Source organism: Ahaetulla prasina, chromosome 4 (genome assembly GCF_028640845.1).
Source record: "Ahaetulla prasina isolate Xishuangbanna chromosome 4, ASM2864084v1, whole genome shotgun sequence".
In the NCBI taxonomy this organism is placed as follows: Eukaryota; Metazoa; Chordata; class Lepidosauria; order Squamata; family Colubridae; genus Ahaetulla; species Ahaetulla prasina.
The window spans coordinates 12107755-12393323 of NC_080542.1; the positions used below are offsets into that span (position 1 = coordinate 12107755).

The 285569-nt window shown below is 46.1% G+C and overlaps 7 protein-coding genes across 11 annotated transcripts; 6 read left to right on the plus strand and 1 right to left on the minus strand.

Moving 5' to 3' along the window:
* The first annotated feature begins 35791 nt into the window (after positions 1-35791).
* Positions 35792-48566, plus strand: LOC131197907 (rho guanine nucleotide exchange factor 15-like). The gene is made up of 3 exons (XM_058182410.1): positions 35792-35796; positions 43112-43539; positions 47686-48566. Exons 1-3 carry the CDS (start codon positions 35792-35794, stop codon positions 48549-48551), a joined length of 1299 nt encoding a protein of 432 aa, XP_058038393.1. The 3' UTR covers positions 48552-48566.
* Positions 48567-53672: 5106 nt separating this feature from the next.
* LOC131197908 (uncharacterized) lies at positions 53673-55020 on the plus strand. Its single transcript, XM_058182411.1, has 2 exons — positions 53673-53757; positions 54443-55020. The coding sequence occupies exons 1-2, from the start codon at positions 53703-53705 to the stop codon at positions 55018-55020; spliced, it is 633 nt and encodes a 210-aa protein (XP_058038394.1). The 5' UTR covers positions 53673-53702.
* A 65-nt stretch (positions 55021-55085) lies between these two features.
* On the plus strand, positions 55086-102663 carry LOC131197151 (rho guanine nucleotide exchange factor 15-like). Of its 3 annotated transcripts, none has more exons than XR_009154896.1 (15): positions 55086-55278; positions 60176-60236; positions 64265-64320; positions 66515-66747; positions 73907-74067; positions 78005-78157; positions 80945-81074; positions 82604-82678; positions 86205-86297; positions 87971-88125; positions 91220-91384; positions 93148-93233; positions 96540-96721; positions 96812-97006; positions 100383-100522. XR_009154896.1 is itself a non-coding variant. In XM_058180836.1 (14 exons), the coding sequence occupies exons 1-14, from the start codon at positions 55155-55157 to the stop codon at positions 100568-100570; spliced, it is 1782 nt and encodes a 593-aa protein (XP_058036819.1). In that variant the 5' UTR covers positions 55087-55154; the 3' UTR covers positions 100571-102663. The 3 variants fall into 3 exon arrangements, 1 of the variants encoding a protein (XP_058036819.1); XR_009154895.1 differs by having other exon boundaries at positions 96540-96641; XM_058180836.1 differs by lacking the exon at positions 96812-97006 and having other exon boundaries at positions 55087-55278; positions 96540-96641; positions 100383-102663.
* Positions 102664-105381: 2718 nt separating this feature from the next.
* On the minus strand, positions 105382-172531 carry PLOD3 (procollagen-lysine,2-oxoglutarate 5-dioxygenase 3). The gene is made up of 19 exons (XM_058182178.1): positions 172327-172531; positions 145988-146079; positions 143776-143912; positions 141261-141424; positions 139731-139843; positions 137514-137577; positions 134096-134193; positions 132201-132302; positions 131566-131697; positions 128262-128383; positions 123886-123990; positions 123638-123763; positions 120333-120474; positions 118941-119054; positions 117052-117117; positions 116858-116962; positions 113250-113396; positions 110110-110235; positions 105382-107846 (listed from the first exon to the last, which is right to left on the minus strand). The coding sequence occupies exons 1-19, from the start codon at positions 172433-172435 to the stop codon at positions 107691-107693; spliced, it is 2220 nt and encodes a 739-aa protein (XP_058038161.1). The 5' UTR covers positions 172436-172531; the 3' UTR covers positions 105382-107690.
* Positions 172532-178078: 5547 nt separating this feature from the next.
* On the plus strand, positions 178079-191956 carry ZNHIT1 (zinc finger HIT-type containing 1). Of its 3 annotated transcripts, none has more exons than XM_058183205.1 (5): positions 178079-178369; positions 181946-182116; positions 185495-185574; positions 187197-187369; positions 191775-191956. In XM_058183205.1, the coding sequence occupies exons 1-5, from the start codon at positions 178348-178350 to the stop codon at positions 191794-191796; spliced, it is 468 nt and encodes a 155-aa protein (XP_058039188.1). In that variant the 5' UTR covers positions 178079-178347; the 3' UTR covers positions 191797-191956. The 3 variants fall into 3 exon arrangements, with proteins under 3 accessions (XP_058039188.1, XP_058039189.1, XP_058039190.1); XM_058183206.1 differs by having other exon boundaries at positions 187200-187369; XM_058183207.1 differs by lacking the exon at positions 187197-187369.
* Positions 191957-213091: 21135 nt separating this feature from the next.
* LOC131198429 (alpha-N-acetylneuraminide alpha-2,8-sialyltransferase-like) lies at positions 213092-228348 on the plus strand. The gene is made up of 5 exons (XM_058183068.1): positions 213092-213271; positions 215673-215817; positions 220444-220556; positions 223718-223804; positions 227497-228348. Exons 1-5 carry the CDS (start codon positions 213117-213119, stop codon positions 227957-227959), a joined length of 963 nt encoding a protein of 320 aa, XP_058039051.1. The 5' UTR covers positions 213092-213116; the 3' UTR covers positions 227960-228348.
* Positions 228349-244866: 16518 nt separating this feature from the next.
* Positions 244867-284229, plus strand: FIS1 (fission, mitochondrial 1). Its single transcript, XM_058182114.1, has 5 exons — positions 244867-245007; positions 258813-258945; positions 265512-265588; positions 279425-279530; positions 283299-284229. Exons 1-5 carry the CDS (start codon positions 244963-244965, stop codon positions 283394-283396), a joined length of 459 nt encoding a protein of 152 aa, XP_058038097.1. The 5' UTR covers positions 244867-244962; the 3' UTR covers positions 283397-284229.
* The last annotated feature ends 1340 nt before the right edge of the window (positions 284230-285569 follow it).

The following is a 285569-nucleotide window of genomic DNA, read 5'->3' on the forward strand; positions in this document are numbered from 1 at the left end:
GGAGATACTGCAATGGTCATAGGGGTGAAAAGCGATAATCGTCAGTCTCTGTCTTTCAGTGCCTTTGTAACTTTAAACGGTCACTAAACCGACCTGTAAGTTGAGGACCACCTATATTAACTGGGCCCTACTCTGCTTAGTTTCTAAATTCAATCCCTCTACAGTTTTTAGACTGATGGCTCAGTGGCTAAGACGCCGAGCTTGTCGATCGAAAGGTCGGCAGTTCAGCGGTTCGAATCCCTAGTGCTGCTGCGTAACGGGATGAGCGCCTGTTACTTGCCCTAGCTTCTGCCAACCTAGCAGTTTGAAAGCACGTAAAAAATGCAAGTAGAAAAATAGGGACCACCTTTGGTGGGAAGGTAACAGCGTTCCCGTGCGCCGGCCACATGACCACGGAGACCTCTTCGGACAGTGCTGGCTCTTCGGCTTTGAAACTGAGATGAGCACCGCCCCCTAGAGTCGGGAACGATTAGCACATATGTTGTGACTCGTCCTCCCTCCTCTCCTCAGCCGGGCCCCTCCCGTCTCCAACCGGGCCTTTTATCAGACTCCGGATCTGATAATGAAGATGAACAGCCTGTCATGCCTCCAGCCCCGGGCCCTGGCCCCATGCCCGGAGAGGATTCCAGGAATGAAAGGACAAGCCCGATAAACTTCACTCATACAGCGTGTGTTCCTTTGGCTCAGCCTTCAGAGCAGGAAGCCAGCCAGGTGGTGGAATTACTCAGCCCGACTCCCTCTGACCCCTCCCTTTCCCAGAAGCTGACAGCAGATCCAGCTGAAGACAATTTAGGGTGGGAGGACCCTCGCTTCCGGAAATCTGAGAGGCGACGCCAGCAGAAGGAGGGGTGCGGCAGGCCTGGATAAATGCTGAGTCATGGAGCCACACCCCACAGCCTATATAAAGGAGCTGCTTTTGGCATTCCAACCTTGAGTCAAGCAAAGTCTTAGCTAGTTTGCTGATATCAGACCCTATCGCTGAAGTCACAACTTGGACTCCTGCCTGCCCTGATAAACCTCGAAGGAACTTGGCAAGCTGCAAAGGCTTCGTTGCCAAGTTTGTTACAGACTCCCTTGACTCATTCATCAGAGTGGGAGCGGGACAAGACAACATATGTGTGAGGGGAAACTTTACCTTTACCCTGCTTAGTTTCTAAATCCAACCCATCTACAGTTTTTAGACTGATGTAAAAAAAACAGATGCTTCGGACGGAGGTCTCTGCCAAACAATTAAATCATTACGGATGTGTTTTAGCCCAATTTACGAGGATTAACCAGATCACTTTCTAGGCTGAGGAAAGAGTGGTTGAAATCTTAGGCGGATTTGTTTCCGAGACAAGAGACATTAGTTGCATTGAACTGAACATCGGTTGAGATATTTACTTACAGATTCGTGTTCTGATTGCACAAATTGTGATGTCTTAATTTTGCAATTTTATACCAAGACATAATGGGCAACTTATTTATTTATTTATTTATTTATTATTTATTTATTTATTTATTTATTTATTTCATTTGTCATAACAATATATATAAGCATCACACAAAAGTTTATATAGTATATAAACATATATATGAGGAAATATAAGGAGGTATAAGCATATATATATATGTGGGGGCTCCCACACTCTGGAACGAGCTTCCCCCGGGTTTACGCCAAATACCTGACCTTCGGACATTTCGTCGCGAACTCAAGACCCATCTTTTTATCCGCGCGGGGCTGGCTTAAATTGGGATTTTAATGTTAAATTTATTAATTTTAAACGGGGTCTTAGTATGGTAAATTTTAATCACTGGGCTAATTTAAATAAGTTTTTTAAATCGTATTTTAAACTTGTATATTGTATTGTCGGTTTTATTATGCCTGTACACCGCCCGGAGTCCTTCGGGAGAAGGGCGGTATAAAAATCAAATCAAATAAATAAATGAATAATAAATAAATAAATAAATAAGAAGAAAAAAAAGAAAAACAATAGGACAGGAACAGTAGGCACGTTTGTGTGCTTATGCACGCCCCTTATGGTCCTCTTAGGAATGGGGTGAGGTCAATAGTAGAAAGTTTTTGGTTAAAGCTTTTGGGATTATGGGAAGAGACCACAGAGTCAGGTAAAGTGTTCCAAGCACTGATGATTCTGTTACAGAAGTCATATTTTCTGCAATTTAGATTAAAGCGGTTGACATTAAGTTTAAATCTATTGGTTGCTCTTGTATTATTGCAATTAAAGCTGAAGTAGTCTTTAACAGGAAGGACATTACAGTAGATGATTCTATGAGTTAAACTTAGGTCTTGTCGAAGGCGACGGAGTTCTAAATTTTCTAATCCCAGGATTTCAAGTCTGGTGGGATAAGGTATTTTGTTGTTTTCAGAGGAGTGAAGAACTCTTCTTGTAAAATATTTCTGGACGCATTCAATTGTATTGATGTCAGAAATGTGGTATGGGTTCCAGAGAGGCGAGCTGTATTCAAGGATTGGCCTAGCAAATGTTTTATATGCTCTGGTTAGTAGTATAGTGGTTTTTTTTGGTGCCCGAAGACTGGGGCTGCAATAGAGACTTTTATGTGGCCTTCAGCTTTACAACTTGGGGCCATCAAGATGCATGGTGGCCACCTCATTGGGCTGGGGCTTTCTCCTACATCTTGGTGGCACTGGATAGAGAAAATCTAACTTAAATTATAATGGTGGGGAGGCTTACCAGAGCATACGATCAGTTCAGAAGTGGTATTCAGCTGGTTTGGACCGGTTTGGGAGAACCGCTAGCGATGACCTGCAGGTGCGCCTACCCACCCACCCGAGCTCAGTCCCGTCCTATATCGCTGTGTTTTGTTTTGCTTTTTGAAATTTTTTTATTAGATTTAAAAAAAAAACCAAAAAAAAAACAATGGACATTGCTCCATGTCTCTGGTTTCTAACATTTATGTCAAGTTCAAGTTACTATATCATATATTCCTCAGTCTACTACTACTGTAACGCTCTCTACATGGGGCTCCCCTTGAAGAGCACCTGGAGGCTTCAACTGGTCCAGAATGCGACTGCGTGGGTAATAGAGGGAGCAACTCAAGGCTCCCATATAACACCTCTCCTGCGCAAGCTGCACTGGCTTCCGGTGATCTTCCGGGTGCAATTCAAGGTGTTGGTTACCACCTTTAAAGCGCTCCATGGCATAGGACTGGGTTATTTATGGGACCGCCTGCTACCACAAACTGCCTCCCATTGACCTGTGCGCTCCCATAGGGAGGGTCTCCTCAGGGTGCCGTCAGCCAAACAATGTCGACTGGCGACCCCCAGGGGGAGGGCCTTCTCTGTATGGGCACCTGCCCTCTGGAATGAGCTGCCTCCAGGGATACGTCAACTCCCTGACCTCCGGACCTTCCGACGCGAACTAAAGACCTTTTTGTTCTATCGCGCAGGGCTGGCTTAACGTAATTTTAACATAGGTTTTATTATGGTTTTATTATAGTTTTAAATTTTTGTTTCAGCTTAATTGAATTGGATTTTTAAATTGCTTTTAATTTTTGTGTAATGTGTTTTTTATTTGGCTGTGAACCGCCCTGAGTCCTTTGGGAGAAGGGCGGTATATAAATTGAATAAATAAATAAATAAATAGTCTATATACAAATTTACATATACTTGATATATAAGGAATTGGGAGATATATCGCTGTGTTTTTGATGGCGCAAACAAATGCTGATGGCGGGCTCGAGCAAATTGCCATGTTCTTTTGACATTGCATGCATTTACAAATGCCGCACACGAGCAAATTGCCATGTTGTTCGACGTCGCACGCATGCGCGGATGGTGCGCACGCTCTCACATTTCGGGCACTGGGCGAACCGATAGCTACAGTATGTGAAGCCCACCTCTGGGTCAGTTTGAGATAGTGAGTCTTCAGACCACATTTTAAGAAATGGTTGCCAAGGTTCGGCATCCCTAGTATAGAGTCTCTCGCTTGATTGGTTTAGACTAAAACCCAGCCCAACCCACCTCCTAGAACAGTGATGGTTAACCTTTTAGGCACCGAGTGCCGAAACTGGAATGTGGGTGCGCACCGGAGTGCCAGAACCCGAATGTCGTGTCCCACTCCTCCTCTGACAGCCGGGTCGGGGAAGTCTGTATCAAGCGTGGCCACAAAGCCTCTGCAGCTTTGCCAAAGTTCTGTCAGAGTTCTCAGGGCAGGCAGGAGTCCAAGATGTGACTTCAGCAATCCAAATTAGACTTTGCCTGACCCAAAGAATGCCAGAAAGCAGATCCTTTATATAGGCCATGGGGTGTGGCTCCATGACTCAGCACTTATCCAGGCCTGCCCCTCCCTTCCTTTTGCTGACGTCGCCTCTCCATTCTCCGGAAGCGTGGATCCATCCACCCTCCAGCTGTCGGCAATTCCAGCTTGTGACTGGCTTCATGTTCTTCATGTTCACATGTTGTGGGGGAGGGGTTTATTTGCTCGGTTTGTCCGGGCATGGTGCCAGGACTGGGGGCTGGAGGCATGCCAGGCCATTCGTCTGCACTATCAGTCCCTGACTGAGATAACAGGATATGAGAGCAGCCCGGCTGCGGAGAGGGGGGCGAGCGAGGCACAACACCGAAAGATAGCAGCTGGCCGGTGTGGATGCGCGTGGCAGCCAGCTGCTTTTCCGGGTTCCGTGGCACGCATGCACACTGGCCAGCTGTTCTCTTCAAGTTCCAGTGCTCTGGCGCATGCACGCACTCCAGTTTCGGCACTCAGTGCCAAAAAGGTTAACCATCACTGGACTACATGAAGTTCCCTCAATCTTTCATCCAGCTGGTCATCGGAACCTGGAAAAGCAGCTGGCGACGGCGCGCATGCCCACAGAGAGGGCTCTGTGTGCCTCCTCTGGCATGCGTGCCATAGGTTCACCATCACGGTCCTAGAAAGTCCCTCTCAATTCTATTAGGCTGTATTCTAGTTAAGGGGGTGGCTGGCCTAGAAACCAGGAGACTGTGAGTTCTAGTCCTGCCCTATGCATGAAAGCCGGCTGGGTGTCTTTGAGCCAATCGTCAGGAGACAGTGAGTTGTAGTTCCATTTTAGGAATGAAATCCAGCTAGGTGATTTTGGGCCAATTACTAGGAGACTGTGAGTTCTAGTCCCGCCTGAGGCATGAAAGCCAGCTTGGGTGACTTTGAGCCAGTCATTCTTTCTCAGCCCAACCCACCTCACAGGGTTGTTGCTGGGAAAATAGGAGGAGGAGGAAGAAGTATTAGATATGTTTACCACCTTAAATTACTTACACAGTAATAAAGGCAAGATTTAAAGTATGGATGGATGGATGGATGGATGGATGGATAGATAGATAGATAGATAGATAGATAGATAGATAGATAGATAGATAGATAGATAGATAGGATGGTTGGATGGATGGGCAGACAACAGACAGTTGATAGATAGATGATAGAGATAGACAGACAGACAGACAAACAGACATAGATAGATAGATGATTGACAGACAGACAGACAACAGAGATGGATGGATGGATGGATGGATGGATGGATGGGCAGACAACAGAGATAGATAGATAGATAGATAGATAGATAGATAGATAGATAGATAGATAGATAGATAGATGATTGATAGACAGACAGACAATTGAGATAGATAGATAGATAGATAGATGGATGGATAGATAGATAGATGATTGACAGACAGACAGACAGTTGAGATAGATAGATAGATAGATAGATAGATAGATAGATAGATAGATAGATAGATAGATAGATAGATAGATAGATAGATAGATAGATATGGCAAAACTTTGGGTGGAAATGATTCAGAAAAGTACACAAACAAGGTTGGAGTTTCAGATCACCTAAAGCTGAAGTTACTCTTTGTTTTTTCTGACCACATCCTTAGGTAAACTGCATTCTTGGGTGAAAATTAAAAAACGAAAGTTAACCAGACAAACAGTGGCTTACTGGATGTCTAAAAGCAGCCATGGTTTTCCAGCGTTTTCCCAGCTGGAACAATTTCCAGATGTATGGATTTGGATTCCCAGAATTCCCAGCAGTTGTCCTGCTGGATTGGGGGGGGGGATTCTGGGAGCTGATTCTGGACATCCAGTTGCAGAGACGGATCAAAATATTATTCAAGGAATGCTTTCTTTGAAACGTCCTTTGTCCATTGTAGACCTTCCTCATGCTGTGGAATTCTGGGAGTTGAAGTCCACATAACTGTACGAAGTCTACAAAGTTTCTGAGATGGAGAAACTCTGCCTTAGAGCCTAATTTTCATCATTTCTGATCAATGGCCATGGTGGTTAGTTAAGGGTTAATCTGAGGATGTGTCTGAAGTCTGCAAGCGATGTGATAATAGAATAGAATAATAATAATAATAATAACAGAGTTGAAAGGGACCTTGGAGGTCTTCTAGTCCAACCCCCTGCCCAGGCAGGAAAACCTACACCATTTCAGACAAATGGTTATCCAACATTTTCTTTAAAATTTCCAGTGTTGGAGCATTCACAACTTCTGCAGGCAAGTTGTTTCACTGGTTAATTGTTCTGTCAGGAAATTTCTCCTTAGTTCTAAGTTGCTTCTCTCCTTGATTAGTTTCCACCCATTGCTTCTTGTTCTACCCTCAGGTGCTTTGGAGAATAGCTTGACTCCCTCTTCTTTGTGGCAACCCCTGAGATATTGGAACACTCTTATCATGTCTCCCCTAGTCCTTCTTTTCATTAAACTAGACATACCAAGTTCCTGCAACTGTTCTTCATATGTTTTAGCCTCTATTTAGCATCAATAGAATAGAATAGAATAGAATAGAATAGAATAGAATAGAATAGAATAGAATAGAATAGAATAGAATTGATTTTTTTAATTGGCCAAGTGTGATTGGACACACAAGGAATCTGTCTTGGTGCATATGCTCTCAGTTTACATAAAAGAAAAGATACGTTCATCAAGAATCATAAGGTACAACACTTAATGATAGTCGTAGGGTACAAATAAGCAATCAGGAAACAATATCAATATAAATAAAGGATACAAGCAACAAAGTTCCAGTCATACAGTCATAAGTGGAAGAAGATGGGTGATGGGAATAATGAGAAGATTAATAGTAGTGCAGACTTAGTAAGTAGTTTGACAGTGTTGAGGGAATTCTTTGTTTAGCAGAGTGATGGCGTTCGGGAAAAAACTGTTCTTGTGTCTGGTTGTTCTGGTGTGCAGTGCTTATAGCTTCGTTTTGAGGGTACGAGTTGAAACAGTTTATGTCCAGGACGTGAGGGGTCTGTAAATATTTCCACGGCCCTCTTCTTGATTCGTGCAGTATACAAGTCTTCAATGGAAGGCAGGTTGGTAGCCATTGTTTTTTCTGCAGTTCTAATTATCCTCCGAAGTCTGTGTCTGTCTTGCTGGGTTGCAGAACCAAACCAGATAGTTATAGAGGTGCAGATGACAGACTCAATAATTATGATCCACCCCCCTTCAATTTCAGCTGGACCAACCATTACTTCTCAGCATAACCTATTTCACAGGGTCCTCATGATACTAAAGAGTAGGAAAAATTAGGCTGGGCTCTTAGATTTTTGGAAGAGAAAACCGCGCTCACTAATGCTCCCTCAGTAGGCAGGAAATCAGTTAGAGTTTGACAAACTTTTAGCCTTTTTCAGAGAGACAATTTTTTAAATTATTTACACACACACACACCCCCGCATAAATGAGGTTTTGCCTGTCTGCTGACAATGATTCTTTTCTAACGAAGATAATTTGGCAGGCTGCCTTTCAGATTTGGGAAAGAGCAAGACTTGACTCGATGCTGGCAGCAGGCTCTTTTAAAAAACAACGTGCACATTTGTTAACGTCGGTTCCATCAACTCTCCTTCCGAGGGCATGGGGTTTTATTTGGGGAGGGGGGGTGTTTTTGCATCCTTCCATCCAACAGTGAAATCTGGCCGGATCTATCCGGCTCGTGCGAATTGGTAGCGCCGCCGGCAGGAGGCTCCATCCACCCAACCGGATGTCATTCCATCCCGTTTTGGACCCTCTGTGCTTTGTGCTTGCGCAGAAGAGGTGCAGGTGAGCGTAGCAAGCGTGCGCGCATGCTCACACTCCCAAACCGTTAGCGAAGATAAGTGCATTTCATCGCCGGTTGCATCCCACCTCCTCACCAGACTGTAGATCATGGGTGGATTTCTTCGATGGCCGGATCAGCATTGTAGAGGTGGGGAAAGGGGGGGGAACGAGGAGCAGGGAGGGGAGATGGGAGGGGTACCTCCTATAGCACGTTGCCAGCCAGAATGGGGTGCGGGAGGGGGGCTGTGGAAGGCCCTCTGTGCCTCAATTTTTGGCCTTCATGGCCTTCTGCAGCACTCTTCTAGTTGAAAATGGGCCGCGTGGAGGCTCTGCAAGGCCTGTTTTTGGACAACAGAGTGCTGCTGGAGGCCAGGGAGGCTGAAAACGAGCCACACGGGGGCCTCGCGGGACCTCTACGCAGCCCGTTTTTGGCCGGCAGAGTGCTACTGGAGGCCATGGAGGCTGAAAACAGGCTGTGGGAGGGCTGCACACGTCCCCCTTGCAGGCCATTTTGGCCAGCAGAGGCACCGCAGGCCGGTCATTTGGTATTTCCAGACCAGCCCCACGGGCTAGATTTAAGCTCTCCATTGGCCAGATTCAGCCAGTGGCCCTTGAGTTTGACACCCCTGCTGTAAATGACCCTTTTTTCTGCTTCTCCTCTAAGCCCAGAGGTGGGTTTCACATATTTTACCACCGGTTCGCCGTGCACCGAAAATGAGCGCACAGGCCTTTCACCCATGCGTGCGGCCTTCCGTGCATGCGCTTTGCTTGCACACATGGCTTGCACGCATGTGCATGGCTTAGAAAACGTTGCTAAATAGGATGGCATAGCGCCGGGGCAGGTGAGCTGGCCCACCCGCAAATTGCCACTAACAGTTTGTCCAAACCGGTCCGAACCGGCTGAATACCACCATTGTCTAAGCCCTGTGTGGTTCACTCACCTTCCCTAAACCTATCCTTGCCTCTTATTGCATGCAGTTTTGATTGTCAAGATGTAAAAAAAGGGGTTGAGACTCTAGAACAGTGTCGGCAACCCTATGGCACGCGTGCCGGAAGCAGCACCAGAAACCATCCTGCGAGGAATGTGCGGCCTCGCTGGCTCCTCTCCCGTGTTCCTGTGATCACACACGCGTCGGTCAGCTGGCCGTCTCATGCAGGAGCAACGGAACCCGGAAGAGTGGTGTTTTGGCACACATGCACAGGCCAGCACCCTCCCTTCCAGGTTGACATTGCACGCATGTGCGATGGCCAGCTGTTTGTCAGGCGCACTTCCATGCCGGTTTCCAGGTGTTTGGGTGCCGGCTTGCGCATGTGTGATGGACTGCCGGTCTTCTGGGTATCACCGCTCCCGCGTGTGTGAAGGCCAGCGAGCTGTGCATACCTTGCGGGATGGTTTCGCGTTCCACTTCTGGCACGCAGGCCGGCACGTGGGAATGTCACAGTTTCGCCATCACAGCTCTAGAAAGAGTACTAGAAAGGTATTGGTGACCACCTTTAAAGCGCTCTATGGCTTAGGACCGGGATACTTATGGGACCGTCTACTGCCATCTTCTATCTCCCAGCGACCGGTGCGTTCTCACAGAGAGGGACTCCTTAGGGTGCCGTCAGCCAAGCAATGTCGACTGGCGGCTCCCAGGGGAAGGGCCTTCTCTGTGGGGGCTCCTACCCTGTGGAACGAACTTCCCCCTGGACTTCGACAACTACCTGACCTTCGGACCTTTCACCGCGAACTTAAGACTTATTTATTCCGTCTTGCTGGACTGGCTTGAATTTTTAAATCTTTTAGCTAATTTTATGGGTTTGAAATTTTTATAAATTTTATAGGGTTGATTGTATTTTAAAATGGGGCCAAATTGAATAAGTTTTTTAATGTTTGTTTTTAGTATTGTATGCGTTGTTGCTGTATTTTATTTTGGCTGTAAACCGCCCTGAGTCCTTCGGGAGAAGAGCGGTATACAAATTAAATATTATTATTATTATTATTATTATTATTATTATTATTATTATTATTATTATTACTGAGAAGAGCAACAAAGATTATTAGGGAACTAGAGCCTAAAAACATATGAAGAATGATTGCTGGAATTGGGTATGTCTACTTCAATGAAAAAAGGGATAGAGGGGACATGATAGCAGTGTTCCAATATCTAAGCGGCTGCCAGAAGAGGGAATCAATGGTTATCTGGTTTCTTTTTAATGGTTATCTGGTTCTAGACCACCCAATCAGATGGAAAACAAATCCTCTGAAAATCTCAACTAATCTGGCCCCTTCTGTGGCACATTGCACAGATGAGGACTAGAGAGACGATAACTCAACTTCTTATCATTCTATTGGGGGATCTAATTAGGACAGGTCTAATTAAAGCTTCCTGCAGAGCCTGAGCTCAGGAGTGATCTGTTGGGAAAGGGATCTTCTTAGAAAAAGCAGGATTGGTTTCTTTCCAGGAGGGAAGACTGCGTGCCTCTTCAGGAGATTGTGGACTTAATTACATTCAGATGAATTAGATTCAATAGATGGCGGACTTCGTTTAATCAACTATTGAAGATTACTTGAAGAGTTACCTGGATAATCTCATTATCCCCCGAGGATCCTTTCTCGGGTTTTGTTTTTTTTGGTTCCCCCACCTGCCTGTATTTGAAAAAAGGGGACAGAACAGTAGTAGGAAAAAAAGGAGTAGACTCGTTGCTGTTTTGTATTAAGCTAGTGGAATTGTGTGTGTGTCCGTGTGTTTACATGTGCTTCGATCCCCTCTAGAGCATCTCATTCTCAGTTTTGGATGAGGGAAGGGACAGGTATTAATACCAATTTTAACAGTAACAGTAACAGAGTTGGAAGGGACCTTGGAGATCATCTAGTCGAACCCCCTGCTCACACAGGAGACCCAGGGGTGAAATGCTCCCGGTTCGGATCGGATTGGTCGATCCGGTAGCGATGGCAGTATGTGGTTCGGAGAACTGGTAGCAAAAATCTCTGCCCCCAACCCCCCATGCCCAGCTGAGCCATGCGATCATCAGAGCCTTTTTTTTTTTTTTAACTTTTAAAAGCATTTTTTAAAAGGTAAAAAAGTTGAAGCCTGCTAGGCAAAAAATGGGGGGGGGTGTAGGCAAAAAATAGGGGGTTGGGGGGTTCATTGAAGAGAGAAAGACAGAGAGAGAGAGAAAGAGAGAGAGAGAGAAAGAAAGAAAGAGAGAGACGGGGGGAGGAGGGAGGGATGAAAAAGGAGAGGAAGGAAGGACTACAAACCTGGCACTAGATGCAGCTTCAGAGGATAATCCAGGGCTGGAAGGGATCTGGAGGTCATCTAGTCCAACCCTGCTCCAGCAGGACTGTTAGTGAGGTTCTGTCTTTTGATCCCCCAGTCACATAGCCATGCCCACCCAGTCACATGATTTCCCCACCACCACCAAGCCACACCCACAGAACCGGTAGAAAAGAAATTTAGATCTCACCACTGAAGAGACCTATACTAGAGATTCAAACCGCCGAACTGCTGATCTTTCTGATCGACAAGCTCAGCATCTTAGCCTCGGAGCCACCTAGCCAGGCTGTAAACCAGCCCTGTAAGGTTACTCTAGACCAGTGATGGTGAACTTTTTCGGCATCTTGCTCAAAAGGGAGGGCATGCACACGCGCTCATCGGGGCCTCAAACCCGGAAGAGAAGCTGCCCAGGGGGCATGCACACGCTGGAAAAATGAACTTCAGGCTTCCTGCGTGTGCATGCGTGTCAGCCGGCTAGTTTGCTGGTTACTGACGTGCATGTGCATGCAACGATCAGCTGGCCGGCATGCACGACAGAAACCCGGAAGAGGAACGGGCGACGCCGCGCATGCTGGGTAATATGGCTCCGCGTGCCACCATCACGGCTGTAGAGTCTGATTTTCCCCATCTCCCCAGCCGGCCTTCGGCCCATGGAAGTTGTAGTTCTGCACCTATTGCGGGTTTGAAAAAAAACACAGGTCATGGGTCAGGACGTGGATTCTCCTCCCTGTATTACAATCTCTGCACAAGAACTGGAGGTCGCCCATGACTTTGTGTACCTCCGCTCAACTATCTCTGACACTCTCTCTTTAGATACTGAGCTGAATAAACGTATTGGTAAAGCGGCCACCATATTTTCCAGACTTACAAAGAGAGTATAGGTTAATAAGAAGCTGACGGAACAAACAAAGATCCAGGTCTATAGAGCCTGCTGTTGTGTCTCGCCTGCTTCCACCGCAGCCGGGGCCTTCTTATCTGCTTCCGAACGCTGAGGAATGTCCTAGTATGCCTCCCGGCCCCAGCCCTGGCTCCATGCCCAGACAGGCTGAGGAGGAAGAAGTACCTCCATCCCTCAGCTCTGGCTCCATGCCCAGACAAACGGAGCAACTAGACCCCTCCCCCACAGCATGTGAGCCTGAGGAAGGTCAATTACCAACAGCTGCAGACTGGAGTGACCCTCGCTTCAGAAGAATTGATAGGCGGCGGCGACAGAAGGAAGGGAGGGGCAGGCCTGGATAAGTGCTGAGTCATGGAGCCACACCCTATGGCCTATATAAAGGATCTGCTTTCTGGCATTCTCTGAGTCAGGCAAAGTCTAACATATTTTGCTGAAGTCACTTTCTGGTCTCCTGCCTGCCTTGAGAACTTTGCTAGGACTTTGGCAGAGCTGCAGAGGCACGCCTGATTCGGATTTCCCTGACCCGGTCGTCAGCGGAGGAGTGGGACACGACACCTGCGTCCTGAGTACACTCTTGTACTGCAGTGAGTCTTGGACCCTTTATGCACGGCAGGAGAGAAAGTTGAACACCTTTCATATGCGCTGTCTCCGACGTATTTTTGGCGTCACCTGGCAGGACAAAGTTCCAAATAGCTCAGTCTTGGAACATGCTGGAATTTCTAGCATGTAAACGCTACTGAAACAGCGACGTCTACGCTGGCTTGGGCATGTCGTGAGAATGGCTGATGGTCGGATTCCGAAAGATCTCCTGTATGGAGAATTGGTGCAGGGAAATCGCTTCAGAGGATAATCCAGGGCTGGAAGGGATCTGGAGGTCATCTAGTCCAACCCTGCTCCAGCAGGACTGTTAGTGAGGTTCTGTCTTTTGATCCCCCAGTCACATAGCCATGCCCACCCAGTCACATGATTTCCCCACCACCACCAAGCCACACCCACAGAACCGGTAGAAAAGAAATTTAGATCTCACCACTGAAGAGACCTATACTAGAGATTCAAACCGCCGAACTGCTGATCTTTCTGATCGACAAGCTCAGCATCTTAGCCTCGGAGCCACCTAGCCAGGCTGTAAACCAGCCCTGTAAGGTTACTCTAGACCAGTGATGGTGAACTTTTTCGGCATCTTGCTCAAAAGGGAGGGCATGCACACGCTCATCGGGGCCTCAAACCCGGAAGAGAAGCTGCCCAGGGGGCATGCACACGCTGGAAAAATGAACTTCAGGCTTCCTGCGTGTGCATGCGTGTCAGCCGGCTAGTTTGCTGGTTACTGACGTGCATGTGCATGCAACGATCAGCTGGCGGCATGCACGACAGAAACCCGGAAGAGGCAGGCGGCGCGCGCATGCTGGGTAATATGGCTCCGCGTGCCACCATCACGGCTGTAGAGTCTGATTTTCCCCATCTCCCCAGCCGGCCTTCGGCCCATGGAAGTTGTAGTTCTGCACCTATTGCGGGTTTGAAAAAAAACACAGGTCATGGGTCAGGACGTGGATTCTCCTCCCTGTATTACAATCTCTGCACAAGAACTGGAGGTCGCCCATGACTTTGTGTACCTCCGCTCAACTATCTCTGACACTCTCTCTTTAGATACTGAGCTGAATAAACGTATTGGTAAAGCGGCCACCATATTTTCCAGACTTACAAAGAGAGTATAGGTTAATAAGAAGCTGACGGAACAAACAAAGATCCAGGTCTATAGAGCCTGCTGTTGTGTCTCGCCTGCTTCCACCGCAGCCGGGGCCTTCTTATCTGCTTCCGAACGCTGAGGAATGTCCTAGTATGCCTCCCGGCCCCAGCCCTGGCTCCATGCCCAGACAGGCTGAGGAGGAAGAAGTACCTCCATCCCTCAGCTCTGGCTCCATGCCCAGACAAACGGAGCAACTAGACCCCTCCCCCACAGCATGTGAGCCTGAGGAAGGTCAATTACCAACAGCTGCAGACTGGAGTGACCCTCGCTTCAGAAGAATTGATAGGCGGCGGCGACAGAAGGAAGGGAGGGGCAGGCCTGGATAAGTGCTGAGTCATGGAGCCACACCCTATGGCCTATATAAAGGATCTGCTTTCTGGCATTCTCTGAGTCAGGCAAAGTCTAACATATTTTGCTGAAGTCACTTTCTGGTCTCCTGCCTGCCTTGAGAACTTTGCTAGGACTTTGGCAGAGCTGCAGAGGCACGCCTGATTCGGATTTCCCTGACCCGGTCGTCAGCGGAGGAGTGGGACACGACACCTGCGTCCTGAGTACACTCTTGTACTGCAGTGAGTCTTGGACCCTTTATGCACGGCAGGAGAGAAAGTTGAACACCTTTCATATGCGCTGTCTCCGACGTATTTTTGGCGTCACCTGGCAGGACAAAGTTCCAAATAGCTCAGTCTTGGAACATGCTGGAATTTCTAGCATGTAAACGCTACTGAAACAGCGACGTCTACGCTGGCTTGGGCATGTCGTGAGAATGGCTGATGGTCGGATTCCGAAAGATCTCCTGTATGGAGAATTGGTGCAGGGAAATCGCTTCAGAGGGAGACCATAGCTGCGATATAAGGATATTTGCAAGAGGGACCGAAAGGCCCTGGGAATGGACATTAACAACTGGGAAACCTTGACCTCCGATTGGAGGCTAAAGACGCCGCATGGCCTTCTCCAATTCGAAGAGACATTTGTTTGGCAGGCTGAGGCAAAGAGGCAGTCCCGGAACCACCGAAATCTGGAGGCTGGGCAGGGGACAGAATGTATCTGCCCTCAGTGTGGAAGGGATCACCATTCTCGAATTGGCCTTTTTAGCCACACTAGATGCTGTTTCCAGAGCACGATACCATAGTCTTTTGAGACTGAAGGATATCAATAAAAAAAAAAATTGCGGGTTTGAGGGAAAGCTTTTTCATTGTAACAGGAGGAGGAGGAGGAGGAGTAGAAAAGAGCAAAGCTGAGAAGACGCCGAAATGGCCTCCCCCTTCCCCCACCCCCCCCGGCCCACGCTTGTCAAATCGCCACAAACCGTTCAGTTTTGAATTTGGGAAATCAAATCTCTCCAGAATAAAAATAAACCTTGCCGCCTCAGCCCTCCCTCCTGTTTTTTTGATTTCATGCCCTTCTTGTGGTTTGCTCGCGCCCGCTTCATGTGAGATGACTCATCCGAGCCGCCGGATTTTCAAATTAGAGGGGGGGGAAAAAAAAAACTTGTGGAAAAGGCACTGGGAAAGGGTGGAGGCATCCGATACAAGCTGGGAACTGGGAGGAATTGTTCTGGCGACGAAAGAACGGGGAAGTGCGGCGCGCGTGGCTGGGCTCATGTCAGGCTGCATGATTCAGTGGCATGTAGTGGCATGAGAAGTGATAGTACCGCTTTATAGCGCCCTGGTGGGACTACCGTCAGAACACGGCATCCAATTTTGGTCACCACAATACAAAAAAGATGTTGGAAAGAGTGCAGTAAAGAGCGACAGAGATGATTGGCGGGTGGGTTGAAGGCTAAAGCGTACGAAGAACGCTTGCAGGAATTGGGTATTCCTAGTTTAGTGGGAAAGGAGGATCAGGGATGACAGGATAGCAGTGTTCCAATATTTGAGGGGCTGCCGCAAAGAAGAGGGGGGGGGTCGTGGTAGCTCAGGCTGTAAGAAGCCTGTTATTAAAACACAGCAGCCTGCAATTACTGCAGGTTCTAGTCCCACCAGGCCCAAGGTTGACTCAGCCTTCCATCCTTTATAAGGTAGGTAAAATGAGTACCCAGATTGTTGGGGGGGCAATAAGTTGACTTTGTAAATATACAAATAGAATGAGACTATTGCCTTATACACTGTAAGCCGCCCTGAGTCTTCGGAGAAGGGCGGGATATAAATGTAAATTTAAAAAAAAAACTTATTTTCCAAAGTCAGGACAAGAAGCAATGGAGGGAAACCAATCAAGGAGAGAAGCAACCTAGAACTAAGGAGAAATTTCCTGACAGTGAGAACAATCAGCCAAGGGAACAACTTGCCTCCAGAAGTTGTGAATGCTCCAACAGTGGAAGTTTTTAAGAAGAGATTGGACAACCGTTTGCTGAAAATGATATGGGGGTCTCCTTCAGGGGTGAAATCCAGCAGGTTCTGACAGGTTCTGGAAAACCAATAGCGGAAATTTTGAGTAGTTAGAAGAACTGGCAAATACCATTTCTGGCTGGCCCCAGAGTGGGGTGGGAATGGAGATTTCGCAGTATTGTTCCCCTGGAGTGGGGTGGGAATGGAGATTTTGCAATATCCTTCCCCTGGAGTGGCGTGGAAATGGAGATTTTGCAATATCCTTCCCCTGCCATGCCCACCAAGCCACGGTAGTAAAAAAAAAAGTGAATTCCACCACTGGTCTCCTTCCTGCTTGAGCGGGAGAGTTGGACTAGAAGACCTCCAAGGTCCCTTCCAACTCTTGTTATTTTGATATATATGCAGAGTTATATTTTTGTAAAGTCCAGGAGCATTTTCTCTTAAAGTTTTTTTTTTTTTTTGCATTTATATCCCGCCCTTCTCCGAAGACTCAGGGCGGCTTACACTATGTTAAGCAATAGTCTTCATCCATTTGTATATTATATACAAAGTCAACTTTTATTGCCCCCAACAATCTGGGTCCTCATTTTACCTACCTTATAAAGGATGGAAGGCCGAGTCAACCTTGGGCCTGGTGGGACTTGAGCCTGCAGTAATTGCAAGCAGCTGTGTTAATAACAGACTGTCTTAGCAGTCTGAGCCACCAGAGGCCCTTTTACAGGGCTGCCCTTCCAATTCTAACTCGGCAGCCCAGAAGCTGCATAAAACCGCGTATAAATGAACTTCTCTGTTGAAGTTAATAATTATTTTTTTTTCCACTTTGGGTTAAGCATGAGTCACCCCATTCCTCTAGTATGTTTCTTCCTCCTTCCTGTGGGGAAAACCTTGGGCCTTTCCTCTGTAGGTCAGCACAGGCAAAAGGGGCCTTTTTACACGGAAATGTATAACAGGTAGTCCTTGACTAACGACCATTTGTTTAGTGACGGTTCCGAGTCACAGCAGCACTGAATAAAGTGAGTTACGACCGTTTCTACACTTACAAACCCTTGCAGCCCTTGATCAGCCCTTGATCAAAATTCAGACGCTTGGCAACCGGCTCGTATTTATGACGGTCGCATAACGGTCATGTGATCTGCTTTGGGGAACCTCTGACAAGCAAAGTCGACATTTTAGTGAAAAAGCCCCATTTTGCTTGTGCTGACCTACAGAGGAAAGGCCCACAGGAAGAAGGAAGAAACATACGAGAGAAATGAGGGGGGATTTAGGCTTAACCCAAAGTGCGGGGCTGGGGGGGGGAAATATTAACTTCCACAGAGAAGCTCATTTATACGCGTTTTTTGCGGCGTCTGTGCTGCCGAATTTAGAATTGAAAGGGCAGCCCTGTAAGTGTCGTCGTAACTTGGAACGGTCACTAAGTGAACTGTTGCAAATCGGGGACTACCTGTGATGATATTGGTGCCAGGGTCAATGGGGAAGCCAGTTGGGGATCCACAGGATTAGGGACTTGGGAACGTAGGTCCAATCTCTCCTTTGAGCCAATGATTTCAGGTTTTCCTAACTGATTGAAAGTAGAATAGAAAGAAGAGAAGAGAAGAGAAATATAGAAGAGAAGAGAAAATAGAATAGAATAGGAATAGGAATAGGAATAGGAATAGGAATAGGAATAGATATAGATGGAATGGAGAATAGAATAGAATAGAGAGAAGAGAAGAGAAGAGAAGAGAAGAGAAAGAATAGAATAGAATAGATGGAATGGAGAATAGAATAGAGTAGAGTAGAGTAGAAGAGAAGAGAAGAGAAGAGAAGAGAATAGGAAGAAGAGAACAGAAGAGAAAATAGAAGAGAAGAGAAGAGAAGAGAATAGAAAATAGAATAGAATAGAATAGAATAGAATAGAATAGATATAGTTGGAATGGAGAATAGAATAGAATAGATAGAGAGAAGAGAATAGAATAGATGGAATGGAGAATAGAATAGAGTAGAGTAGAGTAGAAGAGAAGAGAAGAGAATAGGAAGAAGAGAGAAGAGAAGAGAAAATAGAATAGAATAGAAGAGAAGAGAATAGGAAGAAGAGAGAGAATAGAAAATAGAATAGAATAGATGGAATGGAGAATAGACTAGAGTAGAATAGAGTAGAGTAGAGTAGAATAGAATAGGATAGAATAGAATAGGAAGAAGAGAAGAGAAGAGAAGAGAAAATAGAATAGAATAGAATAGAATAGGAAGAAGAGAAGAGAAGAGAAAATAGAATAGAATAGAATAGATGGAATGGAGAATAGACTAGAGTAGAATAGAATAGAGTAGACTAGAGTAGAATAGAATAGAATAGAATAGAATAGAATAGAATAGGAGCCATGATGGCAAACCTATGGCGCGCGTGCTACAGCTGGCACGCAGAGCCTTCTTTGCAAGTAAGCCTCTATTTACGACCCCCAAATTTCTGTTGCTTAGCGAGACATTGGTTAAGTAAGTTTTGCACATGATCCTTAGCTCAGCTTAGCTCCACTGTGCATGCGCCTCCCGCCAGCCAACTGATTTTCGGGATGTGCAGGGGGCGGGGCACATGCGGAAGATGTGGGGGAGTCCAGGGGAGGCCGTTTTCGCCTTCCTGGACGCTTGAAGAAAGCCTCTGGAGCAGTGGCGGGTTGCCCCTTGTTCACACCGGTTCTATAGAACTGGTAGTAAAACCGGCAGGAGGCTCCGCCCGCTGACCCGAACGTCAAAAAAAGCAATGCGAACCAGTAGTAATGGTAAGTAGAACCCACCCTTGCTCTGGAGCCTGGGAGGGTGAAAACGCGCCCCACCCGGCTGCAGTGGTGCAAAAGGCCAGGTAGGCCGCGCCCACCATAGCCACACCCACCCAGCAACCGGGCAGAGAGCACGCTAAAATTTTTGAATCCCATGCCTCACGCGCACATGTACAGAAGGGTGGGAGAGCATGGGGGGGGTCATGTGCACATGCGTGGGGGGTTGGGTCACGAGCACATGCGCGGGGGATGCACGTTGCATTATGGGTACCCGCACGTGCTGGCGCGCATACGCACTTTTGGCACACAAAGTGAAAAAGGTTAGCCATTGAATAGAGTAGAATATAGAATGAAATAGAATAGAATCAGAATAGCATAGCATAGCATAGCATAGCATAGCATAGCATAGCATAGCATAGCATAGCATAGCATAGCATAGCATAGCACAGCACAGATGGAATAGAGGCTAGGCTAGGCTAGGCTAGACTAGATGGAATGGAGAATAGAATAGAATAGAATAGAATAGAATAGAATAGATGGAATAGAGACTAGACTAGACTAGATGGAATGGAAAATAGAATAGAATAGAATAGAATAGAATAGAATAGATGGAATAGAGACTAGACTAGACTAGATGGAATGGAAAATACAATAGAATAGAATAGAATAGCATAGCATAGAATAGAATAGAATAGAATAGAATAGAATAGAATAGAATAGAATAGGAGACTAAACTAGACTAGACTAGACTAGATGGAATGGAGATTAGAATAGAATAGAATAGAATAGTATAGAATAGAATAGAATAGAAACTGTATTGTCACTTTGAATGTACACTAATCCGCATACATTAAAGTGGAATTTCGTTGAATACAGCTCTCAAAGGGTCACCACCTCCAATATACATAACATAACATAACATAACATAACATAACATAACATAACATAACATAACATAACATAACATAACATAACAGAATAAATAAATAAATAAATAAATAAATAAATAAATAAATAAATAAATAAATAAATAAAGATAAATACAGAATCTAGTTCAGATCTATACCTGTTTATAGACTGTTTACAAAGCATGTCTTCCTGCCTTAATAATATGCTTATTCTTTACTGAAGTCCTGGAAGTTTATTTCTCCCGCTGTTTTAACATAGGATTCATTAATTCAGTGCATCCGATCTTTTGTGTATACAGTCCGTAAACGTGGAGTAAGTAAGTAAGTCTGGAAAATGAATCTATCCCTCATCCGATGTCTCTCCCTCCCATTTCCTGTAGCTCAGCTGAGCTGGTATTTTTCTTCGGATATCAGTTTGTTTGGATAATTGGCTTTGATTGCTTTCCAAGAAGAAATTAACAAAAAAAGATCTCTTAAATACCACTGCTTTGTCGTCAGTCCAGAGGACAGGTGGTCCTCGCTTACTGACCACTCTGTTTAGCGACCTTTCGCAGTTGTAACAGCACTGAAAAAGTATCATTATGGCCAGTCCTCGCATTTACAACGTTTTCAGGTACGGTTTGGATATAGGTTTATTCTCTTTCGCTGTTATATAGCTACTTCTCAACTTATGGCCACAGTGGAGCCCAAAATTTATGTTACTAAGCGAGACAGGGAGTTTGGTCCTGTTTCACAATCTTTCTTGCCACAGTTGTTAAATGAATCACTGCGCTTGTTAAGTTAGTTAAACAGTTGTTAAGTAAACCTGCCTTCTCCATTGACTTTGCTTGTCAGGAGGTCGCAAAAGGGGATCACGTGACCCCGGGACAGTGCAACCGTCATAAATACGAGTCGGCTGAATATTGATTGCGCGTAAGGGTGAAAAATGGTGATAAGTTATTTTCTGCAGTGCTGTTGTAACTTTGAATGGTCACTAAATGAACGGTTGTAGGTTAAGGACTCCCTGTACAGTCTTTCCTCAATAAACATATACAGATTTATGTTTAAAATATTCATTGCCTATTTCTACCAAATTGGAAACAATTACTCTATTTTCCATAGAAAAATTGCCTTTAATACAAGTAGTTTTAGACTTAGGACAGAAGTATGTAACCTTAAACACTCATTTTAAACCTTAAACAGCCATTTGGACCCGTTTCCCACAGGAAAGAAAACACCGGGAGCCACAAAACCTTTCCCGTGTCTCACTATATCTTGAGTGGCCACAAAACTAACATATGTAGTTGAATTAAACGTTCTGTTTTCTTCTGAAACTTTTCTTTTCTTTGGTTTATCCATGGTTGGCCTACCGGGGGTTGAAAAGCTCAGTAAATTGCATGTCGGCGGCTGTCACACATTGGCAGTTGTGACGCATATTTTGAGTGATGGAGCCGCAGCAGAGGGGAGAAAGAGCCACATGTGGCTCCAGAGCCGCAGGTTACTGACCTCTGACTTAGGACAACAATTGTGAGCTGAATTTCTGTTGTTAAACAAAGGAGTTGTCCCCAATAGACAGACAAGACAGGCTGTGAATTCGATCCTAAGTAGAGGCAGATATTTTTCTCTCTGGGCACAATGAGAATATATCTACTGAACAAAACTCCCCCCTGGCAACAGGAAGGGCATCTGGCCAGTAAACTCTGAGGGCCATTCAGTTGCCCAGACTCCACCCCGCAAGGGATTATGGGGTCATTTAAAGAGAGAATATTTAAGTACCCTGTTTCCCCGAAAATAAGACATCCTCTGATAATAAGCCCAATCGGGCTTTTGAGCGCTCGCGCTAAAATAAGCCTCCTCCCCCCCCGAAAATAAGCCCTCCCCGAAAATATTTAAATAGAGCTGGAAATCAGGTAAGGCAGCAATAGGAGCCCCATCTTGCTCCACATGCCCCAAAATAATAAGACCTCCCCGAAAATAAGGGCTTGCAAGCACTTATTTCGGGGTTCAAAAAAATAAAAAATAAGACAGGGTCTTATTTTCGGGGAAATATGGTATATACAAATACACAGCTATGTTTGCTATTTCCTAGCCCTCCATTGCTTTGTGCGTAAAGTCTTTATTTTATTTTATTTTTCTCCTGGTCCAGAATCATGCCTTTGGGCTTGCATATACCCATGTACGCACAGGAGCTAGGAAAAATTACTTTGGGTGATGGTTCCTGATTTTTTTTTTTTCCCGGTCTTTTTATTGCTTTTTTTTAAAAAAATATTTTCGTATTTTTTTCTTTTCTCTGACAGTGGGGAAAATAGTCTAAATTAAACGCTGCTGTTTCCTGGTTCAGGAAAGACGCATTTCCCGTCTTTTATCAGAAAGGGATTGGGGGCTGAGAATTCCTGAAGGGGCTGTAGTCTGCGTGGGGTTAGCGCCCCACTCCTGTTTGTTAAGGAGACAGAATCAGACGCCGCCCTGATTTTTATTGATGGAGTATTTGATTGAGAGAGAAAGGAATAAAAATCCCAAGAAAGTACCCTCAAAGAATTGCTTCAGGTAATGGCTACCTTTGTTTGCATTTTTTCCCCCCTAATCTCTGTAGCTTTGCTTGGATTCTAGTACAGTGCACACTTAAAAACGGTTCATTTAATGATCGTTCGAAGCAGTGGTGGAATTCGATTTTCTTTTTACTGCCAGTTCGGTGGGCGGGGCTTGGTGGGCGGGGCTTGGTGGGCATGGCAGGGGAAGGATACTGCAAAATCCCCATTCCCTCCCCACTCCTGCGGGAAGGATACTGGAAAATCCCCGTTCCCTCCCCACTCCTGGGAGAAGGAAATTGCAAAATCTCCATTCCCAGCCCACTCCAGGGGGAAAGATACTGCAAAATCTCCATTCCCTCTCCACTCCTGGGAGAAGGATATTACAAAATCTCCATTCCCTCCCTACTCCTGGGGAAAGGATACTGCAAAATCTCCATTCCCTCCCTACTCCTGGGGAAAGGATACTGCAAAATCTCCATTCCCACCCTACTCCAGGGGAAGGATACTGCAAAATCCCCTTTCCTACCCCACTCCAGGGGAAGAATACTCCAAAATCCCCATTCCCTTCCCACTCTGGGGCCAGCCAGAGGTGGTATTTGCCGATTCTCCAAACTACTCAAAATTTCTGCTACCAGTTCTCCAGAACCTGTCAGTTTTAACACATACAACCATGGCAGCCTCTCTCCATGGTCATGTGATCAAAATGGAGGCTTGGCAACTGGCTCACGTTAATTACGGTTGCAGTGTCCCGAAGTCACGTGATCTCCTTTTGCAACCTTCTGACCAGCAAATTCAAGCCAGATTCACTTTGCAACTTAACAATTGCTGTTTAATGGTAAAACGGGGAAAAAGTCACTTAACAAATTGTCTTGCTTATTAGCAATGGGAATTTTTTGGCCCAATTGTGGTCGTAAACCAAGGATGACCTCTATTCATTCATTATTCATGATTTATCATTTCTGGTTACTTCGATAAATATTCGAGGCCTCTTAGCGTCATTAAAGCAAAAGAGAAATGGCTTTTCGCACTTTACGGCCATTGCAACAACATCCCCACGGTCATGTGATCAAAGTTCTAACGCCCATTTTTTTTACAACCTTTCTTTCCCCCGTTGTTAAGTGAATCGTTGCCATTGCAACGTTAGTGACACGGTTGTTAAGTGAATCTGGCTTTCTCGTCGGCTTCGCTTGTGAGGAGGATGCAAAGGCTCTTGTGTGGGGGACGCAAAGGTGCTTGTGAGGAGGACGCAAAGGTGCTTGTGAGGAGGACGCAAAGGCGCTTGTGTGGGGGACGCAAAGGCGCTTGTGAGGAGGACGCAAAGGCGCTTGTGTGGGGGACGCAAAGGCGCTTGTGAGGAGGACGCAAAGGCGCTTGTGTCGGGGACGCAAAGGCGCTTGTGAGGAGGACGCAAAGGCGCTTGTGAGGAGGACGCAAAGGCGCTTGTGTGGGGGACGCAAAGGTGCTTGTGAGGAGGACGCAAAGGTGCTTGTGAGGAGGACGCAAAGGCGCTTGTGAGGGGGACGCAAAGGCGCTTGTGTGGGGGATGCAAAGGTGCTTGTGTGGGGGACGCAAAGGTGCTTGTGAGGAGGACGCAAAGGCGCTTGTGAGGAGGACGCAAAGGCGCTTGTGAGGAGGACGCAAAGGCGCTTGTGTGGGGGACGCAAAGGCATTTGTGAGGAGGACGCAAAGGCGCTTGTGAGGAGGACGCAAAGGCGCTTGTGAGGAAGACGCAAAAGGCGATCACATGACCCCGGGATGCTGCCGCCGCCATAAAGTTGAGTCCATTGCTGAAGCGTCTTGAATTTCGATCACGTGATCGTGTGGATACCGCAAATCAATAGTGCAAAAGGTAGTCATGTCCCTTTTTTTCAGCGCTGTTGTAACTTTGAACACTAAACAAACCATTGTAAGTCAAGTTTCTCATCCCAAAATAAAGTCGAGAGTAAATGTGAAGTTTTCGGTGTAAACCAGAAGGAAGGATCTGAACGATAAAAGTGATTCTGACACACTTTTTTAAGGGGTGATGGACATTTTCGTCCGCGCTGCTTTTGTGGAAACCTGAGGTTAGACTTCGTCAGGAAATTATCTTCTACCGTAGCAGATGGACCCGTTCACAACTTTAAACCATAGACTATAAGTTTAGGATGGACTTTATATGGAAAATAGTATTGTAATATCAATAATGCAATACGGTAAAAACTCGGTGGCTTAGTGGGTAAGACGCTGAGCTTGTTGATCGAAAGGTTGGCAGTTCAGCGGTTCGAATCCCTAGTGCCACATAATGGGCTGAGCTCCCGTTACTTGTCCCAGCTTCTACCAACTTAGCAGTTTGAAAGCACGTAAAAAATGCAAGAAGAAAAATAGGGACCACCTTTGGTGGGAAGGTAACAGCGTTCTGTGCACCTTTGGCATTGAGTCATGCCAGCCACATGACCACGGAGACATCTTTGGACAGCGTTGGCTCTTCGGCTTTGAAAAGGAAATGAGTACCGCCCCCTAGAGTCGGGATCGACTAGTACGTATGTGCGAGGGGAACCTTTACCTTTTCCTAAAAACTCAAGCCATTGGGCTAGACTTGAAAAGGAGAAGAAAATATGAGAAAACCAGTCAGTTATGGGGAAGTACACACACATACACACTCAAAAAAAAAAAAAGAGAGAAAGAGACAGGAAAAATAACTGCAACAACGAACACTGGATATTTAGACACACCAAACTAAATAAAAGGAAGAACATAAAATAATGTTCAGCCCAGGTCATAACACTTATGAATCAGTATGCCTCAGCTAAAGAATTTGGCAACCATCTGTGTCATACTTTTTATGAACTTCGGTTTATTAAAAGTAAAATACCAGACAAGCAACTTCCAGGAAAGAGCCTAAAAGGGAAAATGAGTAAAGATAAACCTTTATGGCATTCGTCTATAGAAATTGCACAAGAATCTTACCTTAGCTTTGCAATTTGCTTGCTTCATTCCTTACGGAGTTATTAGAAATATTCTTTCATTTGCTGATACCTATTTCGGCCAAAGGTCAGTGGAAATTACATTTAATAAAACGCTAGCTTAGCTGCTTGGCTGGGATTCGTATGGATAACAGTTTAAAACAATAAATTAATGAAATGTTCTTCAAGCCACTTAATTATGGGATTCTTCCAAGTTGCAGAATCTAGGGCAGTGTTTCTCCAGCTCAGCAGTTTTCAACTCCCTCAAGCCAGTATGCCAGTATAGGTCTTATTTTGGGGGAAATACAGTACTAAGTGCACCCATCTGGCTGACAATCTTAACCGGGGTTTATTTAGGGAGGTAAGGATTATATTACGAGCATCCTGAAAAATCATGCTAGGATTTATTTTCCGATTGGGTCTTATTTTCGGGAAAACAGGATAGGACAACGTGCAATTCACATTCTGGTAGGCTGTTTTTTTTTCTGGTAGGAGGAATGTTAAATATCAAAATCTAAGAGGGGCAGAGAGTTGACAGTCAAACAAAACATGTACCGCATTTTTCAGAGTATAAGACATATCGGAATATAAGACGCACCTTAGTTTTTGGGGAGGAAAATAAGAAAAAAGCTGATTGGCAGGTAGATTGGCCTCCCGGAATACCCCCAGTCAGCTGTTCCCAGAGGTGAACTTTAGCAACAGGTTCCTTGGTTGTGAGCTGTGCATTGCTTTTTTTTTTTTTTTTTGCTTTTTTTCCCTGCCTCTGAAAGCCTCCAAAACAGAACTTCAGGAAAAAAAAGTTTCTGAAGTTCTGTTTGGGGGCTTCTTTTCTGAAGCTCTGTTTGGAGGCTTTTTTTCTGAAGCTCTGTTTGGGGGCTTCTTTTCTGAAGCTCTATTTGGAGGCTTTTTTTCTGAAGTTCTGTTTGGGGGCTTCTTTTCTGAAGCTCTGTTTGGGGCTTTTTTTCTGACGCTCTGTTTGGGGGCTTCTTTTCTGAAGCTTCTTTCAGCCTCTGAAACTTCCGTTTGAGAAGCTGCGTGCGCTACATTCGAAGTATAAGATGCGCCCAGATTTTCACCCTCTTTTTTGGGGGAAAAAGGTGCGTCTTATACTCCAAAAAATACGGTTTGCATCACATCTTTATTATTTTATGAATAACTCAAGGCAGTGAACATGCCTAACTACTCTTTCCTCTTCCTGTTTTCCCCAGAACAACAACTCTGTGAGGTGGGTTGGGCTGAGAAAGAGAGCGAGAGAAAGAGACCCAAAATCATCAGGTGGCTTTCGCGGCTGAGGCAGGACTTGAACTCATAGTCTCCTGCTTTGATAGCTTGGTGCCTTGGCCACTTTTAGACCAAAGTGGCTCTCACTAGAGCAAACTAGCTCCGTAATAAAAATAATAATAATAAATATTTTTATTGCTATAAATCACTGCCTTTAAAAGCCTGAATTTCTGCACACTTTCGAAATTGCTCAAAAGCAGCTTTGCCAATTGCACCAGAACAGGGGTGTCAAACTCAATTTCATTGAGGGCCACAACGGGGTTGTGTTTGACTTTGGGGGGAGGCAGATGGGGTGTGGCCAGAGCGGGTCGACGTCACTCGTGTTAGGGGCGCCTGTGGCAGCCCGAGCGCTCCGCAAGCGAAAACAGGCTCTTGAGCAGTAGTGGGATTCAGTCGGTTCTGTCCGGTTTGGACGAATTGGTAGTGGCAACTGCGGGAGGCTCTGCCCAACCGCCTGGATGCAATGCGCGAGCAACAGCACATGCGCGGATGCCTGTGCGCATGCATAGAGGTGGTGTGTGCGAGCGTTCACATTTGCGAACCGGTAGGGAAGGTAAAGTAACCTCTGCTCCTGAGCTCCGTTTTCAGCTGCGACGGCCTCCTGCAACCTCTGCCAGCAAAAATGGAGCTCAGGAGGGCCACTGGTCGGTCGTTTGGCCAGATCTAAGCACCCCACGGGTCAGATCCGACTCGGGGGGGGCTTGAGTTTGACACCCCTGCACCAGAGCATAGTTCCTCTGTGCAATTATTTTTTTAAAAAAAACCTGAAAAATCTGGGAATCCGATCTTTCTCCGTCATTGGCTCCTGGCATGGATTTGGCTGTGACTTCTGCAGTTTCCAAGGCCTTGGTGGAGTAGGCTGAGCAACTAGGTGTAGAAGAAAATCCTTCAGAATCATCTGCTTGGTCCGTCCCCCCCCCGCGCAAACACATTAGAAATGACAGGCAGAAATTCAGCCAGACGATCCCAGTAGTAGCAAAGATTTCAGTTTGGATGGGAAAAGAGCTTTGCTCGGTTAAACCCTCCGACACCACCCCACCCCCCAAGCAGCTGTTAAGGAAGTCATTCTTCATTTGGAAATTTCAAGGTACCACTCGGGTTGGATGGGGAGGTCGCCATGGCAACCTCGATACTTTGCCGATGCGCCCCGTTTCCAGCCCTGTTACTCCTCAGAGCAGATGCTGACAGATAAATAAAGCTGATGATTGCCCCTCCAATAGGCATGGGATCGTCTTATCTTCTCTTTCCTGTTCTAGCCTGGACAGGATCTTCCGGCCGATGTTTAGTGTCCCAAAACACACTCTTCCTGAATGCTTCATTCTCAATGTCGGGGGAAACGGCGGTCAGGTTGGGGGAAAATCCTCTGGCTTGCCGTAGGACCGAGTCTGCAGAATTCTTATTTAGCTCCGCCTCCTGCAGCCTCTTCCAGCTTTTCGACTCGGTCCTTGCCAGGACCACTAGTGTCGTGCTTTTCTCTACTCACCTTCAAATAGAACAAGTGAAAATAAACGAAGTCTGGATTCTGCTAAGGACCGGCTCTATCCGATAATACTATTGCCGGTAGTTCCTGGGTAAGCGACCACGGGTTCGCCCCGACGCGCTCCCAGAGGACTCGCTGGATCAAATTTCAGCGAGTGGGCAGCCGCTCTTCCAAGCGGCTTGCCGGGGCGTGGAGATCTTCAGGAGATTATTTCAGCCGATCGCCTTAGCAGCCCCTGGGCGAGCGATTTGGACGCCCCTGTTTTCTCTCTCTTTCTCTCGCTTCCCGCCCATTTCCAACTCAACGAGAGAGGAAGAGCAGCCGCATTGGCAAGGCGGCCGTTTACGACGCCAGGGATCTCCAAGCCTAGCGATATCGCGTTAGCAGCCTTAGAGGCGAGCGATACTGCTTTGGGGCTCAAATTTGTCTGTCAGCGGCTCCAGGAGACTCAAAGACCCTCGGAAGAAACCATTCAAGCTAAAAGGTCGTGAGTACTACTTTACATATTTTGGCGGGAAGCCCTCAGCTTCGGCAGATATTTTTGGCGGGAGGCCCCTCAAAATGGCGGACGAAAATGGCGCGGCAGCTAACGAAGGCCCTAGGGATATGAGACAAGATCGCCATCTTAGCGACCCGGGAGAGGGCCCCTCAGGGGTCTCTCCTACTACACTGCTAGCCACCAACAAAAAGGCTAAAAGTCAAAAGCCTACTTCCCGAGCGGAGGAACGCCGGCACAAGGCCTTAGAGAAAGCTATATCCAAGTCCCTGAAGAAGACCTCCAAGTCTGTGAGGCCTGTTTCGGAGGTAGTTGTTCCAAAAGGGGACATCGTGGATATTGCTTCTCCAACTACCTTATCTGCTCCTCTCTCAAATACAGGGGCCTGGTCCCCTGACCGCACGGGATCCGTGAGGTTTCCCTCATCATCACAAGTTGAGACCTTGTTCCAATCTCAGGCTGAGGCTATTATTCCTGGGGCCCCTTGTGCTGACCAGCAGGCTTCCGGTCACCTAGTTAATACTGTTCCTTTACCTCAGGAATTTCAGGGCCCATCTACGGTATCACCAACCCTTTTCCAAGCTCTACCATCTTCATCCCAGCAAAATGCCAGCATTAATACTGCGACTAATAGCTTGCCCATGATGGCTCAACCTATGCTAGCCAATGCTCCCTTCATGTCACAACAACCAATATTGCAGCTGCCAGATTCATTTGGGTTGTATATCTCAGAAGCCATCAAGCAAGGGATGGCTCAGTGTCTCCATCAGGGTTCTGCAGGGGGTCAACCAAATTATCATTCAGTAAAACATTCCTCCCTGAGGTCAGATCATCCGACAGAGGCGGCCACTAGAGGGCAGGCCCAGGAACATTCACTGGATTCATACAGTCAAGAAGCCTTTTCTGATGAGGAGGAGGGTGAACTGGCTCTCTCTGACGATGAGGGTTTAGCCCCAGACCAACCGGCCTTTGTGGGGTTGTTTAAACCACATCTCTTCAGGTCATTACTATACAAAGCACAAACCTCTACGGGACTAGGAGTCTCTTCTTCTGCCCCTACGACCCAATCCCCACAAGACCCTTCGGGTCACCTGTTTGCCCAACCCACGGTGGCTTCGGAAATTATCCCGGCTCCTAAACTCTTCCTCGATGTCGTCGAGCGCCAGCTACAGACTCCGGGTTCCGGCTCCAATCCAAGTTCCATGGACAAGAGGTTTTACAATGTGGCTCAGGATCTGGACAAGTTGTTGCAAGTGCCATCAGTGGACGCGCCTGTGGTAGCTTTGACAACCTCCTCCCATCTTGCTGGCCAGGCAGACGAATCACTTCGGCCGGAGGAGAAACGTGCGGCCCGTACGATTGTTAATTGTCATCAATCTTCAGCCTGGGCTGTCAGAGCTTCCACCGCATCCTCATTTTTCAGCAGATCTGCTCTTTTATGGATCAAACAGCTACAGAGCAGGATCCCTTCATCAGATATCAGGTCCCATCAGGACATAAATAAAATAGTAGCCGCTTTAGAATTTTCAGCAGATGCCTCGCTTAACGCAATTAAATTTTCTGCAAAAGCCATCGGTTCTGCCGTCTCCTCACGTCGACTGCTTTGGCTCAGGCACTGGCAAGCGGACACCAGAAGCAAATGGCGTCTAGCATCCGCCCCCTTCTCAGGAACCAGCCTCTTTGGAGCCTCCCTAGATCCCATCGTGATAGAGACAAAGGATAAGCGAAAGATACTTCCATCGTTATCTAGAAGAGGAGAAATTCGCCAACAGCCATACTTTCGGCCTCAGCCCTTTCGTTCACTTGATTCAGGAAGTTTTCCCTCCCGATCACAACGCTACCTGCCATCTAGAGGGTCTCAGGCTCGAGATGGGCAGGTCAGACAGGGGTTTAGATACTCTAACAGGAAGCCATTTCGGGGGGGAAGGGGGAGGGGATTCAGACGCACCAAATGAGTCTTCCTTTAATCCCCCCATTGGCGCCGCTTAAACTTTTTTCAGCTCAATGGGATAACTCGACTTCTGACAATTGGGTCAAAAACTCCATAAAATTTGGTCTCTCTCTTGAATTTCAATCCATCCCCCCGGACACCTTTTTACGCTGCCCTGTATCGCGCAATGCTATCTCCAGATCTCTGATTGCAGAGGCCATTAACCACCTGGTTTCCATAAGGGCTATTCAACCCGTACCTCTGGATCAAAGAGGTCAGGGATTTTATTCCCGTTTATTCGTAGTCAGTAAGGCTTCGGGGGGATGGAGGGCGATTCTTGACTTGAAGGCTCTTAATCGTTACATCATTTACCACAAATTCAAAATGCATTCACTTCGGACTATTTTAGAATGTATCCGTCCGGGTGACCTCCTGTCTTCAATTGATTTAACTGAAGCATACCTTCACATCCCCATACTTTCTTCCCACCGTAGATTCCTTCGGTTTTGTTACCGGGGGCGACACTATCAATACAGGGCATTGCCTTTCGGTCTGTCCTCTGCCCCTAGAGTTTTCACAAAAATTTTATCGGCCCTCCTTGCCCACATCCGCTCCACCCCCATCAGGCTTCAGGCCTACCTTGATGATATCTTGATCATGTCATCTTCAATATCATCAGCGGAGAGGGATGTGGCCACTACTGTCCAGATCTTACAAGATCATGGTTTCTCCATAAATTGGAGCAAAAGCCACCTTTCATCATCCTCCCGCATTGTTCATTTGGGGGCGGTTATTGACACGGAAAATTCTATGGTTTTTCTCTCTGAGGACAGGCGTAACAGCCTCTCCAACCTGGCGTCCCATTGTCAGTGGGTAGGTCCGACCCCCTTGATTCTGTTATCTCAGCTCCTGGGAAAGATGGTATCCACCTATGACATTATTCCGTGGTCTCGTCTCCATAGCAGGCCTCTACAGTGGATGCTCCTTCCGCACCAGCGAAGCCACGTCAGTGCTTCCTCCAGGACAGTGATTCTTCCCAAGGATGTTCGGGAGTCTCTGGAATGGTGGACTTCATCGGCCATTCTCCGGGGAACCTGCTTCAGGGAACCACCCCGGTTGACCATCACCACAGATGCCAGCCTCTTTGGCTGGGGGGCGCATTTGGAATCACACCTGGCTCAGGGCCAATGGTCGAACTCAAGCTCAACGCAGCATCAATTTCCTGGAGCTAAGAGCTATCTTTCTAGCACTCCAAGCATTCTCGACACTCATCACCGTCAACACATCCTAATTTTGACGGACAACACTACGGCCAAGGCCCACGTGAATCGTATGGGCGGCACGCATTCTCGCTCCCTTCTTCAGGAGGCTTTCCGACTAGGCCTTTGGGCGGAGGCCCATCTTGCCTCTCTGAAGGCCGACCACATTTCGGGAGTTACCAACATCATGGCCGATTCACTGAGTCGAAATACCATCGATCAATCGGAATGGGCTCTGGCACCTTCGTTGTTCAACGACCTGTCGGCCAGGTTTGGCCTCCCTCAAGTAGACCTATTTTCTTCCATCTACAACCATCAACTTCCGCGGTACTTCACACGGTTCCCGTCCCGTGGAGCGGAAGCGGTGGATGCTTTACGCAGCCCTTGGCCTCGGGGCCTTCTCTATGCCTTCCCGCCTCTCCCCCTGATTCCCAGGGTAATCCGCAGGTTACTGGACCAGAGATCCGAACTGATACTTGTCGCCCCCTATTGGCCCAGGAGGCCGTGGTTTGCAGATCTCCTGGCACTGTCGGTGCGGGATCCATGGAGGATACCGGACTGCAGAGTGGCGCTCCACCAGGGTCCCATCCAACATCCGGACCCACAATGGCTCTGCCTAACCGTCTGGAGGTTGAGCGGATCATCTTAAGGAAGGCTAAGGTTCCTACCAGCATCATCCCGACTATTCAAGCGGCCCGTCGCGATTCCACTTCTCGCATCTATCAAGCCACCTGGCGGACATTCGTGGCCTGGTGTGAGGCTCGGTCCAGATCGGCTACTTCAGCATCCGTAATACATGTACTGGAATTCCTCCATGATGGGTTCAAGGCTGGACTTTCGCCAAACACCTTGAGGCGACACTTGGCAGCTATATCGTCGGTCCTTACCTGTGGTTCTCATCATTCCCTATCTAGGGAGCCTCTCCTGCGGGATTTTCTCCGGGGGGCCACCAACTTGAGACCACCGGTGGTTCATAGATTCCCTTCCTGGAGCTTACATAAGGTTCTCTCTTCTCTGACCAGGAGTCCATTTGAACCATTGAGAGAGGCACCAATTCGATACCTATCTTTCAAGGTTTCATTTCTAGTGGCCATCACTTCGGCCCGTCGGGTATCTGAACTTTCGGCGCTATCCATCCGGAAAGACCTGTGTATATTTCACAAGGACAGGGTTGTTCTACGGCTTGATCCTACGTTCCTTACTAAAGTCAATACTGTTTTCCATCGGGCACAAGAGCTCGTCCTGCCTAACTTCTGCCCGAATCCTCAACGTCCTCAGGAATTCATCTGGCATACCCTTGACGTCGCCGGCCTTGAAGATCTACATCAGTCGTACAGAATCAATTAGGAGAACTGAATCACTCTTCGTGTCATTCCAACCATCTTCCATGGGATTGAGAGTAACCAAGTCGGTTTTGTCCAGATGGATCAGGGCAACTATCATCAAAGCATATGAAGGGCAATCTACCCAGGCGCCTCGCAATATCTCGGCACACTCTACCAGGAGCGCATCTACCTCGGCGGCTTGGGCCACTCACGCTTCTCTCGACGAGATCTGTCGAGCTGCAGCTTGGTCCAATCCAACGGCCTTCATCCGTCATTATCGACTTGACTCCTACGCAGCTTCAGACGCGTCATTCGGCCGAAGGGTGCTCCAGGCAATTCACGAGGATTCGGCATGATGTAACAGGTCCAGTCGGCCTTCTCCCACCCGATGGTCTTCTAGCTTGGGTATGTCCCCAACCTGACCGCCGTTTCCCCCGACATTGAGAATGGGCGTTGGCTTACCTGATACGCCCCTTCTAGGAGAGGGGGAAACGGCGGTCAGTCCCTCCCTTTGTAATCGGCCGACTGGGGGATCGGAACCGTTGGGGTGGGGGAGCACTAATTCTTTGTCATTTCAGCACGACACTTCAGTCTGCACAGTTCTCGCCGAAAAGCTGGAAGAGGCTGCAGGAGGCGGAGCTAAATAAGAATTCTGCAGACTCGGTCCTACGGCAAGCCAGAGGATTTTCCCCCAACCTGACCGCCGTTTCCCCCTCTCCTAGAAGGGGCGTATCAGGTAAGCCAACGCCCATTCCACCCCGTGCGGGTTTTTTGGGTGGGAGCGGTATTGTTCCTCCGCCTTCAAAATGGAGGTACAGTGGCAGACGCAAAGGAGAGTTCTCCAGAGGTTGGAGGCAGTGGTGGGTTTCAAATTTTTTTACTACTGGTTCTGTGGGTGTGGCTTGGTAGGCGTGGTGTGGCTTGGTGGGCGTGGCAGGGGAAGGATACTGTAAAATCTCCATTCCTTCCTGATCAGCTGGGACTCGGGAGGCGGAGAATAGATGGGGGCAGGGTCATTCTGAAGTGATACTTACCGGTTCTGCGAACTATTCAAAATTTCTGCTATCAGTTCTACAGAACCTGCTGAAACCCACCTCTGCTTGGAGGGGGGGGAAAAGTTTCTTTTAATCAGCTTTGCATTCTCATTTCCCCCCCCTCCACTCAGCATATCTGAATGGGGAGAAACAGTTGCTAGGGTCCGGGGAGGGAAGGTAGGTTGAGGGGCAGCGTCTAGGCCTAAAACCATGTTGTTGAAGGGTGTAGTCCAGTGGTGGCAAAACTTTTACTCACCGAGTGCCAAATAGGTATGCGCTTCGCTTACGCATGGCTCCACCCTCGGGCGCTTCGCACGCAACCACACTATCAGTGCATGCGTGCGGCTTTTGTGCAGCTCCCCGCGTGCACTGCGCATGCAAGTTGCACCATCTGCAGATGTGCACAGCTTTGTGCATGCACAAGCGCAAGTGCCTGCGCATGCAGAGGAGAGCTCCGAAGACCAGCTGGGTCTCTGGAATTGCGCGCATGTGCTCCGGCTGGGGCGCGCGTGCATGCACAGCTGCAGATGAATTAGGCAACAGCTCGCATACCCAGAAAGATGGCTCTGGGTGCCACCTTGGGCATGCGTGCCATAGGTTCGCCATCATGATCCTATAGAATTTATACACAGGCCAGTTTTCATTTGAGGGGCTGCCAGTTGCCGACCGGTAACCTCAACTTCCCTTCCCTGCAGCCTGCTTCATCTTTGCCTCCCTTGTTCTATTTCTTGACCCAGTCTTCGGACACTAATCCTGAGTTTCTCCACCCCCGTGGCAGGCCCAAAAATATCTCTTCCCCCCGCCCCCCCGGCAGCTGACATCCCCCAACTGTCTCCTGTGGGAGCAGCTGTCTTGCGTTCATTCTTGTACCCTTCTCAGCTCCAACCGAGCAGACACGTTGCCAGTGTGCTCCCACACCCAGCAATCCTCTTGGCTTGCTTGCAAGGTATCTGGTGAGTCGGACACGAAGAACAATGTTTGCGTCTACGTTTTAGGGGTTGGAAAGGTGCCTGCTGGTGTTGAAATCCCCGTCCCACGTTGGAACAGAATGGGCAGGCTGGGAATTCATCTGCGGGGTGGGAGGAAGAGGGTGGAAGCGGGGAGGGGGGAACAGAGGAGAGTGCTGCATTTTTTTCCAGCCCCACCCAGCCTGAGATTAGAAATAGAAATAAATTAACAGAGTTGGAAGGGACCTTGGACGCCTTCTAGTCCAGAGGTCGGCAACCTTAAAAACTCAAAGAGCCACAAAGGCCCTAACCAGAAACCTCCCATTCAATTCTGGAGCGAATTGAAATCTGGTTCGCCCCACCATAGTTTCTCCTCCTAGCAGGGCATCCTTTTTCCTCTACCTATCCTAACCGAAATCCCTATCAGTTGTGGAGCTGACTGGCAACAGGGAGCCGCAGCAGAGGGGTGAAAGAGCCACATGTGGCTCCAGAGCCACAGGTTGCCGACCCCTGTTCTAGGCCAACCCCCTGCCTAGGCAGAAAACCGTACACCACTTCAGATAAATGGTTATTATCCAATCTCTTCTTTAAAACTTCCAGTGTTGGAACATTCACAACTTCTGGAGGCAAGTTGTTCCTTATTATTTTATTTAATGATTGTGAAAGCACATACGCTTGATGTGGTAAGTAATTGGAAACCAATTACTGCAGATTGGAGATTTAAAAAAAAAAGGAAATAGAGGTTATTCTCAACTTACAACCACGATCCACCCCAAATTCCGGTTGTTAAGTGAGACACTTGTGAAGTGAACTTTGCTCCATTTTACGACCTTTCTTGCCACCGCAGCTGTTAAATTAGCAACCCAGTTGTTTAAGTGAATCGGGTTTCCCCCTAGGCAAACGCTTGTCAGAAGGTTGCAAAAAGGGATCGCATGACCACAGGACACTGCAGTGGTCAGAAATACGAGTCAATTGCCAAGCGCCTGAATTTGGATCACGTGACCACACGGGGATATTGCAGTGGTTGTAAGGGTGAAAAATGGCTGTAAGTCACTTTTCCCCCCCATGCCGTTGTAACTTTGAACGGTCACTAAAAGAAGGGTTGTAAGTTGAGGGCTACCTGTATCGACCAGTGGTGGGTTATTACCGGTTCGCCATGATTCGCATAAACCGGTAGCGGCGGGAGGCTTCGCCTACCTGTTCGGACATCCTCACAGACGGTCTGCGCCTGCACAAAAGCGCTGTGCTTGCGCAAGGCGCACACATGTTCCCAAGAGTGAACCAGTAGCAAAAATAAGTGGAACCCACTCCTGGTATTGACCACGTTTTGGTGCATTAGGCTACCAAATTCGACAACAGGGTTTTAGGCCTGGAGGCTGCCCCACCACCTACCCTTCCTCCATTTGCATAGGAAATCATTTTATTGTTGTTGTTAGCTGCAAAGTCGTGTCTGACCCATCACGACCCCATGGACAACGTTCCTCCAGGCCTTCCTGTCCTCTACCATCCTCTGGAGTCCATTTAAGCTCACGCCGACTGCTTCAGTGACTCCATCCATCCATCTCGTTCTCTGTCGTCCCTTTCTTCTTTTGCCCTCCACCTTTCCCAGCATTAGGCTCTTCTCCAGGGAGTCCTTCCTTCTCATTACGTGGCCAAATTATTTCAGTTTCATCTTCAGGATCTGGCCTTCTAAAGAGCAGTCAGGGTTGATCTCCGCTAGGAAACCAGGAAATCAGTCACATGTAGTCAAACACGTTACATATGTGCATCCCATAATATCACACATGTTTATTAAAATGAGGTCCTGACGTCAAAAGGGACGTAATTGAAAGGAAAAAGGTTATTCGGAGTTCACAAAGAAACCCCAATTTGTACTAACCATCTTTTTTCTTATCTGGAGCTAGTCTCCAGCTTGTTTATATCAGTTCAGGAATGTTAAAAGCTAAATAAACCTGAACTTCATTTTAAAAGAGAGAAAACAAATCAAATTAAAAGACACATTAACTACGTTACTGAACATTACAAAACCCATGTCATTTGCCCGCTCAGTACCAGGCCTGTAATCTTTTCTGATAAGATGCCTTGAGGGCTAGAAACCTGAAGGTTGTTTTTAAAAGGTCTTCTGCAGCAGGTGATGTTCATTCCTGTGTTGGAGAGACGCTGCTGTTTGGTTTACTTTTTATTTAGTTTCCCAGCTTCTCGGGCAGGCTCTGACCAGGCTCAACGCTGTTTCTCCCAGCTGGATGGGCGTGCGAGAACCGCGCCCTGGGAAAATGTGACAGGAGGCGAGAGAACCAGTTAACCAGAGGGCAGGACGTGCTGCCAGAAAACAGGGCAGAAATAAACGAGATTGCAGAAGTCCATTCCAAGTGATTTAATCGGAAGGATCGTGCACGGGCGAACCCTGTAAGGGCCTTGCCGATGAATTAAACCCTTTTTGAAATTTCCAGCTAGCCTTTGCAAGAAATTTGGCCTCGCAAACGGTAGATCTAATCCTTCTGAGTTGGCGCTGCAATCTGCCGCTGAGACTTCCCTGCCTTGGCTTGCAAGAAGTCGATGAAAGATTGCAGATTGTACCATATAGATAGATAGATAGATAGATGTAGATGTAGATATATGTTGTGCCTCGCTCGCCCATCCCCCCGCCGCAGCCGGGCCCCTCTCATCTCCTGCTATCTCAGCCAGAGACTGATAGTACAGAAGAATGTCCTGGCAAAGCTCCAGCCCCCAGGCCTGGCACCATGCCTGGACAAACCGAGCAAACAAACCTCCCTCCGATAGCATGTGCGCCTGAAGCCAGCCACGAGCTGGGATTACCGGCAGCTGGGGACGAAATGATGCAATGGATAGATCCACGCTTCCGGAGAATGGAGAGGCGACATCAGCAAAAGGAAGGGAGGGGCAGGCCTGGATAAGTGCTGAGTCATGGAGCCACACCCCATGGCCTATATAAAGGATCTGCTTTCTGGCATTCTTTGAGTCAGGCAAAGTCTAACTTGGATTGCTGAAGTCACATCCTGGTCTCCTGCCTGCCCTGAGAACTCTGACAAAACTTTGGCAAAGCTGCAGAGGCTTTGCAGCCACGCTTGATACAGACTTCCCCGACCCGGCCGTCAGAGGAGGAGTGGGACACGACAATACAGATATAGATATGGATATGTTTTCATAGGTTTTCACGGGTATAGATATGTACCTTTTGGCATATTCAGGTCTTTTCCCGTGTAAGGTTGAGAGTATCTTGGCAACGTTTCGACGAGGTCTCACTCATCATCTTCAGGCTGGTGCTTTCGGCTTCGTGCTTGTGCGAGCAAAACGTGGTCGGAGCTGCCATCTCTATTTCATCCTCACTGTTTGGGGATCCCCACGTGCACTGAGCTTGGTGCACGCTTGCTTCGCTCGCGTGTACGCCTTCCGCACAGGCACACAGCTTTCGACATATGCGCTTTGCTCATGCGCACGGCTTGCATGCATGTGCGTGGCTTAGAAATAGAAAATGGGGGTAAATAGGACGGCATAGCACCTGTGTTTCCCTTCTCCAGGGGAAAAAGGGAGGGAGAATTTGTCTGCATGGGCCCAACTTGGGGTTGGAAGAAAAAATCTGTCTGGTTCAGTTCCAAACTGGGAGAAAGATGCTGGAAATAACATGAAGGCTGATTGGAAAGAAAGTCGGTTTATTGATGAAGAAGAACCACCAGCAGTGGTGGTCAGCTACCCCGGAACCACACGCTGCCAGTGGTTTTGCTTCATCAATAAACATTCTTTCTAATCAGCCTCCATCTTATTTCCAGCGTCTTTCTCCCAACTTGGAACTGAACTGGACGGATTTTTTCTTCCAACAGTGGGATGGGTAAATCCAGCACCAAATGGAGTGAAAAGGAAGGGAATCTTGTGTAGAAAGTTAGCACCCACCACCCACCCACTAGAAGAATGAAATGTTTTAGGAAATATTTAAAAAAGGCAGAATATTATATTTCCCTGGATGAGAAATGGAGAAATGTGCTCTTGGAAAGTAGCCCCCGCACCTTCCTTAATAGCCCTCAGCAGTTGTCAGATAAAAAGTTACATAGCTCTAGATAAAGGTAAAGGTTCCCCTCGCACATATGTGCTAGTCGTTCCCGACTCTAGGGGGCAGTCTCATCTCCGTTTCAAAGCTGAAGAGCCAGAGCTGTCCGAAGTGGCATGACTCAACGCCAAAGGCGCATGGAACGCTGTTACCTTCCCACCAAAGGTGGTCCCTATTTTTTTACTTGCATTTTTTACGTGCTAGGTTGAACTGCTAGCAGGTTTTTGAACTGCTAGGTTGGCAGAAGCTGGAACAAGTAATGGGAGCTCACTCTGTGATGCGGCACTAGGGATTTGAACCGCTGAACTGCCGACCTTTTGATCGACAAGCTCGGCGTCTTAGCCACTGAGCCACCGCGTCCCTACGTACTCATAAGCAAATACCCTTACTCAAGATTCAACAAAGGTAGGGTTAGCCCTCAGCCACAATAGGAATTGCCCAACAAGCCCCTTCATTGCATCAGGCCAAACTTCAACCAAACGTAGCTCAGACAAACTCCTAGGATTTGTACATGGGACCTATGGGAGTCTGACGACAGCCAATAGAATACATGTTTTTGCGCAGAAACAGGAAGCTCAAGTGCAAAGCCCAAGAGAAGGTATAAATACCCCGCACTCAACAACATGGGGTCAGCTGCCCCAAAATCACATGTGGTTGGTGGTTCTGCTTCATCAATAAATAGACCCTCTTTCCAGTCAGCCTCCAGCCTCCATTTTGTCTCCAGTGCCTTTCTCCTGGCTTGGAACTGAACCAGATGGATATTTCTTCCAACTCCTGTAAAGAAAAAATTCTCTTTTTGGCATTCTTGCCAAAATAACATGTTTTGCAGAAGTCAGGAGCGTTCTAATGTAAACATATTCCCCCTCTGGTATCTTCAGTGGTACAGTCCATGTAGGGCAGCCGAATGTTCTAAGGATCTGGGCAAAATAAACCGGACTGATCCATCTCAGATTACAGGGGATGCTGCCTTTCTTAGAGCATCAACAAAAATTCCTGAAGGGAAATATCAGCTCAAAAGCAATGTACAAATGTAAAAAAGACAGGAAGACGATTTCAAGCCAGCGCCTCTAGCGAAAGAAGCTGTCCCCATAGATAATTTATAATTCAAGGTTGACTCAGCCTTCCGTCCTTCCGCGGTCGGTAAAATGAGGACCCAGATTGCTGGGGGCCATATGCTGACTCTGTAAGCTGCTTAGAGAAGGCTGTAAAAACACTGTAAAGCAGTATATAAATCTTAAGTGCTATTGCTATAATAAATATAAATCGTTATGCAGCTCAACGATTTAAATAACAATTTAAAAGGCAGTCATTTAAAGAACGTACTATGTCTTTAGGTGGAACATACTGAAATTAATAGAGAGGAAACAAACCGACAAATTAAAAGACAGTTGTAAAAAAAAAACTCATTTGGAAAAGCCCTTTTCTGGCTTTTTAGAAAGGAATTCACAGAACTGGAGCCACCACTGAAAAAGCCCCGTCTCGGGTACATATTCCTCTATAGAATAATAAATATAAATCATTTCTCCAAAAAGCTGAGAAGGATATCTGCTACTTCTTTATTGTTTCTTGTGGGTACGTTTTTTAAAGTGAGACATATACAAAAAATCAGGTGGGTTTCAAAAATTTTAGCAAGGGGGTCTCCGGCCAGTTGCTGGGTGGGCGTGGCCATGGTGGGCGTGGCCTAGTCGGCCTCCTGCACCACAGCAAGGGGGCATTTTTGCTCTCCCCAGGCTCTGGAGGGTTTCCTCGAGCCTCTGGGAGAGCGAAAACAGCCTCCCCAGGCTCCGGAGGCCCTCTGGAGGCGGGAAACGGGCCCATTTCTGGCCTTCCCGAACTTCCAGTAGGCCTGTTTTCTGCCCTCCCCGCGCCTCCGTGAAATGCCCTCACCTGCATCCAAAACGGGCTGCGTGGGGACTCCTGGGAGGAGTGGGGAGGGATGGGAGGGGAGGGGCCAACCAGGAGTGGAATATGGGGGTTCTCCGAACTGAACAGAATCTTAGCTAGAGGTTCTCGCGAACCCCAGGAGCCCACCCCTGCAAAAAATGCATGCTAAAACTATTACATGCAACTTAAAGTACAGATAAGTACTTATCTAAATAAATAAATAAATAAATAATCGAAATAAATAAATATCGAAATAATAATAAATAAATAAATAAATAGAATCATCACTTACAATGTCCTTCCTGTCAAAGACTACTTCAGCTTCAATTGCAACAATACACGAGCACACAATAGATTTAAGCTTAATGTGAACCGCTCCAATCTTGATTGCAGAAAATATGACTTCAGTAACAAAGTTGTTAATGCTTGGAATACACTACCTGACTCTGTGGTCTCTTCCCAAAATCCCCAAAGCTTCAACCAAAAACTATCTACTATTGACCTCACCCCGTTCCTAAGAGGTCTGTAAGGGGCGTGCATAAGAGCACCAATGTGCCTACCGTTCCTGTCCTATTGTTTCTTTTCGTTATATCCAATTAATGTAGTTATTACATACTCATACTCATATATATGCTTACATATTGTATAATTATCTCATGCTTATGCTTATATATACTGTGTGACAAATAAGTAAGTAAGTAAGTAAGTAAGTGTTGGGCAGAAACTAGAAACAGCTTAAGGTTCAAATCCATCCTAACGTTTGCAAACTTTGACTTTGGGCCAATCTCTTTCTCTCTTCCCACCCTTCCTGCCTCGCAGGGTTGTTGTTCTGAGGGAAAATAACAGGGGAGATACAGGTAGCCCTGGACTATTCAGCATTCATTTAACGAATGTAGTTACAACAGCACTGAAGAAGCTGATTTATGACCCGGTCTTCACAGTTTTGTGACCGTCGTGGCATTCCCAGGGCCACGTGACCAAATTTGGGCACTTGGCAACTGGCATGTATTTATGATCATGTGATCATAACCATTCGTAACCTTCCCGGCGGGTTTCTGACAATCAAAGTCTAGGCAGGGAAGTCAGGTTTGCTTAATGATCACAGGATTTCGTTAGAAACTGCATTGATTTGCTTAACAACTGTGGCAAAAAAAGTCGCAAAATGGGGCACAACACGCTTAACAGCTGCCTTTCTTAGTAATGGAAACTTTGGCTCAATCGTAGTCATAAGTCGAGGACTCCCTGTATCCGCGATGGTGAACCTATGGCATGCGTGCCACAGGTAGCACACAGAGCCCTCTCTGTGGGCACGCGAGCCGTTGCCCCAGCTCAGCTCTGCCGTGCATGTGTGCACGCTTCCCGTCAGCCAGCTGGTCTCTGCCGCGCATGTGCAGGAGGTGGGGCACAGGTGGGGTCCCATGCATTCATGCTGTGGGGCGGGATGCATGTGGGGGACCGCGCACGCATGTGCAGGAGGCAAGGTGCATGTACAGGGGCCATGAACAAGGCTGGGTGTGCAAGCGGGGCCCACGTGGGCATTGCATTTTGGGGTTCGGGTGCGCGCATGCACATTCAAGCATGCACACGCGTGCTTTGGGAACTCGGTCCAGAAAAAGTTATCCATCACTGCCCTATATAGATGTAATAGGAATATTACAAGGAACATTACAGTCTCAAATGGTATAAAATACCATTTTATACACAGCTTAAGACACATCTATTTATTTGTGCGGGGCTGGCCTAGGGTTTAGTTTTTAAAAATTAATTTTAAATGGGTTTTTGTGCTATTTTAATTGATATTTTTAAATTTGGCCTAATGTAATAAGTTTTTTAAAATGTTGTTTTAACTTGTATTTATTCTTATGTTTTTTATGTTTTTATAAGGCTGTAAACCGCCCTGAGTCCTTCGGGAGATAGGGCGGTATAAAAATTTTAATAATAAATAAATAAAATAAAAATAAATAAAATAACACCTCCTTCCCTTCCGGCCCAGCACATAAATTCAATTAATGGTATTTCTATTTTCTTTTCTTCCCCTGCAGGAAATGAAGCCACAGGGGAGCCGTTCCAGATGACCTTCCTGGAGTGAAGATGTCCTCCTTAGACCCCCTGCCTCCCGCCACGCCTCCCTCTCAGAAACCCACGCGCATTATCAAGCCTCGTCCGCCCACTAGGCCACGTCCGTACCTACCCCCCAGACCGGATTCAGCCAAGCTGTTCCGGGTCCCTACCCCTCCTTTGCCGCTGGAGAAGGACGGGCGCTCTCCAGCCACCGAACACCCGGGCTGCCCAGCTCAGCCCTTGCACAAGCTGCAGAAATCGGGCGCCGTTCGTAAGATTGTGGTACACTTTGATCAAACGGGCCCTTCGGAGAAAGAGGAAGGTGAAAAAAGTATCCGATCGCCGCCTTCCAGCTGCCAGCAGGATGAGAATGAGGAAGAAAAAGCCACGGGAGAAAAAGAGAACCCGGATCGGTTGGGTAAGTGAGCCAGCTTTGACTGGGGTTCAAGAAAGTAGACTGCTGTGATCCTTTGGATGGCTCCCTGTAGGTTTCTAGTCAGCATTTTTCGAACTAGATCCCTCCTCGATTTTTCGCAACATCATCCAGCTGGCTTTCACACCTAAGGCAGGATTAGAACTCAGAACTCTCCATGCTCCTAGTCCAGCAGTGTCAAACACGCTTGGTGGGCAGATGGGCCTCCTTGAATCCGGAGTTGTTGTGGCTCCTGTCCCCGAACCTGGCCCCATGCCCGAAAATGCCTTCGAGCCGGGCCTGCTGCCAGAAAGTGACTTGGACAGTGAGGGGGAAGGGCCGTAAGGACTTACCTCGGAAGCACTGGCCTCCCTGGATCAGCTCCAGGAGCCAGAAGCAGGCCAAGCGAAAGAGATAACAAGGCCTCCTTCTCCTGACTCTTTCCCTCCCCCCCCGCCACGCCTGCAGAGCCAGCTGACAGCAATCAGGCTTGGCTCAATCCCAGGTTTCGTAGGCAGGAGAGAAGAGAACAACAGAAGCAGGGGAGGGGCAGGCCTAGGAAGTGCTGAGTCATGGAGCCACACCCCACAGGATATAAAAGGCAGCAAGAGCTGGTGTGTCTCTTTGTATCAGGCAAATCCACGGATTGACTAGAGCTGAAGGTTGTGACTCACCAGCGTCTTGGCAGCCAACTAAGGCTCTTGGCAGACGCTGGCTCTTTTGCTGCCAGAGCTGATAAGAGCCGGCTAATTAAGCCATCATTCAGACGGAGGCGAGGAGGACATAACAGGAGTCCGGTTTGGAGCGGATTAGATTTCAATGTTGCACCCTTGCAATCCTAAAAAATTGTAAGTCAGTAGGTAGAGAAAAAAATAATCACACACCTCCAATTGGACCGCCAATCCTGGAAATCCTCAATTTGCAACAGTTTGTTTAGTGACTTTTGAACAAAGTTGCAACCTCCCTGGAAAAAGGGACTTCTGACCACATTTCACACTTACGACCGTTGCAGCACCTCTGTGGTCATGTGATTTACATTCGGATGCTTGACCACCGGTTCATATTGATGACGGTTGCCGTGTTCTGAGGCTGTGTGGTCCCCTTTTGTAACCTTTCTTATTCACTTTAATACCTGCAGCGAGTCACTTAAAAAAAGCGGCTGGAAAGTCGTAAAATCGGGCAAAACCAGGGGTGAAATCCAGCAGGTTCTGACAGGTTCTGGAGAACCGGTAGTGGAAATTTTGAGTAGTTCAGAGAACCAGCAAAAGCCACCTCCGGCTGGTCCCACAGTAGGGTGGAAATGGAGATTTTGCAATATCCTTCTTCCAGGAGTGGGGAGGGAATGGAGATTTTGCAGTATCCTTCCTCCAGGAGTGGGGAGAGAATGGAGATTTTGCAGTATCCTTCCTCCAGGAGTGGGGTGGGAATGGAGATTTTGCAGTATCCTTCCTCCAGGAGTGGGGTGGGAATGGAGATTTTGCAGTATCCTTCTTCCAGGAGTGGGGAGGGAATGGAGATTTTGCAGTATCCTTCTTCCAGGAGTGGGGAGGGAATGGAGATTTTGCAATATCCTTCTTCCAGGAGTGGGGAGGGAATGGAGATTTTGCAGTATCCTTCTTCCAGGAGTGGGGAGGGAATGGAGATTTTGCAGTATCCTTCCTCCAGGAGTGGGGAGGGAATGGAGATTTTGCAGTATCCTTCCTCCAGGAGTGGGGTGGGAATGGAGATTTTGCAGTATCCTTCCTCCAGGAGTGGGGAGGGAATGGAGATTTTGCAGTATCCTTCCTCCAGGAGTGGGAGGAATGGAGATTTTGCAGTATCCTTCCTCCAGGAGTGGGAGGAATGGAGATTTTGCAGTATCCTTCCTCCAGGAGTGGGGTGGGAATGGAGATTTTGCAGTATCCTTCCTCCAGGAGTGGGAGGAATGGAGATTTTGCAGTATCCTTCCTCCAGGAGTGGGAGGAATGGAGATTTTGCAGTATCCTTCCTCCAGGAGTGGGGTGGGAATGGAGATTTTGCAGTATCCTTCTTCCAGGAGTGGGAGGAATGGAGATTTTGCAGTATCCTTCTTCCAGGAGTGGGAGGAATGGAGATTTTGCAATATCCTTCTTCCAGGAGTGGGAGGAATGGATTTTGCAGTATCCTTCTTCCAGGAGTGGGAGGAATGGAGATTTTGCAGTATCCTTCCTCCAGGAGTGGGAGGAATGGAGATTTTGCAGTATCCTTCCTCCAGGAGTGGGAGGAATGGAGATTTTGCAGTATCCTTCCTCCAGGAGTGGGAGGAATGGAGATTTTGCAGTATCCTTCCTCCAGGAGTGGGGTGGAATGGAGATTTTGCAGTATCCTTCCTCCAGGAGTGGGAGGAATGGAGATTTTGCAGTATCCTTCCTCCAGGAGTGGGGTGGGAATGGAGATTTTGCAGTATCCTTCCTCCAGGAGTGGGAGGAATGGAGATTTTGCAGTATCCTTCCTCCAGGAGTGGGAGGAATGGAGATTTTGCAGTATCCTTCCTCCAGGAGTGGGAGGAATGGATTTTGCAGTATCCTTCTTCCAGGAGTGGGAGGAATGGAGATTTTGCAGTATCCTTCTTCCAGGAGTGGGAGGAATGGAGATTTTGCAATATCCTTCTTCCAGGAGTGGGAGGAATGGAGATTTTGCAGTATCCTTCTTCCAGGAGTGGGAGGAATGGAGATTTTGCAGTATCCTTCCTCCAGGAGTGGGGTGGGAATGGAGATTTTGCAGTATCCTTCCTCCAGGAGTGGGGAGGGAATGGAGATTTTGCAGTATCCTTCCTCCAGGAGTGGGGTGGGAATGGAGATTTTGCAGTATCTTTCCCCTGCCACATCCAACAAGCTGCACCCGCAGAACCGGTAGTATAAAAACTTGGATTTCACCACTGGGCAAAACTCACTTAACGAATTTCTCACTTAGCAACATAAATGTTGGGTTCCATTGTGGTCGTAGGTCGAGGACCCCCTGTGAATGCCTTTTTAAAAAGTGCAAGCGTGGGCTCAGCATAAACCGCATCTTCGCGGCAGTTTGCAAGACACCGAAGTGTTCAGTTCTCCCCGCTTTGGGTTTCCATCAATGAAGTAGAAATAAACCCCACATTTCTGAGTTTTATCCTGGTTCCATCCAGGCTAGACACATAACACGGCAGATAAAATAACTGGAATTTTGGGGTCGGTTGAATCTGTGAACCGCAGAGGTTGTGAAATGCTTTGCTGTCCTTGTGTTCTTACCTGCCGCGAACCAGAAGTTTTCTTCCCCTTCATTCAGGGGTGGAATGCTCCTGGATCAGACCGGATCATGCGATCTGGTAGCGATCGTGGCCGGTAGTCTGGCAATCCGTAGCAATGGCAGAGCGAAGTCTCCCCACCGCCTGGGTGTCATTACTTGGTTTTAACCAGGAAGTAATGTGTTTTTACCTTCTGCACATGCAAAGGTCTTCCGAACCTGTAAGGTAGGTAAGTAGATTTCACCCCGGCTTCATTCAGTAGATAGTGAGGTCTAATGGTTAAGGCACTAGGCTAGAAAGCAAGAGATGGTGAGTTCAACTCCCACCTTATCCATGAAAACCAGCTGAGTGTCCTTAGCCAATCAACCAGGAAACTGTGAGTCCTAGTCCCGCCCTATGCACAAAAGCCGGCTGGGTGACCTTGGACCAATCACTCTAGGCTGGCTGGGTGACCTTGGACCAATCACCAGGAGGCTGGGAATTCTAATCCTGCCTTAGGTATGTATGACAGTTGGCTGGGTGTCCTTAGGCCAATCACTAGGAGTTTGTGAGTTCTAGTCCTGCTCTAGGCACAAAAGCTGGCTGGGTGACTTTGGACCAATCACCAGGAGGCTGGGAGTTCTAATCCTGCCCTAGGTATATAGGAAAGTCAGCTGGGTGTCCTTAGGTCTACCACCAGGAGTTTGTGAGTTCTAGTCCAGCTCTAGGCACAAAAGCCAGCTGGGTAACTTTGAGCTAGTCAAGTCTTTGTCTTAGCCCAAGCCACCTCACAAGGTTGTTGTTGTGGGGGGGAATAGGAAGAGGAAGTTGTACTGGATATGTTTGCTGCCTTATTTGTAAAAGCAGTAAAGGTGGGGTATAAATAAACAAATAAAATAAATAAAAATGGTCTCTCTTCCTATGCTTCCTCTCAGATCCTTGCACGGAAACCCAGCTATCGGTATTGTCGGAGGCGGAGCAAAACGGGCTGGATCTTCCCACTGCCTGTCTGTCCGGCTGCCCCTGTGTTTGCCATCAACAGAACCCGGGCATGGTTTTGGTTTGGGTTCCGGCAACGTCCCGGCTGCAGGATGCGGAGAACGGGCTGGCGTCTGACCTATCATCCTCTGCCGACGAAGGGGGAGCCTCCTTCCAAAAATTCCTGGGGATCGGTGCCTCGCCTGCCCAGCCTTCCTCCATCGCAGCGGGCAGGATCCCGAAATCTCGCCGCTCCTCCCGAAGCAAAAAGCCCCTGGACTCTCCGCCGTCCACCAACGGGCACCCCGAAGGAGGGGTCGTGCTGACCAGCTACCGTTCCACGGCTGAGCCCCTTCCCTTACGCTGCCCGCCTTTGATGCCCAAGCCGCCCCGTCGCAACAAAGGGGGCGGCTCTGTCTCCCTGGATGGCGAGCTCCTACCTCCGGCCATCCCACCCAAAGCCCCCACGAAACCGCCGCGCAGCTCCTTGGGACCCTCGGCTCGCCGGAGTTCCCTCCAATACCCGCTTGAGATGAACCACCTTCCTGGCCGGGTCTCTCCGTTTGCTGTTGGGGAAGGTTTTCTCATGTTGCCTCCCCCCACCCAGCCACCCCCACCTCCCCCAAAGTCCCAGACCCCTCCACCCCTCCCCATTTCTCAGGCTCGCTCCCAGATGTGCACAGCCCCTCCTCCGCCCTCCCAGCCCCCTCCCCTGCTGTCTCATGGTCTCCCTCCTCCGCCAACTCAGCCGCCGCCGCCTCTGGAAGGTTCATCCCTGGATGACAACCTTTGTCAAGGTATTGTTTGCATCCTCTTGGGGTAAAACTGTGACTCCCAACCTCAACCACTTTAAGATGTATGGACTTCAACTCCCAGAATTCCCCCCGCCAGTTTTGCTGGCTGTGGAATTCTGGGAGCTGAAGTCCACACATCTTAATATCGTTGAAACATATTAGCTGGCTTAGAATTCTGGGAGTTGAAGTCCATATATGTTAATGTGGTTGAAATTGAGAAACTTTATGGTAGCTGGTTGTGGAATTCTGGGAGTTGAAGTCCATTCTTCTTCTTCTTCTTCTTCTTCTTCTTCTTCTTCTTCTTCTTCTTCTTCTTCTTCTTCTTCTTCTTCTTCTTCTTCTTCTTCTTCTTCTTCTTCTTCCTCCTCGTCTTCTTCTCCTTCTCCTTCTTCTCTTCCTTCTTCTTCCTCCTCCTCCTCCTTTTCTTCTTCTTCTTCCACTTTCTCTTGCCCTTCTTCTTCTTCTTCTTCTTCTTCTTCTTCTTCTCCTTCTCCTCCTCCTCTTCTTCTTCCTCCTCGTCTTCTTCTCCTTCTCCTTCTTCTCTTCCTTCTTCTTCCTCCTCCTCCTCCTTTCTTCTTCTTCTTCCACTTTCTCTTGCCCTTCTTCTTCTTCTTCTTCCTCCTCCTCCTCCTCCTCCTCCTCCTCTTCTTCTTCTTCCCTTCCTCTTCCCTTCCTCTTCTTCTTCCTCCTCCTCCTCCTCCTTTTTGTAAACAAGTTTTATTAGAATTTTTCTTTCATCATACATATTTTATGAACAGTGTGTTGCCTGGGTATCTTCCCATTTTTCCGTATTCATCTCTTTTATATAATCCTTTATCGCAAATTAATTATTTTTCACCCTATCTTATTATTTCAGCTTCTGCCATGTTTTCTTTTTCTTCAAATCCATTTTACATCATATCTCTTATTTCCAATTTCAGCTATATTCTCTTTCCATATTTCTTTATCTTATCTTATGTTCTTCTTAATACATAAACAATATCACTATCCGCCCTTAATTCCTAAACTCTTATAATAACATCAATTAATTATCTTATTTCTCCATTGCTAAATACTGTATATTTCTCGAATTCCCCATCCCGCTTTTTAAACCTTTCAACTTTGTCTCTTAATTTAAATTGTCTTCAAAATGTTGGAAGAAATATCCATCTGGGTTCAGTTCCAAGTGGGGACAAAGACACTGGAAACATGGAGGCTGCTTGGAAAGATGGTTTAATGGTGGTCAGGATCACATGGCTTGAGTTCCTGAACAGAAAAGGGCTGAGATCCTGTGTGCTCCCTGGCTTTATGCTTTTCTGAGCTTTGAACTTTCTGGGGCACAGGAAGAGTATCCTGATTGTTGTCAAACTCCCAGGTGGTCTAGGGGTCTTAGCTAACATTGTAGGTTGTCCCTCAAGCTTGCCTGAGCCTTGCCATGTGGTGAGTTTCTGTTCTATTGTGTTGCAAATGATGGTCTATTGAGGAAGGTGGGGGGATTGAGTGAGATTGGCTGAAGCTTTAATGGCCCATTGACAAAGCTGAGGAGAATGAGTTTCTACCTTTGACCCATTGACAAAGGGGGGGGGGGGGGGCAGGAAGGTGCAGGGAGCTGCTTTGTCTTTTAAACATGTTTCTCCATTTCTCATCCAGGGAAATACATTCTGCCTTTTTAAATATTTTCTAAAATATTTCATTCTTCTAGGAGGATAGGTGCTAAATTCCTACAAAAAATAAACCAAATTGCCATTTCACATTTCATCTACTATTCTGTTTTACTATACATAATATACATCATCGTATTCAAAACTTACATAAAAACCCTTTAACTTTGTTGACCATCCACAATCAATAATATTAATGCAATTCCCTTAAATCTACTAGTATGTATCTTATTTTCCTTCCTCCTTTCATGCTTCTTAATGTAGTCGAAGTTGCAAAATTTTGTTGGGAGCTCATTGCGGAATTCTGAAAATTGAAGTCCTTGCAGCTTAAATGTAATTGAAACAGAAACTTTGGGGTAGCTGAGTTGGAACTGTGGGAGTTGAAGTCCATCTTGATGTAGTTGAAACTGAGAAACTTTGTGGTAATTGATTGTGGGATTCTGGAAGTTGAAGTCCATCAAAATGTAGTTGAAACTGAGAAACTTTGTGGTGATTTATTGTGGAATTCTGGGAGTGGAAGTCCATCAAAATGTAGTGGTGGTGAGGCCCCTCCTCAAGAGGCGGTGGTGAGGCCCCTCCTCAAGAAGCCCTCCCTGGACCCAGCTGTTTTAACGAATTATCGTCCTGTCTCCAACCTTCGTTTTGTGGCGAAGGTTGTTGAGAGTGTGGTGGCACGACAGCTCCCCCAGTACCTGGATGAAACTGTCTATCTAGACCCGTTCCAGTCCGGCTTCAGGCCTGGGTACAGCACGGAGACGACTTTGGTCACGTTGGTAGATGATCTCTGGAGGTCTCGGGACAAGGGTTATTCCTCTGTCCTGGTCCTATTAGATCTTTCAGCGGCTTTTGATACCATCGACCATGGTATCTTGCTGCGACGGCTGGGGGGTTTAGGAGTGGGGGGCACCGTTTTTTGGTGGTTCTCCTCCAATCTCTCTGACTGATCGCAGACGGTGTTGGCAGGGGGGCAGAGATCGGCCGCAAGGTCGACTGGCGGCCCCCAGGGGGAGGGCCTTCTCTGTGGGGGCTCCTGCCCTTTGGAATGAGCTGCCTCCGGGGTTGCGGCACTCCCTGACCTCCGTACCTTCAAACGCGAGTTTAAGACCTTTTTATTTCGCCATGTGGGCCTGGCCTAACATAATTTTAAATGTGGGGGTTTTTATTAGGGATTTATCATAGTTTTAACTTATTTTGGCCATATTAGAATCAGATTTTTAAAATGTCTTAATTCTTGTTTATGTTGATTTATTCTGGCTGTAAACCGCCCTGAGTCCTCCGGGAGAAGGGCGGTATAGAAATCAAATAGATAGATAGATAGATAGATAGATAGATAGATAGATAGATAGATAGATAGATAGATAGATAGATAGATAGATAGTTGAAACTGAGAAACTTTGTGGTAATTGACTGTGGAATTCTGGGAGTTGAAGTCCGGACTTCTTAATGTACTTGAAATGGCGAAATGGGGATTTTGCAGTATCCTTCCTCCAGGAGTGGGGTGGGAATGGAGATTTTGCAGTATCCTTCCCCCAGGAGTGGGGAGGGAATGGAGATTTTGCAGTATCCTTCTTCCAGGAGTGGGGAGGGAATGGAGATTTTGCAGTATCCTTCTTCCAGGAGTGGGGAGGGAATGGAGATTTTGCAATATCCTTCTTCCAGGAGTGGGGAGGGAATGGAGATTTTGCAGTATCCTTCTTCCAGGAGTGGGGAGGGAATGGAGATTTTGCAGTATCCTTCCTCCAGGAGTGGGGAGGGAATGGAGATTTTGCAGTATCCTTCCTCCAGGAGTGGGGAGGGAATGGAGATTTTGCAGTATCCTTCCCCCAGGAGTGGGGAGGGAATGGAGATTTTGCAGTATCCTTCCCCCAGGAGTGGGGAGGGAATGGAGATTTTGCAGTATCCTTCCTCCAGGAGTGGGGAGGGAATGGAGATTTTGCAGTATCCTTCCTCCAGGAGTGGGGAGGGAATGGAGATTTTGCAGTATCCTTCCTCCAGGAGTGGGGAGGGAATGGAGATTTTGCAGTATCCTTCCTCCAGGAGTGGGGAGGGAATGGAGATTTTGCAGTATCCTTCCTCCAGGAGTGGGGTGGGAATGGAGATTTTGCAGTATCCTTCTTCCAGGAGTGGGGAGGGAATGGAGATTTTGCAGTATCCTTCTTCCAGGAGTGGGGAGGGAATGGAGATTTTGCAATATCCTTCTTCCAGGAGTGGGGAGGGAATGGAGATTTTGCAGTATCCTTCTTCCAGGAGTGGGGAGGGAATGGAGATTTTGCAGTATCCTTCCTCCAGGAGTGGGGAGGGAATGGAGATTTTGCAGTATCCTTCCTCCAGGAGTGGGGAGGGAATGGAGATTTTGCAGTATCCTTCCTCCAGGAGTGGGGAGGGAATGGAGATTTTGCAGTATCCTTCCCCCAGGAGTGGGGAGGGAATGGAGATTTTGCAGTATCCTTCCTCCAGGAGTGGGGAGGGAATGGAGATTTTGCAGTATCCTTCCTCCAGGAGTGGGGAGGGAATGGAGATTTTGCAGTATCCTTCCCCCAGGAGTGGGGAGGGAATGGAGATTTTGCAGTATCCTTCCCCCAGGAGTGGGGAGGGAATGGAGATTTTGCAGTATCCTTCCTCCAGGAGTGGGGTGGGAATGGAGATTTTGCAGTATCCTTCTTCCAGGAGTGGGGAGGGAATGGAGATTTTGCAGTATCCTTCTTCCAGGAGTGGGGAGGGAATGGAGATTTTGCAATATCCTTCTTCCAGGAGTGGGGAGGGAATGGAGATTTTGCAGTATCCTTCTTCCAGGAGTGGGGAGGGAATGGAGATTTTGCAGTATCCTTCCTCCAGGAGTGGGGTGGGAATGGAGATTTTGCAGTATCCTTCCTCCAGGAGTGGGGAGGGAATGGAGATTTTGCAGTATCCTTCCTCCAGGAGTGGGGTGGGAATGGAGATTTTGCAGTATCTTTCCCCTGCCACATCCAACAAGCTGCACCCGCAGAACCGGTAGTATAAAAACTTGGATTTCACCACTGGGCAAAACTCACTTAACGAATTTCTCACTTAGCAACATAAATGTTGGGTTCCATTGTGGTCGTAGGTCGAGGACCCCCTGTGAATGCCTTTTTAAAAAGTGCAAGCGTGGGCTCAGCATAAACCGCATCTTCGCGGCAGTTTGCAAGACACCGAAGTGTTCAGTTCTCCCCGCTTTGGGTTTCCATCAATGAAGTAGAAATAAACCCCACATTTCTGAGTTTTATCCTGGTTCCATCCAGGCTAGACACATAACACGGCAGATAAAATAACTGGAATTTTGGGGTCGGTTGAATCTGTGAACCGCAGAGGTTGTGAAATGCTTTGCTGTCCTTGTGTTCTTACCTGCCGCGAACCAGAAGTTTTCTTCCCCTTCATTCAGGGGTGGAATGCTCCTGGATCAGACCGGATCATGCGATCTGGTAGCGATCGTGGCCGGTAGTCTGGCAATCCGGTAGCAATGGCAGAGCGAAGTCTCCCCCCACCGCCTGGGTGTCATTACTTGGTTTTAACCAGGAAGTAATGTGTTTTTTACCTTCTGCACATGCGCAAAAGGTCTTCCGAACCTGTAAGGTAGGTAAGTAGATTTCACCCCGGCTTCATTCAGTAGATAGTGAGGTCTAATGGTTAAGGCACTAGGCTAGAAAGCAAGAGATGGTGAGTTCAACTCCCACCTTATCCATGAAAACCAGCTGAGTGTCCTTAGCCAATCAACCAGGAAACTGTGAGTCCTAGTCCCGCCCTATGCACAAAAGCCGGCTGGGTGACCTTGGACCAATCACTCTAGGCTGGCTGGGTGACCTTGGACCAATCACCAGGAGGCTGGGAATTCTAATCCTGCCTTAGGTATGTATGACAGTTGGCTGGGTGTCCTTAGGCCAATCACTAGGAGTTTGTGAGTTCTAGTCCTGCTCTAGGCACAAAAGCTGGCTGGGTGACTTTGGACCAATCACCAGGAGGCTGGGAGTTCTAATCCTGCCCTAGGTATATAGGAAAGTCAGCTGGGTGTCCTTAGGTCTACCACCAGGAGTTTGTGAGTTCTAGTCCAGCTCTAGGCACAAAAGCCAGCTGGGTAACTTTGAGCTAGTCAAGTCTTTGTCTTAGCCCAAGCCACCTCACAAGGTTGTTGTTGTGGGGGGGAATAGGAAGAGGAAGTTGTACTGGATATGTTTGCTGCCTTATTTGTAAAAGCAGTAAAGGTGGGGTATAAATAAACAAATAAAATAAATAAAAATGGTCTCTCTTCCTATGCTTCCTCTCAGATCCTTGCACGGAAACCCAGCTATCGGTATTGTCGGAGGCGGAGCAAAACGGGCTGGATCTTCCCACTGCCTGTCTGTCCGGCTGCCCCTGTGTTTGCCATCAACAGAACCCGGGCATGGTTTTGGTTTGGGTTCCGGCAACGTCCCGGCTGCAGGATGCGGAGAACGGGCTGGCGTCTGACCTATCATCCTCTGCCGACGAAGGGGGAGCCTCCTTCCAAAAATTCCTGGGGATCGGTGCCTCGCCTGCCCAGCCTTCCTCCATCGCAGCGGGCAGGATCCCGAAATCTCGCCGCTCCTCCCGAAGCAAAAAGCCCCTGGACTCTCCGCCGTCCACCAACGGGCACCCCGAAGGAGGGGTCGTGCTGACCAGCTACCGTTCCACGGCTGAGCCCCTTCCCTTACGCTGCCCGCCTTTGATGCCCAAGCCGCCCCGTCGCAACAAAGGGGGCGGCTCTGTCTCCCTGGATGGCGAGCTCCTACCTCCGGCCATCCCACCCAAAGCCCCCACGAAACCGCCGCGCAGCTCCTTGGGACCCTCGGCTCGCGGAGTTCCCTCCAATACCCGCTTGAGATGAACCACCTTCCTGGCGGGTCTCTCCGTTTGCTGTTGGGGAAGGTTTTCTCATGTTGCCTCCCCACCCAGCCACCCCCACCTCCCCCAAAGTCCCAGACCCCTCCACCCCTCCCCATTTCTCAGGCTCGCTCCCAGATGTGCACAGCCCCTCCTCCGCCCTCCCAGCCCCCTCCCCTGCTGTCTCATGGTCTCCCTCCTCCGCCAACTCAGCCGCCGCCGCCTCTGGAAGGTTCATCCCTGGATGACAACCTTTGTCAAGGTATTGTTTGCATCCTCTTGGGGTAAAACTGTGACTCCCAACCTCAACCACTTTAAGATGTATGGACTTCAACTCCCAGAATTCCCCCCGCCAGTTTTGCTGGCTGTGGAATTCTGGGAGCTGAAGTCCACACATCTTAATATCGTTGAAACATATTAGCTGGCTTAGAATTCTGGGAGTTGAAGTCCATATATGTTAATGTGGTTGAAATTGAGAAACTTTATGGTAGCTGGTTGTGGAATTCTGGGAGTTGAAGTCCATTCTTCTTCTTCTTCTTCTTCTTCTTCTTCTTCTTCTTCTTCTTCTTCTTCTTCTTCTTCTTCTTCTTCTTCTTCTTCTTCTTCTTCTTCTTCTTCTTCTTCTTCTTCTTCCTCCTCGTCTTCTTCTCCTTCTCCTTCTTCTCTTCCTTCTTCTTCCTCCTCCTCCTCCTTTTCTTCTTCTTCTTCCACTTTCTCTTGCCCTTCTTCTTCTTCTTCTTCTTCTTCTTCTTCTTCCTCCTCCTCCTCCTCCTTCTCCTCCTCCTCTTCTTCTTCTCCTTCTCCTTCTTCTCTTCCTTCTTCTTCCTCCTCCTCCTTTTCTTCTTCTTCTTCCACTTTCTCTTGCCCTTCTTCTTCTTCTTCTTCTTCTTCTTCTTCTTCCTCCTCCTCCTCCTCCCCTTCTCCTCCTCCTCGTCTTCTTCTCCTTCTCCTTCTTCTCTTCCTTCTTCTTCCTCCTCCTCCTCCTTTTCTTCTTCTTCTTCCACTTTCTCTTGCCCTTCTTCTTCTTCTTCTTCTTCCTCCTCCTCCTCCTCCTCCTCCTCCTCCTCCTCCTCTTCTTCTTCTTCCCCTTCCTCTTCCCCTTCCTCTTCTTCTTCCTCCTCCTCCTCCTCCTTTTTGTAAACAAGTTTTATTAGAATTTTTCTTTCATCATACATATTTTATGAACAGTGTGTTGCCTGGGTATCTTCCCATTTTTCCGTATTCATCTCTTTTATATAATCCTTTATCGCAAATTAATTATTTTTCACCCTATCTTATTATTTCAGCTTCTGCCATGTTTTTCTTTTTCTTCAAATCCATTTTACATCATATCTCTTATTTCCAATTTCAGCTATATTCTCTTTCCATATTTCTTTATCTTATCTTATGTTCTTCTTAATACATAAACAATATCACTATCCGCCCTTAATTCCTAAACTCTTATAATAACATCAATTAATTATCTTATTTCTCCATTGCTAAATACTGTATATTTCTCGAATTCCCCATCCCGCTTTTTAAACCTTTCAACTTTGTCTCTTAATTTAAATTGTCTTCAAAATGTTGGAAGAAATATCCATCTGGGTTCAGTTCCAAGTGGGGACAAAGACACTGGAAACATGGAGGCTGCTTGGAAAGATGGTTTAATGGTGGTCAGGATCACATGGCTTGAGTTCCTGAACAGAAAAGGGCTGAGATCCTGTGTGCTCCCTGGCTTTATGCTTTTTCTGAGCTTTGAACTTTCTGGGGCACAGGAAGAGTATCCTGATTGTTGTCAAACTCCCAGGTGGTCTAGGGGTCTTAGCTAACATTGTAGGTTGTCCCTCAAGCTTGCCTGAGCCTTGCCATGTGGTGAGTTTCTGTTCTATTGTGTTGCAAATGATGGTCTATTGAGGAAGGTGGGGGGATTGAGTGAGATTGGCTGAAGCTTTAATGGCCCATTGACAAAGCTGAGGAGAATGAGTTTCTACCTTTGACCCATTGACAAAGGGGGGGGGGGGTGGCAGGAAGTTGCAGGGAGCTGCTTTGTCTTTAAAACATGTTTCTCCATTTCTCATCCAGGGAAATACATTCTGCCTTTTTAAATATTTTCTAAAATATTTCATTCTTCTAGGAGGGGGATAGGTGCTAAATTCCTACAAAAAATAAACCAAATTGCCATTTCACATTTCATCTACTATTCTGTTTTACTATACATAATATACATCATCGTATTCAAAACTTACATAAAAACCCTTTAACTTTGTTGACCATCCACAATCAATAATATTAATGCAATTCCCTTAAATCTACTAGTATGTATCTTATTTTCCTTCCTCCTTTCATGCTTCTTAATGTAGTCGAAGTTGCAAAATTTTGTTGGGAGCTCATTGCGGAATTCTGAAAATTGAAGTCCTTGCAGCTTAAATGTAATTGAAACAGAAACTTTGGGGTAGCTGAGTTGGAACTGTGGGAGTTGAAGTCCATCTTGATGTAGTTGAAACTGAGAAACTTTGTGGTAATTGATTGTGGGATTCTGGAAGTTGAAGTCCATCAAAATGTAGTTGAAACTGAGAAACTTTGTGGTGATTTATTGTGGAATTCTGGGAGTGAAGTCCATCAAAATGTAGTGGTGGTGAGGCCCCCCCTCAAGAGGCGGTGGTGAGGCCCCTCCTCAAGAAGCCCTCCCTGGACCCAGCTGTTTTAACGAATTATCGTCCTGTCTCCAACCTTCGTTTTGTGGCGAAGGTTGTTGAGAGTGTGGTGGCACGACAGCTCCCCCAGTACCTGGATGAAACTGTCTATCTAGACCCGTTCCAGTCCGGCTTCAGGCCTGGGTACAGCACAGAGACGACTTTGGTCACGTTGGTAGATGATCTCTGGAGGTCTCGGGACAAGGGTTATTCCTCTGTCCTGGTCCTATTAGATCTTTCAGCGGCTTTTGATACCATCGACCATGGTATCTTGCTGCGACGGCTGGGGGGTTTAGGAGTGGGGGGCACCGTTTTTTGGTGGTTCTCCTCCAATCTCTCTGACTGATCGCAGACGGTGTTGGCAGGGGGGCAGAGATCGGCCGCAAGGTCGACTGGCGGCCCCCAGGGGGAGGGCCTTCTCTGTGGGGGCTCCTGCCCTTTGGAATGAGCTGCCTCCGGGGTTGCGGCACTCCCTGACCTCCGTACCTTCAAACGCGAGTTTAAGACCTTTTTATTTCGCCATGTGGGCCTGGCCTAACATAATTTTAAATGTGGGGGTTTTTATTAGGGATTTATCATAGTTTTAACTTATTTTGGCCATATTAGAATCAGATTTTTAAAATGTCTTAATTCTTGTTTATGTTGATTTATTCTGGCTGTAAACCGCCCTGAGTCCTCCGGGAGAAGGGCGGTATAGAAATCAAATAGATAGATAGATAGATAGATAGATAGATAGATAGATAGATAGATAGATAGATAGATAGATAGATAGATAGATAGATAGTTGAAACTGAGAAACTTTGTGGTAATTGACTGTGGAATTCTGGGAGTTGAAGTCCGGACTTCTTAATGTACTTGAAATGGCGAAATTTTGGGGTGCTTGATTGCGGAATTCTGAAAATTGAAGTCCACAGAACTTAACGTAGGTGAAAGTGAATAACTTTGTGGTGAAAGGACAGGAAAGAAGGGTATTGTGTTGTCACGCACTTTCAAGTTTTTCTTAGCTAAGGAGCTGCTTAGAGGGGCTGTGCTCCAAAACCGGAGAGGGCATTTTTGGCTGGGGTGGGCAAGGAGCCCGAGAGACCTTTCAGTTTAAAATGTCTTTTTTTTTTTTTTTCAAATATGGCAGCTCAGTTTTTCTGCTTGGAAGCCTTTCATCAGGTCTCCCCAAACATCTCATTTCTCCCTCGGTAGCCTGTTGTGTGCTAGAAACTGGGCACTGAAAATAAAACGGTGTTTTGACTCAAAACATTGGACGTCTTGTTATGGGGCAAAGGTCTTGTTTTCTAGACTTTCGGGAAAGTTCCACTATCTCTGATCTGATGGGAGAGGGATACTCTCGGTTCCCTCCGCTATTGATAATGTGGCTTGGCTCATTTACTTTGAGTTGCACGTAATCCTCGACTTACGACCATATTGGAGCCTGCCTCTTCTGGCCGCGAGTCCAGTTTTCAGCAAAAACAACAACAAAAAACCATTGTAAAATGTGATCATATGACTATGAGACGGCTGTCAATGAAAGCCAGTTGTCGAACACCCTGCTGGGGATGGGGGGCAACCATTGGAACTTCAGAAATGGGTCATAAGCACTAATGGGTTGTTGTGGCCCACCAGCGGTGGCAAACTCAGACAGTGAGGAGATTGGGGAGGAACATGGGCCAGTCTTGGAATCTGGGGAAGGCTCTGATGAGTGCTCTGCGTCGGAAACAGAGATGGGGCCAGGGCCATCTGACAGTTGTCAGCTGCCTTCAGAGTCGGACATCAGTGGGGCATAAGAACAGTTGGAGCCTGTTCCCAGTGTGTGCATGAACAGAGCTGCCAGGGGAAGGGAATAGTAAAGAACAAGGGCCGACTCAGGGAATAGTAAAGAACAAGGGCCGACTCAGGAGTAAAGCCACAGGTGGCTGGTGAATGGCCCCTCCCATAGGGAATAAAGAGAAACGAAAGGGGAGTGGAGCTTGCAGAAGACAATTAGTTCACTTAATTGGTTCATGACTCTCCGAGATTCCTTGCCGAGTTTTGAAGATATCGGCCTGGCAGCTCTCCAAGCCAGATAAGGTCTGTGACTGTAAATTCACCTTTGAAAGACCTTGCTGGATGTGAATGAGAAGAATTCACAGTAACTTAATAAAAAGGGGTTGTTGTCGGGACAAGGAATCTGCTTCGTGGTTTGGGGAAGTCAAGGTCAGAACATGGGGAAGTGCATGGTAAATTCCAATGGTTGCTAAGCAGTCGGTTGTAAGTCTAGGGCCACCCGGGTTTGATTCTGACTTCCTTAATCTGATACATTCCAGAAGTGTTACACTGCAACTCCCATCTCCTCAATCCAAACAGAAAACATGGCCGGATGCTTGAGGCGTTACAGTAATGCTTAGGTCTTCCCCCAATGTCCATAACCTCTGCTGGTCTGTGTTATAAACTTAAATGTCCTTTTCTGTTAACCCATTCCTGGTGTTTCACTGACTCTGCAAACTTTTCCTTCTACAGGTGGCTGCAAAAATGAAGAGAGCAGTTTCAGCGATTCGGAGACCGACAAGTCAGACAACAGGTGTGTGTTTGTTCCCTGAAATTCCGAAGGGAGATATTTACCTGGGTGTGCAAACCGGGTGTCAATTTAGCCTTTGAAGAGCATAATAATAATAATAATAATAATAATAATAATAATAATAATAATAATAATAATAATAATAATAATAATAATAATAATAATAATATTTTAATTTATAGACCGCCCTTCTCCCGAAGGACTCAGGGCGGTGAACAGCCAGTTAAAATACAGAAAAACAGACAATATTAAAACAACCCTTAAAAAAACTCATTCAATTGGCCAAGACTAAAACACAATTACCCCCTATAAATTATTAAAAATTTAAAACCCCAATTAATGAGATTAAAATTTTTTTAAAGATCAAGCCAGTCCAGCGAGACGGAACAAATAGGTTTTAAGTTCGCGGCGAAAAGTCCTAAGGTCAGGCAATTGTCGAAGTCCAGGGGGAAGCTCGTTCCACAGGGTAGGAGCCCCCACAGAGAAGGCCCTCCCTCTGGGGGCCGCCAGTCGACATTGTTTGGCTGACGGCACCCTAAGGAGTCCCTCTCTGTGAGAACGCACCGGTCGCTGGGAGATAGAAGCCGGCAGAAGGCGGTCCCGTAAATATCCCGGTCCTAAGCCATGGAGCGCTTTAAAGGTCGTCACCAAAACCTTGAAGCGCACCCGGAAGACCACAGGTAGCCAGTGCAGTCTGCGCAGGATAGGTGTTACATGGGAGCTACGTACTGCTCCCTCAATAACCCGCTCAGCCACATTCTGGACTAACTGGAGTCTCCGAGTGCTCTTCAAGGGGAGCCCCATGTAGAGAGCATTGCAGTAGTCCAGGCGAGATGTAACGATGTAATACAGGTAGTCCTTGACTTACAACAGTTCCAGTGACCGTTCGAAGTTACAATGGCGCCAGTACTGCTCATCTTCGCTACCGGTTCAGAATTGTGAGCGCATGTGCGTGCGAGCGTCGCTATCACGCAGCACTTATGCACATGCGCAGAGCGGCTGCGATGACGTCGGGGGCGGGTGGGCGGAGCCTCCCGCCGCCACCACTATCAGCTCGCCCGAACCGGTGCAACCCACAACTGAATGGCACTGAAGAAAGTAACATAACAATCATATTTACGACTGTTGCAGCATCCCCATGGACATGATCAAAATTTAAAGCCTTGGCAACAAAGTCATATTTATGACAGTTGTCCTGGGTGTGGGGGGTCATATGATCCCCTTTGTGTCCTTTTGACAAGCCATGTCAATGGGGAGGTCAGATTAATTTAACAGCTGCGATACTAATACAACAACTGCAGTGATTCACTTAACAACCATTTTTTTGAATTTATATCCCGCCCTTCTCCGAAGACTCAGGGCGGCTTACATTGTGTTAAGCAATAGTCTTCCTCCATCTGTATATTATATACAAAGTCAACTTTTATTGCCCCCAACAATCTGGGTCCTCATTTTACCTACCTTATAAAGGATGGAAGGCTGAGTCAACCTTGGGCCTGGTGGGACTTGGGCTTGCAGTAATTGCAAGCAGCTGTGTTAATAACAGACTGCTTTAGTCTCTTGAGCCACCAGAGGCCCCTTGGCAAGAAAGGTTGTAAAAATGGGAGAAAACTCAGTTAACAACTATCTCAGTTTAGCAACATAAATTTTGGGGCTCAATTATGGTCCTATTAACCTGTGTTGTATCTTGACAGTGTTTATTGACCATTATCTCAGGAGGATTTATTACTTCTGAACAAGGAGAAAACGGTGTAAAAGTTGATTTTAGCTGGTGCTCCCGTGCCGTTTGTTCAACAGATTTTTGCTTGCTGCAGTTGTGAGCAGTTGCTGCATATTGCTCTATCTTTGTTACTAAAACTCTTGTTTCTAATTGTCTGTAACCTTCAGTTGGGCAAAACAGGGTATCATAGGGCAATAATTTTCCACCAGTGTACCTCAGTTGGGCTAACTTACAGAATGCAACCACAATTCGGGACCTGTGACTCTCACAAGATTGGCAAACTTGTGGCCATTTCAGTGCTGCCTCAATCAGCCGTTGGTGAAGTGATCATCATTTGCATCGCTCCCTGACAGCTTCCGTTAAAGGAAAATCAATGGGGAAGCCAGTGGGAAATTGGAAGTCACTCCCGTTGCCACTGCCTTTTTGCCCACCCATGATCTATCTGTCATTCTCACCCATGACTCCTGTGGGGTTGAAATTTGGCAAAGGGATGGCTGCTTCAGTGCTGCATCACTGCATCAGCTATGGTCACGCGATTGTTAATTTCCCCCCGCTCCCTGCCAGCTTTCTGCAAGGAAAGTCCTTGGGGAAGCCAGCAGGAAGTCAAAAGTGGGTCCCACTGCTATTTTGGCTGCTTGGGGTTAGTCTTGTTTCTCTGTTTTAGTAAAGAAATATCTCTGAAATGGCCCAGTGAAGCATTGAGTTGCCTACTTTTAGCAAAATTCTTAGCTTGTTGGACTGGATATGCCAAACCTACCAGCCCATTTCTCCCACAGGAGGTGCCACTGTTAAACATGTTCGATCAGCTCTTCGGCGCCCTGAAATATACCATATTTTTCGGAGTATAAGACGCAACTTAGTTTTTGGGGAGGAAAATAAGAAAAAAGCTGATCGGTGGGTAGATCGGCCTCCCGGAATACCCCCAAGCAGCTGTTCCCAGAGGTGAATTTTAGCAACAGGTTCATTAGTTGTGAGCTCTGCGCCTTGCTTTTTTTTTCCCAGCCTCTGAAACGTCAATTTCAGAGGCTTTTTTTTGGAAGCTTCATTTCTGAGGCTTTTTTTCAGAAGCTCCGTTTGAGAGGATTTTTTTTTTTTTAGCCTCTGAAAGCTCCATTTGAGAGGCTGGGCAGGGCTACATTCAGAGTATAAGGTGCACCCAGATTTTCACCCTCTTTTTTTGGGGGGGAAAAGTGCGTCTTATACTCCGAAAAATACAGTAATCTGTCAGTCATCTTAAATAACAGATTTATAAAGACCGAGAGAGCTTTCAAATGTTCTTCAAGTCTTATGGATTTTGAGTATCGCTTTTTGTGGCACGAGAATAGGGCAATCAATATTTAATTAATTATTTGAAAAAGATTTCCATTAGCGAAAGAGTTTTCTTCAATCATTGCTGTCAAACAAGATGTACGAATGAAGTAACTATGAAGAAAGTAGTTTGATGAGAAAGGAAAATCCAATAGAGCCTCTTTTTCTTGAATTTGTGGTCTCCATTTCTGAATTCTGAATTGATGGGGTTTTCTAAACCAGGGGTCTCCAAACTTAGTCCCTTTAGGACTTGTGGACTTCAACTCCCAGAGTTCCTCAGCCAGCTTTGCTGGCTGAGGGACTCTGGGAGTTGAAGTCCACAAGTCTTAAAGGGACCAAGGTTGGAGACCCCGTTCTTAACCATTAGCAGCAAAAAACCCAAAACAAAACATAACAAAACAAAAAAAAACACTTCCCAATGACATCAAAATTAAAAATTGGGGGTAACCCAAGAGGTTTAGCCTATATTCAAGGTTCTCTATTTGATGCTAGATGAAGATTTTTTTTCCCCTACCAACATCGCTCCAAATATGACGTTAACAGGCGTCTCAGCAAATCAACAACTGCAGAGTTGTTATGTTCGTAGGATTGCTTAAAGGTAAACGTAAAGGTTCCCCTCGCACATACGTGCTAGTCGTTCCCGACTCTAGGGGGCGATGCTCATCTCCATTTCAAAGCTGAAGAGGCACCGCTGTCCGAAGATCTCTCCGTGGTCACGTGGCCAGCATGGCTAAACGCCAAAGGCGCACAGAACGCTGTTACCTTCCCACCAAAGGTGGTCCCTATTTTTCTACTTGCATTTTTTTTATGTGCTTTCGAACTGCTAGGTTGGCAGAAGCTGGGACAAGGAACGGGAGCTCACCCCCTTCCACGGCACTAGGGATTCGAACGCTGAACTGCCGACTTTTCGATCAACAAGCTCAGCATCTTAGCCACTGAGCCACCGCGTTCCCTTATAGGATTGCTTATCATTGCCTTTTTCTGCTTTTCCCCTATATCACAGGCACTCTTCTGTGCTATCGTCTAAGAGTCCGGACTGGGGGCTTTGCCTGCAGGACGGTAAGTGGACAGCATGTTTATTTAAAAAAATTGAGAGCAAAGACAAACCCAGGAAAAGTGACTCGGTTAAAAACACGGAACAGCCTCTGACTCAAGTTCTTCTCGTCCTTCTGAAATCCCAGCGTTTCTCAACTTTTAAGATCAATCAGAATAGAGCTGGAAGAAGGGACCTTGGAGGTCTTCTACTCCAACCCCCTGCTCAAGCTGGACACCCTATACCAGCGATGGCGAATTTTTTCAGCATTGAGTGCCCAAACCAGAATGTGCGCTAGAGCGCCGAAAACCCAAAGACCACTTGAGCGCCCCGTCCACCTGGTCTTTAGGTTTCCGGCACGTGGATGCACACTGGCTAAATGGTCTTTGAGTGCGCCGGAGCATCAGAAACCCGAAGACAAGGTGGCCAGCACCCATGCGCGCGCCAGAAAGCAGAAGAGCAACTCGCGGTAGCGCTCATGACCAGAGAGGGCTCTGTGTGCCACCTTTGGCACGCGTGTCATAGCTTCGCCATCATGGCCTTATACCATTTCAGACAGGTGGCTGCCCAGTCTCTTCTTAAAAACCTCCAGCGATGAAGCACCCACAAATTCTGGAGGCAAGATGTTCCACTGGTTAATTGTCCACCCGCTTAGGAAGTTTTCTTCTTAATTCCAGGTTGCTTCTCTCCTTGATTAGTTTCCACCTGTTGTTTCTTGTCTTGCCTTCTGGTGCTTTCAACTCTGGGAGTTGAAGTCCACAAATCTTTAAAAAGTTGACGAAGTTGAGAAACACTGCCCTGGAAGCATAGTTCACTGCTGAGATGGTTTAAAAGCCCTGATTAGGGTGCTACCTCATTGCTAAATCCTTGTGCTACCATTCCCTAGTAGTTACTCATCCGGATTTTCTTCCTTAGGTTTTTAAAGTTCACTTACAGGATCTAACTGTGGAGACCATGTGCTGGGAACGTTCCTAGGAACTCACTATACCAGTGTTTCTCGACCTCAGCCATTTTAACATGTGTGGACTTCAACTCCCAGAATTCCACAATCAGCTACCACAAAGTCTGCTTCATCTATGTTAAGATGTGTGGACTTCAACACTCAGAATTCCACAATCAGTTACCACAAAGTTTCTCAGTTTCAACTACATTAAGCTGTATGAACTTCAACTCCCAGAATTCTAAGCCAGCTACCACAAAGTTTCTGTTCCAACTATATTAAGAGTCATGTGTGGACTTCAACCCCCAGAATTTCTCAGCCAGCAAAACTGGCTGGGGGAATTTTGGGAGTTAAAGTCCATACCTCTTAAAATGGCTGAGGTCGAGAAACACTGAACTTCAACTTTTACTTCACACACCTTAAAATAGTTTTTCAGATACACTTATAATAATGTATTTAATAGGAAGCTGACAGCTTTCTGAGAACCCGGGGCAAAAACCGGATGATTGCAACTTTGAAGGATTTTTTGGTGTTTTATGAAGTGTAGGATTTTTTTTGTTTTTTTATGAAGTATAGCCTTCAACTTACAACCATTTGTTTAGTTCAAAGTTACAACAGCATTGAAAAAAATGATTTATGACCATTTTTTACACAACCATTGATGCACCCGTCCATGGTGATGTAATCAAAATTTGGATGTGTGGCAACAGGTTCATATTTATGATGGTTGTGAGTCCCAGGGTCACGTACCACTGGTTCGCCGCACGTACGCACACTCTCTTCGCGTGCGCACCTTTTGCACATGTGCCTGGCCTTCCACACACGTGCTTTGCTCGTGCACACGCCTTCCACACATGCACCCGGCCTCAAAAACGTGGCTAAATAGGACGGCATAGCGCTGGGGTTGGTGAGCAGGCTAACCCACGATCTTCGCTACCGGTTCTCCCAAACCGGTCCGAACCGGCTTAATACCAACTCTGGTCGTCATGTGATTCCCCTCTTGCAACCTTCTGACAAGCAAAGTCAACGGGGTAGCCAGATTCGCTGAACAACTGTGTTGCTAATTTAACAACGATGAGGATTCGCTCAACAACTGGGTCAAGGAAGGCTGAAAACTGGTTCAAAGCTCACTTCACAACGGTCCTCCTTAGCAAAATAAATTTTGGGTTCAGTTGCAGTGGTAAGTCGAGGACGACCGTTGTTCATTTGGGCATGGCACGTTATTCCCCCACCCGAGGTTCATTGTGTTGTGTCTTTCTCTGCTTTCTGTTGTGTTGCAGAACCTTTGTATCAAACCTATCGTCAGGCTGTCATCTCCAAAGAGATCAAGAGACAGACGGTTCCACACAACAGTAGTTTCAGCAGCTCGGACTACAGAGCCCCTTCTCCTGGGGAAGGGTCAACGGGACCCCAGGGCCCAATCCCTCATAGCACCCTTTGGCAGGAGCTGCCAGCTGTGCGAGAAAGCGGCGTTTTGGAGAACATCAGCCCAGAAGAAAGAAAAATGCAAGAGGTGAGTCGAATACAACTTAGGTAAGAAAAGCGTTTTCCACCAGACAGGATTCGAGGTGTCTGAAATTTGCTTCAAAAGTTTTCCTGACGGTCAGAACAATTAATCGGTGGAACGACTTGCTTCCAGACGTTGTGGGGGCGCCAACACTGGTGGTTTTTAAGAAGGGACTGGACAGCCGCTTGTCAGAAATGGTATAGAGCAGGGGTGGGATTGAGAAATTTTAGCAACCATTTTTCTGCCCAGTTGCTGGGTGGGTGTGGCCATGGTGGGTGTGGCCTACTCGGTCTCCTGCAACACAGGGGGTGTTATTGCCCTCCCCAGATTCTGGAGGCTCTACTTGAGTCTGGGAGGGCGAAAACAGCCTCCCCCCCCCCCCGGGCTCCAGAGGCCCTCTGGAGGCCTGAAACGGGCCCGTTTCAGACTTTTGATACTTCCAGTAGGCCCATTTTTCGCCCTCCCCAGGCTCCAGAGGCTTTCCTCGAGCCTCTGAGAATGCGAAAACGGCCTCCCCTGGACTCTGGAGGCCCTCCGGAGGTGGGAAACAGGCCCATTTCCAGACTTTTGGAAATTCCAGTAGGCCTGTTTTTTATCCTCCCAGAGCCTCCGCGCAGGCCCTGCACTTACCTGGCATCTAAAAATGGCTGCGTGGAGACTCCTGGGAGGGGAGGGGCAGGGTGGGCGGGGCCGGCCAGTCCTTGCAACTACCGGTTCGGCGAACCAGTTTAAAATTAACATCCGGTTCGCCCAAAACCCATCCGAACCAGCTGAATCGCACCCCTGGTATAGAGTCTCCTGCTTGAGAAGTAGGGTTAGATTAAAAGACCTCCAAGGTCCTTTCCAACGCTGTTATTATGCTTTGAGAACAATCAAAACTTGCAGAGTTTTTTTTTTCTTCTTTTTTTTTTATATATATAAATAATTTTTATTTCCATTTTCCAACATCATATTTATGTGCAAACTATTATCCATCATTAATCCTTAATTTTCATTTATTACTGATTCAGGCCTGCCCGATTGCCACTTCCTTTCTTCACAACCTCCCTCTCTACCCTCTACTACTTTCACATCCTTCATCTCCTTCACTTTACTACTTCCTCTCCTCCTTCTTCACTCCTCCCTTCTTCCACCCTATCTAATCTTCTTATTCCCCTCCTCCTTCTCTACTCTTTCCTACCTACTTTCTTCCCTCCTTCTACTTCTCTCTCCTTTTCTTTCTGAAATGGCAGTCAAGCATCCCCAATATCATTTTAAATTTTATTTTCATATCTTCAAAAATTACTGTACATTAATAATCAATCCATGTATCATTTCCCCCCCCCCTCCTCCCCCTTCCCCCCCCCCCAGACTTCCCAGAGCAAATACCGGGTATTATGACCAACAATCACAAGCTAAAGAATACAAAATATACATAACCTCCCACCTTTAAAAATTTAAAACTTTAGATCCCCTCACAATAAAAATAAAGAGATAGGAAAGAATAATAAAAAGAAAAAAAGAAAAGAAGCAATACCAACTTCACATATTACTTCTTCTTACAGTCCATTTTTAAAATTAATCCATCTTCTCAAATTCAATTCTTTTTTTTTCCACTTGTATATTCCTTCAAATTTCATAAGTCCATTTCTCAAATTACAGTCCGAAAACTTGCAGAGTTTTGTTGAACAGTCTAAAGAGTTGTGTTGGCGGGGTTCTTCACACCCCCCCCCAAAATGACATCATTTTAAGTTGAGACCTCATCTTTATTTGCGGCTTGGGACTGGGTGTTTCACGCACGAATTATAACCCGAGCTAGATCAGCAGATTAATATTATTTTTCCAATTTATGTGGCACTGGGGAGACTTCAGTGTCTGAATGGTGCGAATGAATATGGTGTTGGAGTCCAAACTTTTCATGTGTACGTTAGTGGATTCTGATCCCCCCTCCCTCCCAATAACCAGGGCCTCTGGTGGTTCAGACTGCTAAGACAGTCTGTTTATTAACACAGCTGCTTGCAATTACTGCAGGTTCAAGTCCCACCAGCCCCAAAGTTGACTCAGCCTTCCATCCTTTATAAGGTAGGTAAAATGAGGACCCAGATTGTTAGGGGGCAATAAAAGTTGACTTTGTATATAATATACAAATGGATGAAGACTATTGCTTGACATAGTGTAAGCCGCCCTGAGTCTTCGGAGAAGGGCGGGATATAAATGCAAATAAAAAATAAATAAATAACACGAGACACATTTGTAATTGTAAATTGTGTTAAGTGATGGAATAAAGCAAAAATAAGAGCCACTCCCAAGCACAGATATGACCTGGCGACTCCCCCCTCCGCCCCCCGTATCTTCATGATACAGGATACATCTTGTTCCAGCTGTTGCCAGCATTGTGTTGTCTCCTTTAGGCAGCCAACAAGTTGTTGCAATGTTCCCATGGGTGAAATCTGACTCATCCACTACAGGTAGTTCTCGACTCACAATCGGTTGTTTCATTGGAGCTACAGTGGCTTCAGAAAGAAGTGTGTTTACGCCCTGTAAATCACTTCTGACTGTCGGAAAAACATTGTGCCGCATTCTTTTTTCCATGATCACATGACCACGTATTGGATGCTTGCCAAACGACTCGCATTTTTAACAGATTTAACAGAGTCGGAAGGGACGGTAACAGTAACAGAGTTGGAAGGGACCTTGTAGGTCATCTAGTCCAACCCCCTTCTCCCCTCCCCCCCCAAGCAGGAGAGCCTACACCATTTCTGACAGATGACAGTCCAGTCTCTTCTTGAAAGCCTCCACTGATGAAGCTCCCACATTTGCGACCAGTTGCGGTACCCTCTGGTCACAAGGTTGCGATTCGCAATGGCTTTTGCCGCTTTTCGGCAAAAGGCGCCCATTCAGGACAGTGGGTTCGCTTAATGACTGTGTGATTGGCTGAACGACTGCTTTGAAAAATGGGGAAAATGAATCAGGTCTGGTCATGTGGCTGCCTCAACTTATGAGCCCAACAATTTAACAGTCACAATTACGATCACAGTTACGGTCATAAGTTGAGGCCTGCTTGCGTTGTATTGAATGACGGTGGCGCAGTGGTTAGAGTGCAGTACTGCAGGCTACTTCTGCCGACTGCCAGCTGTCAGCAATTTGGAAGTTTGAGTCTCACCAGGCTCAAGGTTGCCTCAGCCTTCCATCCTCCTGAGGTGGGTAAAATGAGGACCCAGATTGTTTTTTTTTATTTGCATTTATATCCCGCCCTTCTCCGAAGACTCAGAGCGGCATACACTATGTTAAGCAATAGTCTTCATCCATTTGTATATTATATACAAAATCAATTTATTGCCCCCAACAATCTGGGTCCTCATTTTACCTACCTTATAAAGGATGGAAGGCTGAGTCAACCTTGGGCCTGTTGGGACTTGAACCTGCAGTAATTGCAAGCAGTTGTGTTAATAACAGACTGTCTTAGCAGTCTGAGCCACCAGAGGCCCTTTGTTGGGGGCAATGACTCTGTAAACCGCTTAGAGAGGACTGTTAAGCGACATATAAGTCTAAACGCTATTGCTATTGCAAATAGATGACCCTTAAGGGATGGACTCTAAGCCTCGCTCTGTCCATTTAATTGCTGAAGATTCCTGTGGACTATTCTTTTACAAAGGAATCTTGCTCTTTACCCATCAAATTTCTATGCTAATCCCCAAATCAGAGATTTGAATCCATGTGAACATTGGCTGGCCGTTGGTGATAGGGGAAATAGACGATTCGTGTATCTATATACACGTATATATATACGCTTTAAGATCTTGGTTATCACCTTTAAAGCGCTCCATGGCTTAGGACCCGGGTACTTACGGGACCATCTGCTGTTACCTCATGCCTCCCACCGACCCGTACGCTCACACAGAGAGGGTCTTCTCAGGGTGCCGTCCGCCAAACAATGTCGGCTGGCGGCCCCCAGGGGCAGGGCCTTCTCTGTTGGAGCTCCTACGCTCTGGAACGAACTTCCCCCTTCGCCGTGAGCTGAAAACACACTTACTTATTCAAGCGGGACTGGCTTAACAGTTTTATTAAATTTTAATTGGTTGTTTTATTATTTTAGGGTTTTAAATTTTAAATTTTTTAATGTCGGCCAATCTTGTAATATGCTCTGTTTTAAATTTTTTGTTTTAATTGTATATATATTGGGTTTTTATCTTTTGGCTGTACACCGCCCTGAGTCCTTCGGGAGAAGGGCGGTATAAAAAAATAAAAAATTAATAAAATAAAATAAAAAAATATATTTCCTTCGTCTATTCAGTATTGTTTAGACCAGTGGTTCCCAACCAGTGTGCCGCGGCACTAAGGGGTGCCGTGAGATCTTTTGAGGGTGCCGGGAACTTTTGAGCTACGGAGATTTTAAATATCTATTTCCTTATAAGGGTGCCGGGAACTTTTGAAAGGCTTTCCAAGGGTGCCTCAAACAAGAAAAGGTTGTGCCTCAAACAAGAAAAGGTTGGGAACCACTGGTTTAGACCAAGGGTCACCAACCTTTTAGACTTCAGGGACCACTAAATTCATAATTTTAAATCCCGCGGATCACTAATATGATCTGCCTAATGATTGGGTAGGCATGGCTAGGTGGGCATGTGATTTGGTGGGGTGGCCAACTCGATGTCACTCACATCAAGGGACACCTCGCTGGCCTCTACTCACCCCTCCCCTCCCAGCCACTCCTTACCTGCCCACCTGGCTTCCTTAGGGCCCCAACAGGAAGCAGTTGCTGGAGCTAAGCAGCCACCAGGAGAAAGAGTTGACAAAACAGCTCAGTTCAAATTGGATCAGACCAAGAAGGAGGCTCAGCAGAAGCACCTCACTGAGGACTAGGAGCATAGGCTTTCCAAGCAGAGGGAAGACCTGCAGAAGTGCAAGGCCAGGTTCCGGCGCCTGGAAGCTCAGTGGGCTGAGATGGTCAGCCAATTCCAGGCCATGATGCAGTCCCACTGGAATGAGGCCCTCCAGCTCTTAGCTACCAGCGGCACTTCCCTCCAGCCTTTGCCCAAAACCATGCACCAGGAGGCTGAAGCAGACCCCAAGTCTGAATTTTTGCCCCCCTCCAATTCACACAAGAAGACCTGGAAGGGGGAGACTCTGCAGCAACATAAATGTTCATTGCCCGTATCCGTCCCAGGGGTCGTAGTTTGAGGACCCCTGGTTTACGCCAAATATCTGACCTTCGGATCTTTCACCGCGAATTGAAAATGTATTTATTTACTCGCGCGGGGCTGGCTTAAATTCTGTTGTATTTTTAAATTTATATTTTATATTTCTAAATTTTATATGAATTTTAATGGGTTCTTAGAATTTTAAATGTTTTAAAGTTTTCGGCCAATTGTATAATAAGTTTTTTAATTTTGTTTTAATTGTATATTGTATTGTTTGGGTTTTTATTTTGGCTGTACACCGCCCTGAGTCCTTCGGGAGAAGGGCGGTATAGAAATCTAATAAATAATAATAATAATAAATATTATTATTATTATTATTATTATTATTATTATTATTATTATTATTATTATTATTATTATTATTATTATTATTATTATTTAGTGCAATATAGAAAATGCAAATAATTTTTCTGGGGACTACCAAAATTTTCTCATGGACCACCAGTGGTCCACGGACCATCAGTTGGTGACCACTGGTTTAGACTGGTCTTGAACATGGGTTTAGCACTCTCTTGGAATAGCACTAAGCACGGGAGGTTTTTGAGAAAAGATTGGACAACCATTTGTCTGAAATGTTATAGGGCAGTAGTGGTGAACCTTTTACTCACTGAGGGCCAATCAACTGCGTGCACAGCGCACGAGAGCCTTGCGCACCATCTGCGCATGCGCCTGGATTTTGCGCATCTCCCTCCCGTGCACTGTATGCATAAAGGCACCATTGGTGCATGCGCATGGCTGTCACATGCACAATGCCCGTGGGCAAATGCCATCTGCACATGCGTGCGCTGCCTGCAGGTACTCGTGGGCGCATGCGCAAATGAGCGCATATGCAGAGGAGAGTTCCAAAGACCAGCTGGGTCTCTGGAATTGCGGGTATGCTCACTGCAGTCCCGAACACCAGCTGGGGTGGGTGTGCATGTGCTGACTTGGGCGACAGCTCACGTGCCTGGAAAGATGGCTCTCCGTGCCACCTCGGGTATGCGTGCCATAGGTTTGCCATCACGATTATAGGCTTTGCTGTTTGAGCAGGGGGTTGGACTAGAAGACCTCCAAGGTCCCTTCCAACTCTTGACATTCTGTGACCAAAAAGAGTTCAGCCACTGCCTGAGGGATTTAAAAGCACCTCCTGGGTGCAGAATAGTGGTGGGTTGCTACCGGTTCACCCTGGATCGGGTGAACCGGTAGCAGCGGCAGCAGGAGGCTCCACCCACCTGCCCAGACATTTCTGCACATGTGCAGAAGTGTCTCGCGCATGCGCGTGGGTGCCTCCCACCCGCAAGCAAACAAGTAGCGACCATAAATGAAACCCGCTACTGATGCAGAACTAGAATGACATTTGATAGACAGCAGACCCGAAACACTATAAGTGTTCTGTCTCCTTCCCCACTTCAGACCCACGAGCTGGCCTTCAGCCAGTGGATTCACAGCTCTTATCAGTCCTGGCAGAGAAATCGCAGCTGCCTGCCAAAGTTCAAACAAATGACTCACGTAGCAAGACTTTCAGCTCTTTTTGAAACGGTTCAGCTAAACTTTTGCTTCCCGTGGAGTGCGAGCAGTCCCAAAGCTCCTTATATATCCTGTGGAGTGGGGCTCCTGCCCCACCCTTCCTTTTGATGACGCCGCCTCTCTAATCTTCTGAAGCACGGGTCAAGCCAAGATTGATTATTATTATCAGCTGGGTCTGAAGGCGTAGCCTGGGGAAGGGAGGAATCAGGGGATGACAGCCTCATTACATCCTCCGACTGGTCTGGTTCTGGCTCCTGCAGCCGAGCCACAGGAATCGGTGCTCCCGAGATAAGCCTTACCAGCCCTTCCCCCTCACTTTCTGAGTCACTTTTGGGCATGGGGCCAAGTTCGGGGGCTGGAGTCACAACAATAAGTTTGGGGAAGCTGTGGGAACATAATGCTCACCATGCTTTATTCCGTTCACACATTCTGCCCTTGTTATTCATTCTGCCTTCTTTGTGGTTCTGGGTCTCTGGGGTTAGAGTCTCTTTGAGGTGGTGACCTCTGAAGCCTCCTACCTACGTTCACTCACCCTTCTGATCGAGCACTTCATGGAGTCTCGGGAACTGGCTGGCACCATCCTTCTGCGCGAGCACCGGATCCTCTTCTCCAACATCCGCAAAGTTGAGGAAGTGAGCGAAAGGTCAGGTTTTTTTTTTAATCTCTTCCCATCTTTCTTCCAATCTGCGTTGTTAGTCTGGACCAGTGGTAGTCAACCTGGTCCCTACCGCCTACTAGTGGGCGTTCCAGCTTTCATGGTGGGCGGTATTTTGTCCGATACAAAGGGATTTTGTCCGATATTGAAGCACTTCCCTTTTTTTAATTTAATTGACTTTTTAAAAAAAATTCATAGCATTATTTAAAAACATTTTCATTAGGTTTTCATAAAATTCCCAGTGACAATTTCAATTTCTGAAAATATACTATTTGTATCGCCTGCGCATAAGTTTAGTTCACGTTACATAAGTGAAACTAAATGGCGCTATAGTGCGACTGCATACAAAAGAGCCTCATCCCAGAATAGCTCGCGCATCTCCCCCAACACCATCCAGCTGTAACAGACAAGCAGAGCTGGTAGCTGCCGCCCCCCAAACCCAATTCACAATGCGCGAGAGGCATGCGCGGACGACGATACACGGCGCATTACTATGGAACCGGTGGGGGCAGTTAGAAAATTTTACTACTAACAGAGATACAAAAGTGGGCGGTAGGTATAAAAAGGTTGACTACCCCTGGTTTGGACCATTCTCAAGAATGAAGGCAGCCACTCCTACAATTCTTAGTTTGCTACTGGATGCCGTGAAGGGCTGATGGTCATTACGAAGGGTGACACGATAGCGGTGTTTAATTATTTATTTATTAAATTTATATGGCCGCCTATTTGCCCATGGCGGCTCAAGGCGGCCTTAACAAAATGAAAAACCAAATTTAAAAACAGTAAAACTAATAAAACTAATTTTTTTTAAAAAAGGTAATAAAATCACCCGACACCCCAGAGACAGCAGATTGCATGAGCCGTTTAATGGCCTCCATCCCGCTCTGGGTTCCACAGCCCTGCTGGCAGAACCAGGTCTTCAGCGCCTTCCGGAAGATTGTCAGAATGGGGGCCATTCTAATCTCTGGGGGAATGATATTCTTGAAAGAGGGAGCCACCACGGAGAAGGCCCTTATCTCCCTAGGGCAGTGATGGCTAACCTTTTTGCTGTCGCGTGCCAAAAGTGGAGGGAGCGTACGGGGGGGGGGATGTCTCTCGTGTGCATGGCCCCACCCATAATTCAATACCCCCCCCGCATGCGCGCACAACTCCCCCCTGCACTCCCCTCACTTTTGGCATGGGATGGCATGGTGGGCCAGGTAGGCCCATTTTTCACCCTACCCAGGCTCCAGAGGCTTTCTAGGAGCCTGGGGAGGGCAAAAACGGCCTTCCCTACCCTCCCAGAGGCCCTCTGGAGGCTAGAAATGGCCCATTTCCCGACTTCCGGTGGGCCCTGAAGGCCCGAAAATCAGCTGGCTGGCACGCACATGTGCGCTGGAGCTGAACTAGGGCAATGCTCGCGTGCCCACAGATATGGCTCCGCGTGCCACCTAGGTACGCCATCATGGCCCTAGGGGATGGGACCGGCAGCATTCCCTGCCTCCCTGCTGTCATGGGTCGGGTAGATGTGACTGGTAAGAGACAGTCCCTCAGATAACCTGGTCCCAAGCCATGAAGGGCTTTAAAGGTGACAGCCAGTACTTGAGGGGCTACTACAAAGAAGTTGTGGGGGGGTGTCATCTTATTTTCCAAAGCACCAGAGCAGGCAGGAGAAGAAACAATTTTTATTTATTTTATTTATTTTTTATTTTATTTGCATTTATATCCCATTTATTTTATTTGCATTTATGTCTTCTCCGAAGACTCAGGGCAGCTTACACTATGTCAGGCAATAGTCTTCATCCATTTTGTATACTATATACAAAGTCAACTTATTGCCCCCCAACAATCTGGGTCCTCATTTTACCTACCTTATAAAGGATGGAAGGCTGAGTCAACCTTGGGCCTGGTGGGACTTGAACCTGCAATATTGCAAGCAGTTGCTTTTAATAACAGGCTGCATTAGCCTGTTGAGCCACCAGAGGCCCTGATGATAGATGGAAACTGATCAAAGAGAGTTCCAAAAGTGCTTTTTCAGGAGGCAACTGGACTTCCTTGTTTTTTCTTTTGAAGATGTTTTGCTTCTCATCCAAGAAGAGAATCTCTACAGACGTTGAGCTATACAATTTGGGATAAACACCCTTGGAATGGTGTGGGAGTAGGAATGAATTTCCAGAGGAAAAATTGCACACTATAGGAACCAGGAGTACTAACTCAGGTGACCCTTGCAATTACTGCAGGTTCAAGTCCCACCAGGCCCAAGGTTGACTCAGCCTTCCATCCTTTATAAGGTAGGTAAAATGAGGAGCCAGATTGTTGGGGGGCAATAAGTTGCCTTTGTATATAATATACAAATGGATGAAGACTATTGCTTAACATAGTGTAAGCTGCCCTGAGTCTTCAGAGAAGGGCGGGATATAAATGCAAATAAAACAAAAACAGAAACAAAAGACCCTGAGGACACAGATAAACCTCCAAGGGCTTCAAGGACCCTCTGAAAGGAAGCAAATGACCAGCCGTCTGCAAGGAATATAAATCCTTCCATTCCCTACCATCCAGTCAGAGCTGAAGAAGCTTCTCAGATGAGAAGCGAAACATTTTCGAAAGAAAAAAACAAGAAAGTCCAGTTGCCTCCTGAAAAAAGACACCTTTGGCCTGGAATGCTGAGAATCTCTCCAGACTTTTGATCAAAGAGAGAAGCAACCTGGAATTAAGGAGAAACTTCCTAACAGTGAGGACAATTAACCAGTGGAACGGCTTGCCTTCAGAAGTTATGGGTGCTCCCAACACTGGAGGGTTTTAAGAAGAGACTAGACAGCTATTTACCTGAAACGATATAGGGGCTCCTGCTTGAGCAATGGTTGGACTAGAACAGGGGTCGGCAACCTGTGGCTCTGGAGCCGCATGTGGCTCTTTCATCCCTCTGCTGCGGTTCCCTGTTGCCAGACAACTCCACAATTGATAGGGCTTTCAGTTAGGATAGGTAGAGGAAAAAGGACACCGTGCTAGGAGGAGAAACTATGGTGCGGGGAACCGGACTTCTGGTTGGCTCCAGAATTGAACGGGGGGGCTTCTAGTTAGGGCCTTTGTGGCTCTTTGAGTGTTTAAGGTTGCCGACCCATGGACTAGGAGACCTCCAAAGTCCCTTCCAACTCTGTTATTCTGAATCCGAATGTTCTGTCCCCCCTCGCCTCCATCCAAGCGATGGCCGGCACTATCAGCTCTGGCAGCAAACTAGCGAGCGTCTGCCAAGTGACTCTGTTATCTCCCCTGATGCCGATGAGTCACCCAGGAACAGACAGTACTTCAGCTCTAGTTAAGCAGTTGATTTGCCTGCTACGAAGAGGCATAGCAGCCCTTGCTGTTTTTATATCCTGTGGGGTGTGGCTCCATGACTCAGCACTTCCTAGGCCTGCCCCACCCCTGCTTCTGTTGGTCCCTTCTCTCCTGCTTACGAAACCTAGGGTCCAGCCAGGCCTGATTGCCATCAGCTGGGTCTGGAGGCGTGGCCTGGGGAGGGGGAAAGAGTCAGGGGACGGAGGCCTTGTTATCTCCTCCACCTGGCCTGCCTTTAGCTCCTGGAGCTGAGTCAGGGAAGCCGGTGCTCCCGAGGTAAGTCCTGATGGCCCTTCCCCCTCATTTTCCAAGTCACTTTCTGGCAGGGGGCCCGGCTCCGGGGGCGCAGACACAACACCGATTAATCTCCACGTTCAGAAGGAATCATACCCATAGGGCTCTCCCAAGTTATTCTTCTGACCATGGTGACCATCTGTGATGAAAAGCAGGCTAGTCAGTTGTCCATCTGTACGGTCATCTGTTTAATGGTTACTTCCTCCACTTCAAGAGATGGAAATAGATCCCTGTCTGGAGACAGAAGCTCACTATTTTTGCTTGGGCTTCTCTGAATAATCCACATACATCTGATGCCAGTTCTTCCTCTTGGCAGGTTCTTACAGGATCTGGAACGACGGCTGGCTGAAAGTCTGCAGATCTCAGATGTTTGTGATATTGTGGAGGCCCACGCTCAGCAGAGCTTCTCGGTCTACATTGATTACGTCCGTAACCAGCTCTACCAGGAGAAGACCTACAGTAGCCTCATGTGAGTAAGGGGGGGGATCATCCTTGGGGAGTTGAGGAATTATTTGAAGAAACTCACTTGGCTGTTTTCTCCAGCCTGTTTTGACCTCACCGAGAATTCTGGGAATTGTAGTTTTCCCTCATCTGCAGGTATCACCAAGGAAGAATCCAAAAGATATTAATCCACCTTGTCTTTTCAACAGCAGCCATCTAACTACTCCTGCAGAGCTTGTTGGTGGTTGATCACGGCCATCCCTTGTAGTCTCCAGAGCAGGGTCTGCTACCTTAAACACCCAAAGAGCCATTTGGACCTGTTTCCCATAGAAAAGAAAACACCGGGAGCCACAAAACCCTTCCCGTGCCTGACTATTCCTTGAGCGGCTACAATACTAGCATAAGTAGTTGAATTAAACATTCTATTTTCATCTGAAACTTTTCTTTTCTTGGATTTATCCATTGTTGGCCTACCGGGGTTGAAAAGCTCAATAAATTGCGTGCCTGCGGGTGTTGCAAATTGGCGGTTGTGATGCATATTTTGAGTGAAAGGGAGCTGCAGCAGAGGGTTGAAAGAGCCACTTCTTCCAGACATAGATAATGGGTGTGGATGTACCTATGCACCATAAACATCTTTGTTAAGTGTTTCTGCTTAGTCTAACATTTGCAGATGTTCCCAAGAAGCCCTCAAATTAAGGCTATTTCAATTTTGGCAGCTTTAAGACTTCAACTCTCAGAATTACTGGCTGGGGAATTCTGGGAGTCAAAGTTCCCAAGTCTTAAAGTCACCTTAAAGATTTGTTGTTGTTAGTTGCGAAGTCGTGTCCGACCCATCCCGACTCCATGGACAACATTCCTCCAGGCCTTCCTGTCCTCTACCATCCTCTGGAGTCCATTTAAACTCACGCTGACTGCTTCAGTGACTCCATCCAGCCACCTCGTTCTCTGTCGTCCCCTTCCTCTTTTGCTCTCAATCTTTCCCAGCATTAGGCTCTTCTCCAGGGAGTCCTTCCTTCTCATTAGGTGGCCAAAGTATTTCAGTTTTATCTTCAGGATCTGGCCTTCTAAAGAGCAGTCAGGGTTGATCTCCTCTAGAACTGACTTGTTTGTTCACCTTGCAGTCCAAGGGACTCACAGGAGTCTTCTCCAGCACCAGAGTTGAAAGGCCTCAATTCTTTGGCGCTCAGCCTTTCTTATGGTCCAACTTTCACAGCCATACATTGCAACTGGGAAAACCATAGCTTTGACTATACGCACTTTTGTTGGCAGGGTGATGTCTCTGCTTTTTAGTACGCTGTCTAGATTTGCCATAGCTTTCCTCCCCAGGAGGAAAGATTAGACATCCCTGAATTAAGCATTTGTCTGGAATTCATTCATTCATCCATTTCATTCATACCGTGGTGTTTTCCCCGAAAAGAAGACCTACCCTGAAAATAAGGCCTAGCCTGATTTTTTTTGTGCTCCTAATATAAGACCTACCCCCCAAAAAGCCGTAAATAAGGTCATCATCAGCAGGGGATGTGGCCAGCACCGGAGGCAGTGAAGGCGCAGTGGCCGATGGTGTCTGGCAGCAGCCACAGCCTGTGCAGCACAGGTGAGTTGATTACCTGTCCAAGCAGCAGGTGGAGGCAGAGGCAATCTGGACACACCCTGCGGGCAGAGGGAAAGCTGAGAGTCGGTGGGCTGGGGCAGGTGGGCGGCCGTGGGAGGCTGCAGGCAAGCCGGGAGATGCGAAGACAAGCTTCCCACGGCCGCTCTGGCCCACTAACTCTTGGCTTTCCTGCGTCCACCACCTCCGCCTGCTGCTTGGACAGGTAATAAACTCACCTGCGCTGGGTGGAGTGCGCAGCCCCAGAGAACCCTGAGCAAGTGGCAGCGGGTTGCAGCTACTGCTGGACAACATCAACCCCCTGCCTTTTATGCATATGCCAGTAGGGGGCAGCGCCCAGCCAGACTAATCACCCTGATACCGTGTTTCCCCCAAAATAAGCCCTAATGTTTATTTTTGAGCTCCTAAAAATATAAGACTGGGTCTTATTTTCAGGGAAACAAAGTAGTTAACAATATTGCCAAATGCTTCTCCTTCCTCTCTTCCATCCACTCCCTCTACCCATGGATAGTTTGCTTCGTTTCCAAGGGACTCAAGGTGGGATAGGAGCAGGGATGGGCTACTGGGGGTTCGCAGGAGTTCGGGAGAACCTCTAGCTAAGATTCTGTGCAGTTCGAGGAGCCCCCAAATCCCACTCCTAGCTGGCCCCACCCACGCAGCCCCTCCCCTCCCAGGAGTCCCCACGCGGGCTGTTTTGGATGCAGGTAAGTGCATCGCGTGTGCGGAAGCTTGTGGAGGGCAAAAAACAGGCCTACCGGAAGTTCGGGAAGGCCGGAAACGAGCACGTTTCTGGCCGCCAGAGGGCCTCCAGAGCCTGGGAAGGCCGCTTTTGCCCGCCCGGAGGCTCGAGAAAAGCCTCCGGAGCCCGGGGAGGGCAAAAAGCCCCCCTACCATGGTGCAGGAGGCCGAGTAGACCACACCCATTATGGTCACATCCAGCCAGCAACCGGGCAGAGAACCCCTTGCTAAGATTTTTGAAGCCCACCCCTAGATAGGCGGAAAAGTAAAACAACCTGCAGGGTTTGTTGTGACCCCAAAATCCACCTGATGAGAAATGAGTATCAATACTGGCCTGGAAACACTGCCGTGGAACGGTCTGGGGATGACCAGATGCTTTGCCCTCCCTCCATGTTCGCTAGCAGTCTCAGAGCTCCGAATTCAGACCCATTGCTCTTGGGTGCAGCTTCCCTTCCTCTTCCCTCTTAGGGAGAAGAACGCCCAGTTTGCCATCGTTGTCACCCGACTCCAGGAGCAGCCCCAGTGCCAGCGGCTCCCCTTCATGTCCTTCTTGCTGCTTCCTTTCCAGAGGATCACTCGGATCAAGATGCTCTTGGAGGTGAGAGAACCGGGTGTTGGTCGTGGAGCCAAGAATCTGGGTTGCTATAAGGCCAGAGGGGAGGGGGGGGCCCTTGGGGGGGTGGGAAGGAAAGTAGGCTGGGGTTATATGGCAGCTTGGGAAACCCAAGGTGACATATGTCTGTGTTTTTCATCTTTCTCAGTGCTAATTCTTTCTTATTTTCTTTTTCTCTTTCTTTCTTTTTTTTTCTCTTTCTTTCCTTCCTTCTCTTTCCTTTCTCTCTCTCTCTCTCCACACACACACACACACACACACACACACACACAAATATCTGTGTGTGTCTCTCTGTCTCTCTGTGTGTGTCTCTGTCTGTCTCTCTCTCTCTATGTCTTTGTCTCTCTCTGTGTGTGTATGTCTGTCTCTCTCTGTTTCTCTCTGTGTGTCTCTGTCTCACTCTCTGTGTCTCTCTTTCTGTGTCTGTCTCTCTCTCTACATCTCTGTCTCTCTGTCTCTCTCTGTCTGTCTCTGTCTCTCTGTGTCTCTCTCTGTCTCTCTCTGTCTGTCTCTGTCTCTCTGTCTCTTTCTGTGTGTCTCTGTCTCTGTGTGTGTCTCTGTGTATGTCTCTGTCTCTCTCTCTCTCTCTGTTTCTCTCTCTATGTCTCTGTCTTTCTTTGTCTTTGTCTATCTCTGTCTTTCTCTCTCTCTCTGTGTCTCTGTCTCTCTGTCTCTCTCTCTGTTTCTCTCTTTGTGTCTCTATCTCTCTTTGTCGTTGTCTCTCTCTCTCTCTGTCTCTCTCTGTCTCTGTTTCTCTCTTTATGTCTCTATCTCTATCTCTCTTTGTCTTTGTCTCTCTCTGTCTCTCTCTCTCTCTCTGTATCTATCTATCTATCTATCTATCTATCTATCTATCTATCTATCTATCTATCTATCTACACACACACACACACACACACACACATTAAGTGTTTCTGTTGAAGCATCTGGTCTGCCCCAATGTGGGAGGGAGCATACATACAGTTCAGCGGTTTGAATCCCTAGTGCCGCATAACGGGGTGAGCTCCTGTGACTTGTCCCAGCTTCTGCCAACCTAGCAGTTCGAAAGCACGTAAAAAATGAATGCAAGTAGAAAAAATAGGGACCACCTTCAGTGGGAAGGGAACAGCGTTCCGTGCGCCTTTGGCATTGAGTCATGCCGGCCACATGACCACAGAGACGTCTTTAGACACTGCTGGCTCTTCGGCTTTGAAACGGAGATGAGCACCGCCCCCTAGAGTCGGCAACGACTAGCACATGTGCGAGGAGAACCATTACCTTTACTATAATTTAAACCCCAAACCGGTTGATCTAACTTTTCCAGTAATGGTCCAATGCCAGCCTGTTCTCTCCGGATGTGTTTGAATGTCAAAAGATTCCTCTTTTTAAGCTTGGAATGTTTGCAATAATTGGGACGACCTGTGTTTCTGTCTTAAAACCAGGGCATGCCCAGTTTACACCCTTCTGAATTCAGGGCCTTTGCTCCCTTCTAACCGGAAGTTCCTTCTCTTGGCTTTATTTTTGTGCGTGTCTAGAATATCCTGCGTCGGACGGAAGAAGGTTCTTCGCGAGAACAAAACGCTCTGAAGGCCCTGGCTTCTGTTTCCAAGGTAAAAGTTTAATTTAATTTACTTTATTGTCATTGCAACTCGTACCACGAAATTAAATGCCATCTTCAGTGCACATTATACCTAAAAAAATTAAAATAAAACAAAAACACACATCATTCACATTCTATACAATTGTATTAAAAACCCCTGATATTACATTAATATAGCACTATACAGTAAAATTCAATATACCGTATTTTTCAGACAATAAAATGCATTTTTTTTGTCCCCCAAAAAGGGGCAAAAATGTTTGTGTGTCTTATAGTCTGAATATTGCCAAAGCCCCGGCCACCCACCAGACATTTTTTGGCCTCTGTACAACCTGTTTTCGGGCCTTTTTTTGGCCTTTTTCAGGCCTTTTTTTTTTTTGCCAATTTACAGGGCTTTTTTCAGCCTGTTTTCGAGGCTTTTTGGCCCACTTTAGGCGCTTTTTCTGGCCCATTTTTGAGGCTTCTTTGGGCTGTTTCATTTTGGAAAAAGCAGGTCCAAAAAAGCCTCAAAAACAGGCCAAAAAAAGCCTCAAAAAATGGACCCCCAAAGCCTCAAAAACAGGTCAAAAAAGCCCTGAAAATGGGCCAGAAAAAAGCCTCGAAAAAAGGGCTGAAAAAAGCCCCCAAAATGGACCAAAAAAGCCTTGAAAATGGGCCAAAAAAAGCCGAAAAAACAGGCCAAAAGAAGACTGGAAAAGGGCTGAAAAAAAGGGCTGAAAAAAGGGAGGCCAAAAACTTTATTTCGTTGTTTGCCTTTTCTAAATTAAGGTGCGTCTTATAGTTCAAAAAATACGGTAGTTACTGCTCTGGGATAGAAGCTGTTTTCCAGCCTATTTAACATAACATAATATAACATCAGAGTTGGAAGGGACCTTGGAGGCCTTCTAGTCCAACCCCCTGCCCAGGCAGGAAACCCTACACCATCTCAGTCAGATGGTTATCCAACATTTTCTTAAAAATTTCCAGTGTTGGAGCATTCACAACTTCTGAAGGCAAGTCGTTCCACTGATTAATTGTTCTAACTGTCAGGAAATTTCTCCTTAGTTCTAAGTTGCTTCTTTCTTTGATCAGTTTCCACCCATTGTTTCTTGTTCTACCCTCAGGTGCTTTGGAGAACAGCCCAACTCCCTCTTCTTTGTGGCAGCCCCTGAGATATTGGAACACAGCTATCATGTCTCCCCTAGTCCTTCTTTTTGTTAAACATACCCAGTTCCTGCAACCGTTCTTCATATGTTTTAGCCTCCAGTCCCCTAATCATCTTTGTTGCTCTTCTCTGTACCCTTTCTAGAGTCTCAACATCTTTTTTACATTGTGGCGACCAAAACTGAATGCAGTATTCCAAGTGTGGCCTTACCAAGGCATTATAAAGTGGTACTAACACTTCACGTGATCTTGATTCTATCCCTCTGTTTATGCAGCCCAGAACTGTGTTGGCTTTTTTAACAGCTGCTGCACACTGCTGGCTCATATCTAAATGGTTGTCCACTAGGACTCCAAGATCCCTCTCACAGGTACTACTATTGAGCAAGGTACCACATTCCATTCCATTCCATTCCATTCTATGCTATTCTATTCTATTCTATTCTTCTATTCTATTTTATTCTTCCATCCCATCCCATCCCATCCCATTCTTTGTTCTGTTCTGTTCTGTTCTGTTCTGTTCTGTTCTGTTCTTTTCTATGCTATGCTATGCTATGCTATGCTATGCTATGCTATGCTATGCTATGCTATTCTTATTCTATTCTATTCTAATCCATTCCATTCTTCTATTCTATTCTATTCTATTCTATTCTATTTCATTCCATTCTTCTATTCTATTCTATTCTATTCTATTCCATTCCATTCCATTCCATTCCATTCCATTCCATTCCATTCTTGTATTCTATTCTATGCTATGCTATTCTTATTCTATTCTATTCTATTCCATTCCTCTATTCTATTCTATTCTATTCTATTCTATTCTATTCTATTCCATTCCATTCCATTCCATTCCATTCCATTCCATTCTTGTATTCTATTCTATTCTATGCTATGCTATTCTTATTCTATTCTATTCTATGCTATTCTATGCTATTCTATTCTATTCTTATTCCATTCCATTCTATGCTATTCTATTCTATTCTATTCTTCTATTCTATTTTATTCTTCCATCCCATCCCATCCCATCCCATTCTTTGTTCTGTTCTGTTCTGTTCTTTTCTATGCTATGCTATGCTATTCTTATTCTATTCTATTCTAATCCATTCCATTCTTCTATTCTGTTCTGTTCTGTTCTGTTCTGTTCTATTCTATTCTATTCTATTCTATTCTATTCTATTCTATTCTATTCTATTCTATTCTATTCTATTCTATTCTATTCTATTGCCCCTCTGCTGAACACATGCTCCAATCTTCAACCGTCCCATCTCGAGACATCACTCCAGACACTCCTTCTCCAGATGCGAGCTCAGTTGGACCTTGACCAGCAGGAAGAATGTTGTTATGTCTAATAATCCCTTGTACTACCGCCCCCCTCCCCTACTTTCCCACACAGGAGAAAGTGGCAGCGTGTGGAAGCCTTCGGCCTAGTATGGCTTCCAAAGCTGACATTCTATTCTATTGACTTTGCTTGTCAGAAGGTCGTAAAAGGTGATCACGTGACCCCGGGACGCTGCAACCATCCTAAATATGAACCCGTTGCCCCAGCGGCTAATAATAATAATAATAATAATAATAATAATAATAATAATAATAATAATAATAATAATTTATTTTTTATACTGCCCTTCTCCCGAAGGACTCAGGGCGGTTAACAGCCAGATAAAATACAATACAGTACAATACAATAAAACCCAATTAAAAAACTTATTCGATGTGGCTAATAATTTAAAATTATAAAATACATAGTATAAAACCCCATTTAAAATCCAATTTAAAAACCCATTTTATGCCAGTCCTGCTCGGAAGAATAAATAGTCTTCAGCTCGCGGCGAAAGGTCCGGAGGTCAGGAAGTTGACGGAGTCCAGGGGGAAGCTCATTCCAGAGGGTAGGTGCCCCCACAGAGAAGGCTCTCCCCCTGGGGGTCGCCAGCCGACATTGTTTGGCTGACGGCACCCTGAGGAGACCCTGTCTATGGGAGCCCACCGGTCGGTGGGAGGTATATGGTAACAGAAGGCGGTCCCGAAGATATCCGGATCCTAGCCTCTGAATTTTGATCACGTGACCAAGAGGATGCTGCAACCAAGGGTGAAAAACGATCCAAAGTTGCTTTGTTTTCCCAGCGCCGTTGTCCCTTAAGTGAACAGTCACTAAATGAACTATTGTAAGATGAGGACTACCTGAACTGTGTTTCTAAAATGCTGGAGAGAAAAATGAATAAAAAAAAAACCAACCCACATATCTTGCTGGCACCTTACATATTTTGGAAAGTGCGTTTGCTTGGATGGAGCCCCATTTCGGTCGTTTTCCTTGGGGGCCAGTCAGTAACTTTTAGAAAGCCTCAGGAACACGGCCTGTTTTTTCTCTTCTGCCTCACGTCTCCAAATCTCTGCTTTAGATCATAGAAGAATGTAACTCCGAGGTCGGCCGCATGCGTCATATGGAAGAACTGATCCACACAGCCAGCAAGATTGAGTTTGATAAGCTGAAGGTCAGAAGGGGTTCAGCTCAGGCCCGCCTGTGGGCCTCCAAGAAGGCTTGCATGAATTAGGGAATTTAAGAGAAGATGCAGCTGCCTGGGGTTGTGCGTTTGGGAGGTGGCGTAGGGATATTTTTCCAGCAAGGGAGTCCCAGGTCACCCAATTAGACAGCTATAACCAAATTAGAGCCACCGAGACGCGGTGGCTCAGGGGCTAGGACGTTGAACTTGTCGATCAAAAGGTTGGCAGCTCGGCGGTTCAAATCCCTAATGCTGCCATGTAACGGGGTGAGCTCCGGTTACTTGTCCCAGCTTCTGCCAACCTAGCAGTTTCGAAAGCACGTAAAAAATGCAAGTAGAAAAAATTAGGGACCACCTTTGGTGGGAAGGTAACTGCGTTCCGTGCGCCTTTGGCATTGAGTCATGCCGGCCACATGACCACGGAGACGTCTTCGGACAGCGCTGGCTCTTCAGCTTTGAAACGGAGATGAGCACCGGCCCCTAGAGTCGACAACGACTATCACGTATGTGCGTGGGGAACCTTTACCTTTACTATCCAAATTAAGTTTTCCACATTAAAGCCTGCCATTTCGGCAAGCTCGCCATTAACGGATCGTCTGCCTTGACATACCCTAACCCCAGTGTTTTGCAACCTTGGGGAGTCTTAAGATGTACGGACTTCAACTTAGTGGTGGGATTCAGCCGGTTCGGGAGAACTGGTAGTTAAATTGCTGGCTGGTCCCTCCCCACCCCTTCCAGGAGTCCACACACACCCTATTTCGGCTCCCAGGTAAGCACAGGGAGGCCTACTAGGCCCAAAACGGGATGAGGGGGGTGCGGCACACACACCCCTGGCCCGTTTTCGTTTCCAGGAGGCTGCAGGGAGGCCTACTAGGCCCAAAATGGGATGCGGGGCAGGGGGGGAGCGGTGCATTCCCCCCCATGGCCTGTTTTTGCTCCTGGGAGGCGCAGGGGGCCCGAGTGCTGCATGTCACACCTGGCCACGCCCACCATGGCCACGCCCATCCAGCTGGTCATTAGGGCAGAGAACCGGTTCTTAAATTATTTGAATTCCACCACTGCTTCAAGTCCCAGAATTCCCCAACCAGCTATGCTAGCTGGAGAATTCTGGGAGTTGGAAGTCCACTGGAAAAACTGTGCATTTCTGGGAATTGAAGTCCACAGGAAAAACTGCCTTAGATTAACTGGGGGTGGCAGCACTTTATTCATACGGACAATACTCAAATTAGAAAATAACCACAACAAAAATCAAGTTTTCTTAAAACTTTCTGCAATCCCAAATATAATAATTGGAAACTAAAGTTATACCCCGCCCCCCTGAATATCTTTTGCAGAAGAGTAAGATGTGACTCGATGGCAAAAAATCAATCAATCAATCAATATCAATCAGTACAATTCTCAATTTCAACTACGTGTGGACTTCAATTCCCAGAATTCCACAGCCAGCTACCACAAAGTTTCTCAATTTCAGCTACGTTCAGATGCGAGGGCTTCAACTCCCAGAATTCCACAACCAGCAAAAGTGGCGGAGGAATTCTGGGAGTTGTAGTCCACTCATCTTTCAAGTCCCCAAGGTTGAGAAACACTGCCCTAATCTGGGAATTTGCTCCGAGAATCCTTGTTCTCCTTCCTAACTTTTTCTAACGATTCTCTTTCCGGTTTAGGCCGTTCCCATCATTTCCCAGACCCGACAGCTGTTAAAGCAGGGAGAACTCCTGGAAGTTGTGCATCGTGGTACCATCTTCGGCAACAAACCCAAACTTATCCCCATCTACCTGTTCCTCTTCAATGACCTACTGCTGGTCACTCAGCGCAAGAGGTGAGCCCAGAAGGCCTAGACTGGCAACAGGATGATTAGTCTGCATTTAAAGGGGTGTACCTATAGAATAGGGACGCGGTGGCTCAGAGGCTAGGACGTTGAGCTTATCGATCGAAAGATCGGCAGCTCGGCAGTTCGAATCCCTAGTGCTGCCGTGTAACGGGGTGAGCTCCCGTTACTTGCCCCAGCTTCTGCCAACCTAGCAGTTTCGAAAGTATGTAAAAATGCAAGTAGAAAAATAGGGACCACCTTTGGTGGGAAGGTAACAGCGTTCCATGCACCTTTGGCGTTGAGTCATGCCGGCCACATGACCACGGAGACGTCTTCGGACAATGCTGGCTCTTTGGCTTTGAAACGGAGATGAGCACCGCCCCCTAGAGTTGGCAACGGCTAGCACATATGTGCGTGGGAAACCTTTACCTTACCTATAGAAGAGGCAGGAAGGAGTGGTATGGTGGCCTAGCAGGTGGAGCTCTCGCCTCACAATCAGGAGGCTGTGAGTTCAATCCTAGGTAGAGGCAGATATTTCTCTCTCTCTCTCAGCACAATGAGAATATATCTGCTGAACAAACTTCTGCATTGGTGACAGGAAGGGCATCCGGCCATTAAACACTCTGCTAGCTCCATTCAGTTGCCCAGACTCCACTCCACAAGGGATTATGGGGTTGTTAAATGATGATGATCTATAGAAGAAGGGAGGAGGAGGGCAAACTTGACCTCTGCCCCCAAGGTCAAGTTTTGAGGGGATGTAGAATTAGGGAAACAGCAAAGTTTGGGCTATATGGTTCTGCTTCTGCAAATTTCACAAGTTTGAGAATGGAGCACAGCCTACTTTCCAAGTCTCCTGCTTCAAATCAAAGCCAGTTTTTAAAAAAAAAAAATAGAATAGAATAGAATAGAATTTTTATTGGCCAAGTGTGATTGGACACACAAGGAATTTGTCTTGGTGCATATGCTCTCAGTGTACATAAAAGAAAAGATACGTTCATCAAGGTACAACATTTACAACACAATTGATGGTCAATATATCAATATAAATCATAAGGATTGCCAGCAACAAGTTATAGTCATACAGTCATAAATGGAAAGAGATTGGTGATGGGAACTATGAGAAGATTAATAGTAGTGCAGATTCAGTAAATAGTTTGACAGTGTTGATGGAATTATTTGTTTAGCAGAGTGATGGCCTTCGGGAAAAAACTGTTCTTGTGTCTAGTTGTTCTGGTGTGCAGTGCTCTATAGCGTCGTTTTGAGGGTAGGAGTTGAAACAGTTTATGTCCAGGATGCGAGGGGTCTGTAAATATTTTCACGGCCCTCTTCTTGATTCATGCAATATACAGGTCTTCAATGGAAGGCAGGTTGGTAGCAATTATTTTTTTCTGCAGTTCTATCCTCTGAAGTCTGTGTTTTTCTTGTTGGGTTGCAGAACCGAACCAGACAGTTATAGAGGTGCAAATGACAGACTCAATAATTCCTCTATAGAACTGAATCAGCAGCAAAAACAGAGATGGATGCAGAATGACTTCTGCCTCTGGGGCAAAGCATCAATCCATCTTACCTGGTGTAATGATTTCAGGCGCCATGGTGGCACGGTGGTTACAATGCAGTATTGCAGACTGACTCTGCCGACTGCCAGCAGTTCGGTCCTGACCGGCTTAAGGTTGATTCAGCCTTCTGTCCTTCTGAGGTCGGTAAAAGGAGAACATAGATTGTTGGGGGCCAATATGCTGACTCCATTAACCGCTTCGAGAGGGCTGTAATCAAGAGTGGGCTGCTGGGGATTCGCAGGGGTTCGGGAGAACTTCTAGCTAAGATTCTGTGCAGTTCAGAGAAACCCCAAATCCCACTTCTGGCTGGCCCCTCCCACCCAGCCCCGCCCCTCTCAGGAGTCCCCATGTGGCCCGTTTTGGATGCAGGTAAGTGCAGGGCATGCACGGAGGCTTGGGGAGGGCGAAAAATGGGCCTAGCAGAAGTTCAGGACCCATTTCGGGCCTCCAGATCCTGGGGAGTCTGTTTTCGCCCACCCGGAGGCTCAAGAAAAGCCTCCGGAGCTTGGGGAGGGCAAAAACGCCCCTCCCCCGTCGGGGTGCAGAAGGCTGACTCGGCCACACCCACTATGGCCACGCCCACCCAACAATCAGACAGAGAACCCCTTGCTAAAAATTTTAAAGCCGACTCCTGGCTGTAATAAAGCACTATGAAGCAAAATGTAAGTCTTAAATGCTATTGCTATTGCCCCTTGGTTCTCTCCCTACTCCTAGATGAGAACTGTAGTGATCTAAACCAGATTTCTCTGGGGAGCTTCCAGATCTATTCATCTGCGGGTCCTAGGGCAGTGGTGAAATCCTCTGCGGTTTGCCAGCGGTTTTTTTTTTTTTTTGTATTTGAGTTTATATCCCGCCCTTCTCCGAAGACTCAGGGCGGCTTACATTGTGTTAAGCAATAGTCTTCATCCATTTGTATATTGTATATAAAGTCAACTTTTATTGCCCCCAACAATCTGGGTCCTCATTTTACCTATCTTATAAAGGATGGAACACAGACTGACTTAGTCTGCTGAGCCACCAGTGGCCCTGCATGCACGGTGCGTGCCAAATGCATGCTTCATGCACAGATGTGCAGTGTATGCCAAACGCACCCTGCATGTGCAGTGTGCACCAAATGTGCGCGGAAAAAGGACGCTTAACGGGGTAAATAGAACAGCGAGGGGGGGAACAGCTGTGCCGGGTTGTTTAGATTCGCTTTCTAGCGAATATAAATCGCGTGGCACAGATGATTGTCGGAAATACTGGTTGGGAGCAACCGGTAGCATTTTTTTTACTACCAGTTCGGTGAACTGGTAGATTTTATTACTACCGGTTCTCCCGAACCGGTGCGAACCGGTAGGATTTCACCACTGGTCCTAGGTCTCCATGGTGGTTGACGTTGATCCCATTTGCAGGCCCACTGATCTGGGAAACAGCCATTGGGGGGATCAGCTGCTTCCAGCCACACCTCTTCAAAAGCAACTGAGCTGGGATTCACTAATATGTTTTTGTTTTGTTGGGTTTTTGTTTGTTTGTTTTTTGCTTACGCTCCGGATCTCCTCCTGCAGCTCAGAACGCTTTGTAGTGCTGGATTACGCCCATCGCTCGTTAGTCCAAGCCCAGAGTTGTGAGGACACCACTGCCGGCCCAAACGCTGAGAACAGCTTCTACCTGACATTGATGGAGAACCACCAAGGGCGGAGTACCGAACGCCTCTGTCGGGCCCCGACGCAGTGAGTAGCCACATAGGGGTGAAGAAAGTTAGCAAAGGTGGTAGTCGCTGCGCCCCATTTATAAATAGAAAGGAGAGGTGATCAGAGCAGCCTGCTTTTTCCAGAAGGCTAGAACATGAGATCTAGATCTAGAAGTGACTATGGAGATTCTCAGTCCTCCAGGTCAGGGGTCACCAACTTTCGGACTTCAGGGACCACTAAATTCATAATTTTAAATCCCGTGGACCACTAATACGATCTGCCTAATGACCGGCTGGGTGGGTGTGGCTAGGTGGTCATGTGACTGGGTAGGCGTGGCCAACTCAATGTCACTCACATCGAGGAGTGCCTTGTTAGTCTCTATTCGCCCCTCCCCTCCCCACCCCAACGGGAAGCAGGAAGTAAGAGAAGAAGTTGACAAAACAGCTCAGTTCCAATTGGATCTGACCGAGAAGGAGGCTCAGTAGAAGCACCTCACTGAGAACTAGGAGCATAGGCTTTCCAAGCAGAGGGAAGACCTGCAGGAGTGCAAGGCCAGGTACCGGCGCCTGGAGGCTCAGTGGGCTGAGATGGTCAGGCACTTCCAGGCCATGATGCAGTCCCACTGGAACAAGGTCCTCTGGGTCTTCGCCACCAGCGGCGCGGCGCTTCAGCCTTCACCCAAAGCCTCATACCAGGAGGCCGAAGCAGACCCCAAGTTTGAATTTCTGCCCCCCTCTGACCCACACAAAAAGACCCCGAAGGGGAAGACTCTCTGCAGCAACACAAACATTCATTGCACGTATCTATCCCAGGGACCATAGTTTGAGGACCCCTGGTTTAATGTAATATAAAAAATGCAAATCATTTTTCTGCAGACCACCAAAATTTTCTCGCGGGCCACCAGTGGTCCACGGACCAATTGGTGACTGCTGCTCCAGGTTGTGGTTGTCCCAAAGGTGTTTTTTTTTTTTCCCCCCAAGGGGCAACTGGGCTTTCCTGGGTTTTTCTGTGAAGATGTTTTGCTTCTCATCCAAGAAGCTTTGAGCTGAAGAAGCTTCTTGGACGAGAAGCAAAACGTCTTCAAAGACAAACCAGAAATCCCAGTTGCCTCTTCAAAAAGCACTTTTGGAATAGATCTAGAAGTGTGTCAAGGTAGTCCTTGACTTACGACTCTTAACGGAGCCCGGAATTTCCCTCGCAAGTCTTGACATAAGTCGAGGCAGCCACATGACAAGGCTCAGTTTTATGACTTTTTTCCCCCCAAGGGCTGTTAAGAGAATGTGCAGTTCTTAAGTATTCCTATGGTGGTTGGATTATTTTTTTTTTGGTTGGAGAAACCAGTGGAAAAGGGCGTGGGAGAAATTACAGGCGCCGTGATTAGAATGTAGTATTGCAGGTTGACTCTACCTGCTGCCAGCAGTTCGATTCTGACCAGCTCATGGTTGACTCGGCCTTCCGTCCATTCGGTAAAATGAGAGCCCAGATCGTTGGAAGTAATATGCGGACTCTGTAAACCATTTAGAGAGGGCTGTAAAGCACTGGGAACCGGTTTATTAGTCCAAGTGCTGTTGCTATTACTATTTCTATTGCTAGGGAGCTGCAGAGATTCTGGGGTTTGTTTCCGATGACCATTGTGGTTTTTTTAAATGCTTTGTTGAACATTGTTCATTGCATTGTTTGCAATACATTGTTATCCATTCCGCTGTATCTGGAAGATGGGGAGTCATGATCGATGGATGGGTGAATGAGTGAATGAATGAAATGAAACCCAAACAGCGTATCTCCAAAATTCTCTCTTCCAGATCCGATATGCATCGCTGGATGGGTGCTTTCCCATGCCATGAATCCCAGACTAACAACAAGCAGGAAACCATCTATGAAGATTGGGGTGAGACTTTTTTGGCTGTGTTCCTTTTAAACCTCCCGCCCTACGTCCCTTCCCGCCACTTCTTGGTCAAAATTTAAATAAATAAATAAATAAACGGCTAGGAAAATTGAGGCACATCACATTCCTGTCCCACATCTTCTGGATCCGTCAGCCGTTTCTTCACTTCGTCCTGGCCAGGCTAAAACAGCCATGATGGAAAAATGCACAGCTTTGAAAAAAGACCTTAGGACATTGGCTTTCAGGCTAAATTCGTTGTTCTCCGACAGGGTTGGTTTTTTTCCTTGCCCAATCTGCAATTTAGCTAAAGCCCAGTTTGCTATAGTGGTGAAGGCTGCATGGCTAGAGGAAGCAGAAGAGCGACCAGTTTGATTAAGGGACTGGAGGATAAAACATACGAAGAACGGTTGCAGGAATCGGGCATGTCTAGTTCCATCAAAAGAAGGGCTAGGGGTGACATGATAGCAGTCTTCCAATATCTCAGGGGTTGCCACAAAGAAGAGGGAGTCAAGCTATGCTCCAAAGCACTTAAAACAGTGGAGAAATTCAATTTTTTTTTACTAACGATTCTGTGGGCATGGCTTGGTGTGGCTTGCTGGGCGTGGCAGGGGAAGGATACTGCAAAATCTCCGTTCCCTCTCCACTCCTAGGCAAGGATACTGCAAAATCCCCATTCCCTCCCCACTCCAGGGGAAAGATACTGCAAAATCCCTATTTCTTCCCCACTCTAGGGGAAGGATACTGCAAAATTCCCATTCCCACCCCTACTGGGGGAAGGATATTGCAAAATCTCCATTCCCTGCCCACTCCTGAGCAAGGATACTGCAAAATCCCCATTCCCTCCCCACTCCAGGGGAAAGATACTGCAAAATCCCTATTCCTTCCCCACTTCAGGGGAAGGATACTGCAAAATTCCCATTCCCACCGCTACTGGGGGAAGGATATTGCAAAATCTCCATTCCCTCCCCATTCCAGGGGAAGGATACTGCAAAATCTCCATTCCTTCCCCACTCCTGAGCAAGGATACTGCAAAATCTCCATTCCCTCCCCACTCCAGGGGAAAGATACTGCAAAATCCCTATTTCTTCCCCACTCTAGGGGAAGGATGCTGCAAAATTCCCATTCCCACCCCTACTGGGGGAAGGATATTGCAAAATCTCCATTCCCTCCCCATTCCAGGGGAAGGATACTGCAAAATCTCCATTCCTTCCCCACTCCTGAGCAAGGATACTGCAAAATCTCCATTCCCTCCCCACTCCAGGGGAAAGATACTGCAAAATCCCTATTTCTTCCCCACTCTAGGGGAAGGATGCTGCAAAATTCCCATTCCCACCCCTACTGGGGGAAGAATATTGCAAAATCTCCATTCCCTCCCCATTCCAGGGGAAGGATACTGCAAAATCTCCATTCCTTCCCCACTCCTGAGCAAGGATACTGCAAAATCCCCATTCCCTACCCACTCCAGGGGAAAGATACTGCAAAATCCCTATTCCTTCCCTACTCCAGGGGAAGGATACTGCAAAATCCCTATTCCTTCCCTACTCCAGGGGAAGGATACTGCAAAATCCCTATTCCCACCCCTCCTAGGGGAAGGATATTGCAAAATCTCCATTCCCCTCCTACTTGGGGAAAAGATATTGCAAAATTTTCATTCCCACCCCACTCTGGGGCCAGCCAGAGGTGGTATTTGCCGGTTCTCTGAACCACTCAAAATTTCCGCTACTGGTTCTCCAGAACCTGCTGGATTTCACCCCTGACTTGAAGGCAGGACAAGAAGCAATGGATGGAAACTAATCAAGGAGAGAACCAACCTTCAATTAACGAGAAATTTCCTGACACCGAGAACCATGAATCAGTGGGAAAACTCGCCACCAGAAGTCGAGGGTGCTCCAACACTGGAGGTTTTTAAGAAGTGACTGGACTACCATTTGTCTGAAACGGGTATAGGGTTTCTTGCTTGAGCAAGGGGTTGGACTAGAAGACCCCCGAGGTCCCTTCCGACTCTGTTGTTCTGAGTTTCTGTGCAGGCTGCATGTTACTGAAAAAGTGGGGTACAAATTTACTCCCATGTTTTCGTGAAAATAAGACCCTGTCGTATATATTTTTGCCACCAAAAAAGGCAGCAGGTCTTATTTTTGGGGGGTTTGTCCACTGACTCACCTCACTTGCGCGCGTTGTCCCCGGCCTCCTTTAGCTGTCAAAAGCCTTCTGGAAATTGTTCTGCGGCCGGCAAGGCTTTCCTTGAAGGCCTCTGCAGCCAATAAGAGAGTTCCAGATTGATCCGGAACTCTGTTATCAGCTGCAGAAGCCTTCAGGAAAGTGTTACCGGCCTTGCCGGCTGCAGAAGAAATGGGCCGGCAAGGCAGGTGTCGGGGGGTGCGAGACCTGGTTGTAACTGGGTAAGTAGTAGGACAGCTCTATCCCCCTCACCCCAACCCCACTTCCCATTTTTACCTGTGCACCCTGGAGTGGGCGGGGTCTTAATTAGGGCTTATTTGGGGGGGGGTACGTCTTATATTGCGCGCATATTTAAAAAATCCAGCTAGGACTTACTTTTGGGGTAGGTTGTATTTTCGGGAAAGCCCTGTAATAAATATATAAGGGGCGAGGACATTTATGTTGTGATCCGCCAGCAGCTTGCGGAGCTGGCAACGGAGTCAGATAGCGATGAGGCTGAGGAAGAACATGGGCCAGTCCTGGAGGCTGGGGAAGGCCCAGATGAGGGCTCTGTGTCGGAGGCAGAGATGGGGTCAGGGCCATCGGGGAGTTATGTGTGGACTTCAGAGCCTCCAGAGGCTGACAGTAGTGAGGCAGAGGTACAGGAGGAACCTGTTCCTAATGCACGCATGAGAAGAGCTGCCAGAAAGCAAGAGCAGCTCAAGCAAAGAGGACGACTTGGGAGTAGGGCCACTTGGCCCCTCCCATAAGGCTTAAAAGACCAGCAATGGTGTTTGGGCTCTTTGCCGGAAAACAATGTTGACAGCTTTGTCTTGCTATATTTGTTTCTTATTCTTATAATTAAACACCGAGGTTGGTGATAGGACTGAAGAATTGCGTTGGAAAGAATTTGCTTTGATTTAGTTTGGACTACGCTGAGAATGAGTTAATTCTCAGCTGTTCTAATAAAGTTTGTTTTTAAACTGATTGCGTTTACTACTACCTACTTAGGCCTGGGTCACAACAATTTATTCCCTACCACCACAGACACACTTAATACCTTTCCTACATTCCCTCTTTTGATTATTATTATTTTCCTCAGAAATAATTCCTTCAGTTTTTTGTTGTTTTTTTCTTCCTCCATTTCCGCAGATTGTCCCCAGGTTCAGTGCACGGAGACCTACAGCGCAGCCCAAGCAGACGAGCTGAGCCTCGAACCGACGGACATCGTCAACGTGGTGCGCAAAACCGAGGGTGAGCCTGACGGGGGATGCGACACTCCCTAACCGTTGTGACCTAATTTGCAGTTTCTTCCTCTTCTTTCTTTGAACAAGGTAGAAATCGGAGTCTGGGCTTCCTAACCCAAAGATGGTGCTTTTTTGAGCAGAGTTGTCCGCTAAAGGATTCTCTTCTGATCCTTCAAGGTTCTTTCGGCGACTCCGGCACCTTCCCAAATTCTCAGCCAGCTGGAAGCTAAAGTCCCCAACACAGAGAGAGAGGGTATCCTTGAAGAAAATTGCCCTCCACCGTTTAGAACACTGGCTGTCCCGACGGTGTTAATGCTGTGGTGTGCCAGCGGCATTTGAAAGGGAGACCACCCGGTGATCCCAGACTAGGCTGTAAGCATCTGAGAAAAAAGCAATAGCAAATCACTTCTTGAGAACTGCAGGGCCGTCTATATTGTCCCCTTGAACTGAACTCAGCTTTAATCTCACATACTGTGTAATATCGGGTAATATCGAGCAGCGGCCCTCAATCTTCTGGGCACCGGGAACCGGTTCTGTGGAGACAGGCTTTTCTGTGGACCAGAGAAGGTGTGGTTTCACATCAGGGGTGCTATTCACTTACCTTCACTAGCAGTTCAAAAATGCAAGCCGCGGGAGCACGATCGCTCCGCTCACACGTGCCACCTTTGCGCATGTGCGGGGCTGTCAGAAACAGGACGTGATGACATCTGGGCAGGTGAGCGGAGCCTCCTGCAGCTGCCACTCCCGGTTTTCCTGAACTGAATAGAACCAACTGAATACCACCATTGTTTCACATACTGCTTGCATCTCATGGATGGGGCTTCCCTTGGTGGTGTGTGTTGTGACCCAGGCCCAAGTAGATAGTAGGAAACTCAGTCCGGAAAAACTTTATTCGAATAGCTGAGAATTACTTCATTCCCAGCGTAGTTCAACTAAATTAAAATAAATTCCTCCCAACACAAATTCCTCAGTCCTATCGCAAACCTTGGTCCAATTTGGCAAACTGCCAAAGGCCTGCCTTGGCAAACGTTCAGAAGTCACAAAAATAAATGCAAGACGTAGACGAAGCAGAAGACGCAGCTACCAACGTTGTTTTCCGGCAAAGCCCAAACACGGTTGCTGGTCTGTTTTAAATCTTATGGAAGGGGCCAATCATCTCTTGGCCCTACTCCCGAGTTGTCCTTTTTGCTTGAGCTGCTCTTCTCATGTGTGCATTAGGAACAGGCTCCTCCTGTTCCTCTGCCTCACTACTATCAGTCTCTGGAGGCTCTGGAGTCCGCACTGCACTCTCCGATGGCCCTGGTCCCACCTCAGCCTCATCGCTTTCCGACTCCGTTGCCAGCTCCGCAGGCTGCTGGCGGACCACAACAGTGTGGCCCAGTTTTTGGCATGTGGTCTGGTGCCGGGCCCCAGACTGGGGGTTGGGGACTCCTATCCTAGAGTCTTATAGCCACTCCCAACCCCCAGCTGTAACCTCTCCACCTTAGCACAGGATCCTCCTTTATGGAGTATATTCAATCTCATCCTTCCTCGCATAGCAGAAAAAAACCAACATAAAATAAAAAATGGGAGTCCGGTTGCACCTTTTCTGACTCAATTTTTTTCTTTCCTTTAAAAGGCAGAAAGCGTCCTGAGCTCCAGCGGGAGTTTCTGCCTTTTAATAACGTTTGTGAGTCACAAAAGGTGCAAATAGGTTCTTGGGACAGTGCCGGTTAACCTTTTTGGTGCCGAGTGCCCAAAGTACGCGTGCACGAATGCAAGTGTGTGTGGCCGAACCCCCAAAATGCAATGCAAGCTCTCCCTCCCCACACACATGTGCCCCGGCCCCACCGCAGGTCTCCCAGCGCTCCCCCGCACCCCATTTTGGCTTCCAGGTTGGTGCAGGAGGCTTTCTAGGCCCAAAATGGGGCCCAGGGCAAAATAGGCCCCCATTTTGGGCCTGGAAAGCCTTGTGCACCCACCTGGAAGACAAAATGGGGCAAGGGGTGCCACATGAGCACCCGCCGTGACTAATTTTGGGCCTGGAAAGCCTTCTGCACCAACTTGCACCCCCCACACACACGCATGCGGCCCACCCCCGACGCTTCCCCTGCATGCGCCTTGCCCTTCACGTGCATGCGTGGCAGAGACCCAAAGACCGGCGGGAGGCGCATGTGTATGTGCGGTGGAGCTGGGCTGGGATGACGGCTGGTGTGCCCGCAGAGAGTGCTCTGCGTGGCACGGGTTCGCCATCACCATCCTAGGCAGGGATGAAATCTAAACATTTTCCCTACCGGTTCTGTGGGCGTGGCTTAATTGGGGGGGCGTGGCTTGGTGGTCAGGTGATTGAATGGGAATGGTCAATAATAATAAATAATAAAAAAAATAAAGTATACAACACTTGGGAGCGCACCAATCTACCATCTTTAAAAATAGAGGCACGGGTCTACTAATTGCCTCTTTTTGGGAGGCACCACTCTACCTTCTTTAAAAATAGAGGCACCGGTCTACTAATTGCCTCTTTTTGAGAGGCACCAGTTTACCTTCTTTAAAAATAGAGGCACCGGTCTACTAGCCACCTACAGCGCTGATCAGCTGTAGTACGGCCCTTTGAAGTGCCGCGGCAGTGATTTAAGGCCGTTTGCAGCTATATCACCACCAAGAGCTTCAGGGACAGAGAATAGGAACAGCGAGGCATGGGTGGTGGGGCAGGGATTTTGCTACCGGTTCTCCGAACTACCCACCCCCATCACTACCAGATCACGCGATCCGGTCCAAACCGGGAGAATTTCACCCCTGGTTCTAGGGGATTTTTGGGGGCCTCCCCAGACCAGCTAGTCTTGGCAACTTTTAAGATGTGTGGATTTGAACTCCCAGAATTCCTTCTGGCCAAGGGTGAGAAACATTTAACATAGACTCGCCTGAATTTTGATCATGTGAACATGGGGAATGTGGCAACGGTTGTAAAGTGTGGGGAATGGTGGTACAGTAATTCACTTTTTTCAATGCTGTTGTTAACTTCGAAGAATCGCTAAATGAATGGTTGTACATTGAGAACCAATGGGATGAGAGTGCGGGGCTGATTCAGCAGGAATGTGCTTGTTGGGAGTTTCAAAGCAACAGGACAGACTCCCAATAAATTTTGAGGCAACGAAGAGGGTTTCAGAGGTCTTGATATTTTCTTTTCTTTTCTTTTTTTTGTCTTCTCCTCTATTTTCTGTCTTCCTCTCTTCTCCTCTCTCCTCTTTTCTGTCTTCCTCTTTTTTTGGTCTTCTCTCTTTTATATCTTCCTCTTTTCAATCTTCTCTCTTTTCTCTATTCCTCTCCTCTTTGTTGTCTTCCTCTTCTCTCTTTTGTCTTCCTCTCTTTTCTGTCTTCTCTCCTCTCCTCTCCTTTCTTCCCCTTCCCTTACCTCCCCTCTCGTCTTTCTCTCCTTCTCCTGTCTTCCCCTCCACACCTCTCCTCCTGTCTTCCTTTTCCCCCCCCCCCTCCCCCCCTCCTCCTCTCCTCTTTCTGTCTTCCTCTCTTCTGTCTTCCTCTCCTCTCCTCTCCTCCTGTCTTCCTTTCCACCCCTCTCCTCACCTCCTCTTCCTCTCCGCCCCTCCCCATCTCTCTTTTCTTCCTCTCCCCTCCTATCTTCTCCTCCTGTCTCCTCTCCTCTGTCTTCTTCTCCCCTTCTCTTCTCTTCTTCTCCCCTCCCCTCCTCTATCTTCCCCTCCCGTCTTCCCTTCCCTTCTTCTCTTCTGTCTTCCTCTCCCCTATGCTACAGGCTGGTACGAGGGCATACGCCTAGCCGATGGCAAGAAGGGCTGGTTCCCCTCTTGCTATGTGCAGGAGATCACGAACGAACACGTGCGCCGGCGCAACCTCCGTGAGCGTTACCGCGTCCTCCAGGTGGCCCGCCAGCTGCAGCTGATGCGCACCAATTGCGTCAAAAGCAAGTACAGCTCAGCCTGAGACCGAAAACCGCACGGCCAACGGAGCCAATGACAGGGGACTCCCCCGGCCTGCGATCAATCTCACAGCTGGACTTGAGGTTCGATTTCGATGGGCGTGGAGCAGCATTTGCCTCAAAGTGGCGCTGAAGATGAGAAGGACGGTAGAGAGCAGTTGAGTTTTGGATCGAAAGCCGTTGAAGAGCGGGGAGAGCGGAAGAGAGATGTAAGCATGCCAGATTGGCTGCCCGGCGTTGCAATGCCAGAAGCCAGCCAGCGGAGGCACTACTTCAAATGTGTCCCTTCCGCCAGAAGGGGGCGTTTTCAGACTGCATTTTCAGTTGCATTGTCGAGTTTACAGACTTCGCAACGTCCCATTCTTACCGTTCCCAAGTCGCATCCTAACTCCTCTTTTAGTCCGCGTGGCATCTCGGTAACCTTGAGCGAGGACCACGAACCTTCTCAGTGGGTTGAGGGTGAGGAGATGACCTTCATCTTCTACCTTAGATAGCGATGGTGCCATATTTCAGGAGATTCCATGAACCGAGATTACGATCAAACGGATGTCCTCAGATTTTAACCAGAAGGGTCGCTTCAAGCTGAACAGGAGTTCTACCTGCGCCCCCTGTTTTGCAATGACTTATCCACCACCTGTTAAAAAAAATACATGTTCACGATTCAGGCCTACCACCCCCGTAGCCTTGCTTTGGGCTCGTTGCAGGCTGGTTTGTATTTCACCCGCGGTTGTCAGGATGGGTGTGCCTTGCCTTTCATCGGCAGAACTCTAGTAGGCAGAACAAACTCCCCCCTCCCTGCCAATAAAATGTGTTTCGCCAACCGTATCCATGCCGGTATTACCAGTTTCCTAATCCTGATCTTGGTGCTGTAGCTGCCAATACTTCAAACCTTTCCCGATGGTCCTTAACCTGGGCTCAGGTGATGTCCCTTTTCTACCTCAGTTCCTGTCCTTTCCAGTGTCGGGAATCGGGGACTCTTACAGCCTGCGGACCCAGCTTACTCTAACTCTTCCCCTCACTCTCGCAGTTCAATAGACCTTTTTCCTTCATGGTAACCTGTCTGAATATCCTGGATTTTCTCCTTTGCGAGCGAGGAATTCCTGTTCCTCACTACCAGCCTGGAAACCTCACCATGGAGCGGCTTCTATTTATTAACGTGTTGCTCTCTTTAGCTCTCGAGCTGGAAGAGTTTTGGCTTTGGGGGTGGGAGGAGAAGCAGAGATTGTATTTTAATTTATTCTGTGCCATATTTGCTTGCGCTGTGACCTCTCTTGTGTTTTTCTATCCCAAATGGCCTTTTTAAAAAAAAAATAATAATAATTGATGAACAAAATGTGCCAGTGCTTGCTTTCAGTTTTTGCTTCGCCCTACTAAATTCAAGAGTTTTAATGTTGTGGACTGTCGGCCACCGTCTCCTCCGCAGCTGAATTAGATGAGGAGGCGGAGTGGGAGTTGGGGCCAGCATCTGAGAATTCTAAGGGGGAAGAGAGAATGGAGCTGATGAGACTGAGGCGGAGCCTGGGCTGTCCATCAGCCCTTAGATGCAGAGTCAATAGCCTTCGGGTCTGGAGGTGGCTGATGATGAAGAGGAGGAACAGCTGGGTCCAGTGCCTGATGCGCAGATGCACAGAACGGAGAGGAGAACAGCGGTAAGCTATGGGCCGGTCCTCGGGACAACAGAGCCACAGCTGCTAGCTAAGCTCCACCCAGGGGCTAGAGACAAATAGGTGCAGCAGACAACTATTCATCTCCCTGTCGGCCAGCCACTGATAGTCCGAACTTCTGAATCCTGTCTTGGAGCTGTATTGGAATTCTTTCTGGGAATCTGCAGCGCTGAAAGTTGGCCACGCCTTCGGAGTGTGGTGTGTGTGTGTGTGTGCGTGTGCCTGCAGCTGGAAAAAGAGCAAGCACACCTTTCAGGATTTCCGTTATGAATGTGAGAGTGAAAGACTCCTGGTACACTGGAGCTGGTTCAGGGGGAAAGGGAGTGAGCTTTGCTTTTCACAGGCACTTAGAGACTTTGTTAGCCTGTTGTATGTGTGTGAGAGAGAGATACAGAGAGAGAGAGATATGTAGGAATTTAGCACCAACCCCCCTCCTAGAAGAATGAAATATTTTAGAAAATATTTAAAAAGGCAGAATATATTTCCCTGTATGAGAACGGAGAAACATGTTTTAAAGACAAAGCAGCTCCCTGCAACTTCCTGACTCCCCCCCCACCTTTGTCAATGGGCCATTAAAGCCTCAGCCAAGCTCACTCATTTCCCCACACCTTTGTCAATGGGTCAGAGGTAGAAACTCATTCTCCCCACCTTTGTTAATGGGCCACCATCATCTGCAACACAATAGGACCCATCTAGCAACAGAAACTCACCACATGACACCTGGGAAAATTACATCAGCCAGCAAGGCTAGCTAAGACTCCCACCCTTTGGGAGTTTGACAGCCAATCAGGATACTCTTCCTGTGCCCCAAAGTTCAAAGCTCAGAAAAAGCATAAAGCCAGGGAGCACACAGGATCTCAGCCCTTCTCTGTTCAGGATCTCAAGCCATGTGATCCTGGCCACCATTAAACCATCTTTCCAAGCAGTCTCCTTGTTTCCAGTGTCTTTGTCCCCACTTGGAACTGAACCCAGATGGATATTTCTTCCAACAGAGAGACCTAACAAAGGGAACATTTAGTTAAAAACAGCGTGCTTGTCAGATTTGGAAGCCAGGTCAGTAATGTCAAGGCTGATATTTGCCCAAAATGGCAAATCCGCCGAACTAGAATAGTTCCCTTTGACAACTCACAAAACCAAAAGAGAACGTATCACCGGTAGGATTAACAAGATTGTTCGAACTAGGCTTTTTTACCTTAAATGGGAACCTTTCCAGCTTCAAAACTCAGCTGGAGCACAGGAGCCTGACATCCGAGACGTCCTAATATTACAACTCGGGATTGCGTTTCAAGTCTGCCATTGGAGATGAGAATAGAGGCCTCTGTGTGAGAATCACTTCTCTGGGCTGAGCTCGGCTCCTGTTGGCTGCTGCTGAAAAGGAGTATTATTCAGCTTGCCTTGGCGGGGACGGCTCTGAACGGGTGGCTCGGTTTTCCAGTCGCAGAAACAAGAAGGGATTTAGCTGGTTCCAGAAGGAAACATCAGCGATGGGCCTACGGGATGGCTGGGCCAGTTTTCTTCCCATCGGAAAGTTAAGAATTTCCACTCGATTAGAATCCTTGGTTCAGGGGTTGCTGGAAGGCAAACCGATCCCTTATTTTAGTTCAGTGTTTTGTCAACCTCTGCAGGTTTAAGATGCGTGGACTTCAACTCCCCGCATTCCCCAGCCAGTAATGCTGGCTGGGGAATCCTGGGAGTTGAGATCCACGCATCTTAAACCTGCCATAGGTTGACAACAATGATTTAGTTCATGCATGGCACCCTTGTATCATTAAGGTAAACGTTCCTCCGCACATGCGTGCTAGTAGTTTCCAGCTCTAGGGGGCGGTGCTCATCTCAAGTTTCTTAGCCGAGGAGCCAGCGCTGTGCGAAGACGTCTCCATGGTCATGTGGCCGGCGTGACTAAATGCCGAAAGTGCATGGAACGCTGTTACCTTCCCAGCAATTGTGGTCCCTATTTTTTCTACTTGCATTTCTTTACATACTTTTGAACTGCTAGGTTGACAGAAGCTGGGACAAGTAATGGGAACTCCCCGTTACACGGCACTCGGGATTTGAACCGCTGAATTGCCGACCTTCTGATTGAGAAGCTCACCGTCAAGTCACTGAGCCACCCTCTTGTATCATTATAAACATCTGAAACCAATGGCTTAAAGAGCTACTGTTTCCCAAGACGGCACCAGGTCTTATTTTTGGAGGGGATGTTGTCCACTGACTCACCTCACTTGTGTGCGTTGTCCCCAGCCTTCTTTTCACTGTCAGAGGCCTTCAGGAACTTCTTCGGCCAGCAGGGCTTTTCTGAAGGCCACTGCAGCCGATAACTAAGCTCCAGATCGATCCGGAGCGCTGTTATTGACTACAGAGGCCTTCAGGAAAGCCTTGCCAGCTGCAGAAGAAATATGCTGAAGTGCGTGAGGCATGACTGCAACCATCCAAGGGAAAGTAGTAGAACAGCTCCCACCCTAGCTTAATTTTTATCCATGCACCCTGAAGTGGGTGGGGTCTTAATTAGGGCTTATTTTTGGGGGGCGGTAGGACTTATATTGGATGCACATGTAAAAAATCAAGCTCGGACTTACTTTCTGAGTAGATTGTATTTTCGGAGAAACACGGTAGATGCACAGCCACATGTAATAGCTATCCTGTTTCCCTTAAAATAAGACATCCCCTGATAATAAGCCCAATCAGGTTTTTGAGCGCATGCGCTAAAATAAGCCCTTCTGAAAATAAGCCCTCCCCAAAAATATTTAAACGCATGCGCAGCCGGTCCCCGCCATTTCCTCTGGTTAGGGTTAGGGAGACACCTGGAAATCAGGTAAGACGGCAAGAGGAGCCCCTTCTTGCTCCACACACCCCAAAGTAATAAGACATCCCCAAAAATAAGGCTTATTCACTTATTTTGGGGCTCAAAAAAATATAAGAGAGGGTCTTATTTTCAGGGAAACAGTAGTCTTCACTAAAGATCTTCAAAGAATAGAGCGTCTCCTGCTAAGACATGTTCCAGTGGAGTCTTCCCCGAGCAGCTGATCTCTAAAATGTCTCTTCCAATGATCATGACTAACCAAAAGGCCTTTAGCAAAAGAGCACGCCCGCAGCCCCGGGTTGCAAAACTTCCATGACTCCCCTTTTCTCAAGTGAAGCTTGAGCACAAGTGCCTCTTTTAAAATGGAGCTTTATTTAGTGTGCTGCTGTCTGACAGGAAATAATTTAAAGCATGCTTCGTACGGGGACATGGCTAGCACATTGCCGCCCTCCCCCCCCTCCGTCCGCACGGACCCGATAGCCCACAGTGTACAGTGTTGCGAGAGGCTACGCGAGGCTGTGAGCTCCCACAAGAGAGCCACAAAGCTCGAGGAATGGAAAGAAGCCATCTCGGACGAGGGTCTCTTAGCTATCGAATAAGATACAAGTCACCCTTTGTGGAGCATGACGACCGAAAGACTTTTAGCCCTGGGATTGTGCCCAGCATTGGAAAATAAGATGTGAGTAATGTCTCTGCTCCCATTACGGTGCTGAACATTTCTAGAAATTTGAAAATGCATTGAGAGCTTCTTCTTTTTTTTAGGCGGGGCTGATTTGTAACTGTAGTTAGCCTCCCATGTCCTCCTCCCTCCCTGTTTCCAGCCCAAACGAGCCGAGAGGCCTGTCTATAGAGAAGGCTCTTCTCTCTCTCTCCCCAGCATCAGGAATGAAGAAAAACCAATTATATCTGTCCGTTGTCTTCTTTCTTCATTGCTTCCTTGGACATCCTGGCGTTGCTTTACGTAGATAAGAAAGATGCCTCCCGGGACACAACTTCTGTCCCCGTCTCGATCTTCTCCGTGCACGGGAGTTGGGCTGAAGCACCATTATGGTTTCACCGGCGGCCAGATCTTGAGCCCTGCCCCCCCCCCCGCCTACTCTTTCAAAATCAGATTCGGAGTGAACCTGGCAGATTGTAGCCCAAGGAGGAAGTTTGGCAGGAAATCGGGAGCGGAAGAGGTGGAATTCTGGAAGTCCCTGAAAAGGGAAGAATTCAGGTTTGTATCCATCCTGTGGTGCTGGAGAAGACTGTAAGGAGATCCGGTCCATAAATTCTAAAGAAAATCAACCCTGACTGTTCTTCGGAAAGCCAGATAGCGAAGCTGTGGCTCTTTTTCTTTTTAACAAGGTACCGGACAATCATTTTGTCTGAAATGATAGCGGGTTTCCTGCTTGAGCAGAGGGTTGGACTAGAAGACCTCCAAAGTCCCTTCCAACTGTTACTCTAAAGCTCAAAATGCTTTGGCCGCCAAATGAGAAGGACTCTGAAAAAGACCCTGATGTTGGGAAAGACAGATTGAAATAGCAATAGTACTTAGACATATATAGCTTTACAGGGCTTTACAGCCTCTCTCCAAGCGGTTTACAGAGTCAGCACATTGCCTCCAACAATTTTGGGCCCTCGTCTTACCCACCTCGGAAAGGATGGAAGGCTGAGTCAACCTCGAGCCTGGTGAGATTTGAACTGTCAAATTACAGGCAGCCGGCAGGCAGCAAAAGTAGCCTGCGGTACTGCCCTCTAACTACTGCGCCACCGTGGCTCATCAAATGATTAGATAATGTCATCAACATAATGAACAAGAATTTGGACAAACTCTGGGAGACACTGGAGGATGTGGAAGGTGGGGCGTAGTCAGTGGTAACATCCAAATATTTTTACTACAGGTTCGGTGGGCGCGGCTTGGTAGGCGTGGTGTGGCTTGGTGGGTGTGGTTTGGTGGGCATGGCAGGGGAAGGATACTGCAATCTCCATTCCCACCCCACTCCAGGGGAAGGATACTGCAAAATCCCCATTCCCTCCCCACTGCAGGGGGAAAGATATTGCAAAATCTTCATTCCCACCCCACTCTGGGGCCAGCCAGAGGTGGTATTTGCCGGTTCTCCAAACTGCTCAAAATTTCTGCTACCGGTTCTCCAGAAGGTGTCAGAACCTGCTGGATTTCGTCCCTGGGCGTCGTGTGCTACGGTCCATGAGTTTGCAATGAGTCGGATGCGGTTTAGCAACTGAACAACAGCCTCAAATTCATCCTATGGAGAAGCTTAGCTCAACAATGCTCATCCTCTTTAGCGTGGTAAGAATTCTTTAGGGGCCAGAGCCACAGGGACAGGACTTGGAGCAGATCCGGATCAAATAACAACTGGCCGAAGAGTGGAATGACCCCTGTGTTTCTCCAATCTTGGGTACAATGGGAGACGAGGGAAGGAAGGCAACAGTGGCTCTTGATGCTAGTGGTGACCGACAATGAAGGGCTGAGCTGTAAGCTGAGTCCATTTGTGCTTGGAAACCAGTTGTCCCTTTCTCTGGTTTTGAAGGCACCTAGTGGCAACGAAGCTGGAGCGAGAGATAGTTCCCCTCTTTTCTGCACCTCTCCACGTGCACTGGCCGCCATGGGGCCCTCAATCCATGAGCCGGAGGGGGAGGGCGAGCCAGGGGATGCCAGCGTTAGGGGTCCACAAAGGAAACCATGATGTAGCGAGTACCCCAAGTGGTGGGCAGACCTTCGTGGTAGTGGGTAAGACGTCCTGGGTGGATCAGGCTCCAGCCCTTGCGGGGAGATTCCACTTGGCAATTGTAGCGGATAAATCGGCAGCCGCCTCCCTAGAGGGAGCAAAGAGAACCATTTAAGACAAATAAGAAACCAGGTTCAAATGATCATACGTTTATATCTGGGGTGTCAAACTTGATTTCATTGAGGGCCGTATCAAGGTTGTGTTTGACCTCGGGGAGCTGGGGTGGGCGTGGCCAGCTCGATATCACTTGTGTCAGGGAAGTCTTTGAAGGCCTGAGCACTCTGCCAGCGAAAATGGGCTCCTGAGTTCCGTTTCTGGCTGAGACAGCCTCCTGCAACCCTCTGCCAGCGAAAACGAAGCTGGGGAAGGCCGCACACAGCCCTCACAAGCTCTGTTTTCAGCTGCGATGGCCTCCGTTTTTGCTGGCAGAGGCACCACATGGAGGTCCTTCGCTTTTTCCGTGGTGTGTTGTGGCCCGCTGGCAGCCAGCAGAGCTGGCAACAGAGTCAAGACAGTGAGGATGTAGGGGAGGAATATGGGCCAGTCCTGGGGGCTGGGGAAAGCTCGGACAAGGGTTCTACATTGGAGGCAGAGAGGGAAATAGCAGTGAAGCAGAGGAACAGCTGGAGCCTATTCCCAGTATGCGCATGCACAGAGCTGCCAGAAGACAAGAACAACTCAGAAAGCAGGGTTGTTGTGGTCTGCCAGCAGCCAGTGGGGCTGGCAGCGGAATCAGACAGTGAGGAGGCTGGGGAGGAACATGGGCCAGTCCTGGAGTCTGGGAAAGGCCTGGACAAGGGCCCTGCATCAGAGGCAGACTCCGGAGCCCCCAGAGTCATACAGCAGAGAAGCAGAGGAACAGGAGGAGTCTGTTCCTAGTGCATGCATGCGCAGTTGCCAGAAAGCAAGAGCAGCTAAAGCAAAAGGGATGACTCAGGAGTAAGGCCAGGAGATGATTGGCCCCTCCTATAAGGCTTAAAAGAGAAATAAAGGCACTTGGGCCTTTTGCAGGAAAGCAACGTTGCAAACAGTTTCCATCTCTAGGAATCAGCATCTCTTGTTTGTTTCTAAACTCTGTGGGGCTTTGCTAAGTAAGGCCTTTGGTAGGGTGTCAAAGAAGATAAAGGTTGGTGATTATCCCGAAGGACTTCTTCCGAAGGATTTTTTTTACAACTAATTGGGACTCAGCTGGGAATGAACGTAATTCTCAGCTGTTACAATAAAATAGTTTTTTTTGGGACTAATTGTGTATTGTAAATGACTCAGTAAGCCTAGGTCACAACAAGGGTCGACTTGGGAGTAAAGCCACACCTTGGACATGATTGGCCACTCCCATAGGAAACAAAAGAAGAGCGAACGGGGAGCAAGTCAGTCGTGTAAATAAAAGAGGTTTTGCCGAGACCAATTCCTGCTTCCTGCTTTTTAAGGGAGCCTAGGTCAGAACAGGGTGGCCCCGCAGGCCAGATCTAAGCACCCCGCGGGCCAGATCTGGCCCCCGGGCCTTGCTTTTGACACCCCTGATATATAGGCATTATGCAAAGACAGGCCCTCTTCAGAGGTCTATCGTTCTGGGAAAAATGGAAGGAAGAAGACAATTAGCAGCAAGGTAGATGGATGCAATGGCCTTGGAAGACCTGAAGGATCAGGTTGGAGAGTGACCATCCTGGAGAAGGTCTATCTCTGTAGTTGTTAAGAACCAACACTGCCCACATGGCCCATTATGCATCCATCAGGCAAAGATAAACTTGTGAATGAAGGCAGATATACGGGTCCCAGGATAACGTTGCAGGATCCAAATCTGCAATCCACACCGCAATGAACTAGGACATACATTCAATTTTTGCAGCTACTAAGATTGTCAGACGAGCAGGCACAAAAACAGCCAGGGAAACGATTGAAGCCTGGGAAACTTCATCAGTCAACAGGAGGGCTGATTTACCACCAGCTTTTCAAGTACTTAGGATTGGTAGCACAAGCAAACAACCGCCAAGGACTTAATAGCTAGCCATCAACACCCCAATCAACAAAGCCACACAACGGGCACCATTCGAGCGCACACAATAGCCCAAAGCGCACACATTGCAAGCGAGAAATTCCCTGATCAGCTCCAGCACGAATCCGAAAGTTCAGAAGGCAAAATCTCTGGTCCCAGGGACTGACCCAGATTGGATCCCGAAACATACACTTAGTTTGTGCAACGCAGCCAAATTCAAATCAATTCACCCGCAAGAATTGTTGAAACCCTATGTCCTATCCTCATTCTCTCCACAGCCCCAAAGCATCCAAGACCAAGCCATGCACAGGGAGCTCCAGCACTTCACACAGGACACCTGCCCTCCAAAGGCACTCACCTTGTAATCTATCCCTTTGTGGTTAAGAGCAACATTGATGGTGAAAGTGGAGGAATCATGATGGGGGCGAAGAGAAGGCTGCTCGTCCGGACGATATCGGACCATGAAGTTCATGATTGCGCGAGCCTAAGAACGGGAGATTGGGTGAAGGCAAGTTGGAGAATGACACATTGTGTACATACCTGTTTCTGACCCAGCTCCCCGAACACAACAAACCCCCTGAAATTAACTCAAAGTTTCTCTTTCACCGCAGGCTAACAAGTCCGTTCGTCCGGGAGATGAATTATTTTTTGCTACATCTATTCATCTCCGCCCTCTGCATTTTATCCCCAGAGTAGGGTGGGGCTTCACTAGCAGCGGTGGCTCTTCCGTCCCAAGGACCGGCCCGTAGATTTCCACTGTTCTCCTCTCCTCTGCCTTCTGCACATCCACGCATCAGGCACTGGACCCAGCTGTTCCTCCTCTTCCTCATCAGCCGCCTCCAGACCTGGGAACTGTTGACTCTATCTGAGGGCTGACAGACGGCCCAGGCTCCGCCTCTGTCTCTCTCTCTCTGCCAGTTCCACTCCCTCTTCCCCCTCAGAGCTCACAGGTTGCCTTGATTCTGACTCTTGACTCTCACACCTCCTCCTCTTCTGATTCTGCTGGAGGGGTCGTTGGCCGACAGGCCACAACAATACCTGCCTAAAGTGGGGCAATCATATTCACTCGAGGTACAACACACCCAGGTCGTGTTTCTTGCCATTGACAGATCTCAAAAATCTAACTGGATAGCAAAGAGTAGATGGCAGGTTGACCTTGAAAAAAAACTAAGCAGGGTTAGATCTGGTCAGTCCTTGTGGGAGAGACAAGGCTGTAAGCTGGACTGGGCAGTGAAAAAAAATTCCATTAGAAGCCAATGACTCATCATTTTCATATTCTTTATATGAAAATTTGAATGTTACTGTGTCCTTTCCCGTAACTGAACCTATTTATTTATTTCATGCACTGTTATCTCTAATTTTTAAAGAACCTTTCCGCCATTGGTGGACTTTATTAACAGGGGTTTTGGCTTGTAAGAGTCTGTAGCGCTCCCCCCACCCCGCCCCAATAAACTAATTTTAGGAAAAGGCATCTGTATGTATGTCGAAATGAACTGCAGCCCACCAAAAAGCGTATGCTTTTTAACGAAGTGGGTTCATTTGAAAACGGAGGTTTCCCATAAGGGGTGGGCTCCCGGGGGGGTTAGCAGGGTTCAGGCGACCCTCTAACCAAGGATCACTGGAGTTCAGTGAACCCCCAGATGCCACTCTTGCTGGCCCCTCCCGCCCCCCCCCCAGGAGTCTCCACATGGCCCGTTCATCATTCCAGGTAAGTGCAGGGGCTGCACAGAGGGTCTGGGAGGGCAAAAAACAGGCCTACCAGAGGTTCTGGAAATCCAGAAACGGGCCTGTTTCCAGCCTCCGGGGGAAGTTGTTTTTGCCCTCTTGGAGGCTCAAGGAAAGCCTCCGGAGCCTGGGGAGGGCGAAAAAACGCCAACGCCCCCCACCGCTGTGATGCAGGCAGACGACTTGGCCATGCCCACCATGGCCACCCAGCAATGGGGCAGCGAACCCGTTGCTAAAGGATCTGAAGCCCACCCCTGGAACATCCCACCCCCTTCATACCAAAACCTGGAATACTTTTGGGTCTAGTGCATTCTGGGAAATGAGAATAGTACCCAAAGGAAACAGATGTGACCCATTGTGAAAAGGACACAGAACGTTTTAGGAAAAGAATCTTAAACCTGTGATCTTTATAAAATCGGTTGAGTTTGTATAACACAGCTGGCACTGATTTAGCCCATTTAGGGGAGGGAGAGGGTATTTTATACATTACATTTTAACCCTAAATTTCTTTCCTACCGGTTCTGAGGGTGTGGCTTGATGGGTGTGGCTTGGTGGGGGGAGGTTCTATGTGACTGGGTGGGCGTGGCTATGTAACCATGTGACTGGGGGATCAAAAGACAGAAACTCACTAACAATGTCCTGCTGGAGCAGGGTTGGACTAGATGACCGGCAGGTCCCTTCCAGCCCTGGATTATCCCCTAAAGCTGCATCTAGTGCCAGGTTTGTAGTCCTTCCTTCCTCTCCTTTTTCCTCCCTCTTTCTTTCTTTTCTTTCTTTCTCTTTCTCTCCATCCCCTTCCCCTTCCTTCCTTCCTTCCTTTCCTCCCTCCCTCCCTCTCTCTCTCTCTCTCTCTCAAACTAACCCCCCAATTTTTTGCCTACACCCCCCCATTTGTTGCCTAGTTGGCTTCAGCTTTTTTAACCTTTTAAAAAATGCTTTTAAAAGTAAAAAAAAAAAAGCCTCTGAGGCACCTCAGCTGGGATCGTCAGAGCCTTGTTTTAACCTTTTAAAAGCATTTTTTTTACAACTTATTCGTTTGAAGAGGTTGTTAAAAATGCTTTTAAAAGTAAAAAAAAACCTCTGGCAATCACATGGCTCAGCTGGTATGGGGAGGGGAGGCAGGGATTTTTGCCACCGGTTCTCCAAACTACCTGCCACCAATGCTACTGGATCAGCCGATCCGGTCTGAACCGGGAGCATTTCACCCCTGGTTTAACCATTCATAAATCGGAACTGTTGTACTCATCCAATGCTACCCCACCCCCACCCCCAATAAACCTCAAAACAAAGTAAAAACTAAGTTTTATGTACGCAAATATAGCTGTTAGATTTGAATCTGACTAGGGATGATTGCACAGATGGGTCTTCGGGTTCCTTGTTCAGCAATCCGTCAACCATGCGATAACCTAGAATGAGCGGAACTTACAACTGGTCCTCAAGAGTTCCAGCTATGTAGTGATCCCGAGACTGCAATTTCTGATGTTCCCTGCCGGCTTCTCATAAGCAAAGTCAATGGGGAAGCCAGCAGGAAGTCAAAAGTGGCAGTCACATAAGATCCTCAACCACCCCAGTAATCCTCACTTCATGGCGACAACTGGGACTGCCGGAAGCAGCGTCACTAAGTGACATAATCACGTGACAAATGGTGGTGGGGGAAAGCCACCATTGTGGCCCCAATTACTTCGTAGAAATTGCAAAAGACATCCTGTTGGATCCTCTGCTTCCTGTATCTACACTTGGCCCCCCAGTAACCTTCAGACACGGTGCTCTTACCTTGGTGTGGTAGCCTGGATAGAACTTTTCTGTGACCGGTGCAATGTAGTCCTGCAAGAACTGCAGCCACTCCTTCTCAAAGCCGATTTGGTTCATGTGAATGTCAACGGTGGGGACGTTCTCGTAGCCGCCAACCAGCCGAGTGTCCTAGAAGGAGGCGTAGAGCGGGAGGATTTGTGAGAGGATGTGAAAATAAGCTTGAGAGACAGAAAGAAGAGCCGTAGCCTAGACCAGGGTGTCAAACACAAGGCCCACGGGCTGGATCCGGCTCGCGATGTGGTCGGATCCAGCCCAAGGGGCTGTCCTGGAAAATGTAAGGGTCCGGCCCACGTCACTTCGGCCTGGTCTACCCAATGCGAGGAGGAAACATCAAGCCAGCGTGGCTTTGGACCGGTCTACCCAGTGTGAAGAGGAAACAGGCCAGAAGTTTGGGGAGTGGCGTCATGCTGGCCACACCCATACAGTCAGCCATGCCTGCTCAGCCCCCCGAGGTCAACCTCGGCCTCTCGAGGTCAACCAAATTGAGTTTGACACCCCTGGCCTAGACGGTGATCGGATAAGGCAGCTGTTGTGTCTCGCCCAATCTCACCACAGCCGGGGCCTTCTTATCTGCTTCCGAACACGGAGGAATGTTCTAGTATGCCTCCCGGCCCCAGCCCTGGCTCCATGCCCAGACAGGCTGAAGAGGAGGAAATATCTCCAGCCCTCAGCTCTGGCTCCATGCCCAGGCAAACGGAGCAACTAGACCCCTCCCCCTCCTCCACAGCATGTGAGCCTGAGGGAGGTCAATTGCCAACAGCTGCAGACTGGAGTGACCCTCGCGTCAGAAGACTTGATAGACGGAGGCAACAGAAGGAAGGGAGGGGCAGGCCTGGATAAGTGCTGAGTCATGGAGCCACACCCCATGGCCTATATAAAGGATCTGCTTTCTGGCATTCTCTGAGTCAGGCAAAGTCTAAACATATCTTGCTGAAGTCACTTTCTGGTCTCCTGCCTGCCCTGAGGACTTTGCTAGGACTTTGGCAGAGCTGCAGAGGCACGCCTGATTCGGATTTCCCTGACCCGGCCGTCAGCGGAGGAGTGGGACACGACAGCAGCAGCTGCCAACCTTTTGGGCACCAGGGACGAGTTCTGTGGAGAGCAGACCAGAAGAGCCATAGTTTTGTGTGCTGCCTGCAACCCGCAGATGGGCTTCACTTGTTTGCGCGGCCCAGGTTCTGGCATGCTGCAGGACAGTGCCATACCATGGACCGGGCACTGAGATAAGGGAAATCTGAATCCAGAGTAGGATTGGCTACGGAGACAGTATCTCAGTGCTAACCCTCCCTAGTTCTCTGGAATGTAAAGGCAGGGGATGGGGAAGCACTTTCAAACTTGAAAGATCCGGTTACTTTCACCTTCCATTAAAAGTAATTATCATGCTTGATGCACTACACACGCACACATACTCGTAAGCAGACAACAGAAACCGGAAGTGGGGTGGTGTTGTGTCTGTGACCCCCGAGCCAGCCCTGCTGCCAGAAAATGACTTGGAAAGTGAGGGGGAAGGGCCGTCAGGACTTACCTCGGGAGCACCGGCTTCCCTGGCTCAGCTCCAGGAGCCAAAAGCAGGCCAGGTGGAGGAGATAACGAGGCCTCCGTCCCCTGACTCTTCCCCCCCCCGGCCACGCCTGCAGACCCAGCTGACAGCAATCAGGCTTGGTTGAACCCTAGGCTTCGTAGGCAGGAGAGGAGGGAGCAACAGAAGCAAGGTTGGGGCAGGCCCAGGAAGTGCTGAGTCATGGAGCCACACCCCACAGGATATAAAAGACAGCGAGAGCTGCTGTGTCTCTTTGTAACAGGCAAATCCACTGATTAAGAGGTGAAGTTTATTTCTAGGTGACTCACCAGCGTCGTGGAAAATAACGGAGACTCTTGGCAGACGCTGGCTATTCTGCTGCCAGAGCTGATAGTGCCGGCTAATTAAGCCATCACTCGGACGGAGGCGAGGGAGGACAGAACAGGTGGGTAGATTTGGAATGAAATGCAAGAACCGACTGCCGCCTGGCAATATCCCAATAACCCAGGTCGAAGGATCCTTTCCCAAAACAAGGTGACTTCAATTTAACTGGTGGACAATGAACAGTGGGTGTCCCAGGGGAGAAAAGGGGATTTTAGCTACGCTACTTCGCGCGCAAAAACTTCAGAACTGGCTTCACTTCTTCTGTGCTTCTATAACTCAATAAAGTTATTCACTTGGTAAAATAATGTTCCAGGAGTTTCTTTCGCGGCATATGGCAGTCGGACGGTTGACAGTAATATTAGCATTCATTATTTTTGTTTGGTTTCCTAGTCTGGATTACCTCAAAGGGTGGTGTTATGTCCTCCTCGCCTCCGTCCGAATGATGGCTTAATTAGCCGGCTCTTATCAGCTCTGGCAGCAAAAGAGCCAGCGTCTACCGAAAGCCCTCGTTGGCTGCCAAGATGCTGGTGAATCACAACCTTCAGTTCTAGTCAATCCGTGGATTTGCCTGAACAAAGAGACACACCAGCTCTTGCTGCCTTTTATATCCTGTGGGGTGTGGCTCCATGACTCAGCACTTCCTAGGCCTGCCCCACCCCCGCTTCTGTTGTTCCCGCCTTGCCTGCCTACAAAACCTGGGATTGAGCCAAGCCTGATTGCTGTCAGCTGGGTCTGCAGGCGTGGCCTGGGGGGGGGGAAAGAGTCAGGAGAAGGAGGCCTCGTTATCTCTTTCGCTTGGCCTGCTTCTGGCTCCTGGAGCTGATCCAGGGAGGCCGGTGCTTCCGAGGTAAGTCCTGATGGCCCTTCCCCCTCACTGTCCAAGTCACTTTCTGGCAGCAGGCCCAGCTCCGAGTCACTTTCTGGCAGCAGGCCCGGCTCCAAGGCACATTCGGGCATGGGGCCAGGTTCAGAGGTGAGCTTGGAGGCACCCCGAATCTAGTGTTCCTCCTTCCCCATATCATGCTCCGTTTTAGCTCATCCATAGGATGAAAAGGACCAAAAAAAATTGTGGCCATGACGGTGTGTGTGAAGCACAACTCTTGTTCTCTGCTCTAATGACCAGCTGGGTGGGCATGTGACTGGGTGGGCATGACATTCAGCAAGGCTCATCTTGGTTCCTTATCATTAAAAGCTTCTTTCCAGCAGCTCTGCTTTGTTATTCAATTATTTCTTCAAAGTGCTGGTCGTTGCATTGCATCTAGAAGAACTCCAACAAGGGAATGTTTCCTCTCAACAGCAGTGTAAAAAGCTTAAAACAACCCTTTCTTAAAGGGAAATAAAGCAAAACAAAGTACCAGCAAAGAAAAAAAACCTCTGAAGACGCTCAGGCCATAGTATGTCTGGGCGTACTGCCAAGAACCTTTAGCTGTTACAATGTAATAAGGGTTAACTGGAGAGGCAGTTTCTGTCAGCAGGGCAATAAAGATTAGGCTAGAAACAACACCAGAATGTTTCCTTCCTGCCTTCCTTACAGGATTAGCCCTGTAAAGTGGAAAAAACAAAAAGAGATTTCTTCCAACAACCGGTTCTCAGAACTGCTCAGAAAATTAACAAACGATTCTCCCGAATAGGTGCGAGCTGGTTGAATCCCACCACTGGGTCCCACCTCATGTTTTCCTCCTGACCACCGGCCGAAGTGTTCCGCCTCTTCCACCAGATCATCGCACATCTGATCGGTGAACACCGGAAACCAGTAAACATCAGGGCAAGGCTGTCAACAGGAAGAAGAAACAATGAGCCCAGGAACTTTGAGAGAGAGAAGTCAACTCAAGAAGACCAGGGAAAAGAGAAACAAGTCACCTGTTCAAAAAATTCTCCCTCAAGAACGCGCGAGTAGTTCTCGTGGATATATTTCTCCTGCCAGTCCTGTCCAGGAAGAAAAGGAACAAACTAAAAACAGAGCCATATAGAGTTATTAAAATACTCAAGAAGTGCATCTCCTAATCAGCGGTGGGTTTCACATATTCTTGCCCTGTGCATGCACGCTCGCTTGGTGCGAGCCTTCCACGCATGCACCCAGCCTTGAAAATGTGGCTAAAGGGGATGTCTTTACACCAGGGCAGGTGAGCGGGCCCACCCACAATCTCCGCTATCGGTTCGCCTAAACTGGCACAAACTGGCTGAAGACCACCACTGCTCCTAATCTAATGTGTGTCAGGCAATCCAGTCCTGGACAAAATATTTCATTTCTGCAAAACTTGCCATCGTATCTCCACCTCACTTTCTGATACTCTGAAACTACAATTCCCAGAATCCTCAGAGGGCGTTGGATATTGTGAGAAGCTCAAGAGACAGCTACCCAGGGAGTACATCTGGATTTCCCATAATGCCATGGAAATTGCAAGGGTAGTTCCGTGAGCATACAATTTTTCACTGCTCCAGAGAAGTTCTCCCTATGATGTCTTCCTTGGATGACTCCTCCGACTTTTCCTTGGAGGCCAGCTTGAGGGAGAATGATCTCATTCCTGGCATATCAGGAACGGAGTTAATTACTGACCCTGAATGGCCAGCAGAAAGAGAATTACAGGCTTTGGCTGGGGACAGCTTGCAGGCCAAGAAGAGGAAAGGGAGGGGTTACCTCCCCTGGTGGATCTTAGAGCGTGCAGGGCAGAGAAATGGAGGTCTGCCAGATTGCTCGGGAGAAGGCCCTGCCCCTCTTGATGGGCTCCACTGGGAAGCTATTTAGCACGGCAGAGCAAGGGAGGCATTGCTGGGAACGACATGTGTGGGTCGTGGCCGTGTGTTTGTTCATGTTTCCTGCTTGAGACTTTTGAGACTCTGAACTTCTATAACCCATGAGCTAACGTGGATGGACGTTCAGTTTTTGCCGAGGGGCTTTGTGTCTGTTTATGGGACTTACTTGTTTGAGCAGCTTGCTATTTGTTTTATGGACTACCTGGCCCTTGCCTGAGGGATTAATCTGGGCTTGCTTGTGGCTGGCTTCATTTGGAACAGTTCCGAAGCCAGGTGAAGAGAACTGCTGGGGAATACCAATAAAACTCTCCTGTTGTGACCCAGGCCCAAATAGGTAGTAATAAACTTAGTCCGTGGAAAAACAAACTTTATTCAAACAGCTGGGAATTACTTCATTCCCAGCATTGTTCAACTCAAAGTAAAACAAATGCCTCCCAACACAAATTCCTCAGTTATCTCACAAGCCTTAGTCCAATTAAGCAAACTGCCAAAGGCCCTTCCTGGCAAATGTCCAGAAGCCACAAAAACAAAGACATACACGAAGCAGAGGACAAAGCAGAAGACACAGCTACAGCGTTCTGGCAAAGCTGAAACACCGGTGCTGGTCTGTTTTAAGCCTTATGGGAGGGGCCAATCATCTCTTGGCCCTACTCCTGAGTTGTCCTCTCTGCTTGAGCTGCTCTTGCCTTCTGGCAGCTCTTCTCATGAGTGCATTAAGAACAGGCTCCTCCTGTTCCTCTGCCTCACTACTATCAGTCTCTGGAGGGTCTGGAGTCCGCACCTCACTTCCCGATGGTCCTGGCCTCACCTCAGCCTCATCGGTGTCTGACTCCGTTGCCAGCTCCGTAAGCTGCTGATGGAACACAATATCTCCATAAACCACACCGGCGTGTATGTGTGAGAGAATGGGGCAGCACACTCCCAGATCTAGGCGCGGGGTGGATGTATGAGATTGAGAGAAAAGGACCCCATCCTGTCCAACTGGGTGCACTCACCAAAGGATTTTCCGTAATCTGCCACAGCTCAGGATGTAGGCGGGAGGTGTTGTATCTATTGGTGGAAAGGAGGCGTCCAAAATCATCCCGGTTACTAATATGGAGGAAGATGCCCTGTAAAGGATAAAGGTAAAAGTAAAGGTTCCTCTCGCTCATCTCCGTTTCAAAGGCGAAGAGCCAGCGCTGTCCGAAGACGTCTCCGTGGTCATGTGGCTGGCATGACTCAAAGCCAAAGGCACACGGAACACTGTTACCTTCCCACCAAAGGTGGTCCCTATTTTTCTACTTGCATTTTTTACATGCTTTTGAAGTGCTAGTTTGGCAAAAGCTGGGACAAGTAAGCTCACCCCGCTCAAACTACAGATAGTCCTTGTTTTAACAATAGTAATTGGGAGCAGAGGTTCCACTGCTAAGTGATGTGGTCGTAAAGTGAAGCATCACATGATCACATCTGTTAGTGACGGCAATCCCATCAGTCGCTCTTGCCATTGTTAAGCAAGGATCATGGATAGTTAAGCAAGGACCTGCTTGCAACTTTATGCTGGCTCCCAACAAGTCAATGGGGAAGCCAGCAGGAAGCCGCATGTCCCAGAAAGGCTCACAAACGGACCAGTTGTTGTTGCAAGTGTGGCAGGGCCAGGGGAGGCTGCTGCCAGGTGAGGAGGGGGATGCTGCAGGTGCCAGGCTTCTTGGAAGGAAAAGAGACAGGATTGCAAGAAATTTACTGGAGAGACCTGCTGGCTTCCCCAGTGACTTTGTGTGAAGTCAGCAGGGCAGGGCATCACATGATCATGGCACACTACAACCATTGTTAAAGTTGGTTGTCAAAATGTCCAGATTGTTCCCTGAAGCTTGAAGACCTGTCGAAACTACAGGTAGTCCTTGACTCATGACCGCAATTGAGCCCAAAATGCTAAGCTACATGCACATTGAGCGAGTTTTGCCCTATTTTACGACCTTTCTCGCCACGGTGGTTAAGTGAATCACTACAGTTGTAAAGTTATTCACACGGGTAGTTAAGTGAATCTGGCTTCCCCAGATTCTTGCTTGTCAGAAGGTCGGAAAAAAATCACATGACCCTGGGACACTGCAACCTGTCATCAGTACGAACCAAGTTGCCAAGCGTTCGAATTTTGATCGTATGCCACAGTCGTGGGAAAAAACACAAGTCACTTTTTCCCGCGCCTTTGTAACATTGAACGGTCGCTCAACAAACGGTTGTAAGTTGAGGACTACTGCATTTAGCACCCTCCCAACTTTGAACATTGGTACTCAACTGAAGACTTCTGTAATACGCTTATATTATCAAAATGAAATTCGAAAAGCCATTTTTTTTTAAAAGAACTTTTGTTCTTTTGGATGAGCAGGTTGTAAGAAAGCAAAAACTCTCACCTTCTCCCGCACACTTTTACAAAAGGCCATGTCCGGATCCGTGTCCTCCAAGGTGAAAATATTGCGTTGGGTCAACTCCTGCCTTAAGATCTCCCCTTTCAACAGGTAGGCCTGAGAGATATAGGGCACGTTCCACACCCCACTGCAATATAGGGAAAAAAACACCATGAGAATCCACAGTAGCATAAACAAGGCTTGGATTATGCCAAGGAGTATTCAGTCCAAAATTCCAGATGCATCTTGGTTTCTTGGAAGACCTAGGGACGTAGATTGATGGAAGCCATCTCCTTCTGTTGCCTCCCAAGAAAATTAAGAAGAGGAGAGGACAGGAGAGGAGAGGGGAGGGGAGGGGAGGAGAGGATGGGATAAGATAAGATAAGATAAGATAAGATAAGATAAGATAGATAAGATGAGATGAGATGAGATGAGATGAGATGAGATGAGATGAGATGAGATGAGATGAGATGAGATGAGATGATAGATAAGATACCGTATTTTTTGGACTATAAGATGCACTGGAGTATAAGACACACCTTGGTTTTTGGGGAGGAAAATAAGAAAAAAGCTGATTGGTGGGTGGATTGGCCTCCCGGAATACCCCCAATCAGCTGTTCCCAGAGGTGAATTTTAGCAACAGGTTCGTTGGTTGTGACTGCTGTGCCTTGTTTTTTTTTTCAGCCTCTGAAACCTCCCTTTGAGAGGCTTTTTCCGACCTCCGAAACCTCCCTTTAAGAGGCTTTTTCCGACCTCCGAAACCTCCCTTTAAGAGGCTTTTTCCAGCATCCGAAACTTCCCTTTAAGAGGCTTTTTCCAGCCTCTGAAACTTCCCTTTAAGACAGGGGTCTCCAACCTTGGTCCCTTTAAGAATTGTGGACTTCAACTCCCAGAGTCCCTCAGCCAGCAAAGCTGGCTGAGGAACTCTGGGAGTTGAAGTCCACAAGTCTTAAAGGACCAAGGTTGGAGACTCCTGCTTTAAGAGGCTTTTTTCAGCCTCTGAAACCTCCGTTTAAAGAAATGTCTGCTAAATTCGGAAAACTCCGCTAAATTCGGTGTACAAGAAGCACCCAAATTCTCACCCTCTTTTAGGGAGGAAAAAGGTACGTCTTATACTCTGACAAATACGGTAAGATGAGCTGAGCTGAGGTAACTTTATTGTCATTTTTTTTTTTACGGTGAGCACGCTGGCCCACATTAAAAATGAAATTCTTTTGCCTGCTCTCAAGAGAAAGTGTGTAACTACCCAAACACATACATAACACACATATATATACATGCTACATACATACAAAATGCTGACCCTGTAAACCGCTTAGAGAGGGCTGTAAAACTACCGTGAAGCGGTATATAAGTCTACGTGCTATTGCTTTTGCTATACTTCTCAAGCTCCAGAATTCTACTTTAGCATAACATCTTGCAAGAATATGTGCAGTGGTGGAATTCAAACAGCTCGGGCCGGTTCGGGAGAACCGGTATGTAAATTGCTGGCTGGCCACACCCCTTCCTGCCCCGCCCCATTTTGACTCCCAAGTAAGTGCAGGGAGTCCTCCTAGGCCCAAAACGGGGTGTGTGGGGGTGCGGCATGTCCCCCCCACAGCCCATTTTCGCTCCCAGGAGGCTTCGGGGAGGCCTACTAAGCCCAAAACGGGGCAGAGGGGGATGGCGCATCCCCTTCTCCCACGGCCCATTTTTGCTCCCAGGAGGATGCAGGTGGCCGAGTGCTGCCTGTCACACCCTCTGGCCACGCCCACCATTCCACGCCACAGAACCGGTAGTAAAAAAAAAAATTTGAATCCCACCACTGGATATGTGGAAAAGATGGAGCAAAGAGGAATGGTCAGATAAGAGACAGCTTAGCCCTCACCTAGATAGCGGGTAGAGCAAGAGGCTCAGAAGGGACCCTCCCTAGTTTATTGGTATGTAAAGGAGACAGTGGGAGATTTATACTTTCAGACCTATAACCACAGTTATTTTTATTGGGTATAATTACGGACTGTACAGTAATAGAGACTAAACTGATTTTAAATTTAATATCAGCAGCGAGACTATTGGTTGCGCAATATTGGAAGAAAGAAGATTTGCCTACAATTGAAGAATGGACACTTGAAGTATCGAACTTAGCAGAAATGGCAAAAATTTCAGCGTATTTGAAAGACTATTCACAAGAAAGGATGGAGAAGTTGGAATTTGAAAGACTATGGAATTTGAAAGACTATTCACAAGAATATTGGAATGGAGAAGTTGGATTGATTACATTCAAAACAAATATCAGACTAAAAAGTGTCAAATAGCTTATGAGTGATTGTAGGAATTGTACTGTATTAGTGTATTTGTTTAAATGGGAAAGGGGAGTTAAGGTTGCAAAGAGGAAAGGAGAAGTAATGGGTGATGGTTTATTGTTGTATTTTAGCTTATGACTGTTAGATGTAATACCCTGTATTTTGCTCTGGGAAGTCTAGGGGGGAAAGGTCGAGGGAGGGGAGGGGAGAGTGTGGAGGGGGGAGGGAGATGGGGGGAATAAATGTTGAAAAAAAAAATTTTTTGTAAAACCTTTTCAAAAAAAAAAAAAAAAGATTTTGCTAACTAGCCTTACCCCAGAGTGAGGCAGTGGGAGATTTGTACTTTCAGACTTGCGAAATTCTAATAATTAGCCTCGCAGTAAAGCAAAATTTGTTCATCTTTCTTGTCTGGTCTGCATGGGAAGGCTGACAGGTCTGGTTGACTTGTAGAAGTCTTGAGCTCTGCAAAAGCCATCTTCTCACCCAACCATCCATCTGCTTAAAGTTCCCATTTACTGTTGTGACTCCAACCCCCGAACCTGGCCCCATGCCCGAAAGTGACTCCGAGAGTGAGGGGGAAGGGCTGGTAAGGCTTATCTCGGGAGCACCGATTCCTTTGGCTCAGCTCCAGGAGCCAGAACCAGACCAGTCGGAGGACGTAATGAGGCCATCATCCCCTGATTCCTCCCTTCCCCAGGCTACGCCTTCAGACCTAGCTGATAATAATAATCAAGCTTGGCTTGACCTGTGCTTCAGTAGATTAGAGAGGCGGCGTCATCAAAACGAAGGGTGGAGCAGGAGCCCCACCCCACAGTATATATAAGGAGCTTTGGGACTGCTCTCACTCCACAGGAAGCAAAAGTTTAGCTGAACCGTTTCAAAAAGAGCTGAAAGTCTTGCTACGTGAGTCATTTGTTTGAACTTTGGCAGGCAGCTGCGATTTCTCTGCCAGGACTGATAAGAGCCATGAATCCACTGGCTGGAGGTCAGCTCGTGGGTCTGAAGTGGGGAAGGAGACAGAACACTCACATTCTCTTGCCTTGCACCAATTCCACGTAGTCCTCTGAACGGGCGTAATACTCATCGGGGCTCAGGGCTCCCCAAAAGTTGGACCAAAGTTTGCCAAAGCGAGACACCATGGGAGCAATCACGTACCTGGATAGGGCAGGGGAGAGTAACACAGAAATCAGGAGCGCAAAAGCCAGAGGGTGGGAGGAGAAGTGATAGAGCCTGCAGCTTGGCCGAGAGCTCGGGGTGGGCGTGGAGCTATTGCTTACTTGTTCTCCTGCATAAGTATCTGCAGGATTTCGGGATTGGTCACCACCACGTCAGCATCGAGGCTAAAGTAATAGTCGCAGGTGGGATCCTGTCGGCACAGATCCCTGGGATGCCAGCAAAAAAAAAAAAAAAAAGGAAAAAGAAAGAAGATGGATTAGAACTCAAACTTGGGAGCTTTAAGACAGGCGGACTTCAACTCCCAGAATTCCCCAGACAGCCATGCTACCTGGGGAATTCTGGGGAGTTTAAGTTCGCTCATCTTAAAGTGGCCGAGGTTAAGAAACACTGGATTAAAACCAAGGGTAAAATCCAAAAATTTTCCCTACTGGTTATGTGGGTGTGGCTTGGTGGGCGTGGCAAGGGAAGGATATTGCAAAATCTCCATTCTCTCCCCACTCCGGGGGAAAGGATATTGAAAAATCTCCATTCCCACCCCACTCTGGGGCCAGCCAGAGGTGGTATTTGCCGGTTCTCCAAACTACTCAAAATTTCCGCTACCAGTTCTCCAGAACCTGCTGGATTTCACCCCTGATTAAAACATTGATCCTTTGCTGCCCATTTCTCTCTGCCAACCAAACACAGGAGACCTTGTACCGGTAGTCCTCGACTTAATGGCCACAATCGAGCCCCAAATTTCTGTTGCTAAGTGAGATGTTTCTTAAGTGAATTTTTATTTTATTTATTTTTATTTATTTATTTGAATTTATATCCCGCCCTTCTCCGAAGACTCAGGGCGGCTTACAATGTGTTAAGCAATAGTCTTCATCCATTTGTATATTATATATAAATTCAACTTAATTACCCCCAACAATCTGGGTCCTCATTTTACCTACCTTATAAAGGATGGAAGGCTGAGTCAACCTTGGGCCTGGTGGGACTTGAATTTGCAGTAATTGCAAGCAGCTGTGTTAATAACAGACAGACTTAAGTCTGTTGAGCCACCAGAGGCCCCGTTTTACGACTTTTCTTGCCACCGTTGTGAAGTGGATCACTGCAGTTGTTAAATTAACAACTTTAATAGCCTCAAGCAAAGCTTTCTTGGTTGAATTTCTGCCTGGCCGTGTAGGGGGCAGGGAGATACGATGCCAGGACTGTTGAAAATGTGCCTTGGCATTTCTACTTCTGCTTCTGGCAACCTGTTCCCTTCCCCATCAGACACACCCACGCTGTGCTTTCCTAACCGTTCTAGATAGCTGAATCTGTCATTTCTCACACTACATTTATCCCAAAGCAGGGGTGAAATCCAGCAGGTTCTGACAGGTTCTCGAGCCGGTAGTGGAAATTTTGAGTAGTTCAGAAAACTGGCAAATACCACCTCCGGCTAGCCCCAGAGTGGGGTGCGAATGGGGATTTTGCAGTATCCTTTTCCTGGAATGGGGAGGGAATGGGGATTTTGCAGTATCCTTCCCCTGGAGTCGGAGGGAATGGAGATTTTGCAGTATCCTTCCCCTGGAGTATGATGGGAATGGGGATTTTGCAGTATCCTTCCCCTGGAGTGGGGAGGGATAGGGGATTTTGCAGTATCCTTCCTCTGGAGTTGGGTGGGAATGGGGATTTTGCATTATTCTTCCCCTGGAGTGGGGTGGGAATGGGGATTTTGCTGTATCTTTCCCCAGGCGTGGGATGAGAATGGAGATTTTGCAGTATCCTTCCCCTGGAGTGGGGAGGGAATGGGGATTTTGCAGTATCCTTCCCCTGGAGTCGGGAGGGAATGGAGATTTTGTAGTATCCTTCCCCTGGAGTGTGATGGGAATGGGGATTTTGCAGTATCCTTCCCCTGGAGTCAGGAGGGAATGGAGATTTTGCAGTATCCTTCCCCTGGAGTGTGATGGGAATGGGGATTTTGCAGTATCCTTCCCCTCGAGTTGGGAGGGAATGGAGATTTTGTAGTATCCTTCCCCTGGAGTGTGATGGGAATGGGGATTTTGCAGTATCCTTCCCCTGGAGTGGGGAGGGAATGGAAATTTTGCAGTATCCTTCCCCTGGAGTGTGATGGGAATGGGGATTTTGCAGTATCCTTCCCCTCGAGTCGGGAGGGAATGGAGATTTTGTAGTATCCTTCCCCTGGAGTGTGATGGGAATGGGGATTTTGCAGTATCCTTCCCCTGGAGTCAGGAGGGAATGGAGATTTTGCAGTATCCTTCCCCTGCCACGCCCACCAAGCCACACCACGTCCACCAAGCCACGCACAGAGAACCGGTGGTAAAAAAATTTGAATTTTACCACTGTCTCAAAGGTGCTTTTTCAGGAGGCAACTGGACTTTCTTGTATTTTTTTTTTTCTTTTGAAGACGTTTCGCTTCTCATCCAAAAAGCTTCTTCAGCTCTGACAGGATAGTGGATGACTTGAGAATCTCTACAGACTTTTAGCTATACAATTTGGGAAGAAAACACTTTGAATGGTGTGGGAGTAGGGATGGATTTCCAGAGGGGGGAAAATGGCACACTACAGGAACCAGGAGCTCTACTCAGGTGAGCTGGAGGATAGCGTCATGCGGCGACAGCCAAAAAAGCTAATGCAATCCTAAATTGTATTAACAGAAGGATATACTCAAGATCAAGGGAGGTACTAATACCATTATAAAGCCTGCATCCAATTTTGGTCACCACACTATAAAAAAGATGTTGAGACTCTAGAAAAAGTGCAGAGAAGAGCAATCAAGATGATTAGGGCACTGGAGGCTAAAACATACGACTTACAGTTGCAGGAACTGGGCATGGCTAGTCTAGTGAAGACCAGGGGAGACATGATTTATTTATTTATTTATTTATTTTATTTACATTTATATCCCGCCCTTCTCCGAAGACTCAGGGCTGCTTACACTATGTTAGCAATAGTCTTCATCCTATTTGTATATTTATATACAAAGTCAACTTATTGCCCCCAACAATCTGGGTCCTCATTTTACCTACCTTATAAAGGATGGAAGGCTGAGTGAACCTTGGGCCTGGTGGGACTAGAACCTGCAGTAATTGAAGGCAGCTGCTGTTAATAACAGACTGCATTAGCAGTCTGAGCCACAGAGGCCCTTATTTGATGGGCTGCCCCAGAGAGGAAAGGGTCAAGCTATTTTCCAAGGCACCTGAAGCAGGGGTGAAATGTAAAATTTGTTACTACCGGTTCTGTGGGCGTGGCTTGGTGGTGGTGAGGGTAATGTGACTGGGTGGGCGTGGCCAACTCTTTTTTTTTTTACTTGTAAAAGCATTTTTTCTTCGGCCAAAGAGGTTATCAAAAAATGCTTTTAAAAGCCTGTGATGATCAGGCAACTCATCTGGGATTGCCAGAGGGGGAAAAAAAGCTTTTAAAGAGTTCTGACGATCCCAGCTGAGTTGCCTGATCGCCAGAACTTTTTAAAAGCTTTTTTTTTTTAACAGCCTCTTCGGCCGAAGAGGTTGTAGAAAAAATGCTTTGAAAGGGTTATGACGATCCCAGCTGAGCCGTGCGATCATCAGAGGGTTGTTGTTTTTTTTTACTCTTAAAAGCATTTTTTCGGCCGAAGAAAAAATGCTTTTAAAAGTAAAAAAAACCAAAAAAAACCTCTGATGATCGCGCGGCTCAGCTGGGGCGGGGCAGGGACAGGGATTTTTGCTACCAGTTCTCCGAACCACCTGCCACCATTGCTATCGAATTGGGCGTTCAGGTCCGAACCGGGAGCATTTCACCCCTGACCTGAAGGCCAGACAAGGAACAATGGATGGGAACTGAACAAGGAGAGATTCAACCTGGAAATAAGGAGAAATTTTCTGACAGTGAGAGCAATCCACCCATGGGGCAGAAGTTGCCTTCAGAAGTTGTGAAGGAGCTTCATCACTGGAAGTTTTCAAGAAGAGACTGGACTGCCAACCGTCAAAATGGTGTAGGGTCTCCTGCTTGAGTGGAGGACTGGACTAAATGACCTACAAGGTCTTTTCCAATTCCGTTAATCTGTATCTGACGCAAATAAACCTCCAGGTGCTTCAACGACCCTCTAAAAAGGATGGAAATGACCAGCTGTCTGCAAGGAATATAAATCCTTCCGTTTCCCACTACCGTATCAGAGCTGAAGAAGCTTCTTGGATGAGAAGCAAAATGTCTTCAAAAGAAAAAAACAACGAGAAGAAAGTCCAGTTGCCTCCTGAAAAAGCACCTTTGGCACAACCATGACTTGAATGACTGAATACACTATTCCGGGAGTCTCCAAGCTTGGCCACTTTTAAGACTTGTGGACTTCAACTCCCAGAGTTCCTCTGGGAAAGTTGGCTGAGGAAATCTGAGCAAAGCTGGCCGAGGAATTCTGGGAGTTGAAGTTCACAAGTCTTAAAGTGGGCAAGGTTGGAGACCCCTGCACGATTCAGTATTCAATTGAATTGAAGGATGGACACTATTATTTACTTACATCGCCATATCTCGGGCTTCTCCTTCACTCAGATCTTCCTCCGGCCCTATTAGTTTGATGGTGTCAAAGGCCTTGCGAAGTTGATCCCATTCAGCTTGGATGTGCGGCTCGTGGTACACCTCCTGGCAAAAAATGTCAGACAGGTTCATTAGTGTCCCTGGGCAGCCAAGATGGAGGGGGAAGCTCAGGGTTTGAGGAAAGGAGGTGCAATGGCGTATTTCCACCTCTCACAATACTAGACAAACACAGTATCAACAGTAGAAACCTTCACATTTCTAGGTTCTACCATATCGCAAGATCCAAAATGGACGGCTAACATCAAAAACATCACCAAAAAAGCACAACAAGAAGGATGGAAAGGGGGGAAATGGAGAGGAAGGGGAAGAAGAGAGGAGTGGGGAGGGAGGAGAGGAAGTAGAAAAGGGAAGGAGAGGGAGGATGGGTAAGTAGAAGAAGGTAGAGAAGAGTAGAGGAGAAGGGAAGATTAAGTTAAGGAAGGAAGTGGTAAACGAGCAGGCCCGAATAGGTAACAAATGAAAGTTAAAAGGTAATGAATAAATGACTGTACATTAAATATGATGATAGAAAATGGAAATAAAAACTTTTTGGGGGAAAAAAAAGCACAGCAAAGAATGTTCTTTCTGCGCCAACTCAGGAAGCTCAAACTGCCCAAGGAGCTGCTGATCCAGTTCTACAGAGGAATTATTGAGTCTGTCATTTGCACTTCTATAACTGCCTGGTTCGGTTCTGCAACCCAACAAGAAAGACACAGACTTCAGAGGATAATTAGAACTGCAGAAAAAATAATTGCTACCAACCTGCCTTCCATTGAGGACCTGTATACTGCACGAATCAAAAAGAAGGCCGTGAAAATATTTACAGATCCCTCACATCCTGGACATAAACTGTTTCAACTCCTACCCTCAAAACGACGCTATAGAGCACTGCACACCAGAACAACTAGACACAAGAATAATTTTTCCCCCAAAGGCCATCACTCTGCTAAACAAATAATTCCCTCAACGCTGTCAAACTATTTACTAAATCTGCACTACTATTAATCTTCTCATTGTTCCCATCACCCATCTCCTTCCATTTATGACTTTAACTTTATTGCTGGTAATCTTTATGATTTATATTGATATTGATTGTTCCTAATTGCTTATTTGTACCCTATGATTATCATTAAATGTTGTATCATTAAGTGTTAAATTGTACCCTATGACTATTGTAAGTGTTGTACCTTAGAATTCTTGATGAACATATCTTTTCTTTTATGTACACTAAGAGCATTTGCACCAAGACAAATTCCTTGTGTGTCCAATCACACTTGGCCAATAAATTCTATTCTATTCTATTCTATTCTATTCTATTCTATTCTATTCTATTCTATTCTATTGTATTGTATTGTATTGTATTGTATTCTATTCTATTCTATTCTATTCTATTCTATTCTATTTTAGGAGAGAGAAAAGAAGAGCCACAGAATACCATAATGATTTGCAAACCTCGGCAACTTGAAGATGTGTGGACTTCAACTCCCAGAATTCCCCAGCCAGCCCTATGGCTGGCTGGGGAATTCTGGGAGATGAAGTCCACAAAATCTTGAAGTTGTTGAAGTTGAGAAACTAGGCCAGACAATGGTCAGATGAGAGAGACAGTTGATCCTGCACAAGCAACAGGATATGGCGGACATCTCAGAAATCCCTCACTCTTCGAAGAGCTTTGGTGGCGCAGCGGTTAGAATGCAGTATTGCAGGATAGTTCTGCCGACTGCCAGCAGTTCGATTCTCACCGCCTCAAGGTTGACTCAGCCTTCCGCCCTTTCCAAGCTCGGTAAAATGAGGACCCAGATTGTGAAGGGTGATATGCCGATTCTGTAAACCACTTAGAGAGGGCTGTAAAGCACCGTGAAGCGGTACGGAAGTCTAAGTGCTATCGCTATTCTTCTATTGTAAATGTGAGGGAGTGTTGTGACCCAGGCCCCAGTAGGTACTAGGAAACTCTTGTCAGTGTAAAAACAAACTTTATTCAAACAGCTGAGAATTACTCCATTCTCAGCGTAGTTCTAAATTAAAGCAAATTCCTCCCAACACAAATTCCTCAGTCCTATCACCAACCTTGGTCCAATTAGGCAAAGTGCCAAAGGCCTTTCTTGGCAAAAAGTTCAGAAGACACTGATACAAAATAAATTCAAGAAGATGAAGCTATTAATGTTGTTTTCCGGCAAAGCCCAAATGCCATTGCTGGTCTTTTAAGCCTATGGGAGGGGCCAATCATCTCTTGGCCCTACACCCAAGTCGTCCTCTCTGCTTGAGCTGCTCTTGCTTTCTGGCAGCCCTTCACATGCGTGCATTAGGAACAGGCTCCTCCTGTTCCTCTACCTCACTATTGTCAGTCTCTGGAGGCTCTGGAGTTCACACCTCAGCCTCCGAAACAGAGCCCTCATCAAGGCTTTCCCCAGCCTCCAGGACTGGCCCACGCTCTTCCTCAGCCTCATCGCTGTCCGACTCCATTGCCAGCCCCGCAGGCTGCTGGCGGACCACAACAGGGAGGCAAGCTGCACTTTCTACCAATGTAACCTTATACTAAAACAGAGCGAGGACTGCTCCTGGGTGTGCCTTCCTGTCAGGACTACCTCGCCAGGTTGACCGGAAGACAGCGGAAATAAGAGGAGGGCTCTTAAACCTACAAGCCCCTCCTCAATTCTCCTCCTGTTTAACCACATTACATTCCAGCCAGTCGAGACTTTCCTACAAGCAAGAAATATTCGATTGCTTGAAATTTCAAAGCTCTGATTTGAATTATTTTGTATTTTATATTTTTGCGGACAGTCTCCGTTTGCCGAGGGTTCTTTTTTTTTTTCCCTGTCCCTTTTGAAATTCTGTTTCTGTACTTAATTATAAGTATGCTAAGCCTGGTTATTGGGCATTTTTAACATTTTTTGGGGGGGGAAATCTCCGCAGAATTCAACTAACTGGGAGACAGGGAACTAACATCTGTTGCCTATTCATTCCTCCCCCCCCTCGGGAATCCAGAGTTACAACCTCTGCAATAGATACTATGTCCAGCTGTGGATCTCATTCCAGCGACATAGAGCTGAAAAGCCATCCGTCTCAAGGAAATTACTGAAATAAATGAAGCCACAGGGAGGAAGTTGAGCAATCCCAGAAGTTTCCCATAACATAATGGCCCTCTAGATTTCTGGGAAAACCATTCTTATCGTCCCCCCAGCTGACAGGCCCATGGCTTGATGGGAGTTGCAGTCGAAAGTCAAGACGAGTTGTTTATTGGCTCCACTCACGTGGTTGTGAATGAAGAGCCTGAGGTGAGAATAAGGGTAGTCCAAAGTCAGAAGACGCTGAAGAAACTGAGGCAGGAACGGTATAGGCTTTTCAATAAAGACACCCAGCAGGACTCGTGGATATGACTCTTCCTGGAGGACAGAAAAAGAGATCTATGCGTTAAAGCTCTCTACTCAAACCTTGGCAACTTTAAGACTTGTGGATTTCAACTCCCAGAATTCCCCAGCTGACATGGCTGACTGAGGAATTCTGGGAGTTGAAGTCCATAACTTCTTAAAGTTGCCAAGATTGACGATCCCTGACTTAGATTCAGGGGTGAAATGCTCCTGGTTCAGACGAACCGGTAGCAATGACAGCCAGTGGTTCGGAGAACCGGTAGTGATGGGGGCTCGAGGCTCCGCCCACTCGGTCATCATTACTTCCTGGTTTTAACCAAGAAGTAACCTGTTTTTTAGTCTCTGCGCATGCACAGAAAGGTTTGCGCATGCCCAGAGGGTTGGTGCGGAAGTGCGCATGCACTTCCGAACCGGTAAGGAAGGTAAGTAGATTTCACCCCTGTTTAGATTCCTACCAAAAGCCGCCTGGCTCATATTCCTCCCCTATTCTAGCTCCACCAAGATTCCCAAAGACTCACTGGTACGTCCGACAGATCCAGGAGGTCATCATCGCACACTTCGCAGCCCCCCTCGTATGTCCAGCCATTGGGGATGTAATTCCCCAAATAATTCAGCTGTAACTGCATGGAGAGAAGAAAAAAGTCAGTAGAAGACCAAATGAAGCTCAGTTGCACGAATACTTCCGAAACTGGATTCCGCTTTAGGGCTCTTAACAAGTCAGCAAGGAAGGAAGTGAAGTTGAGATCTTTGGAGAACAATGGTTATCCGAAGAAAAGAGCAGCTTTGTTTCGCTTCCCACTCTCTGAAGAGGTGGAAACTCAATACCAACTTCCTAAGTAGGCAAGTACGCACAACCATTTAGCTAGGGGCTGAAGAGGTAGAAGATTATATTGTTCGATTCCTGTTTGTATAAGGGGGCGAGAGATAAGTACCTTGATACACATGTGGCCCAGTGGGAAGCCTATATTAAAACAACATACCTCATGTGTGGCCAGAATCTGAAAACAACATTTAAATACAGACAATTTCTTACTAAAATGGTCCGACGGAGATCAGCATCTTGCGGTAAATTGAAGGGGTGATACAGAAATGCAATTTTATGTCATCTGGTTCTTTCTCACATATGTATGTATTAAATTACTTATTTGATTCTAGAACTATTGTATTTTTACCCTGCTCTCATTTTAAATCGTTTGTTTAGAATTTTATTGGTAATATGTGTTTGAACCTGTACTTTGATATGGCCTATAGCAGTGATGGCGAGCCTTTTCAGCACGCGGAAACATCTCGTGCGCGCTCTTTGGGGCCGCGCTCCAGAAAAGCCAGACTTCCGGGTTCTAGCACGCATGCGTACCCGACAATCAGTTGGCTGGCGCACATGTGCACACTGGCTTTCGGCATTACCCGTTGCGTGAATGGATTGTGCTCCGGAAGAGCCGAACTTCCGGGTTCCAGCGCGCCTGCGTGCCCAACAATCAGCTGGCTGCCGCACATATACACACTGGTTTTCGGCATGGCCGCGTGCACGAAGGACAGCTGATCGTTGTGCGCACATGCATACCAGAAACCCAGAACACAAACAGGCAAGGCTGCGTGTGCTGGGCGACATGGTTTCACGTGCCACTTTGGGCACGCGTGCCACTTTGGGCACGCGTGCCATAGGTTCGCCATCACGGGCCTATAGGCTAATCTATCTATCATCTATCTATTATTTATCATGTCTATCATCTAACTCTATCTATCTATCTATCTATCTATCTATCTATCTATCTATCTATCTATCTATCATCTATTATTTATCATGTCTATCATCTATCTATCTATCATCTAGATCTATCTATCATCTATCTATTATTTATCACGTCTATCATCTGTATCTATCTATCTATCTATTATCTATCTATCATCTATTATTTATCATGTCTATCATCTATCTATCTATCATCTATATCTATCTATCATCTATCTATTATTTATCCTGTCTATCTATCTATCTATCTATCTATCTATCTATCTATCTATCTATCTATCTATCATCTATTATTTATCATGTCTATCATCTATCTATCTATCATCTAGATCTATCTATCATCTATCTATTATTTATCACGTCTATCATCTGTATCTATCATCTATCTATCTATCTATCTATCTATCTATCTATCTATCTATCTATCTATCTATCTATCTATCTATCACCTACCTACCTACCTACAGTATCTATCTATCTATTATTTATCATCTCTCTCTCTCTCTCTCTTTCCCTCTCTATTATTTATCATGTCTGTCTGTCTCTCTACTATGCAACCTGTTCACAGGATTTTTGAATAGACTCAAAAGTATATAAACTTTTGTGCAAATGTAAATTGCGTAAACATTGTGCAAATGTAAATTGTGAAAGGGGACAAGTTACCTTGGTGGGTCCATTGCCGTGGATAACCACAGGAAGGGTATCGTATGCAACGTTTCGGGCTCGCACCCGGGTCTGCTCAAATTTCAGCACCACCTCTTCTGCAAAACCGGGAAGAAAAAAGTAAAAATGAGCCAGTTTGGGGGCGTGGTTAAGTTGCTGGCCTAGAAACCGGGAGATTTGTTATGTGATTTCTGGTCCTCCTTTAAGCACAAAAGCCAGCTGATGACTTTGGGCCAGTCACTCCCTTTCTGTCCTGGGTTGTTGATATGGGGAAAATAAGAAGCAGGAGTATATAGCATTTAGACTTATATACCGCTTCACGGTGTTTTACAGCCCCCTCTAAGCGGTTTACAGAGTCAGCATCTTGCCCACCAACAATCTGGGTCCTCATTTTATTGACCTCGGAAAGATGGAAGGCTGAGTCAACCTTGAGTCTGGTGACATTCGAACTGCCAAATTGCAGTCAGCCGGCAGTCAGCAGGAGCCTGCAGTACTATGTTCTAATCACTGCGCCACCACAGCTCCTATTATTATACTATAAATGGGTCCTATTATTATACTATACTATACTATACTATACTATAAAGGGATGCGGTGGCTCAGGGGATAGAACGCTGAGCTTGTCGATCGAAAGGTCGGCAGTTCAGCGGTTCAAATCCCTAGTGCTACTGTGTAACAGGGTGAGCTCCCGTTACTTGTCCCAGCTTCTGCCAACCTAGCAGTTCGAAAGCATGTAAAAAATGCAAGTAGAAAAATAGGGACCACCTTTGGTGGGAAGGTAACAGCGTTCCGTGCGCCTTTGGCATTTAGTCATGCCGGCCACATGACCACGGAGACGTCTTGGGACAGCGCTGGCTCTTCGGCTTAGAAACAGAGATGAGCACCGCCCCCTAGAGTCGGGAACAACTAGCACATATGTGCGTGGGGAACCTTTACCTTATACTATACTATACTATGCTATGCTATGCTATGTATGCTATACTATGGTATTATAGTATATACATATACTATTACATGTACAGTATGTAATACAGCTATGCATTAAATAGCTGTCCACTGTGTGTGAGTTGGGCAGCTATGCAAATTTGTTTAATAAATAAACAGGGAACCCAGGTTGATACGGAGTTGAACAAGTGGCTACTTGTGTTTGTTGTATATATATATATGGTATATATATCTTAGGTGTGTGCACTAAGGGTTTTAGATTGTGTAGTTTTAATGTTATAAGCTGCCCAGAGTCACCATGTGTGAGTTCAGCAGTTACATAAATTTGTTTAAAAAGTAAACGGATGGGGGAAAACAGAGATAACAATTAAATAAAACGATGATGATGTTAGAAATGGATTCATCGTGTTAATTTCTTCTAATCTAGAGATCTATAGATTCCTCTACATCTAGAGACAAAGACAACAGGAGTACTGTCTCTCATTCTCTACCGTGACCATGGCTTTAAGATTTTGGTTACCACCTTTAAAGCGCTCCATGGCTTAGGACCCGGGTACTTACGGGACCGCCTGCTGTTACCTTATGCCTCCCACCGACCCGTACGCTCACACAGAGAGGGTCTACTCAGGGTGCCATCCGCCAAACAATGTCGGCTGGCGGCCCCCAGGGGTAGGGCCTTCTCTGTTGGAGCTCCTACTCTTTGGAACGAACTTCCCCCTGGTTTACGCCAATTGCCTGATCTTCGGACCTTTCGCCGTGAGCTGAAAACACATTTATTTATTCAAGCGGGACTGGCTTAAAAGTTTTATTAAATTTTATTGGGGCTATGTATGAATTTTAGGGTTTTAAAATTGACTGTTTTAAATTTCGGCCATTTATATAATTATGCTTGGTTTTAAGTTTTTTGTTTTAATGTGTATATTGTATGGTTTTATTACTTGGCTGTACACCGCCCTGAATCCTTTGGGAGAAGGGCGGTATAAAAATCTAAATAAAACTAAAACTAAAACTAAACCAGTTCTGGTATTCTGAATCCACGAGGTATATATCAAAAGAAACTGCTGGTTATCCATAGTGGATGTTCTTTAAGCCCGATTAAAGCCTTATTAAATCATAACAGCCTTAACCAGAGGTAGCTGTGGTATACATCTGTGTGCAAATGATAAAACAAGCAACAAAACACACCAACACTAACTTCACCTTTTGGTTATGTGCATTGTGATGTTGCGAGCATGTACATGGCATAGGACCGGGTTACTTACAGGACCACCTGCTGCTACCAATTGCCTCCCATCGACCAGTGCGCTCCCACAGGGAGGGCCTCCTCAGGGTGCCGTCGGTCAGACAGTGCCAACTGGCGACCCCCAGGGGGAGGGCCTTCTCTGTGGGGGCTCCTGCCCTCTGGAACGAGCTGCCTCCAGGGATACGACAACTCCCCGAGCTCCGCACCTTTCGCCGCAAACTAAAGACATTTTTATTTCGTCGCGCAGGGCTGGCCTAATAGTTTTAATGGGGTTTTTTTGCTAGAGTTTTTAATCTTTTTGCCAAATTGAATTAGTTTTTTAAACAAAATATGTTTTTAACTTTTGTATTGTTTGTATTTCTGTTTTATTTGGCTGTAAACCGCCCTGAGTCCTTCGGGAGAAGGGCGGTATATAAATTAGAATAATAAATAAATAAATAAATAAATAAATAAATAAATAAATAAATAAATAAATTAATTAATTAATTAATTTGTTCGTACTTTTATACCGCCCTATCTCCCTAGGGACTCAGGGCGGTTTACAGCCAAATAAAACATATATATATATACAGCATAAAACATTAATTTAAAAAACTTATTAAATAGGCCGAATATTTAAAATAGAAATATAAATAATAAAACCCCATTAAAACCAGATTTAAAATTTAAAAATTCTAGTCCAGTCCTGCGCAAATAAATAGATGTGTCTTAAGCTCGCAGCGGAAGGTTTGAAGGTCAGGAAGTTGGCGGAGTCCTGGGGGAAGTTCGTTCCAGAGGGTGGGAGCCCCCACAGAAAAGGCTCTTCCTCTGGGTGTCGCCAGTCGGCATTGCCTGGCCGACGGCACCCTGAGGAGTCCCTCTCTGTGAGAGCGCACGGGTCGGTGAGAGGCAATCGGTGGCAGCAGACGGTCCCGTAAGTAGCCCGGCCCTATTAAATAAATAAATAAATAAATAAATAAATAAATACACAAGGTTGGTGATTGCCTCGTGCCATTAGAATAGTTGCTTTGATTAAATTGTCCGGATACCCCTGATCTCCTTCATTCCGCTCTAGTTGAGTTTTCAACTCCACTGGTGTTTCTCAAGGCGACAAGTCTTGTATTTTGAGATCTCCAGGTCACAAAATTTCCCAAAGATCATCTCCTCCCTTCCTGCTCCTTCAAACCACCTTTCTTCCTCTGCCAGACATATTTTTGCAGATTCTCCTCATTTGGAGCACCATTCACTTACCAATCGCCCCATTCAGGTTCTGGAAGATTTTGGACGTGTGATCCAAGGTGATCCCATATTTTTCCTATAAAAACAACAGGGAGGAACTAAGATCAGAGTAACCTTTCCTTACACAATCCTCCATGCTCAAGTTACAAATCAGGCCCTTTGGGAGGGACACTGTTCTGACCTAGGCTTCCCACGAGCATGAAGCAGACTCCATCCCAACAAAAAACCCTTTTTATTGAGTTATGGTGAATTATTCTCATTCACATCCAGCAAAATCTTTCAAGGGAGAATTTACAGTCACAGACCTTACCTGGCTTGGAGAGCTGCCAGCCTGATATTTTCAAAACTTGGCCAAGAGTCTTGGAGAGTCACAAACCAATTAGGTGAATTAATTGTTTCCTGCAAACTCCACTCCCCTTTCGCTCCTCTTTTATTCTCTCTGGGAAGGGCCGTTCATCGTCCACCTGTGGCCTTACTCCCAAGTCGACCCTTGTTCTTTAGCTGTTCCCTTCATCTGGCAACTCTGCACATGCGCACCCAGGGAATAGGCTCCAGCTGTTTGTCTGCCTCACTGATATCTGACTCCGAAGGCAGGACAGTTATAAAGCAGGTCACCCCTGTGACCAATCTGATTTTACGACCTTTTTTTTTTTGGCAGTTGTTAAGCAAACCCTGCAGTTGTTAAGTGATCCAATTGTTCATTATAGAGGAATTTGGCTAAAAACTAGAAGTAAAACTAAAAAATGCTGTTAAAATACGGTCATGTGCCTTGCAAACAGCCACTAAAGTGCCTAAAATCTGGTCATGTGATGGGGGGGGCAGCCATTGAAACTTCAGAACTGGGTCTGGTACAACCTTTTCATCTCTAACATCCAACATATTGAGTAGAAGAGAAAGAGTGGCTGGTGGAAAAAGGGCCGCTCTAGGATGGAACTCATTGCCAAAGCAATACAGATCACCCTGCCCACATTCTGGTCAACTGAGCCATGTTTACTATTGCCTTCCTGGCCAATGGGGAAAGAAGCTAGTGACGTCATGAAACCTTGCCATTAACTCTGCATATGAGGATTCATGGGATATCCAATTCCTGCCATCTTAATTTCGAATGGTTGCTAAGCAACTGAGTTCCCTTCCCGACCCCTCTAGCAGAAACTGGATAGCCCATGAGTCCTCATGCACCAGATTACTCGCAAGGCTTCATGACATCACTAGCTGCTTCCCCAGGAAGAAAACAACAAACATGGCTCAGCCCCTGCAGTTGACCAAAATCTATATTGCTTTGGCAATGAGTTCCATCCTAGAGCGGCCCTTTTCCACCAGCCACTCTTTCTCTTCTACGCAATATGCTGGAGGCTAGAGATGAAAGGGAGAGAAACTGACCGGATTTGGCTGAACTTTTAAACAAGACTGGGACAATTTTAAGCCCGCTCCAGTCCAGGGGTGAAATGCTCCCGGTTTGGACCGGATCGCGGGATCCGGTAGCGATGGGGGCAGGTAGTTCGGAGAACCGGTAGCAAAAATCCCTGCCCCCCTCCACACCACCCACGCCTCGCTGTTCCTCTTCTCTGTCCCTGAAGCTCTCGGTGGTGATATAGCTGCAAACGGCCTTAAATGACTGCTGTGGCGCTTCAAAGGGCCGCACTACAGCTGATCAGTGCTGTAGGCGGCTAGTAGACTGGTGCCTCTATTTTTAAAGAAGGTAGACCGGTGCCACCCAAAAAAAGGCAATTGGTAGACCGGTGCCTCTATTTTTAAAGAAGATAGACCGGTGCCTCCCCAAAAAAAGCAATTAGTAGACCAGTGCCTCTATTTTTAAAGAAGGTAGACCGGTGCCTCCCCAAAAAAACCAATTAGTAGACCGGTGCTTCTATTTTTAAAGAAGGAAGATCGGTGCGCTCCCAAGTTTTGTATACTTTTATTATTTTAATTATTTATTATTATTGACCATGCCCATTCAGTCACCTGACCACCAAGCCATGCCCACCAATTAAGCCACGCCCACAGAACCGGTAGGGAAAATTTTTAGATTTCACCCCTGCTCCAGTCGCTACATGGATTCAATAAAACCCTCTGCGGGAACAGCGCTGTTGGAGAGGCGACGTCAGAGTTTCATAAGCCATTTTAGCGAGTGGGGAATGAAGCACAAATATTTTTTTTTAACAGCGGCAGGACTGTAACAGTATAAAAGTGACTACAAAAAACACAAAGGGAGTTTCTCCCAGCACTCACACGCAAGGCAGGATCCAAGTAAACGCGTGTGTAAAACAGCTGGTCGTCATCGTCATCCTTGTACTTCCACAGCTGGACAATGCGGTTGATCACGGGGGCATAGCCAATGAATCCTGGAAAGCAGAAATGTGCAATGTATTTTTAGGTGCCGGGTAGTAGCGTTAAGGACTAGAAACTTGTAAACTTTTTTTAAACTCTTAAAACAAGTGCTTATAAAATATTACACTTCTATACTTGGAGAAGATTGGAATTTAGCTTACAAAACTGCCAGCTAACTAAATTCTCAGGTGCTTTTTAGCCGTTTCACCTGATCTACAATTACTTGTGATCTATCAAGATGGGAATTATGTTGCCTGGTTCCTTTGCTTCCTGGACTCTTTGACTTATTCCCTTGCCCCGCTGGACTTCTTGCTTTGAAGCCATTGTGCTAACAGCCTTTTGCTGGAGTATTCGCAGCCAGAGGCTGCTGGAGGCATGTGTGCGCGTATGTGAGCATTTTGCTCCAGGATTTGCCATAAACATGGGAGCCTTTGGGGCAGGGGTGAAATCCAGCAGGTTCTGACAGGTTCTGAAGAACTGGCAGTGGATTTTTTGAGCAGTTCGGAGAACCGGTAGTGGAAATTTTGAGTAGAACTGGCAAATATCACCTCCGGCTGGCCCCAGAGTGGGGAGGGAATGGGGATTTTGCAGTATCCTTCCCCTGGAGTGGGGAGGGAACGGAGAGTTCACAGTATCCTTCCCCTGGAGTGGGGTGAGAATGGAGATTTTGCAGTATCTTTCCCCTGCCATGCCCACCAAGCCAAGCCACACCCACAGAACCGGTAGTAAAAAAATGTGGATTTCACCACTAGTTTGGGGGAAAATTGGCACACTAAAGGGGCATTTTGAACTACCAACTGACTGTAATAATAAATAACAGAGTTGGAAAAGACCTTAGAGGTCTTCTAGTCCAACCCCCTACCCAGGCAGGAAACCCTACACCACTTCAGATAAATGGTTATCCAACATCTTCATAAAAACTTCCAGTGTTGGAGCATTCACAACTTCTGGAGGCAAGTTGTTCCACTTATTGATTGTTCTAACTGTCAGGAAATTTCTCCTTAGTTCTAAGTTGCTTCTCTCCTTGATTAGTTTCCACCCATTGCTTCTTGTCCTGCCCTCAGGTGCTTTGGAGAATAACTTGACTCCCTCTTCTTTGCAGCAGTCCCTCAGATATTGGAACACTGCTATCATATCTCCCCTACTCGTTCATCATATGTTTTAGCCTCCAGTTCCCTCATCATCTTTGTTGCTCTTCTCTGCACTCTTTCTAGAGTCTCCACATCTTTTTTACATCGTGGCGACCAAAACTGAATGCAATATTCCAAGTGTGGCCATACCACACTGTGTTGCCTCTGTGCCTTGCCCCGGCTCATCACACAGAACTGAAATCCCACCACATCCGTATTGGCACAAAACAGGGTCTTCCTTGCATGGGATTGGGAGTTGCCCTGATTCCACCCTCACCCCACGGCACCCCGAGCCCTTTACCTCCAGAGTTTAAGAAGCGCTTTCCATAGGTGACCGGTGGGTACTTTTCAGCCAGGGACCACTCCGGCCAGCAGAAAATTTCTGCTGAGAAGACCAGGTTGCTCTTAAACTGCAGGAACTTCCAAAGAAGTTCAATGGGACTTCCAGCCAGGATCACATCATAGCTAGGTGGAAAGGAGAAGGCACGTTCTGTTGTGACCCAGGCCCAAGTAGATAGTAGTAAACACAATCAGTTCAAAAACAGACTTTATTAACAGAATTTATTAGAATTAACTCATTCTCAGCGTCGTCCAAACTAAATCAAAGCAAATTCTTCATAACACAATTTTTCAGTCTTATCACCAACCTTGATCTAATTAGGCAAACTGCCAAAGGCTTTTCTTGGCAAAAGTTCAAAAGCAGAAGACGCCGACAAGAAATAAATGCAGCAAGACAAAGAGCAAGGCTATCAACGTTGCTTTCCGACAAAGAGCCCAAATGCCGTTGCTGGTCTTTTAAGCCTTATAGGAGGGGCCAATCATCTCTTGGCCCTATTCCTGAGTCGTACTCTTTGCTTTAGATGCTCTTGCCTTCTGGCAGCTCTTCTCATGCATGCATTAGGAACAGGCTCCTCCTGTTCCTCTGCCTCACTATTGTCAGCCTCTGGAGGCTCCGAAGTCCACACCTCACTCCCTGATGGCCCTGGCCCCATCTCTGCCTCTGACACAGAGCCCTCATCTGGGCCTTCCCCAGCCTCCAGGACTGCCCAATCTTCTTCTTCAGCCTCATCGCTGTCTGACTCCGCAGGCTGCTGATGGACCACAACACATTCTGAGTTAGTGCTTGAAACAACGGTTCCTCTCTAGAAACCATGGAAATGGTTGGGATAGGCAGATTGAGAACCCACTCTGGCCCAGCTTCAACTTATGGGCTGTGGCTTGCGGGCCACACAGGATGGACTTTGTATTAGCTGCAATATGGTTTTTGTAGTACTGTTCCCCTGGCTAACCAACATGGGTTTTCTTGTGTTTTAAAATTTGCTTTTTCGGATGTATTGCTACTAATTTGCCACAATAAGTTGAAACCTTCAAGAAAAGCCTCTCCCTTAGAAACCAGGACTAATGCAGGAAAGCATTTAATATGTTGTAGATAAAAGTTTTGTTTTCAGCTATTTTTGAGCCTCCATGAGCAAAGCGCCGAGTGCGTGTTACCTATACCCATTCTGATGGGGTTTTTTTCTTCCTTTGCCAACGTTTCTTTTATAATTTTATTCAAAATGGAATGCTATAATATTGGATGCTTTAATTCTGGTGTTGCAACTAGGGAGATGGTTCATTCTAAACCAATCTGTCAGAGTGCATACAGTGTGGCTATGTGAAAAAACCCAGGAGCCAATACAGTAAACAGAGGTTTGTATTTAAATAGTGGACTTACCTACAAAGAATATATACCCGTGATGGCGAACCTATGGCACACGTGCCACAGGTGGCACACGTAGCTATGTCAGTGGGCACGCGAGCTCCACTCCAGTTGTTTTTCCGGCCTTCCGGGCCCACCAGAAGTAGAGAAACAGGCTGTTTCTTGCCTCCAAAGGTTCTCGGGGTGGTGGTGGGGAAAGCCCTTTTTTCTCTCTCACCTGACTCCAGAGCCTCTCTTGGAGTCTGGGGAGGGCGAAAACGGCCTTCCCCATCCTCCCCAAGGTCCTCTGGAGGCTCAAAACAGCCTGTTTGCCAACTTCCGGTCCCACCGGAGCAAATACAGGTAGAGAGGCCCTGGAGGCTGGGGACAGCAAAAAACGGGTCTTCCAGTCCCACCAGAAGTTGGCAAATGGGTCGTTTTTCAGCCTCCGGAGGACCTCTGGAGGGGTGGGGAAGGCCATTTTCACCCTCCCCAGTTTCCTAGAAAGGCTCTGGAGCCAGGTGAGAGACAAAAACGGGCCTACCAGGCCACTGCGTGTCAGGAGCAAGGGGAGGGCGGTCACGTGCGCATGCGTGGGAGTGGGGCACATAGAATTATAGGTGTGGGCATGCGCGCGCGTGACCCCTCCCCTCCCCCCTGGCACGCGATGGCAAAAAGGTTAGCCATCACTGATATATACAGACAGGTACTTTAGTTAAAACTCAAACAAACAGCAAACTGCAATTACAGCACGGAAGCACACACGGAGAGATATGGCCCAACAAGGCCTCTTCTTCTTACAGGCTCTTAAAGTGATATCAGCCCAAAAACCTAGCTGACTCATTCCTAGTATTACATCATCATAGCAGCTAGTTAGCTCTTAGATCATTACCCTGACACAACCAACTTTTACTTTGAGGTTCTTTATTGTGCTTCCTATAAAAGTAAAGCCACATTTTGGGGTTCCCCTTTTTCACGGGGTGACCCCTTTTTATCAGACTATTTTAACTGAAATCGCTTTTAAATGATCTTCTGACTTGGTTGTGAGGCAGAACCTAGAACCAGATTAGGCCAACAGGAGAACATCACCTCGCAGATTGTACTCTTATGGATCCAGCCCAAGATTGATCAGCCTTACCTATCCACAAACATGACAATAAGATCCTCTTCATTTGCATATTTCTTCATTTCAGCCTTCAGCCATCGGACCTTCTGACCTCCGCCGACCGTCCGGGCAACATCACCTCCTTTCCAATCTTCACCGAGTCCTAAAGTCTTGGAGAAACATTAAGACAACTGTTCAGACAGATGAGGGGAGGGGCTGCCAACAAGGAAGAGGGAGTCAACCTATTCTCCAAAGCAACCTGAAGGCCGAACAAGAAACAATGGATGGAAACTAAAGAAGAAGAGAGCCAATCTAGACCTAAGGAGAAATTTCCTGACAGTTAAAACAATTAAATAATGGAACAAATTGCCTTCAGAAATTGTGGGTGCTGCAACACTGGAGATTTTTAAGGGCCTGGACAACTCTTTGTCTGAAATAGTATAGGGCAATGATGGCTAACCTTTTTGCCATCGCGTGCCAGGAGGGGGGACAGGGGGGTCACGCACATGCGTGCCCACACCCATAATTCTATGTCCCCCGCCCCCGCGCATGCACACGTTACCTCCTCCACTTTCCCCACTCCTGGCACACGATGGCCTGGTAGACTGTTTTCGGCCTCCGGAGGGCCTCTGGGGAGAGGGATGGGGGGATGGGAAAGGCAGTTTTCACCCTCCCCAGACTCCAAGAGAGGCTCTGGAATCAGGTGAGAAAGAAAAACGGGCCTTCCCCACCATCCCCCGAGGTCCTCCAGAGGCAGGAAACAGCCTGTTTCCCTACTTTTGGTGGGCCCAGGTGCGCCGGAGCTGACCTCACGTGCCCACTGATATGGCTATGTGTGCCACCTGTGGTACGCGTGCCATAGGTTCGCCATCACAGGTATAGGGTCTCCTGCTTAAGCAAGAGGTTGGACTGGAGGACCTCCAACTTCTGTTAGTGTTGTGTCTTGCCCGCTCTCACCGCAGCCGGGGCCTTCTTATCTGCTTCCGAACGCTGAGGAATGTCCTAGTATGCCTCCCGGCCCCAGCCCTGGCTCCATGCCTAGGCAGGCTGAGGAGGAGGAAGCACCTCCTGGCCCCAGCCCTGGCTCCATGCCCAGGCAAATGGAGCAACTAGACCCCTCCCCCTCCCCCACAGCATGTGAGCCTGAGGAAGGTCAATTACCAACAGCTGCCGACTGGAGTGACCCTCACTTCAGAAGAATTGATAGGCGGCGGCGTCAGAAGGAAGGGAAGGGCAGGCCTGGATAAGTGCTGAGTCATGGAGCCACACCCCATGGCCTATATAAAGGATCTGCTTTCTGGCATTCTCTGAGTCAGGCAAAGTCGAACATATCTTGCTGAAGTCACTTTCTGGTCTCCTGCCTGCCTTGAGGACTTTGCTAGGACTTTGGCAGAGCTGCAGAGGCACACCTGATTCGGATTTCCCTGACCCGGCCGTCAGCAGAGGAGTGGGACACGACAGTTAGATATCATTTTATTTTTTTAAAAAAATCCTGCTCTTCCAGTTTGAAATTCAGATGTTCCTGCCCAGGGACATGACAGGTTACACAACGGCTTCTCCTACAATGCTGAATGTTCCACCCATCTACCAACCATTCTGTCCTTGAGGTGGCCTAGATGTTTGAGGACTACAATTCTCAGCCACTGTAGATCCTTAGGCTAGGATTCTTTGACCTGTTCTCAGGGGTGGACTGCTGGGGGTTTGCAGGGGTTCGGAAGAACCCCTAGCTAAGATTCTGTGCAGCTTGGAGAACTCCCAAATCCCACTCCTAGCTGGCCCCGCCCACCCTGTCCCGCCCCTCCCCACACAGCCCGTTTTGGATGCAGGTAAGTGCAGGGCGCGCGCAGAGGCTCGGGGAGGGCAAAAAACAGGCCTACCAGATGTTCGGGAAGGCCGAAAATGGACCTGTTTCTGGCCTCCAGAGCCTGGGGAGACCGTTTATGCCCTCCCAGAGGCTCGAACAAAGCCTCCGGAACCCAGGGAGGGCAACCACCACCCCTATCATGGTGCAGGAGGCTGATGAGGCCACGCCCACCATGGCCACGCCCACCCAGCAACCGGGCAGAGAACCCCTTGCTAAAAATTTTGAATCCCACCCCTGCCTGTTCTCCAAAAGCTACCCTACGTATTGCAAAAAAGCAGCAAAAACAGAGCTGAGATTAACCCTTCTAGTCGGGTATGTTCCCACCCACCCCAGCCACCCCCCACTTCTCTTCCCACCCACAATAATATAGAAAGTACACACCTTGACGGTGTAGTTGAAATATTTGGTAGTTCGTAGAAAGCGCCGGTAGCCCTCTGTTGTCTCCGTGGCAGCTGTCAGGACCAGGAGCTTCCCTGCAAACCGCAGGGCAACAGAGGAATTAGACAAGGGAATTCAAAATGAGAAAACAAGAGAGGGAAATCGAAGCATTGTTTTTAGATCTATCCAGTGGTAAGTTCCACATATTCTTACCACCGGTTCACCGCCCGCGCGCACGCTCGTTTCACGCACACGCCTTCTGAGCATGTACCCAGCCTTTGGCACATGCGCTTTGCTCACGTGTGTGCCTTTGCACATGTGCCCAACCTTGAAAACATTGCTAAATAGGACAGCATTACATCCGGGCGGGCCCATCCGCAGTTGCCGCTATCGGTTCGCCCAAACCGGTGTGAACCGGCTGAATACCACTTCTGGATCTATCCATTTCTTCTTCTATCAAGCCCAGGAGGGCAGGTTTAGAAAAATTCCCCAAATATTTCAAATTCTTCACTATTTAGAATAGAATAGAATAGAATAGAATAGAATAGAATAGAATAGAATAGAATAGAATAGAATAGAATAGAATAGAATTTTTTATTGGCCAAGTGTGATTGGACACACAAGGAATTTGTCTTGGTGCATAGGCTCTCAGTGTACATAAAAGAATGATACATTCATCAAGGTACAACATTTACAACACAAATGATGATCAATATATCAATATAAATCATAAGGATTGCCAGCAACAAAGTTACAGCCATACAGTCATAAGTGGAAAGAGATTGGTGATGGGAATGATGAGAAGATTAATGGTAGTGCAGATTTAGTAAATAGTTTGACAGTGTTGAGGGAATTATTTGTTTAGCAGAGTGATGGCCTTCGGGAAAAAACTGTTCTTGTGTCTAGTTGTTCTGGTGTGCAGTGCTCTATAGAGTCATTTTGAGGATAGGAGTTGAAACAGTTTATGTCCAGGATGCGAGGAATCTGTAAATATTTTCACGGCCCTCTTCTTGATTCGTGCAGTATACAGGTCCTCAATGGAAGGCAGGTTGGTAGAAATTATTTTTTCTTATTTAATGCACAGGAAGCTAAAGTAAATTGTTTAATTGCTTTCTCTCCGTATCTGAAGATTTAAATTACTTGCAAACACTGAAGTTGAACTCAATGTCAACTGGAGAAATTCAAAAGTGCTCTTTTCCTTTCAACTTTCTAAGACAGATTCTTCAATCTCTGGGCTCAGATTTCATCCAACGTCCCATATTTTTCCTTCCAAAAGCCGCACTAAATTCAGATACACCGAGTTTGCATAAAGGGATACAGGAACCTCTCAGAACTACGGAACAACCATTCTGTTAGTGATCATTTGAAGTTACAAGGCCGTGGGGGAAAAGTGACTTATGACCGTTTTTCATACTTATGACCATTGCAGTGTAGAAAGTTAGCACCCACCCCTCTCCTCTCAGAATAAAGTATTTTGAGAAATGTTAAAAAGGCAGAATATTATATTTCCCTGGATGAGAAAGGGAGAAACATGCTCTTAAATGACAGAAAGCAGCCCCCACCCTCTTTAATAGTCCACAGCCGATATCAGCACTTAAGAGATAAAGAGAGAGATAGCTCTATTCATAAGCAAATACCTTCACTCAAGATCCAAACCAGGGCAAAGCCATTAAGCCTTAATAGGACTTGCCCAAAACCCTTTCAGAACACAAGCCACTTCATGGTGGGTTCTAACCGGTGTTACCACCGGTTCTTTTTGCGCATGTGTTTTGTGTGAGATCGGTGCACGCATGCTCGGATGGTGGCCAGAGCGAACCTATTCGCTGTCACTTCAACATCTCCGCTACCGGCTCTCCCAAACCGGGGAGAACCGGTAGCAACCCACCACTGATCATCTCAGTTGCAACAAACCCCCACCCCCAGCAACCTCAACCAAACCTGGAAGCTCAGACAACACCTAGGATTTGTACTTTGCCTATAGAGCCAGATATGACCCCTACATGGCCCATGGGAATCTGACAACAGTCAATAGAATACATGTTCTTGCACAGGAACAGGAAGCTCAAGAGCAAAGAGCCCAAGAGAAGGTATAAAAGTCCCTCACTCTCAACATGCGGTCAACTGCACCAGAACCACAAACCCATGAGATTTTGCTTCATTGTTATACCATCTATCCAATCAGCCTCCAGCCTCCAGCCTCCAGTTTGTCTCCAGTGCCTCGCTCCTGGCTTGGAACTGAACCAGATGGATATTTCTCCCAACAGCAGCATCTCGTGAAGCAGAACACATATGGTGCACATTTTTACAACATTTAGATTACGAGTGGAAGTTCGCCTCTGGGATGGTCTAATTAGTTCCCAGCATTGTTGGTAGACTTATAAAAAGGGTAGGGATTAAGGAGGCTAACATGCTAAACCAGTGTTTCTCAAACCTGGCTGGCTGGGGGATTCTGTTGTGGTCTGCCAGCAGCCTGTGGAGCTGGCAACAGAGTCGGACAGCGATGAGGCTGAGGAACAGCGTGGGCCAGTCTTGGAGGCTGGGGAAAGCCTGGAAGAGGGCTCTGCGTCAGAGGCAGAGGTGGGGCCAGGGCCATTGGGGAGTGAGGTGCGGACTCTGGAGCCTCCAGAGGCTGACAGTAGTGAGGCAGAGGAACAGGAGGAGCCTGTTCCTAATGCACGCATGAGAAGAGCTGCCAGAAGGTAAGAGCTGCTCAAGCAAAGAGAACGACTTGGGAGTAGGGCCAAGAGATGATTGGCCCCTCCCACAAGGCTTAAAAGACCAGCAACGGTGTTTGGGCTTTGCTGGAAAACAACATTGATAGCTTCGTCTTGTATTTATTTTGTATCGGTGTGTTCTGAACTTTTGCCAAGAAAGGCCTTTGGCAGTTTGACTAAGGTTGGTGATAGGACTGAGGAATTTGTGTTGGGAGGAATTTGCTTTAATTTAGTTGAACTATGTTCGAATAAAGTTTGTTTGTTTTTACACTGACTGAGTTTCCTATTACCTAATGGGGCCTGGGTCCCAACATATTCTGGGAGTTGAAGTCCACCCATCTTAAAAGTTGCTAAGGTTGAGAAACACTGGTCTAAGCTTTCAGCCAGTTGTAAGAAATGTGTGGTGCGAATCTTGCTGTTGTTTAACCTGTTGACTATTGTATCTTCATATATACAACGTACGGCAGTTCAAATTGGGTTGCAAACAGATGTAAAAATTTATAAATTTTGGGCAAAGGGAAGAGTTATTATTGCTGTGATATATTTGTCAATATTCAGCCAGGGAAGATAGTATGTGTTTTTGGGTTGTTTTTGTCCTTTTAATTCATTTTATGAAATGCTCTTATTGAGACTGGTGCAGTGGCTTAGAGGTGGAGCTCTCACCTCACAATCAGGAGGCTGCGAGTTTGATCCTAGGTAGAGGCAGATATTTCTCTCTCTGGGCACAACGAGAATAATAACTACTGAACAAAACTCCACATCGGCAACAGGATGGGCATCCGGCCATTAAACACTCCACTAGCTCCATTCAATTGCCCAGACTCCACCCCCATAAGGGATTATGGGGTCATTTTAAACAACATGATGATGATGATGTAATGCTCTTACCTAGTTTTGTTTTTGTTCAATTCTTTTTCCTTTGGATTTTGTATTTTAATCTTTTAAATAAAATAAAAGTTTAAAAGTACACAAGTCCAAACTTTATTGTTGTTTAACTTGTTAACTGGTGTTTTTTTTCTCCATATATAAAATGTACTATAGGTCAAGTATTTTACAGTATTGAATAAACAATGGACTTGATTCGCATAGAACTTTTCGGCTGACTGATTATAATAATTTCATATGACGGGTAATCGTTTTTTTCAACCTTTGTTTGGCCCAGAGGCAACCTTTTGAATAATGTTCAGGTCGCAGGGTATCACATATAAACAATGCGCAAAGTACAAACCCTTCGCACAATGCAATTCACTGTTCATCTTCACAATCTACGTCTTATGTAATTTACAATAAAAACAATGTGCCAGGCTGGCAGCTTAGCAGCGGCATGTAAAAAAACTCCCACCAGTGTGAGTGTCCGCTTTACATAATGTGTGATTCTTTTTTAAGGGAAAAAAAAGTTTATTTATTTTTTTCAATCATAATAACTCATTAGGAGGGATCCTAACTTACCAGAGAATGCCAGGTGAGAACGGTGGTGCTAGAGTAGGAGGGTCAAACTCACGGCCCGCGGGCCAGATCCAGCCCGTGGGGTGCTTAGATCTGGCCCATGGGGCTGCCCTGAAAACAGCGAAGGACCTCCCCCCGCTCCCTGAGCTCTGCTTTTCCTGGCAGAGGGCTATCAAAACAAATTAAAAACAAAATAAAAGGAGAAATGTTTCCCCTTTTGCATTTGAGCCTGCAAGAAGGCAGTGGTAAAATGTAAATTTTGTTACTACCGGTTCTGTGGGCGCGGCTTGGGGGGTAATGTGACGGTGGGCGTGGCCAACTTTTTTTGTTTTCTTTTAAAAGCATTTTTTTTTTGCCTTTAAAAGAAAAAAAAAGCCTCTGACGATCAGACAACTCAGCTAGGATCCTCAGAGCCTTTTAAAAGCATTTTTTTTTTGCCTTTAAAAGAAAAAAAAAGCCTCTGACGATCAGACAACTCAGCTAGGATCCTCAGAGCCTTTTAAAAGCATTTTTTTCTACAATCTCTTCGGTTGTAGAAAGCTTCGGACAGCTGAGTTGCCTGGTCGCCAGAACCCTTTAAAAGCATTTTTTACAGCCTCTTCGGACGAAGAGGTTGTAAAAAATGCTTTTAAAAGGCTCTGACAATCCCAGCTGAGCCGCACGATCATCAGAGGCTTTGTTTTTTAACTTTTAAAAGCATTTTTTCAGCCGAAGAAAAAATGCTTTTAAAAGTCAAAAAAACCTCTGATGATTGTGCAGCTCAGCTGGGCATGGTGGGGCAGGGATTTTTGCTACCGGTTCTCCAAACCACCTGCTGCCATTGCTACCAGATTGGGAGATCCGGTCCGAACTGGGAGCATTTCACCCCTGCAAGGAGGGACAGGAAAGGAGAAAGGGAAAGAGGAAAGACAAAAAGAAGGAAAGAGAGCAAGGAAGGAAAAAGAAGAAAAGAGGGGAAGGAAGTAGAAAGGGGGGGAAAGAAAAGAAGAGAAGAGAAGAGAAGAGAAGAGAAGAGAAGGAAGGAAGGAAGGAAGGAAGGAAGGATGGATTGTAATGAGAGTGAGGAAAGATATCAGGGAAGTCCTGCCTTAGCACTTGGCCAGCACAGGTGCCCCCCTCCCCGACACCATTATTATCATTTATTATCAACGACAGGCAGTCCTCCGTCATTTGTTTAGTGACCGCTCAAAGTTATAACGGCCCCAAACAAAGCAACTTACGACCGGTCCTCGCACTTACAACCGTCATTGTAAGTGCGAGGGTCCCATAGTCACGGGATCAACATCGGGCACTTGGCAACTGGCATGTATTTAGGATGGTTGCAGTATCGTCGGGTTACGCGATCACCATTTGTGACTTCTCCAGCTGGCTTCCAACTAGCAAAATCAAAGGGGGAAGATGGGATTCACTGAACGGCCACGTGATTCACTTAACAACGGCAGTGACTTCCTTAACAACCGTGGGAAAAAGGTGGTAAAAATTTTCGGCAAGTGAACTGATATAAGTCGAGGGCTCCCTATACAGCAGTGGTTCTCAACCTTTATAGTGCTGCGACCCCTTTAATACAATTCCCCACGATGTGGCGACCCCTTTAATACAATTCCCCACGATATGGTGACCCCAACCATAAAATTATTTTCCTTTTGAATTTATTGCGCCTGAAGCTGTATTGGCTAGCGATCTGAACTGCTTGCGATTGCCTTGAGGACAGAGGCATTAAAGCAGAGACTCCTCTCCTATTAAGTTTACCGCGCCTGAAGCCAGATTAGGCTAGCGATTGGGAGTGATTGCAGCTGGCTTGAGAGGGAGACATCAGAGCAAAGATTTCTCTCTTTTTTAATTCATCACGCCCGAAGCCGAATTCACGATTCTTCGACTCGCAAGTATACTTCCCATATTTCCGATGGTCTTAGGCGACCCCTGGCAAATCGACATTCGACCCCCAACGGGGTCCCGACCCACAGGTTGAGAACCACTGTTATACAGCATGCATCGCAACCCATTTGCTGCTCTTTTATCCTGGAACTACCAGAGCCATCGGTGCTCCTTGGCTCAGCTCTGAATGTCTCCCTTCGGCTGTAAGGTTTAAAATGGCATTACGGGAGGCTTCTGGCTAGAAATGTCGGCTTTATAATTTTTTGGGTCTCTGAGAATGCCAGGCAGTGGACGGCTTCCGGGCCTTCGGTAAGTCTTCCATGAATCTGGAATGCAACTTTGGGGGACAGCCAAGACTGCTGCCTTGGCGCACAACTGCTATTCCTGCTGGCACACAACTTTATTCCAGCCGAAGGATGAAAAAGACAGACGGGCTTTGTGGAGGGCAGTTACTAAGCTAGCAGGAGTAGCCAATGCCCTAGATGAAAGGCTCAAGATCCAGATGGATCTTGACAGACTTTGTCAGGAAATTGTTATTTGCCTAACTAGTTGGCCAGGCAATATATAAACTAACTATGTATGTTTATAGAAAGGCATGATATTGTTTTAAGGCTGTGCTGCATCATGCAAGCAATCCTGATTGGTTGGGCTCTGTAGCCAATGTATAAAAGGTAAAACTAAATTATGTCTTGTTGGGGGAATTACAGAGACGTTACAGCATTGTAACCTGATGACATGCTGCAACTGTATATGTGAGCTTTATGATCGTTGCTTGATCATGGCTAGTTACTGATTCCTCAAGATACTTGAGGAATTCCTCAAGATACTGATTCCTCAAGGTACTTCCTCAAGATACTGGCGACCCCCAGGGGGAGGGCCTTCTCTGTGGGGGCTCCAACCCTCTGGAACGAATTACCACCTGGTATTTGCCAACTTCCCGATCTCCGGACTTTCCGACGCGAGCTGAAAACATGGTTGTTTCATCGCGCAGGACTGGCCTGATAGTTTTAATTGGGAATTTTAAACAGGTTTTAAGGAGTAGCCTAAATTTAAATATTTCGTTTTAAATTATTTTAATGTTTGTATACTGTTTTTTATACGGCTGTAAACCGCCTTGAATCCTTCGGGAGAAGGGCGGTCTAGAAATTTAAATAATAAATAAATAAAATAAATACTGACTGTTGAGTGTTGAACTGAACTGAACTGAAAGAGGACCTTGTTTGTTTTACAAGTCTACATTGGTAAGGAGACTGACTGACTGAATTTATATGTGTATGACCTGGAATTGTTTTTGGACTATGTCTTTGCCTTTTCCCTAAAAGTAAAGGAATATCAAACCCCAGTTTGTCTGCAAGTGACTGTTATTGTATACAACCAGTCTCAGTCGTTTTCATGCGTAGGGTACTCTGCTCAACAGTCCACAATCTTGGTTGTGAACCCAGATTACCCTTAACAGACTTGAACACTGAGCCTGATCTAACAAAATGAAACTCAACGTGGAGAAAAGTAAAGGCAAGAAAAACCCAAAGTACACATATAGACTGAGTGAGACCAGGCTTAATAGCAGTAACTGTGAGAGGGATCTTGGGAGTCTTAGTGGACAACCAGTTTTAATATGAGCCAGCAGTGTGCAATGGCAGCCAAAAAAGCTAATGCAATCCTAAGCTGCATTAACAGAGGGACACAATCAAGATCAAGTGAGGTACTAATACCGCTCTGTAAAGCCTTAGTTAGACCACACCTAGAATACGGTATTCAGTTTTGGTCCCCACACTATAAGAAAGTGGTTGAGACTCTAGAAAAAATGCAGAGAAGAGCAACCAAGGTGATTAGGGGACTGGAGGCTAAAACATACAATGAACGGTTGCAGGAACTGGGCATGGCTAGTCTAGTGAAGAGAAGGACTAAGGGAGACTTGATAGCAGTGTTCCAATATTTGAGGGGCTGCCGCAGAGAGGAGGAAGGAGTCAAACTATTTTCCAAGGTACCAGGAGGCCAGACAAGGAATAATGGATGGAAACTGATCAACCTGGAAATAAGGAGAAATTTTCTGACAGCGAGAACAATGAACCAATGGAACATAGTGGCCTTCGGAAGTTGTGGGAGCTTCATCACTGGAGGCTTTCAAGAAGAGATTGGACTGCCATTGGTCAGAAATGGTACAGGGCAGTGACCTTTTTGCCATCACGTGCCAAAAGCAGGGGGAGCGTGGGAGAATTGCATCCGTGCGTGCCCACACCCATAATTCAATGCGCCCCATCCCCACGCATGCGAGCGTGACCTCCCCTGCTTTTGGCACATGATGGCACGGACGGTGGGCACAGCAGGCCCATTTTTTGCCCTCCCCAGGCTCTAGAGGCTTTCTAGGAGTCTGGGAAGGGCGAAAACTTCCTTCCTCACCCGCCCAGAGGCCTCCGGAGGCCAGAAAAAGCCCGTTTCCCAACTTCTGGTGGGCCCAGAAGAGCCGAAAATCAGCTGGAGCTGAGCTAGGGCAACACTCGCATGCCCACAGATATGACTCCGCATGCCATCTGTGGCACACGTGCCATAGGTATAAGATCTCCTGCTTGGATGGGGGGTTGGACTAGATGACCTACAAGGTCCCTTCCAACTCTGTTAATCTGTTAAAGATCTGTTAAAGCCCACTTCAAGAAGCTCCATCCAGCTTTTTCATCCCATTCCAATAACCCATTCATGTCTCCTGTAGCGACAGACGATCTGACACCTAGGACACGTTTTAGATTACAAGTCCTACAAATCACGTGTTATGGACCGTCTTTGCTTCAGCTGATAGGGCCTGAAATTCAGAAGGCAGGTAGTCCTCGACTTACAACTCTTCATTTAGTGACCGTTCAAAGTTACAACGGCATTAAAGTGACCTGCAACCGTTTTTCACACTTATGACCTTTGTAGCATCCCCTCGGTCAGTTGATCAAAATTCAGAATGCTTGGCAACTGGTTCATGCTTATGACCGTTGAAATAGTAAAAGACACAAGGCTCACTAAATTGCACAACTCCCTGGAGCATCTCAATCACCTAACCCCAGAACCCTATAAAAATTCATCCACTCATTCAGTCATTTTGTCATTCATCCCAGAAGCATTGCTGCTGTCGCCGAAGTTTCTGGAAACCAAATAAACTTTCTTTCCTTGAAGTCAGTCTCCCTTTTATTTCCAGCACCTTTCTCCCAGTTTGGAACCGAATCAGATTTTGCTTCCCACAAATAGTACAATGTTCATCTTCAAAATTAGCCTCTGGTTTTAAAAATACACCCTTCCACTACCCTTTTTTACTTTTGTAGATTAAAAAAAAAGTTATCACTACATTGAGAAACTGAAGGATCTTTGGTTTTGTTAAGAGGCGGATTTGTGGTTGTCAAGAATGAATAGCAGTAGACCATAGAAGCTACTCCAAACACATCAAAACAATTTCTGGGCACTGTTTTGGTTACTAACAAGTTTCCTCCTTGACAGCCAACCCATTACCAAGTTTCTTTGGCAAACTTTTTAAGCCACTGTTTTTTTCCTCTCTCGGAAATGTTTGAGACTTTTGTCAGTGGAAGAGAATTCCAGAACCTACAATAACATTATACAATTCTCCCGGAGGACTGCAGAATTCAGTAGCGGGGTTAAAGTGAGAAAAAGCTCCAACCCGGATGAAGCTAGGAAGGTCTCATTCAGTGCTCAAGAACCTCAAGGAAATGGACCATGAGCAAAACTAAGAGAAGGTGGAAGTGTGAAAACAAATGAGATGTTGTTATGCAAGTGTTTCTTTACCGACAGAAGACAATATTTTAACTCTGGTTTAAACTATGGCAGGGGTCGGCAACCTTAAACACTCAAAGAACCACAAAGATCCTAACTGGAAGCCCCCATTCAATTCTGCAGCCGACTGGAAGTCTGGTTTCCCCCCACCATAGAGCCTCCCCCTAGCACAGTGTCCTTTTTCCTCTGCCGACTGGAAGTCGGTTCCCCCACAATAGAGTCTCCTCCTAGCATGGTGTCCTTTTTCCTCTGCCAACTGGAAGTCGGTTCCCCCACAATAGAGTCTCCTCCTAGCATGGTGTCCTTTTTCCTCTGCCGACTGGAAGTTGGGTCGGTTCCCCTACCATAGAATCTCCCCCTAGCACGGTGTCCTTTTTCCCCTGCCGACTGGAAGTCGGTTCCCCCACCATAGAGTGTCCTCCTAGCGCAGCATCCTTTTTTCTCTACCTGTCCTAACCAAAAGCCCTATCAACTGTGGAGCTGCCCAGCAACAGGGAGCCGTAACAGAGGGATGAAGGAGCCACATGCGGCTCCAGAGCCACGGGTTGCTGACTCCTGAACTATGGGTCCTTTCTGCTCTCTGAGTGTGGTGGTTTTCTTGCAGACAATTCATTACCAAACTATCTAACATCATCAGTGCAGTCTACAAGAAAACCAACAAGCTGAGAGAGACTCCACAAAGGTGCTTTTTCAAGAGGCAACTGGACGTTCCGGTTTTTCTTTGAAGGGATTTCACTTCTCATCCAAGAAGCTTCTTCAGCTCTGACTGGATGGTGGGGGAGGGAAGGATTTATACTCCTTAGAGACAGCTGGTCATTTGCATTCTTTTAGTGAGTCATTAAGGCCATCTGTGTCATCAGGGTCACATATATGGGTGTGGAACCTTCTTGGAACTGCTGAAAGGACTGTGTTGTAGACCGGAGATAGATGATGTCATATTATTCCTCCTCTGTTGAGAGAGTTGTTGTATTCGCAAAACAACAGCAAGAAGTGAGGCAATGCAGGAGAACCATTAACAGTTGTTTTATTAACTACAAACAATTAACTGAGGTGAGCAAGCGAGCAAGCTCTAGTCTAAACTGACAGCCCTTTTATATTGGAGCTGTAAACAGCTCAGCCAATAGCAGCTCCTTAATTCTCCCGCCGGCTATAGCATCGGCGGTTAACCAATCAACTGCTGGTTACTGGTCATGTGTTCTCCAGCCGAACACAACACCCCTCCCTTCCCGGATTGCACAAGCATAATCGGCCAAGTAGGCTGGACATCTCCTGGCTCGCTCCGACCTGCGCAGTACAACCGTACCAGGTGCTGTTGATGGGACCCGCACAGGAACTTCACGAACTTCTGGGGCTTGTTCAGCCGCGCTGGATGGAAACTCGTTGGACTGGTCCTGATGTGGCCTTTGAGGTAAATCGACAGCTGGTGAAGTTGTGGGTGGACTATCAGGATTGGGCATGTTTTCTGGACGGGACTCTTTGCTTTGTACAGGTGGTGGCTGATTCGATGCGGCCAGATCTGTGTTGCTCGGTACATTGGATGGGGGCATGTGGCGGCGCAGTTGATCCACATGGCGCCGCCACATGCGACCATCTTCCAACTGAACCCGGTATGAACGGGGGCCGGTCACTTCTTCTATTTGACCTGGTAGCCACCGCGGGTCCCCCCCAAAATGCTGGGCATACACCCAATCCCCCACTTGGAATGCGCGGGCTCCACTGGTAGAATCAGGGGGTTTCTCTGGCGAGTACTCAGGGTGCAAACGATCTAACACAGTCCTCAATCGTCGGCCCATCAACAGTTCTGCCGGGCAGCGGTTAGTCGTGGGGCATGGAGTGGTGTGTTGTGCCAATAGGTAGGTCGCTATTTTGTCTCGCCAATCTCCGGAAACTAATTTAGCTAGGACTTCTTTAGCTGAGCGGACTGTCCTTTCAGCCAGGCCATTCGAGGCAGGACAAAATGGAGCAATAGTGGCATGGCAAATGCCCTGCTTTGCCAGGTATGCTTGGAAGGCCGCTGAGGTTAGCTGCAGCCCATTATCTGACACTAAAACATCAGGCAAACCATGAGTGGCAAAAACTCTCTTAAGTGCATGGATCAGTGCCTCTGAGGTGGTAGAGGTCATTGAGACAACCTCGACCCACTTAGAGTAAGCGTCAACGATAATCAACAACATGTGACCTTGGATGGGGCCGGCAAAATCTATATGGACGCGGCCCAGGGGCTTTTTGGCATCTCCCATTCAGTGGCCACTGCCGCTGGAGGAACTGCTCTACGGATCTGGCACCTTGGGCACCCGGCCACCCACTCAGCGATTTCCCCATCTAGCCTTGGCCACCACAGGTAACTGCGGGCTAATGCCTTCATGCGGGCGATGCCTGGGTGGCCTTCATGCAAGACATTGAGGATCCGGCCACGGAGCTCATCTGGAATTATCACTCGGGAGCCCCAGAGTAGGCAGCCTCTGATGATAGAAATTTCATGCTGCCTGACCTTGTAAGGTTGAAACTCGGAAGCCAACTGCCCAAGGGGCCACCCCCTCCTCACCCAGTCGGCCACCTGGCGGAGGGTACGGTCCTTGGAAGAGAACTTCGCCACATCTGATGCTGACACTGGAATAGCCTGGTCGTCGATAAACAGGACTGATGAGGCAGGGGCAGGGTCCTCTGCAGGAATTGGAAGGGGGCAACGGCTCAATGTGTCCGCGTGCCCAATAGCCTTGCCTGGCCTGTAGACCAAGGTGTATTGGTATGCCGCTAAGAACCCAACCCATCGTGTCATCCTTGGTGACAGGATGAGGGGGGTTTGACGATCCCCAGCCAGGATGCCCAAGAGTGGCTTGTGGTCGGTGACAAGCGTGAATGCACGGCCGTACAAGTAATCATGAAAACGCTTGATCCCGGCCACGGCTGCCAAAGCCTCCTTATCTACCTGTCCATAGTTACGTTCTGCTGGAGACAAAGTCCTAGAAAAATAAGCAACAGGAGCTTCTGATCCATTTGGTAGAACGTGGCTCAAGACAGCTCCTATCCCATAGGGTGAAGCATCACATGCCAGGAGCAAAGGTAAGTCCGCATGGTATTGCATGAGGACACTGTCAGAGGTGAGCAGTGCCTTCACGGCCCAGAAAACTGCGTCCTCTTTCCGTCCCCAATTCCAAGGTGTCTTGCTGTTGAGGAGGCGATGGAGAGGTTCTGCGACTGTAGCTTTATGTGGCAAGAATAAGTTATAAAAGTTAAGGAGGCCAAGGAAAGCCTGCAGTTCAGTCTTAGTCGTTGGTGTAGGAGCCTGTTGTACTGCACGTACCTTTGCGGGGGTAGGGTGCAGACCTCGCTTATCGACAAGAAAACCAAGAAATTCGACCTGGCGAACGCCCAGTATGCACTTTTCATGCTTTAGTTTAAGGCCAGCCTTCCGGAAACGGATCAAAACGGCACGGAGGCAGTGTAGCAACTCAGCCTCATCGGTGGCTGACACAAAGATGTCGTCGAAATAGGGGACGACCCCCGGCAACCCATGTAAGAGTCTCTCCATCAGGTATTGGAAAATGCCGGGGGCCACACAGACCCCGAATTGCAGCCGGCGACATTTGAAGGCACCGCGGTGAGTCACAATCGTCTGCGCCTCCACGGACTCATCATCTACCTCAAGCTGCTGATAGGCCTGTGCCATGTCGAGCTTGGCGAATATGCTGCCGCGGCCCAATGAATGCAGAAGATGTTGGACCACCGGAACAGGATACGGGTTTGCCTGTAGAGCCTTGTTGAGCGTGGCCTTGTAGTCCGCGCAGATCCTTATCGATCCATCGACCTTAATGGGGATCACTATAGGCGTCTCCCAGCGAGCATGGTCCACTGGTTGTAGTATACCTTGTGCCAATAATTTGTCAATTTCCTGATCAACTTTAGTGCGAAGGGCGAAAGGAACCCTGCGAGGTTAAGGCGAATAGGAGCTATTGAGGGATCTAAATTTAATGAGATGGGAGACCCCTTGTATTTGCCTAATTCCTTACTGAAGACATCAGAGAATTCCTGGAAGAGATCGGAGAAGTGGTCTGATGCAAGAGCATGTATGCCTGTTATGGCCAAACCCAATGCATCGAACCACTCCAGACCTAGCAGAGAGGGGAGAATGCCATCAACAACTATGGTTCTAAGGCGATCATTAAAGTTCTTATATTGAACTTGAAAATACCCGGAACCCAAAATGGGAATGTGATTACCTTGGTAATCACGAAGCTTTAGTCGAGCCCGATCTAATTGGTGTTTTTTAAGGGAGGGCACTAAGCGGGAAATGGTGTGCCACGCTATGATAGACACAGAAGATCCCGTGTCAATCTCCATTCTACACGGTTTATTCTCAATATGGACTGTGAGGAAAAATTTTTTCCTAAGTCCTGACCTGGCATGACTTACTCTGGTTTCCCCCTGTTCTGTGCCCCGGTGAATAGAGAAACAATCTTCCTCAATCCGTTCAGCCCTATCTCGCTGCCGTGCATCACGATTGGGTCTCACAGGGTTGAAATTAGTATGCTGTTTTGCAGGGTTGGAAATTGAGGGCAGCGTGGCCCTACAGACTCTAGCGAGGTGGCCCTTCTTGCCACAACGCCGACATTCCACGTTCTTAAATTTACACAAAGAACGGTGGTGGTTTCCTCCACAACCTAAGCATGGATTCTGTGGCTTTTTTTCCTCTGTCACCCAACCCTTCCTAGAACTCGAATTAAGACGGCTTATCTCTTCCTCCTCCTCTGAGAACTGATCAGAAACCATCTCCTGCTGATGCACTGTGGCTGGTTTAGCAGCTGCAGCAGTGCTGAAAGGCTTCCTTATTTCAGAAGCCGACTTAGCAGACAGTTCTGAGGCTTGAGCCTCATCTATTGCAGTTTGAAAAGTGATATCTGTTCTGGCCAGTAGGCGGCGCTGCAATTCGATATCCCTGATACCACAAATAAATTGATCCAGAAGGATATCCTCCAGGTCACTAAACTCACAATAAAGGGCAGCCTTCCTTAACGCTGCTGTGTATTGACTTATAGACTCTCCCTCATTCTGGTACCTGTGCCTGAAGGCATGGCGCCTGGCTACTCTTGAGGGCAAGGGAGCATAATGTCCCTTCAGCTTATCTAATAACACCCCCCATGGTACATCCTGAACATTTTGAGGCGCCAACAGCGTTCGGGCTGTTTCAAACATGTCATGCCCACATATACTAAGGAATACTGCTAATTTCCTGTCATCGGGAAGTCTCTTGTAGTCATTTGCGGCCAGGAAACAATTGACCCTGTCTACAAAGCAGTCCCAGGATTCCTTCGCCTGATCGAATGGAGCGAATGTGGAAAGAGTGGCCATTGATCAAGACTTGCCTGAGGTAATTTAGTCCTCAATGTCTTGTTGCCTTGGCTCTGCTCTCTGGCTAGCTCTCATGAATGGCTTTGTTCCCCTGCGATCTCCGCTAACAAAATCCTCATCGCCAGTGTTGTATTCGCAAAACAACAGCAAGAAGTGAGGCAATGCAGGAGAACCATTAACAGTTGTTTTATTAACTACAAACAATTAACTGAGGTGAGCAAGCGAGCAAGCTCTAAACTGACAGCCCTTTTATATTGGAGCTGTAAACAGCTCAGCCAATAGCAGCTCCTTAATTCTCCCGCCGGCTATAGCATCGGCGGTTAACCAATCAACTGCTGGTTACTGGTCATGTGTTCTCCAGCCGAACACAACAAGAGTACTGTTCAATTTTGACATAGATGGCCTCCTTGGACCCTCTTTCAAACCAGCGGTCTCCTCTGCCCAAAATGTGGACTTTGCTGTCTTCAAGAGTGGCCTTTGTCTTTTAAATGCAGATGAACTGCTGGATCTAGTCCTGATGGGTTTGTTCTCCTATGTTGTGCCATGCATTTAGGAAGTGGCTGTTTTGTTTCCCCAATGTATAGTTTTGCACACGACTCACTGCATTGTACTGCATATACCACACTGCTCAGACTGTGTCTGGATGTTTTATCCTTGGGGTGCGCACACCTCTGCCTTAGCGTATTCTTGGGTTTCAAGTGTGCATGTGTGTTGTGTCGGCTGAAGATCCTCGTGAACTTTTCCGACCAGCTGTCTGCAAGGAGTATAAATCCTTACATTCCCTACCATCCAGTCAGAGCTGAAGAAGCTTCTTGGATGAGAAGCGAAATGTCTTCGAAGAAAACCCAGAAAGTCCAATTGCCTCTTGAAAAAAGGCCTCTTTGGGGACCTCCATGACCTGGCTGACCAAGAATCTCCGTAGACAAGGATTCTACAAGTGTTTCTTGGCTTGGTTTACACACTTATGAGTGTTACTTGAAAATTAGAGTATGCACAGATATCACGCCAGAGCTGAAGATGAAACAGCCAAATGGGTTGTGTTATTCTCCAGAAACAAAGGACGCAATGGCTTAGTGGCTAAGACGCTGAGCTTGTTGATCGAAAGGTCGACAGTTCAGTGGTTCGAATCCCTAGTGCTGCCATGTAATGGAGTGAGCTCCCGTTCCTTGTCCCAGCTTCTGCCAACCTAGCAGTTCGAAAGCACGTAAAAAATGCAAGTAGAAAAATAGGGACCACCTTTGGTGGGAAGGTAACAGTGTTCCCGTGCGTCTTTGGCGTTGAGTCATGCCGGCCACATGACCAGGGAGACGTCTTCTGACAGCGCTGGCTCTTTGGCTTTGAAACGGAGATGAGCACCGCCCCCTAGAGTTGGGAACAACTAGCACGTATGTGCGAGGGGAACATTTACCTTTACCCTCCAGAAAGAAAGAGAAGATAAATGTCTTTCTAATCCCCTCCCCCTTTTTTTCCCAGTTACGAGGAGCTTCCAGAGATCCATTGTCAACCTTGCTTGCTCCTGAACCCAAATGAAGAGAGAAGGGGGGCTGGGATAGCCAAGGAACATCGAAAGAACTCTGTTCTAATTTGGGGGGGGAGTTCAAGGACAATAAAAGGACTCCAATGCCCCCTTACTTCTACCTCATAAATACCTCAGACATCATAAATACATTCTACATCAGGGGTCTCCAACCTTAGTAACTTTAAGGTTTGTGGACTTCAACTCCCAGAGTTCCTCAGCCACGTTTGCTGGCTGAGGAACTCTGGGAGTTGAAGTCCACAAGCCTTAAATTTACTAAGGTTGGAGACCCCTGATGTAGAATGTATTTATGATGACTATGATCATGATTTATCACTTATATCTTTTATGTACACTGAGAGCTTATTGTTATAACCTAGGCTTCCCAAGAGCATGAAGCAGACTTCTTGTCCTGACAAAATCCCCTTTTTATTAAGTTACTGCGAATTCTTCTCATTCACACCCAGCCAAGTCTTTCAAGGCTGAATTTACAGTCACAGATCTTATCTGGCTTGGGGAGCTGCCAGGCCCAGATATCTTCAAAACTTGACAAGGAGTCAGGAACCAATTAAGCAAACTAATTGTCTCCTGCAAACTCCACTCCCCTTTCATTTCTCTTTATTCCCTATGGGAGGGGCCATTCACCAGCCACCTGTGGCTTTACTCCTGAGTCAACCCTTGTTCTTTAGCTGCTCCCTTCGTCTGGCAACTCTGCGCATGCGCACACTGGGAACAGGATCCAGCTGTTCGTCTGCCTCACTGATGTCTGACTCCGAAGGCAACTGATAACTGGCAGAGCCCTCATCAGAGCCTTCCCCACACTCCAGGACTGGCCCACGTTCCTCCCCAACCTCCACACTGTCCAAATCTGCTGCCAGCTCCGCTGGCCACTGGCGGGTCACAACAAGTACCATAGAGATTCAGGATGTCCAGAGTGAGAATGGAAGGTCTGAAGTTCTTCTTATTCCTGGTCCTCCACGCAAATCAGAAAGTTTAACAGAAAAATATTTAATTTCCGTCCTTTGTTTTACATTAGCTCTCGAAAAGGGATCCTCAAAAAAATCAAGAGAGAAACATTCAACACGAGTTAATTCTGGAAATGAAATAGTACAGAATCAAAGTCTGAAGATTCATAATGGTTTTCCGCTGGCGGGCCACAACACTTATGCACTGAAGACAAATTCTTTGTGTGTCCAGTCACACTTGGCCAATAAAGAATTCTAATTCTATTCTTAAGTGCATAGCTCCCATGGTCTAATGGGGCATTGGGGGCAACCCAAACCAGCTTGAATTTTTAAGCCTATCAGTTTAAAAGCTTTTTTTCCCCTTGAGTCATCCTTGACTCCTGGTGACTTCACGGAGGCATCTCAAGTGGTTCTCTTATCACCGAGAATTCTTTCAACTTCCCGAAGTCTACAACTCTGCAATCGATCTGCAGCTCCAGTCCCACCCTGGAGAGCCCTTCAAGATCAGTTAAGGTCAGTTTGGTGCTTCCACAGAACTGGACAACCTCGTTTTTAAGCCGTCTTTCAACAGCGCATCAGCCAAACAGGCATTTGTTTCAAGCTGGAATGTAGCCTACGTGGTGGTGGAAATAGCTGTTTTTCTCCAGAGGCAGGACAGCTGTCTTCTTCAGACAGTCAGTCAACTCCCTCTTGCAAACACAAGCAGCTTTCACAAAAAGGAAGCTGCCAGTCCTTTAGTCTATTGAGTAACATCAGTAAAAAATAATTATACGAAGGGGCTGGGGGAGGGAAGGGAAGGGAAGAAAGAGAAGACATTCAGCGACTTGGCATACTAAGTGGAGAACTGTCTTGTTTTTAAGCCTGCTTTGGCCAGCCCGGCGTGCAATTCGCATGATTCCCCTGACGAGGGGTTGCGTTCAAACGTTGAGAAAAGCACGGAGGCAGACAGGATTGGAAACAGACGAGCAACAAAACTGAAGCATGCTACTTTCCGTTCGTGTTCGCTAATCAAAACCATCCCGTAGTGTTCCCTCTCGCTCCTGTCAAAAAAAAAAACCACGTCGGATTTAAGAGCATGTGCCAAGAGAAATTATTTTAAAGAAAAGGGCAATCTATTTGAGGGGTTGGTTTTCAGGCTGCAAACCAACATGATCTAGGCCCCATGATGGCGAACCTTTGACGTGCCCGCGTGCTGGCCTGCGTGCCGGAAGTGGCACGTGAAACCATCCCGCGAGGTATGTGTGGCCCCGCTGGTCTTCGCAAGTGTGCGGGAGTGCCAATACCTGGAAAAGCGGTGGTCCATCGTGCATGCATGAGCCTGCACCTAAATACCCGGATACCAGCATGGAAGAATGCCCGAATAACAGCTGGCCATCGCGCATGCACGCAAGATCAACTGGAAGGTCGGGTGCCAGCCTGCACATGTGTGCCGGAACGCCGCTCTTCGACATTTTGCCGCTCCCGCCCGAGTGTGACAGCCAGCTGACTGACAGCTAGCCAGCGAGACCACGCATTCTTCACGGGATGGTTTCGCGTGCTGCTTCCAGCATGCGTGTCATAGGTTCGCCAACACTGATCTAGGCCAGGGGTGTCAAACACAGGGCCCCAGGGTCCAGATCCGGCCCACAGGGTGCTTAAATCTGGCCCGCGGAGCCACCCTGGAAGCAGCGAAGGACCGGCTCGGGGTCTACCTGCAGTTTCCAAAACGGGGGAAAAGATTTCAATTGCAATTGCAGAGCTGTCGAATTGGAAAGGACGATTTCTAACCCCTTGTTTTGTCCTTTTTAAAACACCGTCCCATCGTTTTTGAGCAATGATGCACGAGAGGATTCGGGAATCCTAAAAACATAGAAAAGGAGGATGGGGGGAGGACAGGACTCAAACCTCATCGCAGCTCGTACTTTCTACTTTCAATTCACACCGTCAACCAGTCAGGAAAGATACCCAATCAGGATCTAAAAAGTCTCCTTTCATCTCAAAAGTAATCACTTCAGCCAAAGGCAGGGTTCAAAGAAATGATAATTTCCTAAGTAGCATATGCAAAGCTGGAAGGCATTATAAAACAAACCCCAGATGAAATATTTCATCGCGATAAGCCAAAACTTTCTATTTTCTTCATTCTTTCTAGACATCCTAGCTCAGTGTTTCTTAACCTTTCGCAATGTTAAGATGTGTGGACTTCAACTCCCAGAATTCCCCAACCAACTGTTCAGACTTAGGCTTCCTTAGAAAATAAACAGCACAATCTTAGTCCCGGCAAATCTCTTTAATTCAAACGCTGTGAATTATTGTCATTCCCAGTCCGAAAGGCAGTCTATCAGGAGAGTGTTTACAAACACTCACCTTATCTCCCTTGGAATGCCGCCAGAGAACTAATTGCCAAACGCAGGGCAAGGCCAAATTTAGCACAGAGTCAAACAGAGCTTTTCCACAGCTTTTACTGACCAGATGAACTAATTGCCTCCTGCAAAAGCTCACATCCCGTTCTCTTTTATGTCTTATGGGAGGGGCCAATCATCCCCAAGCGTTACTCCCAAGTCGACCCTGTTTTCTTAATTGTTCCCATCTTCTGGCAGCTCTGCGCATGGGCACACTGGGAACAGGCTCACGCTGTTCTTCCGCCTCGCTGATGTCAGACTCTGGAGATTCCGGAGGCAGCAAAGAACTACCATATGGCCTTGGCCCCCTCTCTGCCTCTGACTCGGAGCCCTCAGCCAAGCCTTCCCCAGACTCCAGGACTGGCCCACGTTCCTCCCCAACCTCCTCACTGTCTTAGCCCCTGAGCCACCGCATCCCCTATAGATAGATAGATAGATAGATAGATAGATAGATAGATAGATAGATAGATAGATAGATATAAAGAATTGTGTTCCATTGTTCTTGCAGTACTCTGATGGCCAATTGGTCCCCCAGGAGACCAAACTTTAACTGAAGTAGTTCTTGACTTACAACAGTTCAGTTAGTGACTTTTCAAAGTTACGACACTGAACAAAGTGACTTAGTACTACCATTTTTCCCAATTACAACCTTTTCAACGTTCCCAGGGTCATGTGATCAAAATTCAGACACTTGGCAACTGGTTCACCTTTACGACCGTTTACGGGGATCTCAGGGCATGTGATCCCCTGTTGCGACGCTCTGACAAGCAAAGCGAAAGTCAGATTCACTTAACAACCATGCAATAACTGTGTAATCCTGCTAAGTTTCCAGAAACACTACCTCAAATTTAATTTCAATTAAAATCTGAACCGAAAAGTCAACCTTAAGTCTTCCCAAAAAAACCCCCCCCCAAAAAAACCAGATACAGATTGGTTTTCTGCTCCAACTGAGCAACCACAATTATGTTCCAATTCACGGTGCCAAAACTCTCCTCCTCAACAACAGCTGTAACATTTTAATCCAAACACCCTTCTCGATTTACTAACTGGTTTGGCTTGTTCCTTTCTCCATCCCTTTTCTCAAATGCACCATCATACCTCTGCGATGGCGGCTAAACTTGCCGTACCGTTTAGAAGCCCATCTTCCTGCTTGGCCTGGCTCATTTCGCAACATCCAAAATTCATTTTATCTTCACATTCAAGTGAGATTTCCATGATCAGGTCATGAAGGAAATTCATCGCTGACCGACACTTTGTAGAGATCATGACAGCTAGAAAGTGGGTCCTCCACAGTCAGAAGCAGTCTTACCTCTAAATCTCATTTCTGCATTTAGGTAAGAAAAACCAAAATGCACAGGTCCAGCATAGGTGGTACCTCGCTCAATAGTAGTAAGTGTGAGAGGGACCTTGAAGTCCGTAGTGGACAATCATTTAAATATGAGCCAGCAGTGTGCTTGCAGCTGCCAAAAAAGCCAACACAGTTCTAGGCTGCATAAACAGAGGGATAGAATCAAGATCACGTGAAATGTTAATACCACTTTATAAGGCCTTGGTAAGGCCACACTTGGAATACGGCATCCAGTTTTGATCGCCATGATGTAAAAAAGATGTTGAGACTCTAGAAAGAGTGCAGAGAAGAAGAACAAAGATGATTAGGGGACTGGAGGCTAAAACATATGAAGAACAGTTGCAGGAAATGGGTATGTCTAGTCTGATGAAAAGAATGACTGGGGGTGGGAAACAACATAGCAGTGTTCCAATATCTCAGGGGCTGCCCCACAAAAGAGGGAGACAAGCTATTCTCCAAAGCACCTGAGAGTAGGACAAGAAGCAATGGGTGTAAACTAATCAAGGCAAGAAGCAACTAAGGAGAAATTTCCTGACAGTTAGAACAATTAATCAGTGGAACAACTTGCCTCATAAGTTGTGAATGCTCCAACACTGGAAATATTTAAGAAAATGTTGGATAACCATTTGTCTGAAGTGGTGTAGGGTTTCCTGCCTGGGCAGGGGGTTGGACTAAAAGACCTCCAAGGTTCCTTCCAATTCTGTTATTCTATTCTATTCTATTCCATTCCATTCCATTCCATTCCATTCCATTCTACTCATTCTATTCTATTCTATCTACTCTACTCTACTCTACTCTATTCTATTCTATTCTATTTCTATTCTACTCTAATTCTATTCTAGTCATTCTATTGTATTTTACTTATTCTATTCTATTCTATTCTACTCTACTCATTCTATTCTATTCTATTCTATTCTACTCTACTCATTCTATTCTATTCTATTCTATTCTATTCTATTCTAAGTCTATTCTACTGTACTCATTCTAGTCTAGTCTAGTCTAGTCTAGTCTACTCATTCTATTCTATTCTATTTCTATTCTACTCTAATTCTGTTCTACTCATTCTATTGTATTTTACTTATTCTATTCTATTCTATTCTATTCTATTCTAATTCTATTCTACTCTACTCATTCTATTCTATTCTATTCTATTCTATTCATTCTATTCTATTCTAATTCTATTCTACTGTACTCATTCTATTCTATTCTAGTCTAGTCTAGTCTAGTCTACTCATTCTATTCTATTCTATTCTATTCTATTCTATTCTATTCTAATTCTAATTCTAATTCTAATTCTATTCTATTCATTTGATTCCTTCAGAACCTATTGGAGGTTTCTCAGAAAGCTCCATTAGATGTCTGCCACCATCTTCCTTTTACTTCTGCTGCTCCCAATTTTTTCTCTCTTCATAGCCGATGAAAGCCACGTGCTTCAGCAAATGCCACAAATGCACCTTCTTACCGTCACTTTCCTCTCTGCCAACTCAAACATGTCCAGTCGGCCTAAAATGTTTATCCTGGCTTCTGAATCTGCCCACTCCAGGTAGCCCTCGACTGATGACCACAGTTGATCCCCAAATTTCTGCTGTTAGGTGAATTTTTTGGCCCATCTGACAACCTTTCTTGACCCCGTTGTTAAGTGAATCACTGATGTTCTTAAGTTAGCCACGAGGCTGCGAATATGAACCTAAATATGAACCAGGGTGAAATCTAAAAATTTTCCCTACCAGTTCTGTGGCTGTGGCTTAATTGGTGGGTGTGGCTTGGTGGTCAGGTGACCCGGTGGGTGTGGCTTGGTGGTCAGGTGATTGAATGAGCATGGCCAATAATAATAAATAATAAAAATAATAAACGAAGTATAGAAAACTTGGGAGGGCACTGGTCTACCTTCTTTAAAAATAGAGGCACTGGTCTACTAATTGCCTTTTTTTTGGGAGCACACCAGTCTACTAGCCGCCTACAGCGCTGATCAGCTGTAGTGTGGCCCTTTGAAGCGCCGCAGCAGTTATTTAAGGCCATTTTCAGCATATCACTACTGAGAGCTTCAGGGACAGAGAAGAGAAACAGTGAGGCGTGGGCGGTGTGGGCGGCAGGGATTTTTGCTACCGGTTCTCCGAACTACCCGCCCCCATCGCTACCAGATTGCACGATCCGGTCCAAACCGGGAGGATTTCACCCCTGGTATGAACCAGTTGCCAAAGCCTCGGAATTTTGATCACATGATCGTGGGGATGTGGCAAAGGTCATAACTGGGGGTGGGAATGGTCATAGGTCACTTTTTTCAGCACCGTTGAAGGCCTTCAACCTTAAGCTGGCCAAATTGTCCAGCCTTGCCCAAAGAGGGCATTTGAGCTTTCTAGAGTAGGAGTGTCAATCTGGATTTCTTTGAGGGCCGGATCAACATTGTAGTTCTCCACGGGCCAGCCAGGAGGTGAAGATAAGAGGTGGAATTAGCCAGTTCGCACCAGTTCAGGCGAACTGATATTGGCAATCACGGGAGGGGTGGGCCTGCCCCCACCCCCACCCGCCCACCTAGCCCCAGCTCCTTATCACCCTTGGGTGGGGAGACACCTCCTGCAGCATCCTGCCACCCAAAACTTTAACCCCCGCCCCACTGCCGCCCCAGCAGAGTGTTGCAGGAGGCTGTCCAGGCCTAAAATGGGGCACGGGGGGCCCTCACGCGGCCCCTCCATACCCCATTTTGGCTGCCAGAGCTACCACGAGCTGGTTCTTTCCTATTTCCAGGCCGGCCCTGTGAGCCCGATTTAAGCACTGGATTCAGCCACACTGGAAAAAAAGTGACTTTTTACACTTGAGACCGATGCATTCTCCATGATTGTGTGATCAAAATTCAGACACTCGACTCGAATTTAGGACGACGGCTGCAATGTTTTGGGCCTGTGTGTGTGTCATGCAATCTCCCCCTTTTGCGACCTTCGGGGGAACCGGATTCACTTAACAACCGTGTTTACTAACTGAACGACCAAACTCACTTAACCAATATCTCACTTTAGCCACCTAAATTTTGAGCTCAAGTTGCCCTCGTCAATCAGCGATCCCTTCTTCCCCATCCTTCCCTGCCCCGATCCCTGTTTTGTTTTTGCTTTTCAAAAACTGTCTATAACTGTCTGGTTTGGTTCTGCAACCCAACAAGACAGACACAGACTTCAGAGGACAATTAGAACTGCAGAAAAAACAATGGCTACCAACCTGCCTTCCACTGAGGACCTGTATACTGCACGAATCAAAAAGAGAGAAATGTGAAAATATTTACAGACCCCTCGCATCCTGGACATAAACTGTTTCAACTCCTACTCTCAAAACAACACTATACAGCACTGAACACCAGAACAACTAGACACAAGAACAGTTTTTCCCCCAACGCCATCACTCTGCTAAACAAAGAATCCCCTCAACACTGTCAAACTATTCACTAAGTCTGCATTACTATTACTATTAATCTTCTCATTGTTCCTATCATCCATCTCCTCCCACTTAAGACTGTATGACTGTAACCTTGTTGCTGTATCCTTACAATTTATATTGTTTCCTAGTATGATTTGATTGCTTATTTGTAACCTATGACTATCATTAAGTGTTGTATACCTTATGATTCTTGATGAACTTATCTTTTCTTTTATGTACACTGAGAGCATATGCACCAAAACAAATTCCTTGTGTGTCCCATCACACTTGGCCAATAAAAGAATTCTATTCTATTCTATTCAATTCTATTCTATTTTCTATTCTATTCTATTCAGCCTACAAGCTAACGAGATTGGTCAGGCTGTTTCCAAATAGGTCCCCAAATTGTTGGAGATGTGGTCACAAACAAGGGACAGTCTACCACGTGTGGTGGACCTGCCCTAAGATTAAGAAATTTTGGGGGAAGATAAAAAACTGGCTGGATGAAATAACAGGGCAGTAAATAGGGGGGGGGAAGGAACTATTCTTATTGGGCAGTCTGGAAGGTAAATGGAAAGAAATATACAATATATCATATTACACATATTGACGGCATGTAGAATTGTGATAGCACAGAATTGGAAACATCCGGATATCCCACTGGATCAAATTATAATTAAAAAAATATATGAATGGGCAGAAATGGACAGAGTATCGATGGAAATGAAGGAGAGGGAAGACACTGAGTGCTATTGAATATGGAATAGATGGTATTCCTGGCTGGAGAGTAAGAATAAAACTTAAGAGAGATTTTTGTCATGAGACTGAATTTTGAATAGACGTTAAAATAATTTAAATAAGAATGTTGGTTTATAGAGATACTTAGAAATAGAATCTGTATACAGAGGTTAAATAGGATAAGAGATACCAATATAGGAAAAGCTATGTTATGAGTAATGTAATTTTGACCCGTTTGTCTTTGTGTGTTTTATATATATATATTTGTTTTTGTGTATTGTGCTTTTTTTTTGTATTGTGTATTTTAACTTTTGGAAATGCAATAAATATTATTTTTATAAAAAGTGCTGTACCTTAGAATTCTTGATGAACGTGTCTTTTCTTTAATGTACACTTAGAGCCTATGAACCGAGACAAATTCCTTGTGTGTCCAATCACGCTTGGCCAAGAAAAAAATTCTATTCTATTCTAAAAAGTTACAGAACAGAGAACAGGCGACTCCGATAAGGAACGCGGAGGCAGACTCGATCCCTGGGCTTGGCGTTCACTCCTCGGTCCGCAGCGCTAGGCTAGGATGGGGAACCATCCTGGGAGCGAAACCCGATTTTCTGCCACCGGGGAGCTCCCGTGAACGGGCTCTTTATAAGATCCGATTTCCTTAGCTGATCCTTCAGCTATTTCCCCGGCGCCAAAGCGAAGGGCTTCCGTGCACGCAACCCCTCTCCTTCCCCTTTTTCTCCGTCCTGCCCCCATCCAAGCTTCCGGGGACCCATCGTTTCTGGGCGCAACCATCCCCCCCCCGCCTCATCCCTGCCCGATCCTCAGCGCTGTGCCCTTCCTTACCGGGATCCACGCTTTCCCGCTTGCCTTCGCTGCCCGCAGAGGCGCCCATCATCGCCAGGGCGGCCAGCGCCAGGGCGGCGCGCAAGGTCGGGATCGCTCGCAGCTCCATGAGCGCAAAAGCCCCCAGAGCGCGGAGAAGCGACTGGAAGCGCGTCGGGGACCCGCCCGGAGTTTGGCTCGCTCTCGCGAGCGGCCGAGCTTTGGGAAAGGGATCGCAAGCTCCTCCCGATCGCAAGCCAATCGCTGTGGGGGATCCACCTCTAAAAGGGGTAGGCTTAGCCCTGCGTTGGAATGGGGGCGGGAGGGGGTATCCTTTATTTATTTATTTTTGACACAACAGTATACACAAACAATTGTCATAGATAAAACAACGTATCTTGAAGAAATATGTATATATAAGTAAAAACATATGCATCAACTATATTAGTTTGATATAATGAAAGGAACAATAGGACAGGAATGTAGGCACTTTTGTGCTCTTATGCGCGCTCCTTATAGTCCTTTTAGGAATGGGGTGAGGTCAATAGTAGACAGTTTTTGGTTGAAGATTTTGAGTAGAGACTATGGAGTCAGGTAATGAGTTCCAAGCATTAACAACTCTATTACAGAAGTCATATTTTCTGCAATCAAGTTTGAAGCGGTTGACATTTAGCTTGAATCTATTTTTTGCTCTTGTAATATTGCGATTGAAGCTGAAGTAGTCTTTTATAGGAAGGATATTGCAATAGATGATTTTGTGTGTTAAACACAGGTCATGTCGAAGTCGATGGAGTTGTAAGTTTTCTAATCCCAGGATTTCAAGTCTGTTGGTATAAGGTATTTTGTTGTTTTCGGAGGAGTGAAGAACTCTTCTAGTGAAATATTTCTGGACTCGTTCTATTGTATTTATGTCAGAGATGTGGTATGGGTTCCAGACGGATGAGCTGTATTCAAGAATAGGTCTGGCAAATGTTTTGTATGCTCTAGTTAGTAGTGTAGAGTTTTTAGAAAAGAAGCTGCGTAAAATTAGGTTTACAACTCTTAGAGCCTTTTTTGCTATGTAGTTGCAGTGGGCTTTGGCATTAAGGTCATTTAGAATAGAATTTTTATTGGCCAAGTGTGATTGGACACACAAGGAATTTGTCTTGGTGCATATGCTCTCAGTGTACATAAAAGAAAAGATACGTTTATCAAGGTACAACATTTACAACACAATTGATGATCAATATATCAATATAAATCATAAGGATTGCCAGCAACAAGTTATAGTCATACAGTCATAAGTGGAAAGAGATTGGTGATGGGAACTATGAAACGATTAATAGTAGTGCAGATTCAGTAAATAGTCTGACAGTGTTGAGGGAATTATTTGTTTAGCAGAGTGATGGCCTTCGGGAAAAAACTGTTCTTGTGTCTAGTTGTTCTGGTGTGCAGTGCTCTATAGCGTCGTTTTGAGGGTAGGAGTTGAAACAGTTTATGTCCAGGATGCGAGGGATCTGCAAATATTTTCACGGCCCTCTTCTTGATTCGTGCAGTATACAGGTCCTCAATGGAAGGCAAGTTGGTAGCAATTATTTTTCTGCAGTTCTAATTATCCTCTGAAGTCTGTGTTTTCTTGTTGGGTTGCAGAACCGAACCAGACAGTTATAGAGGTGCAAATGACAGACTCAATAATTCCTCTGTAGAATTGGATCAGCAGCTCCTTGGGCAGTTTGAGCTTACTGAGTTGGCGCAGAAAGAACATTCTTTGTTGTCCTTTTTAATGATGTTTTGATGTTGGCTGTCCATTTGAGATCTTGCGATATGATAGAACCCAGAAATTTGAAGGTTTCTACTGTTGATACTGTGTTGTCAAGTATTGTGAGAGGTGGAAGTATGGAAGGGTTTTTCCTAAAGTCTACCACCATTTCTACGGTTTTGAGTGTGTTCAGTTCCAGATTGTTTTGGTTGCACCACAAGGCTAGTCGTTCGACCTCTCGTCTATATGCGGATTCGTCATTGTCTCGAATGAGACCAATCACTGTTGTGTCATCTGCGAACTTCAGTAGCTTAACAAATGGATCATTGGAGATGCAGTCATTGGTATACAGAGAGAAGAGAAGTGGGGAGAGCACACAGCCTTGGGGGCCCCCTGTGCTAATTGTACAGGTATTTGATGTGATCTTGCTTAGCTTCACCTGCTGCTTCCTGTTTGTTAGGAAGCTTGTGATCCACTTACAAGTCTGTTCCGGTACCTGTAGCTGGTTTAGCTTAGTTAGAAGAATGTCTGGAATGATGGTATTGAATGCTGAACTAAAGTCTACAAAAAGGACCCTTGCATAGGTCTTTGGAGACTCAAGATGTTGTAGGATGTAGTGCAGAGCCATATTAACAGCATCATCTGTTGATCTATTTGCTCGGTATGCAAATTGCAAGGGGTCTAACAGCGGATCCGTGATGGATTTCAGGTAGGAAAGCACTAGCCTTTCAAAGGTTTTCATGACTACAGATGTTAGAGCAACTGGTCTGTAGTCATTCAGTTCCTTGATGGTGGGCTTCTTGGCACTGGGATGATGGTAGGCGATTGAAGCAAGAAGGAACATAGCACATCTCTAGTGATTTATTGAAAATATGGGTGAAGATGGGGGCCAATTGGTCAGCACAGACTTTTAAGCAAGAAGGAGTTATCTTGTCTGGGCCTGGAGCTTTTCCTGGCTTTTGTCTGTGAAATAGGTCCTGCACTTCCTTTTCTGTGATCACTAGGGGTTGTGAACCCAATGAAATGGGGTCAGTTGTAGGAGGCTTGGCTGTTGTTGGTGTGTCTGAGATGGGGGTTGTGGAGATAGGTGGCTGTAGTTTCCTTTCAAACCTGCAGTAAAACTCATTCAGGTCATCTGCCAGTTGTTGATTACCTTCAGCCTGGGAAGGAGGTTTGCCATAGCCGGTGATATTTTTAAGAGTTTTCCACATGTTTGCTGGTTCATTTGCTGAAAATTGATTCTTTAGCTTTTCAGAGTAGCTTCTTTTTGCTGCTCTTATCTCCCTTGTTAGTGCATTTCTGGCCTGATTGTACAGCATTTTATCACCTTTTCTGTAGGCTTCCTCTTTGGAATGTCGTAGCTGCTTAAGTTTAGGTGTAAACCAAGGTTTGTTATTACTGTGTATTCGCAAGTTCCTTGTAGGTACACATAGGTCTTCACAGAAGCTGACATATGATGTTACAGTATCTGTGAGTTCATCCAGGTCTGCAGAGGTATCTTTAAAAATATTCCAATCAGTGCAGTCAAAACATGCCTGTAGCTTTAATTCTGATTCCTCCGTCCAGGTTTTCACTGATTTAATTATTGGTTTTATGGCTTTAAGTCTTTGCCTGTAAGCAGGTACAAGGTGAATCATGCAATGATCAGAGTGTCCTACAGCTGCACGTGGTAAAGACCGATAGGCATCTTTTAGTGTTGTGTAGCAGCACTAGAGAACTCCAAGATCTTTGACAGGGTGGGGGTCGTCAGTTAGGTAATGTCCATCAAGTTTGTACTTGACCTTAGGGTTCTTTTTTCCAATATGTAAGACTGAGCATTTGCTGGTTGAGATTTGGAGTTGCCAAGTTTTAGACCAATTGGAAATTAAGTCGAGGTCTTCTTGAAGGGTAGAAGTATTATTAGTGGTATTAAATAGTTTGACATCGTCAGCAAAGAGAACACAATAACTTGAGATGAGGTCACAGAGATCAATTATGTATAGTATGAAGAGTGTTGGTCCAAGAACGCTACCTTGGGGAACGCCACTTTTGACAGGAACAGGATTTGATATAGCGTTGCCAATTTTGACTACTTGTTGTCTGTTTGACAGGAAGGCTTTTATCCAATTGTGAATTATCCTATGCGCCTTCCCTCAAATACCGGCAAACCTCCGTTCTACCTCCCCGCCTAAGAATAGAATAGAATAGAATAGAATAGAATAGAATAGAATAGAATAGAATAGAATAGAAGTTTTTATTGGCCAAGTGTGATTGGACACACAAAGGAGGGAGATCAAAGGGTTTCCAACGTTCCAAAGCCTAAGGGAGATCAAAGGGGAAACCAACGTTCCAAAAGGGAAAGTCCTTTCCCTTTCTCCCGCGCGTGCCTTCCATTCTTTGATTTTACGCCTCGCTTTTTTCTCTTTTTCTTTTTTCCCAATGGGGAATTCGACGCCTGGGCTTCCAACCAATCGCAACCCCGCGAGAAAGATTGGCCAATCGGAAGGGGGGGGAACTTCCCCCCACCCCGTCCTCACACCCCTTGGCAAGCCAATGAAGAATCTGGAAAGTTCGAGCGAGCCGAAGAAAGGGGCGGGAGGGGGAGAGAGAGAAAAAAAGAAAAGAAAGGGAAAGGAGCTGGAAAAGACCCGTGTTTGGGGAGTTTGGTCGTGGGGATATAGGGTTACGGGGCATTTCCACACGTGGCAGCTCCGGCTGGGGGGAGGTGCTTAGACCCAGTCCAGAGTCCAGACCCCTGTTATTAATATCCTTTAATGTTTAATTCTTCAATGTTTAATAAATGTAATTAATGTTTAATTAATTTAATTTTAAAAATCAATGTTTAATTAATGAATACAACAAAATACCTTATGCCATCAAACTTGAAATCCTGGGCTTAGAAAATTTAGAACTCCGCCGCTTTCGACATCACCTGAGTTTAACTCATAGAATCATCTGCTACAATGTCCTTCCTGTCGAAGACTACTTCAGCTTCAATTGCAACAATACACGAGCACACAATAGATTTAAGCTTAATGTGAACCGCTCCAATCTTGATTGCAGAAAATATGACTTCTGTAACAGAATTGTTAATGCTTGGAATGCACTATTTTTTATTTATTTATTTTATTTATTTTATTAGATTTTTATACCGCCCTTCTCCCGAAGGACTCAGGGCGGTGCACAGCCAAGTCATAAAAAACAACACAATATACAATTAAAACAAGAACTTAAACCAAGCATAATTCATAAATGGCCGAAATTAAAACAATCAAATTTAAAACCCTTAAAATTTATAAATAATAACCCCGATTAAAATAATTTAGAATTAAAAATTTCTACCTGACTCTGTGGTCTCTTCCCAAAATCCCTAAAGCTTCAACCAAAAACTGTCTACTATTGACCTCACCCCATTTCTAAGAGGTCTGTAAGGGGCGTGCATAAGAGCACAAACGTGCCTACCATTCCTGTCTTATTGTTTCCTTTCATTATATCCAATTAATATAGTTATTACATACTCATACATATATATGCTTATATATTGTATAGTTATTTCATGCTTACGCTTAATACATAATACATAATATTCCAAATCATCTTTTTCTTTTAATTTTTAAGTTTATTCATTTCGGCACATTCAAATATTTTCTGGATAATGAATCCCTCTGGTGGTAAGTTATGTTCCTTCCAATATTGCACGGACGCAATCATTTTATTAATTCTATTTCTATTCTATTTCTTCTTTTTATTTTTTAATTTTTTTTTAGACAAACAAACCCAAAAACATCTTCAATACAAATACAGTGTGTCGGCTGGTTGATTATGTGCAATTCCAACGCATGCGTGTCATTGATTTATCTAATTTTACATTCTATCAATCTGATAGGTATCCAAATATTTTAATCAATTAATCATTTCATTAACTATGTCTGTTTCTATTCTATGTGGAACCCGGCGGAGTGTAGGACCCAGGGGAGCCCAATCCCGCCTCTGCTTGAAACCAAACGTTCTCAGCAAGGACAAGACTCGATGACGCGTCTTAGTGGGCGTGTCCAGGCAGCAGAGGCGGAAGTCCATAGCCCTCCAATTAAATGGCGATCGTTTGCAGATCGCAGCTATACGGGGCGTCCTTAGATGTGCAGTAAATACACATTTTTCATTGAGATCCCGCCAAAGCCTGATCAGCTTTGCTCTTGTCACCTTTTGCGGGGCAAAGGTGTGGTTTTGTTTTTGTTTTTGCAGCTTGGAAAGGCGGAAGGGAGAGAAACGAAGCGGATTTATACCTAAAATCAGGAAAACCGTCCACAGCTTACCTGGCTGGCAGAATGGTGGAAAAGAAAATTTCAGGTATTTTGGTATGGAGGGGGGGGGAAAGCGGGGGGGGGCTTATTGGTAGATGCAAAAGGTGACTGGGGCATTTTATTTTAATTTTTAATTTTAATTTTTTTTTTTGCAAAGGAAAATAAAAGGATATATCTTATTGGTGCAGCGCAGCAGCTTATTTACCTGTAAGAGAAAGAATAAAGCTCAGGGACCTGAAAATCATCTGCCCTGCCACAGGAGGGGGCATTTGGACAACATATTCATAGGTTAGGTTTATGGAATAGAATAGAATAGAATTTTATTGGCCAAGTGTGATTGGACACACAAGGAATTTGTCTTGGTGCATATGCTCTCAGTGTACATAAAAGAAAAGATACGTTCATCAAGGTACAACATTTACAACAATGGTCAATATATCAATATAAATCATAAGGATTGCCAGCAACAAGTTATAGTCATACAGTCATAAATGGAAAGAGATTGGTGATGGGAACTATGAGAAGATTAATAGTAGTGCAGATTCAGTAAATAGTTTGACAGTGTTGATGGAATTATTTGTTTAGCAGAGTGATGGCCTTCGGAATAGCCTTCGGAATGGCCTTCGGAATAGAATAGAATTGGAATAGAATAGAATAGAATTGCATTAGAATAGAATTAGAATAGAATTGCATTAGAATAGAATTAAATAGAATAGAATTAAGTAGAATTAGAATTAGAATTAGAATAGAATAGAATAGAATAGAATAGAATAGAATAGAATAGAATAGAATAGAATAGAATAGAATAGAATAGAATTTATTGGCCAAGTGTGATTGGACACACAAGGAATTTGTCTTGGTGCATATGCTCTCAGTGTACATAAAAGAAAATATACCTTCTTCAAGGTACAACACTTACAACACTTAATGATAGTCATAGGGTACAAATTTAACACTTAATGATACAACAGTTAATGGACAGCTAACATCAAAAACATCATTAAAAAAGGACAACAAAGAACGTTCTTTCTGCGCCAACTCAGTAAGCTCAAACTGCCCAAGGAGCTGCTGATCCAATTCTACAGAGGAATTATTGAGTCTGTCATTGGCACCTCTATAACTGTCTGGTTCGGTTCTGCAACCCAACAAGAAAAACACAGACTTCAGAGGATAATTAGAACTGCAGAAAAAATAATTGCTACCAACTTGCCTTCCACTGTATACTGCACGAATCAAGAAGAGGGCCGTGAAAATATTTGCAGATCCCTCGCATCCTGGACATAAACTGTTTCAACTCCTACCCTCAAAACGACGCTATAGAGCACTGAACACCAGAACAACTAGACACAAGAATAGTTTTTTCCCGAAGGCCTTCACTCTGCTAAACAAATAATTCCCTCAACACTGTCAAACTATTTACTGAATCTGCACTACTATTAATCGTTTCATAGTTCCCATCACCAATCTCTTTCCACTTATGACTGTATGACTATAACTTGTTGCTGGCAATCCTTATGATTTATATTGATATATTGACCATCAATTGTGTTGTAAATGTTGTACCTTGATGAACGTATCTTTTCTTTTATGTACATTGAGAGCATATGCACCAAGACAAATTCCTTGTGTGTCCAATCACACTTGGCCAATAAAATTCTATTCTATTCTATTCTATTCTATTCTATAAGGTATTTTATTGCGAGCAGAGGAGTGGAGGACTCTTCTTGTGAAATATCTCTGGACTCTCTCAATTGTATTTATGCTTGGTTGTTGGTGGGTTGGTTTGTTTTTTTTTTGTTGTTGTTTTTGCAGACATTTCATTACTGATGATGTTATCTAGTTTGCAAGTGTTGGAAGCAATATCCATCTGGGTTCAGTTCCAAGTGGGGACAAAGACACTGGAAACATGGAGGCTGCTTGGAAAGATGGTTTAATGGTGGCCAGGATCACATGGCTTGAGATCCTGAACAGAAAAGGGATGAGATCCTGTGTGCTCCCTGGCTTTATGCTTTTTCTGAGCTTTGAACTTTCTGGGGCACAGGAAGAGTATCCTGATTGGTTGTCAAACTCCCAGGTGGTCTAGGGGTCTTAGCTAACATTGTAGGTTGTCCCTCAAGCTTGCCTGAGCCTTGCCATGTGGTGAGTTTCTGTTCTATTGTGTTGCAAATGATGGTCCATTGACAAAGGTGGGGGGATTGAGTGAGCTTGGCTGAAGCCTTAATTGTCCATTGACAAAGGTGGGGAGAATGAGTTTCTACCTTTGACCTATTGACAAAGGTGGGGGGGGGGAATCAGGAAGCTGCTTTGTCTTTAAAACATGTTTCTCCATTTTTCATCCAGGGAAATATATTCTGCCTTTTTAAATATTTTCTAAAATATTTCATTCTTCTAGGAGGGGGGTGGGTGCTAAATTCCTACACAAGAAAACAGCCAAGCTCAGAAAGCAACAAAGAGCCCAGATTGTTGTTATTATGACTATTAGGATTATTATTATAAAGCTGGCTGAGGAACTCTGGGAGTTGAAGTCCACAAGTCTTCAAGTTGCCAAGGTTGGAGACCCCTGCCTTAAACCAAAATTAAACATGCCACATTGTGGGATTGCTGAGAAGCGGACAAGGATCTTGGGCTGTTTATTGGCCTTTTGGGTGAGGATGGGGTTGGGGGGAGGGGGATTTAAGGGGTTGGGATACAAACGGGTGTACTCATCCTTAACGTTGCTGCCAGTCTTGAAAAACAGGCAGGGAAACTGATGCAGTTTCAGCTATTTTGCCGCCAGATGTTGGCAGGATGATCTCAGGTGATTGGAGAGGGGATGGGTGTATCCTTAAGGCAGATCAGGGCATTTTATAGGCCAGTGATGGCTAACCATTTTTTCCTCCGGTGTCAAAAGCGTGCGCGCAACAGCGCCACCTGTGTGCCCACACCCATAATGCAATGCCCCCCCATGCACAGCCCGCTGCCCTGTGCAGGCACATATGCCCCACCCACGCAGGCAAAACCCCCCCCATGTCCCGTTTTGGGCCTACCTGAAGCCTCCAGAGGCTGGAAATGGCCTGTTTCTGGACTTCCGCTAGGCCAGTTTTTCACGCTCGCAGAGCCTCCGCACGAGCCCTGTACTTACCTGGCATCTGCGTGGAGACTCCTGGGAAGAATGGGGCAGCATGGCCATGCACTCACATCTCTCGCACACGCGGCAGAGACCTGAAAATCAGCTGTCCGGTTGGAGGCGCGGTGGAGCTGCCCTAGGGCGACGGCTCGTTTGCCCGCAGAAATGTCTCCGTCATAGGTTTCTGATCACGGTTATAGCCCCTGAGGCCATGTCCAGCCCTTTGGCTGCCCCTGTCTGGCCAACATGAGGTCAATCAGAAATTAGAAATCAAGTGTAAAATAAGTGTATAGCCCGATTGCTTCGGCCCTCTACAACAGTCCCTATCTCTCATGTGACCCCTTGGCAAAATGAATTGCTTACTCTTGGCTTAAGGGTAATTGGAGCATGTGCTAATTAGGAGATTGGAAGTGTCCTTTGCCAGCTGGGAAGGCTGCCCCGTCGACAGATGCCAACCGACCTCCTTGAAGGCAACATGGTTGACTTCAGCCTCTCGCCGTCTTTCTTCTCTCTCAGCAAGGTCCCAGGACCCTGGCCAGAGGCGTATTTTAGACCGGGCCACCCGCCAGCGCCGTCTCAACCGCCAGTTAGAGGCCCTGGAGAATGACAATTTCCAGGATGACCCTCATGCCAATATGCCACAGCTGGTGAAGCGCTTGCCTCAGTTTGATGATGATGCTGAAACAGGTGAGGTTTCCTGCTGGGGGTCCCTTGGATTTCACTTTCCCTTGGTTTCATTTTTCTTTTGTTTTTGTCAGGCCTGGAAACCATACTAGGCCTTAGGTTTCCAGATGCTGCCGCATTTCTCCCCTGAGGGGAAGAAGGGGGGTTGAGGGGTATGCTAACATTCTTCAAGCGGTCAAGGTCGGATTGTGTTCGCATCTGCAGAAGGAGTGGCAAGAAGAGGTTTCAAATAAAATAAAATGGAAGAACGTTGGACCATGTGACCGGCAAAGGGGTTTGTGGGGTGGGACTCTTGGGGTTTGTATAACTGGGAAAAGAATCCGGAAGTTTCAGTTTTGGAATTTCACTCATCGTGTGCCAGTTTCCTTATGCTAGTAAAGAACTTTGAAAGACAATGGCTGTTGTGCCTCGTTCGCTTTCCCCGCAGCCGGGGCCTTCTTATCTGCTTCCGAACACTGAGGAGTGTCCTAGCATGCCTCCCGGCCCCAGCCCTGGCTCCATGCCCAGACAGGCTGAGGAAGAAGAAGCGCCTCCAGCCCCCAGCCCTGGCTCCATGCCCAGGCAAACGGAGCAACTAGACCCCTCCCCCTCCCCCACAGCATGTGAGCCTGAGGAAGGTCAATTATCAACAGCTGCAGACTGGAGTGATCCTCGCTTCAGGAGAATTGATAAGCGGCGTCAACAGAAGGAAGGGAGGGGCAGGCCTGGATAAGTGCTGAGTCATGGAGCCACACCTCATGGCCTATATAAAGGATCTGCTTTCTGGCATTCTCTGAGTCAGGCAAAGTCTAAACATATCTTGCTGAAATCACTTTCTGGTCTCCTGCCTGCCTTGAGATCTTTGCTAAGACTTTGGCAGAGCTGCAGAGGCACGCCTGATTTGGATTTCCCTGACCCGGCCGTCAGCGGAGGAGTGGGACACGACAATGGCTTCCGAGTTTCTTTCATGCAGAGGAGGTTTTTCTGGAACCCTGACATTATTCCAAAACTGAAACTTCCTCAGGGGAGAAATGTGGCAGCGTCTGGAAACCTAAGGCCTAGTATGGTTTCCAGGCCTGACAGTTTTCACTTTCCCTTGATTTTACTTTTGTGTTCACTTTACCCAATTTCACCTTCCTTCAATTTCACTTTCCCATGTGAAATCTCATATGATTTCATTTTCCCTAGATTTCATTTTTCTTTCATTTTATTTTCACTCAATTTCACTTTCTTTTGCGTTCACTTTCCCCCAATTTCAATTTCCTTCAGTTTCACTTTCCCTGATTTAATTCTCATGATTTCACTTTTCCTTGATTTCGCTTTCCCTCGATTTCACTTTTCTTTGATTTCATTTTTTACTTTTCCCTTGATTTCACTTCACTTTCCCATGATTTCACATTCCCTTGATTATACTTTCCCTTGCTTTCAGTTTTCTTTAATTTCATTTTCATTCGATTTAACTTTCCCTTGATTTCACTCTTTTGAATTCACTTTCCCCAATTTCACTTTCCCTGATTTCCTTGCTCTCACAATTTCAATTTCCCTTGTTTTCACTTTCCCTTGATTTCGCTCTCTTTTGAGTTCACTTTCCCTCATTTCACTTTCCTTCAATTTCACTTTTTCCCTGATTTAATTCTCGTGATTTTACTTTCCCTTGATTTCAGTGTCAGCGTTCCAGAAAACCCCTCCTGCAGAAAAGACTCCGAAACCGACATCTTTAAAAGCCTAGTATGGCTTCCAAAGCTGACATTCAGTTTCCCTCAATTTCAGTTTTCTTTGATTTCATTTTTACTTTCCCTTGATTTCACTTTCTTTTGAGTTCCCTTTCCCCCGATTTCACTTTCCTTCAATATCACTTTCCCTGATTTCATTCTCTTGATTTCACTTTCCCTTGATTTCACTTTCTTTTGAGTTCCCTTTCCCCCGATTTCACTTTCCTTCAATATCACTTTCCCTGATTTCATTCTCATGATTTCACTTTCCCTTGAATTTCACTTTCTTTTGATTTTCCCTTGTTTTCATTTTTCCTGTTGATTTCACTCTCCCTTAGCTTTATTATTTGACTTCCTTTTCTTTCTTGGCCAATAGATGAGTATTGTCATGATTGTCATCTGTTTGTTTGTGTGAGCACCTGCATATATATGTGTGTCTCTATGTGTCTGTAAATACAATATACCAGAATATACACAAACATTTGCATACACAAACAAGTAGAGGTGTCAAAAAAAGTCAAGATGGTGGCTATTTTTCGTATCTTATTTTTCCGCGCAGGACTGGCTTAGAATTTATAGATGTTATTATGGGTTTTTAATTTTTAATTGGTTTTTTAGGGTTTTAAATGTATTTTAAATTTGGGCCAAATTTTGAATAAGTTTTTTAGTTATTGTTTTATTTGTATTGTATTTATTGACTGTCGTTTTTATTTGGCTGTTAACCGCCCTGAGTCCTTCGGGAGAAGGGCGGTATACAAATTAAAATATTACTACTACTACTATTATTATTATTATTACAAACATGCCATTAAAGTCCCGTCTCTTTTTACCTCTTGGTTTTTTTTCATCCCCTCATTAGATAGGTTCCTTGTTTGTATGTGAGGAGAATGTATTTCACGTCTGGATGTGTACGTTGTCATTTGGGATTTGTGTGTGTGTGTGTTTGTAGTTCTTTAAGCGTTGCCAGAGGGACGCAGTGGCTCAGTGGCTAAGGCGCTGAGCTTTCGATCGAAAGGTCAGCAGTTTGAATCCCTAGTGCCACGAAGGGGGTGAGCTCCCGTTACTTGTCCCAGCTTCTGCTAACCTAGCAGTTCGAAAGCACATCAAAAATGCAAGTAGAAAAATAGGGACCACCTTTGGTGGGAAGGTAACAGCATTCCGTGTGCCTTTGCCCTTGAGTCGTGCTGGCCACATGACCATGGAGTCGTCTTCGGACAGCGCTGGCTCTTCGGCTTTGAAACGGAGATGAGCACCGTCCCTAGAGTCGGGAACGACTAGCACATATGTGCGAGGGGAACCTTTACCTTTACCTTTAAGCATTGCCAGTTTGGTTTTTGAGACATACAACTCCCTTTGTCGGGAGCAAAGAGCTAATTTTTGATTGGACATTGGGACCCTCGTCTCCCTCAGTTTCATAGGAAAACTATTTTTTTGCTTCGCCTACTTCTCTTCTGCCCATCCCCATACCAGGACGGCCATTTTGTGACAGCTCCCACAAAATGCAACATTTGCCTAGAAAAGCAGGGCTTCCCCACCCCTATTCTAAATTAACAAAATCCCAAATTCATAATCTTTCTTCATTGTTGTGTTCAATGCCACAAAAATCTCCTGAGGCGGAAAGGCATTTTCCTTCATCTCTAATTTGTGGTTTGTTTGTTTTTTTCCCCTTTTTTTTGTTCTTTATTTTCAGGGAAAAAGAAGAAAAAAACCCGCGGAGACCATTTCAAGCTGCGGTTCCGTAAAAATTTTCAAGCATTGCTGGAAGAACAGGTCTTTCTCTGCTATTCTCTTTTTCCTAACAAAAAATTGGGGGGGGGAGGATCTCTATTCTTAATTTTTCTTATTATAATGTTGCTCATTTCAGTACAGATAGTCCTCATTTAGCCAATATATAAAGTTAAGTATATATGTTTGCCTTCAAGTCAGTTTTTTAAAAAAAAACAAAACTCCTGATGACTGACTGGAGAAGTCTGTACGGTTTTCCTGGCAAGATTGTTCGGAAGTGGTTTGCCCTTATCTCCTTTCTAGAGCTGAGAGAAAGTGACTGGCCCAAGATCAACCAGCTGATTTGGAAGCTAAAACATACAAAGAACGCTTGCAAGGAATAGATCTAGTTTAATGAAAGGGGACGTGGTGGCTCAGGGGCTAGGACGTTGAGCTTGTCGATCGAAAGGTTGGCAGCTCGGCGGTTCAAATCCCTAGTGCTGCCGTGTAACGGGGTGAGCTCCCGTTACTTGTCCAGCTTCTGCCAACTTAGCAGTTTTGAAAGCATATAAAAATGCAAGTAGAAAAAATAGGGACCAGCTTTGGTGGGAAGGTAACAGCGTTCCGTGCGCCTTTGGCATTGAGTCATGCCGGCCACATGACCACGGAGACGTCTTCAGACAGCGCTGGCTCTTCGGCTTTGAAACGGAGATGAGCAGCGCCCCCTAGAGTCGGCAACGACTAGCACGCATGTGCGAGGGGAACCTTTACCTTTACCTTTTTTAGTTTAATGAAAAGAAGGACTAGGGAAGGGGTGAAATCCAGCAGGTTCTAACAGGTTCTGGAGAACCAGTAGCGAAAATTTTTAGCAGTTCAGAGAACCGGCAAATGCCACCTCTGGTTGGCCCCAGAGTGGGGTGGGAATGGAGATTTTGCAATATCCTTCCCCTTCCACGCCCACCAAGCCACACCCACCAAGCCACACCCACAGAACTGGTAGTAAAAATACTTGGATTTCACAACTGGACTAGGGGGTGACATGATAACGGTGTTCCAATATCTCAGGGGCTGCCACAAAGCACCTATTTTCCAAAACACCTGACGGTAGGACAAAAAGGGCCGCGGTGTGGCTCAGGCTGTAAGAAGCCTGTTATTAAACACAGCTGCTTGCAATTATTGCAAGTTCAAGTCCCACCAGGCCCAAGGTTGACTCAGCCTTCCATCCTTTATAAGGTAGGTAAAATGAGGACCCAGATTGTTGGGGGGGCAATAAGTTGACTTTGTATATAAAAATACAAATAGAATGAGACTATTGCCTTACACAATGTAAGCCGCCCTGAGTCTTCGGAGAAGGGCGGGATATAAATGTAAATTAAAAAAAAAAAAAGCAGTGGATGGAAATTAATTAAGGAGAGAAGCAACCTAGAACTAAGGAGGAATTTCTAATAGAACAATTAACCAGTGGAACGACTTTGCCTCCAGAAGTTGTGGGTACTCCATCACCGGAGGTTTTTAAGAAGAGACTGGACAACAATTGGTCTGAAGTGGTGTAGGATCTCCTGCTTGAGCAGGGGGTTAGACTGGAAGACCTCCAAGGTCCCTTCCAACTCTTTTATGCTGTTAGATCGTCCTCTATCCATGGTGGTAAGATCCCCAACCGACGGTATCTTTCGCTTTTCGACTTCCAGCAGAACCTCAACACAAGCGAAGGGCCCAACTACCTGACAGCGTGTGCGCCCCCGTCCAATTTGCCGCAGCGTCATTTCTGCACGGTGTGCGGCTTCCCGTCCAATTACACGTGTGTGTCTTGCGGCGCCCGCTACTGCTGTGTCAAATGTTTGGGAACGCATCACGAAACCCGGTAAGGGCATCCTAGGCCTCACCTCGTCGTTCGGTGCAATTTGGCATTGTTTCTAGGCCAGGGGTGTCAAACTGGATTTATTTGTGGACCGGATCAGCATTGTAGTTCTCCGTGGGCTGGCCGGGGAGAGAGGGAGACGGGATGGATGCCTTCTGCAGCACTTTGCCAGCCAAAACGGGGTACGGGGGCGCGCGGCCAATTCTTGGCCTGGATGGCCTCTTGCAACACTTTGCTGACCAAAAAGGAGCGGTGAAATCTGGCCGGATTTATCCGGATTGCGCGAACCCGCCGGGACATCATTACATCCTGTTTTTGACACTGTGCATGCTCACTATGCTCGCGCGCACACACACTCAAACCAATAGCGAAGGTAAGTGCATGTCACTGCTGCCAAACAGTGTTGCAGGAGGCCATCCAGGCCAAAAATGGGCCGCGTGTCGGCCACATGCAGCCTCCCTACACACTGTTGTGGCTGGCAAAGTGTTGCAGGATGCCGCCCAGGCCAAAAATGGGCTGCGCGGCAGCCACACACAGCTCCCCTGTACCCCATTTTGGCTGCCAGAGGCACCATTGGCTGGTCCTTTGCTAATTCCAGGCAGGCCTCGCGTTGCAGATTTAAGCACCTTACGTTTGACACCCCGTTCTAGGCAAACCGTCAGGATCTGTTAATGAAAATGGTTGAGTCCTATCAACCGTAATTGCTGAGCCCCACGTAATTTGGGAACCTGCCAGCAATTGTACACCAAAATATTTGACCTGTGTGACATATTGTGATGGTTTTATTTTCTGTTTATTTTGAGGCATGGAAACGTTGATCTGCAAAACCTTTCAAATCTTAATAATAGAAAACGAAGATGGAGCCAAGATACAGTGTCACAAACTGAGACAAGCAAACATAAGAGTTTTTATTATGTTAAGCAAACATAAGAGATTTCTACATGGGGGGGTTGGGGGAAATCCAGCTATTGACTTACAACGGCAAGTGAACCCAAAATTTCGGTTGCTAAGTGAGACATTTGTTAAGTGAATTTTCTTGATTTTATGACTTTTCTTGCCATATTTGTTAAGTGAATCACTGCATATGTTAAGTGAGTAACACGGTTGTTAAGTGAATCGGTCTTCCCCATTGACTTTGCTTGTTAGGAGTCACAAAAAATGAGCACATGACCCCGGGACACTGCAACTGTCATAAATATGAGTCAGTTGCCAAGCATCTGTATTTTGATCGTGTGACCATGAGATTCCTGCAATGGTCATAAGTGTCAGAATTTGTTGCAAAAAAACAAATCACACACAGTTGAACTGATTCAGCTCGATTCATTAACTTCTTTAATATACAAGAATATATATATACAATACCAACAACAGAGAACAGTTTCCTTTCAGCTCAGATCAGCAGACAAGTTCACACACACACTGGTTTCAGTTTCTCTTTTCTCTGCACAGACTCAGAAGCTGCAGACTAAGACACACCTTGGCTCCAGTCTGTCTCAGCTCTCAATTGGCTGACTTAGTTGCTATTCCTATTCATTGGCTGACCTTCTTACCATGTCTTCCCAATGAATAGTCTGACAATAAGTGTCAACAATGGTCATGTTGCTTTTTTAGTGCTGTTGTAACTTTGAACGGTCACTAAATGAACTGTTATAAATTGAGGATTATCTGCATGAGCCCATCCACAGATAAGCTAACCCTGTAATTTTTTTTTAACCAAAATACTGTGAAAAATGCACCACTTATAAATAGGTTTATTCTCAAAATGTTTGTATGTTTTAATTTTCATATTTGGCTTAGCTATTGGTAATCCATGGATGATTTTTTGTGTATGTGTGGTATTTTGGTTTTAAAAAATCTGAAAATCAGCGTAACAGCAGATGGGCTTATATATGAGTATATATGGAATATATACTTTAAAAAAATATTATATAAAGAGGTATTCTATATAGAGGTAAGGGACGCGGTGGCTTAGTAGGTAAGACGCTGAACTTGTCGATCGAAAAGGTCGGCAGTTCAGCTGTTTGAATCCCTAGTGCCGCGGAAGGGGTGAGCTCCTGTGACTTGTCCCAGCTTCTGCCAACCTAGCAGTTCGAAAGCATGTAAAAAATGCAAGTAGAAAAATAGGGACCGCCTCTGGTGGGAAGGTAACAGCGTTCGGTGCGCCTTTGGCATTTAGTCATGCCGGCCACATGACCACGGAGACGTCTTCGGACAGCGCTGGCTCTTCAGCTTTGAAACAGAGATGAGCACCGCCCCCTAGAGTCGGGAATGACTAGCATGTATGTGCGAGGAGAACCTTTATCTTTTTATATAGAGAGGTAGTCCTTGACTTACAACAGTTTGTTTAGTGACTCTTCAAAGTTATAATGGAACTGAAAAAGGTGATTTATGACTGTTTCTCACACTTATGACCATTGCAACATCCCCATGGTCACGTGATCGAAATTCAGATGTTTGGCAACTGTCTCACACTTACGATGGTTGCAGGGTCCTGGGGTCATGTGATCCAGTGGTGGGTTTCAATTTTTTTTACTACCGGTTCTGTGGGTGTGGCTTGGTGGGCGTAGCATGGCTTGGTGGACATGGCAGGGGAAGGATACTGTAAAATCTCCATTCCCTCCCCACTCCAGGGGAAGGCTACTGCAAAATCCCCATTTCCTCCCAATCAGCTGGGAATTGGGAGGCAGAGAATAGATGGGGGCAGGGCCAGAATTTTTACTACCGGTTCTCCGAACTACTCAGAATTTCTGCGACCGGTTCTCCAGAACTGGTTAGAACCTGCTGAAACCCACCTCTGATGTGATCCCCTTTTGTGATCTTCTGACAAGCAAAGTCAATGAGGAAGTCAGATTTGCTTAACAGCCGTGTTACAACAGTGATTCACTTAACAACTGTGGCAAGGAAGGTCGTAAAATGGGGCAAAACTCAACGAATGTCTCACTTAGCAACATAATTTTCAGGGGTCAATTGCAGTTGTTAAGGACTACCTGTGTTTCTGGATAAGCCCCATCCACAGACAAACCAAATACAATTTTATGTGCTATATTTACCACGTAAAATTCTTAACTTATTTACAAGTATGCGGTAAAATAATGGAAATGTATTGTAAATGGCATAGCAACTGCACAACTGCAAGAACTTACTTGAAATGTATTTTTAAGCTTGACTTTTGTGGGGTCGTGTGAAATGGACAAAGTTTCAACGAAGTTGACGGGAAGATTGTGGAGTGGTACAATGGCCTAGAGGTGGAGCCCTCGCCTCACAATCAGGAGGCTGTGAGTTCGATCCTAGGTAGAGGCAGATACTTCTCTCTCTGGGTGCAGTGAGAATATATCTACTGAACAAAACTCCGCATTGGCAACAGGAAAAGCATCCGGCCAGTAAAACACTCTGCTAGTTCCATTCACTGCTAGGGCCTCTGGTGGCTCAACAGACTAATGCAGTCTGTTATTAACAGCAGCTGCTTGCAGTTACTGCAGGTTCAAGTCCCACCAGGCCCAAGGTTGACTCAGCCTTCCATCCTTTATAAGGTTGGTAAAATGAGGACCCAGATTGTTGGGGGCAATAAGTTGACTTTGTATATAATATACAAATGGATGAAGACTATTGCTTAATACAGTGTAAGCCGCCCTGAGTCTTCGGAGAAGGGTGGGATATAAATGCAAATAAAAAAAAAATTCAGTTGCCCAGACTTCCCCCCACCAGCAAGGGATTATGGGGTCATTAAAAGATGATGAGTTGATAGGAAGATTGTCTGTCCTTGCTCCATGATACGCTTCTTTTAATCCAGAATAGATCGGTTGTCAAAATTCATAGTCAATTGTTCTCCTGAAAGATCTAAAAGCAAAAATGCTGCAAACGTGCATTTAAAAACATTTCCGAAACATGTCAAGGGAAGGCCTGGCATAGAAAGTTTACTAAGATGGGGTTTCTTAAATCTTGGTTTATGAATAAACCACAATTCGTGGGAAGTCCGAAACCAAAACGATTTTTGCGAATCAATTCTGCCCTCTTAATACTTGCTCCTTTTCCTGTTTCGCACTCAGGATTAGGAAATGGGGAATAATCCTCTGTCATTTCCTTTCCTTTTGGCAACACAAGAAAAAAACAAACACCCAATATTGCCTGAACTTCCTTCCAGTGGGGCAGCTTCATTTTATTTCGTTCTTTAGCGTAACGAAGCACAGAGGATTTTAAAATTTGAAATCTGCCTGCTTTGAGCATTTGGAATGTGTGAAATGTTTGATAAAACTCTGAAAAATTGGTCTGCTTTACATTCGGAACAGGGCTTCTGAATAATGAAAGCTATTTCGTAGATCTTTTGCTTTCCTGCTTCGTGAAAAGGTGGATTGACGGATGGACTCATCTTTTAGGCGCCCTACTAAAACTCTGTTCTCTCCTCCTTCAGGTGCTTAAAGTGGACAGTCTGAGTTACGCCACGAAGATTTATAAGTATTATCTTATAAAGAGGTCCTTTCAAACCACGAAGTTCTCCCCCTCACGGGACAAATAGATTCTCCCTGCCGCGAAGAGGTGGTCAACTGGACTGTAATTTGTGTTTGAGTAAATAAAACTTTTTTGTGTTTTGTAGTCAGTGGCATGTGTTCTTCCTTCCTATAATCGTATCGAGCTATTTTTTCTGTAGCTTTGCCTCAGGGGTGAAATCCAGCAGGTTCTGACAGGTTCTGGAGAACCGGTAGCGGAAATTTTGAATAATTCGGAGACCCGGGAAATACCACCTCTGGCTGGACCCAGAGTGGGGAGGGAATGGAGATTTTGCAGTATCTTTCCCCCAGGAGTAGGAAGGGAATGGGGATTTTGCAGTATCCTTCCCCTGCCACGCCCACCAAGCCACACCACGCCCACCATTTTTTACCGGTAGTAAAAAAAATTGGATTTCGCCACTGCTTGGGCTTCCTTTTTTTATCTTTCCGTTTTCTGTGGGAAGACGTCCTTAAAGTCTCTATGCCAGGGGTGCCAAACTCAAGAGCCGGGGCCAAGGGCCTCTGGTGGCTCAACAGACTAATGCAGTCTGTTATTAACACAGCTGCTTGCAATTACTGCAGGTTCAAGTCCCAAGGTTGACTCAGCCTTCCATCCTTTATAAGGTAGGTAAAATAAGGACCCAGATTGTTGGGGGCAATAAAAATTGACTTTGTATATAATATACAAATGGATGAAGACTATTGCTTAACACAATGTAAGGCGCCCTGAGTCTTCGGAGAGGGGCGGGATATAAATTCAAATAATAAAAAAAAAATCCGGCCCACAGGTGTGGTCCGCCAGCAGCCTGCGGACCTGGCAGCAGAGTCAGACAGTGAGAAAGCAGAGGAGGACAATTGGCCAGTCCTGGAGTCAGGGGAACGCCAAGACAAAGGCTTCTCCCTGTGGAAGATGGGGCAAAGGTATTTCTACCCTAACCGGTGCTGCCCTAGTTAGTAGCGCTTGGGGCTGTGAACACCCCGCGACAGCCACGAGCCCCTCACCTGTCAGTTTGGAGCCTCTCAAGGTGACCGAGAGCAGCATGGTGGGAGGGGGGGGGGCTGTAGGGGACGAGAGATCCATCAAGTGGGGCTTTTGCAACCAGCTGGTGGGAATGGTTGGCCTGATCTGTTGCTGAAGACCCACCTGTCCCAAGAGCCCTGCTCTCTTCTAACCCCCATCCCCACCTCTTCGTTCCCTCTCTGCTTCTCCCAGGTTTCTGGAAGGGCCCAACTGAGCTCAAAAGTATACCAGCAAATATTTGCCCAGGGTCTTTTGTCGAAGTTATTTACCCTGGGCATGCTAGCTCATGCCACACGCCGGTCAGGAGCAACTGACCCTCCGCCTTTGCCCCGTGATTCCTTGATCAAACCCGCCTCCCCCCCACCGTTTGCCAGGGTTCCCCTGTATGGCAGGGCAGGCATCGATGCTGCCCTCTGGGTGTGTCAGGCCTCGCCCCCCTCAGCATCGAAGGCTGGGGTGGCATTGCTGAGTGCCACCATTCCCCCTGGCAATCTTTGTTTGGCGTTCAATCCTGCCCGGGTGCTGAGCAGCAAGAAAGGCTGTGCTTGTTTCTTGGTCGGGAAGTTCCTGGACCTTCCCTCTCCCCGTGGCTCTCTGTCTGGATGAAGCAATGCCAGGAGAATAGGGGTGCATCCCGCAGTCTTCTGCTTCTGGGTGGGGCACTGCTCCTAATCAACGCTGCGAGTAAGGATTTGGGGAAGAGGGGAGGACGCGTTTGCTGGTTCTCTGGAGGAGCCCGGGGGCGGGGGGGGCTGCTGTGCCCACCTTGAAGGAGAGCCGCCCGTTCATTCAACCCTTCTGGGGTCTGGCTGTGGGGCTTCTTGTGTCCCGTTATTCAGAGGCTACATCAGGGAGGTCAGCTACTTCCGCTGGCCATTGAGGAGGACAGGCTCAAAGCCAGGCTGCTCGCAAGGATGGAAATGAAGAGGTGTGAAGAGCAACATTAATTCCAGTCGCTTATCCCAGTGGTGAAATCTGAACCGGTTTACCACTGGTTCGCTGGCTGCGCGTGCGCGGTGTGCACCACGCACCAAATCCGAGGCAGTGTACGCCAAAAGGAGGCTTAGGGTAAGTAGAACAGTGCACGGGAAGGGGGGGGGTTGTATGTGATCAGCTGTGGCCGGCGATCTTTTTTTTCACTTTTAAAAGCATTTTTTTATAAACTATCCGGCCGAAGAGGTTGTAAAAAATGCTTTTAAAAGTAAAAAAAAAAAAAAAGGCTCCGATGATCATGCAGCTCAGCTGTGATCATCAGAGCCTTTTTTTTTTTTACCTTTTAAAAGCATTTTTTAAACAACCTATTCCTACCATTTGGGCGAGAAAAACGAGTGATCCGGAAAGAAGCAGCAAGCGGGCAAGTGGGCGACCGGGTGATTGGGTAGGCATGGCGTCTCCCCCCGCCCATGCCAGGGATTTTTGCTACCGGTTCTCCGAACCACCTGCCGCCATCGCTACCGGATCAGGCGATCCGATCCGAATCAGGAGCATTTCACCCCAGCTTATCCTTTTCTCTTTCTGTGCTTATATTCCTTTCCCAAACAGGGCTAGAGCCCCCAGTCAGGGTGGACGATGTTTCCCTGGAATTTAACGGGGAACCAGTCTGACGTGCGTGGTGACCTTCTGGACTTCCCTCCAGCATGCCAGCTGGGCTTCCCACTGAAGTCCAGGGAAAGACCGGGGGCTCCACACCATCGCAGGGAAGGGATCATTGGCAATGGACTGGAAGGACCCTAACTCTCCCGCCTCACAGTGGTGGGTTTCAAACATTTTTACCACTGGTTCTGTGGGTGGGACTTGGCGGGCGTGACATGGCTTGGTGGGCGTGGCAGGGGAAGGATACTGCAAAATCCCCATTTCCTCCCGATCAGCTGAAACTCGGGAGGCAGAGAATAGATGGGGGCAGGTGGTATTTACCGGTTCTCTGAACTACTCAAAATTTCCGCTACCGGTTCTCCAGAACTGGTCAGAACCTGCTGAAACACACCTCTGCCCCCCACCACCCCTGCTCTTATATATACATATATATATATATATGTAGGTCTTTGGTTATTCGGGTTTTCTCCCGCGTAAAATTGGAAGTGTCTTGGCGACGTTTCGACGAAGTCTCATTCGTCATCTTCAGGCTTCAGCTTCGTGCTTCTGGGAGCAAAAAACCTCAGAAAACATATATATATATTTGTTTTCTGAGGTTTTCGCGGGTGTTTGTATGTAGGTCTTTGGTTATTCGGGTTTGCTCCCAGAAGCACGAAGCTGTAGCCTGAAGATGATGAATGAGACTTTGTCGAAACGTCGCCAAGACACTTCCAATTTTACGCGGGAGAAAACCCGAATATATATATATATTCTTATATACTTTATATACACAGAGGTACCCATTAGAAACAAACTTGTTCCTTAGGAAATTAGGAGGGAATCTAGTTCTTTAAGTTCTCCTGTTTGTTTATTCAGGAAAGAGGTTGTTAAATATAAAGGGGGGGGGTTGCACTTAAGAACAAGCAGAGCCTTTCTTGCTGTCCAGAACACCAAAGAAAGATTGCCAGAGGGAGTGGTCGCACTCAGCAATGCCAGCCCAGCCTTCGATGCTGAGGGGGGCGAGGCCTGACACACCCAGAGGGCAGCATCGATGCCTGCCCTGCCATACAGGGGAACCCTGGCAAATGGTGGGGGGAGGCGGGTTTGACCAAGGAATCACGGGGCAAAGGCGGAAGGTCAGTTGCTCCTGACCGGCGTGTGGCATGAGCTAGCATGCCCAGGGTAAATAACCTCGACAAAAGACACTGGGCAAATATTTGCTGGTATACCTTTGAGCTCAATTGGGCCCTTCCAGAAACCTGGGAGAAGCAGAGAGGGAACGAAGAGGTGGGAATGGGGGTTAGAAGAGAGCAGGGCTCTTGGGACAGGTGGGTCTTCAGAAACCAGGAGAAGGAAAAGCAAAAGATCAGGCCAACCATTCCCACCAGCTGGTTGCAAAAGCCCCACCTGATGGATCTCTTGTCCTCTACAGCCCCCCTCCCACCATGCTGCTCTTGGTCATCTTGGGAGGCTCCAAACTGGCGAGGGGCTCGTGGCTGTGGCGCGGGGTGTGTGTGTGTTCAGAGCCCCAAGTGCTACTAACTAGGGCAGCACCGGTCAGGGTAGAAATACCTTTGCCCCCTCCCAGCCGTCTTTTGTGGCTGGATCCCTTCCCCGTGCTGCTCTCAGCCGCCTCGGGACGCTCCAAACTGAATGAGCCTCCCTCTGAACTGCAGCTCCTGCTCTACTCCCAAACCTCTGAGCCCCTGAACTGATTGGCTGGCTGCAAACTGTCCTGGGCACCCAAAAGCCCGATGCGAACTGTACTTCGTCGAATGGGCCATGGCAAAGGGGACTGGGACAGAGGAGTTGTGGCCTAATAACTCGGAGGTGAAAGTCTGAAGGAGAAACAGGCAGGGCTAAGGGTTCGAGCCCAAAAGTTATAGAAACTGTTTGAGGTACCCTGAAGATGTTTGGAGATGTTTGGAAGACAAACCACTTCTGGAAAACCATGGACCAGTTTTGGACCATAGAATTTCTCTTTTTAAAAAAAAAAAAAAAAACTGCCAGTTCTCTTTAGAACAGTGCAGTTTGCTGGTGGATCACCGTGGTTTTGGAAGTACAACAGAACGTTGGATTGTTATCTGGAATGTTTAATTCTTGAATCACTGCGTTTTGTGTATCTCTGCTGAAGACTACCCACAGCTACTTATCTCCCCATCGCAAGCATCGCTTCTCCCTTGTATATTCATTTGGAGATGCTTTTATCCACAGACAGCTATCCTTCTTTGAATCAGATGATCGTTTAAATTATTGTGGAGATTCCTCGGTTCAGTAAGTTGTTGATCCTTGTCCACTTTCTTTTCAGGCTCTCTGACTCGAGGAGCGCAACCCCATGGCATCTGTGCACCCATGGCATCGTACATCCCAAGGAAATCCCAATGATTTGGCCATTAGGACATTCTATTGAACCGACCTTTGTTGCTGCAATACAGAATTGTTATCCCTATTCCAAAGTATGTCAACCTGGGCCTTTGCTCATGAGACCCATCAAAAAAAAAAAAAAAAAGGTGACACAAAAATATATGTGTCAGATATAAACTTAAGTTGGAGATGGGGTATCAAGAGTTTTGCTGTTTGTATCCAGATGCAGCTTTAACTTGAGATTCAGTTGTCATGTCCCATCTCACGCTAGCTAGCCGGGGTATCACTATTGTGAGAATTATCTAGTACTATCTGTGTCAGCCATCCTTCTTTGAATCAGATGGTGGCTCAGTGGCTAAGCCGCTGAGCTTGGCGATTGAAAGGTCAGCAGTTCAGCGGTTCGAATCCCTAGTGCCGTGTCATGGGGTGAGCTCCCGTTACTTGTCCCAGCATCTGCCAACCTAGCAGTTCGAAAGCACGTAAAAAATGCCAATAGAAAAATAGGGACCACCTTTGGCGGGAAGGAAACAGCGTTCTGTGCGCCTTTGCCGTTGAATCATGCCAGCCACATGACCACGGAGACGTCTTCGGACAGCGCTTTGAAACGGAGATGAGCACCGCCCCCTAGAGTCGGGAACGACTAGCACATATGTGCGAGGGAAACCTTTACCTTTATCTGTGTTTATTGTCTATTACCTGTATATATTTAGATTACCTTTCTTGAAGGGCAGTTGCTAATTTTTGTGAGATATTTTTTTACTTGTGGATATCCTTTGGAAGTAGTTATTGATTAGGCTCTACATTGCTCATTGGGTCAGGTTAGTAGAGTATCCAATGTTTCTTCATGTAGTCTAAGGGGTAATGGAAATGATTTTATTAATAATTGAAGAAAGTAGCATTTGCTGTGAAGGGAAGAACAGGAAGAGGGTATTAACTGTTTGCTGTCATTATGTCCTATGACACCAGATGCAACACCAACTGGATTGTTTTCTGATGTAAAACCATACAAACCTTTAGTCCTTGTGCCCTAGCCCTAAGTCTAATTGTAGATTTTTGTTAATCAATATCTGTCTGTCTGTCTATCTGATAGATAAATGATAGACAAACAGACAAATAGATAGAGGGATGGATATGAGAGATCTATGAGAAATGATAGATTTTATATATATAGGTCTTTGGTTGTTCGGGTTTTCTCCCGTGTAAAATTGGAAGTGTCTTGGCGACGTTTTGATGAAGTCTCATTTGTCATCTTCAGGCTGGTGTTTACTGCTTCGTGCTCCTAGAAGCACAAAGCAGTAAACACCAGCCTGAAGATGATGAATGAGACTTCGTCGAAACGTCGCCAAGACACTTTCAATTTTACATGGGAGAAAACCCGAACAACCAAAGACCTACATACAAACACCCGTGAAAATCTCAGAAAACATATATAATATAATTTATATATGTCTGCCTATCTATCTACCTACCTACCTACCATCTATGTATCTACCCAACCCCATCATCCATCTATCTATCTATCTATCTATCTATCTATCTATCTATCTATCTATCTATCTATCTATCTAATGCTGTCCATCTCACAAATGTGACCCAGGATGGCATACAATTAAACAAAACAAAATACATTTTGAATAACCATTAAAAACAATCTGATTTATCCATTAGAGATGCTTACCAACTCTCTTGGTCCAAGGAGAAGTAGAGTGCAGACATTAAGCATAAGTCTAAGAGACACATTTATAGAATATAATTTTTTATTGGCCAAGTGTGATTGGACACACAAGCAATTTGTCTTAGGTGTATATGCTCTCAGTGTACATCAGGAGAATAAAATAACATTCGTCAAGAATAAAAAGATACAACATTTAGTGATAGTCAAGAGTACTATGAAGCTATCAAATCGTACTAGGCAACAAATAAAAACAATATAATTGAAAGTTACAAGCAACATGGTTATAGTAATAAGTGGAAAGAGATCAATACTAGTAAGGAAGAGAAGAATAATAGTAATACAGTCTTAGTAAATTATTTGACAGTGTTGTGGGAATTAGTTGTTAAGCAGAGTGATGGCATTCAGGAAAAAAACTGTCCTTGTGTCTACCAGTAGTTGTTTTTTGTGCAGTGCCCTACAGCGTCTTTTCCCAGTTCTAGATCTGAAGATGATCTGAATAAGGCTGCAAGTAATAAATTTCAGTCTATTTATGGGAAGATGCACTAATTCCTTGCCTTTGTCTACAGTGAAGAGAGAAGTGTTGGGTATGGAGATATGTAACCTTTGCAAAATCCACCAGAACCTGAGCTGTGAGAAAGAAATTAAGCAGGTATATGATAGAAATAATTAATATCGGTTCAGTTGCAAGGCCATGAAGTCACCACTGCCACGGTGGCCTTGAAGCACCATTTGTATTCTGATTCTGACAACTGAATTAACTTGTTCAAACAACTTCATTCAAGTTTGCAATAAATGGACGGGTGTTGGAGAACTTAAGCTGAAATCCTCCTAGAGGATTAGCAAGATACACCGTGAATTCTTGCCATTTTACCAGAAATTTGTACCACCTTTCTTCAGAACTTAGGTGTTTTGTCTCCTTCCCCACTTCAGACCCACGAGCTGGCCTTCAGCCAGCCGATTCACGGCTCTTATCAGTCCTGGCAGAGAAATCGCAGCTGCCTGCCAAAGTTCAAACAAATTTATTTATTTATTTATTTATTTATTAGATTTTTATACCGCCCTTCTCCCGAAGGACTCAGGGCGGTGTACAGCCAGTATAAAACAATAACAATGTACAATTAAAACAGAGAATTAAAAAACTTATTCAATAATTGGCCAAAAAATTTAAAATGTTTAGACTTAAAAACCCTAAAAATTCATAAAATTACAACCCCAATTAAAATTAATATTTAAAGATTAAAAATTTAAAAATTTAAAAGTTTAAAGTTTAAGCCAGTCCCGCTCGAATGAATAAATGTGTTTTCAGTTCGCAGCGGAAGGTCCAAAGGTCAGGCAATTGACGCAAACTAGAGGGGAGTTCGTTCCAAAGGGTAGGAGCCCCCACAGAGAAGGATCTTCCCCTGGGGGCCGCCAGCCGACATTGCTCACGTAGCAAGACTTTCAGCTCTTTTTGAAATGGATCAGCTAAACTTTGCTTCCCGTGGAGTGAGAGCAGTCCCAAAGTTCCCTATATATCCTATATCCTTCCTTTTGATGATGCCGCCTCTCTAATCTTCTGAAGCGTGGGTCAAGCCAAGCTTGATTATTATTATCAGCTGGGTCTGAAGGCATAGCCTGGGGAAGAGAGGAATCAGGGGATGACAGCCTCATTACGTCCTCCAACTGGTCTGGTTCTGGCTCCTGGAGCCGAGCCAAAGGAGTCGGTGCTCCCGAGGTAAGCCTTACCGGCCCTTCCCCCTCACTCTCAGAGTCACTGTCAGGCATGAGGCCAGGTTCGGGGGCTGGAGTCACAACACTAGGTAACGTCTTCCTCTATCCCATAATAATATGAATTCAGAGGAAAAAGGGACCTACTCAGAAATTGATATGTTCTCTCAAATCTACTCAAAATGGATGACTTTCTACACTGAAAGGTATGGATGCTTAGATGCAGTGGTGGTATTCATCTGGCTCTATCCGGTTTGGGCAAACTAGTAGCGGCGGCTGCAGGAGGCTCCGCCCACCCGCCCGGATGTCATCACGTCCCGTTTTTGATGCTCTGCACATGCACGAAAGGTTCTGGACATGCGCGGAGGTGGCGTGTGCGAGTGAAGCAAGCGCACACGCAGTCACACTCACATTTGTGAACCGGTAGCGAAAGTAGGTGAATACCACCCCTACTTAGATGGTATTATAAGGCATAGTGAACATAGTGTTGTGAGGTTTTTTTGAGTGAACAGACAGGGGTGCAATTGTCTCTATTGAGGCTTGCATGTGTCACAGAAAAAAAATAATTTCCAAACATTTGTATGTTGCTGCCTAGCTGGCAGTTAACCTGACAGAAGTAGGAAAACAAGCGTTATTGATTTTATTTTTTTTATTTTTATAAAAAGTTTTTTATTTGGAACACATTAAAACACAAGACAAACATAACAACATTTATATACATATCACTGTTTCTTATCAGCTATTCAAAGCGGTCCTTTCTTACTATTTATACATATTTTAATTTTATCTTATTCTACTTTTATATTATCTATCTTTTATTTCATCTACATTTCATCTACATTCATCTACATTTTCTTTATTTCATCTAACATACAGATTTTTTTTTACCCTGTTGTTCAATTCTTATTATCTTTCCTATTTTCCAACCCTTCATACCATCTACACCAGACCTTATAATATTCTGTATCCTCTTTTGCTTTGGTTTCTTTTAATAGCAAGCGTGATTGATTTATTATCTGTAGTGAGGATTTTATGGAAGGAAAGGAAGGAAGGAAGGAAGGAAAGAAAGAAAAAAGAAAGAAAGAAAGAAGGAAGGAAGGAAAGAAAGAAAGAAAGAAAGAAAGAAAGAAAGAAAGAGACAGAGAGGGACAGAGAGAAAGAGACAGGAAGGAAGGAAGGAAGGAAGGAAGGAAGGAAGGAAGGAAGGAAGGAAGGAAGGAAGGAAGGAAGGGTGGGTTGGAAGCAGATTCAAATAATTTAACAACCGGTTCTCTGCCCTAATGATTTCTTCCAACAACCAGTTCACCAAACTGCTCAGAAAGTTAACAACCGGTTCTCCCGAAGTGGTGCAAACTGGCTGAATCCCACCGCTGGTTGGAAGGAAAATCCATCTGGTTCAGTTCCAAGCTGGGAGAAAGACACTGGAAACATGGAGGCTGATTGGAAAGATGGTTTATTGATGAAGCAGAACCACCAAGCCCATGGTTCTGGTGCAGCTGACAAAAGGGAGTTGAGAGTGGGAGGTTTTTATACCTTTTTTGGGCTTTCTATTTGAGCTTCCTGCTCCTGTGCAAGAACATGTCCTTTAATATCCTATTGGCTGTTGTCAGATTCCTATGGGGGTCATGTAGGGGTCATAGCTGGCTATATAGGCAAAAGAGGAAATGCAAATCCTAGGTGTTTGTCCGAGCTAAACTTCTCAACCTTTTGTTTGTTGCTTATCTTTGTTTCTGTCTTGACCCAGTCTTTCTGAATGGATTAGCAAATCTGTGTTTCTAAAAGCTGGCGTCCTCAGTTTCTGATAGGGGCAGGGATACTGGGGCTGGCCCAATCTTTCTTAATGGGCACAAAATATCTGCTGGGGGCTGTTAAGAAAGACCGAGTCTGCTTTCTATCTTTAAGAGCACGTTTCTCCATTTCTCCTTTAGGAAAATATAATATTCTGCCTTTTTAATATTTCTCAGAATATTTCATTCTTCTGGGGTGGGGGGTAGGTGCTGACTTTCTAAAAAGGAAGGGAGGGAGGGAGGGAGAAAGGAAGAGAACAAAGGAGGGAGAGAAAAAGGAAGGAATGAAGGAAAGAGAAGATGAAAGAGGGAGAAAGGGAAAGAAGGAAGGAAGCAAAGAAAGAAAGAAGAAAGGGAGGGAGGGAAGGAGGGAGGGAAAGAAGGAAGGAGGGAAAGAAGGAAGGATGGATGAATGTAAGGAGGAAAGGGAGGAAAGAGGAAGGAAGGAAGGGAAGAGGAGGGAGGAAAGGAAGGAGGGAGGGCGGAAGAAAGGGAGAGAAGGAGGGAAGATGGAAGGAAAGGAAGGAAGGACAGGTGGGAGGGAGGGAGGAGGGAGAGAAGGTAATACGAAAGGGGGGAAAGAGCAAAGAAGGAAGAAGGGGAGAGAACAAGGGAGGAGAGAAAGGAATGAATGAAAAAGGAGAAGAATGAAAGAGGGAGAAAGGAAAAGAAGAAAGGAGGGAATGAAGGAAGGAAGGAAAGAAAGAAAAGAAAGGAAGGGAAGAGGATGGAGAGAAGGAAGGAGGGAGGGAGGAAGAAAAGAAGGAAAGAGAGAGGAAGAAAGGAAAGAAAGAGGAAAGGAGAGAAGGAAGGAAAGAAAGAATGATGGAAAGAAGGAGGAAAGGAAGGAAATGCAAGAGAAGAAAACACAAAAGAAAAGGAATAAAAATTATGAAATTCTTCCCCTCTCCTTTAAGAGAAATAAACCACCTGTCCTATCCTCACAACCACAATTCACTTTCTGATGCCAAACCTTGAAGGACTCCATACCAAGCCAAACAAGCGGAGTCAAAAAATTAAAAACAAAACCAACCCCTCCCACGAAGCAAGCTAAATTTTTAGGCCGAAGCTTACGCAGATAGAACAACAGGCCTGGAACTAGCTGGAGAGAAGAAACAGTTATTACTAACTGACCTTTTTTTTACTAGACAACTTGCTTACTTTTCCCTCGCTCCACCTTTCTTTTCTCTTGAGTCGACCGAATTGATCCCATCTGTCCATCTTTGTTTTTAGCATAGGGACCAGCCCGGTTTTGCAAGAAAGACAAGGTGAGCAAAACAATGGGAGAATATCATCAATAATGACAGTTGTGGTTGTGTGTTGTTTTCTGCCCTGCTCTTTAAAATCTCAGGCCTGGAAAGGCCCAAAGCTTCCAACACTGGAAGTTTTTCAGAAGAAGTTGGCTTAACCATTTGCTTGAAGTGGTGTAAGGGTTTCCTGCCTAAGCAGGGGGTTGGACTAGAAGACCTCCAAGGTCCCTTCCAACTCTATTATTCTACGCTATGCTATGCTATGCTATGCTATGCTGTGCTATTCTACTGAAACAAGTGGAAGAGTGTTACGATTAAATATGCTTAGATATGATTAAAATATGATTAAATATGATTAAAAGACCTTTGGTTTCGACATACACAGGATCAATGGGGCAAAAAAGATTTTATTTATCTGTATCCTGCCTTTATTCTTTTTTGCAAACCGCGTAAGGCCATGAATAATATCCAAGACACCTTCTTCCTGTTTTCCCCCCACAATAACGACAACCCTGTGAGACAAACTTGGACCGGTCTTCTTTCATGGCCAAGGCAGGACTTGAACTTGCAGCCCGCACCTTTCACGGCTAAGGCTCAGGACTTGAACTCGAAGCCGGCTTCTTTCATAGCTAAGGCAGGACTTGAACTCGTAGCTTCCCTACTTTCTAGCCAGATGCCTTCACCACTTTAGACCAAAACGTGGCTGGAAGGACTGAAATTCACATTTCGGCTTTTCATTGCAAAACAGAATTTTGACAAAATACTGGACTCTAGGCTATGACAACAGAAAAAGAAAGAACGTATAAAGGTACTTCAAATCTCAGCTGGAAATGTGTAAAAAAACATGAAAGGGTCGTTTTATCATGCTGGGTGGACTTGTAAAAAGGCCTGGGAAATTTGGGTTTCAAATCCACACAGATAAAAAGAATTTTAACAATTTATATTTGCCACTGAAATCAGACATTTTTCTCTGTGGTACAGTTGGACAGACAACTGGAAAAGATTTACAAATGATTGGTTTTGTGCACCACAACTTGCAATTGGATTTTTATTTATTTATTTGTAAAAATTTATAAGCTGCCCGTGCGATAACTCTGACCAGTTATCTGTTGTCTTATCGTGCGATAACTCTGACCAGCTTTACAATATTATATTATTGTATTTGTAATGTAAGATTGTTAGACGAATAATAATAACAGAAAGGCTCTGAAACACCCAGAAGGAAGGAATGGTTGTTAAAGATAACACAATTTGTAAAGAGAGCAAAAATTGATCTGTTTTGATTAAGGAAAAGACAGAAATTTATTAGTGAGTGGAAACCCTTTAGTTTATGGACTTTTTGCTGAAAACAGGGGGGGAAATGAACTTGATGGATTTGATGCTTAGAAAAGATCAGAATGTGGAAAGAAATGAGCCATGTAACTTTGCAGACAGAGGGTAAAATATTCAGGAAATACACCTACAAAGGCAGTAAAGGAGATCAGAAGTCTCTTTCTTTCTTTCTTTCTTTCTTTCTTTCTTTCTTTCTTTCTTTCTTTCTTTCTTTCTTTCTTTCTTTCTTTCTTTCCTTCCTTCCTTCCTTCCTTCCTTCCTTCCTTCCTTCCTTCCTTCCTTCCTTCCTTCCTTCCTTCCTTCCCTTATCACTTTTGCTTTACTTTTTATTAATTTATTTAGTTGAGACTCTTTTTACTTTGCGAAAAATAATTTAAAAATAAAATAGGGGCTGGGAGCAAGAGACAAGGCCAGGAAAGGGGGTAATGACACCCCCAATCAAATTGTTGCTGGGAGGAAGGATAATTAAGAGACAAGAATAGGGCCCCCAGATATATGAATATAGTTATTCATATTATTACATATGTTGTTAATTTATCTTTAGGTCTTAACTGTACTTGTTTTTCTGGCGTGTGTGTATAGTTTATCACATCTGGCCTTATGGCTGAAATAAACAATTGGACTTGTTTTGATTTGATTCAGTTTTTGAAAGGAAAGGAAGACACACTAACTGTTTATCTTTCTTGGTGTCTGTGACAAAAATTACAGAGAAAAGCTCCCCCCAAAATTACTTAGGCCTACACATGTATGAAACTACTTTTCCAGCCTCACAAAGGCTGGTTTTTCAATCACCGTGTTTTTCTAACAAATCGTTATTTTCTAGAATATATACGAGTGATAATACAGAATCGCCGATCACAACGTTTTTCAACTTCCATCCAAAAATGTATGACAGGTCTATGATTGGCAGATAGGGCGATTTTACATCTGAAGCGGCCAGATTGAAACCATTAGCTAGAATCAGGAAATCAATTCACATAGTTCTAGTTGATGGAAGAAAAGAAAGAAAGAAAGAAAGAAAGAAAGAAAGAAAGAAAGAAAGAAAGAAAGAAAGAAAGAAAGAAAGAAAAGTCAAAATTCACAGAATTTTTTGGTGGAGATTCATTCAGGAGATTTACAGCTCTTCCGGCCTCATTTGGGTGCTTACGGTCACTACAGTCCTATGATAGAAATCTCCTCCATTTATTCCAGAAACTAGTGTTTATTTCCTGTTTCCAGCAAAAATGCACCCCATAGCGCAGTGATGGTTAACCTTTTCAGCACCGAGTGGCGAAACTGGAGCACGCACATACGCGTGGCAGAGCACCAAAACCTGGAAGAGAGCAGCTGGTCATGTGAAGATCAGCTGGCCGGCGCGCATGCCCAGCAGACCAGCTCTCCAGCCTATGCCCGACAGATCAGCTGGCCAGCGCGCATGCACAACCAGACCAGCTGGCCGGCGTGCAAGCATGCGACAGAACCCAGAAGAGCAGCTGGCGATGGTGCTTGTGCCCACAGAAAAGGCTCTGCGTGCCACCTCTGGCACAAGTCTCATCGGTTCGCCATCATAGCGAATCACAAATTTGCTTAATGGCCACCATCTTTGCTTTTATAACTGCTGCGTTTGCTTAAGGAGCCCTACAAAAAAGTTTGTAAAATTGAGCGTGATGATGTGATTTCCAGCTTTACGGCCTTCACGGCTTAATGCATAAATTGCCGGCTCAATTTACGGTTTGCAAGTCGAGGAATACCTCAATTAAAAACCGTCTTCGACGGCTCTTTTTCCTGAACATTTTTCGTAACGAAGCCGGACTTGCTTTTGATTCTTCCTGCGGCTTCATTTTATTCGACGTTAGACTGGCGCTTTGGTTATCGTCGGTTGTGGGTCTGGTGTTGGTTAAATTGCAAAGAACAATAAATGAAAGGTAACCATTGACAATGCCTGTCTTGTTTTGTTGTTTTTCCCCGAAGAAACTTGTCAGTTTTCTCTTCGCTTTGAGAAGGACATCTTTAAATCAGATTATGCAGGTCGTCCTCAACTTACGACCACAATCAAGGCCAAAGCTTCCATTATTAACTGAGACAGTTGTTACTTGACTTTTGGTCCCACTTTATGACCTTTCTTGCCATGTTTGTTAACGGAAATCACCACAGTTGTTAAATTAGTAACGCGGTCATTAAGTGAACCTGGCTTCCTCACTGACTTTGTCAGAAGGTCGCAAAAGGTGTTCACATGACCCAGGCCACTGCGACCGTCATAAATAACATGCCAGTTGTCAAGTGTCCGAATTTAAATCACGTGACCATGGGGATACCGCAAAGGTCATAAAAAGTAACTTGGAACGCTCACAAAATGAACAGTTGTAAGTCAAGGACTACCTTTGTACTCTTTGCGATAGGAATAAATGAGATTGAATTTCTGAGCGTGAGCTCAGGAAGCTCAAACCGCCCATGGAGCTGCTGATTCAGTTCTACAGAGGAATTATTGAGTCTGTCATCTGCACCTCCATAGCTGTCTGGTTTGGATCTGCACCCCAACAAGACAGACACGGATTTCAGAGGATAATTCGAACTGCAGAAAAAACAATGGCTACCAATCTGCCTTCCATTGAGGACTTGTATACTGCACGAGTCAAAAAGGGGGCTGTGAAAATATCTACACACCTGTCACATCCTGGACATCAATTGTTTCAACTTTTACTCTCAAAACGACGTTGTGGAGCATTGCCCACCCGAACAACTAGACACAAGGACAATTTTTCCCCATGCCATCACTTTGCTAAACAACTAATTCCCTGTTGTGTCTGCGCCCTCCGAGCTGGGCCTCCTGCTAGAAAGTGACTTGGAAAGTGAGGGGGAAGGGCCGTCAGGACTTACCTCTGGAGCACCGGCTTCCCTGGTTCAGCTCCAGGAGCCAGAGGCAGGCCAGGTGGAAGAGATAACGAGGCCTCCATCCCCTGACTTTTCCCCCCCACAGTTCACGCCTCCAGACCCAGCTGATGGCAATCAGGCCTGGCTGGACCCTAGGGTTCGTAGGCAGGAGAGGTGGGAACAACAGAAGCAGGGGTGGGGCAGGCCTAGGAAGTGCTGAGTCATGGAACCACACCCCAGGCAGCAAGAGCTGCTGTGCCTCTTCGTAGCAGGCAAATTAACTGCTTAACTAAGAGCTGAAGTTTGTTCCTGGGTGACTCATCGGCGTCGAGGGAGATAACAGAGACACCTGGCAGATGCTCGCTATTTTGCTGCCAGAGCTGATAGTGCCGGCTAATTAAGCCATCGCTCGGACGGAGGCGAAGTGGGACAGAACATTCCCACAGCACTGTCAAACTATTTATTAAGACTGTATTACTATTATTTTTCTCATCCTTCCTATTACCTATCTCCTCCTACTTATTATAACCTTGTCGCTTGTATCTTTATGATTATAGTGTTTTATTTAGTTTCCTAGTATGATTTTGATTGCTTGTTTCGTATCCTATGACTATCACTAAGTGTTCTATCTTATGATTCTTGATGAATGTATTTTTATGTACACTGAGAGCTTATGCACCGAAGACAGGTTCCTTGTATGTCCAATCACACTTGGCCAATAAAAAACTCTATTCTATTCTATTCTATTCTATTCTATTCTATTCTATTCTATTCTATTCTATTCTATTCTATTCTACATTCCAGTCCAGTCCAGTCCAGTCCAGTCCAGTCCAGTCCAGTCCATTCCACTCCACTCCACTCCATTCCATTCCATTCCATTCCATTCCATTCCATTCTATTCTATTCTATTCTATTCTATTCTATTCTATTCTATTCTACATTCCATTCCATTCCATTCCATTCCAGTCCAGTCCAGTCCAGTCCAGTCCACTCCACTCCACTCCACTCCACTCCACTCCATTCCACTCCATTCCATTCCATTCCATTCCATTCCATTCCATTCCATTCTATTCTATTCTATTCTATTCTATTCTATTCTATTCTATTCTATTCTATTCTATTCTAATCTAGCAGTCCTTCTTTTTGATTACTTCATGTTTTCTGTGCAATTTTTGTGTCTCCAAAGAGCCTACTTTTCTGAGAGTGACTGCATTAGAAGAGTGAAAACTGGTCACCGATTCCTTCTATCATGTTCACCAACGTGTATCTGAGAAAGCAGAAATTAGCGGTGATCGTTTTTTTATTTATTGGCGGCATTATTCTACTATGGGAGAAATTCAAACAGTGAGTACTGTATATGACTTTGTATTTCTTTCAGCAAACTGGATAGGAAGCCACAGTTTTTTTAAAAAAATTAGACATTTTCAGTGTACGTACAATACAGATAGCCCTTGTTTTACAACAGTTCAAAGTTATGAGGGGACTGAAAAATGTCACAAGACTATTTTTCACACGTCGATCGCAGAAGCCCCGTGGTCACGTGATCAAAATTCTGCCGCTTGGCAACTGACTCATACTTATGACCATTGCAGTGTCCCAGGATTCTTTGATCTTCTTTTGTAACGTTCCGACAAGCAAAGTCCACGGCGAAGCCAAATTCACTTAATGACAGTGTTACTAACTTAACAGTTGCAGCGATTCACTTAACAACTGGGGCAAGAAAGACCGTAAAATGCAGCTAAATTCACTTAACAAGTGCCTCACTTAATAACAGAAATCTTGGGCTCAATCGTGGTCATACGTTGAAGTCACGCGATCCCCCCCTTTTGTGACCTTCCGACAAGCAAACGTCAACGGGGGAAGCCAGATTTGCTGAACAACTGTGTTACTAAGCTAACGACTGCCAGATTCACTTAACAGCGGTGGCAAGGAAGGTCATAAAATGGGGCAAAGCTCACTTAGCAAATGTTTCGTTTAGCGGTGGAAATGTGGGGCTCATTTGTGGTCATAAGCAGCGGTGGGATCCTGCCGGTTTAACAACCAGTTTGGTGAGGGTGCGCTTTGGTGCGTGTGCATGCGTAGTTAGACGAAAACTTACCTTCCGCGTTACTGCTGGGGAGTATCACAGCTGAGGCGCAGCAATCCGCTCAGCGAATCAGCTGAGAAGATATAGGTCAGTAAGGCGCAGGAGTGGGAGGGCGGGCCCACCCGATTGTCGGAGCGAACCGATTCGCTCCCAGCTGATAGTCGGAGCTACTGGTTTGCACGAACCGCTCTGAACCGGTAGAATCCCACCCCTGGCCGTAAGTCTAAGGACTAGCTGTAATAATATAAGAGTTAAGGTTGTGTTATTTGAGGTGTGGCATATATCGGATTCCTCATCTGAGGATAGTTTGAAGGGTCTGGGGCAGGAGTGAAATGTAACATTTGTTACTACCGGTTCTGTGTGTGTGGGGGGGTAATGTGACTGGGTGGGCGTGGCCAACTTGTTTTTTTTTAACTTTTAAAAGCATGTTTTCTACAAGCTCTTCGGCCGAAGAGGTTGTAAAAAAATGCTTTTAAAAGCCTGTGATGATCAGGCAACTCAGTTGGGATCGCCAGAGGGAAAAAAAGCTTTTAAAGGGTTCTGACGATCTCAGCTGAGTTGCCTGATCGCCAGAACCCTTTAAAAGCTTTTTTTCCTCTGGTGATCCCAGCTGAGTTGCCTGATCATCACAGGCTTTTAAAAGCATTTTTTTACAACCTCTTCAGCCGAAGAGCTTGTAGAAAACATGGTTAAAGGGTTGTGACGATCCCAGCTGAGCCGCACGATCATCAGAGGCTTTTTTGTTTTACTTTTAAAAGCATTTTTTAAGCCGAAGAAAAAATGCTTTTAAAAGTAAAAAACGAACAAACCTCTGATGATCGCGCGGCTCAGCTGAGGCGGTGTGGGGGCAGGGATTTTTGCTACCGGTTCGCCGAACCACCCGTTGCTATGTTTACCGGATCAGGCGATCCGATCTGAACTGGGAGCATTTTACCCCTGGTCTGGGGCAAATTCTTCCCCATCTGAGGAACTGTTAAGGATGCCGTTAAATCAAAACGGCATCTACTTTCAGAGGCCTCCTTATTTATTGATTAAATCCACTCTTAAAACTTGAAGGGCTGTTTAAACCAGGGCTGAGGAATTTTAGGAGTTGAAGTCCACAAGTCTTAAAGTTGCCAAGGTTGGAGACCCCTGGTTTAAACGACAAGGGCAAGGGGTGAGGGGTGGATTCTTCAGGTCAATTCAATTCAATTAACAGCCCCTCCCCTCTTTCCTTTATCCTTTCTAGAAAAGAGGTCCGATTAGACAAACAAATCACATGCCAGAAAGTGAGTCAGGTTTTAAAAGCAGTGACTTTTTTAGGAAGGTGAGTTTGGCAGGTGAGGGTTTTTCCAGCCCAAATGACTGAATCGCCTAAAGTTATTTGTTTGCTTGGTTTATCATTTATTTATTGGACTGTTATAGCCGCCTATCTCAAACCTGGCTGGCTGGGGAATTCTGGGAGTTGAAGTCCACCCGGATCTGAATCAATACTGTTTTAAGAATCTTAAATTAAATTGGAGTAGTCCCCCATTCAAATTAAGTTTCATACATAGAAATTGTTTCAATTATTTCAAAATTATTTATTGGAGTATAGTTGGAGATATGTGGAAACTTTTAACTCATATTATACTAGTTATACAGTATATTAGTTTGACCCTTAACTGAACAAATACATAAATGTAATATAGGTTTAGCTGCTTTATCTTTCTGGCCCAGTTACAGATAAATATCATCATGTTTCTTCAAAATGGTATTAAGTGCAGTATTACCTTATTGTTATTAAACAGATACAAATTAGTTGCATTTCATTTTTCCCCCTACATATTCTATACATTCCATGAGCAGTGATAGTTTAGGATACTTTAAAGCCATGGCTATATTACCACTTATTCTTCATGGAAAACACTTAAAAATAAAATAAGGAATTTTTTTGGGCAAAGTTAAGGAATTTCTGGGGGGGGTGTACACATACATACACCAACAGAGAAACACACAGACACAAACACACAGTAGATAGGTAGGTAGGTAGAGAAGTAGCTAGAGATGGATTGGATTAGGCTAGACATAGGTATAGGTGTAGGTAGATTAGAGAGAAAAATATGGTAAGGTAAGGTAAGGTAAGGGAAGGGAAGGGAAGGGAAGAGAAGAGAAGAGAAGAGAAGAGAAGAGAAGAGAAGAGAAGAGAAGAGAAGAGAAGAGAAGAGAAGGTAGATATAGATACAAACCAGGGGTGAAATGCTACCGGTTCGGCCGAACTGATAGCCATGGTGATGGGTGGTTCGAAGAACCGGTAGCAATGGCCCACTCGCCCGGTTGTCATTACTTCCCGGTTTTAACCTGGTTTTTTACCCTCTGCACATGCACAGAGGGTTTGTGCATGCGCAGAGGGTCTGTGCGTGCATGTGATGCGTGCAGGGCGCATACACTTCCAAACCGGTAAGGAAGGTAAGTAGATTTCACCCGATACAAACAGATAGAAAAGCAGGCAGGCAGGTAGATAGGTAGAGATGGATTGGATTGGATTGGATTGGATTAGACATAGGTCTAGGTGTAGATAGATTAGAGATAAAAATATAGTAAGATAAGATAAGAATAGATACAGACAGACAGACAGACAGACAGACAGATAGATAGATAGATACAGTGGTGGGATTCAACCAGTTCGCACCACTTCGGGAGAACCGGTTGTTAACTTTCTGAGCAGTTTGGCAAACTGGTTGTTGGAAGAAATCATTAGGTCAGAGAACCGGTTGTTAAATTACTTGAATTCCACCACTGGATAGATAGATAGATAGATAGATAGATAGATAGATAGATAGATAGATAGATATTAGATAGATAGATAGATAGATAGATAGATAGATAGATAGATAGATATTAGATAGATAGATAGATACATAGATAGAGGGATTAGATAGATATAGATAGATAGATATAGATATAGATTAGATAGATAAATATAGATTAGATAGATAGATAGATAGATAGATAGATTATCTATCTCTCTATCATCTCTCTCTCTATCTATCTATCTATCTATCTATCTATCTATCTATCTATCTATCTATCTATCTATCTATCTATCTATCTAATAAATATACCTCCACAAGAATTATATCTTTACGAATTTGCCTAGGACCTTAATTTCATTTCTTTATATGAAACATACTATTTATTGAAGAGTATAAACTAAAGATATTGGTAGTCAGGAAGAAAGCCCTGATAAATAATTGCTCTCTTGAATGAAATGCTTATCTATTTTATTTTTTTTTTGGCAATAATGAACGCCGATGAACAACAATAATGAGAACGTACAGTTTGATCACCCTTGCATTCTGGAATGGTTTGGTAAATGTTCAGATTACAGTACTCAATTAAGTCCCGTTATTTATTTACTTATTATTTAATTAAATTTATAAGCCGCCCATCTCATTATCAAAGGACTGGGTGGCTTCCAGTCTTCTTGTAAGTTAGGGGAAGAGATCAAAAAAAGTCAAGACGCTGTCAGATCTGATCGAATCAATGAACGTCTGTTCTGGCGCCATGTTTGTCTCTCCTCATTTCATCCAAGCATGATGGGTAATCAATCATTCTGGCTGGTCTGGGAAGGGAGGTTCCATTCGAAAGTTCCCAGGAGAAAATGTTTTCTTCTCTCTGTTTTGATAATAGTTCGAAAAGTCAAAAACCATTATTTAAGAAAGGAAAATTCCCCATGGAGGAGGTGCTAAGGTGGCAGCCGATGCTTATTCAGCAGTGTCCTTGGAAACTCAATGCTACAGCGGTTATGCAATATAGGTAATAATGCTAATGATTCACCCAAAATCACCAGTCCGAAAAGGGAATCGGATTGCCTGCCTGTCAAAGGTGACACAAACTTAAACCTCTAAATAGAAAATGATGCTTGGCTCCGTTTCCTGAGAAAGGAATATTTCTATTAGTGATCAAGTCAGAGATGGTATTCAACCGGTTCGGGAGAACTGGTAGCAGAAATTTTGAGTAGTTCGGAGAACCGGCAAATACCACCTCTGATTGGCCCCGCCCCCATCTATTTGCTGCCTCCCAGCTGGGTCTTCTTTTCTTGCCCTACACACAGAGCTGGAAAGCAGGTTAGTGGGGTGGGGAGGGTATGAAGATTTTACAGTATCCTTCCCCTGGAGTGGGGAGGGAATGGAGATTTACAGTATTCTTCCCCTGGAGTGGGGAGGGAATGGAGATTTATAGTATCCTTCCCTTGGAGTGGGGTGGGAATGGAGATTTTACAGTATCCTTCCCCTGGAGTGGGGTGGGAATGGAAATTTTACAGTGTCCTTCCCTTCCCCTGCAGTGGGGTGGGATGGAAATGGAGACTTTACAGTATCCTTCCCCTGGAGTGGGTGGAAATGGAGATTTTACAATATCCTTCCCCTGGAGTAGGGTGAAAATGGAGATTTTACAGTCTCCTTCCCCTGCCATGCCCACCAAGCCAAGCCACGCCCACAGAACCGGTAGTAAAAAAAATTGAATTCCACTACTGGATCAAGTGTATTGCAGTAACGCCTAGCCAGAACTGAGATTCGCGCGCCAAAATTCCTGTGCTATTCCCCTCCTCTCCCTTCCTTAAATGTCTTTCATTTTCCCAAGGTAACCAATTAAAATCTTGCAAGCTGTTTTCCTAACGGTCAGTTCAAACATACTCTGGTAATGTCGCTTCCTCCTTCTTCCAGCTGGGCGACCTTGAAGCAGCTTCTCGAGAAGGCAAAGCATCTACTTTCGGTTTCCCCTTTCGTCCCCCTTCGCCATAGTTCATGGCGGATTGTCACCGCATATCAGCAAAGCACAAGCAAACTTGAGGTGGCAGCAACGCCTTTAGTACTTTAATCATTATCAGATTATTAAAAATGGCAACCGGCATTTATGATGTCCTGGGTTAACGTGATCCCTTTTTGTGACCTTCCCAGATGGCTTCTGATAAGCAAAGTCAATGAGGAAACCCGGTTTGGCTTAAAAATCTCACGATTCGTTTAGCTGCAGGGATTCATTTAACGACCTGACCAAAAAGATCGTAAAATTAGGGGTGGCTCACCTATCAACTGCCTTGCTTAGCAATGGAAATTTTGGTCCCCATTGTGGTCATAAGAGAACAATGATTAGCAATAGCACTTGGACTTATATACCGCTTCATAGTGCTTTACAGCTTTTTCTAAGCCAGGGGTCACCAACCTTTCGGACCTCAAGGACCACTAAATTCATAATTTTAAATCCCGCGGACCGCTAATATGATCTGCCTAATGACCGGCCGGGTGGGCGTGGCTAGATGGTCATGTGACTGGGTGGGCAGGGCCAACTCAATGTCACTCACATCGAGGGGCACCTCACCAGCTTCTACTCACCCCTCCCCTTCCAGCCTCTCCTCGCTTCCCCATCCGGGCTCCTTAGGGCCCTAACAGGAAGCAGCTGTTGGAAAGAGTTGGCAAAACAGCTCAGTTCAAATTGGATCTGACTGAGGAGGCTCAGTAGAACCACCTCACTGAGGACTAGGAACATAGGCTTTCCAAGCAGAGGGAAGACCTGTGGGAGTGCAAGGCCAGATACTGGCGCCTGGAGACTCAGCGGGCTGAGATGGTCAGACAGTTTGAGGCCGTGATGCAGTCCCACTGAAACAAGGCCCTCTGGCTCCTTGCCACCAGCACTTCCCTCCAGCCTTCCCCCAAAGCTCCTCACTAGGAGGCTGAAGCAGACCCCAAGAATTTCTCCCCCTCCCCTCCGACCCACACAAGAGACCCCGAAGGGGGAGACTCTCTGCAGCAACACAAACATTGATTGCACGTATCCGGCCCAGGTGCCGTAGATTGAGGCCCCCTGATTTAGTGCAATGCAAATAATTTTTCTGCGGACCACCGAAATTTTCTCACAGACCACCAGTGGTCCACGGACCACCGGTTGGTGATCGCTGCTCTAAGCGGTCTATAGGGCCAGCCTCTTGCCCCCCCCCAACTATCTGGCTCCTCATTTTACTGACCTCGGAAGGAGAGAAGGCTGTAGGTTATCTATTCCAACCCCCCCGCCCCACCCAAGCAGAAGACCCCACCCACCCACCCACCATTTCTGACAGATGGCAGTCCAGTCTCTTCTTGAAAGCCTCCAATGTTGAAGCTCCCACACAATGCCCCATGATGATCCCTTTTCAAGTGTAACCCCCTCTGATGCCTTCTTTCAGGGAAGAGCTAGGTCAGTGTTGCAATGCTTCTCACCTGCTGGTGCTAACCAAGGAAAACACACCGCTGCGATCCATCATCCATTTCGATGGTGACAAACATATGAATATCACTGTGGATGCCAACCTGAGAAATATGCTACTGAAGGTAAGAAGAGATGCGTTCTTCGGGTTTCGGTGGAAGAGAAACCAATGGGGGCAGTAGGGGGTGTTAACAGAATACTGGCAGTCCTCAACTTACAGCTTCCAGTGTCGTGTCCCACTCCTCCGCTGACGGCCGGGTCAGGGAAATCCGAATCAGGCGTCCTAGCAAAGTCCTCAGGGCAGGCAGGAGATCAGAAAGTGACTTCAGCAAGATATGTTTAGACTTTGCCTGACTCAGAGAATGCCAGAAAGCAGGTCCTTTATATAGGCCATGGGGTGTGGCTCTATGACTCAGCACTTATCCAGGCCTGCCCCTCCCTTCCTTCTATTGCCTCCGTCTATCAAGTCTTCTGACGCGAGGGTCACTCCAGTCTGCAGCTGTTGGCAATTGACCTCCCTCAGGCTCACATGCTGTGGAGGAGGGGGAGAGGTCTAGTTGCTCCGTTTGCCTGGGCATGGAGCCAGAGCTGGGGGCTGGAGATACTTCCTCCTTTTCAGCCTGTCTGGGCATGGAGCCAGGGCTGGGGCTGGGAGGCATACTAGGACATTCCTCCGTGTTCGGAAGCAGATAAGAAGGCCCTGGCTGTGGTGAGATCGGACGAGACACAACATCCGGAGCCTGGGCATTGTGACCCAGGCCCAAGTAGGAAACTCAGTCATTGTAAAAATAAACTTTAGTCGAACAGCTGAGAATTATTTCGTTCTCAGCGTAGTTCAACTAAATTTGTCCCAACACAATTCCTCAGTCCTATCACCAACCTTGGTCCCATTAGGCAAACTGCCAAAGGCCTTTCTTGGCAAAAGTTCAGAAGACACCGATACAAGTGCAACAAGACAAAACTATCAAGGTTGTTTTCCAGCAAAGAGCACAAACACTGTTGTTGGTCTTTTAAGCCTTATGGGAGGGGCCAATTATCTCTTGGCCCTACTCCCGAGTCGTCCTCTTTGCCTGAGCTGCTCTTGCCTTCTGGCAGCTCTTCTCATGTGTGCATTAGGAACAGGCTCCTCCTGTTCCTCTGCCTCATTACTGTCAGCCTCTGGAGGCTCCGGAGTCCACACCTCACTCCCCAATGGCCCTGGCTCCACCTCAGCCTTCAACTCAGAGCCCTCATCCAGACTTTCTCCAGCCTTCAGGACTGGCCCACGCTCTTCTTCTGCCTCATCGCTGTCCAACTCCGTTTCCAGCTCCGCAGGCTAATGTGGACCACAATACTGGAAAGGGCAACAAGGGCCCCCCCACCTCTGGTGCAGGAGGCCGAGTAGGCCACGCTCCCATGGCCACGCCCACCCAGCAACCAGGCTGAGAACCGGTTGCTAAAATTTTTTCAATTCCACCTCTGCCGACAGGCCACAACAAAGTCACTTTCTTTTGGATAAATGTAACGAAATAAACCGTTTTTAAGTGAATCCTAGTTAAAGGCCCCTGAATTGCCATTGAGTCTATTTGAAGAATGAATTAAAGTCCAAGTCATGAAAACCAGGGGTAAAATGCTACAGGTTCGGGCCAGTTCGCCGAACTGGTAGTAAAAAAATGCTACTGGTTCACTGAACCGGTAGTAAAAAATGTAAAAAAAAAATAAAAAATTCCAACGATCGCACATTGCTCAGCTGATCATCGGAACTTTTTTTAAAAAAAATTTTAAAGCCTTTTTTACTAGCAGTTCTCTGGAACTGGTAATTAAAAATGTTTTAAAAAGTAAAAAAAAAAAAGTTCCAACGATCGCTTTTTTAAACTTTTTAAGCATTTTTTATTACTGGTTCCGGAGAATTAAAAAGGTAAAAAAAAAAAAGGCTTGGACGATCGTGCGGCACAGCTGTGATCATCCAAGCCTTTTTTTTTTACTTTTTTAAAGCAATTTTTTTACTACCTATTTGTCAGAACCAATAGTAAAAAAATGCTTTAAAAAAGTAAAAAAAAATTCCAATAATCAATTGAGTGACATGTGATCGTCAAAAGTTTTTTTTTTTTTTTGGTTAACTTTTTAAGCATTTTTTATCACCTGTTCCGGCGAAGAGGTAGTAAAAAAAATGCTTTAAAAAGTAAAAAAAAAAGGCTCTGACGATCGCATGGCACAGCTGTGATCATCCAAGCCTTATTTTTTTACTTTTTTAAAGCAATTTTTTTACTACCTATTTGTCAGAACCAATAGTAAAAAAATGCTTTAAAAAAGTAAAAAAAAATTCCAATAATCAATTGAGTGACATGTGATCGTCAAAAGTTTTTTTTTTTTTTTGGTTAACTTTTTAAGCATTTTTTATCACCTGTTCCGGCGAAGAGGTAGTAAAAAAAATGCTTTAAAAAGTAAAAAAAAAAAAAAAAAGCTCGGACGATCGCACGGCACAGCTGTGATCGTCCCAGCCTTTTTTTTTTTTAGTTTTTTAAAGCATTTTTTTACTACCTATTCGCCAAAACCTGCAAGAAAAAAAATGCTTAAAAATGGTAAAAAAAAAAAAAAAGGTTCCCAAGATCACAGCTGTGCTGCGCGATTGTCTTAGCCTTTTTTTTTACCTTTTAAAACCATTTTTTTACTACCGGTTCTGGTGAAGAGGTAGTAAAAAAAATGCTTTAAAAAAGTAAAAAAAAAAAAAAAAAAAGCTCGGACGATCGCACGGCACAGCTGTGATCATGCCAGCCTTTTTTTTTTACTTTTTTAAAGCAATTTTTTTACTACCTATTTGTCAGAACCAATAGTAAAAAAATGCTTTAAAAAAGTAAAAAAAAAATCCAATAATCAGTTGAGTGACGCATGATCGTCAAAAGTTTTTTTTTTTTGGTTAACTTTTTAAGCATTTTTTATCACCTGTTCCGGCGAAGAGGTAGTAAAAAAAATGCTTTAAAAAAGTAAAAAAAAAAAAAAGCTCAGACGATCGCATGGCACAGCTGTGATCGTCCCAGCCTTTTTTTTTTTAGTTTTTTAAAGCATTTTTTTACTACCTATTCGCCAAAACCTGCAAGAAAAAAAATGCTTAAAAATGGTAAAAAAAAAAAAAGGTTCCCAAGATCACAGCTGTGCTGCGCGATTGTCTGAGCCTTTTTTTTTACCTTTTAAAACCATTTTTTTACTACCGGTTCTGGTGAAGAGGTAGTAAAAAAAATGCTTTAAAAAAGTAAAAAAAAAAAAAAAAAGCTCGGACGATCGCACGGCACAGCTGTGATCATGCCAGCCTTTTTTTTTCAGTTTTTTAAAGCAATTTTTTACGACCTATTCGCCAAAACCTGTAGTAAAAAAAAATGCTTAAAAGGGTAAAAAAAAAGGTTCCCAAGATCACAGCTGTGCTGCGTGATCGTCTGAGCCTTTTTTTTTTTTTTAATCTTTTAAAAGCATTTGTTTACTACCGGTTTGGGCGAATAGGTCGTAAAAAATTGCTTTAAAAAACTAAAAAAAAAAGGCTGGCATGATCACAGCTGTGCTGCGCGATCATCCGTGCTTTTTTTTTTTTTTTTACTTTTTTAAAGCATTTTTTTTACTACCTCTTCACCAGAACCATGCCAGAAAGTGACTCAGAAAGTGAGGGGGAAGGGCCATCAGGACTTACCTCTGGAGCACCGGCTTCCCGGGCTCAGCTCCAGGAGCCAGAGGCAGGCCAGGTGGAGGAGATAACGAGGCCTCCGTCCCCTGACTCTTGCCCACCCCCGGCCATGCCTCCAGACCCGGCTGATGGCAATCAGGCCTGGCTGGACCCTAGGTGTTGTGACCCAGGTTCCTGGACCCGGACTCCTGGACTCGGATGATTCAGAAAATGAGGGAGAAGACCTGGCAAGCCCTGCTTCTCTTGGGCCCTCTCCCTCCCTGGCACCCACTCAAAGGGAGGAGGAGGGGCCGGCAAGGCCTGATTCTCTTGAGCCTTCTTCTGATTTGGCAATGCCCCAAGAACAGTTTTGGAGTGATGCAAGACTGCACAGACGTGACCGGCGCGCGCAGCAGAAGCAGCGTTGGGATAAAGCCAAGGAATGATTGTCATGCAGTGACATCTGCAGAGACTATAAATAGGAGGCGGGACTTCCTGGTTTTTTGTCTTGGACAAAGCAATGAATTTGCGCGGGCAAACTGTATCAATGGAGGGAAGAATATATTCGTGAGTAATTCTGGCCTTATCTATAATTTCCTCGTTATCTCCAGAAACTTGGCAGGCCCGTGGGTAGACGTGGCCAGGACATTTATCTATGTAAATAAATTAGAAAAGAAGGCCTTTGACTGACTCTTTGCTGGGAGTATTGGGGGGAGGGAAACAGAACACTAGGTTTCGTAGGCAGGAGAGGCGGGAACAACAGAAGCAGGGGTGGGGCAGGCCTAGGAAGTGCTGAGTCATGCAGCCACACCCCACAGGATATAAAAGCAGCAAGGGCTGCTATACTTCTTCGTGGCAAGCAAATCAACTGCTTAACTAGAGCTGAAGTACTGTTTGTTCCTGGGTGACTCATCGGCAGCAAGAGAGATAACAGAGACACTTGGCAGACGCTTGCTAGTTTGCTGCCAGAAGCTGATAGTTGCTGGCTAATTAAGTCACGGTGCGCATGCGCAGCCAGCAAACCGGTTCACCCCTGAAGAAAACATTCTGCAGTCAGCTGTTTGTACGGGCATTTTTAATCTCTTTTTTCCCCCCTTCCTTCCTAATGTGGTCCTTCTAGAGATTTCCATTGGCAGGGACCCGGTATAGGAAATGTGCTGTCGTTGGCAATGGTGGTATCCTACAAGGAAGCAGGTGTGGACAAAAAATTGACCAAGCTGATTTTATCATCAGGTAGCTCTGATTTATTTATTTTTATGGGTGGGGGGAGCTCAGGTTAAAAGGATGGGATCATAAGAAACACTGGAAACCTTTATACTGTAGTCTTGGTTTATCGAAGTAACAGCTTTCTCGTTTCCCCATCTTTCTTCTCCTTCATTCTTCCTTTCCTCTTGCTTCCCCTTCTCTTTCTGTCTTCCTGCCCCCTCTTCCATTTCCTTCCTCTTCCTCTTTTCTTCTTTCATTTTCTTTTTCTTCTTCCCTGTCTCCTTTTCCTTCCTCTTCCCTTTCCTCCTTCTCCTTTCCTCCATTCCATCTATACCTTTCCCTCCCTTCCTGCTCCCCCTATGCTTCCTCTTTTCTTCTTTCTTTTTCTTCTTCTCCATCCCTTTTTCCTTGCCCAGCCCCTTTTCCTCCTCCCTCTTTTCGTCTTTTCCTTCACCTTTCCTTTCTCCTTCCCTTTCTCCTTCTTCTTCCCTTCCCCTCTTTCTCTTCCTTCCCCTTCCCTTTCTCCTCCTATTTCTCTTCCCCTCCCTTCCCTCCCCTTTTCCCTTCCCCTTCTCCTTCTATTTCTCTTCTCCTCTCTTTCTCCCCTCCCTCTCCCCTTTCTCTTCCTCCTTCCTCCCTTTTCCTTCCCTTCCCTTTCTCTTCCTCCCTTCTTCCTCCTCTTTTCCTCCCTTCTTCCTCCCCTCCCTGTTCCCCTCCCCTCCCCCTTCCCCTTCCCCCCCCCTTCCTCCTCATCTTTTCCCTTCCCCTTCCCCTTCTTTTTGTCTTCTCCTCTCTCTTCCTCCCCTCCCTCTTCCCCTCCCCTTCCTCCTCCTCCTCCTCTTTTCCTCCCCTTCCCCTTCTTCCTCCTCTTTTCCTTCCCTTTCTCTTCTTCCTCCTTCCTTTCCCTATTAGACCTGAGGGCTTTAATGTCTAGTATTTTTGCAATTAAAACCATTGCTTACTTGGGAATCCTATGGGTATAAAATCCCCCCTCAACAGGATATAAAACAGGGTCTTAAGTTGGAGGCACCTCCAAAGAAAACAGCAAGGAAGAAGCTATTTCTTCAAGAGATGACAAGAGAACTCTCTCGCCACCTAGTTCTAGACTGAGCACGTTTGAAACAAGATCAAGAGTTAGCTAAAAAAAGAATGGCTAACTTTTGGATGGTGAGATTCTGGCAACAATACTCCCCATTTGAAGTTCTTACCAAAATATCACCACCCGCTTCTTTAAGAACCAAACCGAACCTGCAAATTTCCCTTTTTTTTTGCAATTTTTAGTAACAGTACAGGCAATCCTCAACTTATAACAGTTCATTTAGTGACTGTTTGAAGTTGCAACAGCACTGAAAAAAGCGACTTACGACCAGGGGTGAAATTCCCTTCCCTTCCCTACCGGTTTGCAAATGTGCTCGTTTCGCTTGTGCGCACCGTAATCTGCGCATGCACAGAGACTTAAAATGCTGCAAAAAAGTGACGTCATGACGTCCTCATGAGTGGGCGGAGCCTCCCATAGCCGCTGCTACCAGTTCGCCCGATGTTGTGTCTGTGCCCCAGATAGAATAGAATAGAATTTTTATTGGCCAAGTGTGATTGGACACACAAGGAATTTGTCTTGGTGCATATGCTCTCAGTGTACATAAAAGAAAAGATACCTTCATCAAGGTACAACATTTACAACACAATTGATGGTCAATATATCAATATAAATCATAAGGATTGCCAGCAACAAGTTATAGTCATACAGTCATAAGTGGAAAGGGATTGGTGATGGGAACGATGTGAAGATTAATAGTAGTGCAGATTCAGTAAATAGTTTGACAGTGTTGAGGGAATTATTTGTTTAGCAGAGTGATGGCCTTCGGGAAAAAACTGTTCTTGTGTCTAGTTGTTCTGGTGTGCAGTGCTCTATAGCGTCGTTTTGAGGGTAGGGGTTGAAACAGTTTATGTCCTGGATGCGAGGGGTCTGTAAATATTTTCACGGCCCTCTTCTTGATTCGTGCAGTATACAGGTCCTCAATGGAAGGCAGGTTGGTAGCAATTATTTTTTCTGCAGTTCTAATTATCCTCTGAAGTCTGTGTCTTTCTTGTTGGGTTGCAAAACCGAACCAGACAGTTATAGAGGTGCAAATGACAGACTCAATAATTCCTCTATAGAACTGAATCAGCAGCTCCTTGGGCAGTTTGAGCTTCCTGAGTTGAGATAGATTGAGATAGATAGAACCGGCTAAATTTCACCCCTGCGTATGACCATTTTTCACACTTAACGACCGTTGCAGCCTCCGCATGGTCACGTGATTTACGTTTGGATGCTTGACAACTGACTCATATTTATGACGGTTGCAGTGTCCCGGGGTCATGCAGTCCCCTTTTGCGACCTTCTGACCAGCAAAGGCAATGGAGAAGCCGGAGAACTGTGTGACTAGTTTAATACTCTTGTGACCCAGGCCCAAGTAGGTAGTAATAAACTTAGTCTGTGGAAAAACAAACTTTATTCGAACAGCTGGGAATTACTTCATTCCCAAAATCTTTCAACTCAAATAAAACAAATGCCTCCCAACACAAATTCCTCAGTTATCTCACAAACCTTAGTCCAATTAGGCAAACTGCCAAAGGCCCTTCCTGGCAAACGCCCTGAAGCCACAAAAACAAAGACGTAGATGAAGCAGAAGACGAAGCAGAAGACGCAGCTACAACGTTGTTTTCCGGCAAAGCTCAAATGCCGTTGCTGGTCTGTTTTAAGCCTTATGGGAGGGGCCAATCATCTCTTGGCCCTACTCCCGAGTTTTCCTCTCTGCTTGAGCTGCTCTTGCCTTTTGGCAGCTCTTCTCGTGTGTGCATTAGGATCAAGCTCCTCCTGTTCCTCTGCCTCACTACCATCAGGCTCTGGAGGCTCTGGAGTCTGCACCTCACTTCCTGATGGTCCTGGCCTCACCTCAGCCTCATCACTGTCCAACTCCGTTACCAGCTCCATAGGCTGCTGATAGACCACAACAAATACCTGCAGCGATTCACTGAATAAAATGTGGCAAGAAAAGTCATAAAAGGGGGCAAAATTCAACTGAACAGATTTCTCACTTGGCAACATAAATTCTGGGCTCAATTGTGGTCATAAATCGAGGACTACCTGCAATGCATTCGCTTGAGTTTAATCTCTGCGTCTCTTTTCCATTCGCTCCCCCGCCCAGGTTTAATCTGCCTCCGTTGAAGAGAACTAAAGACGTGGGAACCAAGACTCACTTAGTGACCATCAACCCCAGCATTTTTAGCAATAGGTAAGGAAGATTACATAAATAGAAACAATAATCTCCTACAGTCTGTGAACGAAGAAGGCGGCCGCTCGAAACGTCAAAGAAACACGCAGACCGTCGTGTTTCTTTTTTCATGCCTGCCGATCCCTTTTGAAAAATGGCGTTTTGCTGTTGTAGAAAGTTAGCACCCGCCCCTCTCCTAGAAGAAAGATATATTCTAGGACATATTAAAAAGGTAGAATATTATATTTCCCTGGATGAGAAAAGGAGAAACAGGTTTTTAAAAGACAAAGAGCAGCTCCCTGCCCCCAGCAGATATTTGGTGCCCAATTGAGCAGGATTGGGCCAACCTAGCTACAAGACAAAAGGCCTTCAGCTCCAGGCTGATGGTGTTATGACCGAGGCCCAAGTAGTGATTATCAAACACAATTCAGTCCTGAACAAACTTAGTTTATTTAAACAGCGGAGAATTAATCCATTCTCAGCTTAGTCCAAAACAAATTCTTTATAAACAGTCCTTTGGCCTTTGTTGTCTTTGGCAACCTGCCAAAGGCTTTTCTTGGCAAAACCCCCACAAAGTTCAAGAGACGCTGACAAGAAGCCATGGAACCCAACAGCTCGTTGCTGCTCTTTTAAGCCTTATGGGAGGGGCCGATCATCTTCTGGCCTTACTCCCAGCTCTTCTCATGCATGCACTCGGAACAGGATCCTCCTGTTCCTCTGCCTCTCCGCTGTCTGCCTCCGGAGTCTGCGCATCGCTCGAAGATGGCCCTGGCCCCATCTTTGCCTCCAACGCAGAGCCTTCGTCCGGGCCTTTCCCTGACTCCAAGACTGGCCCATTGTCCTCCCCAGCCTCCTCTATCTGACTCCGCTGCCAGGTCCTCAGGCTGCTGGCAGACCACAACAGATGGGATTAAGACATGACCAGAGGTTCGGCAGGGTTTGGGCAATCCTCTAGCCAAGGATTGCTGGGATTCGGCAAACCCCAAATGCCACCCCTGGCTGGCCCCACCCACCCTGCCCCTCCCAGGAGTCTCCACGCGGCCCATTCATCATACCAGGTAAGGGCAAGGGCCACACGGAGGGTCTAAGAGAGCAAAAAATGAGTCTACCGGAAGTTCCGGAAGTCCCGGAAATGGGCCTGTTTCTGGCCTCTGGACCCCAGGGGAAGCTGTTTTCACCCTCCCGGAGGCTCGAAAAAAGCCTCCGAAGCCTGGGGTGGGTGAAAAATGCTCCCCCCGCCATGGTGCAGGCAGCCGACTAGGCCACCCCCATCATGGCCATGCCCACCCAGCAACGGGGCAGTGAACCCGTTGCTAAAGGACCTGAAGCCCACCCCTGGACATGACCCTCCAGGACATTATAGGATTATCTAGCCGCAGGGCTCAGTGCATTGCAAAATCACCTGGGGACGTTGCATCACCCAGCAAGCTTCAACCAAGCTTGACTCAGAAAACCTACCGTATTTCTCCAAGAAGACTACCCACCTTGAAAAGAAGGCCTATCACATTTTTAAGCGCATGCAATCAAATTAAGCCCCACCCACAAAATTAGCAAGGCACACAGGTAAAAAATAAGCTTGGGTGGGGAGGGGGAGGGGGGTGGAGCTGCCCTACTTACCAGGCCTTGCACACCCCGACACCTGCCTCGCCACGTTCCAGCTGTTTCTTCTGCGACTGCTTGCCACCACTCGGACGCATCGCCCCGACCTCTGTTTCGCCTTCAGAAGCGTGCCGGAAGGCATCTCCAGCCGATAACAGAGCTCCGGATTGATTGGGGTGATATGTGCGAGTGGCGGCACACTGCCACAGAAGAAGTGGGCCAGCAGTGGGCTCTTGCTTTAATGGGGCTGTCGGTGCTACCACCGTGAGGTGAATCAATAATTAGAACCCGCCAAAAAGAAGGCCTAGCCTTTTTTTTAGGAGTCGAAAGAAAATAACTCCCCAAACAATCAATAGAATACATTCCTTGCACAGGAACAGGAAGCTCAAGGGCAAGGCCCAAGAGAGGGTATACATAACCTTCACTCTCTACTCCATGTGGTCAGCTGCCCAGGACCTCAAACCCATGAAGCCCTGTTCCTCAATAAACCATCTTTCCAATCAGCCTCCATGTTTCCAGTTTCTTTCTCTTCATTTGAAACTGAACCAGATGGATATTTCTTCCAACATAGTGTTGGAAGAAATATTCATCTGGTCCAGTTCCAAGCTGGGAGAAAGACACTGGAAACATGGAGGCCAATTGGAAAGATTCTTTATTGCTAAAGCAGAACCACATGTAATTCTGGGCAGCTGACAAAATGGAGTTTAGAGTGGGTGGGTTTTTAAACCTTCTTTGTTCCTTCCTGTGTAAGAACATGTCCTTTAATATTCTATTGGCTGTTGTCAGATTCCTATGGGGTCATGGCTGCCTCTATAGGCAAAAGAGGAAATGTAAATCCTAGGTGTTTGTCTGGGCTAATTTGGTCAACTTCTTGTTTGTTGTTTAACTGAGTTTCTGTTTTGACCCAATCTTTCTGAATGGATATGCAAATCAGGGGTGAAATGCTACTGGTTCAAACCAGTTCGCCTGAACAGGTTAGCCTGAACCAGTAGTAAAAAATGCTACCTGTTCGGACGAACCGGTAGTTAAAAAGAATGCTATCAGTTCAGAGGAACCAGTATTTCTGATGATCAACTGTTCTGTGCGATTTACATTTGCTAGAAAGCAGGAAATCCTGCTTTCTAGCGAATCCAAATCGCACAGCACAGCTGTTCCCTCCCCTCGCTGTTCTACTTACCTTTTTCTACTTACCTCCTCCTTTTTCAGTGCTGCACGATAACGCCTGCAATGCGCAAGCGCACATTTGGCACACTTCGCACATGCATGCACGAAGCGAACTGGTAGCAGACTTCCGATCATTTCACCCTGATGCAAATCTGCATTTCTAAAAGTTGGCCGCCTCAGTTTCTGCTTGGGGACAGGGAAAGCGGGGCTGGTTTCTGTCTTTAAGAGTATGGTTCTCCATTTCTCCTGTAGGGAAATAAAATATTCTGCCTTTTTAATATTTAATATTTAATATTAATATTCTTCTAAGAGGAGAAAGATCAAAATGGGCACCTACACCCGCAAATCTACTTCATTCGCATCAGTGGGGAAATGTACAATTTGTTACTATCGATTCTGTGGGCATGGCTTGGTGGGGGGGTAATGGGACTGGGTGGGCGGGGCCAACTTTTTTTTTGGTTACTTTTAAAAGCATTTTTTCTACAATCTCTTTGGCTGAAGAGGTGGTAAAAATGCTTTTAAAAGGTTCTGGCGATCAGGCAACTCAGCTGGGATCGTCAGAACCCTTTAAAAGCTTTTTTTTTACAACTTCTTTGCCTGAAGAGGTTGTAGAAAAAATGCTTTTAAAGTGTTCTGATGATCCCAGCTGAGCTGTGCGATCATCAGAGGCTTTTTTTTTTACTTTTAAAAGCATTTTTTCGGCCAAAGAAAAAATGCTTTTAAAAGTAAAAAAAAACAACAACCAACCTCTGATGATTGTGCTGCTCAGCTGGGGGGTGGGGGCAGGGTTTTTTTGCTACTGGTTCTCCAAACCACCTGCCGCCATCGCTAACGGATCGGGAAATCCGGTCCGAACCGGAAGCATTTCACCCCTGGTTCACATGCTTTGGGTTGTCGTGGGTGTGGTTTTTCTTTTGGGATTTTCTCTCTCCTTTTTTTCACTTTTGAAGATTCAACGACTTGGTGGGTCCTCCGGCGGCTTTTATCAACGTTCTCCGGGCCTACCAAAATGCCTTTATTCTCATTCCTGCGCTATCGTTTAATTATCATCTCAAAGTCAGCTACCGTGCTGTAAACATCCTGAAGGATTTTGGCCAGGCCCATCGGGTCTTCTTCCTCCACCCGCGCTACCTGGGTGCCCTCGATAAGTATTGGAGACAGAAAGGGGTGACGGAAATACGCCTGTCCACTGGCTTTATGTTCACCAGTTTTGCTCTGGAGTTCTGTGATCACATCACTCTCTATGGCTTCTGGCCCTTTTTATATGACCTCAGTGGGAAACGCATCAATCATCACTACTTTGACAATGTGTTGCCACATCCTTTGATTCATACCATGTCCGAAGAGTTCTCCCGCTATCTCAATATGTCTGACCAGGGTGTCTTGCGCATACAGCTTGGCAAATGCCAGTGAGATTTGGATGGGTAAGACAGTCCCTAACTCGAGAATAAATCGCCCCCAAAAAAAGAACAGATGGTTTGCGGTTCCCAGCAAAACATGAACGTGACAACGTGGCATTTGTACCCGCTGAGGAAAACAAGATTCTACCAGGATCCTTCCAAAAACAGGATTTTCCCACACGTTCTCTTCTAGCAATAACAACAGCTTTTGGTATTCCTACTCGTCTAACGGTCAGAAATAGCAGGCTTCTCACAACCTGGGCAATGAGGGACGAAATAAGGGGAACATGCAATTATTGGATTTGTAAAAATAAATAAAAAGAAGCTGTTTTACAAGTAATGGGCCAAAACGGAGTCTTTTTCAAAAGTTCTTAGTTGAGAAACCAAGTGGGTTTTTATGGAGGAAATGTCAGTTATAGGATTGTGGGTGACTGATTGTCACAAGCCGATAATTTGTTGGAGTATCCTTGAGTCCCCCAACATGGCTGGCCTTATTTATTTATTTATTTATTTTATTAAATTTTTATACCGCCCTTCTCCCGAAGGACTCAGGGCGGTGTGCAGCCGGAATAAAATACAAAATATGTACAATTAAAAGAAATTAAAAGAAACTATTACTAAATGGCCGGTAATTTAAAAAATTTTAAAATTTAAAATGTTACTAAAACCCCAATTTAAAGAGTATCCCGAAGTATCCTTGAAGAGTATCTATCTATCTATCTATCTATCTATCTATCTATCTATCTATCTATCTATCTATCCATCCATCCATCCATTCACCCATCCAGTGGTGGGATGCTGCCGGTTTAACAACTGGTTTTGGTGATTGTGCGGTGTGTGTGCACAGTTTTACAGCTACTAACCTTACCACTTGAGAGTAACACAGCTGAGGCACAGCAATCTGCTCTACCGCACCAATCAGCTGAGAAGATAAAGGTAAGTAAAGCGCAGGAACGGGTGGGCAGGTCGGAGGGAACCGGTTCGCCTCCAGCTGATTGTCGCAGCTACCGGTTCGCCCAAACTGGTCTGAACCGGTAGAATCCTATCTATCTATCTATCTATCTATCTATCTATCTATCTATCTATCTATCTATCTATCTATCTATCTATCTTATCTATCTATCATCTAAAGCTATAAGGTAAAGGTTCCCCTCGCACATATGTGCTAGTCGTTCCCGACTCTAGGGGTCGGTGCTTATCTCTGTTTCAAAGCCGAAGAGCCAGCTCTGTCTGAAGACGTCTCTGTGGTCATGTGGCCGGCATGACTCAATGCCAAAGACGCACGGAAGCTGTTACCTTCCCACCAAAGGTGGTCCCTATTTTTCTACTTGCATTTTTTACGTGCTTTCGAACTGCTAGGTTGGCAAAAGCTGGGACAAGTAACAGGAGCTCACACCGTTACGCGGCACTCAGGATTCGAACTGCTGAACTGCCGACCTTTCGATCGACATCCTAGCCACTGAGCATCCTAGCCACTGAGCCACTGCTTCCCTCTAAAGCTATATATGCATACATACATAGATACATACACACATACACAGGTAGTTCTTGACTTACAACAATTTATTTAGGGACCGTTTCAAAGTTACAACGGCACAGAAAAATGTGACTTAATGGCCGCTTTTCACAGTTATATGACCTTTGCAGCATCCCCATGATCACATGATCAAAATTCGGATGCTTGGCAACTGACTCATATCTATTATGACCATTGCTGTGTCCCAGGGTCATGGGATCACCTTTTGCGACCTTCTGGCAAGCAAAGTCAATGGGGAAGCCAGATTCACTTAACAATCGTTCTCAGTTGCAGGGCTTCACTTAACAGCTGTGGCAAGGAGGGTCATAAAATGGGGCAAAATTCACTTAACAAATGTCTCACTTAACAATCTTGGCTTAATTGTGGTCATAAGTTGAGGTCTACACACACACACACACACATGCACACACACACACACAGACATATATATAATGTACAACCATACCCATACGTGTGCATACATATACATGCACATCTATAACATACATACCAGGGGTGAAATGCTACCTGTTTTGACCGGTTCGTCCGAACCAGTAGTAATAAATGTTAAATGCGAAGGTTCATTTAACTTGGTTTATTGCAGGGGTCTCCAACCTTATTTATTTATTTATTTTATTTATTTAATCAAATTTTTATACCGCCCTATCTCCCGAAGGACTCAGGGCGGTTTACAGCCGGATAAAAATACAAATATAATACAAGATAAAACACTAATTAACAAACTTATTTAAATAGGCCAAAATTTAAAATTACAATTAAAATGATAAAACCCCATTAAAATTAAATTTAAAAATTAAAATTCTAGTCCAGTCCTGCACAGATAAATAGATGTGTTTTAAGCTCGCGGTGGAAGGTTCGAAGGTCAGGAAGTTGACGGAGTCCTGGGGGAAGTTCATTCCAGAGGGTGGGAGCCCTCACAGAGAAGGCCCTTCCCCTGGGTGTTGCTAGTCGGCACTGCCTGGCAGACGGCACCCTAAGGAGTCCCTCCCTGTGAGAGCGCACAGGCAACTTTAAGACTCGTGGACTTCAACTCCCAGAGTTCACTTTTTGCAATGCCTTTGTAACTTCAAACGGTCACTAAACAAACGGTTGTATGTGGAAGGCTACCTGTATTTGGTTCAAAACAGAGAAAAATGCTCTTCAAACCAGTTCACGGATGGAAAGTATATTTAGGCCAGTGGACAAAACTCAAAATTTTGAAGACATGTGTCTAGACCACACCTAGAGTACCGCATTCAGTTTTGGTTGCCACACTATAAAAAAGATTCTGAGACTCTAGAAAGAGTGCAGAGAAGAGCAACCAGGATGATGAGGGGACTGGAGGCTAAAACATGAAGAACGGTTGCAGGAACTGGACATGGCTAGTCTAGTGAAGAGAAGGACCAGAGGAGACGTGATAGCAGTGTTCCAATATTTGAGGGGCTGCCGCAGAGAGGAGGGGGGTCAGGCTATTTTCCAAAGCACTCGTGTCCCCCTCCCCCTCCGACGGCCGGGTCTGGGAAGTCTGTATCAAGCGTGGCCATGAAGCCTCTGCAGCTTTGCCAAATTCCTTTCAGATTTCTCAGGGCAGGCAGGAATCCAAGGTGTGACTTCAGCAAACCAGATGAGACTTTGCTTGACTCAAATTGCTTGACTCAAGCTGGTCTTTTATATAGGACATGGGGTGTGGCTCCATGACTCAGCACTTATCCAGGCCTGCCCCTCCCTTTCTTTTGCTGACGTCACCTCTCAATTCTCCGGAAGCAGGGATCCGTCCACTATGAACTCCCTTCCTCGGGATCTGCTGCCGGCAATTCTAGCACGTGGCTGGCTTCGTGCTCACACACTGTAGGAGTGAGGTTTGTTTGTTCATTCCTGACATTCTGTCCGGGCATGGTGCCAGGGCTGGGGGCTGGAGGCAAGCCAGGCCGTTCCTCTTCATTATCAGACTCTGAATCAGATAGGAGGAGATAGGAGGGGCCCGGCTGAGGAGAGCAGGGAGGACAAGGCACAACACACCCAAAGGCCAGAAAAGGAATAATGGATGGAAACTGACCAACCTGGAAATAAGGAGAAATTTTCTGACAGTGAGAACTATCAACCAATGGAACAGAAGTTGCCTTTGGAAGTTGTGGGAGCTTCATCACTGGAAGCTTTCAAGAAAAGACAACGACCCTCTGTCAGAAATGGTTTAGGGTCTCCTGCTTGGGTGGGAGTTTGGATTAGATGACCTACAAGGTCCCTTCCAACTCTGTTCATCTATCTATCTAGAACAGCCAAAAAAGGCCAACACAATTCTAAATTGTATTAACAAAGGAATAGGAACACAGTAGAATAAAATAGAGTAGAATAAAATAGAGTAGAGTAAGAAAGGGAATAGAGTAGAGTAGAGTAGAGTAGGAAAAGAAGTTGTAGACTAGAATAGGAAAGGGAGTAGAGTAGAGTAGGAAAGGGAATAGAGAATAGAATAGAATAGAATAGAATAGAATAGAATAGAATAGAATAGAATAGAATAGGAAAGGGAATAGAGTAGAGTAGAGTAGAGTAGAATAGAGTAGAATAGAATAGAGTAGAGTAGAGTAGAGTAGAGTAGAATAGGAAAGGGAGTAGAAAATAATAGAATAGAATAGAATAGAATAGTAAAGGAAGTTAAGTATAAAACCTGTTAACCTGTATAAAAAAGTCTCTCACAACATGGCTGTCTTGATAGATGTATCACAAAATGACAGATGACCTTCACAAAATGTCTCTTGATCAGAAGACAATTTTTTTGTTCTTAAATTCTCCACCGTGCCTTCTACGAGGGGCTCTTCTTCACAATCCCATATTTTTTTATTTCCTTGAGCAGATCAGTACTTTCCAAACAAAGTTGAGACTATCCATTATTTTTTATTTTTCGAAAAAGTTTCTTCGGTCTCTAATGGGCCAAGGGGCACCCTGGGAAATCGAGAGGATGCTAAACTACACTTTGCTTTCGCAACGCGCTAATGTTCACCTTCACTCACGTTCCCTGAGGGTCCTGTTGGCTAATTGGTATTATCAAGTCAATTATACCGACTCACACCGATATTTTGGGGCCTGGCTGGCGGCACAGAAGTTAAATCTCAAGTTGGCAAAGTTACTTTGGAGTTACTACAGCACCCCAGTGTATTTGCTTTGGCGGCTCCGCGATGCCTGCTCGGTTAATAATATGTTTCTGCAAAGAAACAAGATTCTAGCAAATTCTCCAGGGCTAAACTCTCTCTGAAGTTTCTCCAACTTAGAGCAAAAAGAAACTTAAAGTGTTTTTCCCACTTACTTTTACAGAGGTAGGCCATGCTTGCCATCCGTGTACATCTTTTTACTCTTGGCATTCATTGTTTATTCCTGTTAAAAAGGGGGGGGAAAATAGCGGTGGTATTTTTATATCCTAACCGGAGCTTTGCTAACAGAGAGCAGCTCGCTCTATTTTTTTATTTTATTTTTTTTAAGAGACAAAATAATAAGCACACGAACCCACAATTTCAACCACACAGCGTGGGAAACAAATCCGTTCAGGATGAATTCTGTTAAGCCAACCGGAGTATTCTTGCGGCAAGACGGGTGGCAAGCAAATTTAATAAATAATAAATGAATGAATAAAGTAACGGGAAGGAGTTTGAAAGTGAAATGACTCATTGCCAACTTTAGGTTTTTTGTTTTTTTTAAAAAAAACACCACCACTTCAACAAACCAACACTTCTCTCCAGAGTTTTTTTTTTTTTTAAATTCAGGAATGAAGGTTTTATAAAAATAATTGTTTTGCAATTATGGAAAAGTACTACAAGCATCTGCAAAACCCTGCCTTTTCTATTGTTCTCCAGGCTAAACCATGTTAATACCTGCTTCAAATCTATGATTGTCATGTTTTCCTATCTTGGTTGGCTCGCTGGAATCACAAAGTCAAAAAACAAGGATTAAACAGCGATGGGGGCGGGGGAACTTACATTTTCTAATGGCATTTAAATCTTGAGAGTCACTCACTTGCTAATAGCAATGGCAATAGTATAGACTTTTTCTGGACTGAGTGCCCAAAGCATGAATGCGCGCACCTAACCCCCCCAAATGCAATGTGTGTGTGGTCCCCGCGCATGTACCATGTTCCCCACGCATTCGCACGCAGGCCCCTGCACATATGCATGCACCCCATATGCCCCCCGCCTCCCCATGCATGGATGTGCCCCCACTGCACACGCCCCCCCCCGTGCGCATGCGTGGCAGAGACTCAACAATTAGCCGGCTGGCAGGAGACGGGGTGTGGTGGAGCTGAACTGAGGCGACAGCTCACTTGCACACAAATAGGGTGCTGCAATAGGTTCGCCATCATGGGTATAGACTTATATACTGCTTCATAGTGCTTGACTGTCTTCTCTAAGCGGTTTACAGAGTCAGCGTATTGGCCCAAGCAATCTGGGTCCTCATTTTACTGACCTCAGAAGGAGGGAAGGCTGAGTCAATCTTGAGCCAGTCAGAATTGAACTCCTGGCAGTGAGCAGAGTTAGCCGGAAATATGGCATTCTAACCACTGCGCCACCATGGCTCTAATCATTTATAAAGGTAAAGGTTCCCCTTGCACATACGTGCTAGTGGGTGGGGCAGTGCTCATCTCCGTTTCAAAGCCGAAGAGCCAGTGTTGTCCAAAGACGTCTCCACAGTCATGTGGCCGGCATGACTCAACACCAAAGGCGCACGGAACGCTGTTACCCTCCCGCCAAAGGTGGTCCCTATTTTTTCTACTTGCATTTTTTACGTGCTTTCGAACTGCTAGATTGGCAGAAGCTGGGACAAGTAACAGGAGCTCACCCCATTACGCGGCACTAGGGATTCGAACTGTTGAACTGCTGACCTTTCGATCGACAAGCTCAGTGTCCTAGCCCTTGGAGCTACTGCGTCCCCTTAATCATTTGTACTGAGCTGTAAAGCGAGGTTTATCAAACTTGGGCAACTTTTTAAAGTTGTGCACACCTCAACTCCCAGCATGCTGGCTGGGAAATTCTGAGAATCCATACAACTTAAGAGTTATGAAGATTGAGAAACATGGTGCTATGGCAGTGATGGCTAAGCTTTCCCGGACCCAGTGCCCAAAGCATGTGTGCACCCGAATCCCCAAAATGCAGTATGTGCGGGCCCCGTGTGTTGTGCCTCCCTCGCCCCCCTTGCCGCAGCCGGGCTCTTCTCATCTCCTGCCAGACACTGATAGTACAGGAGAATGTCCTGGCATGCCTCCAGCCCCCAGTCCTGGCACCATGCCCGGAGAAACTGAACAAACAAACCTCCCTCTGATAGCATGTGCGCCTGAAGGCAGCCACGAGCTGGGATTACTGGCAGCTGGGGACGAAATGATGCAGTGGACAGATTCTCGCTTCCGGAGAATGGAGAGGCGACGTCAGCAAAAGGAAAGGAGGGGCAGGCCTGGATAAGTGCTGAGTCATGGAGCCACACCCCATGGCCTATATAAAGGATCTGCTTTCTGGCATTCTCTGAGTCAGGCAAAGTCTAATCTGGATTGCTGAAGTCACACCTTGGATTCCTGCCTGCCCTGAGGACTCTGATAGGACTTTGGCAGAGCTGCAGAGGCACACTTGATACGGACTTCCCCGACCCGAGGAGGAGTGGGACACGACACCGTGCATGCGCCCTGTGCATGTGTGTGTGGCCCCAGACGTGCCCCCTGCGCATGTGTGTGCACCTCCCGTATGCCCCCTGTTCATGCGCATGTGAGGCACCCTGCCCATGGGCGCCCCACGCACGCCCCACGCTCCCTGTGCATGCGCGGCAGAGACCCAACAACTTGCTGGCTGGGAGGCACGTGTGCATGCGTGGCAGAACTGAACTGGGGTGACGGCTCGTGTGCCCACAGAGGGGTGCTACGTGCCACCTGTGGCATGCCTGCCATAGTTTCGCCATCATGGTTCTATGGTCTCTGTGGGAAATCAAGAAGAATTCTGAATCATTGCTTAAAACTTGTGGACTGCAACTCCCAGAATTCCTCAGCCAGTTTTGCTGACAGCATTCCACATTCCATTCCAGCCCATTAAGTGCTTTCTTTCCTTGTGTATATATTACAATAGGGATCACCTGGTGTCCTACTTTCCAGCTCTAATCCGCCATGATTAAATACATAAAAGAGTGATACTGAGAAACACCAAAGGCCACTCCCTTTATAACCATCTATTAACCACAGAATTGATTCCGATGCAGGGGTGTCAAACTGGCGGCCCGTGGGCAAGGTGTGTCACGCGCAGGCTACGCTCTCCCATTTCCACAAATGGGAAAAAGGTCGCAAAACGCCGCGTGACGGCAACGTGACGTGGCGAGTTTGACACCTGTGTTCCAGTGGCTCTCAAAACTTTTGCAAAGTTTTTTTTTTTTAATAGATAGATACGTGGAGAGATAATATGTATATGTCCAGTGGAGGGATTCAAATAATTTAACAACCGGTTCTCTGCCCTGATTATTTCTTCCAACAACTAATTCACCAAACTTCTCAGAAAGTTAACAACTGGTTCTCCCGAAGTGGTGCGAACTGGCTGAATCCCACCACTGTATATGTCTCTCCCTCATTTTCCTTGCCTTTTCCTCTGTTTTTGCTACTGAAATATGTTCACGTTTGCTGCTACTGACAGGGCAAGCCACTACAATATAAAATGAGAGCAAACCTACTGCAGACTAGCACTGATGCTGTTGCCTAGTTTGATAATGAAACATCTGCAAGAAAACAACCAGGCTCACTGAACAACGGAGACCCCAAAGCTCAACCCTGATCATTACTGGTCATTAATAAACAAGTAGGTAGGTAAAGGTTCCCCTCGCACATACGTGCTAGTCGTTGCCGACTCTAGGGGGCGGTGCTCATCTCCATTTCAAAGCCAAAGAGCCAGCACTGTCCGAAGACGTCTCCGTGGTCATGTGGCCGGCATGACTCAAGGGCAAAGGCGCACGGAACGCTGTTACCTTCCCACCAAAGGTGGTCCCTATTTTTTCTACTTGCCTTTTTTTACGTGCTTTCGAACTGCTAGGTTGGCAGAAGCTGAAAACAAGTAATGGGAGCTCACTCCTGTTAGGCGGCACTAGGGATTTGAACTGCTGAACTGCTGACCTTTCATTCGACAAGCTCAGCGTCTTAGCCACTGGGCTACTGCGTCCTTTAATAAACAAATACCGAGATGCAAAGATATTCTCGGCTAGCTGTACTTACTGGTGTGTGTGCTTTTCTCTGATTAGATAGCCCTCAACTTGCAATCGTTCGTTGAGTGATTGTGTGAAGCTACAGTGGCACTTAAAAAAGGGACTTAGGACTATTTTTCACACTTAATGACCGTTGCAGCATCCTCATGGTCATGTGATCCAAATTCAGACCTGTGGCAACTGGCATGTATTTATGATGGAGGCGGTATGCCAGGATCATGTGATCACCATTCGCAACCTTCCCAGCCAGCTTCTGACAAACCAAGTCAACGATTCGCTTAACAGCCGTGGCAAGCAGAATCGTAAAAATGGAGCCAAACCCACTTAACCGCTGCCTTGCTGAGCAATGCAAATTTTGGGCTCCGCTGCGGTTGTAAGTCGAGGACTACCTGTGTAGGAACTGACTGGGAGAGCTTTGGTGCAAATTAGGTTGAAAATGACCTCACAACTAGACTAAGATCAAGACATTTCCGAGTATTTTGTGTGTCTCCTTTCCTCTTAAGAATGGTTGGGGATCTGATGGTTGCTAGATTACTACACTGCAGGGGTAAAATGCTCCCGGTTCAGACCGGATCGACCGAAGCCCACTTGTCTACTTGCTGCTTCTTTCGGGCTCGCTCCTGCCTTGCTTTGCTTCGGCTGCTGCAATCGATTGCATCAGCTAGCAACTGAATCTGCCTGCCTGCAATCCATCTCAGCGGCGAGCAACTCAATCTGCCTGCCTTGTCCCTTGAATTGGGTAAGTAACTGGGTGGGGGGAGCTTTAAAAAAAGTTAATTGGGTTTTTTTTAAAGAGTTTTTTTTTAGAGATAGCAATTAACTTTAAATTGCTACGTCTAAATTTAAAAGGAAGTTTTAAATTTAACTGCTTTTATCTGAAAATATAAATAAAATAAAATAATAAAATATTTGTGCAGCTTTCTGACATTTGGTGTGTTTCTGTAGTGTTTCACTCTAACTACATAAACACAAAATCTCACAAAGCTGTCTGTGGCATTTTGTGTGTGTGTGTGTGTGAGAGAGAGAGAGTCAGTTGTGTTGTGTTGTGTGTGTAAAGTTGGTTTTTGAGCTGTTTGTGGCTGTGTGAGGTTCCTGCTTGTTGCAGGGGCCATTTTGGGTGAGGTGCAGCTGCTTTTACATTGTGTGTGAGTCTGTTGTGTTGTGTGTGTGTAAAGTGTGAAAGTTGGTTTTTGGTACCTCTTATTGTTTTGTATACTTTATTTTTATTATTTATTTTTTATTGGCCACGTCCACCCAGTCATCTGACCACCAAGCCACGCCCACCAATTAAGCCACACCCACAGAACCGGTAGGGAAAATTTTTAGATTTCACCCCTGGTACTAATCCAAATTAAAATATATCTGAAAGGCTGGCTGGCTACCCAGCCTCTGTTGGACCCCAAACAATGAAGTGGAAATCACAAATTCCCTGGATAATTGTTTATAATTCGTTCCACCACCAAATTTCTTACGGTTATTATGTTTTTCATGATGTTTGTCCAGAATCATGCTTCCTGCAATTTAAGATGATGCTTCTGTGTCAGCAGAGAGCAAATCTAAACTTTATGATATGTCCTCAGATAACTTAAAAAAAAATACAGCCATCTCTATCCTTCTCAGTCATGGTTTTTTGACGCTATTTATTTTCCTGATTTTTTCCCCCTCGTTCTTCTTGGCTTTTTCTGAAACTGTTCCAGTTAGGTTTCCATTTTTTTAAAAAATGAGGTGCCAAGGTCATACTACTCCATAAGGGAGGGAGTAAGACCAAGATAAAAAATTATTGTTGTTAGTTGCGAAGTCGTGTCCGACCCATCGCGACCCCATGGACAACATTCCTCCAGGCCTTCCTGTCCTCTACCATCCTCTGGAGTCCATTTAAATTCATGCCTACTGCTTCAGTGACTCCATCGAGCCACCTCGTTCTCTGTCATCCCCTATTTCTTTTGCCCTCAATCTTTCCCAGCATTAGGCTCTTCTCCAGTGAGTCTTTCCTTCTCATTAGGTGGCCAAAGTATTTCAGTTTCATCTTCAGGATCTGGCCTTCTAAAGAGCAGTCAGGGTTGATCTCCTCTAGAACAACTAGTTGTTCCTCCAGAACAACTAGACACAAGAACAGTTTTTTCCTGAAGGCCATCACTCTGTTAAACAAATAATTCCATCAACACTGTCAAACTATTTACTGAATCTGCACTACTATTAATCGTCTCATAGTTCCCATCACCCATCTCCTTCCACTTATGACTGTATGACTGTAACTTGTTGCTGGCAATCCTTATGATTTATATTGATATATTGACCATCAATTGTGTTGTAAATGTTGTACCTTGATGAACGTTATCTTTTCTTTTATGTACGCTGAGAGCATATGCACCAAGACAAATTCCTTGTGTGTCCAATCACACTTGGCCAATAAAAAATTCTATTCTATTCTATTCTATTCTGACTTGTTTGTTCGCCTTGCAGTCCAAGGGACTCGCAGGAGTCTTCTCCAGCACCAGAGTTCAAAGGCCTCGATTCTTTGGCGCTCAGCCTTTCTTATGGTCCAACCTTCACAGCCATACATTGCAACTGGGAAAACCATAGCTTTGACTATACGCACTTTTGTTGGCAGGGTGATGTCTCTGCTTTTTAGTACGCTGTCTAGATTTGCCATAGCTTTCCTCCCCAGGAGCAGAATTATTCCTTTCTGAGGTGTGGAAACCAAATTCCACTTTTTAGAAGCTAACTTATATTCAACCTGTGATCTAGAACAATTCCAAAATCCTTTTCCGATACATTTGATTCCTGTTTCCCATATACAGCCAGTCCTCAATTTATGACTACAATTGGATAACTATTTGTCTGAAATGGTACAGGGCTTCCTGCCTAAGCAGGGGGTTGGACTAGAACACCTCCAATGTCCCTTCCAACTCTGTTATTCTATTCTAATTGAGCCCCAAATTTCTGTTGCTAGGCGAGACAATTGGCAAGTAAATTCTTGCCCCATTTATGACCTGGTTTTTCCACAGTTGTTAAGCGAATCCCTTAAGTTGCTAAGTGAATCATTCAGCTATTAAGCGAATCCGGCTTCCCACATTGACTTGGCTTGTTAGAAGTCGGCTGAGAAGATGCAAAAGGCGATCACATGACCCTGGGACAATGCAACGGTCATAAATACATGCCGGTTGTCATGCGCCAAATTTTGATCACGTGACCACCGGGATGCACGCAACCGTCTTAAGTGTGAAAACCAGTCAAAAGTCCTTTTTTTTTTCAGTGCTGTTGCAACTTCAAATGGTCCATGTCTATGGAGGTTCTCAGAAATACAGGGACTTCAGATAGTCACTAAACAAATGGTTGTAAGTCGAGGACTACCTGTAGTAATAAAAATAATAATTTAGTTGCAACAGAGTAACCAGGTTCATGGATCGTACTGTGGTTTTGTTTCAGTGTGATTTATTGACTAAACAACAATTGGCTGTATTTGCATGCTGTGTTAAATCACAAACCACATTAAGCAGGGGAAAAATTCAGCAAGTTCTGACAGGTTCCGGAGAACCAGTAGTGGAAATTTTGAGTAGTTCGGAGAACTGGCAGATACTACCTCTGGCTGGCCCCAGAGTCGGGTGGGAATGGAGATTTTGTAATATCCTTCCCTGGGTTGGTGGCAATAGAGATTTTGCAATATCCTTCCCCCAGGAGTGGGGATTTTGCAGTATCCTTTCCCTGCCACGCCCACCACGCCATGCCCACAGGACGGGGAGTAAAAAAATTGAATTTCACCACTGACACTAAGCCATATACCTTGCTAGTATACAGGGTGAGAAATCTACAGGACAACACTATTGTTGTTTATAGTCCTAATGTCACAAAAAAGTGATGAAGTTGGGATGTTTTTCAGAATCAAAAAAGAATAATAGGGATCTGTAACTACGGTAGCAGTGGTGAAATGCTCCCGGATCGGACCGGATCACACGATCAGGTAGCGATCATGGCCGGTAGTTCAGCGATTCGATAGCGATGTCTATGTCTATATTGATACTTGTTTCCTTATACTTGTTGACAAAATAATTAAATAAATAAATAAATAAAAGTTGGAGTATTTTGGGTCTTTAGCTTCTTAGCCAGCTATTTATTCACATCTCAAATGCTGCCTAGAAAGGAAACAAAACTGAAGAGGAAAAATTTGAAAGCAAGCAAATTTCATTGCTCACAGACTATTTTTTTAAACTCAGTTTATAGAGTTCTATGGGATTTCTACCCTTTCGTTCAGCGGAAGATGGGACAGAAACATGCAAGCGCCATCCTTAGTATGTAAAGCAAGGCAAACTTCAGAAGGTGAATAGCCACTTTTTAAATTTGTTTTATAGGTCCTCGACTTATGACCACAATTAAGCCCAGAATTTCTGTTGCTAAGTGAAACATTTGTTAAGTGAGTTTTGTCCCATATTACGACCTTTCTTGCCACAGTTGTTAAGCGAATCCCTTGTTGCTAAGTGAATCATTCAGCTATTGCGAATCCGCTTCCCACATTGACTTGGCTTGTTAGAAGTCGGCTGAGAAGATGCAAAAGGCGATCACATGACCCTGGGACAATGCAACGGTCATAAATACATGCCGGTTGTCATGCGCCAAATTTTGATCACGTGACCACCGGGATGCACGCAACCGTCTTAAGTGTGAAAACCAGTCAAAAGTCCTTTTTTTTTTCAGTGCTGTTGCAACTTCAAATGGTCCATGTCTATGGAGGTTCTCAGAAATACAGGGACTTCAGATAGTCACTAAACAAATGGTTGTAAGTCGAGGACTACCTGTAGTAATAAAAATAATAATTTAGTTGCAACAGAGTAACCAGGTTCATGGATCGTACTGTGGTTTTGTTTCAGTGTGATTTATTGACTAAACAACAATTGGCTGTATTTGCATGCTGTGTTAAATCACAAACCACATTAAGCAGGGGAAAAATTCAGCAAGTTCTGACAGGTTCCGGAGAACCAGTAGTGGAAATTTTGAGTAGTTCGGAGAACTGGCAGATACTACCTCTGGCTGGCCCCAGAGTCGGGTGGGAATGGAGATTTTGTAATATCCTTCCCCTGGAGTTGGGTGGCAATAGAGATTTTGCAATATCCTTCCCCCAGGAGTGGGGATTTTGCAGTATCCTTTCCCTGCCACGCCCACCACGCCATGCCCACAGGACGGGGAGTAAAAAAAATTGAATTTCACCACTGACACTAAGCCATATACCTTGCTAGTATACAGGGTGAGAAATCTACAGGACAACACTATTGTTGTTTGTAGTCCTAATGTCACGAAATAATGATGAAGTTGGGATGTTTTTCAGAATCAAAAAAGAATAATAGGGATCTGTAACTATGGTAGCAGGGGTGAAATGCTCCCGGATATTGACCGGATTGCGCGATCCGGTAGCGATCATGGCCGGTAGTTCAGCGATCCGATAGCGATGTCTATGTCTATATTGATACTTGTTTCCTTATACTTGTTGACAAAATAATTAAATAAATAAATAAATAAAAATTGGGGTATTTTGGGTCTTTAACTTCTTAGCCAGCTATTTATTCACATCTCAAATGCTGCCTAGAAAGGAAGCAAAACCGGAGAGGAAGAATTCTGAAGACAAGCTAATTTCATTGCTCACAGACTATTTTTTTAAATTCAGTTTATAGAGTTCTATGGGATTTCTGCCCTTTCGTTCAGCGGCAGACGGGACAGAAACATGCAAGCGCCATCCTTAGTATGTAAAGCAAGGCAAACTTCAGAGGGTGAATAGCCACTTTTTAAATTTGTTTTACAGATCCTCGACTTATGACCACAATTAAGCCCAGAATTTCTGTTGCTAAGTGAAACATTTGTTAAGTGAGTTTTGTCCCATATTACGATCTTTCTTGCCACAGTTGTTAAGGGAACAACTGCAGTTGTTCAGTGAATCTGGTTTCTCCGCTGACGTTCCTTGTCAGAGGGGCGCAAAAAGTGACCACATGACCCTGGGATGCTGCAACCGTCATAAACATGAGACATGTTGCCAAGCATCTGAATTCTGATCAAATGAGAACGGAGATGCTGCAACGGTCATAGGAAAAACAGTCAGAAACCACTTTTTCCAGTGCCATTGTAACTTCGAATGGTCACTAAACGAACTGTTGTTAAGTAAAGGGCTACCTGTATTCTCTATTGCTGAATACTATTAGACTAGACGGAAAATCATTTCTCAACTCCTCAAATAATCATACTGTTTCAGTAGAGCAATGGTGTAGTGTCTCCTGCTGGGGGTTGGACTAGATGACCTACAAGGTCCCTTCCAACTCTGTTATTCCATTAATCAACTTCAGCATCTTTTAAAAAATGTGGACTTCAACTCCCAGAATTCCACAGCCGGCATGCTTTGTAAACCATGATTTATGGCTTAGTACAGTGTTTCTCAACCTTGGCCGCTTGAAGAAGCGTGGACATCAACTTCCAGAATTCCGCAGCCGGCGTTCTTTGTAAATCATGATTTATGGCTTAGTACAGTGTTTCTCCACCTTGGCCACTTGAAGAAGCGTGGACTTCAACTCCCAGAATTCCGCAGCCGGCGTTCTTTGTAAACCATGATTTATGGCTTAGTATAGTGTTTCTCCACCTTGGTTACTTGAACTCCCATAATTCCGCAGCCTGCATGCTTTGTAAATCATGATTTATGGCTTAGTATAGTGTTTCTCAACCTTGGCCACTTGAAGAAGCGTGGACTTCAACTCCCAGAATTATGCAGCCGGCGTGCTTTGTAAACCATGATTTATGGCTTAGTACAGTGTTTCTCCACCTTGGTTACTTAAACTCCCAGAATTCCGCAGCCTGCATGCTTTGTAAATCATGATTTATGGCTTAGTATAGTGTTTCTCAACCTTGGCCACTTGAAGAAGCGTGGACTTCAACTCCCAGAATTATGCAGCCGGCGTGCTTTGTAAACCATGATTTATGGCTTAGTACAATGTTTCTCCACCTTGGCCACTTATTTATTTATTTATTTATTTATTTATTTATTTACTTGAAGAAGTGTGGACTTCAAAGTGTGGACTTCAACTCCCAGAATTCTGCAGCCGGTAAACCATGATTTATGGCTTAGTACAGCGTTTCTCCACCTTGGCCACTTGAAGAAGCGTGGATTTCAACTCCCAGAATTCCACAGCCGGCATGCTTTGTAAACCATGATTTATGGCTTAGTACAGCGTTTCTCCACCTTGGTTACTTGAAGAAGTGTGGACTTCAACTCCCAGAATTCCGCAGCCGGCATACTTTGTAAACCATGATTTATGGCTTAGTACAGTGTTTCTCAACCTTGGGCGCTTGAAGAAGCGTGGACATCAACTCCCAGAATTCCGCAGCCGGCGTTCTTTGTAAACCATGATTTATGGCTTAGTACAGTGTTTCTCCACCTTGGTTACTTGAACTCCCAGAATTCCGCAGCCTGCATGCTTTGTAAATCATGATTTATGGCTTAGTATAGTGTTTCTCGACCTTGGCCACTTGAAGAAGCGTGGACTTCAACTCCCAGAATTCCGCAGCTGGTGTTCTTTGTAAACCATGATTTATGGCTTAGTACAGTGTTTCTCCACCTTGGTTACTTGAACTCCCAGAATTCCGCAGCCTGCATGCTTTGTAAACCATGATTTATGACTTAGTACAGTATTTCTCCACCTTGGTTACTTGAAGAAGTGTGGACTTCAATTCCCAGAATTCCCGCACCAGCACAGCTGACAGGGGAATTCTGGGAGTTGAAGTCCACGCCCCTTGAGGTGGCCAAGATTGAGAACCATTGGTTTAGTACATCACACAATCTCAACCTATGATGGTTTATTCCCTAATGTGTGGCTTAAACCTTTGGGGAAATCCAGCCTCTCTCTCTGCCCCATCCCATAATAGGTCCTCCCATCTAGCCAGCCTCCTCAAGCAGAGAGGCTGGACCGCTTTTATTTCCCTCACGAAGTTCACAATAGAAACTATCCAAGACGCAGAGGCTGACGGGAACTGAAGTCCTCCAGCGCAGGGAGGGAGGCGGGCTAGCCATTTTAGGCGGTTCGCTCTTGGCGTTGCCATAGCAAGCAAAAAAAAAAAAAAGCCGCCTCTCGACCGACTTCCGGCTTTTCCCACCGGAAGATGGCCTCATAGACTTAGGCACCGCGGGGCTGAAAAATCCTGGAGGCTCGAAATAGGTGGTGCGAAAGTCTGACCATAGAGACGAGGGAGAGACGAGGTTAAAAAAAAAAAGGCAAGGCAGAGTTTCCGCTTCCGTCCTGCGGCCGCTTCCGTGTTTGGGCGTGATGGAGTCGGTCCTGAGCGAAGTGGTGGCGTCGGAGGATCTAAAAGTGAGTGACAGCTGCCTGGTCCTGAACCAGGGAGGTCTCCGAGTTCAGGAGCAGTCTACCTTTGGTTGCTAAGATGGAAAACGAGGGGGGTGGAAGGTTGGGTGTCCCCCTTCCAGCCACTCCCTCCAGGGGGAAATTCTGGGCTTGGGGTCCAGCAGGGCTGTTTATTTAAAAGGGACCTCGGAGGTCATCTAGTCCAACCCGCTGCTCACGCAGGAGACCCGGCAATAATCTGTTAGCATTTCTCCTAGATTAGTAAAGCGCAGTAAAATATAAATGTTAAAACAGGTGTATTTTCAAAAGCCCCAGCAGGGCTATCCTTGCTCGGTTGGCCGTTAGGCTCGACTAGATGTCCCCAGGGGGAGTGAAACCCAGCAGGTTCTGATAGGGTTCTGGAGAACCGGTAGCGGGAATTTTGAGTAGTTCAGGCAAATACCGCCTCTGGCTGGCCCCAAAGTGGGGTGGGAATGGAGATTTTGCAATATCTTTCCGCCTGGAGTGGGGAGGGAATGGGGATTTTGCAGTATCCTTCCCCTGGAGTGGGATGGGAATGGGGATCTTGCAGTATCCTTTCCCCAGAGTGGGGAGGGAATGGAGATCTTGCAGTATCCTTTCCCTGGAGTTGGGTGGGAATGGAGATTTTGCAGTATCCTTCCCCTGGAGTGGGGTGGGAAGGGAGATTTTGCAGTATCCTTCCCATGGGATGGGAATGGGGATGTTGCAGTATCCTTTCCCTGAAGTTGGGTGGGAAGGGAGATTTTGCAGTATCCTTCCCCTGGAGTGGGATGGGAATGGGGATCTTGCAGTATCCTTCCGCCTGGAGTGGGGAGGGAATGGGGATTTTGCAGTATCCTTTCCCTGCCACGCCCACCAAGCCACACCGTGCCTACCAAACCACGCCCACAGAACCGGTAGTAAAGAAATTTGGATTTTACCACTGAGATGTCCTCATGGGCCTCTTCATTATGGTTATGTATGTCTCTGCTTAACCTTTATAAGGCTTTCAAATGTGCTTAGTCCTTTATTCCTTTCCATATAACTCTTTTTTCTTCTTCTTTTTCTTCTCTGGTTTTTTTTTCATGTTCCTTCCCTTTCTCGTCTTACAACAGTTCACTTAGTGACCTGTTAAAAGTTACGCCGGCACAGCAAAAAGTGACGTGGCCGTTTTCCCCCCCACACTTAAACAACCATTGCAGTATCCCTGTTGGTCACATGATCAAAATTCAGATGCGTGGCAACTGACTCGTATTTCTGACGGTTGCGGTGTCCTGAGGTGTCCATGTGCCCACGTTTTGCAACCTCCTGACGAGCAAAGTAAATGAGAAAGGTCATAAAAGAAAGGTCATAAAACGGGGCAAAATTCACTTAATTGTCTCGCTTAGCAACAGAAATGTTGGGATCAATTGTGGCCGTAACTCGAGGACTATAGCTTCCACTGGGTACCATTTTTGTTTGCTGTGCAAGAATCCTAATTTGCTGTACGGGTGGGATAAGTGAGTGTTGTGGTCCGCCAGCAGCGTGCGGAGCTGGCAACGGAGTCAGCGATGAGGCTGAGGAAGAACATGGGTCAGTCCTGGAGGCTGGGGAAGGCCCGGATGGGGGCACTGTGTCGGAGACAGAGGTGGGGCCAGGGCCATTGGGAAGTGAGGTGTGGACTCCAGAGCCTCCAGAAGTGGACAGTCGTGAGGCAGAGGAACAGGAGGAGCCTGTTCCTAATGCACGCATGTGAAGAGCTGCTTGAAGGCAAGAGCAGCTCAAGCAGAGAGGACGACTCAGGAGTAGGGCCAAGAGATGATTGGCCCCTCCCGTAAGGCTTAAAAGACCAGTAACAGCGTTTGGGCTCTTTGCCGGAAAACAACGTTGATAGTTTTGTCTTGTTGCATTTGTTTCATATCAGTGTCTTCTGAATTTTTGCCAAGAATTTTGCCAAGAGCCTACGGGGCCATCGCGTGTCAGGAGCAGTGGGGGAGGGGGGCTTGCATAAATGGGGGTGGGGCGCATAGAATTATGGGTGTCACCATGCACGCGCGACCCCTCCCCCTGCCCCCCCACCTCCTGGCATGCAATGGCAAAAAGGTTAGCCATCACTGACTTAGAATATGTTTCTTGTTGCAGTGGTCCCCAAACTTTGTGGCTTGGTGGCCCAGTTGGGCGAGGGGAAGAACGGAACTGGGCTGCGACTGCGGCGGGCCGACTAGCACACACACACCTCTCAACTTACACATGTTGAGCTGTGTGCATGTGTGCATATGTGCCGGCCCTCTACTCACTACACGTGCATGTTCACTGGCCTGTGTTCTGTCCCCCTCGCCTCAGTCCGAGCGATGACTTAATTAGCCGGCAACTATCAGCTCTGGCAGCAAACTAGCGAGTGTATGCCAAGTGTCTCTGTTATCTCTCTTGATGCTGATGAGTCAATCAGGAACAAACAGTACTTCAGCTCTAATTAAGCAGTTGATTTGCTTGCCACGAAGTGGTATAGCAGCCCTGCTGCTTTTATATCCTGTGGGCTGTGGCTCCATGACTCAGCACTTCCTAGGCCTGCCCCACCCCTGCTTCTGTTGTTCCCGCCTCTCCTGCCTATGAAACCTAGGGTTCAGCCAGGCCTGATTGCCATCAGCGGGGTCTGGAGGCGTGGCCTGGGAGGGGAGAAAAAGTCAGGGGACGGAGGCCTCGTTATCTCCTCCACCTGGCTTGCCTCTGGCTCCTGGAACTGAGCCAGGGAAGCTGGTGCTCCCGAGGTAAGTCCTGATGGCCCTTCCCCCTCACTTTCTGAGTCACTTTCTGGCAGGGGGCCCGGCTCGGGTGGTGCGGACACAACAGCCCGCCAGTTGTGCGGCCCACTTCCAAAAAGGCCATGGACTGATAAGGGGGCTGCAGCCCGGAGTTTCGAGACCTCTGCCATTATTGCATTGTGCACTGCAAACACAAATTGAGCCGTGCAAAATAAATAGAAGAGCCATAGGTCTCTTATTACTTCACTGGCAACCAAATAAAAATAAAAATATTTTTACATTGGTATCCTTCAGTCTCAAAAGACTATGTGGTATCGTGCTCTGGAAAGAGGTCCTAAAACAGCCCCTAGTGTTGACTAAAAAGGCCAATTCGAGAGTGACAATCCCTTCCACACTGAGGGCAGATACATTCTGTCACTTATGTGTTACATGTGTCACTAGGAAAAGGTAAAGGTTCCCCTCGCACATACGTGCTAGTCATTCCTGACTCTAGGGGGCAGTTCTCATCTCCGTTTCAAAGCCGAAGAGCCAGCACTATCCCAAGACGTCTCGGTGGTCATGTGGCCGGCATGAGTCAACGTCAAAGGCGCACGGAACGCTGTTACCTTCCCACCAAAGGTGGTCCCTATTTTTTCTACTTGCATTTTTACAATTTCGAACTGCTAGGTTGGCAGAAGCTGGGATAAGTAACGGGAGCTCACCCTGTTATACGGCACTAGGGATTCGAACCGCTGAACTGCCGACCTTTCGATAGACAAGCTCAGCGTCTTACCCACTAAGCCACCGCGTCCCTGATGTGTCACTATTAGGGGTTAAAAGCAATGTCATTTAATAGTGCTCAGAAGACATTCGAAAGTCATCTGAATTTCTTCCTGTGCGGTTTGGGGTGTTCCTTAATCCTCTGAATCTAAGTTATTGAAAGAAAAAGTGTAGGATCGGTGGGTTTGGGGTTCCTCCCCCCTTTGTTCTTTAATGGATACAAATAAATTAACCTTGATTACAAGATGAACTGGGAGATTTATTTTCCTAAGTATCATTCTTCAACTGCTTTGTTTTTCAAAGCCTTGTTGTTGTTGGTTGCGAAGTCGTGTCCGACCCATCACGACCCCATGGACAACGTTCCTCCACGCCTTCCTGTCCTCTACCATCCTCTGGAGTCCATTTAAGCTCACGCCGACTGCTTCAGTGACTCCATCCAGCCACCTCATTCTCTGTCGTCCCTTTCTTCTTTTGCCCTCAATCTTTCCCAGCATTAGGCTCTTCTCCAGTGAGTCCTTCCTTCTCATTAGGTGGCCAAAATATTTCAGTTTCATCTTCAGGATCTGGCCTTCTAAAGAGCAGTCAGGATTGATCTCCTCTAGAACTGACTGGTTGAATCCCCTTGCAGTCCAAGGGACTCGCAGGAGTCTTCTCCAGCACCAGAGTTCAAAGGCCTCAATTCTTTGGCGCTCAGCCTTTCTTATGGTCCAACTTTCACAGCCATACATTGCAACTGGGAAAACCATGGCCTTGACTAGACGCACTTTTGTTGGCAGGGTGATGTCTCTGCTTTTTAGTACGCTGTCTAGATTTGCCATAGCTTTCCCCATCAGGAGCAAGCGTCTTTTAATTTCTTGTCTGCAGTCCCCATCTGAGGTGATCTTGGATCCCAGGAAAATAAAATCTGTCACTGCCTCCATTTCCTCTCCATCTATTTGCCAGGAATTGAGAAGGCTGGATGCCATGATCTTAGTTTTTTTTAATGTTGAGTTTCAAACCAACTTTTGCACTGTCCTTCTTCACCTGCGTCAAGAGGCTCTTTAGTTCCTCTTCGCTTTCTGCCATTAGAGTGGTATCATCTGCATATCTGAGGTTGTTGATATTTCTCCCGGCAATCTTAATTCCAACTTTTGATTCATCTAGCCCCGCCTTTCCCATGATGTGCCATGACGGGGTTTTCAAAGCCTATCATAACTTTAAATTATCTCGTATTCAGCCATGTTTATAGCCTAATATTAACTTTATGCTTGTTCATGGGTAGCTGCTGCTACAGAGCAGGCCGATCATTCACAATGCAAAGAGCTTTACCTGTTGAGTTTGATCAGAACGACAGTGAGAATTTGGATTTTTTTTTAATTTCAAAATTTTAAGCAGAAAAGAAAGATACCGAGACTCAAACCCCCCTCCCCCCATCCCGAATGCTAAATGTTAAAACCCTGAATGTTAAAACTTCTTACAAAATTCCACTAGAGGGCAGCCAATTATTTTGATGAACTTTTTGATTTATTTACAGTATCAGCATAACTGTAGCTTAGTATATACCAGTGATGGCTAATCTTTTTGCCATCGCGTGCCAGGAGGTTGGGGGGGCGTTGGGGGGCCCCACCCCTGCGCATGCGCACGCGACTCTTCCTCCCCCACTCCGACACGCGATGGTCCGGTAGGCTCGTTTTTCTCTCTTACCTGTCTCCAGAGCCTCTCTTTGAGTCTGGGAGGGTGGAAAATGGCCTTCCCCATTTCCCTGGAGGCCCTCCGGTGGCCGGAAAACCAAAAAAAAAGTGGTGTTATTAGCCATCAAACCTCAAAAATACACTTTTCCCAAAAAAGGGTCTTCCACAATTTTGGCCACTACTGTATATTCCCTAACTCAACTGTAGGCTTTTAATATTTTTTAACTTTTTAATTTAAATTTTAATAATCGGCCTTTAAAATTTGCTCTTTTTAATTGTTGTTTTAAACTGTATATATCTTTGTTCTTACTTTGGCTGTACACCGCCCTGAGTCCTTCGGGAGAAGGGCGGTATAAAAATTTAATAAAATAAAATAAAATAAAATAAATAGGCTGCTTAAATAGCTGTGCAAGATTTAACTCGGTCTTTGGGTAGGTCTGGACGGGGAAGTTGCAAAAACAACCGAAGACGAAGCCATGGAAAAATCAAGAAAACCACAGAGATGTCCATGCGCTAAGAGCTGAATTCCTTTTAAATTCCTTTTAAAAGAGAATGGCCTTTTTATGAGAAGAGCTAGGTCCACCATTGTTGCTTTTGGACTCCAAATACAACACTGTGTAGTCCCAGAGGAATCCGATTGCCAATTTTTCGATAGGAATCCCCAAGGGCCGTTTTCTATCCAAGAGGCAGTGTACAGTGAAAGGTTTATTTTGGCTTCCCTTAGCGTTTCCAGATCTTGAAGTGACGGTGTTGGCAATGACAATATTGTTTAAACAGGTTCCCATTTCCATTAAAAAAACAACAACCCATGAACGAAAGGGATATCTTTAGGGCAAAGGACATTTGGAGTGGGTATTTTTAGCCAACACGGGTTTTTCAAGCAGGCCGAGGAGACGTCACGCCTGGTCTTCGGCCATCTCGGTGATCTCTTCACGAAAGATCACCGTGTTCTCCTCAACCCAGGCCGAGCTCTGCCTGAGGGCTTTTTAAAACTCTCTTAGTTTAATCCACAAGGTGACTTAGCGGGTAAGACGCTGAGCTTGTCGATCAGAAGGTTGGCAGCTCAGCGGTTCGAATCCCTAGTGCTGTGTAACGGGGTGAGCTCCCATGACTTGTCCCAGCTTTTGCCAACCTATCAGTCCGAAAGCAGGTAAAAAATGCAAGTAGAAAAATAGGGATCACCTTTGGTGGGAAGGTAACAGCTTTCCGTGCGCCTTTGGCATTGAGTCATGCCGGCCACATGACCACGGAGACGTCTTCGGACAGCGCTGGCTCTTCGGCTTTGAAGCGGAGATGAGCACCACCCCCTAGAGTCGGGGAACGACTAGCACATATGTGCGAGAGGAACCTTTACCTTAGTTTAGTTTAGTTTACTTTATTGACATTGCCCATGGTGCAACGAAATTAAATGCCGTCTTCAGTGTACATTATAACTATAAAAATAAAAACACAAACCTGCATCCTTTACGTTCTATATCAATGATGGTTAACTGTTTTGGTGCCAAGTGTCCAAAGTGCACATGTGCACCCGCAAATGCACATGTGTGTGCCTGAACCCCAAAATGCAATGCGAGCCCCCTCCCCCGTGCATGCATGCACGTAACCCCGTGCCCCGTTTTGATTTCCAGGTTGCTGCAGGAGGCCTTTTAGGCTCAAAACGGGGCGTAGGGGGAGCACGTGCAATGGGAGCGCCCCAGCAAATGCACCCCACCCCTGTGCATGCATTGCCCTCACATGCACCCCGCCACCTACGCATGTGCGGCAGAGACCCAAAGACCAACTGGCCAGCGGGAGGCGCGTGTGCATGTGCGTTGAAGCTGGGCTGAGGCGACAGCTGGCGTGCCATAGGTTCGCCATCACGGTTCTATATAATTGAAAACCTGGTATTGCATTATACCATAGAATTCAGTACAGTTATTACCCTGGGATAGAAGCTGTTTTTCAGCCTATTTGTCCTTGTTTTTATTGTCCTGTACCGTCTGCCTGATGGTAATAGTTCAAAAAAAAAAAAAAGGGTGCCCAGGATGAGATGGATCTTTAAGAATGTTTTGAACTTTCTTAAGGCAGTGGGAGCTATAAAACTCTTCCAAAGAGGGGAGAGGGCAACCGATGATCCTCTGGGCAATGACATTGACCCTCTGGAGCACAGTCCTATCGGCAAACCATACATAGGTGCAGTAAGTTAAAATACTCTCTCTGGTGCAGCGATAGAAGGTCACCAGCAGTTTTTCATTCAGTTGTTGTTTCCTGAGAAGTCTCAGATCATATAATCTCTTTCTGGTCCCTTTGGACCAGTGCTGCAATTTGAGCGCCCCAGGTCAGGTCCTCTTTTTAGGATAACAGCCAAAAACTTAAAACTGGCCACTTGCTCCACTCGGTCTCCATTGATAAGCAAAGGGCAGTCTGTCTGATCTATTCCTTCTGTAGTCCACTATAAGCTCCTTGGTCTTATTTGTGTTAAGGACCAAGTTATTGTCTTCTGAGACCTTGATTGAAAGAAACTTATTTCTTCCCACAGTTGAGGTCAAAAAGACCATGAAGATTGGGGTGAAAAAAATCCGTCCGATTCTTCTTTATGGCGGCAGCTATCGTCCGCTTGAACATGCTTTTGTGAGCCTGACCGCCTCAGACAGACAAACAAAAAACCCCATTGTTTTGTGCCTGGCAGCAGAGTCTCCCTCTTTCTCGCACACACACACACACGCACACACACACACACACACACACACACACACACACACACACACACACTGTGGTGCCTGGGTGTGCCTTTGTCTCTGCAGTTCTCAAATAATCCTTCATAAGAGAGTCCATTGGATCATTTTTTTTCCCCGCTGGAAATGTTGGGTCCTTGCTGGCCGTTCAGGGAATCGTTGAGTTACCGGATTTTCAAACATGGATACATGCCGTTCTGTGTTAATTGAAAATATTTTGCGGCCCAGCCATCATTTTAGAAAGAGAATGAATTCCCAGCCCTCCCTTACCACAAGGAATGGTTTCCTTCGTCTTTATTTATTTATTTATTTATTTTATTAGATTTTTATACCGCCCTTCTCCTGAAAGACTCAGGGCGGTGTACAGCCAAAGGATAAAAAACCCAACATATATACAATTAAAACAAAAAAAATTTAAAACAGAGCATATTACAAAAGTGGCCGACATTAAAAATTTAAAACCCTAAAATAATAAAAACCCAATTAAAATTTGATAAAACTGCTAAGCCAGTCCTGCTTGAATAAATAAGTGTGTTTTTAGCTCATGGCGAAAGGTCCGAAGGTCAGGCACTTGGCGTAGGCCAGGGGGAAGTTCGTTCCAGAGCGTAGAAGCTCCAACAGAGAAGGCCCTGCCCCTGGGGGCCGCCAGCCGACATTGTTTGGTGGATGGCACCCTGAGAGACCCTCTCTGTGTGAGCGTACGGGTTGGTGGGAGGCATGAGGTAACAGCAGGCGGTCCCGTAAGTACCCGGGTCCTAAGCCATGGAGCGCTTTAAAGGTGGTAACCAAAATCTTAAAGCGCACCCGAAAGACCACAGGAAGCCAGTGCAGACTGCATAGCAGTGGTATTACATGGGAGCAACGAGTGGCTCCCGTTACTATTCGCGCAGCTGCATTCTGGACTAGCTGCAGACTCCGGGTGCACTTCAAGGGCAGCCCCATGTAGAGAGCGTTGCAATAATCCAAACGAGAAGTGATCAGAGCGTGAGTGACCGTGCATAAGGTCTACAGGAAGTCCTTGGCTTACAACCATTCGCTTAGTGACCGTTGTGAAGGTGCAACAGAGCCGAAAAAATGGACTTACGACCAGAAGTGGGATTCACTTAACTTCCCTACCGGCTCGCACCTTCCGCGCATGCTTGTCCTTGCGCACATGCTTGTCCTTGCGTGCATGCTCTTTCCTCGCACGCACGTGCCTTCCGCGTATCCGCACGGCTTCCAAAACGTGGCTAAATAAGACGGCATTATTTCCAGGCGGGTAGGTGGGTGGACGCTACCGGTTCACCCGAACCGGACAGAACCCGCTGAATCCCACCACTGCTTATAACCAAGGTGGATTTGATTTAAATCAGCGGTCACCCACTGGTGGTCCATGGACCACTGGTGATCCGTGAGAAAATTTTGGTGGTCCGCAGAAAAATTATTTGCATTTTTTATATTGCACTAAATCAGGGGTCCTCAAACTACGGCCCCTGGGATGAATACGTGCAATGAATGTTTGTGTTATAGCACAGAGTCTCTCCCTTCGGGGTCTTTTTGTGCGGGTCAGAGGGGGTCAGAAATTCTGACTTGGGATCTGCTTCAGCCTCCTGGCGCAGGGCTTTGGGCAAAGGCTGGAGGGAAGTGCTGCTGGTGGCAAAGATCCGGAGGGCCTTGTTCCAGTGGGACTGCATCATGGCCTGGAACTGGCTGATCATCTCAGCCCGCTGAGCCTCCAGGCTCTTGGAGCTTTGCTGGCTGGGGGGAGTTCTGGGAGTTGAAGTCCGCCAGGCTTAAAGTTGCCAAGGTTGGAGACCCCTGTTGTAGAATATACAGCCTCATGCTACATAACTGAGCTCCATTTCATGCCTGAATAAACTAAATTATTAATGTATATTACACAGAAAATTATCTTTAGATAGATTTTTTTTCACTTATGATCCTTGCACCATCCCCATGGCTACATGATCAAAATTCAGCTGCTTTGCAATTGACTCAGATATATGATGGTTGCTGTGTCCGGCGGGTCGTTCATCCCCTTTTGCGACCTTGTGAGAAGCAAAATCAATGGGGGAGCCAGGTTCACTTAACAATCGTGTTTACTAACTTAGCTTCTGCAACATTTTGTTGCTAGTGGTTCGCTGCGTGTGCGCACGCTCGGTCTTCCGCGCATGCACTTTGCTCGCACATACGCCGTCCACCCGGCCTCAAAACCGTGCCTAAATAGGACAGTGTAGAGCTGGGGCACAGGGGAGGGCCCACCTGCGATTTCCGCTACCAGTTCTCCCGAACCGATACGAACCGGCTGAATGCCACCTCTGTTCTGCACTGATTCACTTAACAACAAGGGCAAGAAAAGTGGAGCAAAATTCACGCCGTCTCCACTTTGCAACGGGAATTTTCGGGCTCAATCGTGGTCGTACGTCGAAGACTGCCTGCATTATCTTGGGGTTCCTGGGCTCTGAACCACCGGTGAGGACTGCAAAACTGCCCAGCAATGAGAATTGCATAGCATGCTAAAACGGGGGGAGGTGAGAAATTGTGATTAGCTGGAAGCATCTCCAAAGCTATTGGCTTGCTGTGAAGAATTGCCCTTTCTTACACAGAGAGGGACCACTTGTATTTTTTTTCCCCATTATTTTTTCCCCCTTCATTTTCTCTATCACATTTATTGTTTGGGGGAGGCGTTCTGATCTCAAAATCGAAAAATGAGGAAATTGCAGCTTTTTTCTTCCCCAGTAGAGGGCGCAAAGACTCCATGATTATTCTGCATAGGCTTCATATAGAGTTGTGATGCCAAACCTATGGCAAGCATGCCACAGATGCAAGCAGCGCCCTCTCTGTGGGCACATGAGCCGTCGCACCAGTTCAGTTCTGCCGCATATGCGGGCATGTCTCTCGCCAGCCAGCTGGCTGTGGGTTCTTTGCTGCGCATGCGCAGGAAGAGCGGGGCGTGTGGGGTGCCACGTGCGCATGCACGGGGTGGGTTGTACATGTACAGAGGGGGGCATGAGGGTGTCCCACATGTGCATATACGTGGCGGAGCGTGTGGGGGGCACGCGCATGCACGGGGTTGTGCAGGGGGCACACACATTGCATTTTGGGGACTTGGGCGCGTATGCGCGCATTCGTGCACGCTTTGGGCACTTGGTCTGGAAAAGGTTAGCCCTCACTGATATAAAAAGGTAAAGGTTCCCCTTGCACATACGTGCTAGTCGTTGCCGACTCTAGGGGGCAGTGCTCATCTCCGTTTCAAAGCCGAAGAGCCAGTACTGTCCGAAGACGTCTCCGTGGTTATGTGGCCTGCATGACTCAACGCCGAAGGTGCACAGAACGCTGTTACCTTCCCATCAAAGGTGGTCCCTATTTTGGTACTTGCATTTTTTTACATGCTTTGGAAACTGCTCGGTTGGCAGAAGCTGGGACAAGTAACGGGAGCTCACTCCGTTACACGGCAGCACTAGGGATTCGAACCGCTGAGCTGCTGACCTTTCGATCGATAAGCTCAACGTCCTAGCCCCTGAGCCACCGAGTGAATGAAAAACATGGCAAACTTCAAGGGACGAAGGGCCACTTTTGAATTTTTCACAGGTAGTCCTTGAGTCGCAACCACAACTCAGCCGAACGTTTCTGTCGCTGAGCGAAACATTTCTGAAGTGAGTTTGGGCCCGTTTTACGACCTTTCTTGCCACAGTTGTGAAGTGAATCCCTGCCGTTGTTTAAGTTAGTCCCCTGGTCATTTAAGTGAATCTGGCTTCTCCGTTGACTTTGCTTGTCCGAAGGCCTCAAAAGGTCTTGTCACGTGACCGTAGGACACTCCCAACCGTTATAAATATGAGTCACGTGACAAGCGTCTTGAATTTTGATCACGTGACCATGGGGATGCGGCCACAGCATTGTAAGTGTGAAAAACGGTCCTAAGTCACTTTTTTTCCATGCCGTTTTAACTTTGAACGGTCACTAAACGAACTGTTGTAAGTTGAGGACTACCTGTTGTACAATAGAAAAAATAAGGCTGATTTTTTTCCCAATAGATTTATTGCCAGTGGTGGGATTCAAATAATTTAACAACCGGTTCTCTGCCCTAATGACCAGGCGGGTAAGCATGGCTCAGTGGTCATGTGACCATGTGGGCGTGGCCAACTCAACGTCACTCACGTCGATGAGCGCTTCGCCTTAGCTGTAACAATGTAATAAGGGTTAACCAGAGAGGCAGTTTCTGTAAGCAGGGCAATAAAGATTAGGCTAGAAACACCACCAGAATGTTTCCTTCCTGCCTTCCTTACAGGATTAGCCGTGTAAAGTAGAAAAAAAAACAAAATAAGATTTCTTCCAACAACCAGTTCTCCTGAATAGGTGCAAACCGGCTGAATCCCACCACTGTTTATTACCCTTCATTTTGGTAAATGACTTGTCCTGGAAAGTTACTCAGTAACAGTAACAGAGTTGGAAGGGACCTTGGAGGTCATCTAGTCCAACTTCCTGCTCACCCAGGAGACCTGTACTTAGGGATTCGAACCACCAAACTGCCGACCTTTCTGATCGACAAGCTCAGTGTCTTAACCACTGAGCCACCTAGTCAGGATTTAATTCTCATCCAGCTGGTAAACAGAAATGGAACAGAAGTTAGTCCTATATGGGCGTTCAGCACTTTTAACTTGAAAATGGTCACTAAATGAACCGTTGTGGTCTACTTAGCAAGGTTTGAGTAATGCACACTTTTGCAGGATGGTTTTTCCAGAAGTTCTTTTTCTAGCGTTGAATGTGATAGGTTTACTTACAAATCACAACTAGGCTGAAGCGGTGGCCTAGACGTGGAGCTCTTGCCTCACAATCAGGAGGCTGTGAGTTCTATCCTATGTGGGGGCAGTTATTTCTCTCTCTCTGGGCACAATGAGAATACATCTGCTAAACAAAACTCCGCATTGGCGACAGGAAAGGCATCCGGCTAGTAAACATTCGGCTCCATTCAGCTACCCAGACTCCACCCTGCAAGGGATTAGGGGGTCATTAAACGATGAAGAAGATTAACAAGATCATGCTAAGAATATTGTGTTATATAGGATGCATACTGAACAAAACTCCACATTGGTGACAGGAAGGGCATCCGGCCAGTAAACTGGGTCGTTAAAAGAAGATGATGACTTACAAATCACAGCTAGACGGGATTGTGTTGTAGAAGCCTCCCGTACAAAGCAAGGAGCAAGGAGAGGATAAGGACAATGGACAAATTATTATATAAGTGTTGTGACCCAGACCCAAGTAGGTAGTAAGAAACTCAGTCAGTGAAAAAAACCAACAAACTTTATTCGAACAGCTGAGAATTACTTCATTCTCAGCGGAGTTCAACTAAATTAAATAAAATTCCTCCCAACACAAATTCCTCAGTCCTATCACCAACCTTGGTTCAATTTCTTGGCAAACGTTCAGAGGACTCTGATATAAAAATAAACGCAAGAAGACAAAACTACCAACGTTGTTTTCCGGCAAAGCCCAAATACCGTTGCTGGTCTGTTTTAAGCCTTATGGGAGGGGCCAATCATCTCTTGGCCTTACTCCCAAGTCGTCCTCTTTGCTTGAGCTGCTCTTGCCTTCTGGCAGCTCTTCCCATGCGTGCATTAGGAACAGGCTCCTCCTGTTCCTCTGCCTCACTACTGTCAGTCTCTGGAGGCTCTGGAGTCCGCACCTCACTTCCCGATGGCCCTGGCCCCACCTCAGCCTCTGACACAGAGCCCTCATCTGGGCCTTCCCCAGCCTCATCGCTCTCCGACTCCGTTGCTAGCTCCGCAGGCTGCTGGCGGACCACAACAATAAGCAGCATAAGGAACCTTCCTATGTGTGTGCAGAATAGATGGTTTGGGGGCAATGAAGACTAAATGGCAATTGTAGTTTGAAGGTGGACTTCCTTACCATCCACAAAAGGCTTTTTTCTCCTTTCTCTTCTCCAGAGATTTGAGAAGAAGTTCAACGCTGAGCAAAGCGCAGGCAACCTCACCAAAGCAACACAGTTCGAGTACGCTTGGTGCCTGGTCCGCAGCAAATACAATGAGGACATCAAAAAGGGCATTGTTCTTTTGGAAGGTGAGCTTTATTTATTTTATTTTATTTTTGTAATTTTTTTTTAATCTTTCAAAGACAAACGTACAATGCATTTTTTCTGAATATAGAGCATTGACCAGGTCAAAATTCATACAGCTTATTTCCCCCAAATTTAATGGATGTAATTCAATTTCTGCCATGATGTTTCTTTTCTACTTTCCCTTTTTCATTTCGATTGTCTGTTTAATAAATAATCGGTATTACCATCCGCCCTAATCTCCTAATCTTAATCTTCTTTCATTTCGTTCTTTTTCTCTCTTCCATATATATTTTTCCAACAATTCTTTAGTCTATTGAAACCCTTCAATTTACACCCAGTCATTTTGATATTTCACTCTTATTTCTGAATATCCACTGTTTTCTAAAAGCGGACCAGGTTATCATGTCTTAGTTTCTTATTAATCATTTTACCTTTTTAACAATATATTTCTTCAATTTTATTTTCCACAAGTAAAAATAGCTTATTTCATTTAAGTTTCACAGTTTATATCATCATTTCCAGTTATCTTCCCTTCCAGGTAAATAATTTCAAGTTATCATTTAACATTTAATTAAACCTATCTTCCATTACCTTAAGTTCAATTTTGTTTTCAATTCTACAATTAATACAAATCATTCAGATCTCTACATAATAATAATAACATAATAACAGAGTTGGAAGGGACCTTGGAGGTCTTCTAGTCCAACCCCCTGCCCAGGCAGGAAACCCTACACCATCTCAGACAGATGGTTATCCAACATTTTCTTAAAAATTTCCAGTGTTGGAGCATTCACAACTTCTGCAGGCAAGCTGTTCCACCCATTGACTGTTCTAACTGTCAGGAAATTTCTCCTTAGTTCTAAGTTGCTTCTCTCCTTGATTAGTTTCCACCCATTGCTGCTTCTTCTACCCTCAGGTGCTTTGGAGAATAGTTTGACTCCCTCTTCTTTGTGGCAACCCCTGAGATATTGGAACACTGCTATCATGTCTCCCCTAGTCCTTCTTTTCATTAAACTAGACATACCGAGTTCCTGCAACCGTTCTTCATATGTTTTAGTCTCCAGTCCCCTAATCATCTTTGTTGCTCTTCTCTGCACTCTTTCTAGAGTCTCAGCATCTTTTTTACATCGTGGCGACCAAAACTGAATGCAATATTCCAAGTGTGGCCTTACCAAGGCATTATAAAGTGGTATTAACACTTCACATGATCTTGATACTATCCCTCTGTTTATGCAGCCCAGAACTGTGTTGGCGTTTTTGGCAGTGCTGCACACTGCTGGCTTATATCTACATGGTTGTCCACTAGGACTCCAAGATCCCTCTCACAGTTACTACTATTGAGCAAGGTACCAGATATACGGTACCTGTGCATTTTGGGTTTTTTGCCTAAATATAGCACCTTACTTTTTTCACTGTTGAATTTCGTTTTGTTAGTTAGCGCCTAATGTTCAAGTCTGTCAAGATCCTTCTGTTTCTTGAGCCTATTTTCTGGAGTGTTGGCTATTCCTGCCAGCTTGGTGTCATCTGCGAATCTGATGTGTTCCCCATCTATCCCCTCGTCCAAGTCATTGATGAAGATGTTGAAGAGTACTGGGCCTAAAACAGAGCCTTGGGATACTCCACTGATACTTCCCTCCATGTGGATGTACAGTGGGGTAAAAAAGTATTTAGTCAGCCACCAGTTGTGCAAGTTCTCCCACTGAAAAAGATGAGAGGGGCCTGTAATTGTTATCATAGGTATACCTCAACTAGGAGAGACAACATGAGAAAACACATCCAGAAAATCACATTGTCTGATTTGTAACGAATTTATTTGCAAATTATGGTGGAAAATAAGTATTTGGTCAATATCAAAAGTTCATCTCAATACTTTGTTATATATCCTTTGTTGGCAATTACAGAGGTCAAACGTTTTCTGTACGTCTTCACAAGGTTTTCACACACTGTTGCTGGTATGTTGGCCCATTCCTCCATGCAGATCTCCTCTAGAGCAGTGATGTTTTGGGGCTGTCGCTGGGCAACACGGACTTTCAACTCCCTCCAAAGGTTTTCTATGGGGTTGAGATCTGGTGACTGGCTAGGCCACTCCAGGACCTTGAAATGCTTCTTACGGAGCCACTCCTTCATTGCCCAGGCAGTGTGTTTAGGATCATTGTCATGCTGAAAGACCCAGCCAGGTTTCATATTCAGTGCCCTTGCTGATGGAAGGAGGTTTGCACTCAAAATCTCACGATACATGGCCCATTCATTCTTTCCTTTACACGGATCAGTCGTCCTGGTCCCTTTGCAGAGAAACAGCCCCACAGCATGATGTTGCCACCCCCATGCTTCACAGTAGGTATGGTGTTCTTTGGATGCAACTCAGCATTCTCTCTCCTCCAAACACGACGAGTTGAGTTTCTACCAAACATTTCTACTTTGGTTTCATCTGACCATATGACATTCTCCCAATCCTCTTCTGCATCATCCAAATGCTCTCTGCAAATGCAAACTTCAGACGGACATGTACTGGCTTAAGCAGAGGGACATGTCTGGCACTGCAGGATCTGAGTCCCTGGCGGTGTAGTGTGTTACTGATGGTAGCCTTTGTTACGTTGGTCCCAGCTCTCTGCAGGTCATTCACTAGGTCCCCCCGTGTGGTTCTGGGATATTTGCTGACCGTTCTTGTGATCATTTTGACCCCACAGGGTGAGATCTTGCATGGAGCCCCAGATCGAGGGAGATTATGAGTGGTCTTGTATGTCTTCCATTTTCTAATTATTCCTCCCACAGTTGATTTCTTCACACCAAGCTGCTTGCCTGTTGCAGATTCAGTCTTCCCAGCCTGGTGCAGGTCTACAATTTTGTTTCTGGTGTCCTTCTACAGCTCTTTGGTCTTCACCATAGTGGAGTTTGGAGTGTGACTGTTTGAGGTTGTGGACAGGTGTCTTTTATACTGATAACAAGTTCAAACAGGTACCATTAATACAGGTAATGAGTGGAGAACAGAGGAGCCTCTTAAAGTAGAAGTTACAGGTCTGTGAGAGCCAGAAATCTTGCTTGTTTGTTGGTGACCAAATACTTATTTTCCACCATAATTTGCAAATAAATTTGTTTCAAATCAGACAATGTGATTTTCTGGATGTGTTTTCTCATGTTGTCTCTCCTAGTTGAGGTATACCTATGATGACATTACAGGCCTCTCTCATCTTTTTCAGTGGGAGAACTTGCACAACTGGTGGCTGACTAAATACTTTTTTACCCCACTGTAGTTCCATTGAGGACTACACATTGAGTGCGGTTGGTTAGCCAGTTACGAATCCATCTGGTGGTGGTGCTGTCTAACCCACATTTTTCTACTTTATCTAGTAGTAGGTTATGGTCTACTTTATCAAATGCTTTACTGAAGTCCAAGTAAATTATATCGACAGCATTCCTCTGGTCCACTAATTCTGTCACTTTGTCAAAGAATGCAATGAGATTAGTCTGGCATGATCTGTTTTTGACAAACCCATGTTGGCTTTTGATTATTACTTTGTTTGCTTCTAGGTGTTCAATAATTCGTTGCTTGATTATCTTTTCCAGCATCTTCCCTGGTATTGAGGTCAGGTTGATAGGTCTGTAGTTTCCTGGATCTGTTTTTTTTTCCTTTTTTGAAGATGGGAACTACATCAGCTCTTTTCCAGTCCTCTGGCAGTTCCCCTGTGCTCCAGGATCTTTGAAAGATATAGTTCAGTGGTTCTGAGATCTTATCTGCCAGTTCCTTCAGAACCTTGGGGTGTAATCCATCCGGTCCTGGTGATTTGAACTTGTCTAGAGTAGACAGGTGTTCACTTACCATTTTTTCCCCTATTTTAACTTGTGTTCCTAATCTGTTTTTTGTGGTGCTGTAATTGATAATTATCAATTAATTAATTAATTAATATCAAATGACCATGTTAATTTTGGGACTATATACAGGTGAATTCGATCCTAGGCAGAGGCAGATATTTCTCTCTCTGGGCACAATGAGAATTTAGGCATGAAAACTGGCTAAATGATTTTGGTCCAATCACCAGGAGACTGTGAGTTCTAATCCCACTTTAGGGATGAAAGCTGACTGGGTGACTTTGGGCCAATCACCAGGAGAATGTGAGTTCTAGTCTCACCTTTGGCATGAAAGCTAGCTGGGTGATTTTGGGCCAATTACACACTCTCAGCCCAACACACCTCACAGATTAATTGTGAGGAACAACAGAAGGAAGAAGTAGTAGTATCTATGTTTTCCACCTTGAGTTAAAGTAATAAAGGCCAGGATTAGAAAAATAGACTAATACATTATTGTGGCAACTGTTCAGAACACCTGCAGCTTACTAATTGCTTGCTCTTGAATTCGTTTCGTATTCGCTGCGTATTACATTTACATCACATATTCATGGTGAATTTGCTCTGCAGAACTATAGCAGTTGCCAAAATTGTGGAAACCTTTTGGGAAAAGTGTATTTTCTAAAACTAGCTAACAACACCACTTTTGGGAGGAGTAGTACCCTAAAATTATTGTATTTTTCAGAGTATAAGACACACCGGAGTATAAGACACACCTTAGTTTTTGGAGAGGAAAATAAGAAAAAAGCTGATTGGCAGGTGGATGGGCCTCCCGGAATACCCCCAGTCAGCTGTTCTCAGAGGTGAATTTTAGCAACAGGTTCCTTGGTTGTGAGCTCTGTGCCTTGCTTTTTTTTTTTTTTTTGCTTTTTTTCCCTGCCTCTGAAACTGTTTCGGAAAAAAACTTTTTTCTGCCGCTGAAAGCCGCCAAAACAGAACTTCAGAAAAAAAAGCCTCTGAAGCTCAGTTTGGGGGCTTCTTTTCTGAAGCTTCATTCAGCCTCTGAAACCTCCATTTGAGAAGCTGCGTGGGCTACATTCGGAGTATAAGAAACACCCAGATTTTCACCCTCTTGTTTGGGGGGGAAAAATGTGTCTTATACTCCAAAAAATACAGCATATATCCATGGAAAGATAATTTAATCAAGAATGTAACGCAAAAACTTTTATGAAGGATTTGCTATTAGAGTAGCAGTTACGGTATAAAGAACAAAAGTGAAACAAATAGAAAATATGAGAATACAGAAATGATCACCATAGAAAAAATGAGATATACAAAAATGATCACCATGTCAATAATAATAATAATAATAATAATAATAATAATAATAATAATAATAATAATAATTATTATTATTATTATTATTATTATTATTATTATTATTATTTAATTTCTATACCTCCCTTCTCCCGAAGGACTCAGGCCGGTTTACAGCCAGCTAAAAACAACAGTAAATAACATTACAATTAAAACCAATTTTAAAAAACCTATTCAATTTGGCCCATAATATAAAAATACATAAAAAACCATATAAAACCCCATTAAAATTAATAATACTAATGGTACTAAATACTTCATTGGGTAATTTCATAATAACAGAGTTGGAAGGGACCTTGGAGGACTTCTAGTCCAACCCCCTGCCCAGGCAGGAAACCCTACTCCACTTCAGGAAGATATTTATGCAACATCTTCTTAAAAACTTCCAGTATTGGAGTATAACTTCTGGTTATAAGTTGTTCCACTGATTAATTGTTTTAACTGTCAGGAAATTTCTCCTTAGTTCTAAGTTGCTTCTTTCTTTGATCAGTTTCCACCCATTGCTTCTTGTTCTACCCTCAGGTGCTTTGGAGAACAGCCCGACTCCGTCTTCTTTGTGGCAACCCCTGAGATATTGGAACACAGCTATCATGTCTCCCCTAGTCCTTCTTTTCATTAAACTAGACATGCCCAGTTCCTGCAACCGTTCTTCATATGTTTTAGCCTGCAGTCCCCTAATCATCTTTGTTGCTCTTCTCCGCACTCTTTCTAGAGTCTCAATATCTTTTTTACATCGTGGCGACCAAAACTGAATGCAATATTCCAAGTGTGGCCTTACCAAGGCATTATGAAGTGGCACTAACACTTCACATGATCTTGATACTATCCCTCTGTTTATGCAGCCCAGAACTGTGTTGGCTTTTTTGGCAGCTGCTGTACACTGCTGGCTTATATCTAAATGGTTGTCCACTAGGACTCCAAGATCCCTCTCACAGTTACTACTATTGAGCAAGGTACCACATATATGGTACCTGTGCATATTTTTTTTTTTTTGCCTAAATGTAGAACCTTACTTTTTTCACTGTTAAATTTCATTTTGTTAGATAGCGCCCAATGTTCAAGTCGGTCAAGTAACCTTTAACATGTAAAGGGTAACCTTTAGCATGAATTACGGCCTGACGTCTTCTGATGGAGTCAACCAAGTCTTTTAGTTCTGCAGCTGTTATCATGTGAAACCAAGATTGAATGATTGGTTCTATTAACTGGGTTTTATTGCTGGGTCTCCTCTGACTAACAAGTTTCTTTCGTCGGGTCCATCAATTTTCAATTGGGTTAAAGTCTGGGCTATTCCCAGGCCATTCCAGCAGTAGAATAGGATTATCTTGAAACTCCTCCAAAAAAGTGGTGTTATTAGCCATCAAACCTCCAAAATTACTAACTTACTTACTTACTTATTTATTTATTTTAGAACTGTTGCCCAAAGGGAACAAGGAAGAACAACGGGACTACGTGTTCTACCTCGCAGTAGCCAATTACCGGCTGAAGGTGAGCTTGTGGATAGCTGCCCTCTCTTGTTTCCCTTGCTTGCCGCTATTTCTGGATTAGTTTCTAGATCCGGCTGTTCTGAACATCATCGATCAGTTGTCATCAGACTGAAATCACGGCAGTTTGGGATTACAAGCCGGAAGAAATCATATTCCCTTAAAAAAAAGAGGAATTCGATGTTGAGCATTTATAAGGACACGAGTGAGATGCCCGGCTGGCAGAAGAAGCTTTCTTGGATGAGAAGCGAAAGGCTTTTCAAAGGGGGGGGGGGAACACAAGGAAATTTAGTTGCCTTTTGGGGAAAAAAGTAGCTTTGGAATAGCAGTGGCAACAGTGTTTACTCTTATAGAATAGAATAGAATAGAATAGAATAGAATAGAATAGAATAGAATAGAATAGAATAGAATAGAATTTTTATTGGCCAAGTGTGATTGGACACACAAGGAATTTGTCTTGGTGCATATGCTCTCAGTGTACATAAAAGAAAAGATACCTTCATCAAGGTACAACATTTACAACACAAATGATGGTCAATATATCAATATAAATCACAAGGATTGCAAGCAACAAAGTTACAGTCATACAGTCATAAGTGGAAAGAGATTGGTGATGGGAACGATGAGAAGATTAATAGTAGTGCAGATTTAGTAAATAGTTTGACAGTGTTGAGGGAATTATTTGTTTAGCAGAATGATGGCCTTCGGGAAAAAATTGTTCTTGTGTCTAGTTGTTTTGGTGTGCAGTGCTCTATAGCGTCGTTTTGAGGGTAGGAGTTGAAACAGTTTATGTCCTGGATGCGAGGGATCTGTAAATATTTTCATGGCCCTCTTCTTGATTCGTGCAGTATACAGGTCCTCAATGGAAGGCAGGTTGGTAGCAATTATTTTTTCTGCAGTTCTAATTATCCTCTGAAATCTGTGTTTTTCTTGTTGGGTTGCAGAACCGAACCAGACAGTTATAGGGGTGCAAATGACAGACTCAATAATTCCTCTGTAGAACTGAATCAGCAGCTTCACAGATCTCTCTAAGCCAGGGGTGTCAAAGCAGGGGTGAAATGTAAAATTTCTTACTACCAGTTCTGTGGGTGTGGCTTGGTGGGAGGGGGTAATGTGACTGGGTGGGCGTGGCCAACTTTTTTTTTTTACTTTTAAAAGCATTTTTTTCTACAACCTCTTCGGCCGAACAGGTTGTAAAAAAATGCTTTTAAAAGCGTCTGACGATCAGGCAACTCAGCTGGGATCGTCAGAGGAGCCTTTTAAAAGAATTTTTTTTGACCACCTCTTCGGCCGAAGAGGTTTTAAAAGCCTTTGACGATCCCAGTTGAGCCGCGCGATCATCAGAGGCTTTTTTTTTTTTTACTTTTAAAAGCATTTTTTCGGCCGAAGAAAAATGCTTTTAAAAGTTAAAAAAAGCTCCTCTGATGATAGCATGGCTCAGCTGGGCATGGGAGTGGGGGGCAGGGATTTTTGCTACCGGTTTTCCAAACCACCCACCACCATTGTTACCGATCGTGTGATCCAGTCCGAACTGGGAGCATTTCACCCCTGTGTCAAACTCAATTTCTTTGAGGGCCACATCAGGGCTGTGGTTGACCTCGGGGAGTGGGTGGGCGGTAGGATGTAGCTGACCGGTTGGGTGTGGCCGACTGGGTGGGCGTGGCCAGCTTTACGTCATTCCCCAAACTCCTAGTGTGTTTCCTCTTCACACTGGGTAGACCGGGCCGAAGCCACGCTGGCCTGATGTTTCCTCTTCGCATTGGATAGACCAGGCCGAAGCCGCATTGGGTAGACCAGGCTGAAGCAATGTGGGCTGGCCCCTTACATATTCCAGGACGGCCCCACAAGCAGGATCCGACCACATCACGGGCTGGATCTGGCCCGCCTTGTGTTTGACACCCCTGCTCTAAGCAGTTTACAGAGTCAGTGTATTGCCCCCAACAATCTAGGTCAGTGATGGTGAACTTTTTTGGCACCAAGTGCCCAAACCGGAACACAGCGCCAGAAACTGTTGTGACCCAGGCCCAAGTAGGCCCAACTAAACTTAGTCCGTGGAAAAACAAACTTTATTCGAACAGCTGGGAATTATTTCATTCCCAGCATCATTCAACTCAAAGTAAAACAAGTGCCTCCCAACACAAATTCCTCAGTTATCTCACAAACCTTAGTCCAATTAGGCAAACTGCCAAAGGCCCTTCCTGGCAAACGACCAGAAGCCACAAAAACAGAGACGTACACAAAGCAGAAGACGGAGCAGAAAACACAGCTACAACGTTGTTTTCCGACAAAGCTGAAACACCAGTGCTGGTCTGTTTTAAGCCTGACGGGAGGGGCCAATCATCTCTTGGCCCTACTCCCGAGTCGTCCTCTCTGCTTGAGCTGCTCTTGCCTTCTGGCAGCTCTTCTCATGCGTCCATTAGGAACAGGTTCCTCCTGTTCCTCTGCCTCACTACTATGAGTCTCTGGAGTCCGCACCTCACTTCCTGACGGTCCTGACCTCACCTCAGCCTCATCGCTGCCCGATTCCATAGACTGCTGATGGACCACAACAGAAACCATAAAAGCAGCTGGCAACGTTGCGCGTGCCCACAGAGAGGACTGTGTGCCACTTCTGGCACTTGTGCCATAGGCTCGCCATCACACACCTAGGTCCTCATTTTACCGAACTCGGAAGGATGCAAAGCTGAGTCAACTTTGAGCCGGTCAGGATTGTACTCCTGGCAGTGGGCAGAGTTAGCTCGCAATATTACATTTCTAACCATTGTGCCACCACGGCTCAATGATGCTTGACTGGCCACATCCTTACTTCTCTTTTTCAAATCCTCTCTACGATTGGATCTCCCTCAAACAGTCCATGTTGACCGAGAAGGTCATTTGTTTGTGATCAGCTGGCATACAGTTGGTTCTTTTTCACTTTCCATTTCTTTTATCCCAATTAGATCGGATAGAAGGTAATCTTTTGACGAGCAAAATCAATGGGGGAACCAGATTCCCTTAACAGTTGGCTTACGAACTTACCCACTGCAATGGTTCACTTAACAACGGTTGGCAAGAAAGGTCGTCAAAACGGGGCAAAACCCACTTAGCAAACGTCTCCCTTATCAACAGAAATGCTGGGGTGGAATTGCGGTCGTAAGTCAAGGCCCCGCCTGTGACAGGATCTCGAAAGCCGGATGGCACTTCCATTCCCTCTTTCTTATGCCTGACTAGGTGGCTCAGTGGCTAAGACGCTGAGCTTGGCGATCAGAAAGGCGGTTCGAATCCCTAGTGCAGAGGTCTCCTGCGTGAGCAGGCGGTTGGACTAGATGACCTCCAAGGTCCCTTCCAACTCTGGTACTGTTACATCCAAGGGAGTTAAAATAGAGACAGTTTCAACCTGGTCCCTACCGCCCACTAGTGGGCGTTCCAGATTTCATGATGGGCAGTAGGGGTTTTGTGTGATACTGAAGCACTTTCCTTTTTTAAAAAATTTAATTGACTTTTTAAAAAAAATTTCATAGCATTATTTAAAAACATTTTCATTAGGTTTTCATAAAATTCCCCGTGACAATTTAAATTTCTGAAAATATACTATTTGTACCGCCCGCGCATAAGTTTAGTTCACTTTACGTAAGTGAAACTAAATGGCGCTATAGTGCAACCACAAACAAAAGAGCCTCGTCCCAGAATAGCTCGCGCATCTCCCCCCACACCACCCAGCTGTAACAGACAAGCAGAGCTGGTAGCCGGTGCCCCCCCCCAAACCCAATCCATGATGTGCGAGAGGCATGCGCAGACGACGATACACGGCGCATTACTGTGGAATCAGTGGGCTGTTAGAAAATTTTACTACTAACAGAGATACAAAAGTGGGCGGTAGGTATAAAAAGGTTGACTACTGCTGGTTTAAGCGTCTTTCTGATATTCTCTTCCTGTCCTGGGATGACATTGTGTTTTGGGAATTGCTGCCAAGTGCTTTCTCCAAGAGCGATTTGTGTCATTTTAAACAACCCCAAATGGACTGGTTGATCCAGGCTAAAGTCTTTTAGCGTTTAGGCAAATGCCTTCAGGGAAAAGCTAACATAGGTTTTGAATTAAGTGACTGACCTGGGAACTGTTTGCATTGGGAAAGGTTTCACTGAGGCAGAAAAGGAAAAGTTTTACAGATTTACAGATTAACAGAGTTGGACGGGAGCTTGTAAGTCATCTAGTCCAACCCTTCCACCCAAGCAGGAGACCCTATACCAGTGATGGCTAACCTGTTTGCTGTCGCATGGCAAAAGCGGAGGGGTCGTGTGCGCGTTTGCCCACACCCATAATTCAATGTGCCTCCCCCATGCACGCATGCGCTCCCCCTGCTTTTGGCACACGATGGCACAGTAGGCCCGGTAGGCCCGTTTTTTGCCCTCCCCAGGCTCCAGAGGCTTTCTTGGAGCCTGGGGAGGGCGAAAACTGCATTCCCGACTCCCCTGGAGGCCCTCCAGAAATGGCCCGTTTCCTGACTTCCGGTGGGACTGGAAGGCCCATTTTTCACGCTCCCCAGGCTCCAGAAACTTTCTAGGAGCCTGGGGAGGGCAAAAAACGGGCCTTCTGGTCCCACCGGAAGTCTGGAAATGGGCTATTTCCAGTCTCCGGGGGGATGGGGAAGGTCCCAAAATCAGCTGGCTAGGGTAACACGTGCCCATAGATACGGCTCCGTGTGTCACCTGTGGCACGTGTGCCATAGGTTCACCATCACCGCCCTACACCATTTCTGACAAATGGCAGTGCAGTCTCTTCTCGAAAGCCTCCAGGGATGAAGCTCCCACAACTTCCAGAGGCAACTTCTGTTCCATGGGTTGATTGTTCTCATGGTCAGAAAATTTCTCCTTATTTCCAGGTTGAATCTCTCCTTGGTAAGCTTCCATCCATTATTCCTTGTCTGGCCTTCAGGTGCCTTGGAAAATAGTTTCACCCGCTCCTCTCTGTGGCAGCCCCTCAAATATTGGAAGACTGCTACCATGTTTCCCTTAGTCCTTCTCGTCACTAGACTAGCCACGCCCAGTTCCTGCAACCGTTTTTCGTATGTTTTAGCCTCCAGTCCCCTAATCATCCTGGTTGCTCTTCTCTGCACTCTTTCTAGAGTCTCCACATCTTTTTTTATAGTGTGGTGACCAAAACTGGATACAGTGCTCTAGCTGTGGTTGTCAGCGTTCCAACCCCCCCCCCCCACAACTCCAAGTAAAAACTCCAAAGCAAGCATCTTACTAAGGCGTTACACTAATATTTCCTCTGGACTTTATTTTGTTTTTTAGCCTTAACCTCAAAACAGATGTCTTTTAAAGCTATTCCACTCCCACCGACACTTTTCTTCCTTCGGCATTCGAAAATAAGTTTCCCCATCTCCTGCCCTTGTGAAGATCTACAGCACCTGTTGTTTTGTCTGGTCTTCTGGAAGGTGGTGTGATTGTGAAAGAGGAACTGGGGGGGAGGGATATAACTATTTCCCCAACCTTGACTGTGTGTGGGGTTGACTCTCCCCATGTCTTCCCGTTCACTTGGCCTTTGCTTTATCTCTTGAGGACTAATCTCGGCTTCATAAACTTCATGGAAAGCCGGGTGTTGGCCATCCTTATCTGTCTTAGCCGATCCTCTTATCTGGGCTTTTTATGGACTGCCACAGTGCCGTGATCATAACTCTTCGATCCTCCGGGGCGTGTTGTCGAGGCAGCAGTGCAGATAAGAAGCCAGTTCGGGTCGGAGGGAGGGATCTGTGCAAAGCACAGCTGGGCTGTACGGTGCATTCCTAATCTCGTGTTTGCTCAAGAGGAAATCCCACTTGAGCTGTAGGATACGCGATGCGGCCTTACGAGCAGGAATGGAAGGGGACAAGCTTCTGTGTGGCGCAAGAGATAAGCTGTCAAGATTGCAGGGATGAGGTGAATTAAATCGAACCCACTCCGGCTCACAAACGTTATGGGATGTTCTGGAAGTTGTTGCCCCTCCCGTGAGTACGCATCAAAAACATCTGGATGCCAGCCTTCGTTGTCCAAAGCAGAAAAGCACCAGCTCTCCCTCCTATATTGGGGTTATTGCTCCCAACCTTCTGCAGCTGTTAACATCTGGAGAACCTCGTGTTAAGAAGTGTTTTTTTCCCAGTGGGAACTGGCCTATTAGGGCAACCTAGTCTACCCAATTATGGGACAGGGCAAACTGCTTCCGCTTTTCACCTTTCAGCCCCAATCCAGAAGCCTTCACAGGCAGTCGCTTTCGCGACAAACCATTTTTTGCCGGAATAGCTCAGGCTGTAAGGAGCCTGTTATTAGAACACAATAGCCTGCAATTACTGCAGGTTCAAGCCCGGCCCAAGGTTGACTCAGCCTTCCGTCCTTTATAAGGTAGGTAAAATGAGGACCCAGATTGTTGGGGGGGCAATAAGTTGACTTTGTAAATATACAAATAGAATGAGACTATTGCCTTATACACTGTAAGCCGCCCTGAGTCTTCGGAGAAGGGCGGGATATAAAAAAAAAATTAAAAAAAATTTGTGTTGAATTTATGTTTACCGACAAAGAAATAAAGGGAGATTAGTGTAGGTCTATTTCAAGCTATTTAGTTCTCATCAGCTAGCCATAACCCTTCTGGGGTTCGAATCGGGCTACTTGCATATACAGTAGTGGCCAAAATTGTGGAAACCTTTTTGGGAAAAGTGTATTTTTGAGGTTTGATGGCTAATAACACCACTTTGCCCTGTCCCATAATTGGGTAGACTAGGTTGCCCTGATAGGCCAGTTCCCACTGGGAAAAAAACACTTCTTAACACGAGGTTCTCCAGAGTTTCATTGCTGGAATGGCCTGGGAATAGCCCAGACTTTAACCCAGTTGAAAATCGATGGGAGCCGACTAAAGAAACTTGTTAGTCAGAAGCGACCCAGCAATAAAACCCAGTTAATAGAAACCATCATTCAATCTTGGTTTCACATGATAACAGCTGCAGAACTAAAAGACTTGGTTCACTCCATTGGGAAGACGTTGTGAGGCCGTAATTCATACTAACGGTTACCCAACGAAGTATTAACTGACATGGTGATAATTTTTGTATATCTCCTTTTTTTCTTTTTGAACTGCTAGGTTGGCAGAAGCTGGGACAAGTAACGGGAGCTCATCCTGTTACACGGCAGCACTAGGGATTTGAACCCTGAGCTGCCGACTTTTAGATCGACAAGCTCAACGTCCTAGCCCCTGAGCCACCTATCACTACTGTATTAGGTAAATGTATTAACCTCTAAGCCATGTGCTCTTCTCACTTTGTCGGCTACACCAGGGGAGAGATTAAGTGTTATAAAGCTCATGTCGAGAAGGGTATCTGCAGATGTATCATACCCATGCTTTCCTTGAAGTCTTCCTAGCCCCAAGTTCTGGCTAGTCCAAGATTTTGTTCCAGCAGTGCCACGTTGGACCAACGTCATCTTGTTTGTTCCCACAACAGTGATGGTTGTAAGCCCTTACACAACCATTATGCGAAAATTTCTGACGTTTAGAACAATGAATCGGTGGAACGACTTGCCTCTAGAAGCTGTGAATGCTCCAACGGTGGAGGTTTTTAAGAAGAGATTTGGACAGCCATTTTGAATTGGTATAGGTCAGTGATGGCGAATCTTTTTGGGACTGAATGCCCAAACTGAAACGTGTGTGTATGTGCCCTGGAAACCCGAAGACCAGCAGGCCGGCGCGCACATGCCTGTTGTGACTCGTCCTCCCTCCTCTCCTCAGCCGGGCACCTCCAATCTCCAACCGGGCCTGTTATCAGACTCCGAGTCTGATAATGAAGATGAACGGCCTGTCATGCCTCCAGCCCCTGGCCCTGGTCCCATGCCCAGAGAGGATGCCAGGAGTGAACGGACAAGCCCGATAAACTTCACTCCTACAGTGTGTGAGCAGGAAGCCAGCCACGTGCTGGAATTACTGACAGCAGATCTAGCTGAAGACAATTGAGAGTGGGAGGACCCTCACTTCCGGAGATCTGAGAGGCGACACCAGCAGAAGGAGGGGTGGGGCAGGCCTGGATAAATGCTGAGTCATGGAACCACGCTTTTGGCATTCCAACCTTGAGTCAAGCAAAGTCTTAGCTAGTTTGCTGATATCGGACTCCAATGCTGAAGTCACAACTTGGACACGACAATGCCTGTTTTGAGGCCATTTTCCGGACCGGTTTTCAAGCCGTTTGTAGGCTGGGTTTTTTGGGGCCATTTTCAGGCTGTTTTCTGGTACTACAGTGCTCACAAAGACCAGAAAAAGCTGGCGGAGCAGCTGGCGATGATGTACATGCCCACAGAGAGGGCTCTGTGCATGCCATAAGTTCACCATAATGGGTTTAGGTCCGTGCCGGCGAACCTGTGACATGTGTGCCACAGGTAGCACGCGTGGCCATATCACTGGGTATGCGAGCTCATCTCTGGCACGCATGTGCGTGCCAGCCAGCTGATTTTTGGGCCTTCTGGACCCACCAGAAGTAGAGAAACAGGATGTTTCCTGCCTCCGGAGGGCCTCGGAGGATGATGTGAAAGGCCTGTTTTTTTCTCTCACCTGGCTCCAGAACTCCTCTAGGTGTTGCGGGGGGGGGGGCAAAAACGGCCCTTCCCCACCCCCCGGAGGTCCTCTGGAGCCCGAAAACGGCCCATTTGCCAACTTCCGGACCCACCGCCCCCCCCTCTCCTGGCACGCGATGGCAAAACGGTTAGCCATCACTGGTATAGGTCTTCCTCAGTGGTGAAGTCCAAATTATTTTACTACCGGTTTTGTGGGCATGGCTTGGTGGGCGTGGCAGGGGAAGGGTACTGCAAAATCCCCATTCCCTCCCCATCCTGGGGGAAGGATATTGCAAAATCTCCATTCCCACCCCACTCTGGGGCCAGCCAGAGGTGGCATTTGCCGGTTCCCTGAACTACTCAAAATTTCCGCTACCGGTTCTCCAGAAACCTTTTCAGATCCTGCTGGATTTCAGCCCTGGTCTTCCTGCCCGAGCAGGGGGTTGGACAAGAAGACCTCCAAAGGTCCCTTCCGACTCTTGTTATTCTGTTTTGCTACCCTTCAAAGACACCGTGGCACTGGAAAAAGTGACTTACGATCGTTTTTCACATTTTACAACTGTTGCAGCGTGTCACGTGACCAACATTTGGACGCTTGGCAACCGACATGCATTTATGACGGTTGCCGTTTCCCCGGGGTCATACGATTTCCCGCTTGCGACCTCCTGACCAGCAGCGTCAGTGGAGGAAGCCCGATGCCCTGACCAACCGTGTTGCTAAGAATGGCAGCGATGCCCTGAACAACGGTGGCAAGGAAGGCCGTAAAACTGACCTAACAACAGTCTTGCTTAGAGGTGGAAAATTTGGGCTCAATTGTGGTCGTAAGCTGAGGATTAACCTGAATTTAATTTTGAGGTATTCCGACCCCCGAAAATGGAGAATTATGTTGTGTTTAATAAGGACCTTTGGGTTCTCCCTCTGTAACATTGGACAGCTTCCTTGGGATGTGTCCATAGCTATTAAGATAGGTGAAGTTGATTTTTGACCTTTTAATCCCCATACCTGTCTACTTACGGGGACCGCCTCTACCCTATTGTCTCTACCTGTAATGGGAGGTGAGAATGGCCTTGAGCGACGGGGCAAGGAAATGCTGCCTAGGAAACGGTCAGATAAGAGAGGCCGTATAATGGGTGGAGAAAGGCTCAGAAAAGGGATCCACCCTCGTTTCCCGGGCTGCTAAGGAGACGGAAGAATTGTACTTTCAGACTCGCAAGTTTCTATTAAGGTGAACAGTGCAGGTAGTCCTCGACTTACGACCACACGTCTTCTGTGGCTGAGATGTCGGTTAAGTGCAGTTTTGCCCCATTTTACAAAGTGCGTGTGACCCTGGGATGAAGCAATCGCCGTAAATACAGGTTTTTTTCGGACTGTAAGACGCACTTTTTTGTCTCCCAAAAGGGAGTGAAAAATGTCTGTCCATCTTATAGACCGAATACTGCCGAGGGCCCACCCACCCACTTTTTTTCCTGAAAAAACAGACCGAAAAAAGCCTCGAAAATGGGCTGAAAAAAGCTTCAAAAATGGCCTGAAAAAAGCCTTAAAATGGGCTGGAAAAAACAAAACAAAAAAATGGGCTGAAAAAAGCCCCCAAAACAGGCCGGAAAGAGCCTCAAATATGGGCCTCAAAAAGCCTCAAAAATGGACCAAAAAGCCTCAGACAGGGGCTGAAAAAAGCCCCCAAAACAGGCTTGAAAAAGCCTCAAATACGGGGTGAAAAAAGGCCTGAAAACTAGCCAAAAAAAGGCTGGAAAAGGGCAAAAAAAAAGGGCCGAAAATGGGGCGCGCAGAGGCTGAAAACGTTTTTGTTGTTGTTTGCCTCTTCTAAATTTAGGTGCGTCTTATAGTCCAAAAAATACGGTACATGCCAGGCTCCTGAATTTTGATTGCCTGTCCAGGTGGACATTACGATATATAAAGGTTCCCGTTGCACATACATGCTAGTCGTTCTCGATATATATATGTATGTCACTTTTTTCAGCACCTTCGTAACTTCGAAAACAGATGTTAAACAAATGGCTATAAGTGGAAGACTATCTGTATGAAAATAAATGAATATAAGCAACAAGGATAAGAAATCCTCGATGTACGACCACAACGGAGCCCAAAATTTCTGTGGGTTAAGCAAAACATTGCTTAAGTGAGTTTTGCCCCATTTTAAGACTTTCCTTGCCACGGTTATTAAGTGAATCACTGCAAATGTTAAGTTAGTCCCACGGTGGTTAAGTGGAATTGTCTTCCCCATTGACTTTGCTTGTCAGAAGGTCACAAAAAGCGATCGCGTGACCCTGGGAGACCGCAACCGTCATAAATATGAGTCAGTTGAATTTGAATTCTGATCACTTGATGGCAGGGAGGCTGCAAACCGTCATAAGTATGACAAATGGTCATAAGTCGCTTTTTTTCAATGCCTTTGTAGCTTTGAACAGTCACTAAACTGACTGTTTTAAGTCCAGGACTACCTGTAACATAGAATAGAATTAGTTCATCTTCTCATGTTCTCCCTTTATGGTTGTTGTGCCTCGTCCGCTTTCCCCACAGCCGGGGCCTTCTTATCTGCTTCCGAACGCTGAGGAATGTCCTAGTATGCCTCCCGGCCCCAGCCCTGGCTCCATGCCCAGACAGGCTGAGGAAGAAGAAGCGCCTCCAGCCCCCAGCCCTGGCTCCATGCCCAGGCAAACGGGGCAACTAGACCCCTCCCCCTCCCCCACAGCATGTGAGCCTGAGGAAGGTCAATTACCAACAGCTGCAGACTGGAGTGACCCTCGCTTCAGGAGAATTGATAAGTGGCGTCAACAGAAGGAAGGGAGGGGCAGGCCGGGATAAGTGCTGAGTCATGGAGCCACACCCCATGGCCTATATAAAGGATCTGCTTTCTGGCATTCTCTGAGTCAGGCAAAGTCTACCTTATCTTGCTGAAATCACTTTCTGGTCTCCTGCCTGCCTTGAGAACTTTGCTAGGACTTTGGCAGAGCTGCAGAGGCACGCCTGATTCGGATTTCCCTGACCCGGCCGTCAGTGGAGGAGTGGGACACGACATCGGTCTTCCTCATGAGGCTGACAGCTAAGGAATGTCGGCTGGCAGGGCTCAGGAAAAGGGCCTTTTCTGTCATGGCACCTGCTCTATGGAACATCATTCCTCCTGAGATTCTCAGTCATCCAGGTCACGGTTGTCCCAAAGGAGCTTTTTCAAAAGGCAACTGGATTTGGTTTTTTCTTTTTTAGTTTTTCCTGGAAAACGTTTCGCTTCCCATCCAAGAAGCTTCTTCAGTTCTGTCAGAAGGGGACAGAAGAGAAGCGAAATATGAAGAGAAGAGAAGAGAAACGTCTTCAGGGAAAAACGATGGAAGTCCAGTTATCTTTTAAAAAAAAAAGCATATTTGGGACATTCCTCCTGGGGTTAGGTTAGTGCTAACCTGCTGTCCTTTCTCAAAACCCTAAAAATATGGTTTTGTCCTCAGATCCGTAGCCCCAGAAGTGTAATAGAATCTGTCCCTTGGCTTTCTTGACAGATGTTTTATAAAGCTCAGCTGCCATGTTTTTATTTTAATTTATGTATTTTATTTGTAAAATAACATAATAATAGAGTTGGAAGGGACCTTGGAGGTCTTCTAGTCCAACCCCGTGCCAAGGCAGGAAACTCTACATCATTTCAGACAAATGGTTATCCAACATTTTCTTAAAAATTTCCAGTGTTGGAGCATTCACAACTTCTGCAGGCAAATTGTTCCACTTATTAATTGTTCTGTCAGGAAATTTCTCCTTAGTTCTAAGTTTCTTCTTTTCTTGATCAGTTTCCACCCATTGCTTCTTGTTCTACCCTCAGGTGCTTTGGAGAATAGTTTGACTCCCTCTTCTTTGTGGCCACCCCTGAGATATTGGAACTCTGCTATCATGTCTCCCCTAGTCCTTCTTTTCATTAAACTAGACATACCCAGTTCCTGCAACCGTTCTTCATATGTTTTAGCCTCCAGTTTCCTAATCATCTTTGTTGCTCTTTTCTGCACTCTTTCTAGTCTCAACATCTTTTTTACATTGTTGCGACCAAAACTGAACGCAATCTTCCAAGTGTGGCCTTACCAAGGCATTATAAAGTGGTATTAACACTTCGCGTGATCTTGATTCTATCCCTCTGTTTATGCAGCCTAGAACTGTGTTGGCTTTTTTAGCAGCTGCTGCACACTGCTGGCTCATATCTAAATGGTTGTCCACTAGGACTCCAAGATCCCTCTCACAGTTAGTACTATTGAGCAAGGTGCCACATATACGGTACCTGTGCATTTTGTTTTTGTGTTTATTGTGTTTGTGTTTAGTTTATTTGTGTTTATCTATTTTCTGGTAAGTCATCTAGAGACGAATAGAATAGAATAGAATAGAATAGAATAGAATAGAATAGAATAGAATAGAATAGAATAGAATTCAATTCAATTCAATTCAATTCAATTCTTTATTGGCCAAGTGTGATTGGACACACAAGGAATTTGTCTTTGGTGTATATGCTCTCAGTGTTCATAAGGAGAATAAAATGCATTCATCAAGAATAAAAAGATATAACTCTTAGTGATAGTCAAGATTACTAATAAGCTATCAAATCGTAGTAGGAAATAAGTAAAAACAATATAAATTGAAAGATACAAGCACACGGTTATAGTAATAAGTGGGAAGAGATAAATACTAGTAAGAGGAACATATGTGCAATAACAGCAGAAAAATTTATTTGAATAGCTCCTGAACTATTTTCTTTTTCTGACCATAACTAAGACTTCATAAGCTTCCAGTCCTAAAACTTTGTATAGATCGCCTTTGACTTACAACAGTTCATTGAGTGACTCTTTGAAGTCACCACAGCCCTGAAAAAAGCGACAGGACCAATTTTCATACTTAACGACTGTTGTGGGATCCCGCATCCACATGAACAAAATTCAGACCCATTGGGCCACTGACTCATATTTATGATGGTTGCCGCGTCCCGAGGTCACATGATCGCCTTTTTGTAACCTCCTGACCAGTAAAGTTAACGGGGAAGCCAGATTCGCTTAACCACCATGTTAGGAACTTCACAACAGCGGCGGTTCACTTAATAACTGTGACAAGAAAGGTCGTAAAATGGGGCAAAGCTCACTTCACAAATGCCTCACTTAGCAACAGAGATGTTGGGCTCCCTTGCGGTCGTACGTCGAGGACTACCTGTGCCCATCCCCAATTGTTGTTAGGAGTTGAGGAGATCCATCTGCTTCTGTCGTTCTTTCCTACGATGGATCGGGATATGACTGCTGTTCGTTCTTTCTCCATGACAGGAATATGAAAAGGCTCTGAAGTACATCCGGGGCCTGTTGAAGACTGAGCCGAGCAACACCCAAGCCTTGGAGATGGAAAAACTGATCAAGAGAGCCATGCAGAAAGGTTAGGGGCAGTGCTGGTATTCAGTCGGTTCGGGCCGGTTCGGGCGTACCGGTAGCAGAGGTTGCGGGTGGTCCTGCCCACCCGCCCTGACGCTATGCCGTCCTATTTAGCTATGTTTTCAAGGCCAGGCACATGCGTGGAAGGCATAGCGAAGCGAGCGCGGTCGCGGCAAACCGGTGGTAAAAATATGTGTAACCCACCTCTGGTTAGGGGGCAGAAGTGGGGTAGAGAAAGCCGATCGTAGCTCAGATCGATTATACTAGATCCCAGTCAGAAGAACAGCGGCTAATGTGATCCTTCCCAATCTGTCGTTATCCTTATCAACCTCTGGGTTATCCTGGTTTGTAAAGAATTGAGCTAAGCACAGCTTCGCAATTATGAGACCAAAACGTGCACTAATTTAACCCTAACCATGAAGTGGAAATGCCCAGACCAGTGAAATCTTGGCTTTTAACAAACCTGGATGATTAAAGAGTGCTGTTTCTATTTAGAAAACTATGAAAGTGGGAGGTGGTACACTTTCAGCAAACCGGTTTTATTTAAATATACATACATACATACATACATACATACATACATACATACATACATACGTGCATACATACATACATACATACAAAATAAGACCGGGTCTTATTTTCTTTTGGGCCTCAAAATAAGCACTAGGGCTGATTTTCAGGAGTGTCTTATTTTTTCCCCACGTATGGGAGGCTCACTTCTCCTTGCTTGCAGCCGCAACGGAGTAGGAAGCCAAGTGACGCACTGGTGCTGTTGCCACAAGGCGAGGTGTGGGTGGAGCTGCCCCACGTGCCCTGCACTGGCTTACCTCAGGGCTCCTGCAGCCAGGCCATCCACACCCCAACACTTACCTCACCTCACGGCCGCGGCACCAAAACACCACTCAGTCTCCTGCTCCGTTGCAGCCGCGAGCAAGCAGACTGGCAGCTACATCCATGCCCCGACACCGCGAGGCAGGTGTCGGGGCATGGATGGCCTGGGCTGCTGGGACCCTGAGGTAAAGTGGGGTGGGGCACGTGGGGCAGATCCACCCACCCACCTTGCCTCGCGGCCGCGGCATCTCAACAACAAAATGGGCAGCCAGCTGACTAAAGTAGGGCTTATTTTGGGGATCGGCTTATTTTGGGGATCGGATTAGGCACACGTGTATAAAATAGCCTAGGGCAGTGATAGCTAACCTTTTTGCCATGTGCCAGGATGGGGTGGGTGGGGGTAAGGTTCGTGCACGTGCATGTTCGCGCACGTGCACCCATAATTTTATGTGCCCTGCCCTGCGCATGCGAGCACAACCGCTCTCCCCCCACCCCGCTCCTGGCACGCGATGGCTCGGTAGGGCTATTTTTCTTTCTCGCCTGGCTCCAGGTCCTCTCTATGCATCTGGGGAGGGCAAAAACAGTCTTCCCCACTCCCTCGGAGGCCCTCCGTAGGCCCCAAATGGCCCATTTTCCAACTTCCGGTTGGACAGGAAGTGACTTTTTTTGCTGTCCCCAGCCTCCAGAGCCTCTCTAGGAGTCTCTGGAGGCTGGGGACAGCAAAAAAGTCACTTCCTGTCCAACCGGAAGTTGGGAAACGGGCCATTTCGGGCCTCCAAAAGTCCTGGGGAAGGCTGTTTTTGCCCTCCCTAGATGCATAGAGAGGATCCGGGGCCAGGTGAGAAGGAAAAACGGGTCTTCCCCATCCCCCGCAGGCCCTTCAGAGGCAAGAAACAGCCTGTTTTCCTACTTCTGGTGGGCCCAGAAGGCCCGAATATCAGCTGGCTGGCGTGCGCATACCCGCTGTAGCTGAGCAGGCATGCCCACTGATATGGCTACGCGTGCCACCTGTGGCATCACGGGCCTAGGGCTTATTTTCGGAATATTTTCAGGGAAACGGGATATATACACACATATATACACGTACATAAATACAGGAAGTCCTTGACTTACAGCCCTTCTTTTAGTGATCGAAATTACAGCAGCATTAAAAAAAAAGGTGACTCAGGACTGTTTTTCACACTTAACAACGGTTTTAGTTACCAACATGATCAAAATTCAGATGCTTGGCAGCTGACATGTATTTACGTCGGTTGCAGAGCTCCAGGGTCCGGTGATCAGCTTTTGTGACCACCTGACAAGCAAAGGGAAAGTGGGAAAGCCAGATTCACTTAACAACCGTGTTATTAAGTTAACAGGGCCTCTGTTACTAAGTTAAAGGGCCTCTGTGGCTCAGACTGGTAAGACAGTCTGTTATTAACAGCAGCTGCCTGCAATTACTGCAGGTTCAAGCCCCACCAGGTCCAAGGTTGACTCAGCCTTCCATCCTTTATAAGGTAGGTAAAATGAGGACCCAGATTGTTGGGGGGCAATAAGTTGACTTTGTATATAATATACAGATGGATGAAGACTATTGCTTGACATAGTGTAAGCCACCCTGAGTCTTCGGAGAAGGGCGGGATATAAATGCAAATTTAAAAAAAAAACCAAACAGCTGCAGTGATTCGCTTAACAACCGTGGCAAGAAAGGTCGTAAGAGAGAAGCGACCTAGAAATAAGGAGAGTGACAGCGAGAACAATGGAACCGCTTGCCACCAGAAGTGCTGGGTACTCCCAACACAGGAGGTTTTGAAGAAAAGTTTGGAAAGCCATTTGTCTGAAATGGGATAGGGTTTCCTGCTTGAGCAGGGGGTTGGACTAGAAGACCTCCAAGGTCCCTTCCAACTCTGTTATTCTGTAAAATGGAGCAAAACTCAATGGTTTCACTTAGCAACAGAAATTTGGGCTTAACTGTGATCATAAGTTAAGGACTACTTATGCATGCATACATACATACATACATACAGTAGTGGCCAAAATTGTGGAAACCTTTTGGGAAAAGTGTATTTTTTAAAACTAGCTAATAACACCAGGTTTTTTGGGGGAGTAGCACCATAAAATTATATATCCATGGAAAGATAATTTAATCAAGAATCTAATGCAATAACACTTATGAAGGATTTGCTATTAGAATAGTGGTTACAATATAAAGAAGAAAAGTGAAACACGTAGAGAAAACGAGATATACAAAAATGATCACCATAGAAAAACCAAGATATACAAAAATGATGTATTACCCAATGAATACTTCATTGGGTAATCTTTAGCATGAATTACGGCCTTATGATGTCTTCCCATGGAGTGAAGCAAGTCTTAGTTCTGCAGCTGTTAGCATGTGAAACCAAGATTGAATGATGGTTTCTATTAACTGGGTTTTATTGCTGGGTCGCTTCTGACTAACAAGTTTCTTTCGTCGGCTCCATCGATTTCCAATTGGGTTAAAGTCTGGGCTATTCCCAGGCCATTCCAGCAGTGGAATATGATTATCTTGAAACCCCCCCACCAAAAAAAGTGGTGTTATTAGCCATCAAATCTCAAAAATACACTCTTCCCAAAAATGTTTCCACAATTTTGGCCACTCCTGTACACTCCACAGCAGTTAATGTTTGAAGATCGCTCAGCGATCTTGTGTCCCTGGAACCACCCAAGCTCTAATTGATGGCCAGGGGATTTTAGTTGACCTCAGGAAGGCAGGCGTGGCGGCTACTATTCCTTTGAAGAGATGGGGATGGGGCGAGTCGATGGGAGATGAGTTTGTTGCCACGGTGATGGGTTTGTCTCGCGCCTCCCTCCCTCTTCCTTTGGATGCAGCGGTCTAAAGTCCCTTCAACGTGTCCGTCTTTAACTGACCCTCAAGGATGACGCGAAAACCCCCCCCCCACTTTTGTTCTCTCCACAGATGGCTTGGTTGGCATGGCGATCGTGGGCGGCATGGCGTTGGGAGCGGCCAGTCTGGCGGGCCTGATCGGCTTGGCCATCGCCAAATCCAAACCCTAAGGCGGATGGGGGGGGGGGTAGGCCTCCCTTCTCTTCCTCTGGTGGAGCAGCCCGACCTGGCAGCTTGGAAGACCCAACTCTTCAAGAGAAGCGAGCGGAACGGATGATGATTCGAAACACTTTTTTTTTTTTGTTTTTCTTCAAGCGTCGCTAACACTGACTGCAATTCCTGGATTTTCGCTTCTCTTTTTTTTTTTCCCTCCCTCCCCCTGATCAGCTGCCACGCTCATGAGGGCAAAGGGCCACGATAACGCAGAATTTGCCCAGAGAATGAAGGTGCCCTGAGACTTATAATCCCAACTTTTCCTCTTTGCGTTGAATCCAAACTGAGCTGCTTCTGCTTGTCTCCCCTTCGCTCGGTACAACGAGAGACGTACTAAGTCCTTCTCTCACTATACTCTTGCCTTTTCAACTTGTCCCAAAAGTTTGGAGGTCTCTTCTGCTGAAGTCCGGGAATCAAAACCACCCGAGTGCCCTTTGTGGAGAAAAACCAGGATGTCCTCCTTCTTGCCTTTCGGGTGAAGCTTTGACCCAAGTTATGGAGACAAGGCAGCCTTCAGCATGGGGGAGAAAAAAAGCAAGTTTCCCCGGGCAGAATATTCCCTTCACTTGCAAACTTATTTTTTTCCCTTCCTCTGCTTCTGGGCTTGCTCTTTGTATCGGTGTGCGTAATCAGGATGAATCCATGGTCAATACTACATTATTATTTTTTTAATTTCCTTGTTATGCTTAGCCAGGTAGGCTCCTGAATTCTTTCAATTTCTTTCTTTTTTTTTTAAAGTCTTTTTTGCCCAAACAGCTTCTGACAACGGACCTCAGAATGTGTGTGAGCAGTCCACTCCAAGCTACACCCATCTCTTGCTGGACTACAATACCCAAAAAGCCTCGCTGTTGACCGTGTTAACCTAGACCTGCTTAGATCTGGAGCTCACAAGTCAGCTAGCTTGAATAAGATGTTGAGCGGGGAGGAACTATGGCCCCTTTATAACTTGTGGACTTCAGCTCCCAGAATTCCTGAGCCAGCCATGCTGGCTCAGGAATTCTGGGAGTTGAAGTCCACAAGTCATAAAGGAGGGTCCATAGTTCCTTCAGGAATTCTGGGAGTTGAAGTCCACAAGTCATAAAGGAGGGTCCATAGTTCCTTCAGGAATTCTGGGAGTTGAAGTCCACAAGTCATAAAGGAGGGTCCATAGTTCCTTCAGGAATTCTGGGAGTTGAAGTCCACAAGTCATAAAGGAGGGGCCATAGTTCCTTCAGGAATTCTGGGAGTTGAAGTCCACAAGTCATAAAGGAGGGGCCATAGTTCCTTCAGGAAGTCTGGGAGTTGAAGTCCACAAGTCATAAAGGGTGCCATGGTTTTCCACCCCTGGTTTATACGAGGGCACAGATAATTGATACGCTATCATGAGTGTTGGATGGTTCACACCATTGGAAAACACCCTTTTTTTTTCTCTCCCCCCCCCCCTCCCCGAATGAGGTATTTGTATCGTTTTCTAGCCTCAGGGTGGCATGAAGGAAGAATAAAAGTCATTGACAGAATGATGTCATTGGTTTCCTCAACTCTTGGTTTCTGCCTTTCGGGAAGGGTGAAGGAAGGGCAAGGCGCAAATCGGGTCATTCGTGAGAAGGCTGCAAAAACGTTGCGTACTGCGCTTGCCTCAGATGTCAGGATGCAAATGCGTAGCTGGGTTTGCACAGCGACTTCACCCCCCCATCCCGAGCCCGTTATAGTATTGGCACCCTTTTGGCAAGCCACCGATGGACTGTTACCAAACCAACCTACCTACCTTCCTTCCTTCCTTCCTTCCTTCCTTCCTTCCTTCCTTCCTTCCTTCCTTCCTTCCTTCCTGTCTCTGTCCCTCTGTCCCTTTCTTTCTTTCTTTCTTTCTTTTCTTTCTTTCTTTTTCTTTCCTTCCTTCCTTCCTTCTTTCCTTCCTTCTCTCTCTGTCTCTCTGTCTTTCTCTTTCTGTCTCTCTCTGTCTTCCTTCCTCTGTCTCTCTCTTTTTCTCTCTTTCTCTCTCTTTGTTTCTGTCTCTCTGTCTTTCTCTCTTTCTGTCTCTCTCTGTCTTCCTTCTTCCTCTGTCTCTCTCTTTTTCTCTCTTTCTCTTTGTTTCTTTCTTTCTTTGTCTCTCTCTGTCTCTATCTTTTTCTTCCTTTTTCTTTCTTTCTTCCT

What these genes read in the sequence shown, in the direction of transcription:
- LOC131197907 (XM_058182410.1), top strand. An exon ending in AGAGAACCCGGATCGGTTGG is followed by an intron (nt 43,540 to 47,685) that starts GTAAGTGAGCCA and finishes GCTTCCTCTCAG; the next exon opens with ATCCTTGCACGGAAACCCAG.
- LOC131197908 (XM_058182411.1), top strand. Translation starts at nt 53,703, where the DNA reads ATGTGTTTTTTACCTTCTGCACATGCGCAAAAGGTCTTCCGAACCTGT. An exon ending in CTTCCGAACCTGTAAGGTAG is followed by an intron (nt 53,758 to 54,442) that starts GTAAGTAGATTT and finishes GCTTCCTCTCAG; the next exon opens with ATCCTTGCACGGAAACCCAG.
- LOC131197151 (XM_058180836.1), top strand. Translation starts at nt 55,155, where the DNA reads ATGTGCACAGCCCCTCCTCCGCCCTCCCAGCCCCCTCCCCTGCTGTCT. An exon ending in AAGACCTACAGTAGCCTCAT is followed by an intron (nt 78,158 to 80,944) that starts GTGAGTAAGGGG and finishes CTTCCCTCTTAG; the next exon opens with GGAGAAGAACGCCCAGTTTG. An exon ending in TTGAGTTTGATAAGCTGAAG is followed by an intron (nt 86,298 to 87,970) that starts GTCAGAAGGGGT and finishes TTTCCGGTTTAG; the next exon opens with GCCGTTCCCATCATTTCCCA.
- PLOD3 (XM_058182178.1), bottom strand. Translation starts at nt 172,435, where the DNA reads ATGGAGCTGCGAGCGATCCCGACCTTGCGCGCCGCCCTGGCGCTGGCC. An exon ending in ACTTGGATCCTGCCTTGCGT is followed by an intron (nt 137,578 to 139,730) that starts GTGAGTGCTGGG and finishes TTGTTTTTATAG; the next exon opens with GAAAAATATGGGATCACCTT. An exon ending in GAACCTGAATGGGGCGATTG is followed by an intron (nt 134,194 to 137,513) that starts GTAAGTGAATGG and finishes CCGGTTTTGCAG; the next exon opens with AAGAGGTGGTGCTGAAATTT.
- ZNHIT1 (XM_058183205.1), top strand. Translation starts at nt 178,348, where the DNA reads ATGGTGGAAAAGAAAATTTCAG. An exon ending in GGTGGAAAAGAAAATTTCAG is followed by an intron (nt 178,370 to 181,945) that starts GTATTTTGGTAT and finishes CTTCTCTCTCAG; the next exon opens with CAAGGTCCCAGGACCCTGGC. An exon ending in TGATGATGATGCTGAAACAG is followed by an intron (nt 182,117 to 185,494) that starts GTGAGGTTTCCT and finishes CTTTATTTTCAG; the next exon opens with GGAAAAAGAAGAAAAAAACC.
- LOC131198429 (XM_058183068.1), top strand. Translation starts at nt 213,117, where the DNA reads ATGTTTTCTTCTCTCTGTTTTGATAATAGTTCGAAAAGTCAAAAACCA. An exon ending in ACAGCGGTTATGCAATATAG is followed by an intron (nt 213,272 to 215,672) that starts GTAATAATGCTA and finishes GCCTTCTTTCAG; the next exon opens with GGAAGAGCTAGGTCAGTGTT. An exon ending in CCCAGCATTTTTAGCAATAG is followed by an intron (nt 223,805 to 227,496) that starts GTAAGGAAGATT and finishes TCACTTTTGAAG; the next exon opens with ATTCAACGACTTGGTGGGTC.
- FIS1 (XM_058182114.1), top strand. Translation starts at nt 244,963, where the DNA reads ATGGAGTCGGTCCTGAGCGAAGTGGTGGCGTCGGAGGATCTAAAA. An exon ending in TGGCGTCGGAGGATCTAAAA is followed by an intron (nt 245,008 to 258,812) that starts GTGAGTGACAGC and finishes TCTCTTCTCCAG; the next exon opens with AGATTTGAGAAGAAGTTCAA. An exon ending in GGGCATTGTTCTTTTGGAAG is followed by an intron (nt 258,946 to 265,511) that starts GTGAGCTTTATT and finishes TATTTATTTTAG; the next exon opens with AACTGTTGCCCAAAGGGAAC.